The 243,793-nt window shown below is 45.9% G+C and overlaps 2 protein-coding genes and 1 pseudogene across 4 annotated transcripts; all 3 read right to left on the bottom strand.

The window, feature by feature from the left end:
- Nucleotides 1-11,635: 11,635 nt before the first annotated feature.
- LOC129510351 (ADP-ribosylation factor 1-like) lies at nucleotides 11,636-12,991 on the bottom strand (annotated as a pseudogene).
- Nucleotides 12,992-18,645: 5,654 nt separating this feature from the next.
- Nucleotides 18,646-137,671, bottom strand: LRRK1 (leucine rich repeat kinase 1). 3 transcript variants are annotated; one of them, XM_055326460.1, is made up of 33 exons: nucleotides 137,455-137,671; nucleotides 100,923-101,086; nucleotides 92,485-92,656; nucleotides 87,965-88,144; nucleotides 87,414-87,562; nucleotides 69,616-69,842; nucleotides 68,433-68,560; nucleotides 68,183-68,346; nucleotides 66,978-67,115; nucleotides 64,989-65,101; nucleotides 63,598-63,674; nucleotides 58,526-58,655; nucleotides 57,778-57,890; nucleotides 57,170-57,384; nucleotides 54,937-55,101; nucleotides 54,219-54,391; nucleotides 53,103-53,223; nucleotides 52,660-52,819; nucleotides 51,954-52,230; nucleotides 49,192-49,363; nucleotides 46,657-46,820; nucleotides 45,535-45,674; nucleotides 43,229-43,478; nucleotides 40,537-40,703; nucleotides 37,895-38,092; nucleotides 36,584-36,861; nucleotides 34,249-34,443; nucleotides 33,195-33,346; nucleotides 26,854-26,971; nucleotides 25,712-25,828; nucleotides 22,297-23,147; nucleotides 21,874-21,975; nucleotides 18,646-20,074 (listed from the first exon to the last, which is right to left on the bottom strand). In XM_055326460.1, exons 1-33 carry the CDS (start codon nucleotides 137,549-137,551, stop codon nucleotides 19,897-19,899), a joined length of 6,045 nt encoding a protein of 2,014 aa, XP_055182435.1. In that variant the 5' UTR covers nucleotides 137,552-137,671; the 3' UTR covers nucleotides 18,646-19,896. The 3 variants fall into 3 exon arrangements, with proteins under 3 accessions (XP_055182435.1, XP_055182437.1, XP_055182438.1); XM_055326462.1 differs by lacking the exon at nucleotides 137,455-137,671 and adding an exon at nucleotides 132,457-132,599; XM_055326463.1 differs by lacking the exons at nucleotides 92,485-92,656; nucleotides 100,923-101,086; nucleotides 137,455-137,671 and adding an exon at nucleotides 90,378-90,457.
- An 8,694-nt stretch (nucleotides 137,672-146,365) lies between these two features.
- On the bottom strand, nucleotides 146,366-184,103 carry ALDH1A3 (aldehyde dehydrogenase 1 family member A3). Its single transcript, XM_055326430.1, has 13 exons — nucleotides 183,885-184,103; nucleotides 178,413-178,517; nucleotides 176,309-176,449; nucleotides 172,063-172,192; nucleotides 171,462-171,523; nucleotides 168,690-168,818; nucleotides 166,983-167,096; nucleotides 164,165-164,267; nucleotides 161,464-161,648; nucleotides 156,626-156,790; nucleotides 155,273-155,430; nucleotides 154,163-154,237; nucleotides 146,366-148,251 (listed from the first exon to the last, which is right to left on the bottom strand). Exons 1-13 carry the CDS (start codon nucleotides 183,981-183,983, stop codon nucleotides 148,179-148,181), a joined length of 1,539 nt encoding a protein of 512 aa, XP_055182405.1. The 5' UTR covers nucleotides 183,984-184,103; the 3' UTR covers nucleotides 146,366-148,178.
- Nucleotides 184,104-243,793: the final 59,690 nt, after the last annotated feature.

The raw sequence follows: 243,793 nt of genomic DNA, 5'->3' as shown, positions 1-243,793 counted from the left end.
CAATAATTCAAATTATGAGTGCATTCCCGATGTTGCAAACCATCCTCACCATCTGTCCCCAGAACTCCAAACTGAAACTCAGTACCTATTAAACGTTACCTCTCATTTAGCCCTCCCCTCGGCCCTGGTAATCTCTAGTCCATGTTCTTCCTCCATGACTCTGTCCACTCGAGGTGCCTCATAGAGGTAGAATCATACAGTATCTGTCCTTTCGTGACTGGCTTATTTCATCTAGCATAAGGTCCCACAGGTTCATCCATGTGGCAGCCTGTGTCAGAATTTTTCCTTTTTAAGGTTGAATAATATTACACTGTATGTTTTTATCATATTTTGTGTGTCTATTCATCTGTCGATGGACACTTGGGCTGTTCCCACCTTTTAACTATTGTGAATAATGCTGCTCTGAACAGGGTTCTACAAATACCTGTTTGAGTCCCTGTTTTCAGATCTTTGGGCATATACCTAGGAGTGGAACTGCTGGAGTGGAAACGTAATTCTACGTTTAATTTTTTGAGGAACTACTATACTGTTTTTCCACAGCAGCTGTGTCATTTTACATTCCCACTCACCGTGCATGAGGGTTCCCTTCTCTCCACATCCTTGCCCAAACTTGTTATTTTCAGGGTGTTTGTTTTTGTGGTTTGTGCCTCTTAACTTTTTGTAACCCTCATATCCAGTCAAAAAAATTCTGTTTGTTCTATTTTACCTTACCCATTATTATTTTTTTATTATGCATGCAGTGCCTTAATATATTCTTTAGAAAAAAAATACATATGAAGGGACGTCTGGGTGGCTCAGCAGTTTGGTGTCCAACTCTTGATTTCAGCTCAAGGTCATGGTCTCAGGGTCCTGGGATTGACTCTGGCATCAGGCTCCCTGATGGATGTTGAGCCTGCTTGGGATTCTCTCTCTCCTTCTGCCCCTCCCTGCTCATGTGATCTCTATCTCTCTAAAAATAAAAATAAAATAAAATAAAATAAAATAAAATAAAATATCTTAAAAAAAAGAAAAACCCTATGAAGAAATGGAAGAGTTGGGTCCAAGGGTACATGAGTTTGAATGTTTAATGGCTACTGTCAATTGCTCTGCAAGGCAGCTCTTCTTACTTACCTTTCCAGTGGGAGTATACAAAGGGTAAAATTTCTTCACATCCTCACTAACATTTGGTATTATGAATCTTTTAAAAACTTGACAATCAACTGGGGAAAGAGTGGTGGGTAATGACTCGATTTCCAAGGTCTCATCATTAGATGTCCTTTGGATCCCTATGGTCCACCCTTAGCAAGGGCAGAAAGCAGTGTGGTCATGTTGTACTAGCTCCCTCCCTTCTGCTTGGTGCCCTGTCTCCCCAGCCCTGCAGATGGGTGCTCAGGAGCTGCCCTGCAATCCTGCTTCAGACTTTAGATGCCTCAGAGGAGGGGCAAAGCACAGTGGCATTTGGAGCAGGGGAACTAGGAGGGCAAGGCAGCCCCCAGTGGGGAATGGGGACCTGGGGCGATGGCTGGGAGTTAAGAGAAGGCGATGGGCCCTGGGCAGTTTGGCTGGCTTCCCGGTTTTTCCCAGCAAAACGCTCAGGATGTAATGAGTGGAAGGAACCTCCAGCCAGGCTGCTGACTTGATTTCTTTTGAAACAAGGGAAGCTGGATTTCTGCCATAATTATCTCCATTACTCACAAAGAAGTCTGGAGTCATGTCCCACGCAGCTGGATTAGCACTGCTCTTTGGTCTGATGCGACAATTAATTGAATGTGTGTGACAACATGAAATAATGACAAATGACCCCTCCACTTTGAGATGTCCAACTGTTCAGAGGAGAGAAAATATGGCAAGTGCGTCAGATCACGAGCAAAGAACTCAATCTCTTAACTTCATCCGAGCATAAAAGCTGCTGATTGAGTGAAAGGGACAGATTCCCGCAGGAGGCTCTGGTCTTGGGCAGGAGCTGCGCACGGGTGTCTGGGAATCTGCAAGGGTTTCTGTTGGAATGTGTCCTCTCTCTGCCGGGATCTGCCCCTTTGGACCGTCTGCAAACGGTGATGTGTCCTGGAGCAGAATTTTAAAAAGCTGATTTAGTTCAGGCTTTTTTAAAAAAATCAAAACAAAACAAAGACCTGCCCCCACTGGGATGGACAACAACTTTTTCCCAGGCTGGGGAGCAAGCAAGCCCCTCAGCTGGGTTGCCCCTAGTGATGACACATTTTGGGTTGGCTGCTCCTCTGGAACTTTGTTTTCCCGTGTGCACAATGGGAGGGGGGGGGGTGGTGGTGGTGGTAGGAGAAGGTCAAGGTTGTTTCCGGCTGCACGCTCTGGGAAGTCAAACCCATCCCTAGGGGCCTCTCTCTTGCCCCTTGGCTCCCTGGTGGGCATCGCAGCAGGCAGGATAAAGGCATCCGTGGTGCTGGTTTGCAGAGGCCGCTGGCCAGGGAGCAGATCAATTGATGGCCAATGAAGGTGGCTATGATGGGGCCCTGACTCCTGTGGATCACTCGGGTGCCTGGGACTGGGAGCACTGGGCCAGGAGCCCCAGTCCTGCTTCTGCAGCCACGGGGACCTGACATCCTTTTTCCCTCTCCTGGAAATCTCCACTCATCTGTCCACTCTGAAGCAGAGAGAGCAGTTGATGGAGAGGAGGGTGGAGCCCAGGCCAATAACGAGGGGCAAAGGGAAGGCCTGTTCCCTCTCCGAGTTCACCAGTTCATGGTGATGGGGGTTTGCTCACCACTCATGAGGACTTGGTGGCTGCAGCACCCCAGGACTTGGGCCTCCATACATCCATCAGGCTCGGAAATCTGGGCAAATCCAGCCCTGGAGCTCAGCCAGGGTGAACAGCCCGTTCTTGGCCACCAGTGTCTTCCTCAGGCCTGGGAGGACACAGACCAGTTCTGCCTGACAAGACCTGTGGGCCTGGTTTCTTAGGCCTGGGGTCAGGGGGGCTTATGGATAAGCTGTGTCACAGGAGGCAGCTCCCATGACCAGAGCCCAGGTCATTACCTGCAAGAGAGGGGGAGGGGCAGTGGCCTGCTAGGTCCCAGCAGAACTGGCAAAAGGGACAGAAGACAGGAAGGTGGATTGGCACAGCTTTCAAGATGCCTTCCTTGGTCACTTGTTCCAGTTCCTGTCAGAAAATAACCAGTGACCCCCAGACTTCATAGCATACAACGATCTTCCTATGCTCACAGTTCTGTGGGTCTAGAATTTGAACAGGGCCTGGGAGGCTGCTTTGCCTCTAGTCTGTGATGTCTGAGGCCCCAGGTGACTGCTAAGGGCAACCAAAGAGCTGGCAATCATCTGAAGACATCTTCTCTCATGTTTTCCCCACACAATGCTGGCTGCTGGGCCGAGGGTCAGGGCACCTCCGTGTGGCATCTTCATGTGGCTTGAGCTTCCTCTTAGCATGGCGGCCTCGTCACAGTCCCAACTTCTTACCTGGCACCTTATGGCTCCAGAGGTGAGTGTCTGGCTTCATTGCGTTTTCTGATTGAGCTTTGGAAGTAACGTGGCATCACTGCCACTGTATTCCTTTGGTTGTTTATTTAATATTTATTTATTTTTTAAGATTTTCTTTATTTATTCATGAGAGACACAGAGAGAGGCAGAGACATAGGCAGAGGGAGAAGTAGGCTCCTGATGGGGGACTCAATCCCAGGACCCCAGGATCATGACCTGAGCCAAAGGCAGATGCTCAACCACTGAGCCACCCAGGTGTCTCTGTATTCCTTTGGTTATAAGCACATCACAAGCACCCCCAGATTCGAGGTAGGGGGAACAGAGACCCCTCTCCTCCTTGACTTGAGGGAGGCATGTCAAGCTCAGTTGTACTAAAGCACACGGGATAGGAGATGCTATTGTGACCATCTTGGGTCATAGTGGAATACACTGCTCATTGGTTTTCCTCTCACTCGGCCCCAGCCACGGTATCTGCACCGATGGCCTTGACCGGGCCTCTGCCATGTTTCTTCCCTCCCGACCAGTGGTGGGCCAGCTCCTCCACAGGCCTGTTAGTGAGCCAACCACACGGTACGGGGCAGCTCCCTGCACCTCTGCCTTTCTCACCGTGGCTGGGCTAAGGAGGCATGTTCGGGGTTCACTGGAGCTCAGAGGGCCATTTGATTTAGTGGGGGAACCCTGAGAGCGTGGGCTCACTCACCTCCCTCAGTATCTGCGGCCGTTCGTGTGGCCTTGGGGCTTGTTTTTCTTGGCTCTAACCTGCAGCTCTGGAATGAGGGGAGCCAGCAAAGCCTCACCCTGGAGCCAAGCGGCCTGGGGCCGACGAGCCCCGCAGTGGCCCAGAGGTTCCTCTGTGGATGGCTGCCCCTCCGTGGCTGTGGTTCAGGAGTCTTGGGACAGAGCCCTTGACCTGCCCCTTCCTATTTGTGTAAAGGTTATTTTTTGTGGCGTGCAGTGTCTGTGGGACTGAGGTGGAGTGAATGGCAGAGGTGCTTCCTGCTGCCTCTGGGGGCTCAGAAGTCGTGGACAGTGAAAGGAGAGTAGGTCACAGCTGTGAGAATTGTGGGATCTTTGGAGTTCCAGAAGTTACTTTTTCCAGAGACTCTCACAGGAATAGTTTTCTCTGGATTTTTCAGACCAACCCCCTGCACTCTTTTTGTCTGTTCCCCACGTGCGGCTGACCCTCAGACCTGAGCAATCCCCGCCCGGAGTGGACACAGGGCCCTACTCAGGCCTGCACCTGGCCTTGGGTGACACGCCAGCGATGGAAATATGTGTGTCTGTCTGTGCACACACATGCATGCAGACAGACCCACACACTATGTGCACACGCACGCCTCTCTCATGCCACACACTACATGCGTCCATAGCACACATATACCACATACACTTATGTACACATACCGCATTCTACAGGCACCTATACCACACACCACTCACACACCATACACCACACACATACACACCCAAATATCACACGTATTCATGCCACACACCACATGCCACATACACACCCACACCTCCACACTCACATCACACACATACATCCCTATTATCACAAATGTACCCATACCACACACACCCCAGACAATCATACCCATACATCCACATACCATACCCATACTGTACACACAGACACCACATATGCCAGGCACACCACACATACATGCACACACATATGCCACACGTGCACACACCACTACACATACCACTCATGCACACAACACCACACATGTACACTATACATACATAAGGACACACACCACACATCACACTATACATCACATGTACACCCTCACCCTTCACACTCACACATGCACACACACCATACCACACACACACACATAGCACACACATGTACACCATACATTCCTACACATGGGGACTCACATGACATACCACATATACACCCACACGTTCCACACTTCTACACATGCACACAAACCTCACATACTCAGAGAAAAGACTCTTCACAAGCCCATGGCACCTACAGAAAAGCCAAGTCACATTCCTAAAAATTTCTATTGCACAGAGAAAGTAGAATGTTGATTACGATGTTCCAAGAAGTCCAGAAGAGAGAACGGCCCCGCCTCTCCCACAGCTGGCTCTCCCCTGGCATGCCAGGGCTCCTCTGGGCCTGCGCCCACCCCAGCAGCTTGAGTGTCTGTATTTACATACGTCCACACACAGCCACAGGGTTCCTTCTTCCCCAGATGCAATCATACTTGGGAATACTTGGTAAAGTAAACTCATCAAGCCCACAAACTCTCCTCAGAGGGCCAGGAGCCCAGAGGCATCCATTTCTCATCAGACCTCGCTGAGGCGGGGAGGGCAGGGGCCAGGCCTCCTGGAGCAGGGCGCCCTCTGGCCGCGGGTGGGGAAACCACTGTCTGGAACTTGCAGTGGGAGCTGGTGGCTGTAAGGAAAGGGGCGGGGGGGGAGGGCGGGGTCAACCTCTTCCTCCCCTGGGCTCCAGGGAGGGAGAAGAGCTCTTATGATTTGGGAAACAGCATATCCTTTGGCCAAGCACTCAGCAGCTGGCCACCATGGTCAGCCGAGTTCTTTCTTGGCTGTGGAAGAGGCAGACCCAGCCCCTGGCTTACCCGAGGTGTTACTGGCACCATCTGGAGGCTCCTCACCACGCGGGCCGACTGGCTTTCTGAGAGGGCCCACATCAGGAAGTGCACGCTTATGGGGTATGGGGGAAGCCTCTGCACCCCAACCTCTCTACTGCCCTGGCTCAGAGTCCACCTGCCCGTTTCCCTTGAACACATAGGTCCTGGCCCCTGACCTCTGGGCAATCCATTCCTCCTGGTCCTGAAGGGAATGTGCAAGAGCCACTGAGCTGAGAAACTCTCCTGGGCCTTTCAGGGCAATTGGCAGGGATAGGACTTGAACCTGGACCTCTCTGTGTCTCCAAACCCCTCACTTGCCACCACCTTGGGGAATAGATGCTCCCTTGGTCTTCAGCAACCCTGACAGGGAAGTTTGGGGTGAAAACTCTGGGCATTCATTTGGCTTTTGGGGTTTAGAGAGGCTAACTACAGGACCAGGCAGAGACCTTTAGCCATCCCTTCCCTGAGCTCAAGATCTTGGGTTTCTCTGTTCTGAGGCCTCCTCCTCCCCACCCGTCTGGCCTTGTCACCCTGGGACTGAGTGGTGTGCTGAGCCCTCACTGTGGGTTCTCTGCCACTGCCCAGGAGGCAGGTGGGACAGAGCTGGAGGTCCCAGGAGCGAGGGGCTGCCGTGGTGCCGCCAGGTGATAGGAGGGAAGGCCTAGTTTTCCGACTCCCACCCCAGCTGCTGCTCACCACTCAGCCGAATTCAGTGTGACTCTCTGCTCTCTGCATGCCGACCTCTGAGACCTCGGAACATAGCAGAGGATGGATGCAAGGGAAACCACTAGCAGGGCAACTTCAAGGCCAGGGTTTGGGGGATGGGTGGCCCAGTGGCTGGAAGGGGCCGGGAGATCACCAGAGGGCCTGGGACTCCCTCCGTGGAGGGGATGTCTCCCCCACTGACCAGCAGGCTGAGCTCTAGACCATACTCTGCTCCACCGGAGGCAATGAACACCTAGCATACTTTAGATACAATTTAAGCCATTTTAATAAATAAAATCCAGATAAAATGTTAATTCATTTCCACTTCTTGAATGCGGCTGGTTGGAGGCCGCACAGACCTATCCAGCTCTTGCAGAGGTGGAGGTAACTTCTAGCTCCCAGGTGCAGACTGTATCCTCTGCAGAGCTCCCACCCCACCACCCCACCACCCCTCCTCTCCCCGCTCCCTCCCTCCTTCCCTCCACCACTTCTTCATCCCCTCATCTGCATTGCACCTGGGGAGGAGTTACTCTGCTCTGAGAGCAGAGTTGACACAGGCTGGAACTTGGCTGGCCTTGAAGGCAGAGGATCCATTCCAGACCAGGCCGGTGAGAAAGATGTCACCTTGCCCTGCACAGCGCCACAGCACAGCTGGGAGGCCACCTGTGGAGGAAGTGAAGAAGCTGGCTCCCTGTCCTGGCCAGGTGCAGTGGAAGCTGGGCCACCAGGCAGAGCTGTCTAGAATCCTCCTGGGCTAGTGTGTACTTGGAGGGGAGAGCAAGATGCGGCTCTCCAGGGCCCGTGGAGATGCGGAGAAGCATCTCCTGGAGCTTCAGAACGTGCCCTGTGCCTTCCCCTTTGATGTTATTTTTTTCCCCCAAATTTACTGAAGTATTATTGGCAAATAAAAATTGTGTATATTTATGGTGGACAATGTGACATTTTGATACATGTGTCCATTGTGAAATGAATACCATAATCAGGCTAACTGACACCCATCACCTCCAAGTTACCACATTTTTTTGTGTGGTGAAAACTCTTAAGATTTGTTCTTTTAGCAAATTTCAAGCATGCAGAATATTACTGCCTACAGTTACAATGCTGTACATTAGGTCTTCAAAACTTATTATGGAAGGTTTGTACCAGGGGCGGACATCTAGCTGACTTAGTCAAAGGAGCGTGCAACTCTCCATCTTGGGGTTGTGAGTTCGGGCCCCAAGCTGGGTGTAGAGATTACTTAAAAATAAAATCTAAAAAAAAAGAAAAAAAAAAAGAAAAAGGAAGAAAGTTTGTACCATTTGACCAACATCTCCCCTTTGCACCAACACCCCAACCCCTGGTAACTACCATTCTACTCTCTATTACTGACTTTGACTTTTGCAGATTGCACATGTGATACCGTGCAGTATTTATCTTTCTGTGCCTGGCTTATTTCACTTTGTCTGATGTCTCCAGGTTCATCCATAGTGTGGCAAATTTCAGGATTTGTTTCTTTTTGAAGGCTGACTAATTTTCCATTGTGTATATGAATTCACACCACATTTTCTTTATCCTTTCATCTGTTGACAGATATTTAGGTTGTTTCCATATAAGTGACTATGAAGCTGCAATGAACCTGGGAGTACAGATATCTCTTTGAGACAGTTTTTTTATTTCCTTTGGATACATACCTGGAGGTGGGATTGCTGGAGAAGATGGTAATTCTATTTTTAATATTTTGAGGAACCTCTATACTATTTTCTACAATGGCTATACCAATTGAAATTTCTACCAGAAGTGTATAAGGCTTCCCTCTTCTCCACATTCTCACCAATATTTGTTATCTTTTGAGTGTTTTATAATGGCCATCCTAACAGGTGCGAGGTGATATTCCATTATTGTTTTGATTTATACTTCCTAAAGATTAATGACATTGAGCAACTTTTCATATATCTGTGGGCCATTTGTATGTCTTTTTTTTTTTTTTTACAAAAATGTCTATTCAGGTTTTTTGCCCATTTTTAAATCAGGTTGTTTGGAGGTTTTTAAAAAATGTTTGTTTTGTTTTGTTTGCTATTGAGTTGTATGAATTCGTTGTATGTATTTTGGACATTAACCTCTCATTGGATATATGTTCTGCAAATATTTTCTTCCATTCCATAGATTGCTTTTTCAACTTTCTTATTGCTTCTTTTCCTGTGAAGAAACTTTTTACTTTGATGTAATCCCATTTGTTTGTGTTTGCTTTTGTTGCCTTTGAAGTAAAATCCAAGAAACCATTGCCAAGACCAATGTCTTCCCTTATGTTTCTTCTAGAAGTTTCATTGTTTCAGATCTAACATTTAATTCAAAATCCATTTTGAATTGATTTTTTTGGGTATTGTGTGAGACAAAGGTCCAATTTCATTCTTTGTGTGTGGATATTCAATTTTCCCAACACAGTTTATAGAAGGGATGATATTTTCCCCATTGTGTATTCTTGGTGCCTTTTTAAAAGACTAGTTGACCATATATGGGTGGGCTTATTTCTAGGCTTTTGATTGTATCCCATTGGTCCATCTGTCTGTTTTTATGCCAGTACCATACTGTTTCATTTATTATAGCTTGGTAACATCAAGAAGTTTAATATCAGGAAGGTGGCTCCAGCTTTGTTCTTCTTGCTCAAGAATGCTTCGGCTGTTTGGGATCTTTTGTGGTTCCAAGGAAATTTAGGATTATTTTTTCTATTTTTGTGAAAAATGCTATTTGAATCTTGACAAGGTTTGCATTGATTATATAGATCACTTTGTATAGTATTTGCAATATTAATTTTTCCAATCTATGAACATAGATCTTTCCATTTATTTTTGTCTTCAATTTCTTTCACCTATGTTTGTAGTTTTCAGTGTATGGATATTTCACCTCTTTGCTTAAATTTATTCTCAAGCATTTTTTTAGTGCTATTATAAATAAGATTGTTTTCTTAATTCCTTCTTGGGTGAGTTCATTTTCAGTCTATAGAAACACAACTGATATTTCCATGTTGATTCTGTATCCTAAAATCTTACTAAATTTGTTAGTTTAAATAGTTTTTATTTTGTTTTTTTAATGATAATCTGTGAAATTTTTTTAGAGATACAAACAATGTCTGAACAAATTGCAAGATATATTCTTTTTTTTACATTTTTAAAAAATTTAAATTCAATTTGCCAACATATAGTATAACACCCAGTGCTCATCCCATCAAGTGCCCTCCTCATTGCCTGTCACCCAATGACTGCCATCCCACCACCTACCTCCCCTTCCATAACCCTTTGTTTCCCGGAGCTAGGAGTCTCTCATGATTTGTCTCCCTCTCTAATTTTTCCCACTCAGTTCCTTCCCTTTCCTTTGTAATCCCTTTAGTCTTCCTTATATTTCATGTATGAGTGAAGCCATATGATGATTATCCTCCAATTGACTTATTTCACTCAGCATAATACCCTCCAGTTCCATCCATGTTGAAGCAAATGGTGGGTATTTGTTGTTTCTAACGGCTGAGTAATATTCCATTGTATACATAGACCACATCTTCTTTATCCATTCATCTGTCGAACAGCATCGTGGCTCCTTCCACAGTTTGGCTATTTTTGTTTGTATGGGGAGTCTTTAGGGTTATCTATATATAACATCATGTTATCTGCCAAGGAAGTTTTACTTCTTCCTTTTCTATTTGGATCTCTTTATTTACTTTTCTTGCCTAATCGTTTTGGCTAGGATTTCCAGTACTTTCCAGAAGTGGTGAGTGTGGGATCCTTGTTTTGTTTGTGGCCTTTGAGAAAAAGTTTTTAGCTTTCACTACTAAGTATGATGTTAGCTATTGGCTTATCATCTATGATCTTTATGATGTTGAGGTATATTATTTATATATCTAACTCATTGAGAATATCTTTTAGCATGAAAGAATGCTAGAATGACAAGAATGATTGTCAAATGCTTCTATTAAGATGATCATATGATAGTTGTCCTTTATTCTGTTAAATGTGACCTATTGACATCGTATATGTTGAAATATCCTTGCATCCCAGGGATAAATTCGACTTGATTATGGTGTATGGTTCCTTTAATGTGTTTTTAAAATTCACGTTATTTTATTTTGTCGGGGATTTCTGCAGCTATGTTCACCAGAGATATTGATCTCTAATGTTATTTTCTTGCAGTATACTTGTCTGGCTTATGTATAAGGGTCATGTTGGCTTCATAAAATGAGTTTAGAAGTGCTCTCTTCTCTTGAATGTTTTGAAATAATTGGGAAGAACTGGTATTAATTCTTCTTTAAATGTTTGGTAGAATTCACTACTGGATGACTTTTGTTTGTTGGGAGATTTTTGGTTACTGATTAAATCTCTACCCATTATTGATCTGTTCATATTTTTCTATTTCTTCATAATTCAATCTTAGTAGATTGTGTGTTTCTAGAAATTTATCCATTTCTTCAAGGTTATCCTATTTGTTGGGGTATAATTGTTCATTGTAGGCACTCATGATCCTTTGTATTTCTGTGGTATCAGTTGTAATCTGTATCCTATTATTTATTATTTATTATTTATTTATTTATAAAAGAGATTTTATTCTAGTAGCTATAATTACAGTGCTTGTTTGTTGAAATGAAAACTGAAAACAAGTATACAAAACTGTTGATTACTAACCGTGTATTGAAAGTAGTAACTAAGAGGTTCCACAACACCAAATAAATCAATTCTGGAGACTTCCCCAAGATAAAGTTGAACAGCTCCAGCTTCTTCAGTGTTTATCAAAATACAAAAGAAAACAGTAGAGGTTGTCGTTTTGATGCCAAATCTGACCCTTGCAGGCTGAGGGAGTGAAAGCACAAGTAGATGGGGGCCCTGGGGACTGAGGCACTGGGATGACTGGCCAGCCCGCCCGCCCGCACTCCTGCCGCTGAGACCCCAGGTGGCCCGGAGCCAGCCAGATGCCCACGCCGCCCCCAGAGAGGCCGGGGTCCCTCCGCAGGGTCCGTGGGTGGTGGCGCAGCCCCCAGCCCGTCTCCTGGGCGGCCGTGTAGGCACAGGCACAAGCACAAATGCTAGGGGATGCGGCATGACCCGAGACAGAGCGATCACAGGGACCCTATGGTGACTCGTTCTGGCCCGTCTTCCGTGCCCAACGGGACACAGCCCACCGTGGACTGGACTCTGGCCTCCACTGCAGAACCTACACTAGGCACGTTTCTCTCTTCTGTGTGTTCAAGTGTTCTCCTTTTCTTGTATTTGTAACGATTTTAAAAATGCACTGAGTTGGGTTAAAAACCAACCACGAGAATGGATCTCAACATAGACCTAAGCCCAGAGGAGGCGCCAGGCTGGTCCACACGGCGACCCCGGAGGCCTGCGTGCCTAAATCCCTTCTCAGTATTGAACTCTGGGTTCTCTTTGTACAATAAAAAAAGCTGAGTAATACTGCATAGGAGCCCCAGAAACTGCCTCGTTGGGAACACAAACTATTACATTAAAGAAAAACCCGGCTGCAGGCTGCGGCTGCCGTTGACAGCTGGTGAAGCACCTGCGCCCGACCATGGGGACAGCTCCGGCCTCACCCCACAGGAGGGAAGAGGGTGCAAGGAGGGGGCGAGGGGCCGGGGCGCCTCCCTTCCGGTTCCTGAGCTGTTTGCACAGCCAGTCCAGTCCCTCACAGAGCCCGTGCCCGCTGGTGCGCAGGCGGCCTGGGTGTACCGGTTCCTGTGGCGCAGGCAGTGCTCCCCGGCTGGGCAGTGATCTGGACCGTGATCGCAGCCGCGTTCCAGGCGCTCGGGAGGCCCTGCGGTTGGCCCCGCCAGCAGGGCGGCATCCCCGGATCCCGGCATCCCCGCGCTCATCCTGCGCCAGCATCCTCGCGGGCTCCCCACGGCCTCGTTCACACCTCTCGCTTGTTGCTGTCACCCCCAAAGATGAGACCTTGCGTGTTCTGGAAGCAGTGGCACCACAGAGGCCACCCACGGCCCCCACGGCGAAGCTGATGTTCTTGTGCTCCAGGGTCCCCACATCGAAGCCTATGGTGGGAATGGGGGTCACGATCTCCCCCAGCTTTAGCTGGTACAGGATGGTGGTCTTCCCCGCAGCATCCGGGCCCACCATGAGAAGGCGCATTTCTTTTTTGCCAAAAAGGCCCTTGAACAGGTTCCGGAAGGTATTTCCCATGCTGTAGACTGGTGCGAGCAGCGCTGACCAGAGAAACCCTCGGTGGCCCTGTCAAGGCTACTGCTCCGAGCCAGGCGTTGGTTTCACTCCCACCCCTTTTATTTCTAATTTTATGTATTTGGATATATATTTTTTTAGTCTAGCTTTTGCTTGCCAGTTTTATTTTTTCAAAAAGCAAGTTGACATTCATTGATGTTTCTTACTGTTTTTTCTAGTCTCTGTTTTTTATTTCCGCTCTGATCTTTGTTATTTCCTTCTTTATGCTAACTTTATTTTTTTAGTTTATTATTTTTCTAGTTCCTTGAGGTGTAAAGCTACATTGTATATTTAAAATCTGTTTTCCCTCTTCTTATTGTAGGCATTATCTCTGTAAATGTATCCCTTGGAATTGCTTTTGCTGTACCCCATAAGTTTCACTATATAGTGTTGCCATTTTTGTTTGTTTCAAGATATTCTTTGGTTTCCCTTTCAATTTCTTTTTTGATCCAATGGTTGTTCAGGTGTGTGTTGCTTAATTTCCAAATATTTGTGATTTTTCCAGTTTTCTTCCTGATATTAATGTTAGTTTCTTAGCATTGTAGTCAGAAAAAGATACTGATGACTTCAATCTTCTTAAATTTGTTGTGACCTATTTTGTGACCTAATGTATGATCTATCCTGGGGAATGTTCGTATGCACTTGAGACGAATGTGTATTCTGCTGCTGTTGGATGAAAAGTTCTGTATATGTTTTTTACGTCCATGTAGTCTAAAGTGTAGTTCAAATCCAGTGTTTCCTTGATGACTTTCTGTCTGGGTGATCTAGCCATTGTTGAAAATGGGGTATTGAAATCCCCTACTATTATTGTATAGTTATTTATTTCTCCTTTTGCAAATTTTAATATTTATTTATTTTGATGCTCTGATATTGGGTGCATATATTTTTACAATTGTTATATCCTTTTAATGATTTGACCTCTTTATCATTATATAATTAGTTTCTTTGTTTCTTGTTACTGGTTTTGACTTAGTTTATTTTGTGTAAATTTAGTTATCTCTACTGTCTTTGGGTTTCCATTTGCATAGAATATCATTTTCCAACTCTACACTCTCAGCCTATGTGTGTCCTTAAAGTTGAAGTAAAGTCTCTTATAGACAGCTTTGGGTCTGTGTTCTTTATCCATCCAGTCACTCATTGTCTTTTGACAGGAGAATTTAATCTATCTATATTAAAAGTAATTATTGATAAGGACTTACTATTGACATTTCATTAATTGTTTTCTGCCTATTTTATAGTTGCTTTGTTCCTTTTTTCTGTCTTGCTGACTTTTGTTATTTGATGATTTTCTATTGTGGTGTACTTTGGTTCCTTTGTCTTTATTCTTTGTGTAAATACTATATGTTTTTACCTCCTGGTTACCATGAGGCTTACATAAAACATAAGCCTGATAAGAACCTGTTTCACCCTGATAAAAACTTAACTTTTATCACATACAAAAACTCTACCTGCTGTGAGGCATGATGAAGACTGGCTTCTGGTAGGGTCTCTATTCTGCAATAGTCAGGATGGAAGAGAGAGGTTCTACAGTGGCATGCAGGGCCTGTGCAAGGCCATCAACCATCTTGGCCTCCCCAAATGTAGCTAAGTCCCACTCCTTGAAGGTTTACTTCTGCAGAATCATACAGATGTGCACAGCAGAGCCCCTGTGTTCATCTTTCTTTTCATCACTCAGACCTCCCCTGTGTCCTCTGTAGGTAGAGGGAAGGTAGGGCAGGGGTCTGCCCTGGAGTGGGAGAAATGTGACTGGGGAGAGGCGGGAATAGGATGCCATCCTTTTCTGGATCTTTCTGACCTGTAGATCAGAGAGATGGCAGGGGTTGGCGGGCGGTGGTAGCCAGAACTTTAAGCCCATAAACCTGAAGTACCTTCATTTTTTTCTCCCTCTGCTTTCAGTTAACTCAGATTTGTGAGCAGTTCCTGGGTGCAAGGCTGGGAGTCGGGCTATGGGCATCCTGCTGGGCTCCTGTGTTACTGCCTGTACACTGTTGATGTCTGGTTAGTCAAGCTTGTGGATCTGCTAAACACAAAACAATCAACCTCTCTTTAAATGTTATACTCCTTATGTACCTAATATGTAACACCTGAGTCTTGACCAATTTCCCCCATTAAATATTGATTTAAAATTCTATCGAGTCTCATCACATTTAACTAAAAATCAAAATATTAGACTGCCTTCAGTGCTTTAAATACCCTAAGAATCAGATAAAACATACATAAAATGCTACATCTGTTATGAAACCAAGTACTCACTGTAAAGCAGACCCAAACTCTACTTGTTCCACATGAGCCCCTATCTTACTCATAGCCATAGTTCTTCCAAGTGTTTCTGGGCCTTCCTAGGTTGTAATGACAAGGGAGGGAGTGGTCATGACTAGGAGGTGGGGAGGGTCTCCTGGCCCTGGATTGGGGGCTGGGCTGGGGCCATTACATACACTGTCCCTCCTGATCTTGACAGGGTGAGAACTTCCATGACATCTCACAAAGAAGAAACCAGGGTCACAGAAGTGGGGGTGGGGGGTCTTGCCCAGCATTCAGGGTTTAAAACTTGCGGGAGATCAAAGTGGGCTTTTGGGTAACCTGGATGCAACCTTGGACCTCTTTTTAATTGTGGCTGTTCCAGGGAAAAGAACTATAGCCCATGTCCAGCCTCTTATGATGCAGCAGTAAGCTCTCAGGGGCAGGTCTGGCCACAGAATGTTCCAATTCATCATTGCTCAGGTCTCTCTGCCTGAACTTGAACAGAAACTTGTTAGGGCCAGCCTGAGAGCATCACTTGTTTGCCTTCAGGGCTCAAGTTGTGCTGGTGGAAAACGTACACGAACATTTAGGAATTGCACTGGGCTGCTAGTAGTGGAGAGTTGGAAAATATTGGTTTAAACAAGGAAGCGATTTCTTGGTCCATGAGGTAATGAGGAGACTGGGGGTGAGCATCCAGGGCTGGCATGGAGGGCTGCCTCCCTATCATTGTCCCAAGATCTTCCCAGCATCCCTGGAAGGCCCTGGGCTTATGTTCTGTTGAGGACCAGGGAGGCAGGGGCAGGGCTCAAGAGGTTCCCACCGAGTCAGCCCTTTGGTGATGCTTCCCTGAAGCTCGACCCATTGGCACACCATCCCTTCCCTGTAAGGGAGGCTGTGAAATGATGCACCACAAACCATGGTCTGTTACCGAGCAGTCTCTGCCAGGGCTTCTCTAAGCGCTGTTTTAACTGACTGCCCCCACCTCCCTTGGCCCTATTTCCTTCAAGACTGCTCCATTCTGCCCAGGATGAGACATATCATTAGGCACTTAGGGAGCAGAGGGTTTGAGGTCCCAGGCCCTGACACGCCAGAAGACGTGGCTTCTTCCAGGGTAGCAGCCTGCTGGCATCTAGAGGGGTTTCACGGTGCTGTTTTTCTGTGGCCTTGGTGGGAGGGGGTTCTGCGTCACCATGCCTCCTTCAGGATCCAGCAGATGCTTTCTGCAAGAGGAGAAACAGAGAAAGCAGGACCCATTCCCGTGGTCCAAGGGGCTGGGCAGGTAGGTGGGGTCTAGTGCACCACCAGGTAGGATCATTGCAGAGACTGCAAATAATCAGTGGCCCTGGAAGATGGTGACCAATCGGTGGCCAGCTGTCAGAAAGTGCTGTTTTCCCTGGTGCAGGGTGGTGGGCAGGAGGGGGAGGAAGCTGGGTGCTTATCTGCTGGGGAAGGGGCTGTGATCCTGTAGTTGGGCTGCACGTGTTCATAATATTATGGGCAAGGGCAGACCAGGGTCACAGCCCACTGACCTTTGCCAACTGCTTCCCAGGCCCCCCAGCTGTCCTACTGTGAACATCCACCTCTGCCTGCATCCCAAAGACAGCCAGGGTGGGTTCTGCTTGAGCCATGAGGTCAGATGGCTGGCCCTGACCCTGGAACCTGATACCCTCCGGGGGACTTCCCAGGCCTCTGGACAGCAAGGCAGAGTTATGTCATTCCTGGGGCCCCGGGGAGAAGTCCCTCCTGACCTGACTTACCATCAAGGCAAGGCTTATATACAATTCAAACAGTGCAGTGAGGAAAGTGTAAGGCAAAAGCTAATGATCTACTGCTCTATGCCAGGCCTCAACTCTGCTCCCCAGAGGCAACCGATGCCTACCCAACTCTCGGGCATCCTTCGGGATATTTTCCCTGTGAATTTCTTTTTTACTCAAATAGTAACTCTGCACACACCACACTGTGAGTTGCTTTTGAGAAAAACAATGCATTTATTATACCCTGGAGAACATGTCAGACCAGTGCCGTTAGCCCCGGCCCTTCTCTGAGCAGCTGCAGAGTATGGCAGCATGGCTGGAAGTTCAGGCGCTTTTTGACTTCCCTCCTGATAGAGGTTTGGGTTGTCTCCTGTTTGGGACCATTATAAGTGATGCTACAGCGACACTCTTGTTCTTTACCTTTGGGTATTTTCACCGGAAATTCAGCATCAAATACTTAAGTGGGACTGCTAGGCTAAATGGTCTGTGCATTTGAAATTTTGATGGATTTGGATCTATCCACCAAATTTGGATGGCCAAAAAGCCCTCTAAGGGGTGGTCCCACGGTCAATTAGCTCCCGTTTAGCCCACTTTCCATTTAGCAAAGTGATTTTAAAAGACAGGTCATCAAACGTCCCTGCCTAAAACTTAAAACCAGTAGCTTTGATGGAGATCCATGCCTATAGAGCCGCGCCTAGTGGGCCTCTGAGCTCCCCCTTCTTCCAAATGTTCCAGCCACACTAGCTCTTCATCTGTCCTTCCCGCACAGCAGCTCAGCCCCACCACAGGGCCTTTGCACATGTGGATCTTCCAATGTGGTACCTGCGGATCTCCACAGGAATGCCCACGTGAGGGTAGTAAATGACATTTTGCTGCTGTCCTCATATCTATTTCCTCACTGTTGGGTGAGGTTGAGTGCTTTTTATGTCCTCTGCCTTCTTCCTTTTGTGTTTCCTCTTATCGAAAGGTATGAACTCTTTGTATGTAAGATATAAATGAGCTGTTTGCCTCTCATTTGTCACCAATATTTTTTTCGCAGTTGACTGTCTTTTGACTTTGTGGTAGCTTTTCCATTTAAGTTTCTAATTTTTATGTAGTGAAACCATTTCCTGCATGGTTTCCAACTTTTGTGAAGAGTTGCCCCAAGCTGGCTCCATGAGGCTGTGGGCTGAATGGCCGGCCTCTTGTCATAGAAGCTTACGCCTCAGTCTGGGGGGACGCCAGGTCAGAGAGATGGGTCAGGACTGGATCATGGGGGCCCTGAGTGTCAGCCTAGCGGTTGGGCTGCAGGTTGTAGAGTGCAGGATCAGAGCAGGAGAAGGACAGGCCCCAGTTTGCAGTTGGGGTGGGTGGGAGTAATGGGGCAGCTGCTGGGATGGGAAGGGCAGGAGAGGAGTGACCACTGAGGTCCAGCTAAGGGATGAGGGTGGGATGTGAAAGTGACATGGACAGGGGTGCAGCCCTGCAGCCCCTGCTGGACTTGGTGCCCAGACCAGCAAAAGGCAGTGGGGAGGTGGAAGCTGACAGAGTGGCTGCCTCTGCCCGTGGAAGCTGCTGTGGGGCTGCCTGCACAGAGGCAGCTGTAGGCAAGGTTAGCGGGGCTCCCCTTGCACCCCGACAGTGAGTGGGCCTGGCTGGGACAGAGCCCGTGCTGTTACTCCACACTCTACAGACAGAGGCTGTGACATCATCCTCAAGAGAATCGGTTTATTTTCAGATAAAAGGAACCACATTTGCCCGCATATCCCAGCGAATGTTAAGTCTGATTCTTATAACTTAATTTTACAAAAAGGTCAAAACTACTTAAGTATGACCTCATGTTCACACCACCATTCTGGGTTCAGCAGCCTCAAATGATTATTCTTGGTAGCGACATGGTACATGTGCATGTGTGTGTGTGCATAATTTATAAAAACTGTTGCTGTCGTACCCACAAATCCCCCGTTAACAAGTTTGAATTCTATGCTTTGCTGTTCATGTGTGTAGTCAATGTTTAGCAAATACATAATTTGGTATAAGCCCCATATGATGTGATTTCACAACCGGGGCCTAACCACTGAGCTATTACTTAATTTGCTAAAGTGATAAACAAGATTATTATGTGCAAACAAACAGGGCTTGTGCTCCAGCTGCATCCAAGTTTATTTCATAAAGCTATAAACACATGGCCCTTTCTTAAGTCTTGCTGATTGAGTTCCCCCTGCCTTTTGTCGGCAGGAGAAGAATATAGAGGCTGAGTGGGTGCTCTGGGCACTGTGCTAGCTCTTGGCTTTCCAGCTGTGTCACTTAAAGGAACTCATTCATTCCCCGGATTGGGCAGTGCTCCTCCCCGAGGGTCCTTCTGAGGGCTTCTCACACAGAGACTTTCCTGAGCGGGAGACATCTGATCTTGGCTTGCCCAAGCGGGGGCCCTGGGCCCCGGGGACCCAGGGGCTTGTGAAATGTGCTGAAAGCCTGGAGGCCACTGGGGGAAGGGGCAGAGGTCGCAGCCCCCTCCCACCCTGCCCTGAACTGCTCCCCAGCTGAGAGCCTCTAGTGTAATTCCATCCCAGAGCTGGGTAGGAAAATGGGCAGGCCCACTATGCCATGAGGGCCCAACCCCACCTTGTGTGACCCAGTCAGGAGCGGGATCCCCCTCCCCTGCTCCTGGAAGTGGATAGAGGAGGCAGGGGGAGTTTCCCCCAGCCAGGCCCTACCATCTTCTCTTGGGTTGTAAAACCAGCAATGGGAGAATGGAGGTAGGCAGCTAACTCTGCCCTGGGGAACCGGGGAACCCCCAAACCACCACCAGGGTGGTAACTTTTCAGCACTTCTAGCAGCAAGTGGCTCACGGGAGAACCCAGTCTGTCTTCTGAATCCTTCAGTGGGTGGTGGGCTGCAGCAGAGGGGTCAAGCCGCTGGCCCCGGGGCAGCCAGGTCTGGAAGACCGTCATTCCATAGGAATTACCTTCTCTTCCGCATGCAAGCCTCCAGCCGGCCCAGCTCCTCATACGACTGGTAGAAAACATCAAACTCCCTGGTGCCCCAGCCCCTCCAGACAGCCAGGCACCACTCCGTGTTTTCGTTCTCAAAGCCGCACACAACTGTGTCCTTTGCAACTACTGCCGCATCCATAAGCACCCTACAGAGAGAGGGGAGGTCTGAGAAAACCTCCAGGGGTCCCCACTTGGTCAGAGCCAGTCTGGGGGTATCTGTACATCCCAGCCTGGCAGCAGTGATGTGCTCGGATGCCTGCTTCCCCGGTGGTCCAGCCCGCAGGCAGAGGCTTCCTAACAGAAGAGCCTAGCGCATCACTTGGTGTCCTTGGGGATTGCCTGTAAGGGACTCACCCCATGAAAGGCCACAGATGCAACGAGAACAGGTGGCCTCTGTCACTGGACCCAGACCTCCATGTGTCCAGAAAGCACCATCGATGCTGCTTGTCAATGGCCCATAATGGATTTGAAGCACTGACTTTGTTCCCTTGACATCAGCTCAGGCCTGGTTCTTCTCCCACGCTAAATTCCCAGTGCAGGAAATGCATGATGGTATATCAGAGAGAAAACCTGTGCCAACATGTCCTAACTATAGGCATGTGTTTTTTGAGGCTGTGGATGGTTTTGCTGATCTGTGCACACACCGCAGGTTTCCTGCTGGGCCTCAGCCGGACAGGGTAGCCCACGTCCCAGCCCTCACTGCCGTGCGCTGTGGCCAGCACGCAAACCAGTACGAGCAGGGCCTCTAGCCTCCTCGGGGCCTTGCACACTGCGGGCACTCATTAGCTTTGCGCTGAGGGAATCAGTGTCTCAGATACATTGCAAAAAGCTGGAGGGATCGGGCTATGGCCCTCCTATCAGCTGGCCGCCTGGGCTGATTTCTTCCTACAGAGAGTGTGTCTGGTTCCTGGTAAACCTGCCTTGGGGCTGCTGAATAGGAAAAACACCGTTAGTGAAAATTTTAGGGACACTAACGATGGGTGATCTGAGGTCAACAGGCCTGGGGCTCTACAGAGTCGCCTGCTCCCCAAGAAGCCCCACCTGTGATCTGATAACTACCTCAGCCCACAAAATCAGCTGGGGCTCAGTAGAAAAAAAACAAAACAAAATCCAGCTCCTGTTTCTGGAATTACTGGCAGAGCAGGGTCAATGGATCTGGTGACTCCTTGAGAATGCTCAATGCTTTTGGGCAAGAGAGGGGACCTGCCATAGATGTTTCTACTCTCATTGTCGTCCTGGTCTGGGGCAAATAGGCCGAATGGGATTTCTCCATAAAGGAGGTTTGTAGTATGAGGCTCAGCAGACAAAGTGAGGTCAATGGATACTGCTGTGGATACTGCTGGCTGCCAAGGGACTCTGGGAACCAGGCGGTGCTGGCCTCCCATGTTCGTGGCCATGCACACTGCATCCAGATAGGCTGTCTTGCTCCAGAATGACCCTCACAGTGGAGTCTGGCCTGCCTCCTGGCAGGACCCCCTAGAAGATGGGTATGGAGCCATGGCTGAGACTGGGCTTGGGTATGGTGAGGGGTGGTGCATGCTAGGTCTGTGGCTCTTCTAGGTGCTATATGGGCAGGTGGAGCACCCCAGGAAGGGCCCTCCTGCTTGCTGGGAAGTCCAGTGAATCACCTGGATCCCTGTTTCCATTGCAGTTGAACTCTAGCCCTGGAGACATATATCCCAGGCAGGACACTTGGTTCATAGGTGCACTGGGTACCCCAGAAATAGCCAGCCCTGGCCAGTGGCTAATGCTCGGTTCAGCTGGTACCTGCTGGGCCCCCGAGGAGCTGCCTGGAGGACCCCATCTTGTTCCTGCTCTGCCTTATGGCCACATCAGTGGATGTGGAGGACAGAAGGGCGAGAGGCCACTGTGTGGGGGCGTGGCAGAGGGGCCTTGATGCCCCACACCATAGCCCCGGGCCTACAGGAGGTGTCCTGAGACTTACCCACGTGGAGTCAGCTCACGGGCTTTTAAGACAGCAATGACTCGGCCCCGCTGGCCGCTGGCGTCCTTCTCCAGGCCGATGACAATAACATCGCCGCCGCGCCTGCGAAACCAAAACGGAGAAGGGGAAGTGTTTTGTCCCGGACTGCGCTCTCCAGGGGGAAATGGAGCTGGCGGGCACAGAGGCAGGGCAACCAACTCGCCGTCTCTGCGACTGGATTGAGTTACTGGGAGGGCGCCGCAGCCGGGCCCAGGAGGCCTTTCCCAGCGGGAAACCGAACCTCCGCTGACCACGGCTCTGCCTCAAGGGCCTGGTCAGCTCCCCGGGGGGCAGATGAGCCAAGTGCCACCGTTCTCAGGTTTGACAGCATCTGCCAGCTCCCGTGGCCTGGCCAGGAGCGCACCCCCCTCCCGGGAACCCTACCTGGGGACCCAGATGACGTCCTTCACGGCCAGGATCCTCACCGCCTGCAGGTGCTGGCTGAAAGCCTCCCCGTCCACGGGCGTCAGGTCGTGCTCGGACCTGTCGGAGCCCACCGTGGGCTCGTGCAGCCTGTCAGAGTCCTCGCAGTCGGTGGAGAAAGGCACGCTGGAAGAGCTTGCCGGGGAGCAGGGCAGGCTAGAGGAGGACGCGGGGGCCCGGTGCGGGGAGGAGGAGGAGTAGGAAGACATGGAGCAGTAGTCGGTCAGTGAGTCCTGGTGGGTCAGGATCTGCGTGCCCAGCTCCTCGCTATACATGATGCTCACGTCTGCGATGGAGTCCCCCTCAGGTTCTTTGGGGCTGGCCGTGTGGCGGCCCGGGGACTCCGGACCCAAGGGGCACACGGGAAACATGTCTCTGAGCGGGCTGGGGTCCCCACAGAAGTACCGGGCGCACAGCTGGTAGGTGGCTGCGTGGTACATCACCAACAAGTTGGCCCTGTTGTCCAGACACCAGACGACCTCCTCCCCCCTGCACTCAGAGCTGCACACGAGCGAGGTGACCACCGAAGGGGCCAGGTAGGGCTCCAGCCTCCTGCTGATCTCCAGGGCTGCACAGTCGATGACCAGCAGGCCTGGCCCATTGCTGTACCAGACCTCAGACCCGCTGTTGACCACCTCCATGGCCTTCACGGGGTAGGGGTTCTGTCGCATGTCTTCATCTGGGATGCTGAACTTGGACCTGTTGGCCGTGTGTGAACACAGGTAGGAGCAGCTGTTGTCTGGGACACCGCGCACCACGGCAAACACTGCCACAAGCCCGTCATCTAGGCCTGCCAGAACCAGGTAGGAATTCTGCAAGCAGAAGATGGGACTGCCTGTTGGTTCCACGCAGGCCAAGAGAGAAGCAGAGTGGGCCCAAGGCTCATCTCTGCATCCACCCAAGCATGCCCAGAGAAGCAATGTTCCCCAAAAGGCAGGGGCTGCCAGCAGGACCTCCTGGGCATGCTCCCAAAGGAGGTGTAACTCAAGCCCGGAAGAGCCATGCCCACCCTTCCTGCTGTAAGCAGGAGAAGAGCAAGCCTGGGAAAAGCGTGGCTCACAGCCCCTGGCAGGGAGCATATGTGGCCTGCACTACACGACCTGCCTTCGCTCAGGCTGGGTTCCTGCAGCGTGAGCAGGAGGGGCCTGCCTTCTCCTTCGGGTCACAAGGGCCTCCTTCAGAGACGGGATGTGGTTCTGCTTGTTAACGATGTGACAGCAGGCTCTGCGTGCTTGCCACTGCCGCCTGGGCACTGGCCTGCCATAGGAAGGGCTGAGTCTCATCCATCTCTGTGACTCCACCTGGTTTTCTGCACTAGCAGATGATAGGTGCCTGCTGAACCTATTCTTGAAGAAATAGCTTCCAACCGAACCTTCTCATGGAGGCGCTTCTTGGACATTGTGCCTACACTCCCCACTTCCACACCTATTCTGAAATGCCTCACTGGCAGTGCTAAGGTCCTGGGGTTGCTCTCCACCCCTGCAGTGAAGCATTTTTTTTTTTTTTTAATGTGATCTTTTGTAGCCACCAAGGTCAGCAGGCAGAGGCCAAAGTTGCAGGGACAGGGCTGATTGATGCCCCTGTGCCCCGCCCCAGGGTCTCCCTGGAGCATCTCTGCAGAGCTGGGAACAGAGGGCAGTGTCACACCCTGGATGCCTGCCTAGGGCTGAGGTGGGATGGGCAGAGTTCAGGAGAACAAAGCTGAAGCCACGACAGAGACAGAGCGGGGACCCAGGCTTTGTGCCAGAGCGAGTGAGCAGCAGAAAGCCCCCTTTCTGGAACCTGGAGCTACTTGGGAACTCAGGCAGCCAAGGGAACAAGCAAACCAGCTTCTAGCTCAGCAGCAAGGCCAATAAGCCCAAAGAACATTTATCAAAATCCATTTTCAGAATTGTAGGCAAGAAAGCAGCCAAAGCAAACAGGAGCAGAGTCTCTATCTGAATCCCGGCTCCGGGCCCCAGTCAGGGCGGTGAGCCCCACGGCCCAGCTGGGTGTGAACGTGCGCGTGCAAGAATGTAGGGGCCTGCTGTCATGACCACGGGGCAGCACGGCCTCCGAGGGGCAGGCGCCCTGACAGGGAGGCTCCACACAGAGCCGGCTTTATTCCCTCTGGTCATGAGGCTGGTGGTGCCCTGGCTCGGGGGCTCTGGCCAGCAGTGGCCTTAAGTAACGCTTTGTGTCATGTTCTCCTGGGCTCTGGGGCAGACCGGGTCCTGAGCTGCCTAGCCTCGCCCATGGGGCACACTCATAAATAACCCTAGGGTTGATTTCAGACCTTCTTCTTTTTTTCTTTTTGTTTTAAAGAAATAAACTGAAGTAAGGTGAAGAGCATATATATTTCATGACTGTCAGGAAGTAATAATAATGGTCACATTTACCCAAGTGTGTGGGTCCAGGGCTCTGGGTATGTCATGCACAGAAGGAAAGAACCTTCTTCTACCTCTTCTTATCCTCATTTTACAGATGAGAAAACTGAAATTGGATGATGACAGCTAACATGTTTTAACCAAACATCACCTTGAGCATTTACTAGGAGCGGAGGGGTGGGGATGGGGGATGAGGATAAGCAAAGTGGGAGGGCTGAGACAAAGGCAGAAGAGCAGTGCCTGGACTCGGAGGCCAGAGAAGCCTGAGAGCACCACTGAAGGGCTGGGGCCAGGCTGGGGCAGCTTCTCAGAGCAGGCTTGATGGTCCTTGACCCTGAGAACGGAGTGAAACGTAGTCTGGCAGGGGTGTGTGGGGTGGGGCCATTCCTAGCTGGAAGGGTCCCCTCAGAGTGCGGTGCTGGATGGGACGGGGAGCGAGGAGCCAGCTGGGGGAGCTTGCCGGGCCTGCAGAGGTGCCCAGTCCCATCGGAGGAGTGGTGGAGCTGCCTGAGCCCTGGGCTGTGGAGATTTATCACTTGGGGTTCCATTTCAGAGAGGCGGGGGATGGAAGGTAGAGGAAATGGACCAAGAGGCGACCCAGGTCTCAGGCTGACAGTGGGCGCTCCAGAGGGGGGTGGGCAGGGCTGCCCGCACTCTGGAGAACCACTGCTACCCAAAGGGGAAGGGCACATGTACAATGGCTCTTTATACCATTTGTACCAAAAAGGGGCCTCACTCGAATTGGGGCCGTGGCATTTGCAGGTGCAATGCAAGCTTTCCACTCGGCTCATAGTTTTGCTTTGCTAGTGACACAGGTTCTTGAAAAGGCACAAATGATGGCCTGTCTCTCTAAGGCTGAGTGTGACCTGATCTGGGCTTGGTGGTCCAAGAGGCCATGGCTTTGCTCCCACTCCTCATACCCCCTCCCCCTAAGCTGAGGTGGGGGGGCCACCCCAACGGAAAAGGAAGGGAGTCACAGACCTGGGCATCCACCTTTTCCCTTACCTCACCTTTTTAATAATAGGCACGGCCAACAAGCAGGTGACAACAGCTGGGGTGTCCAAAGCCCGTTGGGGTGTGTTTAAGGGGCACATGCCCTTGAGGCTGTAGATGTAGATCTTCTGGTCCTGTAGAAGCAGACAAGCCAACATGAGACCTAGGTTGGAATATATCTGCCAATTTTGTCTTAGGGTCCCTTCTACCTCAGGAATCCCTTTGTGCCTTAGAAAGCAACATGTGTTGAGGGTTTTCAGGTTGGTTGGTTGCATATTCCTATTCTTTGTAGAAATGTTGAGAACTACAGAAGAGTTGAAAGAAGAAACATAAAATCATTCATATCCCATTTCTTGGAGAAAACCTCCATGGGGACTTGGGGCCCAGACTCCTTTCCCCTGGGTATTTGTGGGTGTGTCCTCATTCCTGGCAAAAGTGGGACCACCGACTGTGCTGTTTCCTCGGTTTTCTCGTGACACTGCATGGTGGGTAGAGGGGAAGCCCTGTCCTGCCTGGCCTGCAAGGGAACTGTATTTGAGCACCTCCGTGCTGCCCATTGCTCAGGGGTGCCACAACCTGGCTAATCTGCCGTCAGATGCTCAATCCGGTTCCAAGTTTTCGCTACTGGGAATTACGCAGGGGTGAGCAGTCTTACAGACCTCCTCTGTGGGTCTTGGCTGGCTGCACCAATCTCCCCCACCTTGCCCCGCTCCACCCCATGGTACCTGTAGCTTCAGAGCATTACTGATTGGGGCATTCCTCTCTGGATTTCTCAGAAGACAGCGCCTTGGGCCTTCTGCTGATTTCCTTGACCTGAAGGCAAAATGCCTTCAGAGCTGAGTGCATTCCCTGGGGAGACCTGGCAGTGTTATAAGAAACCCAGTGTACTGGGGTTCTCCTTCTGCTGGGATCCTGCACCTGATATTTCTCTCAGATGGGTCCCAGTCACCCACCAGGGATAAGGCAAGGTGGTTGCCCTTGGTGACACGCTGCTGCTTCACAGGGCTGCTGGCACTGCTTTGGGGGTCTCGCACATGTAGGCTGGGGCTATCTGACTTTCCAGTGTGCCTGGGCATCCTATATTCTTATTTGCTAGATCTGGGCCCCTGTGCGGGCTGCGTTGCCCACCTCGCTGGGAGCCCTGCATGGAGGCGGTTACCTCGGTAGCCGTCCACAGAGAGTTCTGGACCTTGAGCTGGCAGCTTAGCTTCATCCCTGCACAGCTCATCCTCTGCACCTCCATAAGGCCTTTCTCTGTGTTCACCACGGTGTAGTTCCTAGAGCCGGTGACAATGGTACAGTCAGTGCACGGTGGCCAGGGGCTGCCTCCCTTATCTCGGCTTGGCCCGAGTGGCCTTGGAGGGGGAGGGGGATGCGAGCTGCGGGCCTCAACCACCCCCTTGAACCCAAGGTCGAATCCTTCCACGATCTGCGAGCATCCAGAGCCATGCACGATGCTTGGGTGCAGGTGCATTCTGCCTCCTTGGTAGCGATTGAACCTCTGGGGGACACAGGGCCATTCCCAGTGGGAGGAAAGACTCTCTTCTGCCTGTGACATTACAGGGTTCAAGAGATGGCCTCCCCAGTGTGAAGAAGGGGCACCGGGGGCCACACCTCTACCAGAGCCACTCGCCCTTCCCACTGGCCATGTTTGTCTCACCCCAGAACAAGGGAGCCCCTCAGTCTCAGAGTAGACAAAGTCCAGACTAAATATAGGTGGGTGAGGGACACCTGGGGGGCTCAGCGGATGAGCATCTGTCTTTGGCCCAGGGTGTGATCCCAGGGTCCTGGGGTCGAGTTCCACACTGGGCTCCCTGCAGGGAGCCTGCTTCTTCCTCTGCCTGTGTCTGTCTCTCTCTCTGTGTCTCTCATGAATAAACAAATGAAATCTTAAAAAAAAAGATAGATGGGTAAATTTCAGAGTAGGCTGGAGTCCTCAGAACATGCCCCCCAACATGAATGCTCTGAAAACTAATAAGCTGTTATTTATGGGCGCCACTGTTCACTCACAGGGCCTGGCTGCCCCCTAATATTTCTGTCTCCTCACCGTACTCCATGGGCATCTAGTGTGCTGTCTGAGGCAGAGACTGAGCTTATGTACCTGGGTCACACACATCTTTTGCCCACACTTCCACTGGTCTTTATGTCTCTCAGTCTGATGACTGGCTCTCCCCTCCCACTTCTCTTTTTTCTCTGGCAGGTTATGTGCTAAGGATTCTGGGAAGTGTCTCCACAGCCCTGGGGTGTCACCTGCCTTATCCCCCTGCCCCCTGTCTCAAGTCTTGATCACATTTTTAAATTTATTTTTGATCACATTTTTAAAAAATTTTTATTTACTTATGATAGTCACAGAGAGAGAGAGAGGCAGAGACACAGGCAGAGGGAGAAGCAGGCTCCATGCACCTGGTGCCCGATGTGGGATTCAATCCCGGGTCTCCAGGATCGCGCCCTGGGCCAAAGGCAGGCGCCAAACCGCTGCGCCACCCAGGGATCCCTTGATCACATTTTTAAAAAAAGGTTTTATTTATTTATTCATGAGAGACACAGAGAGAGCAGAGACACAGAGGGGAAGCAGGCTTCCTGCAGGGAGCCTGATGTGGGACTCGATCCCAGGATCACGTCCTGGGCTGAAGGTGGATGCTCAACCACTGAGCCACCCAGGCGTCCCAAGTCTTGATTACATTTTGTTCGATTTTTTTTTTAAGGCAAGGACATTTCCTCACTGTGCACTTGCATTTCTATTGGGAATGTCCAGTTCTCACTCCTTTTGTGATCATTGACAATCACTGCCTTATATCTATTATTTCAGTAGAGATTGCAAAGGGCCAACATTCTATTTCTGGCACTCCTTCTTCAATTATTAGCTTCATTTATTCTAGAAAGAGAAACTTCCTCCTTTTATCTCTTTTGCTACCCTGGGGTACAGTTCACATAGGAAAGGTAGAATAAAATCTTGATTCTTTCTGTATATACTAATTTCCAAAATAACGTGTTGGTTCACTAGGAGCCTCCAGGGGTGATCAATGAAGGGTTTTTGTTTGTTTTTAAGGTTGTATTTATTTATTTAGAGAGCATGAGCAGGGGGAGGGGCAGAGGGAGAGGGAGAGAGACTCAGGTCGACCCCCTGCAGAACATGGAGCCCAATGCAAGGCTCTATCTCATGACCCCTGGATCATGACCCGAACCAAAATTAAGAGTCGGACACTTAATCGACTGAGCCACCCAGGTGCCTCAGTTTGTTTTTATTAAGTAGCATTAGAAACTCATGAATTTAAACAATTTGGCATGTCTCAATTCACTGCAATTCTTCTTACTAATGGCCAACTGTCCTATCTTTGGCCAGGACAAACCTCTTTGGATTGACTCCTCAATCTCTTTATTCTACTCTCATGAGGGTCTGATGGCATCCTTGATCTGATGTGTCAGATGCTCCCGGCCATCTCCCTGTCCCTGACCTGGAGTCAGTCACTTCTTAAATAAGCCCTGATTCCCTATGGCACTTAGAGATCACCATTTGGGTCCCAGAGGTCATCATTGGTGGTTGGTCATTATTGTTAGACCTTTTCAATGGGCAGGGCTAGGAAACATGAGTTTATTTTTCTTTTTTTTTTTTTTTTTTTTTTAAAGAATTTTTTTTTAAATTTATTTATTTATGATAGTCACAGAGAGAGAGAGAGAGGCAGAGACAGAGGCAGAGGGAGAAGCAGGCTCCATGCACCGGGAGCCCGACGTGGGATTCGATCCCGGATCTCCAGGATCGCGCCCTGGGCCAAAGGCAGGCGCGAAACCGCTGCGCCACCCAGGGATCCCGAGTTTATTTTTCTTAAAGATAAAATCCATCATGAGTCCCAAAATTTATAATCAGAATGACAGGTTTTTAAATTTAACCTATCTTTCATACTTTGCATGCTGAATATCACAATGTGCAATGCTTGATACCGTTATGCTTGCTCATTCACTTTACCCTGCAATTAAAGCAATGCTTTAAAATAACAACAGTGCCGCCAGTGATGTAATTACTGAAAACGTTTACATTTACTTATATAAATATAAATAAAAATAACTAAATATACACATACAACTATATGTAGTTTTTTAGGGCATGGTTTCTTAGACCATGTCTTATGTCAGAGCACTCAGTCCCACTGCCATAAAATGTGGTGCCAAGGTCACCTGGATGACCTAGAGAAAATGGTAAAGTTCCTTCCACTTATCTCATTGTGTCTCAAGCTTCACTTTATCTAAGCCTTATTAGATTTTTGCACCTGCAAATGTTTGCCACAAGGCTTACTGGAAGACTACTTAGGTCATGAAATGCTCTCGTTGACTCTGAAGATGTCCCCCTAGGGGGATGGGAAAGACCTTACACCTTGGCCAGGATGGAAGGATCCTACACCAGATGGTGGCTTTTTGGAGCTTGCTCAGTCTAACTTTTCAATACCTTGGCATCTTGGTCCTGTGACTTCCTGTTTGCTTCCCAGTTTGCTTATCCCCATTTTATTCCAGGTACCCTCTCCCAAAGTTGCACATCAGATCTCATCTTTACAAATATTTGTGCCCCTCCCATCCACTCAGGGTCAAGTAACTATTTTCTGACCACTACCTCCTACTTTTTCAGACCATTCCACTTATTACCATAACTCATCACAGGGTTTTTGGTTTTGTTTACATTCTGCCAGGACCTAGGATTTCTGGTACTTTCTATTGTTCCTCATCCATTTTATGGCCCCACACAGTTTCCATAATCCATCTTTATCATGACCCTCTTGAAAATACCCCCACCTTCCATGCCCTTCTCTTCCTCCTGGCAAAACCCCAGCTCTGCTTAAAATCAACTGTTTCCTATCTTGCAACCCGGGGCCAGCAGTACATGTTGGGGCACATAACCTTGTGGACAAGCCTCATTTCCAACAGTGGCCACCAACTTCCAGTGGGCTTCAGTGCTGTCCTGCAACCACCCTGATCTCATGAATTGGTGCTCAAGTCACATGTCATCTTTTTCTCCTCGAATATTCAAAACCTGTCTCCGTGCTTTCATCCTTCCTGCCACTTCACTGAGAGAAAGATGTGACTAGAATGCAAGGCCCACAAATTCTTATTTAAGGGCACCTTAAATGCTTGTCTCTGGGTCACTATCTGGCAAGTCCACCCCAGTACCTGCCCCTCTCTCCGACCCCTCAGATCATTTACTTCTTCTGCCATCAAGCTGCAAATAGCTCCCATCTTAAGACAAAGTCCTCCCAGGATGGGAAAATTATTACAACTAATCAATGACTTCAGTAAAGTTTCAGGGTATAAAATTAATATACAGGAATCTGTTGTGTTTCTACACACTAATAATAAACCAGCAAAAAGAAATATTAAGAATTAAGAAAAAGATTCCATTCACAGTTGCACCAAAAGGAATAAAATATCCAGGAATATGGTTAATCAAGGAGGTGAAAGACCTGTACTCTGAAGACATGGATAAAACAAATTGAAGATGACACTAAATAAATGGGCACATGTCTATGGACTGGTAGAATCAATACTGTTCCAGTGTCCATACTACCTAAAGCAATTTACAGATTCAAAGCAATCTCTATCAAAATAGCATCAGTATTTTTCATAGAATTACAACAAATAATCTTAAAATTCATATGGAGACACAAAAGGTCCCAAATAGCCAAAGAAATCTTGAGACAGAAGAATAAAGCTGGAGGTATCACAATCTCTGATTTTGAACTATACTATAAAGTTGTGGGGGTGCCTGGGTGGCTCAGCGGTTGAGCGCTTCTCTTTGGCCCAGGGTGTGATCCTGGAGTCCCAGGTTCAAGTCCCAAATTGAGCTCCCTGCATGGAGCCTGCTTCTCCCTCTGCCTGTGTCTCTGCCTCTCTCTCTCTCTCTCATGAATAAATAAATAAAATCTTTAAAAAAAGCTGTTGTGATCAAAACAGTATGGTACTGGCACAAAAATAGACACACAGATCAAGAGAACAGAATAGAAAGCCCAGAAATAAACCCATACTTATGTGGCCAATTCATCTATGACAAGGGAGGCAAGAATATACAATGGGGGAAAAGATAGGTTCTTCAACAAATGGTGCTGGGAGAACAGGGCAGCCACATGCACAAGAATGAAATTGGTCCACTTTCTTACCCCATCCCAAAATAAACTCAAAATGGATTAAAGACCTAAATGTAAGACCTGAAGCCGTAAAACTTCTAAAAGAAAACAGAGGCAGTTAAACTCTTGGACATCAGGCTTAGCAATATTGTTTGGATCTATCTCTTGAGGCAAGGAAAACAAAAGCAAAAATTAACAATCTATCAAACTAAACAGCTTTCATGCAGAGAAGGAAGCCATCGAAAAGGCAACCTACTGAACGGGAGACGATATTTGCAAACGATAGATCTGATAAGTGGTTAATAACCAAAATATATAAAGAACTTCTACAACTCAGCACCAAGAAAACAAACAATCTGGTTTAAAAATGGGCAGATGACCTAAACAGACATTTTTTTTTCAAAGAAGATACACAGATCTGTGAAAAGATGCTCAACATCACTCATCATCAGGGGAGTGCAACTCAAACCTACCCTGAGGTATCACCTCACACCTGTCAGAAGGGCTAGTATCAAAAAGACAAGAAACAAGAAGTGTGGTAGAGGCTGTTGAGAAAAGGGGACCCTTGTGCACTGTTCGTGGGAACATAAAACTGTAGCCACTCGGGAAAACAGAATGGAGGCTCCTAAAAAAAGTAAAAATAGAAATAGCATATGATCCAGTAATTCCACTTCTGGGTATTTACCCAAAGAAAATGAAAACACTGAATTTGAAAAGATACATGTCTCCCTGTATTTACTGCAACACTATTTACAGTAGCCCAATATGGAAGCAACTGAAGCATCCATCCAGAGATGAATGGATAAAGATGGGGTATAGCTATAGATACAGATACATGGATATGTATGTGTACCCACACATATAGAGAGAGTATTACTCAGCCATAAAAAAGAATGACATCTTAACATTTGCCACATCATGGATGGACCTCAAGGTATTATTATGCTAAGTGAAATAAGTCAGGGAAAGACAAACACCATATGATTTCAATTAAACGTGGAATCTAAAAAACAAAAGAAAAAATAAAACAGAAACAGACTCATAAGCAGAGCACAAACTGGTGGTTGCCAAAGGGGAGGGGGTGCAGGGATGGGGGAAATAGGGGATGATGATGAAAAAGGGGAAAAACAAGTATAAAAAACAAAGCCCTCTGTTGACCCTACACCCCTGCCAGACACCATCTTTTCTTTGCTTCTTTTAACTACAAACACATACATGCCTTTCTATCTGCATGGACTCAGTTTTCTCTCAGGAGGGAACTCCATCAGGCTTTCAACCCACTATCCACGAGACATCTCTCGCCATGGCCATCCCTGACGGCTCCCCAATTCCACAGTAGCCCCCACCACCCCCCCGGTACTAGCAGGGCACGGCAAGTTACTATGGAAGTTACCTGGATTCCTCTTTCCCGTCCCAGAACACCACCATGTACTCCTGGCCCTGGGACGAGAAGAAGGCAGTCTGTTTCCCGCAGGGGAGCTGGTACATGAATGTTGCAAAGGTTGGGTCCTTCATCTGGCTCACCACCGACAGGGCCAGCGGTCGCTGAGGGAGAGAGGCCATCAGAACCATGAGCGTGCGTCACTTACAGCAACTTGATGCCTGGCCTGCCCATGAAACCAATGGTCTTGAACAAGGGGGGAAGGATTAGAAGTGGCTCAAAGCAAGAGGCCATGACAACTTCATATGCCAGAGTGTCTGTCTGGGTCATTGCTCTCCATAGCGACTTGAACCATAGGAGAACATGGACTTATATGGTCCAGTTAGCTTAAACCCTGATATTCCAAGCCCCGGGCCCAGGGACATACAATCTTGTGAAGGATTTTTCTCTGATCTTATTTTACTCCCAATACATTAAATACTGTCTACTTTGATAAGTGCATTCTAACTTTGACATCACTGGCCTCTTTCCCAAACAGCTAAGCTTGCTTGCTTGCTTTCTTTCTTTCTTCTTCTTTCTTTCTTTCTTTCTTTCTTTCTTTCTTTCAATTCAATAAAGTTTTATTTGTGCAGAACATAAAATCAACACACAGAACAATATAGTATAGCTAGGCTTTAAAATGATTTTATGACTCCTGCCCTCATGAGCAGACCTGCTCCCCATTACTCTAAAAAGAGATACGTACATTCTCTCTGCTCTAGCATGGGGACCATAGTGCTATAAAGGGTTTGGTATGCTTTGCCTGCATGATGGTGTGACACAAAAGCTGGGGAGGAAAAGAAAGCTCACTTTTCCTGAGTGGCACACATACAGAGAAAATAAACTGGATGTATTAGGAGCCATAACTATCTCTTTCTAGAAGAGGTGAGCAGAGAAGAGTGCCCCATTTGTTCTAGACTTAGCAAAGGATGGGCAAGTAGACTAATCCATGTGTATTCTGGAGATCCAGACCCTCCACCACAGGAGCAGGAGGTGCCAGGTCCCCAGGCCCGGGGCCCTCAGGTACCTTCTCAGGCTTTGTGTCCCAGCACTCCATCATGAGTGCCTGGAGCCGATGGAATTGCACTTCTTCTGGCTGCCCCAGAATTGGGCGGATACCCTTGGACAGCTTCTTGGCAATCTGAAGCTGGTGGTGGCCCAGCGCTGGCCGCTGTCCCGACAGCAACTCATACAGCACCATTCCATAGGAGAACATGTCTACCTGGGCAAAGAGGCATGCCAAGTCAGGTCCCCTGTCTGGGCCCAGCAGCTCTCATAAGCTGGCCCTGAGACAGAGGGAGCAGAAGACACAATCAGACCAGGGATCCTGCCAAAGGGAGACAATCATCAATACATCCACCAATGCATCCACCCCCCCTTGACCTGTCCAAACATCCAACCATCTGACCATCCATCATTCTGTCCCTTTAGCCATCCATTTCTGATCCTTCCATACTCCCTCCCTTTTCTTTTTTTTATTCATCATCCATCTATCCATCCATACACCCACCTGCTTGTCCTTCTGCATATTTATCTATCTATCCTCCTGTCTACCCATTCATTCATCTGACGATCTGTTCTTCTGTCCATATACCTATCTGTCCTTCCATCCATCCATCCATCCATCCATCCAGTCCATCCATCCATCCAATCAACACACACTAAGGACTTGCTAACCATCAGGTACTGGTTACAGGTTCCAAGAATGCCATGCTCCTTATCACTGAGAATCAAGAAAAGGCAGGAGAACACAGAGCCTCGGCTTAATGTGCCTGGCACCAGAAGAACAGTGTATGCAAATCACAAAGGGGGAATGTCTCCCAAATCACAACATGTTGACTCCTCTAAATGTCATCAAAAAGCCCGATAAAGAGAAGTTAGTGTAGGCCTCCAGGAGGGCCAAGAGATAACATTTTAGGATAGTGGCTGAGGTAGACCTGAGAATTTTCAATGTGAAGGTTCCTGTTATAATTTTAGTTTTTAGGTGCCTTGCCTGGGTCACCTGCTACTTAAGAAGCTCTTATTTTTATCACACTGATTTGCCTTTTCTATTTTAGTTAATAGACGCAGGTGACAAGTTCACCCACTCAGGCTAAGGTCATTTTTTTTTTTAGAAGGGTTGAGGAGGGGCAGAGGGAGAGGGAGAAAGAGAAGCCCAAGGAGGCTTCATGCCCAGCACAGAGCCTGACTCAGGTCTCGAGCTTGTGACCCTGACATCATGACCTGAGCCAAAATCAAGAGTTGGATGCTTAACCAACTGAGCCACCCAGGTGCCCCTACTAAGGCCATTCCTTTTCCTTTTTTGAAGGTGATCAAAGGGTACAAACTTCCAGTTATAAAATAACACAGGGATGTGATGCACAGCATGGGGACTGCAGGCTGTTTAGGTCATTTTTGAAGCAATCAGGCAATGACTCATCTGCAAATTATCAAATAATGAAAAATTAGGGATCCCTGGGTGGCGCAGCGGTTTGGCGCCTGCCTTTGGCCCAGGGCGCGATCCTGGAGACCCAGGATCGAATCCCACGTCAGGCTCCCGGTGCGTGGAGCCTGCTTCTCCCTCTGCCTGTGTCTCTGCCTCTCTCTCTCTCTCTCTGTATGACTATCATAAATAAATTAAAAAAAAAATTTAAAAAAAAAAATAATGAAAAATTATAGACCAGGGGAGTTTCGATGCTAGCGAAGAATGACCTGGAGCTGGCATTAGCTGGAAGATGGCTTTAAGTTGTCTGTGTGCCTGCGTCTACTAACCAGCTTTCAGGGAAAGGTAAACATTTAGCCATCATCTTGGCTGAGGCTGGCCAGCTGGCCATGTAGCTGCTCGGGGAGCCCACGCTTGTCATGTTAGCATCCCCTCTCTTCTCCTGGCATTGGTGGTGCTGCCTCGACACGTCTGCTGTTCACTTTGGGCAATGCCTTGTAAACAGCACCTATGGGCCAGGAGCCTCCGCCATCCTTATTCTGACTGCTCCTCCTGAGCCCCCGTGAGGCTGGCCCACTGTCCCCACTTTATACATCTAAATGGCAGAGTTGGGACCCAAATCCAGACTCATTTCTGGCCCGGACTCATCGTCCACTGTGTACCACCTTGACTATGTCTCTGAATCAAGATTAGAGAATTCAGAGGTTGCCGAATTCACTGTTTCTGAAGCCAAGGAGAAGTTAATCCTGACATTGCGATGTGGGCACAGATGCCTGTGCAATTCTGGGTCAAGCCAGAGCCCCCCCCCCCCCCCAGTCAAGCACAGGAGAGGGAGGGAAGCGTGCCTGGGAGAACGGAGCTGAGAAGCTGCAGGTGCCACAGGCCTGCCCGGCTGGCCTCCCAGGGACCTGGGGCTGGCAGTGGGCTGGGGTGTCGGTACCTTCTCGTCATACACGATGCGAGGCCTGATCTCCGGGGCCTGATAGCCAGGGGTGCCCTCCACACCGAGGGCCCCCTCATGAAATGACTGCCTTGAGATCCCATAGTCCGACAGTTTGATGTTGATGTGCTCCTTGACATCAAGAGACCAGACCAGAATGTTGTCCGACTTCAGGTCACAGAAGATGATGTTTTTCTTGTGCAGGTAGGCCAGGCCAGAGGCAATCTGGTATGCTATCTTTTGGGTGAGCATGTGTCCCAGGGGCATAAAGGAAGAATCTTTGCAAAGAAAAAATACAAACAATCATTACAACAATTGTCTTTTCTGACTTTCTCTCTCCTCGGATGCTTTATATTCTACAGACATTTCTCATTATTCTCCCTGCTGGATGCCACAGGAGACAGAGAATGACCTTCTGATGTAAAACAATATTTAGGATAGAAACACTGATCGTTCTAGCTTCATTCGTGGTATTTCATGCCTGGAATTGTGGGTGTTCTTACTAAAAGGGCAAGGATTCAAAATTCTTAGAGTTCATCAAAGGCCAAGGTTGTTATACTGTCAAGGGGAGGGGGAGTTTGGGGATATAAGATCTTCACTTAAAAAAAAAAAGTTCTCTTCCACTGAGGGAGAAATAATTTGAGTTTAATGATGTTTCTTCTTCCTGAGTCAAGAGACAGCTACCTCTCTCCTGTCAGCCTTGCATTGTCAGCTCTTTTCCTGTCAGGGATTCAGTTCCCTATTTATTTCCCAAGGGAAATTATTTTAAAATTTCACTAAAAAATATGATAAAGCCAACCTCAGGGTTTCAGAGTTTTGAATGATGATAGACACAGGTGTGCATTTGGGGAATGGAGAGATTTATGTGGCCAGTGGGCTTGTAGGCACCAGGCTGCTATTCAGGCCCCCCTGGTTGCCTTGTTTAGGACTCTCAAATGCCTCTTTGGTGGGACTATTATCATACTCCTTCTACAGGCCTAATTTACTGGATGATGGCAGAGAACCAGGACTTGGAACCTGGTTCCATCTGACTCTAAACCATCAGCTTCCCTAGCCTTGGCAACAGCACCATTCAGAGCGTAGACCTGGTGAAGTGACTCTCTTCACCCACAGGGAGCTGGCTGTGTGCACTGTGGGGCAGGTGTGCTCTGGCCCAGACAGCCAGGCCAGGCAGAAGGAGGGAACCTCCCAGGGATACAGCTTCCCTGGCACCTGAGCTGCCTGCCATGGGCTCACTTGCCTCTCAGGGGTTGTATCTGGGTGGGCGGGCCCCAAGCCACCCCTTTGGAAAGTTCTCAGCCTGGCTGGTACCTTTGGCATTCTCAGACAGCACGGTGTTGAGGCTGCCCAGGGGGGCGAGCTCCAGGGCGAAGCAGAGTGGGTGGATGCTGATGCCGATGAGTGACACGATGCAGGGGTGTTGCAGGGCGTGCAACATGCTGGCCTCTTGCCGGAACTCCGAGAAGTTCTTCATGGCATCTGTGGCGCGCAGGTGCCTCAGCATGGTGTCTGCAGGGGGAGCACAGCCATCAGGGCTGCCCAGGGAGGTAAGGGATGCAGAGCCCTGCGCCACCTGCTCCAGGAGCTCCTCTAGGGCCACTCCTGCCACACTCAGAGCTCCCCCACAGGGACTTGAGGGGCTGGTAGGTGCAGCATTTATATTTTAAGGCACTTAATACAAAAGGGGCTGCAATACTGTCACCCAGAATTTGGCCCCCCAGTGGTGGCATTCTTGAGGCATTCTGGGCTGATACCAAGTCCCTCCACCTTGAGTGCTAAATTGGTCCCAACACATTGGGCAGTTCCTGCTCCCTCAATGGAGAGCTGTGCATGTCCCTGCTCTCCTGTTCCGCTTGGAGCTCTCATCCCACCCCACCCCCCTGCTGGCCACTTGAGGGTCACGGCTGTGGCTTATTCCAGTTCTGCATCCCGGAGTGTCACCCAGAGTCCTGCTCACTCGCGGGGATGTTGGGGGCTTGGCTGCTACTGCTTACCTGACTCCCTGCCAGCAGCCAGGACCCCCAAAGGCAGAAAGAATCAGCACCCTCTCTTCAGCCACAGAGAAAACTAGGGCTTCCATGGGCCTGTGACAGGTCATCTCAGGCCAGAGGAGCAAGGTCTATGGGCAGGGGTGGCAATTTCCAGTCTGCGCTGTAAACCCTAGAAGGTGGCTGCCCAAGTCCCCCAGAGGGGCCTCTCCTGCCAAGTGGAGGGGCAAGATGCTACCCACCGGTCTGTGGCTGGCCCTGAGGTCACCAAACAGGGTCCTCTTGTGTCTCTTCCCCTGCATTTGGATTTTAAAATCAGGGATTTTTGGACATGGAGGTTTAAACGGCATGCAAAAACCCTTGGCGGTTAAAATGCATCAGTTGTGTCAGATCTGCGTGGAGGCCGGCCAATTTTTTTTTTTTTTTTTTTTTAGTACAATGCTTTTGTTTTTCACATTGGGTCTTTAACCCATTATGAATTTTTGACTATGGTGTGAATTGAAGTCTGACCCAAGTCTCGGCCTTGATTAGTGACCTGTCAGCATTTCTTTCTTTTCTTTTCTTTTTTTTTTTTTTTTAAGATTTTATTTATTTATTCATGAGAGAGACAGAGAGACAGAGAGAGAGGCAGAGACACAGGCAGAGGGAGCAGCAGGCTCCATACAGGGACTCGATCCCGGGACTCCAGGATCACAACCTGGGCCGAAGGCGGCACTAAACTACTGGGCCACCCGGGCTGCCCCCGTCAGCCTTTCCCCTCTGACTCATGCTGTGACCTCTGCCGTGTGCCAGCTTTCCACACACGCGGCTGTGTCTGCTCCCTTGGCGGGCCCGGCCGAGCCCCAGAGAACACTCTGCAGGGTTCACATCTGCAGGGTTATAAGTCATGACATCTGCTGGGCAGGCCTCTTTTCTTTGTCTCCCTCTATAGGACTCTCAGCTGTTCTTGGGATTTTGTCATTTCACGTGCATTTAGAATCAGTGGGTGAGATCTCTCTCTCACATACACACACACCCCCCCTGCTAGGACTTCAATGGGAATGAAGCTGAACTGTATACATTAATTATCCCTCAGTACTTTATGGTATAATTGCGGCACACAGACATTTTCTAGTGATGGGTCATTGCTGTAAACGGGAACGCTCTGAGTTCTGAGGTTGAGCTCACGTCTGGCAATGCTGTGAAACTTACTGGCTCTCACATTTGTCAGTAGAATCTCTCGGATTTTTCTGTGCAGGAAGTCATTCATATAGTAACAATTTGTCTCTTCCTTTCTGATCTGTTTTCTTTCCATTGCTCTAGGATTCTGATTTTTCCACCAGGAATGTAAATTACCTTAATGATCCTAAAGAGGAACATGCTAAGCCAGGGGCTGTGAGAAATGTGATATTCAGCCGCCTGGAAGTGAGGGGGCCGCCCAGTACCCACACTAGCTGGGTGTTAAGTGCTGATGGGCTGCTCTAGGTAGAGAACATCTCTGAGCTGCACGTGGTGTGTGGACCTGGATGTGCCAAGGCAAGAAGGTGTTCTGTCCCTCGTGTGGGTGGGGGAGAAGCCACCCAGGCTGGCTTTCCCATGCATTCACCTGGGGTGCCACCTTCCTTTCTTTAGTGGAGATGGCTGAGAGGGGTCCTGCAAGGTAAGGGGTCCACTTGAGGTCTGAGTGTGCACCCACCATGTACCAGGCCCTTGCCAGCCAGGGAGCAGATAGAAATTGTAAGGATGGCTCATACTCTTGGGGGCTAACATCTAGGCAAGAAAATAGTCTCCCAAGATAATTTCTAAGCTTTGCTCAGCATGAGCTTTAGACCTATTCCACATCCTGCCAGGAACAAAGCAGGTCGACTACTCAGGGGCCTCTGTTTGCCTCATCCACCGTCCTCATCCAGTCTCCCCAGGGTGGCAGGAAGTGTGACGACCTTGGGAGAACATGTCTGAAAAGAAAGGACATGGAGCCCTGTTTACCTGCCGGGGTGTTGGCCAAGTTCTTGAATTTCTTGATCTGGAATCGTTTCACTGCCACGGGCTGGCCTTGGTACCGGGCCCGATAGATGATGGTGCCACTCCCACCCTGGCCCAGGACACTGCTCTCGTCCTCGTTGTGCTCCAGCTTGCTGTTCTCCAGGAAGAGCCTGCCAGAAATACCACATAGAGGTCAGACCAAGCCTCCTAACTGGTCCCTGACCCCCCTGCCCAGCGAGGCCTGTGGGGTGGGGGTGGTCCTTGGATGGATGGATGTGAGGACACCCTTGGTCGTTTCTTCCACTGCAGGGAGTTACAGTTCAAAGCCACCTGTGGAGTCAGACAGATCCAGGATACACCATGGCCTTGGACAGGTTGTGTAGCCTCAACAAGCCTGGGTCTCCTCCATAAAGTGGGATCGTAACAGCAACTGCCTTGTAGGTGCGGATGATGGCTTGCACTGGGGAGAGCCTTGCAACGTGGCCCACATAGGAAAAAACAAATTCTCTTGGAGGTTTCTCTCCAAAAGATTCTGTGCTTTGAGAGCTAGTATATCCAGCAGACACACTGCATTTATTTACTGCTAGGTTGGTTGTTTCCTTATTTCTTTTTACTAAGTGAGAGGTTAGGTGAGTGGCCATGGAGGGCTTCTGATTGGCACAAGCAGTGTCTGCACAACCAATGGCTAGGATTTCACCCAAGGGCAGGGTGTTTTAGACTTCACTGGTCTATGTGTTCTAATCTTAGGTGAAGGGGAGATTTCTTTTGGGCTTTTGGAAAAACTAAGTCACTCCTGGAAGGGAGGAAGGGAGAGAGGGATGATGGGAGGTGGCAGGGCTGGAGGGAGAGGGAGAGAAAGGGATGATGGGAGACAGGAGGGAGGGGGAAGGCAGTCTAGATGCCCTCCCTCTGCAGGGCCTCCCCCTGTTCTGCTGAAGCCTCTCTGGGCTGCTCACCAGCTGGCTATGCCAGGTGCCTCCACTGGAGTCCTCTTGGCCCCACAGGCCGACTCCACTAGGCAGCTGTTTTTCGTGCCTTCCACGAATGGATTCTGCAGCTGCTCAGACTTTGCACAGCTCAACTGCATGCTTTACACTACAAGCAGGTGTGACTGCCTCCACTGAAGCCCGTGGTGGTATAGCAGCTGAGCTGAGCTCTTCTCCAAGCACCCACTGCCAAAACCACCTGCTTGGGCAGCATGGGCACTTGGGAGCTTCCCAGGATGGCCACCAGGAGCAGCAGTAGGAATGCTGGCGATCCCTTAGGGCATCCTATAAACATGGGGCCTAGGACAGGGTTCCCTGGATGCCAAGTAACCACTCCCCCAACCCCGAACCACCCAAACTCCTAGTGCAAGGAGGGCAGTGCTTCAGGGCCCACGCTGGGGCACAGCTCAAGTGTCCAAAGAGCCTCTGCTGGATTGGGAATCCTGTCCACACTGTTGGGCTTTTCAATTACTAGCCAAGTACCTTCAGTTAAGAACCATGATACAGCCTGCAATTTGATCCAAACCCATGGGGACAACCAGTCTGCCTTTCCAGATTTCATACTGTAGATGCCACAGCCCAGATTTCGCTAGGGTGTAAAATGTAACAGCAAATAAATGAAAATCTTAACATTTGGGGCTAATTGGGCCTCCTCTACAGAAATCTGATTCATGCATATATAAAACTCTGCATGTGGTCTCTAAGAAGCAACAACCCTCACATTAGAGTTCTAGGAATAAAGGGAGCTCATTTTGCAGAAGAGCAGCATTTCATCATCATTTCTACCAGTGAGGTAACTGGGGATATTGGAAAGGGCTTTGGGCGGGGGAGTCTATCATCCAATGTAGGAAGCAATTTATTAATTTGATAGACCCAGAAGTGTGCTTTGGAACTCCAAATCTGCAATATCTCAGAGTATTCAACATCGATTCTTTGGGGATGGGGGGCAATTTGGAAAAATGAGAATACAAATATTCTTACCATCCCCCCACACCCCAAAAAGTTTACTTTTATTTCAAGAAGCCAGATACAACATCCTTTGCAATCCTTTGACTAAGACGACAACAGGACTTCCTAACTCCAAAAGAGTTGGTAACCACCAAGGTCAAACTGTCTCCAAGGAGACCAAGTCATAGCTTCTGGTTTCCATGACTACAGAAGATTCCATCTTTTTACCCAGCCCTTGGATTTTGTGACTCTTTACTGTTGGATGGGATCACAAAACATTCTCCTCTTCCTCGGCATTCTCTCCCTAGTCATTATCTTAGGTTACAGGCAGACTCAACTTCAAGGACAGATGTAGGGGGATCTAAATGCCCAGCCTCAGGGCAGCAGGTAGGGTCAGCATTTGCCAAGACAGGAAAATGAGGCTGTAGGCCTGGGAGCACTGCCTTCTTGAACACCGAGGAGAATTTGCCTTCTATACCTTGAGCTGGCAGGAAAGTAGGAATCAGAGGCAATGGCTGGCTTAGCAGAAAGGAGCTCAGCTGATACAAGGGCAAGATGGGGTGGGGACCCAGAATGGCTCCCCTCCAAGTGCTCTGCCCAGCTGGGCCTGCTGTGGCCTCCGAAATGGCACCCCTGGCTCCCTTCGGGCAGCCTAGGCTGGGAACCTATAAGTCCCAGGAGACTGGGTGGGAAGCAGTGGCTACACCAGCTAGCCATCACCTGAGGAAGGGGCCGCCAGGCAGGGTGGTGCTGTGGCCTACCTGGCTGGAAAGTCAGTCATGAACAGCTCAGGAACCAGCTCCTGGAGAGGCACAGGGAGGTCGGGGTGTCTGGGGCAGGAGATGAAGTCCTGTTCGATGGCCGTGAGCACACAGTCTTCCATGTCGAAGTACTGCACCCCCTCTGATTTCTCACTTGGGTCAGTGTGCTGGGCCCAGGAGGTCTCGCACACAGGGCAGGGCACGTACTGCTCCATTAGTGGGGTCCCATCACTTTCGGTGGCTGTCAGGGCTAAGTGGGGACAGAGCAGGAGACAGTCTATGTGAAGGCGGCTGAAGGTGGGTCCCTGAACGGCACCCAGGCTATCTGGGCTTTTGGTAAGAGGGGGTCTGGGTGCCCCTGCCTGGACCCCAGGGAGTGGCTGAACTATGACTCAGGTTCTTTTTTGGGGAGAGAGATCCTGAAAGACGAGCACTGGGAAAGGTGAGGGATGCACTGGACAGACAGTGGGTGGCCTAAACTGAGCGGGCTGGCTGGGGAGTGGCTGAGAGGCTGGGGATCCCTCCTGCACAGCTGCCCCGACAGGATGCTGCGGGCTGCGTCTGAGCTGTGCCACACTCCAGCAAGCGAACCACAACCAATAAGGAGTTGTTCTTAAAATTAGAAACATAAGGCTTGCAATTACCATGATCCTTCGTAGAAGAGCAATGCAGGGGGAGAAATGAGTACAAATTATAATAGACAGAACCTAGTCATTTTACCTGTGTTCCTCCTGGCAGGAGGCACACAGCTTTTCTGCACACTTCTGAAAGGAGGTGCAAAGAAGTAGTCTCCAAGGCACCTCAGGGTGAGCTGATGGCCTGTCTGGTGCAGGGTAGGAGGGGACTCCTAGAACCCTGTGGGCGCATCCACTATCTGGAGGCCCAGGTAAACACATCCTGCTGGGTAGCTGGTGGTGCTGTCTCCTGAGCTGCCCTGTCTCAGACGATAGTCTAATGCCCGTATCACATCTTCCCCAGCACCTGCTGTGGGGCTCACTGGTTGGCAGGGAGTCACAAAAGCCCAGGGAGGCTCACATGGGTCTAGAGGCTTCCTTGGATGAACAAGCACTCCCAGACTGCCACAACTCATACACCAAACTTCCTTCTCTTGGGCCTGCCTTTCTTTTCTGTTTTCCTCTTTCTTTCATTCTTTTTTTTCCTTTCTTTCTTTTCTTTCTTTTCTTTCTTTTCTTCTTTCTTTCTCTCTCCCTTTCTTTCATTTCTTTCATTTGTTTCTTCCCTCCTTCCCTTCCTTCCTTCCAAGACTGATTGGTTGATTGATTAATTTGAGAGGCAGAGAGAGAGAGAGGTGGGGAAGGGCAGAGGGAAAGAATCCCAAGCAGACTCCATGCTGAGTGTGGATCCCCACACAGGACTCGATCCCAAGAACCTGAGATCATGACTTGAGCCAAAACCAAAAGTCAGATGTTTAACTGACTGAGCCACCCAGGCACCACTCTTGGGTCCCTTTTTTCCTTCTAGTTCAGCTTTCCCATCAGCCCTGGATGGCCCCCAGACCCTGGTGTCCAGAGCATGCCTCCCAGTGCTCCCTAAGCATCTCCCCTGATGCTGTCCCAGGACATGGGGACAGCCACAGGCGAGAAGGCAGCCCAGGGAGGTTAGAGCACTGGCCAAGCAGGTCTTGGAGTCCAGAGCCATCCTCCACTCTCTCGGCCACCAGCCTTCGGAGGCTGAGGGCTCACGAGGACGAGGCTGCCTGGTTTTCCCCGCACAGCTTCCTCCTTGCAGGATGCCCCGTGGGTTCATCTCCACTCCGGTAGCAAAACAAACAGAAGGCCTCAAAAGCTTCACTTCAAAAAGTATTTTCTTTGGGTGGACTGTCAATGAAGAAGCTGATCAAAGGGCCATGTGGGTGGTTGATCACCTCTGGGAATTGGGGGAGGGAGCAGGCAGGAAAATGGGAGTCCTCAACAGGTGTGGCTTCCCTAGTCTCCCATCTCTGTCAGAGTCAAATCCCCTCAGAATTCAGCACTGTCCTCACTGTGTAAACAAGACCAGGTGAACCTCACATGGAGGGTTCTCTTGGGCCACGCAGGGCACCCAGGGTTATCTGTCTCCCCTCACACCATGGGGATCCAGGCCCATATTTTCCCCATAGCTCCTGACCCCGTGTCACTCCCAGACTTCCCCAGGGACCAGGATTCTGCCAAAGGGTGCTTAGGACCTCTCTGGTTTCCTTGGGCTGAATCCCAGTGAGACTTCTGCTCCCCAGATAACAAGCCCCACCTTGATTCATAAAGAAATACTAACATGAGCAAAGACTCGGTTCCAGAACGTTTTCTTACCGGGAAACCACTGATCGATCAGGGAATTGACATGGTCTGTGATAAAAGCCATCGCGGAGAAGTCCCTCATTTCCGACTGGCAAATGATTTTTATCCCTCCGCTTTTTTTCTTTTTCCAGTTCACGTCTGAGGATTCCACACTGCAACCCAGAAACAAAGAGCCCTCTGTGATCTGGCGTTGGGGGCCCTGGGATGATCTATCTCTGTGCCTCCAGACCTCAGGGACCCCACCCCCACCCCCAACCCAGGACTCTGTGCCTCTGCAGGACTATCAAGGGGGCCTCCGTGTTTGCGTCCCTGTGTATGTGACCATGCCTTGTCCCCTCCACCACTTCCCAACATGGTGATGTGGCCAGAGCGGGGACTTGGCCGTAATGGATGCTCAGGCAGGGGTCAGTCCCCCAAGTGGGACCTTGGGGCAGGTTCTCGCCTTCTCTGAACTATGAGATTCTCATTTGCCAGCTGGCAGCTGTGAGCTTTAAGTGGGAACATCTATATGAGAGCACTAGGCACCAAGAAAAACTCAAGTCAGGCCCTCCAAAGAGGATACTTCACCCTTCTCCTTCACGGAGCTGAAGAATATTTTGAAAAATTCAGTGTAAAGATGAAATAACTTTGCGTGTTTATTGAAGCTGATTAAAAGTCATTTATTAAACTTCTCAAGCTGACTTGATGTCTTTCTCTCAAAAAGGTAAAGAAAACAGAAAAGGGGAGCTAAGTTGTGTATCTTGTTATGCTGCCTGTAGGACCCCTGGTGTCACCTAGGCCATCATCACATAGGACGAGAAGACAGGGCCAGATGGCAGCAAGGGCCCTGCAGGCATCACCTAAGGGACCACCTAAGTGACCACTGCAGGCTCTCATCCCAGAGTTCAGTGGCCGTGGGCTGTGGTCACCAGACCCTCCCTTACCTTTCCTGTCCTGCGAGGAGAAAGGAGGAGGGATGAGGAGATGGGGGTGCTCTAGACATTTTTTGGGGAGGATCTCAACAAGCTGCCATGATGTGTTGCTCTGGGGAGAACTCTGGACCCTGAGGGGACTGTCTCCCAGAGAAGGCGGCCAAGGAGGCTGTTCCCATGGCCTCAGGCTGCCCCTGTCAGGTGGGTTCCCGAGTATTCCTACCTGAGGTAGCCCCCATCAAAAGTGACCAGGAGCCCTTCCTGCCAATAGATGGTCTGATTTCTTTTCACTCTGAATGTGCTACAGCGATTTCTCTGGCTTCCTGTAAAACTATAAATGGTGACTTTCCTGTGCCTGCTTTTAGTATTCTTCTTGTTTTCAAAAAGCTGAAAGAGAAAAGATCCTGCTTAAGTATTCCAGCCTCCTCGCTGGCCTTGGGCAGAGCTCGGAAGAGGTCGGCCTGGCCCATCGTGCATACCATCCCCCCCCCCCCCCCCCCCCCCCCCCCCCCCCGCCTCCGTCTTCCCACCGCCTCCTCCTCCATCACCACGCATCCTGTTGCCAAATTAAACACTGTATTATCTGGAGAGGACCCCACAATACTCTGGGAGCACATTTTTCCCAAAGGATTGATAAAAGGCTCTCCTATTTCAAACCTTTCCTGATTTGACAAGCAAAACTTTGTTAGAAAAATGTAGAAAATACAGAAAATGTACAAAAGAAACCAAAACAACTTACCACAAAGCAGGGATTTTGATATATTTTATCCTAAGATTTTTTTTTCTTTTTCTATGTATATGTTTGGAAAACCAGCTGAAGCTGTATTTTCTGGTTTTGTATTTCTAATTTTCTAAATTTCTAATTTCATATACATTTAAGAACTTCATGTTTCCTATGCCATCCAGACTCATACAAAAGTCATTTTTCCAAAGTTCAATATTTTTTTTTCTGTTTTTTGTTTTTTTTTCAAAGTTCAATATTTTATAGTAACTTTCCAGATCATTCATTTCTCTGAATATATAGGTTGTTTCAATGTTTTGCTCCCTCAAATGGGCCAATGATGCATGAAAAGTCATAAAGTGTTCTCTGATTTCAAATGATTTCCTTAGTTCACATTTTTAGCCGTAGGATTAATCCGTCAAAGGGTCTGAACGTTTTTAGGCTCTGGATACGTATTGAGGAACCACTTTTGAAACAATCAGACTATGTATACACTGACCACAGTGTATGAACCTGTGTCATGCTTCTGGGCTGGCTACGGTGGCTTTACTCTGCTGATTTGTGAAAGGTGCAAGGTGGCCAGCATCTCATCCTTGCTTGAATTTGTATGCTTTTGATTACTCCTGAGACTGAACTCCTTCTCCTCATCTGAATTTCAATGGGACTTTTCATCTCATTTTGAGTGAAGGATGCTGCCTGGAAGGGCGCCTGCCTCCACACCCAGCTGGGCCCCCATCCCCAACACAGAGCCCACTTGGGAGCTCAGGCCTCACACGATGACAGCACTGTGTTCTATGACCTCCCACTTAGAATATGGCAGGAGGACAAGTTCAAAGGGAGGGCAGAGCGATGGAATCAGACCTGTGGAAGAACCAGCTCCTGCACCCACTCTTCCCATCATCACAGAGCCCCTAGGCCTTGCAAACAAGTTCCTTCGCCCACATGCGCCACAGCAGTTAGGGTTTTCAGGCTCTCTTTACTTTTTAACATTTCAGCAATATGGGAAGATCAAAGAATATCTTTATTTAGCCAAGGAGTCATTAATTCCATAAGGGCCTTTTAATTTGAATGTGGCAAAAAGAAACTCATACTGAATTTAACATCAACTATTCAATAGTCCAGGTTTATGCCAAGGGTGCTATTATTGTAGAGTGGGTCAGAATTCCCTGGAAGCCTTGTGAAAAAAAAAACAGGGTTGGGCTCCATCCTGGAGTTTCTGAAATAGTGGATGTGGGGTGGGCCCAAAGATTTGCATTTCTAACAAGTTCCCAGGTGAGGCTGCTTCTGCTGGTCCAGGAATCCCACTTTGAGAAACACCACTCTAGACAAATGCTACTTTCATGTTACTGTTTTCCATTAAATTAATATTGGCGGACAGCCAGGATGCCTTACAACCACCCCAGGTGAATCCACAGAAAATAACTTCATTGCTTCCAGACCAAGTTAAAGATCTACACCAGTGGTTCTTAAGCTTGACTAGATAGTGAAATCACCTGGCAAGCCTTAAAAACTCGCAGTGCCTGGTGGTGTATCCAGAGATTCTAACTGGGGCAGCCTGTGCTCTGCCCATGTCTGTTGGAAGCTCCCCAGGTAAGTGTAGTGCACAGCCTGAGTGGCAAAACCATGGTTCGAAAGCCATGGTCCTCCAAGTGTGGTCCCCAAACCCAAAGCATCACTGGGGACGGTGCTTTGATACACAAAATGCTGGGTCCCAGTCCCCACCCCCTGAATCAAACCCTTTGAGGGGGCCCGGCCATTTATGTTCTAACAAGCCTTTGAGGGGATTTTTGATGTGCATTGGTTTTCAACCATGGTTCCTAAAATGAGTTTTCTGAGCCAGCTAGGTGCTGGTTTGGGATTCACAGAATGGCTCAAATGGGTCTGCCAGCCGACAGAAGAGAAGGCAGCTATGCCAGGCTGGCCTCCTGGTCCTCAGCTTTGCTGAAGCTATGCTGAAGCCCTTCCAGCAAAAGGCCTCTGCCTCCCGAAAGGGCACAGCTCCCTGTACGCCCTCCCCCACGCAGAAGCTGCGGCTACCTGCAGGTCCATCTCCGCCAGGCTGATCAGCATCCGTGCTATAAACCTTTGCCAAAAGCCGACAGGAACGAAACTCATCTTAAACACTCTCTGAATGGTGTTGGCCTTGGGGTGCTGCATGCTGTGGGTGTCCAGGCCAGGCTTGGACGGAAGGAGGTGTGGCAGAAGGTAGCTGGAACACATTGGAAGGGACAGGTGAACGGCGCGGCCAGGGTCTGCCGTGGGTGCCCTGACCCTGGCACACACACAGCCTGGCCTGGGCATGCGGCCCTGGTGCCCTCCCCTCCAGGGCCTCTGGAATTCTACTCCTAGAAAGACCGAGTAGTTTCTAGTTTCTGTACTTGACAATGAAGGCTCCAAGAGGAAATGAAGATGGGCACAGCAGAGAAACCTCTCAAGGCAGGTCTGTAGGACAGCCACTAGAACATGCTAAGGGAAGATATGAAAAGGTCTGCATCAGTAACACATCAGACATGGCAAATCTTGGTTCGCTCTTTGTAAACAGGGCTGTGATTGGGGAATCGTTTAAAACTAACTCAGAACCGTGAAGGAGACATGGGTATGGCCGCACAGTTCCAAAGACCATGCAGACATTGGGGTCAGAGTCCTGTTTCTGGCCCTTGAAGCTATTTATTGTTCTTGGCTGGTTGAGACAACACCGTCGCCTTTAAAAGTTAAAATGAGGCTGTTTGTGCACCGAGGGATGTTTTATGAGAGTGCACTTGCTCATCATAAACCTGCTGAGTCACCGAGTCAGTTGACAACAGCTGAAGCTGGGGAGGCCCCTTCAAGAGCACGCCTGAAAACCAGCATCTTCTGTGCGTGTGGGGCTGTGGAGGTAGGCACAGGGTGGCCCTCAGATGTGCCTTCTTCTTAACAAAGGTCTTGCCTTCAGCTACCCAGAGGCTTTTAAAATACACTGGTTTAGCTCCAACAAAACATCATTAGAACGTTCTGGAAGAGACCCCTGAAAATTTTGTAGAAGTGTCTATCCTGGCATTGTGTCTTCAGCACATGGTGTAACCTTTTGTGGATTCTGCTTTCCTGGCGTGGGAAGAGAAAGGACACCTGTCCCACAGGGTTGGTGCAGGATGGACGGGGGCTGTGGATGCGGGCTGTGCAGTGGGGGAGACCCCAAGGGAACCATCATACCTGTGCTAAAATGGAAAATGCTTGGACATTTGCGACTTTATGTGGAACCAGATGCCACTGGCTATGAGTATTTAATATAAAGAGTAACAATAATAATGCTGATGACACCTAATGTCTTCGAGGCTTTTTTTTTTTAAGATTTATTTATTTTAGAGAGACAGGTGAGAGAGAGAGAGAGAAAGAAAGAGAGCAAGCAGGGGGAGGGGCAGAGGGAGAGAGAATCTCAAGCAGACTCCTTGCTAAACAAGGAGCCCCATGTGTGCTTGACCTCAAGACCCTGAAATGGTGACCCGACCTGAAATCAAGAGGTGGCACTTAACCCAATTGAGCCACCCAGATGCCCCATCTTTGGAGCTCTTCTGTGCAAGAGACACTTTTCATACTTTACATGTATAATCCCACTTAATCCTCATAATTGCAATACTAGTTGATAATAGTATTATTCCCATTGTACAGATGAGATAAGAAAGGCAGTCGGGATTCATACTCAGGCATTCTGGCTCTGTGGTCTCACCTGCTGTCCTATAAGCCTCCTTGAAGACTTGGCCATGACCTGGCGGATTTTATGGTTCAACCAGACATATACATGTGTGTATAACTGACTTGGTTTTACTGAGTCAGGCTGGCAACCCCTCTTTCCTCTAACCTATAGATAAAAATAACTGGAAAACGGTCAGACTTTGGCAATGCTGTAAACTCAGAGGCTGCCTCACTTTGCATGGATCAAAGTCAAGGACACACATAGGTCATGGTATGGGGGATCACATGGACTTTCAATTCCTCTTTGGGATTTCTCCTTATAGGACTCACTCTTGCCTCCTAGGGGCCTGGAGCAATAAGAGACCCTCTCCCATAGTTATAAGGTTGAGCAGAAATCTGGGCGGTGCCTCGGGCTCAGTGGCCCAGGTCTGGCTCCCAGAAGGCCCAGTCTATGCAGGTAGAGTCTCTGGGCTGGCCACACAGGGTCCAGACCAGCTTACCAGGAGCCTCTGGTATGCATGTCCCCAGAGCTCTGGGATTGGGGTGTGGGCAGTTGGTGATAGGGACTCTGGTAGGTGCATGGTAAAGGTCTGCAGATTCGGGGTCCCGGCTACTGCTTTGTGGACAACATCAGGATCAGATCCAGAAAGTGGCTAAAACTGAAATTCTAGCATAGAGGCCCTGTGTGCCTGGCTCGTTCAGATGTAGCATCTCTCATAGATCAGACCACGTGCGCCCAATCCCACCCCGGCCCCTGCCCTCCCTGCATTATGAAGCCCAGCTGTGTAATTAGCATGCACATCCTTGTCACTTATCCCATTTGCATTCACTAAATAACCATGCAATCAACCCTCTAAAACATGAAACACCCCCCCCAACCCTGCCGGCAAGATATTTCTAATGCCATTCTTGTGTGTTCTCCTGTATTTTTCAGTAAATGCATTTCTTTGAACACCTCCTCCCCACCCCCCACCAGAAAGAGATATGCGTGGCCCAGGAAGGAGCAGCTGGCCTGGGCAGGCAGGCCCTCCCCATGGCCCATGCCTAGAACTCTTCTTCAAGCCTCCAGTAACCCCAGTCTCTACTCTATCCTCCAGTGAGCAGTGGGAACAGCCCAGCAGTGGCTTTACCTGTCATTGGCCACAGGAAGGGCGATCTCAAACTTGGCCAGGAACTGGAAGTACTGCTCCTCTGTCTGCTGTGTGAAGCCGGTCCCCACCAGCAGCATCCTGAGGTCCTCTGCTCGGATCACCCCATTCTTGGCCACCGACCGGGAGCCCTTGATGTTGAAGATCCGCTGCAGACATTCGGATAACCAGATGGGGTCAAGGAAGTAGAGGTTGCGCAGGCCATGGCTGGTGTCGGGGAAATGGAGCAGGGTGCCAGTCTCGATGAGGAAGCTGATGGCTGCCCAGGGAAGGGGAGGATGAAGCAGCATCAGACAGAGTGAAAGGGACTCTGGGGTGACCTAGGGGACCCAGGTCACAAATTTTCCTTAGGAAGCAATCAATGGTCCCAGGCATACACGGCCCTTTAGCAGGGCCTGCTGCCCTGTCACTGGTTTCCTGGTGGCACCTCATAACACTCTCCAACGTGCCGATCTGATGGCCAGCAGGAGGACTCCGGTCTGCGGACCTCCATCATCCAGATTCTCCATCTATCTCTGCAGATCTGGCTCCTTGTGAAAATGTATCTATGACTCCCGTGTCACAACCACCTGAAGTGCTCTGACAGTCATTCGCAGACAGGTGCAGAGCAGTGAAAAAGGGGAGTCTCCCTTTCTGGAGGCCCCATGCTTGTGTCCCGTCCACCTGCCCTCCTGGCCTGCCCGCTCACCCGACTGCAGGTCCTCATAGTCTTTGATGTCATTGTCAGGCATCTGCTCCACCAGCTGCTCCAGCTGCCTGTCTGTGAGATACTGCACGTCGTCGCTCAGGCTACGGTGCTGCTGCTCTGCCAGCACAGCCTCCTGGAGGCTCAGGTAGCTCCTGGGGATCTGGGGTGCAGAGGGGGCAGGCTGGGCCCCTCAGGTCCTGAGGTGTGCCCGGCCCACCCAACCCTGCTTGCTGCCCTCGGAGGCTTGAGTGTGTGAACTTCCCTTCTCGCTGCCCCATCCCCAGCCTTCCCCACCCCTGCCCCAGAAAACTGCTCGCATGGGGGACCGTTGAGCCTAAGCACGCAGCACACGTGTTTGACAATGGGGGGCTGGGAAGTTTAGATTCCTGGCGAACAGGGAGCAGCCCCTCTGGCTTCAGTGGGATCCTGCCTACGGTACCCACCAGCCTCCCCGCAAGTCTCTGGCAGCCGATGGTGCTGCCCACATCCTTCATGTTGCACGTGACATGGAAAATCAGCTGCCGTAGGCCCTCCTGGCCTTCCAGACTCTTACAGGAGAGCTCACTGTGAGTGCAAAACAGAACGTGATCACTCATCACACCTCTTCTCACTGACAAGTGCTGCAGCATCTGTGTCCCAAAATTTCATCCCTAAGGCTGGCAAGTTAAAAGAACCCATGAAGGGTGAACACAGAGAAATGTATTAAGCTCTCAATGCAAAGCTCTGTGCTGGGAGCGATGTAGTATGTGTCCTGAGGAGGAGGAAAGTGAGGACCAAAGGTGCCAGGTGACACCCCCCACCCCCCACAAGCTGGAAGGGAGCACACTTGGGGTGGACCCGGTTCTGGCCCAGGGCCAGTGCCCCTGTTTTATCGCCGGCCTCAGGGTGTCCTCAAGGGCACACGAAGAATTCCTGAAATTCTGCATCAGGACCAGCCAGATCCTGCATTCTGGGGCAGATGGAGGTGTCCCCAGGCTGGCCCTGCACCAAGGTCTGCAGCACTCCACCCAGGGGGAGTGGGGTGAAGGAACCTGAGAGCTACCAGCACAGCAACTCACACTTCATTCCTACGAGAGAATGCTTCCTTAACTTGCTGGGCCTGTTCCATCGCCTGTGAAGTGGGCACAAGGACTCCCATAGCCCCACAGGGCTGTCGTGAGTCAAGAGAGAAGCAACAAGCCCAGGGCTCTGGTCCCACTGGCAGTGGCCGGGACCGCTCAGACCCAGTGTGAGGACCAGGACCACACCTGGGTCTGCGATTGGTCAGAGATCAGCAAATGTGACGAGTGGCAGGCACACGCATTTCTATCTCCTGGTCCCATCAGGACTGTGCATGCTCAGCATTGGCCCCAGGGGGGAGGGGACCCCGAGGGAAGCATGGAGAGGCTCTGCCCTGCCTGCCCACTAGAGGGAGCTTGCCCTCCCCGGGGTGGTCTGGTCTGCTCTGGCTCAGGAGCCCTCTGTAGGCAGATCCCGGTGGCCCCCGGCAGATGGACAGGTGAAGGAGCAGCAGCCTCAGCCACAGCCAGGCACCAGGCAAGAGAGAGCAGGACACTCACTGCAAGTGTTTGAAGGTGATGTCTGGGAAGCCTGTGGCCCGGGACCCAGATGGTGAGCGGCAGAGCGCCAGCACATAGGCGCGCAGCGTTGCAATTCTCTCCACTCGGAATTTGGTTTCGATTAAGTCCAGGTGTGTTCCGACCACCAGCACCACAGCATTTGGGGCCTTGGCCTGCCAGAGAGAACCCCACAGCTGAGCATCGGCTCCCTTCGCTCCAAGAAGAGACTGGGACATAGCTCCCAGGCATAGAGGCGAGCCGACCCTCGGCACCACCCAGGACTGTGCCCCACACTCCGCTCTGTAAGCCTCGAGGGCATGTTATACACTGAGGGGTTGCATGAGGCACCCCAGAAGAGCTGGATTTCTGATCCCCTCAGCCTGTATGTCAGCTTCCTGTGGCTGTGGCCTGCATCCAGGCTCTTGCCACCTTGACTCGTGAGACGGGAGCTCTGTCTTCCTTTTGTGTCCAAGAGTCGGGGGTGGGGGCTCTTAAAGTTAAGAGTGCTGATAATCACCTGGTCAAGGAGGGTTTGAAGCGCTTCACCGTGACCTGATTCTGGGTCCTCTGAAAGCCTACCAAGATGCCAAGCGTTTCTCCCTGACCATTCCTTTTATTTCTGCAGTCAAGGGGATGCTTCAGAGCAGCAGCAGACCCCCTCACCCTGCTCCCCGTGATGTTCCGAGGCCCGAGAGCTGCAGGGCTGGTGCCTCCTCACCTCAATGTTGAGCAGCCAAAACTGGAGGCTGGCCACGGCCTCCTCCCCCAGTGCCAGGTTCCAGACCACCACGTACAGGGCCTTGTCCGTGAAGAAGCACTGGTTGACAGTGGCCATGCTGGCGGGGCCTCCGATGTCCCAGACGGTGAATTCCACAGAATCCACCTGCTTGTGCAACAAGAACAGTGACAGGAGGCAGTTAGGGACCAAGGCTATAGCCAAACACGTTGAGATTGCTCAGGCACAGCACGGGAAGGGCTTTCCTCATCCTGCTGTTTGTCTCAGGAATCAAGTAACCCAAGAGAGGGACTTCTGGAAGCTCCTATCTACCGCCAACAGAGCAGGGGGCCCGGCCCTGGACGGCTGGCTCCTGTGGGCTGGGGTGTTTGTGTCCAACTGTATCTGCAGAACGCTGGGGACACTGTCCTGCCTCTGTCTCTGCTGCAGATGGTTCCCTACTGGAGGGGACACCCTGGTGCTGACGTCAGCGCTCACCCAAGGCTTAAACTCCATCCATGCCTGCGAGGGTGAGGCCGAGGAGATGGGCCTCTGAACTTGCGTAGGCTGGGAGGCGGCGCCCACCAAGGATAATGGCAGCTGCCTGACGTGGAATCAAACAACAGATGTGCTGTTGTGCTGCCAGGAAAGGCTGTGTAAACGGTGGTTTCTCTATTGTCCTATGAGGTCAGAGTCTGGCCCCAGCAACTAGGACTGCAGTTTCCTGCAGCAAAGAATCGTTTGCACGACATTGCATTTTGGCCTCCAAGAGGAGGCCAAGACAAGGCGTGCTGACCGGCTTTTGCAAAGGCATGAAAATGGACAGCTGTTCTGAACTGGCTGAGGGCCCAGACACACGGGCAGTGACACAGCTCAGCATTCGAAAGGTTAGGAGGGGAAATTATAATGCTGGCCAAATGGAAGTGGACGCCAAAGGACAGGAAAAATGGAAACAGCAATTCACCTCTCTGACCTTGGAAAGCATTTGCAACAGACCAGTTGAAAGAAAGTGATACTGAGTCACTACTCAAAAAAACCCCAAAAACCCAAAACCAAAAAAATAGGAGAGAATCCAGAGATTATGGGTGACTTTAGAGACGTTCTGGACAGGAGTTAGTGAGATTCACTCCTGGGGTGTTCAGGGGTGGTGGTGATGGTACTGCTGGTATTAAGTAACCAATCGTTCTGGCGTTACAAGGCATTACAGGGCAGGACCCTGCTCTCTAGAAGACAGTTTAAATGCCTAATGACCTGAACTGGAATGCCTGACTTGGAAAGTGATTTTGTGTAAAAGACTTTTGCAAGGAAACCTATCTCTAGCTGGCCCTGTCCTGGGGGCTGTGGGGATAAATCATGCAGCCTCTGGCCCCAAGGCTCCTCGCACCTGGATCCCCGTGTGGTTCTGTGTGACCACAAATACAGCAACAGGTAAGGGAGGCATTATAGGTGTGCGTTCCATCCCTGAGCTGGGAGAAACAGCTAAGGGCATGTGCTATGTCCTAGCCCTTCTGCAGGCTCTTTTCTCTGATTCTAATACAAGACAATTTTCATTTTCCTTTGTCTCATACTGAGTGGCAAAGTAGATGATTAATAGGTTTACCAAAGGATTCATTTTAAATAGGGCTGAAGATCAAGACTTTTCAGAACTTGGGGTGAAAGCAGGTGTCAGGAAGGACAGAGCATCCATTCTGTTTGAATTGCAATCCATAGGGCCAGGAGTGGCAAGGCCTGGCCCCTGCTGTCTTTAGAAGCTCATCAAAGAAATCTAATGGACAGCCAAGATTAAGAACTATTGGCCTGAAGCCTCAACTTAGAACAGAACAACCGGGGCACTTGGGTGGCTCAGTCGGTTAAGCATCTGCCTTCGGCTCAGGTCATGATCCCGTGATCCTAGTATCCTGGGGTTGAGCCCTGCATGGGGCTCCCCACTCAGCAGAGGGTCTGCTTCTCCCTCTCCCTCTACCCCTCCTCTCAGCTTGTGCTTCTCTCTCTCTCTCAAAAAAAAATAAAATTTTAAAAGAACAGAACAACCATGAGGGCATGTTAGGAGATTATTACGAAATTATTCACGGCCCTTGGCAGTAGCTGGTTTGAAACAGCACGCAACAGCCCCTGCAAATATCCTGGGTATCAGACACCAGGCTGTGAAAATCCCAGGCTCTCTGGAGAGGAGACAGAAGGGGCACAGGAAGCTCCCTCCCACCCATGGGGACTCTGCACGCCGACCATCCTTGACCTTGGCTCTCGAGCCAGCTGGCCTCTGGAGCTCCCACTTGGTGGTCCTGATGGTGGCCTCGCTGTGCACCACCTGGGGGGCCCTCCCCGTCTGTAAGATCTCCAGGAGGGTGGACTTGCCCTGGCGAGGAGGACCCACGATGATCATTTTCATCAGCTTGCACTTCTCTGCTTTCCGCAGTTGAGCACGCAGGTAAGACAACATCGCTTTGGGGCCTACACAAAATCACAGAGTGGGGGAAAATGCTGCTGACACATGGACAAGAACATGCTCACAGCTCTTGGGAAACAAAATCCTGTCTTTAAGGAATACCTTCCATATGTTCTAATGGGTGGTAGGGAGTGGAGAGGGCGATTGGGTTTGATGCGAAGAAGGTGCAGTCATAATTACCCCAAAAGTGGAATCCGAATGGTGTTCGGATAGACAATATCCTTCCTGCCCACAGAATCACAGATAGGTTTATCCTATGGCTAATTGCAATACACTGGTGCTCAGCACCAATCACTTTCTGGGTAACCTGCACAGGTCGCCCAGCTGCTTCTAGCCCAGGTCCTTACCCTCTGGACTTAAGCAGTCTTTCTCCGGGGGCAGTGCCTAGGAAGCCCTACCTTCTTTTTTGATCTCTGTGGGCACGTTGCTGATGTTCAGGTCTTCAATGTCCAACTGCCAGAGGTTGCTCAGCTGCCCCAGCTCAGGAGGGAGCTCACGGAGGCCAGGATTGCTGAGGGCACACACACACATCATGGGAGGACACACACACATGTGCGAGCACACACAGACAGACACATACGTGCAGCAGCCCGTCAGTCTCTAGGGTCCACTTTTCCTGCACCCCTGCTTTCAAATGTTCCATTAGATAGCAATTCCAAAGGCTTTCTCGCTGGAAAGCCAGCATTGCAAATGGCAGCTCTGTCTTCTGCAAATCCCTGTGGTTTAGAACTAAATTTCCTCCCCACCCAGTGTCGTCATATTTTCTATTTATTATGGTGCCATAAAGATTATTAGTCACTTCTCAAAAAGGCAATGTAACTGAATTATTTTATATTTTCCTTGTTTTGCACACCGCACACTCCCCTGCCCCCTCAGCAGCGCCTGGCGGTAGGTACTCAGTAAATGGAAGGATGAATAACTGAGCAGTTCTCGTCAGGACAGGAGCCAAGTAGCAAGGAGTGCATCATGGCATCACAGCCCCTGTCTTCCCTTCCCCTACCTCTTTGACTAAAGCCCAGTCCTGAAAGTCTCCCTGCTGCTTCCTGGTCCATAGAGGGCTTCTTTCTCCCTGCTGCCTGCGTCCTCAGATGGGTTACGGGAGGACACCTTGAAGGGCCAGTGCGCCTGCGCTGGCTGGGTACTCACTTTCCCAGGTAGAGTTCCGATAAGCTCTTCAGGAGGCAAACCGAGGGAGGGACCGAGTCCAGGTGATTGTCGTTCAGACAAAGGACTTCCAAAGACTCACTTAGGAAGGCCGGAAATTCCAGCACACCCACTGCAAAGAAACGGCAAAACGGACTGGATGTTTGCGGATGATTCTGGATCACGGCGTGGAGGCCAGGCGGGTGTACCAGCTGGTGAAACCTCCGCAGGGCATTGTAGTAAATCGGTCTGAGTAACGTGCTCATCTTACTGACCTAAGTAAGGATTCCAGTTCTAGGGGATGGTCCTACAGACATTCTTGCAAGTACGTGGCAAAGATGTGAGGGCAGGACACTCCGTGGGCACACTGTTTGTAACAGCAAAGACAGGGGACAGGCTGCGTGTCCCCCACCCAGGGAGGTGCTGATGAGTAATGGGTAAGATGCAACTTATAGAGCATGGGGCAGGCAGGTCCATGGGTATGGAGTGACATCAAGGACTACTGGTGAACTGGAAAAGGAAGGAGTGGAATCTGACATCTAGAAGGCTTAATTTGTGTATTATAAAACGTGTGTGTGCAGGCTTGCGAGCAAATACACACCCCCCCCGTGCATTTTAAGTGTGTATGTCATATGTATGTGTGCTATAATGCATATTCGTGCTATATGACGTTTTTGTGTGTGCCACACATGCACACAGGTATATTGACGTGCTGTATGTTACAGGAATGTTATAGGCACACCACACATGCGCATTACAGGCATGTGGATACACCAGGCACACATGTGCATACGTGTATGTTAGACACAAACATAATCGTTACTAGAGACACATTAAATCCCACAGCTGTCTCTGGGGAAGAGAATTACGAGGAGACTGGATATTCATCCCACACATTTGATACTGTTCAAAAATTCTGTTTACCACGGACACGTCTTCTTCAATTAAAAAAAGCCAATGGAGTAAAAAAAATAAGAAGATGGGCTTGGTTTCTATGCTTCCTATGATGGCACTCTCTGAAAAAACCAGCCAGCTCTCTATTATTTAAGAGACTTCATTAATTAGGCTAATTATGAGATTCCTATTAAGATCATGTCACATGAGCTCCTTCTATGGGCCACTGGAGTGTGGGAGCTGAGAGAATGTGGCAGGGAGCTTGGACTCACACGCTGATGGAGATCAGAGGCTTAGGTTTCAGTAAAATCTCCAAAGCGCCTTGTCCTCCCTGGTGGGCAGGACTCCATGCTCCCAGAACTCAAGATAAAAGACGGCCCGAGCCCTCTCCTCTGGCCCTCTTGCCAGCCAAGTGAGATAGAGAAGCCTGGATTCTTTTGTTGGGCTGGAAAAACTTTCCGCCGCCCTTGATCACAACTTCCTCCCTCTGCTCTGGCTCTTCTCCACAAATGTCGTCCGGTATCGATGGTAATGGGGTAACCTGGCATCAGAGAATGTTCCGGGAGAGGCGATAACGGATACTGCGATTGGTGCCCAAAAGAACCAGCCTAGCTGGCCCCCTGTGGGAAGGGGACTTGGTGCAGTGGCTCCTTGAGTGTAATAAAGATGCAACAGATTTTTAAAGATGGCTTTGAATTTAAGAAAAATGTTTGAGGGCAGCCCCAGTGGCTCAGGGGTTTAGCGCCGTGTTCACCCCAGGGCGTGATCCTGGAGACCTGGGATCGAGTCCCACGTCGGGCTCCCTGCATGGAGCCTGCCTCTCCCTCTGCCTGTGTCTCTGCCTCTGTCTCTCTCCCCTCTCTGTGTTTAATAACACATGAGATAAATAATAACACATGAATAAATAAATAGAATCTTAAGAAAAAGAAAAATGTTTGAAAGGACTTTTTTTCCTCCCCTCAATGAAAAAGAATGATTGTTAGCCAGCCCCAACACACATTGAAAGAACAGTAAGAAAGGCTCACTTTCCTCCCAGAGAACACATTCTGCACACCTGACCTTGGTACTTTCTGATTTTCGAGTTGTTTTTGAAGCCTCTCTAAGCGATGGGTGGATCGAATGAGGAATTATGACTGCAAACAGAGGCAACACCTGTCATAGAGTCTCTGGCCCAGAGCAGAAACGGGCCTGGAGGAGCACAGCTCGAGGTATTTATGAACTGTAATTATTCCTAAGTTATTTATGACTCTGCTGGTCTGAATTTTACCGTAAAAACGGCTGTCCAAATTATTTTTGGACAAGGCTGCCGCACAAATAGGACTACTTGAATGTACATAAATCTCCTTGGAATTTTACTATCCGTCTGCAAACAAGTTAGCTTTTATACAGATAATTCCCCACCCAAGGATCAACAGCCCCCAAGAGAATAACCCTCCACAGGGGAAGAATTTGCAATGGGTCTCCTTTTCATCCAGGGGTGGGCCTCAGCTTTCGAGACGAAATTGAAACACTCAAGAAGCCTTTGTCAGATGCCAACGCCACGATCTACCTCTGCCAGGGATACTTCCAAGGGGTGTGGCCTCTTCACCTAGCTCCCCAGAGGGGCTCCGGTGGGCCACTGGCAAACTCATTTTCCAGAACATTGGTACACGTTCCTGTTGTGCTTTTCATGGCGTGCCTTTGGCCTTGTACTCTGGTGGCTTCACAAGGGAGTGGCTAGTCTCAATGAGTGGTGGGCCCTACCTCCTTTGCACTTCTGCGTTTCTAACCTGGAGACGCCTTTCTAAACCACTCCAATGAACGAGGCTCAACCCCACAGCAATGGCAGCCTGAACGAGATCCATCCCAGCTACACTTGTCACGCGTGTCATCCCGCATGGGTGTCAATGAGAAGAAAGTGTTGGTTTATCCTTCCTTCCAAGTGAAATCCCTATGTCTGGACTCCAAGTCCCAAGTCCTAAGGCCCTTCATTTTAAAAAGGATCAGTTATGAAATTCCTAATTGTGTGTCCCCATTAGTGTGTTATAGGGCCTCCTCATTTGTTTCTGGGCCATTTGCACTTCCTTTTCTGCAAACTGTTTATACCCACTGCCCTCCTCTATTTTTTTTTCCAATTGCGTTTTTTTTTTTTTTTTTTAAATCAATTTGTAAGCAGCCTTCGTATATTAGGGACTTCAGCCAATTTATGTGGCAATGATTTTTGTTGAAAATATTTCTTCTCTGTCCACCCTATGACTTGGTTTATGGTGCCTTTTACTGAACAAAGCTTTTCGATTTTTACCAAAGCTGGAAGTTTTGGTCTTTTTCTAGTGGCTTCTGGTTTTCCCACCTAGTTTTTAAAGGTCTTTTCCATCCCAAATTTTACCTATATTCTCCTAAATGTTTCCTGTTTTCTTTTTTGTTTAAGTCTGAAATCCACATGGGAATTTTTGTAGTTGACATAAAGTAGGGAATCCAGTGTTATGATTTTTCCCTTCCAACTGGACAGGCAGTTATACCACAGTATGTATTAAAATGATAAAACATTCTCCCCCCACAAAATCGAAATGCCACCTTTGTCATATACTAAATTCCTATCTTGACTTAGGTCTGTTCCACTGATGACGTATTACTTTTTCATTCATATGTAAACACACACATTCCTACATGACTGATACATATGTGTATCGTATGTATATATACACTGGTTCATTAGAAAGTGTAACAGGTGGATATTATTTAGGTCACTGCCGGCACATGTGTCTTGGGCTCTGGCACACCTCGACTCCATCTTATACCATCTGTACTAAAAGGCACTTGCCGGGGTAGCCCTGGTGGCTCAGCGGTTTAGCGCTGCCTTCAGCTCAGGGCCTGATCCTGGAAACCTGCGATGGGTCCCACGTCGGGTTCCCTGCGTGGAGCCTGTGTCTCTCATGAATAAATAAATAAAATCTTAAAAAAAAAAAAAGCACTTGCCAACATGAACTGAGCCAAAGAAGAAAGTTATGTTACATTTAGAATGACCTACATGTTGGTTCCCGTTCTACAGGACAGTGTCCTGAGGGATATTTCTGTGTGCATTGCTAGCTTTAGAAGTCTTAGCTTTCAGGTTAAAAAAGAGGGCTGGCTGAGCAGCTGGAGGGACAGGTCCTCAGCTGCCCCATATCTCACAGAAGATCTGTGAGAATGAGAGAAGTCTGTTTTCCTGGAATAGTATCTACTGACCTGGCCTGGTTGTAAGACCAGGAGAAACACACTAGGAACCGTGCCATTTCTGGTGAGTTTGAGGGAAGCCCCCAAGCCCCTCCAGAAACTCAGGTTGGCCAGGACAGGGGGGCTGTGTTCCCATGTGGGCTTCACCAGACTCTAAGTGTGGCAGTGAGGACTTTATGGTGCTACCCTTCCCGACTTCGGGGCTGGAGTCCCGAGGTGCTGGGCTGAAACCCAGTTCTGTCACTGACCAGCCACAGCCCCTGTGCTACAGACCGATCGTGTCCTTCCCATCCTCTTCATACATCTAAGCCCTAACGCCCCAAGTGATGATATTTGGAGCTGGAGCCTTTGGGAGGTATTTAGGTTTAGATGAAGTCATGAACGTAGGGTCCCCATGATGGCATTAGTGCCCCTTATAAGAAGAGACACCAGAGAGTTTGCTCTGTCTCTGAGAATACAACCAGAAGACCCTCATAAGGAGCCTGATCTCAGACTTCCAGCCTCCAGAACTGAGAGAGCATAAATTTCTATGATCTCAGTTGACCAGTCTGTGGTGCTTTGTTATGGGAGCTTGAGACGACTGCAACCCAGTGGGAGCCTCAGCTTCCTCATCTGCAAAATGGGGAGCCCCAAGCCATACTCCATGCCGTGACCCTTACAGAAGGTGCTGGCACACGGACCATCTCTAGGGCAGTGCTCACTCACGGCAGAGCCATCCACACAATAGCTACCAGTCTCATCGGACTGCAAACGGTAAGGAGGGTTTCAGTACATTTGCAAGCCAAACTTTGATGAACTACGGGCACAGCACGCGCTCAGGTTTTTCAGGGAAAACCCCATGCAAGGGCGACCCCCGGTGGCGGAGCAGGGAACTGCCCGTCCGGTGTCTCATCTGACCCCACGGATGGACACGTGACAGACAGACACACACACACACACACACACACACACACACACACACACACACACACACACACACACACCCCTACCTGTCTCGGTCCCGGAGCGCTGGCGCCCTCTGGTGGTGAAAAAGGAAATACGCTTTGTTTTCATTCCGTCTTCAGTTCTGCAAGGGCAAAAAAAAAAAAAAAATCAGATTTTGAGGACAGCATGACAACTGCTGCTGCTACTGTTTAATGCTGAGCCATGAGGATATACAGGAGAACATTCCATCTGCCGGGCGTTTGGGAACCCCGCAGCTGCTAGATAAGTGCTCACAGCCCCTGCCTGCTAATTGCACTGCTTATGCTCCCAAGTCTTTGGGGTGGGAAAAATGTCCAGAGGTGATCTAACGCTGGCTTAACCACTCTTGAGCTTTTCCATTTCAGGTAGCTGTGAGCTGTTCTGTGCCTGGTAGGTAGGCCCATTCCAGGGGCTGTTCTATATCGCACACTCTCACCTGGGGTGGGCTGGGGTCAAGTTCTGCTAAGCAGTGGGCTTCAGCAAGTGACACAGGAGGGCCGATCTCCAGGGCCCCCAGGGCCAGCTGTGCCCATCCCCACATTTTCACCTTTTATTAGAAGGCTTTGGGAGTCGTTTTTATTCAGTAGATGTCCATTTTGATTAGTTATTACCCAAAACCTTGGAACAGAATGACAGGTTAGGCTGATGTGATAAGATCCTCCACGGGCCTTTATTTATATATTTTTATCTTCAGTTTTTAAAGATTTTATTTATGTATTCATGAGAGACACAGGCAGAGGGAGAGGCAGGCTCCATGCAGGGAGCCCGATGTGGGACTTGATCCCAGGACCCCGGGGATCATGCCCTGGGCCAAAGGCAGATGCTCAACCACTGAGTCACCCAGGCATCCCCTCCAGGAACCTTTAAAAATTTAAAAGAGGAGGACAGTGTCATGGGTGAATTGTGCCCACTACACTCCCACCTCCCACTTTCCAATTTATATTTTGACGTCCTAAACCCCAAGCCCTCCAGAGGTGACTGTATTTGGAGGTAGGATCTTTAAAGAGGCAAATAAGTTAAAAAGAGGTCATATGAATGGACTCTGATCCAATCTGACTGGTGTCCTTCTAAGAGGAGATTGGGACACAGGTATACAGAGGGACCATGTGATACACAGGAGAAAGGTGGTTCTAGGCAAGCCAAGGGGAGAGGCCTCAGAAGAAAGCAGCCACACTGGCACTTTGACCTCAGACTTCCTGCCTCCAGAAGCATGGGGCGGGGGTGGGGGGGTGGGGGGCACGGAATGCGTGTTTCTTGTCTCTTGTTTAAGCTCCTCCTCCCTGTCCCCTCCCTTCCCTCCCCACAGAGCCTGCAGAGCCCTGACAAACCAACAGAGACACCAACCCAAGGGGGTGCTTGACTGCGGTTCCCCACACATATCTGGGAACTTACCCAAGTAAAGAGCCCCCATGCTTACTTGCCAAATTGGTTTTTGGACAGATCCAGGGTTTTGAGTTGTCTGCAGGTCCACTTCTCCTGAGGTGGCAAGGCCATCAGCTGGTTTCCCTGGAGCCTCAGGGACATAAGGGTCTGGGAGAGAAAGAAAGACAGGCAGAGGCACCGTCAGAGCCTGAAGGGAGCAGAGACTGAGGAGAGGGTCAGCTCCCCAACAAAATGCAGCCAAACGATGATAGCCTGTTCACCTTCTAGAAGATTCCACAGTCTCTTAGAACTCACAAAGTTATACCCAACACAGCACCCAGGGTGGTTTGTACACTATCCTTCCTTCCAGGTCAGTGGCAGGCAGTTACTCCAGAATGAAAGGAGTTCAAGTACTTTTCAGCATTGAGAGACTGACTGATATTCATGGGCCTGTCCTGGGAGCGGCGGCTGGTGCTGTGGAGCCTGGAGGCCCGGGTGTCACACTGCTGGGCAGGGACTGTAGCCCACTGCAGGGTGCCGCTGCCTCCTGTGACCCCCTCAGGTGATGCCCTGTGCAGGGGCAGCAGTGTAGGGACACAGATGGTCACCTGCCCCAGCCAGGCCCCTCTCTGCTGGCCAGTTCCCTGGGAACCGCCCCCGTGTGCCTCAGGTGCCCCCTGTGGACTCCTGAGCCATTGACCTTCTGTCTACCCACCATAAACTGTGTGTGGGGTGGTGTAAGCTCCACCCTTGGACTTGTCACATGTTTTCCTTGTAACCTTTCTTGATGCCATCACTGGGGGCCTCCTTGTCCAAGGGGGGGGCAGGCTGCCCCCACCATCACAACCAGCTTGTCACCGAATTTCTCAGTAGGCCACGCCTGCGCCAGGTGCCAGGACCCTGGCTGGGGTTGTGCACGGCCTCCCAGGACCCCCATCCAGAGGGGGAGATGGTGAAGAAACATGAATCCCCACAGGGCTGAGGGGTAAGGTCCTGGACAAAGTTCCTTCCCTCCTGATCTGCTGTTTCTGGCCACAGTGGGAACCAGCAAACCCAGTTGGCATGTGGCTGGTGTGAAATGCAGAAATCTACTCAGAGCAGGGGACTCAGCTTATGGCCAGGGGTGCCCCTGAGGGGAGCAGGGATCTATGTCCTCACCTACCAGGGCCTCCCTTGAAATGTGCACACCCCGGGGCCTGAGACTTCATAGCCCTCCTCCCCGAGACCACACAGATGGAAAGTACCTTCTTGGTCCTTTAGGGTGGGAGGTGTCCCTGCACACGAGGGGAAGATACTTCCCCTGCAGGAGAACCTGTGGGGGCCTGGATGGCCTGCATGGCCAGACTGGGGCTGAGGCCTGTGCACTCTACCCAGGGGTGCCCTGGTTCCTCCTGCCAACACCTGGCAGGCCTTGATCTGAGGCTGGCTCTGGGAATCAAGAGGTGAACGTGGTCTATGCTCTGCTTTAAGGGGCTCGCATTTGAGTGGGGAAGACAGGAGCAGATCTGCAAACAACCTAGACAAGAAAGCAGCCCCATGGAGGGGAGTGAGGGTTAGGGTGCACACAGGGCTCCGGCAAAAGGCACTTTCCTAAATTCACATCCAAAGCTTTTGACCCTCAGGAATTCCAATTTTGCTGCCTCTGGGGAGGGAGACAGGGGCAAGAACGCACCACCCCACAGTGCTCCCTGGGCTTTGCTCCCAGTAGGCCTGGGGGGCGGGGTGGGTGGGGGTGTCACCCCTGTCCCAGGAGGTCAGAGCCAGAGAAGGCCAGACAGGGGGCTGCTGGGCTGCGCTTACACTTTTCAACATCAAAGGGTCCTGGGGGATAAAAACCCACGCTCTCCCCTCCCCTTACATATCTGTTTTCATTTTGCTCATTTCCTCCCAATCTTTGCTCATAAACATGCATGTTTTTGACAGTTGAACTTTTTTTTTTTCCTGGTCTCAGAAGCTCAGAAGAAGCCTCTAGCTTTCCCTGCAATGTGGACTGGTTTCCTCACAAAAGCCAAAAAAATGAGAAAGAGAGCCCTATCGGACTTACATCAAGCTGTAAAAGCCCCAGGGGAACTTCTTTGAGGGCATTTTCTGAGAAATCCACATCCCGCAGGTGGTTTTTCCAAAAGACAGCCATTTTGTCTGGTAGAGATTCCAGGGCATTTTTGGATGCTTTACAGCATTTCTAGGAGTAGGACGAGAAAGAGAGTGAGATATTAATTAGCTTTGTAAGTGCAGCGGTGCTTAGGAGAAAAGACCATGTTCAAATTTGATGTGAAAAATCAGAACACGCCAATAAGGCTCCATCATAAATGGCTACAAACTGTCCTTGTCTCACTTTCCTGTCCTTGCTCTAAGGAAGGGACCGGAATGGTTTCCTGAGGGAGACGAAGGTGGCTCATGCTCCCTTCCCTTCATTCCAGAACATCTGGCCTATTGTCCTTGGAAATAATGGCATCATTCAGGACCCAGCTCTAGAGAGGAGCTGGTTTCCCACACACATATGTTTAAACCAGAATGTTAATGCTAGTGATGGAGAATTTCTTGGTTTGAAACTGATGGCAATAAAACACAAATATTCTTTATGCTATTCCGCTTTTTCTTTTCTTTTCTCTTTTTTTTTTTAAGATTTTATTTGTTTATTCATGAGAGACACAGAGAGAGGCAGAGACACAGGCAGAGGGAGAAGCAGGCTCCCTGCAGGGAGCCCAATGCGGGACTCAATCCCAGGACCTGAGATCACTACCTGAGCCAAAGGCAGATGCTCAACCAGGTGCCCCAATTTCATCTGTTTTAACAAGCAAACTTCCCAAGAAACAAAAACAGCATTTTAACTGGCAGTGCTGTGGATGCAGATTATGTTTTCTTCTCTTCTTTGTTCTGATTTCATAGCTATTTGAAAGGAACCATGGCCCCCTTCTGGGGGCAAAACTCCTCCTATGCCAGACGTGTAAGCTGGAACTGTGGAAAGTTCTATGGGTGTTACTGCACAAATCTCAAGCCTAGAGCCAGGGCGGGGGGTGGGCAGGGTGATGTGGAAGGTGTGGCTGGCTTTCAGGTGAGTCACCTGTCTGAAATGCTCAGGGGCTGGATGCTGAGTGACACTGCTGGGTGGTGGTAACAGGGGAACAGCAATGCCGACCCCCAGCGTGGCCACCAAGGGGGAAAAGGGAGACAGAGCACCGACAGAGCTCTGGTTCCCGTGAGATGCAGGCTTGACTGGCCTTTCACGATTTCCAGCATGAGACTCACCAAAGGGCAGGCCCAGGCATCTGGAAACACCTTCAGGTTATTTCTGGAGACATTCAGAAAACTGAGAGACTTGAAGGAATGAAGGAAGAGTGCGGGGAGCTCCGTCAATTTATTGTCAGAAATATCGAGTTCCTGCAGCTTCCGCAAACCGATCCAGTTAGTGGCTAGGGCGACAGGAAAGAAGTTGGTGAAATATTCCTATCAAGGACAAAATGACAAAGTAGGGGAGGTTGCTGACCATACAACATACCACTTTCTTCTTCAAACAATTTTTCTAAGTAATTTTTGGAAGCTGTCAGTTTCTGAAGTTTTGAGAGGTGCAGGAATCCGGGTGGGAGGTGGGGCAGTTTATTGCTGGAGACATCAACTTCAAGGAGCCTGTGGTTGGGGAGGGAGACAGTCAAGGCATCAGAAGAAAGAGGAAAAGCATCACTGTTACATGTTTCTCTGTAGACATATTTCTCTTTTCCATTCGCATAAAGCTGCATAGTGTGCATTGAACACGTAGTGATATGACTTACACTCACTCAACGCATTAACTGTGACTATGTCCCGTGTAGACAGAGAAAGCCCCATGTCTCTTTGGTAGGCCCTGGTCTCACCGACCCATAGGGATGCAAACCTTTTGAGAGCAAAGTAAGCTGGTGCCCTGAAAGCTGCTGGAAGGCCACTGGGCTGTGCTTCTGGCCATTTGGACTCTCGAGTCTGGCCTGGTTAAGGACCCCCACTCAGAAGGCCCTTGTTTTTAAAACATTTGTGTGTGACCTTCTTTCCTGTGGGTGACTTCTGACCCTGTGCTCTTTGGAACATTCTCTCTTATTTCACTGAGAGCCATAGCTTTTGAAATCGGCTCAAATCCTCTATAGATAAAACGAGGATCACTGCACATCAGTGAAGGGAAGGCCCTTCCCCTTCCCACGTAGCTTCAAGGGGAAGGCTCAGGCCTCTTCCCAAGGCCTCCTGAAAAAGGAGACCAGGAGCTGCCGATACTGTCCATCTGCTGCCAGAGAACTCAGGGTGAGGTCTTTCTGTGAGGCCCTTCCCACTCTCTCTGCGAGGGCAGATAAAATCTGGCACCCCTGGGCCTCATCGTTTCCACCCGCCAGGAAGCACTCTGACTTTCCTGACTTGCAGCTGCAGGACGGAGACCTGGACACCTCAGGCAAGCAGGGCCGCATGGCCACTGGTACGCAGTGGAAAGGTGTGCCAGACAAACAGCCCTTCCAGACTTCTCTGCGTTCACCTCGAAAGGAAGTGGGATCTTATTCTTCAGAGCTGGTGTAAAGGAAGGCAGAATTTCTCCCCTGCCACTGAGAATGCGTTTTAAGACCACAAACTCCATTTAAGGAGTACCTTTAGGAGGACGGTGGTGGTGGCTGGGTACAGGGGTCCCCACGCCCCCTCCAAGGGGCCTGCGTGGGGCGAGCGCCCACCTGGAGCAGATGATCTCGTCTGATGACTGCACGGCAGGCAGTTCCCCCAGGTGGTTTTTGGAGAGGTTCAGCTTCCGGAGGTTGATGAGACCCCAGGGGATGACCGAGGGAAGGGAAGCCAGGCAGTTGGCAGAAAGGTCCAGCTCGGTGATCTGGCAGGAGATGTCTATTAGCCAGTCTAGATCCACCCAGGGTAGCTTGAGGTGGGACCATTTCACACGAAGAGCCTGGGTTTGGAGAAAGTAAAAAGCACCGTCAGGTGGTGAGCCCAGGGCCAGTGTCGGCTTGGAATAAAGCAATGATTTATTTCCACGTGAGTCTGTCTGTTCATCTCAGCTGGAGTCCCAGGGTGTCAGGACCTCGGCCAAGTCGTGGGCTGGCATTGAGGAGGTACCTATTCCCACCCACATCTTTATCTCACAGATGAGCTCCAGCCCCGAGGGGGCGCATCTTACAGGGCAGGAATCAGCTGGACAGCACCTGCTCTGTACAGAGGAGGCCACCCACGATTGGAGAGGTCTCCCCAGGCTGGAGAAGAAGGCTGAAGATCACACCTGTGTCTTCCGACCTCTCTCCAGGGGTCTCACCCCCGTGATTAGAGCTGCTGCTGCCCGCAACACACCAGGCCCCACACTGGGTGCTTTGTGGATGGGCTGCTTCCCAACTGAGAAAGTCCAAATATACAGACAGTGGCCAGGATATATAAAAAGCAAAACTTTGACATGCAACCTATGGCAACCTGCCTGGGAAACTAACCCCCTCACCCTGTTCTCTGTGAAGCCAGCCTGCTCTAAGGCAGATTTGTAGGCGACCACAATGCCATGGCTAGCTAGCATCAATCCAGGGTGCTAAACAGTAACTTCTGTAACAATCAGCCCAAATGTCCAGGACGTGATTAATGATGGACAGCTTCCCCACATCTAACTTAAATCAACCAGAGAAAGCCAAAGTGCTCCCCCAGCCAATCACACAGGACACTCCTAGTGAGCTGCCTCCGGCTTCCCCATCAACAGCCTCCAGGGGGCCGAGGGCACACCTGAGGCTTTCCCCTTCTCCCACTACAAAGCTTGCTCAGTCCTCTGCCAAAATGCAAGTGAAGGTAGCTGACTCCCTGGCTACAGCGAGCTGGGAATAAATAGCCTTTGCTTTTCTCATTTGGTTGGCCTTTATTTCCACAAGAGGGCATCAGAAAGGCCAGCCGCTTGCTGGTGTGTGGTGGTAAAAAAGATCTGGTTCATTATACACAAGCAGGGCTTTTCTTTTTTTCCTGGATCAAAGAATTTGGGGCTTGACTCAGTTTTGGGGGATTGGAAATCAGCTTTTTGTCTTGTGTCTCCAAAGCAACTGGAAATCTATATGAGAAAATTAGAGAAACAAAAATCAGTGTTTGGCCAAGAGGGAGATGGAACAACCAAGCCAACTGCGGGAAAGGCCAATAACACGGGTTAAGTTTGCTTTCAAAACTGGCAGCAGCAGACAGACTTCCTTATGTGACCACTAGATGGCGATGTGAGTCTGGTCTTTATCTCCTTGGGGACCCGGCCAGGATTGGAAGGGAGGGTCTCTGACACCCTCTCAAAGCTCTGGTCTTGTCTCTCCATTCACCTGGATGAAGAAGCACAGGTGATGGTCTGCTGGATGTGGGGTTAAGAGAATAGCGTTTTAACTTCAGCTGATTTTTTTTTAAAGACAAGTCACTCTATTGCTGTTTCTCTTGTCATTACTGTTTCCCCCACAATATTTTATTTTGAAAAATTTCAGAACTGCAGAAGAGCTGACTTGGACAGCAAATACGCATGAAATGCCCTCCACCTAGATTCCATTGTTTTTTTTTTTTAGATTCCATTGTTAATCCAACAACACATTTGCTTTCTCTCCTTTCCCTCCACACATTTTTCATTAAAAAAAAAAAAGATTTACTTATTTATTTGGGGGGAGGGGCAGACAGAGAGGGGGAGAGAGTCCGAAGCAGACTGTCTGCTGAACGTGGAGCCTGACTTGGGGCTCGATCTCATGATCCATGAGATCATGACCTGAGCTGAAACCAAGGGGCGGATGCCTAGTCAGCTGTGCTGCCCAGGTGCCTACCCATACTTTTTATGTTTTGCTGAATAATTTCTAAGTAAATTATAACCATGGTGGCACTTCACCTCTAAATACTTCAGCATGTATCTCTACAGAACAAGAATGGTTTGCTACGTGACCACCATATACTTACCATTTGATCAATATGATCAAATTCACAGTCCACGTTCAAATAGTCCCAGTTAGCACAGAAATGTCTTTATGACTATTTTGTGTCCTGTATCAGGATTCCTAATCTTTCCATAATTCATAACTGTATCACCCTTCATCAGGTTATTGTAGGTTTTCATCTGTTAAATAAGTGCTTAGGGACCAGACAATGTCTAGGTCACTTCTAGACTCAGGATCTCTCTGGTTTGTGTACTAAGAAGGACAGTGTCCTCCTGTAGGGAGCCTTGGGATAAGCATGATAGCCAACCCAGGAACAGGTGGACAGGAAGGTCACCGTTCCAGGCTTTGCAATGCCAAGTCACAGAAGGCCCTCCAAGGGCCTGGTGGCCTCCTCTTCCTGGGTTCTTGGAGAAATACATTGGACCCGGGCCTAGGCCCAGACAGCTGGACACAAAGCCAAAAGGCTGGGATGATAGTCTGACTTTCCACTCACACTGTATGTCATTCAACATCAAGTGGATTTGGCTTGAACTAATACAGCAGCCAGATGTAAGCTGAAAAGGAGGCTGGTTTTGGTTTTGACTTTCAACAACAAATCTTAGGTGTCTTTTGAAAGTCTTATAAATAAATGACAGGACCATCAAAAATAAATAAAAAGCCAGAAATGGGGCACCTGGGTGGCTCAGTGGTTGAGCATCTGCCTTTGGCTCAGGTCATGATCTTGGGTCCTGGGGATCAAGTCCCACATCAGGCTCCCACAGAGAGCCTGCTTCTCTCTCTGCCTATGTCTCTGCGTGTTTCTCATAAATAAATAAATGAAATCTTAAAAGAGAGCCAGAAATGAATCAGATCGTTGCTGTGACATGAACCAATTATGGTACGCATACACGAGACATTCTTGGAGGATCGGCTGCAGCCTATAATTGAATAAGGAGCAGGGGCTTGACCTCAGGAGACCTGAGTCCTGTGTCTGCTTAACTCTAGGTTGCGCCTTGGGCATGATGTGGTGGACATGGATACCTTCTCAGGCCCTGTCTGGCTAGGCTCCCCTTATATGAACCTGCCTGCTAATTTCATACTACACTAGCTCAGACCAAGGATCATCTCCTGCATCCATGGTCTGAGTGAGCTGCCCAGAACCTGGCCGTGTGCACCTCCAGTGCAGACAGAGCCTAGACTCACAGCCTTGGATGGTCAGCAGCATGGCTAGCATGCAGCAGACACTAAATGTTTGTGCACTCACAGGAATCAAACCACTGAGAATGTAATCCATCCATTCACACCTCTAATTGGATCGATCATCCTAAAATGTCAGCCTTCCCTGACCCCCCAGCCTGTCTGCAGCAGAACATCTGACCTCCTTCCCCGGGGAGCCCCACACTGCCAGCCTCCCCAACCACTTTCCAGCTTTATGCCTGTCTCCTCCATGCTCTCTGCTTGCCCTCTGCATTCCTGTTGGCAGAGGGCTTGTGGAGTTCATAATTTGTTGTAGGTAGAAGAAATTGGGGGATAGGCATGCCCCTGAGAGCAGAGGATTCCAGGCCAAGGGGAAAAATGCCAATTAAACACAGAAACTGCCTGTTTGTGAATGAACCGCAGAGCTCAGAAAGTGGACGCAGCACTGAAATTCTTAGGTAAGCTGTGGGGACCATGGGAGTGTGGCCTCGCTGTCAGTAGCTGACTGTGCCATCTGCCAAAGGGCTGTTGGGGTGCTCTGGGGCTGCACACTCCGCCTGGAACATGCGTGGTCTGGTCATACTTGGCTACTGTGGGAAACACAAGGTTGGTGGGCCTGGAGCTGAGAGAGCTTTTGTAAAAGCTTATTCCTGAAAACTGGCCTTCTTTTGACAGTGGGCATCATGAGATCACTCAAGAATCCAAGATTCTGCAGTCCTGGCTGGTCTTCACACTCCACTCTGCTACCGCAATTGCTCTGCACCCTGCTCTGGTTTCTGTCCCTTGGGATTCATGGCCCCCCTACCCCCTAAGTTCTATTCATCCTGCAAGCTTCGGTGCAAGGACTGCCCTCCTCGTTCCCAGCAGGGGTCTGTGTTACCACCTGCAGTTCTGTTATGAGGACACCATCTTGCTTCTCTTGTGCATGTACATTCAGCCACGTTGGCCAGAGTACTGCTACTTGCAAGCCATCCTGTCAGCACTGAGGCAGATTAAAGACGCGGACGTGGCAGACAGAACCAAGGCTCAGGGAGTTCCTGGTTCAAAGGGAAGAGCTCTCCGGTGTGTGTGTCTGTACATGCGTGCGTTGAACGTGCATCTGATCACCCTAACTCATGGGTTTCTTGATCTTCATGGACTGTGAGCAGGTGATGTCGACCGCAAAGCCAAGAAAGAACACCTGTAGGGAAATGCGTGTGCTAGAAGAAAATCACCAATAAGAGGGAGTGGCTGTGTGTGCCACTGATTTTGCCGGACATGAGGAAGCAGATGCTGCCAGTTCCTGAAATTGAGAGCTCTTTCGAGGTCTTTCCCCCGCCAAAGTTCCTGCAGGGTGGAAATCTTGTTAAACTCACACCCCAGGATAACTAGTGAAAAGTAGAAGTCTGAAAACAGGACAATACACTTAGAGTATAGACATCCTTGTGAAAAGATTTCTGGGCTTGGCGGCTGGAAAAACAAACAAACAAACAAACAACAAACCACAAACCCAAAACAGGTGAGATTTCTACCTGGTCTTGGGTTGGTTTGAAAACTGTCATTAACAAAAGTGATTTTCATTTTGGTGCCCACACATCACAGGGTGCCCGAGTGTTTACAAAGTGACAGAAGGAAAGTTAACACACGCAGAGGTAAGCAGATGGCCATGCACTTGACATGGGAAGCTAGCCGGGTAAGCTAGCTTTCCAAAGTCCTTATTACTTATTTGTGTTTAGCCCTGGGCAGGATCACAATAAACAAGGTTCCGAGGGAGAGAAGCCAGCAATTACATAATGAAATCCATGCACGCTGAACTGAAAAATCAAAAGCAGGTGGATGCGGAGACCCCCACCAATTCACCAGTGCCGTGCTTAAGGCACCCCTGCTCTGGAACAAACAGAAACATGCTCATGTTTGTCTTCAAGGATGAGCCTCATAAATTTCGGGCAAAAGAGAAGGAAGTACTGCTTTTCCAGAAGGCATAGTGTAATGACTTTGAAACTTGTTTCCCAAGGTAGTGATTAGGAATGAATCAAGAAGGACTAAAGGTATTTAAGGGCACAGCTCAATGCAGAGAGTGATGTTTGGGGTGCTTCTGTATACAAAAGACCTCCTTGTCCAGCGATGGGGACTGCGGTCCAGGAGGGCAGTTATCTGCCTTGACACAAACCTTCTTGAAGCCACCAGACATAAAATACCACCGAAAGAGCCGGCAGGCCACAACTGCATCACTTGTGCTTGCTTCTGGGTCAGTGCAACCCTTATTGGCTGGAGACAGATTAATTGTTAAGTGAAAGGCTGTGGCTTACAGATGCTTTCAACCTGGCTTTTCACCTTGAGAGTTGTGGGTTGGCAGGGGGCTGTGCGCCTCTGCCATTGGTTAGGTAGAGAACAGCCTCTCGCCAGAGTGCAGGTTCAAAGATCCATCCTTACATGTTAAAAGGGGACAGGAAGCCACTGAATCTTCTAAAATGTATTTGCGAATCCAACATAAAACCCAAGCCTTTTTTTTGGTGGTTAAGCAAAAATTTCTGGGTGTGATGGCAGAGTGCCTTCTCCTTATTGCCCCAGCCAGAAAGATAACAGCCACCTTCTGATATGTGAAGGAGCAAGAAGAGCAACCAGACAGCTGGAGAAACTGCCAAATGAATGGGTCTAATCCAAATAGAACTGACTCAGTGAAAAGCCTGAAGAATAAATCAAAAGAAACCCTACAAATGAAGATGCCTGCAAATGTCCTCCACGAACCCAGACTGTCAGGGGAGGCCATGGATGACAAAGATTTGGCTGGATAAAGGATCAGCACATTGGAGACAGTGGCTCTGTCCCAGCCTCCCCGTGCATGTGAGGGCTATGCCATACAAGACCTGACTGACTGTGCCTGCCACTGTGTTTGCTACTACGCCTGCCTCCTTGCCCCCGGGAGAAACCCTCCAAACACCTGCTGCTCAAGTTCCTGCACTCTGGCTGGGAAAGGTTCTCAGGAAGAGATGGGACATTCAACATGTAAGGATGAGCAGGAGATTGGACAACTGCCTGTGCCTGTGAGGTGGCCATGACTGGTGGACCCAGACCAAGAGCAATGGAGTGGCTGGTGGTGGCCACAAGGATGGTGTTATGGGCTGAACTTTGTTCCCCATAAAAAATATGTTGGAGGGATGCTTGGGTGGCTCAGTGGTTAAGCGTCTACCTTTGGCTCAGGTCATGATCCCGGTGTCTGGGGATTGAGTCCTGCATCGGGCTCCCTGCAGGGAGTCTGCTTCTCCTTCTGCCTATGTCTCGTCTTTTTTCTCTGTGTCTCTTATGAATAAATAAATAAATCAACCTTAAAAAAAAAAAGAAAGATATGTTGAGGCCCTTACCCTCGCTAACTCAGAATGTGACCTTCATTTGAGAGAGGGTCTTTCCAGAGATAATTAAGTCAAAATGAGGTCATTAAGGTAGGTCCTCATCTAATATGACTGGTTTTCTTATGAAGAGGGGAAATTTAGTCACAACAATAGGTCCCTGAAAGACAGGACGATGTGGAGACACACAGGGACAAAATGGCATGTGGCTGTAATGATTGGTCTACATGCCAAGGAATGCCAAGGACTGCCAACTACCACCAGAAGCTAGGGAGAGGCAAGGAAGGGTTCCCTCAAGATCTGAGAGAGAACAAAGCCCTACTGCTAGCACCTTGATGTCAGACTTCTAGCCTCCAGGACTTGAGACAGTACATCTCTGTTATCCAAGCCAACCAATTTTTGGTACTTTGTTACGGTAGTGCTGATACAGATGGTAACAAGCCAAATGCAGGTGAGAGAAATCAAGACCCAAGAACCTAGAACATTCCATGGACAGAGGCCCACACATTTAAAATGGAAAAGAGATTCTAGAAGGCAAAAAGGATGCCCATGGAGACAAGTAGATTAGAAATATGAATAGGGAAGGACAAGGACAGTAAGATTGGTCATTAAATTAGCAAAAAGCCTGGGAGGGCTCCGTCATGTGAAGGAGAGTTTCAAAAGTGACCTGAAAATAATTACAGGGAGTAAAGGGAGAGAGAGATAAAGAGGAAGGGGAGTTCAGCCTTCCTCTCTGACTCAGGGAGAAGATTAATTCAATGACTTAGTTAATGAAATGATTGAAGGAGAAAACAAAACAAAACATATCATCAACATTGAAAAAAGCATGTCTGCTCAAAATACTGTAACTACCAGAATTAGTGGTTAGCTGCCAATATGATTTAAGGCGAACCAACAAAAGGAAATATTGCTATAGAAACCAGATCAGTGGTGGGGGGGCACCTGGGCGGCTCAACTGGTTGAGCCTTCAGCTCAGGTCATGATCCTGGGGTGCTGGAATAGAGCCCCACATTCGGCTCTCTGTTCAGTGGGGAGCCTGCTTCTTCCTCTCCCTCTGCCCCTCCCTAGCTCATGCTCTCTCTCACTCTGGGTCTCTGTCTCTCTCAAAGTCTTTAAAAAAAAAAAAGAAACGAGATCAATGGGAAATATAAGCACAAAAATAACTTACAAGTAAACATATGATGGCATTTTAAACAGTTAACACAGACCCATGTGTTGCCTCCAAGCTCAAGGTCCAGCAGGGAAACTGGAAATTGGGCTGTGATCACATGCTGACACCATCTCGGTGATGCTTTCTTTGCAATGCATTCACAGACTGTTGTGTTCACGTTTTCAGCTGGCCCTCACACTAACCCTGTAAAGTCTGGCACATAAAGAACCTCAGAGAGACAACTTGCTCAGAGGTAACAGAGACAGGATGGCAATTCAGGTGACGAATGCTCTGTCTGGTCTCTTCCTACCGGACCACTATGTTCTCATGGCCGTGGAAAAGCTGACACGGTTTCAAAGGCATTCAGAAAAATAACCAAAGCACCTTGATAGTAATAAAGATGCTCAAACAGCCATACTCCCAAAATACGACCATGCTGAATCTTTATGTTCCAACCCCAGGCAAAATAGGTAAAAGAAAGACTAATGCAAATTCAAGAAAAATGCCAGCAGATGATGATAGGCCAAATAGGCAAAAAATGAATAGAGGAATTGTAGAGCGACACACTGCCATAAAAATGCGGGATCCCCAATGGTAGGGGGCAGGAGAATGAATTCTGTGTTCAAACAGATATGAGCCTACCCACTACTTGATTAAATTCTGAGTATGAAGGAAAAGCAAAAAGGAAAAAGGAATAGGAAGAAGGTGCAGGGAGGGGCAAACACCCGTTCTATCTTATCTGAGGACAAAAGCAAAATTGAGGCAGAACCAACGAGAGAAGCAGAATGAGGGTTGCCAATTCTTTGAACATGAAAACATGCCCTTGTAAGTCATGTTTGTGTAGGAGAGGAAAACCAAGTCACAACAGAATATATTTTTAGAACAAAAAAAGTATTACAAGTAATGGAAAAGACAACGCACAACTCTGATTACAGTTGCAAAAAAAAAAAAAAAGTGAAACATAGTAAAGCAACCCCACCCTAGTCAGAGTAGAAAGCTAAAAGAAAACAGGAAAATTAAGATAATTAGACTAAGCACAGAGAAATGCTGGAATGAAGTTAAGACAAGGAAGTCAATAAATAAAGCCAAGTCAAGGGTCTTTGAAAAAAATAATAAAGTCAATAATCAACTTATTAAATTAAAAAGCTTTAAATGTACCTTTAATAGAGAATGAAAATGACAACCTGGTGACCAGTGTAAAAACAATGCTTAAGTTATGGGAAATGCTGTCTTTGGCCACAGCTAAAGAACCAAATGACAAGGTTGAAATGCAAGATTTACTTACAAAACAAAAAATTCTCAAAGTGACATAAAAAGAGAAAAACAAAATAATGTATTAAGATAAATAAGGAAAATAACTGGAGAGTCATTCCACAACGCTTCCTAGTCCAATATAATTCTTTTTAGTAATTTATTTCAAAGTTTTTATTTATTTTTAATTTTTTATTAATTTTTAAAAATTCTGGTGGGGCTAATGTAGTGTTATATTAGTTTCAGGTGTTTAATATAGTGATGTGACACTTTCATACATCACCTGGTGCTCATCACAAGCGTCCGCCTTAATCCCCATCACCTGTTTCCCCCATTCCCCACCCCTCACCCCCCTCCTCCCCTCTGGTAACCAGCAGTTTGGTCTCTGTAGTTAAGAATATCTGGGGGCACTTGGGTGACTCAGTGGTTGAGCGTCTGCCTTCAACTCAGGTTGTGATCTCAGGTCCAGGGATTGAGTTCTGCATCGGGCTCCCCACAGGGAGCCTGTTTTTCCCTCTGCCTGTGTCTCTGCCTCTCTCTCTCTCTGTGTCTCTCATGAATAAACAAAATCTTTTAAAAAAGAATATCTGAATGCCAAAAGGTGTTTAATAAAATGTATCACTTTTTCTTCACTAAAACCTTTTTAAATAGAGGTTTTTTTTCTTTTAAAAAATCACTGCTTTTTTCTCCTGTAGTATTTCAGTCATTCCTTTTAAAAATAGGAAGCTTACAAGAAATATTCCGTCACTAGTTCCAAGTTAATTTTGCCAACATCTATTTGAGAAGCGGGGCGGGGGAGTGGGGAGGTAGGTGGGTGGGTAGGGGGAAGCCCGAAATGTCTGCAGTTAACTTACTGTTAACTTGCTGTTGAGAGAACCTTCAGCTTCCTCAACTTTTTTTTTTTATTTTTTTTAGCTTCCTCAACTTTTAAATAAAGACAAAAATTTCTACCTTATAGGTGATTAAAGTAGAATGTTTGGCAAAGTTCTTTGTCAGCTATGAAGTCTTACGTAAATGGGAGATTTACTGCATATATAAAGTTTCAACCATCCAACCATCCAACCATCCGTCCATCCAACCATCCATCCATAAATTCATCCATCCATGCAACCATCTGTTTATTCTGTTCCAGCCCTACACTGGGGGGTCAAACACAGGGTAAGCCAACTTGGCTAAATTCTCTGCTTTTGAGAATTGTTCTTTCAAATAAGGGAGTTGACATTAGATGAGAATGTCATGGGCAGGAAGCTTGGGGAGATATAAGGGGGAATCGGATCAGGACTAGGGGTCAAAGGAACCTTCCTGAGGATGTTGTGTAGGGTTAAGATTTGAAGGGTATCCTGGGTCAAGGAGCCTGGCATGCTGAGTGCTGAGGAGACAGGCGCGCTTCTTCCTGGCTCTCTGCTGTCCACCCTGAAGGTATAGCATGGATGGTATAGTTTCCTCCTGCAGCTGGACATTTCTCTTTCCTTCCCCTAACTTCTCATTACAAATAGCAGTGCTTTGACCATGTGTGTGGGAATTGCTTTTTTTTCCTTCTGAATTATGTCCTAGAGGTATCTCTCAGAAAGGAAATACCAAATTCAGAACAGTTTGCTGGGAGAAGAGTTTTATGGCTTTTGTCACATGATGCCAATGACTTTCCACACATATGGAACGGATTTACAGTGCCAGCAGTAAGGCATTGATTGGTGTGCCCATTTCTCTACGACCCTGCCAAGTGTCTTACTCAGTATTCATGTTTATTTTTGCTGGTTTAATAGGTTTGTGTCAGTCCTTTCAAGTTGTTTTAATTTGAATTTCTGTAATTGTCAATGGAGTTGTATCTGTGTTCATGCCATGATGTACTGGCTGTGTTTCTTCTATGTAAAACTCTTCATTTCTCTTCTTGCCCAGCGGCATCTGTAAGCAATGCGGTGGCAAGGGTCATGGTCCTGGCTTGGTCACTGCTGAGTCCTGAGCATCTGGTGGGTGATCTATAAACATTGGCTGAATTAAGTTCAATGATCAGCTGACATGTACACTGTATCAGTAACCTACTGGTGTTTTGGTGAGTTCTTTTTTTTTTCAAAAAACTTCATTGCTCTCTTTTCTATATATATATATTTTAAAGATTTTATTTATCTATTCATGAGACAGAGAGAGATAGAGAAAGAGGCAGAGACACAGGCAGAGGGAGAAGCAGGCTCCATGCACCAGAAGCCCGATGTGGGATTCGATCCTGGGTCTCCAGGATCATGCCCTGGGCGGAAGGCAGGCGCCAAACCGCTGAGCCACCCAGGGATCCCAATATATTTCTTTTTTAAATTATATTTTCCTACAAGTATTTTGCTTTAATATATAAATCACTCATCTTATTTCTGACAATGTACCTTTATATCATTTGTATATTTGTAAAAATGATCATGGAATCATCTCCCTTTTTACAAGTGGGATAAATGCCCTTTTAAAAATGTATTCTGATGAGTTTCCAATTTTAACTCTTATCTGTTTGAAATTTATTTGGATCATTACAAATGTCTATACTGACTGATGATATACAATTGATACACAGTTGTCTATGCTGATACCCATGGTTGCAATGACATCGAACATTTTCTTCTCATTGTTCCCTGACTATATTCTCCAGTTGATCATGTAAGCTTAAATAATAGTTTTAGTATTTCTGCATCTCTGTTTTATTAATAATTTCCTCCATTTGAACCAAGTACAAGTGGTTCCTTTTTTAAATTTTTAAAAAAGATTTTATTTACTTACTTATGAGAGACACAGAGAGAGGCAGAGACAGACAGTGGGAGAAGCAGGCTCCCTGTGAGAAGCCTGTTGCAGGACTCGATCCCAGGACCCCAGGATCACGACCCGAGCCAAAGGCAGACACTCAACCACTGAGCCACCCAGGTGCCCCGTAGAAGCGGTTTCTAACACTGCTGCTTTGTCTTGTGTTTTAAGTCTAGTAGGAAGTTTGTCATGAACACCTCCTTGAAAGGTTATAGAGTAACTGGCTCACTGGATCTACCGCCTCATCTTGCTACCTGATTTCAGGTTTTAAGGAGAACTAATAGCATGGGTAGTTGCCACAGGGAAAGCATCCAAATAAGGAAGGCCTAAGGGCAGGGAAATATTCAGTATTTGGAAACTAGATAAAATGGACACATGTGGAATGATTAGCTAAATTCCTCACTAGGGCACAGGAAAATCTGAATGGATGGACAGAGGCCTGAGCAGTTCTGAGTGTCCCTTCACAACTTTTGAGGGGCTGATGAAAGACTCTCTCTTCCTCTCACCCAAGTGAGTGGTGAAGAGGCCAGGTCCTGGGCAGTGAATCTGTACCTAGCTCTGCCTCTTTATCTACTGGGTCACTGCTGGTCCAGATCCTGAATTCTGGAGACACTGGTTCCTACACCTGCTACGCTGCCAGCTGTGAGCAAGGTGTGAGGGACCAGGAAGGTGGGAATCTGTGTATGTTGAAATGCTCTGGAAAGCACAGAACTCTGGAATAAAAACTCTTTGCACCAAGTGTGAGGCCTTACCCAAGACAAGGGTGTTTCCCAGAGGACTCAGGGTCCCTCAGGAAAGGCTGCTTGCCCACAGTGCCTCAGGGTCTCTCAGGAGCACGCACCCCCCACTCAGCCAACTCCATCAACCTCTCACGAAGGCCTCAGAAACATCCGGGAGGCCATATTTGCTGCCTCTTATCCTTTCTGAGCATCCCGCAAACACAAGTCCTCAGACGCAGCAGGTCCCATGGATGGAAAAAGCCTGCTTCGGCTCTGAAAATGTGCAGCCAGCATGTTTCTCTCTGAGCACAGACACAGGCATCTGAATGGTGGGCCACCAGGAATTTTTAAGGTACATAAGCCAGAACTGATCCAAAGAATGATGATGATGACGGTAATAATGATAAATGTTCCTCTCTAGGTGAGCTGCCAGACTTAAGACCATTAGAGACTTTTAAGAGGAAATTAATAATTTCTCCACTGGGTTGTTTCAAAATTAATTCCAGCTCTTGTCTACTTGCAACACTCAGAATAGCCCCAGAAAGCCCTATAGCCTGGCCCTCTACCTCCTGAATGGAGACAAACATCATCGATCATATTCCAGGACCTGCTTAGGCGGCCTTTCCTGGCATTTTTGAGTTTTCCTGCTCTTTTCTGGGCATGCCAGCATCAAAATGTTGCTATTTCTCATGGCAACAAAGCAAAGGCAAATATTGACAGGACCCTTGCCATGAACATGGACTGTCTCATTAAATGTTCAGGCAGGAGTTTGGCAGTTTTCAAGAGGGGTGCCAACAAACTGGAGCCAAGAAGCAGCTCTGGCCAGGTCCGAGTTGGCTTTGTTTGCTGTTCTAAAAGTATGTCCAGACCACGTAGTGTGGGCTTTTGGAAATTTCCTTACCAAATACCAACACAACCAATATGGGCTTCTCTGCAGTTCCTTGTTTGTGGGCAGACGCAGGTTCTGGCAGGCTGGGAATGAGGGGATGCCTGACCCAGAGACACACAGGAAGGTTCTGAACCTGGCAGTGGCTTCCACAGAAGCAGCAATTACATTAAAAGACAAGCAAACAAACAAAAAACACCCACTAGCTGGTGGAGGAGGCAAAGCATAAACACACCAAAGACAAGATGACTAATTCAGCAAGGTCACTGCCATGAATGCCAGCAAAGCCAAGGAGTTTTTAGACCATGTATACAGGGCAGCAAAGCACCCTTTTAATGACTGCCTCTACCTACTATTCAGGACCAAAAACGCCAGTTCAAACCCACTGCACACCTGGGAAACCCACACTTACAGGTACTCCCAGGTACACCTGGGAAGGTACCAGCACTTACCTCTGGTTCCTGAGTCATCCTTCCTGACTGCTGGATCCCTCTGGGCTGCCTGCCTCCCTGTCTTCTGCCAGCAGCACTGAAGGAATGTGCTATTACAGGTTCTAGATCACAGGCAGCCAGACACACCCACTGCAAGGCACTTGCCTTTGAAATTCATGTGAATAGTGAAAATAGCACCTGCTTTGAGGAAGCCCAAAAAATCCTTATGATTCAGCCTGCACTGTAATTTCATTTTCTCTTCTAGGCCAAGGAGAAGAAAGGTAACATTGTCTTTTCTTAAAATGCAATAATCACTTTTATGCGCTATGCCTATCTTGGCAAGCAGAGCTGGAGTTGCCCTGTAGAAAAGATGGCAGATAAAGATGCCAACCATTTCTGCTTTTAATGTTTAGCCAAGAAGATCAAAGTTACCAGCTCTCAAGCTTGGGTGCACACTGGAATCACCTGGGGAATTTTAAAAGCCAAACTGATGCAGGTCCATCTGAGATTCAGATTCAATTAGTATCAGGTCTCCCATGAGCACTGGGGTTTTTAAAAGTTCCCAGGGAGTTATTCTACAGAAAAGTATGACAACCACGATGTACTGAGGTATAGTTCGTGAATCATGAAATGAGAAAAGCCTTGAGTTCGAAAGACTCAGGTTCTGGGCTGATACTGTTTAGTATTTGCTGTCCTTGAACAAGTAACAGAATGTCTCTAAACCATAATATTTTCATCTGGAAAACAGATTCTATTCCCTGCAGTTCTTATTGAGTTGATCAAGTAAGATAAGAAAGTGTTGGAAAAACACCAAGCACAATATAAAGATAAGGGCTGCATGATAAGTATTTCCTTTTACAATGTGAGGCTAATATTTAATATTTATTGTACATTTACTATCAATAAGAATATTGGTATTCTTTAAAAACTAGGAAACCAGCAAAAATAAGGGAAAAGTTAAAAGGGAATAGCAAAAAATATGATACAAAAAGATGGAAGTAATAAATCAGTATGACAGGTCCCACAGAAAAGTGAATTGAGTGAATTCCTCAAAGATACTCTGAGGAGGGATGAAAAACTAAATGCTGTTTGTAAGAAATAAACCCAAGACAATGAAAAAACTGAAGATGAATGTCTGGGAAAACTTGTACAATGTTGATGCAAAGAAAAAGAATGCAGTGTGGCCATGTGGAGAGCAGACAATCCCAATTTTAAGGATAAAAGCATGAACAGGATTAAAGCAGGTATTTGACATAATGAAATACATCAAAATACGTCAAAACAGGTCATAAAGCCATAAACCAGGCATATGAAGCAACAACTTGATAGAACAATGTGAAGAACTAGAAAAAAATAAGAAGTAGGAAATATATATGTATATATAAACATATATACATGTATATTTATAAATATGTATATGTGTACATATGTGTGTATTTTAGATTCTGAAAAAGAAATCCAGCACAAATCGGCAGCACATGAAAGACTTGTATAATGCAACTGACAAGCTAAAATTAGAGGAAAAAAGACTGAAATATTTAACTCAATAAATCCAAAAAGTAACTCTAATAATAATAGTTATCATCTATTAGGTACTTACTATGTGCCAGGCATTGGTTTTAGAATGTTACCAATATTACCACATTTCATTGTCAAGCATCCTTCTGAGACAGATACTTTCTCTTTATTTTTCTTACCTCTCAGATGAGGAAACACAGAGAGGAAAAGTTACCAGATGAAGGTCTGGAGCCCAGATTAGGCCATAAGTCTCATGCCATGGCCTTGCCTTAACCACAACACCCAACATACTCAGAAACAAATAAAATATTCAAGAAAATATGAAGGTTTTAGTAGGGATAGAAGCTAAAGTTAATGAAATAACAAACAGAACAAATTCCTCCCCCCAAAATAAATGAATAAAATCTAACAAGTCCTCCGACAAGACCACTTGAACATGTAAATGCCTGGTTGGTCTGATTAAGTTTATAAAAGAGAAAAAGTAAAACTGTCCAACATCAAAAATGAAAAGGGAAATATATTATCATCATTCATTACATCAACAAATCAAAACAGAAAAGCTCCATGAATATATCAGCAGCTGCCAAAAATGGATTTTTAACAAAATTCAGCAATCTTTCTTAGTAAAAACTCTTAAGCAAAAAAAGAATACATGGAAACTACCTAAATCTAACAACAGTCTATTTACCAAAAATCTACAGCAAATGCCTATAAATTGCTGAGGTCAAGACCTTTAAAATCAGGAACAAGAGAGATGCATCTGTTATCACCATGATGATTCAACTCTTGAAATTTCTAGTGGTACCATGAGACATGAAATAAAATAAGTTATATAAATACTAGAAAAAGAGGGACAAACCTATTTGGAATTTACAGGTGCTTTTTATCACATACCAACAGTCTCAAGGAACTCTTCTAGAAACTATTAGAATTAATAAAAGAAGTTGGTAAAGGTACTAGATAAAACATAAATAAACAGAAGAGCTTTTCTCCATACTAGTAACATAGGGTTAGAAATAGAAATGGAAAAGAATTATATTCCATTCAAATAGTGGCAAAAACAAGAATGAAGCCACAAATAAACATTATAGGTCCAGGCTCTCTATGAAGAAAACTATAAAATCTCATTAAAATAGGAAAAATAATACAAAATAAATAAAATACAAAGTCTCATTAAAGAACATGAACTCTGCACAAATAAAGTCACTGTAGGAAATTCACAAAATGGAAGAACAAATGTCTAATAACAGCCAAAATATTTTTCAAAGAAAAAAAAACAAATAAGTAGAAAACATGCATTAACAGGCTGTAAGACTTAAATGAAATGTGTGTTCTCAAGACAGTATGGCAAACATAGAAACACATTAATAGGAACAGTACAGAGAATCCCAAAATGCATACAGATAGATACTGGGGAAAATAACAATGATGACATTTCAATTCAGAAGGAAAAGGAAGCTCTAATTAAAAAATTGTGCCATAATAATTGATCACCCAATTAGAAAAGATGAAAGCTATATTCTCTCCCTCATACCCCACATACAAATAAATATGTTTTTCAGAAAAACTGAGGCTTCAAATGTAAAAACCAAAATAATAAAAAATATTATGAGATACCTCAGGAGGAGAATATTTATATAAAATTGAGGGGGAAATGACCTTCTCATATAACCCAGATGCCATTAATGAAAAATATATTTGATTACATATTCTCATATCTTCATTATCACAAAGATAACAGAAGAAAAATAAGGGATTAGGGGAAATACTGGTACCATGTATGATAAAAGGAGGTTTAATATGTGATATACAAAAAGACCGTCCAAAATGATAAGAGATAACCAACCCTTCAGGAAAATAATCAACAAACAGTAACAGGCAACACACATTAGGGGAAATGCAAATGGTGTTAGCTAACACCCATATGATGTTAGCCAGTTACCACTTTTTTTTTTCCTGTGGTGAGAACACTTAAGATGTACTCTTTTCACAGCTTTCAAGTATATAGTACAGTATTATTAATTATAATCACAGAGCTGTATATTAGATTTCCAGAACTTATTCATCTTGTAACTGAAGCCTGTACCCTATGACCAACATCTCCCCATTTTCTGTACCCTCCAGCCCCTGGCAAATCATCTACTCTGTTTCTGAGTTTGTTTTTTTTCTGATTCCACATAGAAGTGAGATCATTAAAGTATTTGTCTTTCTGTGTCTGATTTATTTTATTCAGCACAGTGCCCTTAAAGTCTGTCTAGGTTGTTGAAAATGGCAGGATGCTTTCCTTGCTTGTGATGGAAAAATATTCCATCGTATACGTGTACCACCTGTTCTTTATGCATTCATCCACAGGCAGTGACTACTCACCATTTTTCCTGGACAACTGCTGGCCAAGGCACTAGTTTCGATGAAATACTTCCTGAGGAGATGTTTGCTGGGGTCAGGGCTGTCCAGTAAGATGTAGGAACAGAAGAAAGCCCCATGTCTCAGCAGGAATATGGCGATGTCTTCATTTCCTAAAGGACAGGAAATGGCATCCAGATATAGCTGTCAAAAATGGCAGACGCTAGTATGTGAGATGGGAATGAAAAGGGTAGTTGTGTGGTAGAACTTCTCTGTTACTTCTCTTGAGGTGTCAAGTTCCTGTTAGTGAGTGACATTCTGTGGGCCTCTGTCCTGTGGAGTGCCTCCTACTATGGTTCCATCTGCCACAGTTTGTCCCTGTCATTGAGATACCCTTGCAAGAGGTGAATGGGGCAAATGAGGGAAGGTGCAGACATTTTGAAAAAGAGGCAAATAATGGGCTTTGCAAATGTTTCCACAGAGACACTTCAAGAGCTAGAGGTGAGGGGGAAGACACCATCCCACATCTCAAACCTGCAAGGGTTCTCATGGATAGGATTGACTGGGGGACTCACCTGACTTGATGGCCGCATAGAGGGGTAAGCGCACGATGACAGGAAACTCGTTCTTCCTGACTGCATAGCTTTCCGGGTCAGCCCCGTGTGTCAGGACGAGGAGCTTCACCAGCCCCAGGTGCCCCTGTTGGCAAGCCAAAGCCAGCATCCAGTTCAGCAGGCGCTGGGGGCTGCAGGGACCTAGCAGGAGATGACAGGGCAAAGGGAAAGTACCATTGAAGGGTTTTGGTTTTTGGTTGTAACCACTCTGATCTCCCCCCGGACCACTGATAAATCGAGCTGTCCTGTTTCCAGCTGAAAGTCCCTTCTGTCAAGTTGGTAGTGTTTTCTGGAATAGTTCTCATGGATTGCATATTCCCACATCATTATAAACCCACTTGCTCATCACATAATGCCAAGGGAGGAAAAAGCATTCAAAACACTATATATGGTATGATTGTAACTGAATTAAAAAATGTATGTGTAGAAAGAAGACCAAATGTACCACCCCAGTGTTGCAGTATTATCTCTGGGTAGTGGGATTGTGACCATGTACCTCACCTCTCTCCCTATCCTTAGCCCTGACCTCCTCCCCAGAGTATCAATACATACAGAGACATGGACTTTGAAGACAAGTAGCTTAGGGTTAAAATAGTTTAGCTGTGTAATCTTTTATTTTATTATTTTTTTAAGATTTTAAGAGTGAGCACAAGCAGGGGGAGCCGCAGACAGAGAGGGAGAAGCAGGGTCCCCACTGAGCAGGGAGTCTGATGCACGGCTCGATCCCAGGACCCTGGGATCATGACCTGAGTGGAAGGCAGACACTTAACCGACTAAGCCACCCAGGCACCCCTTAGTGGTGTCATCTTAAACAAATTTCTTAACTTCTCCCTGACTCAGTTTACCTATTGGTAAAATGGGAATGAAAACACTCATCCTCCCAAGTGTAATGTGAGGATTGCATGACATTATGTATGTCAAGTACCTGGCTTTATATGTTCTAACTCATTATTTGGCATTATGTGTTTAGCATACTAACACTTTTCTGCATTTCTAAATGATCTGTAAATACATATATTACTTTCAAAAATGAAAGAAAAAAGGCTTTGATGAAAGAAACAGATCTAACTGTCCAGCCTAAAGCTTTGAGAGTTACTCCCTACAACAACCACCAACTTAATTCAAGGAGGAAATAACAGTGAGCACACTGAATGAGCAGGGACAGTGTGGGCTGAAATATTAAGTATCTGCAAGTTCAAAGAAATGCAATCTCTTTTGGATGTAGAGGCCATGGAAAAATGATCTCATCCTCCACACTGACACTTCCCAATTGCATCATCACATTGTCTCATTTCCAGAGGCTGAGAGTCCTGAGGAACAAAGTGCTTCCAAGCATGGAGAGAGTGGCCCTCCTCTTCATGATAGGAAATTGACCAGGAAACAGGGGTGAAATCGGGATGGAGGAAATGAAAATCCAGCAGAGAGGGCACTTGGCACACTGCCTGGGCTGTAGCAGATGCTAAATAAATGTCCCTTCTTCTCCCTCTGATATCTAGGATTAACAACTTCAAGGAGGTGGTAGGCAATCAGGATCCCTGATTATTAACCAGGGATCCCCAACGTGCTTACTGCAACGATATCTAGAGAAGAGAGATCCAGTCCTCATGCTGCTACCTTCTGTTGAGGATGGCTGTACACCCATTTGAGAAGGCTGTAATAGGCTATATTTCATAGCCATGATTTTAGTATGAGGACATCAAAACTTAGAGAGGTTTGGGGACTTCCCAAAAGTCCCGCAGTTGGTAAATGGCAAAGTCAAAACTTAAACCCTGCAAAGCTAAAGGATTTAAACACTTGAAACCAAAGTGTGCTCTTTTAACCATATGAAAGCCTTGCTCGTATTTTCTTTTCTTTTTAAAGATTTTATTTTATTTGAGAGAGAGAGAGAAAGAGAATGAACAAGGAGGAGGGGTAGAGAAAGAGGAGCAAGCAGACTCCCGCTGAGCAGGGAGCCTGATGCAGGACTGGATCCCAGGACCCTAAGATCATGATCTGAGCAGAAGGCAGACACCTAACTGACTGAGACACCCAGGCAGCCCCCTACATGTATTTTCTGAGGCCCAAATTCAAGAATACTCCAAAAGAGCCCCATTAGAGTCTCCAGCCTTCCTCTTCCTCCTCTGCTCCACCTCTGCTCAGCTACAGAGACGAGGCATGATGTAATGATATATTTCAAATGATATCTATAACTATACAATGATGTACCTACCCCCATGAGCCTCTCATCTCTCCTCTTCTCAAACCCTCCCTTGTTCTCTGGCTGTATCTTTGTGTGTCTTCTGGTCTTAGCGACAGACTCCTGATAGTGGCTGCCTTCCCCTCCGGCTTGGAAATTCACAGGGACACCCACTGTTTTGCCCATCTCTGTACTTACTGCAGCGTCCAGAACAATGCTCTAGATTCCTTTGGTCTCAGAAACTCTGTCCCTAGTTGGGTTGAAGATAGGATGCTCCAAGGCAGCTGAAAACCATCCTCAGATCCAGCCAAGCTCCCTGCTCTGCAAAAGTGGACCATCTCAGTGCTTCCCTCGCTTGTCTGCCAAGTAAACTCCTACTCACCCTACAAAACCCAGCTCAGATGTCAGCTCCTTATGAAGACCCTGTCCTGCACCCAGACAAGACCATTCTCTATGTGTGCTCCCAGACCACTGTGTAATTACTTCAACCTCAGCATGGGGACACTGCATGGAATTACTCCTTTCTGTTTAGATTTCTTCTGCTTACCCAGGAGCTATGAAAGATCTGGGATCACCTTTTAAAAAAAGTCTCCAGGTCTTTCAAGTTCTGCAGAATGCCTGGCAATGCAGTAGTGAGAGACTCATACGGTGAATGCTCAGGAAATGCAAACTGCACCATTAGGTTGTGAGCCAGCTGGTGTAGATGCTTTGGGGTGATGATAGAGCTAATCATGGGGATCCCTGAAGAGAGGGAGTCTTCCCTCTGGGGTGCCCAGGCTCCTCTTTGTCTTCCTACGTCTCGCTGGACCCAATCTCCACCTGTGGACCACAACATGATCCTGATTCCTACCCTTAACCTCATTCTCCCTCCAGACACATGAAGGCGGTACAAGTCTGAGCACAAATCTACTCAAAGCACACTCTTGGACAACTTCCCTGACAGGCCGGTTCCATAATCTGTGGAGCCCAATGCAAAACACAAAGCTGAGCCCCTTGTTTAAAAATTATCAAAGATTTCAAGATGGTGACTGCAGAGTGTTAAACCAAGCATGGGCCTTCTGAGTGCAGGGCCCACACCGTTGCACGCCCATGAAGCTGGCCTCACTCCCAAACCGAAACCCTAACTCCCAAAGGCCATCGCTAAGGTAATGTCTTGGCCTATAGCTGTAGGCATGCCTTCCTGGACATTCAAGGCCACCACAGGAAATTAAAAGACAAAAGGACACCTTGAGTCTATCAGCCAAAAAAAAAAAAAAAATTACATGTTACTAGAAATACCACATAGCACGCTACATCCAGACAGTGGGATATTATTCAGGTATATGAAGAAATGGACTACCAAGCCATGGAAAGGCATGGAGGAAATTTAAAAGCATACCATCAGGCAAAGGAAGTTAATCTAAAAAGGCTACAAAATGTGCGAGCTCAACTATATGAGGTTCTGTAAAAGTCAAAACACAGAGACAGTAAAAAGATCAGTGGTTGCCAGGGGGGGTGGGGGAGGGAGGGATGACTGGGTGGAGCCCAGAGGACTCTGAGGTCAGTGAAACTGTTCATTATTGTACCCTAATAGTGGATACATATTATACATTTGTCAAAACCCACAGAATATACAAACACAAAGAGTGACCCCTAATGGAAACTTTGCACTCTGGTTACTAGGGATATGTCAGTAAGAGTTCCTCAATTGTGACAAACTGATGACACTGACACAGAATGTCAACAATGGAGGAACTTTTGGCGGGTAGGTATATGGGGATGTTCTGTACTTTCACATCAACATTTCTGAAAATCTAAAACTGCCAAAGGATAAAATCTATTAAATTTTTAAAAAAAGGGACAGAGGGGGTGCCTGCGTGGCTCAGTTGGTTAAGTGTCTGCCTTCAGCTCAGGTGGTGATCCCAGGGTCCTGGGGTCAATCCCCACATCGGGCTCCCTGCTCAGTGGGGAGCCTGCTTCTTCCTCTCCCTCTGCCTGCTGCTCTTGTTTGTGCTATCAGATAAATAAATAAAATCTTTAAAAAAAATAAAAAGGGGGCAGAGATCCAAAATCTTTATCAAATACAGTGTGAGAGAATTTACCTCCTGAGCTAAGGGGAATGAGTGTGGGATGTGGCACAGCTGTTAGCAGGTAGTCTTTACTCTGGATTGTCAGTCTGATGCCCCAGATCTCTGGTTCTCCTGCTTGGTGAAAGTGTGAAGAAACAAGCATTCTGAGGGGAACTCCCCCCCCCCCATGCCTATCTTTTTCCCAAGAAGAGGTGATTTCTAAGAGGTAGGCAAGAAGCTCATGCCCTGGGATTTACCTGGCAAAGACTCCAGCAATTCCTGCACTACGTCAGTATGCCCAAAATGTGCTGCCACCACAGCTGGATTGTCATCGGTGGGCTCCGTGGGCAGTTCCACCCGTCTCTCGGTGAGAAGGTATCGGACGGTCTCCAGATCGCCGTAGGCCGCTGAGATGCTCAGAAGCCGGCCCTGGTCAACACAGAGCAGGGACAGGACTTCAGTGAGATGAGTGCCCTTAGGAACTGCCAGGAGAGGAAACTCTAAATGCTTCACTCAGTCCACGGGCAAGGCTGGAGGTGTGCTGTCTGGGATGGCACCATGGGTCATGTGTGGCTGTCGAGGACTTGAAATTAGGCACATTCAAAGCAAGAAGGGCTCAAAGTGTCAAATAACACGCAATTTTAAAGATTTAGTGTAAAAATGTATCTATCTCGTCAATCATTTTTATATGGATTACATGTTGAAATGATCTTTAATATATTCATCAAATAAAATATATTAATATCTGTTTCTATTTGCTTCCTGAATGTGACTGCCAGACCATTTGATATAAATGTGGCTTCCATTCTATTTCTTTGGGACAGCACAGCTCTTCACCATTAGCTTCATGAGGATGGGAATAATGGGAATATCCCCATCTGAAGTAATATATTAATATGTGGAAAAGGACATGGAGGTTCAGAGGGGTGTTGTGACTTGCCCAGGACTACACAGATAGGAAATAGCTCTCAAGGATTGTACAAATGGCCCTGGCTTTTCATGGAGTTCCTAAGTCCACAAAAGAAGTGCTGGATTGACATGTACAGAATTTGACTGCAGCGATGAAACCGTTAAGTTTGAGTCCGGAATCTGCATAAAATAGCCATAAGTAAGCTTAGTTTGCTTGCTGAATAGGTTAGAAAACAAGTGTATTAGGAGTCACTTTAGGGTGAGACGGGTAGGGATGGGTCAGCAGGATCCCAGGGATGAGAACTGATATATTAAGCTCTTCTGTGCCAGATGCTGCATGGAACAATTTATTTATATGGTCATACTTAAACCTCATAGCAGTTTTAAGTCAAAGTCTGTATATGTTATTGATTAAAAAAAAAAAAAAGAAAAGAGCCAGTTATTTTACCAGCACAATGAGTTTATTTGGGAATAGCAGAGGAATTGTAATCAGAATAAGGAAACTATGGTGAACCATAGGCGAGGCTGGAGAACAGAATAGAGGGGCTTGTTTTCATAAGGGAAAGGAGGAACCTAGGAGGGTATTTTACTGAGTTCCCATTGGGTGGGCTGTTACGGGGCAAGGAGAAATTCTTCCTTCTTCCTGCTGGGGAAGTAAGCTTCCTCTCTTTGGGGAATGCAAGGTTTGCTTCTTAAGGTGACTGGTAGTACATGACAACTCCTCCTTCAGGTCATCCAGACCCCATTTTAAATGAGGTTTCCTTTATTTTCACACTGTATTTCCATCTCGTGGGTGAGGAAATGAAGGCTTACCCACAGGGAGGGAGTTTATACAGTCTGCACAACCACCCAGGATTTGAACTGGGGTCTAGCTCCAAAGCCTATGTTTTCTCCATTCTGTCCAAGACTGCCCATGAGATGTGGGGCTTGGAGGGAGGCCGGGTTGTGTAAGTGGAGTGAATGAGCTGGTGATGTGAGGTAAGCATTCAGTATGACCAGAAGAGAAAAACCCACTAGGCCTGCCATTCCAGGAAAGCGCTTGCATTAGGGAGAAAAGCCACAGGGATTGATTAAATGATTCACTGCGCACAACCAACATCTGTCTAGACTCTAGTGGGTAAGAGGCTTAAAAGCCCCATCCTCACAAAGTGGTGATGTCACAGGAGCCAGCCCGGAGGCCAGGAGGAACCAGAGAGGTGGCACTCTAGCTAAAGACAGCCCAGAGACTCATTAGCATGTATTTATTTTAATTGAGACAGCATAGAAAAGTATAAAACAAAAAGGAGGCCTCCCTTCCTAACACCCTTTTGCAAAGGAAACTGCTCCTATGCAGCCTTCCAGAACAAGTTCATCCATATCAGCACATGGGTAATCCCATGTGAAACCAAATGCTTTGTCACTTCATTCATTACAACTTTCATTGGCATATAAGAACTCTACAGAAAAGAGCACAAATTGTGTGTTCAGTTTCATGTTTTGTTACAAAGTGACACATTCATGTAATGGACACTCAGACCACAAAATGCAAGATTATTATCTGTGCCCAGAAGTCTCCTTTCTGCCCCCTTCTTGTCACTGTCCTACTGGAATAACCTCTATCCTGACTTCTAACACCAGAGATATGTTTTTGCCAGTTTTCATATATTATTAAAGTGGAACTATACTTCACTTATTTTTTAACTTAATTTTATTTTTTTTTTACTTTTTGCCCTGAAATAGAGATTCATAGGAACTTGCAAAGATAGTCTTGAGGGGCATCTATGTTTCTGTAACTCCATTTCCCCCAATGGTGACAACTTACACAATTGTAGTTCAAGATCAAAAACAATAATTTGACATTAGTACAATGTGGGTATATCATTCTGCCATTGGTCACAGGTATACATTTGTGTGATCACTACCATGATCAAGATGCAGAACTAATCCATTTTGAGATCAATCTCTTTTGAGCCCTTCCTTTTATAGTCACTCTCACTCTACTGCCCTCCATCCCCAAATTTCGGACCTCTCTTCCATCTCTATAATTTCACCATTTTGAGAATGTTGTTATACAAATGGAATCATACAGAATGTGACCTTTTGAGTTTTTTTTTTTAATTTCCTGCTCAACCTCTGAGAGTAATCTGAGTGGCTGCATATTTCAAAGAATTTCTTTATTTTATTTAAATTCAATTAATTAATATATAGTGTTTTATTAGTTTCAGAGGTAGCATTCAATGATTCACCAGTCTTATATAACACCTAGTGCTCATTACATCACGTGACCTGCTTAATGTCTCTCACCCAGTTACCCCATCCCCCCATCTCCTCCCTCCAGCAACCCTCAGTTTGTTTCCTATGATTAAGAGTCTTTTATGATTTGTCTCCCTCTCTGTTTTCATATTGTCTTATTTTCCCCTCCCTTCCCCTATGATCCTTTGTTTTGTTTCTTAAATTCTACGTATAACTGAGATCACATGATAATTGTCGTTCTCTGATTGACTTAGCATAATACTCTCTAGTTCCATCCATGTCTTGCAAATGGCAAGATTTCATTTTTTTGATGGCTGAGTAATAGTCCACTATCTTTATATATCTATATCTATACACACCACATCTTCTTTATACATTCATCTATTTTTAAAAAACATTTTATTTATTTATTCATGAGAGACACAGAGAGAGAGGGAGGGAGAGGCAGAGACACAGGCAGAGGGAGAAGCAGGCTCCATGCAGGGAGCCTGACATGGGACTCGATCCGGGGTCTCCAGGATCATGCCCTGGGCTGAAGGCAGTGCTAAACCGCTGAGCCACCTGGGCTGCCCATACATTAATCTATTGATGGGCATCTGGTCTCTTTCCATAGTTTGGCTATTGTGGACATTGCTGCTATGAACGCTGGGGTGTAGGTGCCCCTTTGGATCAGTACATTTGTATCCTTGATGTAAACACCTAGTAGTGCAGTGGCTAGGTGGTAGAGAAGCTCTATTCCTAACTTTTTGAGGAACTTCCATACTGCTTTCCAGAGTGGCTGCATCAGCTTTCATTCCCACTAACAGTGTAAGAGGGTTCCTCTTTCTCAGTTTCTTTATAATGCTTTGAATTATATTTATATTATATGTATGGTACATGTTACATATTTTATATATTTACAGTTTCTATCTACATTATATTCCATTGTATGTTCAACCATTCATGTGTTAAGAGTTTTGTGCTGTGTCCAGTTCCTATTACAAGTAAAGCTGCTATGAACAATCATGCACAGACTCCTGTGTGCATGTAAGTTTTCATTTCTTTTGGCTAAACTAGGTTCAGGAGTGCACATGCTAGGTCATAATGTCAGTGTTTTTTTTTTTTTTTTTTTTGTTTGTTTGTTTTTAAGAAACTGCCAAACTATTTTCCAGAATGGTTGTTCCATCCTATATTCTCATAATGATGTCTGAGAGATAGTTTCATTCAGTATGAATTTGATGTTGTCACATTTAAAAAAAAATTTAGCCATCCTTATAGATGTGCAGTGATATTTCATCATGGTCTTTTTTTAAAACTATTTTATTTATTTATTCATGAGAGACACAGAGAGAGAAAGAGAGAGGCAGAGACACAGATTCCATGCAGGCTCCATGCAGGGAGCCCAATGTGGGACTCAATTTCGGGACTCTAGGATCATGCCCTGGGCTGAAGGCAGGCGCTAAACTGCTGAGCCACCCTGGCATCCATCATCATGGTCTTAATTTGCATTTCCCTACTGGCTAAAGATGTTGAACAATCAGTAAGTCTTTTCATGCACTTACTGGCCATTTGTACTTCTCAACAAAATGTTTCCTCATCTGTTTCACACATTATTTAATTGGACTGTTTGCTTCTTAATGTTGAGTGTTGGGAGATTTTTATGTACGAACGAGATATGAGCTCTTAGTCAGATAGATGATTTACAAATATTTTCTCCAAATCTGTAGCTTGTCTCTTCACTCTCTTAACAGAGTCATTCTCAAAGCAGAAGTTTTTAATTTTTAAAAAAGATTTTATGCTACTTGGGAGAGAAAGCGTAAGCACAAGCAGGGGGAAAAGGGAGAAGCAGGCTTCCCGCTGAGTCGGGAACCCAATGTGGGGCTTGATCCCAGGACCCCAGGAACATGACCTGAGCCAAAGGCAGATGCTTAACTGACTGACCACCCAGATGCCCCCAAAAGTTTTTAATTTTGAGGAGGTCCAATTTATCAATTATTTTTCTTTTATGGATAATTTCTTTTATGCATTTTCTTTTTTTTATTTATTAGAGAGAGTGGGAGTACGAGTGAGAGAGAAGCAGAGAGAGAGAGAATCTCAAGCAGACTCTGCATTGAGCATGATGCCCGACATGAGACTCGATCACATGACCCTGAGACCATGACCTGAGTGGAAGGCAGATGCTTAACCGACTGAATCACCCAGGCGTCCCTCAAAATGGAATTTTTTAAATGTCTCAGAAACCACAGGAGGGCAGGGGAAAAAAATCAGAAAAATGAAAAAGCAATCAGAAAACAAAACAAAAAAAATTAGATAGCAGACTTTAGTTTAGTATATAAATAACTATATCAGCATAAATGGCTCAAATACATAATGAGATTGCAGAGTAGATTTTAAAAACATGAGATTCTATATGCTGCTTATGAGAAACTCACTTCAGAAGGGTATATGTAGATTGGAAGTAAATGGACAGAATAAAAAAGCCCCAGCTCCAAACACAATCACATTATTCAACACACACCTTTTGGGGGAACACCAATAGTCACTCCATAGCATTCTATTAATATGGAGGATTGTATGATTGATTATTGAGTACTGAACCAGTCTTGTATCTCTAGAATAAATTTCACTCAGTCATGGTATATAACTCTTTCTATATATTGCCGAAATACATTTGTAATATGTTAAGCTTTTTGAATCTATATTCATGATAGACATTGGTCTATACTTTCCTTTTTTGGACTGTTTTTGTATGGTTTGGGTATCAGGTATATTGATTGGACTCACAAAATGTTGGGAAGTATCTGTAGAGTTGGTATTAATTCGTTAAACATTTGGTAGAATTCTCCCATGAAACCAGATGAGTCTGTAGATTTCTTTTTAGGAGGTTTTAAATTTCCTTATTAGTTAAAGGGTTCTTAAAATTGGGTATTTTATATCGAATGAGTTGTAGTTCCTGTTTTTCCAGGATTGGTCCATTTTATCTAAGTTGTCAAATTTATGTGTGTAAAGTTGTTCATATTGTTCCCTTACAATCTTTTTGATATTTGGAGGGTATGGGCTGATAGTCCCTGTTTCTTTCCTGGTATTAGTGATTTTTCTCTTTTCTCTGTTAGTTTTGCTAGAGGTTTGTCAATTTTGTTAATCTTTTAAAAAAATGCCTTTTAGTTCACTGATTTTCTCTATTGTTTCCCTGTTTAAATTGCACGGATTTTCTATTAGTTAGCATTTCCTTTTTCCCACTTGCTTTGGATTTATTTTATACTTCTGGTAGTTCCTTTAGGTGGATGTTTGGATTTGAGATTTTCTTCTTTTTAAATGTAAGTATTTAGTGCTATAAATTTTCCTCTAGGCACTGGTTTAGCTGCATACCAGAAATTTTGAAATGTTATATTTTCATTTTCATTCAGTTAACTGCATTTTAAAAATTTCTCTTGAGACTTTCTCTTTGATCCTTGGATTATTTAAAAGTTTGTGGTTAGTTTCCAGGTGCTTGGAGATTTTCCTATTATCTTTTTGTTATAAATTTCCAATTTGATCCTACTGAAGTTGGAGAATATATTCTGTCTGATTTTAATTCTTTTAAATGTGCTGAGGTTTATCTTATGGCCTAGGGTATGCAGTCTTTCTTGAGATATGTTTTGTGGACACTCGAAAAGAATGTGCATTCTCTGTTGCTATGTGGAATGTTTTATAAACGTCAGTTTGACTCTGTTGATGGATGGTGTTGTTAAGTTCTATATCCTTGCTGATTTTCTGCCCAGTTATTCTATCACTTGTTGAGAGAGGGTATCAAACTCTCTACCTATGATTGTGGATTTACCTAGTTCTCTTTTCTATTATATCAGTTTTGTAAAACATATTTTGTAGCTCTGTTGTTTGGTGCATGCACATTTAGGATTGCTATGTCTTCTTGGTGGACTGATCCCTTCATCATTGTGAAATATCCTCTCTGTCCATGGTAATTCCCTTTAGTCTGAAGTTTCATTTCATCTGATATTTAGCCACTCCTTCTTTCTTTTGATTAATGTTTGCATGGTGTATCTTTTTCTGTCCGTTTACTTTCAATCTACATATACCCTACTGAAGTGAGTTTCATAAGCAGCATATAGAATCTCATGTTTTTAAAATCTACTCTGCAATCTCATTATGTATTTGAGCCATTTATGCTGATATAGTTATTTATATACTAAAGCTAAAGTCTGCTATTTTGTTTTTTTTTTGTTTTCTGTTTGCTTTTTCATATCTTTGATATTTTTTCCCTGCCCTCCTGTGGTTTCTGAGACATTTAAAAAATTCCATTTTGAGGGATGCCTGGGTGATTCAGTCGGTTAAGCATCTGCCTTCCACTCAGGTTATGATCCCAGGGTACTAGGATTGAGTACACATCAGGCTCCCTACTCAGCGGGGATCCTCCTTTTTTTAAAAAAAGATTTTATTTATTTATTCATGAGAGACACACAGAGAGAGGAGCAGAGACACAGGCAGTGAGGGATGCAGGCCCCCTGCAGGAAGCCGGATGCAGAACTTGATCCCAGAACTGCGGGATCACCCCCGGAGCCAAAGGTGTCAACTGCTGAGCCATCTAGGTGTCCCTAAATAAATAAAACCCTAAAAACAGAACAGAAATTCCATTTTGATTGGTCAATAGTGTTTTTGAGTGTATCCCTTTGTATTGTTTTTAAAGTGGTTGCTCTAGGTATTACATACATAGGTTAACGATGGCTACTGGGTTTAATGCTTTATCATTTAAAATGAAGTGTAAAAATCTTTCTTCCTTTGCAGCACATACAGAATTTATAATCATATGGAAAGTGCTTAATATAATATTATGTAAGAAAACAGCATGCAAAACTATATATACAATGTGACTATATCTATATTAGAAACGACATATGCACAGATCAGCAGAGAGAAAATATAATGAAATTGTCAAGTGGAACTGTTTGGATGCATTAGAAATATGGTTATTTTCTTGTTCTTTTCCTCTCTACTTTTACATATTTCTAAATTTTCTTTTTTGAGCATGTGCTATTTTTATCATGGAAGAGAAATGTAAAAGAATATGGTAAGTTCAACCTTCAGATCGGCCTTTTGTTGTTCACATTTCAATTACTCTTCCCCTGTCTTCTGGGAAGGTGAAAGGGTTTGCATAGAGATGGTGGCAGTTTAAGAAGTTGGCTTGAAAGCATTGGCACCCATCAGTTTACGTGTGAAAGAGGGGGGAAAAATCCCCATTTTTGATTCTGATGATAAGAAGGAAATAATCGGGATCCCTGGGTGGCGCAGTGGTTTGGCGCCTGCCTTTGGCCCAGGGCGCGATCCTGGAGACCCGGGATCGAGTCCCACGTCGGGCTCCCGGTGCATGGAGCCTGCTTCTCCCTCTGCCTGTGTCTCTGCCTCTCTCTCTCTCTCTCTGTGACTATCATGAATAAATAAATAAAAAAATATTAAAAAAAAGTGCAGATCCCAGTCTTGCACACTTTAAAAAAAAAAAAAAAGAAGGAAATAATCTGAGTGATAGCCTTCATCCAAGCCAGGTCCCCACTCTGGCTGGAGGAGCCAGCATTGACCCTACCTTCTCCAGCTGGGACGTGCTCTCATCACAAGCCTCTCTGAGCAGGTGCCGGGCCCTGCTGGGGTCTCCTTGCTTGTATGCAGCATGAATGCCTTCTGTCCCAGGGCATTGTATTGTGGGTTCACTGCCTGGTGTGGACGGTTTGCTGCCCATGTCCTCGGCACCTGGGAATACAGAAGAGCACACACAATGTCACCATTACTTGCCAGTGCTGCTCATGGGAATCACTGGAGAGGAGGGCAGGATGTGCTTCTATGACATAAATCTGAGGCTTTAGGAAGAGAAGGGGTTGCCCTGAAATAATGCCAGTGTCATCAAGGACATCAGACCCTGGGACCTGCAGCCCTGAGGGAGGGACTTCCTGTGTGGAGCTGGTGCTAAGCCAGACTGTGCTGCTGTGGAGTACATCCAAGACACCTAGGGCAGCTTCCTTGCTGGTAACAGACAGGCTGATCTCACTGACAGCAACAGAAAAGCAAGGGCTTGGTGGGAGAGCTGGTAGTCCAGCCAAAGTGTCTCCCTGCTGTTTCCTTCATGGGGATATAGTATCTAGTGGTGGAAGAAAGAAAGGTCTAATACTAGATAGATTTGGAAATCTATACATTCTTTGCCTTGAAAACTCCACTAAGAGCATAGGATTTAGAACCAGCAGCCCTCATCCATACTTGCCCTCACACAAATATGCCACATTATGATCTTGGCAATCTCTTGGAACTCTGGGCCTTGGGATGCCCCTGGACCACTGGAATGACTGGCTCAGGGTATCCTCTTAGGGGATACCTCCTGGACACTGGCTTTACTGGGTGGAAGATGGTCCAGGCTGTTCCAGGACAACTGAGCACAGTTCCAAGTGCTGCTTAGGAGGAGTGCTTAGCTTTGCAGGAGGCCACGATGCTGCAGTGCTGGGGCATCCACTGAGCAGTTGTGATAGGTCAAGCACCAGACTGGGTGCTGAAGATGTAGAAGTAAAGGGAGTCAGCTTCCACCCTAATTGAGCTCTACCCTTAGAACAGATGTTTTGTGGACTCCAACAGCTGATGGACAGGCTTCAGAGGTTGCCTGAACATCCTAGATTGAACATAAAACAATGTGAGCATGTACACACACACATTTTCTGAGGAGAAAATGCAAGGCTTCTATCAGATTTCCAAGTGTGTAAATGAACCTAGCTAAAAGTTTTATCACTATAAATATTACTTAAAAGACTGCAATAAATGAAGAGTTATGTCCTGATCATTTTGAGTGAAATAGGGAGAGATTCCTACCATTCTTGGCCAAGTCCACAGAGTCAGTAAAAGGCAAACCTGAACAGAAGTTTGGCCCCCCTGTTCTTAGGCTAAGGTGAACCCCCTCCATCTCTCCGTTGCCTCTTTGAAGGAATGAATAAAAAAGAAGCTTCTCATGTGGAAATAATGCCAAGCATGGCTGGCTTCCAAATATTCTCATCACGGAAGTGAATCACACTATAGCAGCTTTCATTTGGGGAAAAATTATTTCCAATAGCATAAAATTACATGCTTAGAAACAAATTTAACAAAAGATAGGAAGTCTCATATAAATAGAAAGACATCCCATGTTCATGGATTAGAAGAATCAATATTATTATTGATTATTATTATTATTATTATTATATTAACATGTCAATTCTTCCCAATTTTAACTATAGATTCAATAAAATCCCAGGCATAATTCTCTTAGGCTTTGGGGGGATAGAAATTAACAATCTGATCTTTAAATCTATATGGAAATTCAAAGGATTTTAAACATCCAAAGTAATCTTGAAAAAGAAGAGAACTGGAAGATGTACACCACCTGATGTCAAGACTTACTATGAAGCTAAAGTAATCAGGGGCACCTGAGTGGCTCAGTCGGTTAAGTGTCCAACTCTTGATTTCAGCTAAGGTCATGATCTCAGGGTAGTAGGATAGAGACCCATATCAGGTTCTATGCTGGGCATGGAGTCTGCTTGGGATTCTCTCCCTCTACCCCTCCACCCCCTGCTTGCACGCTCTCTCTTAAAAAAAAAAGCTACAGTAATTGAGACATTGGGGTACTAGTATAGACAAATATATCCATGGAACATCATATAGATTTGAGAAATACACCCACACTTGTACATCCAACTGGTTTCTGACAAGAGTGCTGAGGCAATACAATGAGGAAAGCAGTCTTTTCAATGAATAGTGCTGGAATGACTTGACATCTACAATGAATAAAAAGAAACAGACTCCTACATCTTGCCACACACAAGCATTAAACTGAGATGGATCATAACCTAACATAAAGATTGAAATTATGGAACTTATAGAAAAAAAAAACAAGAGAAAATCTTTATACCTTGAGAGTTAAGCAAAAGTTTCTTAGATGGGACACAGCAATAACCATGAAAGGAAAAATTGCTATATTAGACTTCAGCAAAATTTAAAATTTCTGTTCATCAAAGGATTGATCTACCATTTTTTAAAAGATTTTATTTATTTATTCATGAAAGGCACAGAGAGAAGCAGGCTCCAGGCAGGAAGCCTGATGCGGGACTCAATCCCAGGTCTCCAGGATCATGCCCTGGGCTGAAGGCAGGCACTTAACTGCTGAGCCACCCAGGCGTCCCTACTATTTTTTTTTAAAGATCTTATTTATTTATTCATGAGAGAGAGAGAGAGAGAGAGAGAGGCAGAGACACAGGCAGAGGGAAAGCAGGCTTCATGCAGGGAGCCCGATGTGGGACTCGATCCCGGGTCTCCAGGATCATGCCCTGGGCTGAAGGCGGTGCTAAACTGCTGAGCCACCCGGGCTGCCCTGATCTACCTTCCAAAAATGAATAAGCAATACTGGAAGAAAATACTTACAAAACATAAATCTAAAAACAAAAGAGAGAGAATGGTATCCAAAATACAAAAAAGACTCCTATAACTCAGTGATATAGGACAACCCAATTAAAAATGGGCAACGATTGGAACAGCAGAAGATATTAAAAATGCTTAATATCATTAGTCATCAGGGAGATGCAATTTAAAATCAGAAGGAGACACCACTACACTCTCACCAGAATTACTAAAATTTAAAAAGACTTATAGGACTTGGTGAGGTTATGGAGCAACCAGAAAACTCTTACCTTATCGGCTGGAGTATAAAATGGTATAACCACTTGGAAACAAGTCTGGTGGTTTCTTACAAAACTGAACATACAGCTATCCTATGATCCAGCAAGTCTATTCTCAGATATTTACCCAAAAGAAATAGGTCTAAAAAAACTTGTCTAAGAATGTTCATAGTTTCAGTCATAGTATTTCCAAACTGTACATAGCACGAGTGTCCATCAACAGAAGAACAGATAAACAACTACTGTGGTTTAATAACTACTCAGCAATAAAAAAAGAATGAACTACTGATCCATGAAATGAGTGACAGGAAAGTTCAAAACGTAATGCTAAGTGAAAGAATGATTGCACACAATAATTCCATTTATATGCTGTTTTAATCGATGGATGGAAAAAAAAATCAGAGTAGTGCTTCCTGGAGGCAGGGACAGGTATGAATTTTGCCAGGGAAGGCACGGGGAAACTGATTTTTTTTCATCACATTGGTGTTATTTGTCAAAACTTGTCAGTCTGGTGAAGATTTGTGCATTTTGCTCTAAATGGATTCTACCCCCAAGTGCTATAAACAATATCGAACTGTACTCAATAATACAAATGCTATAGATTTTGAGGGTGAAGTGTACAGATGCATGCAACTTTCTTTGGGATACACTAAAAATATTGGATTGATGGATGAATAGAAGGATGGACACATGGGTAGAATGTGAGAGAGCAATTATAGAAAATGTTAATCGTAGACTTCAGGTAGTGGATAATGGATGTACATGGTTCAAGTCTTTCAACTTCATGTTTAAAATTTTTCATAACAAAATGTAGACAGAAGTGAATGAAAATATCATGCCCTCAATTCAGGGCCTACCATATGGCATACTGAATGAGCTCCACCATCAGGGCAGAAAAATCCTGCTCTGTAGAAAGGCAAAGACAATCTGCTTATAGCAATGGCCCTTGAAACCGTTCAGGCCCTTTACCATTCATTCTAAGCCATAACTTTCACTGTTTCAAAGGCAACCATTCTGAAAATCCATGTAAGTGGATAAAGCATCACACACAATCCACATCTTTTTCGAAACACCAATGCAAGATTGCTGTGTCTGCAAAGATCAATGGAACAGAATAGAGAATCCAGAAGTGGACCCTCAACTTTATGGTGAACTAATATTTGACAAAGGAGGAAAGACTATCCACTGGAAAAAAGACAGTCTCTTCAATAAATGGTGCTGGGAAAATTGGACATCCACATGCAGAAGAATGAAACTAGACCACTCTCTTGCACCACACACAAAGATAAACTCAAAATGGATGAAAGATCTAAATGTGAGACAAGATTCCATCAAAATCCCAGAGGAGAACACAGGCAACACCCTTTTTGAACTCGGCCACAGTAACTTCTTGCAAGATAGATCCACGAAGGCAAAAGAAACAAAAGCAAAAATGAACTATTGGGACTTCATCAAGATAAGAAGCTTTTGCACAGCAAAGGATACAGTCAACAAAACTAAAAGACAACCTACAGAATGGGAGAAGATATTTGCAAATGACGTATTAGATAAAGGGCTAGTATCCAAGATCTATAAAGAACTTATTGAACTAAACAGCAAAGAAACAAACAATCCAATCATGAAATGGGCAAAAGACATGAACAGAAATTTCACAGAGGAAGACATAGACATGGCCCACAAGCACATGAGAAAATGCTCCGCATCACTTGCCACCTGGGAAATACAAATCAAAACCACAGTGAGATACCACCTCACACCAGTGAGAATGGGGAAAATTCACAAGACAGGAAACCACAAATGTTGGAGAGGATGTGGAGAAAGGGGAACCCTCCTGCACTGTTGGTGGGAATGTGAACTGGTGCAGCCACTCTGGAAAACTGCATGGAGGTTCCTCAGAGAGTTAAAAATGGATCTGCCCTATGACCCAGCAATTGCACTGCTGGGGATTTACCCCAAAGATACAGATGCAATGAAACGCTGGGATACCTGCACCCCAATGTTTCTAGCAGCAATGTCCACAATAGCCAAACTGTGGAAGGAGCCTCGGTGTACATCGAAAGATGAATGGATAAAGAAGATGTGGTCTGTGTATACAATGGAATATTACTCAGCCATTAGAAACAACAAATACCCACGATTTGCTTCGATGTGGATGGAACTGGAGGGTATTATGCTGAGTGAAGTAAGTCAATCGGAGAAGGACAAACATTATATGGTCTCATTCATTTGGGGAGTATAAAAATTAGTGAAAGGGAATAAAGGGGAAAGGAGAAAAAGTAAGTGGGAAATATCAGAAAGGGAGACAGAACATGAGAGATTCCTAACGTTGGGAAACGAACTAGGGGTGGTGGAAGGGGAGGAGGGCGGGGGGCGGGGGGGACTGGGTGATGGGCACTGAGGTGGGCACTTGACGGGATGAGCACTGGGTGTTATTCTATATGTTGGTAAATTGAACACCAATAAAAAATAAATTTATAAAAAAAGGAAAATGAACAATACCAGGTCATAAACACTACTTTTGTGTTTTGGTTTATTCCAATAAATAAAAAAGTAAGCTGAGTCTGGAAAAAAAAAGATTGTTGTGTCTGAGTGGAGATTATTGGGGTATTTTTTGGCTGTGTATTTTTGCAAAGAGGAATCAGAAAATGGCTTAGTGTGTAAGTCATTGCATTTGTTAGCATGGCAGCCTCACTCCCATCACACACTAACAGTCGTATTAATTATTTACCATCAGAGACCCTGGGACAGCAGAGGAGAGCTGGCTGGAAGGAGAGAGGCATTGGCAGGTTGTGAGAAAGAGGTAGAATTGATGGCAGCATCATCCATCAGAAGGGGCACTTAATTATGTTGTTGCTCATCTTTCAAAATTAAACAAATATTTCCCTTATCTCCGTAAAATACAGGCGTGTGTGTGTGTGTGTGTGTGCACGTGTGCATGTGAGTGCCTCTGTGTACACGCAAGTAGGAAGTAACCTCTTCTGTTCACTGTAGGAATGTAGATAAAAATAGTCCATCTTTGAATCAGTTAAGCGACACCAAGAAGGCAGAAGCTAGGGTATAAGGTGCATGTCATATTACAAAGTGGATTTTACTTTCACTTGATTTTTAAATAATGCAGCATATGTGCAGCAAATTATGTAATCTGAGCCCAGACTCTGCTTGATTCTATTTATGTATTTTTTCATATTGTGGTGTTTTCAGTTTTCTATCTGATTCCTTTAGGTTGCATGGACAACGCATGTCCACTGTCACTGATGCTGAGAGCTGGGGGTTCTGGTGCAATTGAATTATTGGGAGGACATTATTGGGAAAACATCCGCGAAGCCTCATGCATTTAATTTAATCTGCCACTTTCTTTTAATTTCCTGAAATTATAAAGAGAAGGGTTAACACATATTTACATTGAAAGAAAAAAGACCACAATGCTAATAATAGTATTATATTATTATAATACTATATATATAATATATATTAATAATATATTGAGTATTAATGCTCAATAATAGTATTGAGGATGGGCTAGGGTAGAACTAATGATGGAATTAGAAAAAGATTCTTCTTTATTTCCCAAGTTCCCCATAATGGAATTAAATGACTGCTTTATTTTACATTTTATTTTTAAATTTTTATTTATTTATGATAGTCACAGAGAGAGAGAGAGAGGCAGAGACACAGGCAGAGGGAGAAGCAGGCTCCATGCACCAGAAGCCCGATGTGGGATTCGACCCCGGGTCTCCAGGATCGCGCCCTAGGCCAAAGGCAGGCGCCAAACCACTGCGCCACCCAGGGATCCCTTATTTTACATTTTAAAGACATTACACATGTAATAAAAAAATTACACATGTAATTCTCATTGAAAAAAAAAAGATTACAGAACTATATCATGTAAAAAAGCAGAAGTCTCTCCTCCCACCATCAGACACATTTCTTAGAGGTAAATATTTACTTTTATAGTACTTTGCCCAAATACCAGTTTTATAATTGACAATTGTTAACCTCTGATTTAAACTTAAAGCAGAGGAATGTACTGACTCCATTTGAGATTATTCAGTTATTGTGCCCATTAATGAACCACTGTCCATATTACATTTTTGTCTGCAATAAAATATGATAGTTCTAAATATTTTCCTCATACGGCTATAAAACTCTTTTTAAAAATATAAATACTCAAAATGTATTCTATTTCAATAAAATATTAATGTATCAAATAAGCAATGAGAACCAGTAGGAAAACAATCATAGAACATTAGGATGACTCAGCTTCAAATTAAAAAAAAATTTCCTTTTAGTTAGCTACTTAGCTTAGTTAGTTTAGTTAGTTCTCTATGACAATGTCATTACTTTCTTGTATAGCAATGAAAAGTCCATATATTTATATGGACATATATACACACACTACCAATAGGCATCTCACTTACTTTTAATGCAAAATTAATATGCTTAATGAAGTAAGTTACTAAGTAAAGGAGGAGAAGCGAAAAACAAGAGAGTGATTTTTTTCTCTTTTGGTGGTGATACTTGTTTGATTTTAGGAGTCAATTAGGAGCTAGTGAGAGGAGACTGCAAATACAGTGGACGGCGAGGGTTGTGGATTGAGCCCATGTAGAATTCTTAGGAATACAAGAAGCATCTACTGTAAGCTGGGAAGTGACAAGTGGACAGCATATTTCTGGTGGTGACAAATGTCATTATCTACATAGCCTGGTATTTATATATGCTGGACGTGGACACTAATTAAAGTTCATTACGTGAAGAAGTATTTGGTTAAAAGAATATTTAAAAGCCTGTGGAATGAGAACACTATTTAGTCCTTGAAAATCACTTTCAATTTAATATTCTATTTATAAAGAAATACTTTCAGTGACCCTGTGTACTCTACATATTTAGCCATTTCTTCCAGAAATGGAAGAAAATGTTAGTTGCCAATAACTCGGTATCTAAATATCATTTCTGTAATTTGGGTTCTAGAAATACAGAGTATTCTGATTACAGGAAAACTAATGGAAATTATTTTTTTTATTTGGGGGGAACAGTAAAAGAGAATTCCATGAATATTATAGTGATGTCTACTGTAAAAGCCATGTCCCTTAAAGGAACAGTTCCTGTGGACGTACCCCCTTAAAGAGAGTCCTCCTTTGTCTGTTCGGAGTCTGTTCTGTCCTTACATCCTTTGTGTTGCTGTTGTTTTTTCCTTATATCCTAAGGAGAGTCTTACCATTTCTTGCAGAATGATATTTGTTAAGTTATCCTCCTGAACCAAAAATCAGAATATAATTCTCTTTTTACTGTTTTTTTTTTCCTTGCAAATCTAGGATAATGGAGAGGTAATATGAGAGTGACTTTAATTCTGTTAACCTCATGTGTGTGTGTGTGTGTGTGTGTGTGTGCATGTGTATATAACTAAAATAGAGTTATGTCAATATTATATGTTATATGTCATTATGTTATAATTGTATGTTACATATTATAGATCTATATATAATATATATATTTAATTCTCTCTTCTCCACCAAAGAAAACATGTATGATAGAAAGAGAATGCTGTCTGTCAATTCAAAATCTGTTGCATCCTCTGTATATCCTAGAAGAGACACTAACATTTTACTTGCACATTCATGAACGTTTTTTTATTACATTCATCTCTATCAATAGAGTAGCAGAAAGTAAAAACATATCTACTAACCCACAACCAAGCAAACAAAAGTAAACTTTAGGATGCTACTGACCTGGTCATAATTGCTTAAGGACCTTGCTGTGCATTCTCCACCAAGTCCCCGAGCGGCCAGAGCATAGGAGCAGGGGCTTTCCCTCCCCAGAAGTGACACCCTCCTGGCGCTGCAGGGGCTCACCTGCTATAGCCCCAGATTTTCCAGCCATCAGCTGGAAGGATGCTTCTTTCTTTGCAGCTATCACTCTGGGATTTTAGCCTCAGCAAGCAGTTTTCATCTCTGGGTCGAATTACGGTGAAATCCAACCCTTTATTTGTTCGGGGAAGATGCAGAGCTTGGGGGGTGTGGAGGGCAACATGTCCCTCCGGGGTGACCCCTGGTGATAATTCCTCTCCAGCTCCAGATGGCTTGTGCTCAGCCCCATCACAGTGGGCCACTTGGATCAACCAGCATCGGAAAAGAAAGCGCAGGAAACGGTGGCATCCTGACTCATGGCTCATGCAGAACAGCACTCTGGCAATGGAGGCTGAGTGTTTCTCTTACCTCGGAGCCTCACAGCACAGATGCACAACTTCTCTGTGGATGTTCTCACCAAATGGCTTTTTGTTAATAAAAGGGGGATGTGCAGTTATATATACAGACAGCTCACACAAGGGAAAAATTACAAGTAAAAGTGCTATTTTCTTTAGAAATAACAAATACAATTAATCATAAAATGCCACGTTATGCCCACCTGGCCAGAGCGTGGTGACATTTGTCATTGTGGGGGGAGGACTGGCAAATTGCATGGCTGGTTCAGAAAGCAATAGAACAATGTTATATAACAAGATCTTATTCTCCTAGAGTTTATCTGAAGAAATAATGGAGAGTAAGATCCACTCCTAAGTTAAGTCACTGCTCTGCAGAGTAACCTACGACACCAGAGGAAAGAACCTGCTAACAAGGTAAATGGCCAATATCAGGGAATCAGGGAATGGCTTTTAGCAAAGACAATGTCTAGGAGCCAAGTACTGATTTTTGTCATTTAATCTAATGTTCATAGCAATGCTATGAGTAGGTGTCATTGGTGTCATTTTACAGATGGGGGAGGCCAGGATGCAGACACCATTCACAGTGATAGAGCTGGCTGGTAGCTGGGCAAAAGTGGAAGCAGGTCTTTTTGACCCCAGAGCTCAGAATTTCCACTACTCTGCTTTCCAATTTAATACTTGTTATGAATTGCATATTTGGGTACCCTCAAAATTACTGTGTTTTTTAAAAAAGATTTTATTTATTTATTCATGAGAGATACAGAAAGAGAGGCAGAGACACAGGCAGAGAAGCAGGCTCCCTGTGGGGAATCTCATGTGAGACTTGATCCCAGGACCCCGGGATCATGTCCTGAGCCAAAGGCAAATGCTCAACCACTGAGCCATCCAGGTGCCCCCAAAATTCATGTTTTAACCCTGATTCCCAGTATGATGGTATTAGGAGGCAGGACCTTTGGGAGGTGACTGGGTCATGAAGATGGAGCCCCCCACAATGGGATTAGTGACCACACAGAAGAGACACAAGAGAGCTTACTTCGCTGCTCCCCACCTAGTGAGGATCCAATGAGAGGATGGCTGTCTGCAAATCAGAAAGTGGGCCCTCACCATGAACAGAGTCTGCTGGCACCTTGACTTTGGACTTCTAGCTTCTAGAACTGTGTGAAATGAATGTTTAAGCCATCCAGACTGTGGCAATTTGTTACAGCAGCTAGAGCTGACTTTTAAAATAGTGCCTCAAGATCATTCAAAATAAGCGACTACCATGCAGCCATTAGAACAGATAATGAAGACTAATAATGAAAAATACTTATATAATATTAACCAAAAAGAGTAGGATATGGGGCATGGATTGAAACATCATGGGGAAATACCTAACATAGTAAATTAGTTGACACCCTTTGAAAATATGCAAAATAACAGAATTTACTCCGGGTTGGTAGATTATCTGAGATTAAAGTGCTTTGAAAGAAAGGTTTCTAATGTGTATAATCTGCTATTTTTGTTTGTAAAAATTTAGTCTGTTCCTCTGGACAGAAAGTCTGAAGAACACACAAAATGACAGTAGCAATTGCCTTCAGCAGGTGCAATGAATGGAGATTTTTTTTTTAATTTGGGTTTTCCTGTGTTTTCCAGTATTTTTTTTTTCTTCACCAAGTTCTTGTTGACTTTGGAACAAAAAAATAAATTAAACGATGAAATATATCTAGCCCAAGTTTGACCACTTTCACCCTGGCTCAACAAACTAGTTCTTTGACGGCCTTATCTAAACTGAAGGAATCAATTGTTGGAAAAACAAGTTGTTTCAGTTCTGGGAAGAGCCAGAGAACAAGAAAATCTCTTGGGATAATAATCTACAAGCACAAAATAGATTTTAAAAGATAAAATAAAATGGTCTAGTAATAATAATAATATTTAGTATGCCAGTAATTGGTGCCATTTATTGAGTTCTAGCTAATGATGTAAGAAATGTCCTGCCTACTTCTGCCTTCCTGCCAAACCCATGCAATCCAGGGTTTCTCATCAACCCCCTCCACGAGGTGACCAGTGCTCTGAAGCATCAGAGAAGCTCTCTCTACTCAGTTCCCAACAGTGGAGCTGGGACCTGGAACCCCCACACCTGCCACCAAAGTCTTACCCCTACCCCCCAGGCTGTGTGCTTCCAACCAACATGACGTGCATATCTGGAACACAATGTGCTTGGCAAACACATGGGAACTAAAGGGTGAGTTGATTCTGTCTCATTAGATCCAAAAACCAGAGAGAAAATGATGGAAGCCCACTCCTCCGTGAATTTTCTGGGATAGCAGCAAAGAAACACAGAAATACAGAACTACCACAACAAATCCTTTCCTACACTTCCTTCTTCTTCCAAGAATTCATTTATTTATTTCTCATTCATTCTAGAAATACCATATACACAGTATATGCTAAGCTAAGCCCTGGGGACACAGTTTGATGAAACAGAAGGAAGAGCTAGCGTGTGAGGCTATCTTCTTCCCAGGTTTTAAACGTCTACCACAGAAACCATGCTCAAGCGACTCGGGACAAACACCACCCTGGTAAAGAAAGAGGAACCATCCTTCTGAGGGGAAATAAAAAGCACAGAAGTAAGAGAGTTCCTTTATTTAATACTTCTGTAATATAAAATGGCACAACCTGAAGACAGAAAAAGAAATCGGTCATGCCATGGGGAGGTGATCGTGTTTGTAAACACTGGGGATTAAGTCACTCTTTCTCACACCAAACCTACTTCTAAGGAACTGATTTCCAAGGGAATAATTCTACCCATTTAAAAATTATGCAAAAAAAAAAAGGCAGTATGAATGAAGGTGCTGATTGCAGTATGGTTTAGTAGAGCAAAGAATGGTGGTTATGCCAAGGATCTAATGCATTATAAATGCTTATGGCATTGAGCACAGGGAGGGATACTGCAACATAGGCAAACTGACAGGAAGGAAAGACTCCAAGATGGTAACATTGGTTTTTGTTAAGTGGTGGAATTTGAGGTGATTCTCAATTTTTTTGCCCTAGTTTCCAGTTACTTCTGTTACTGCTGTCATGGAAAAGTAGTTTTTAAAAATATACTTTTCAGGTTAGTAAGTAGAACTTCTGGCTGAATCCAACTTCCTCTTAGCAAAGATGGGCACAAAGGAAGAAGATATCTCAACCTAGAGGGAAATTAAACATAAGGCACCCGGATTTTTCCAGCGGCATCACAAGAACCAATGGTGCTAAGACATGGTGGTGGAAATGCCATTCAACTCAGATGACAGGGTGGCCCTGGTGGCTCAGGGGTTTAGTGACGCCTTCAGCCTGGGGCGTGATCCTGGAGTCCCAGGATCGAGTCCCACGTCAGGCTCCCTGCATGGAGCCTGTTTCTCCCTCTGCCTGTGTCTCTGACTCTCTCTCTCTCTCTCTCTCTCTCTCTGTGTGTGTGTGTGTGTCTCATGAATAAGTAAATAAAATCTCTAAAAAAAAAAACACTCGGATGACAAGGCTTGGGTTCAAATCCTACCTTGGCTGCTTAATGGCTGCATGGTCTTAGCAAGGATTTATGTCTGAATCTTGTCACCTCTTGTAAAAATGACAAAAAAAGACACATTAAAACACTACTGCAAAATTCATGACCTAAAAAAAGGGGACTGGCACAAAAATGGGGGTTATTTGCAGGAAGCCTAGCCTCTCCCTACTCCCTCCCTTCCCTACACTGAAGCCTCATTCCCACCATTGACCCCAGGCTCCCTCAGCCCTCACTCTGGTGTCTCTCCTACCTGGAAAAAGGCCCACTCCTTCACCATTTATCAAGGTTCTCCTCCTGCTTCCAGGTTCAGCATAGGTGCTACTCCCCATGGAAGACCTGGGGGAGGGGGGCTCTCCATGGGCTCCCTTCTTCTTCTGCCTGACCAGGACCATCCTCTTGTGAGGTGTCTGTCCACCTCCTTTCTGTCCAGGAGAGCCTGGGTTCTCTTCCTCAGAGTCATGTGTGCCTAGCACTGTGCCATGTACACAGTAGGTGCTCATTAAGAGCTTCTTGAATTCAGTTTGTTGAACCTCCAGAGTTCTCTGCAGGTCAGTAAGTGATTTGCCTAGAATCTTGCTCATCTGCAGTATCATTCAGAATGGGCGTAGGGGCACAGATTTCTCCTGGTAAAAGAGAAGGATGTCTTCAGGTCCTTCTGGGTTTACTTTTCATGACCGATTTCCTTCCCGCCCCGGAACCTTGCCTCCACCCCACCTGCTCCAGTGTGGGCCGTTCAGCAAAGCAGTGGTAGGGTTCATGTCAGGTCAAAATTTATACTGTTTCAAGATAATACCCTGGGGCTTTCCAGTTCATGCAAGTATCCCAGGACTTAATCATACACACTGGGTGAAGGAGGCCCCAGAGCACAGAGAACCACAGAATGAAGAATGGAATGACCAAGTCATCCTCCTTTTGCACCCAGCTAGGTGTGTCTACATCGCCCTCTTGTGCCTTCTGGAGGTAATGGCAGCACCTACCTTAGAAGGGTGATTGGAAGGTCAAATGGATGGAAGGATGCAAGTATGGAAATGCTAGACCACTACCTAACTTAGTGGGCTCTGGACAAATGTTAGTTCTTATTACCATTATTTGAAATTAAGTTAAATGCGGTCAGTGTCTAAAACTTGTAAAGTCTGGGGTCCAATCTTATTCCTCAGGCATCTGAGATAACTGATGTGAATTCAAATGGACAAGTTTGTGGTTTCCTGTATCTTATCTACTGAGCTCTGGGTCAGGTGTAAGTGGGGGCCAAACAGAGGAAGAAAAGGGCTTTCCTCTAGCACCCTTGCTGAGTCTGTGGGGGAGTAGAGGTATGGATACAGCCAAATGCACCCCAATAACTCCATGGTGGTATATGCCAGTGGACAGAGCCAGGCTCCTGCATGCTGCCTAGCACACAGCTGGAGCTTAATAGATATGAGTTATGAATGCTACTGGCCAAAATAAGGAGACCATTGTTTACCCTGACAGTGACCCTATCTAAAAATGCTGCTGAATGAGATCAGCCAAGTTCAGACCAGTGGTTTTAGAGTTCATTTGGTTAATAGCTCTTCTTTCAAACTTGTCATAGCCCATTAGGGCTGCTTTAACAAAATACCACACATTGGATGACTTATAAACAACAGAAGCTTGCTTCTCACCATTTTGGAGGCTGGAAGTCTGAGATCAGGGTGCCAGCATGGTTGGTGAGAACCCTCTCCTGGGTGGCTCTCATTACATCCTCACACGGCTGAAGGGGCCAGGGAGCTCTGCGGGGTCTCTTCTGTGAGAACACTAATCCTATCATCCTTGTGACTCACTCAAGGCCCAGAGGACCCACCTCCTAATACCATCATCTTGGGTGTGAAGGTTTCAACATATACATTTTGGTGGGATACCAATATGCAGGCCATGGCAATGACCTTACTTAAAAGCATGGGAAATGCCCAATATTCCCATGTAAGAGGTAACTTTATATTAATACAGTTTTTAATCCTGGAGGCAGTGCTCAGAGTTAACTGCTCAGTTAATCACTGTAAACTCCTTGATGGGAAATTATTGTGATAAAAAACAAAAACAAGGGGCCACCTGGGTGGCTCAGCGGTTCAGCATCTGCCTTTGGGGTCCTGGGTTCGGGTCCCACCTCAGGCTCCTCGTGGGGCATTTGCTTCTCCTTCTGCCTATGTCTCTGCTTCTCTCTGTGTATCACATGAATAAATAAATAAAATCTTTAAAACAAAAACTGGTTGTAATCAAAATCCTGACTAACAATTTGATACTTTCTCCAGGGAAAGGTGCTAGGATCCAATGCTAACTGTTCCCTCTCAGAGGAGAGAGTGGCCCAGGACAGGAGACTGGACACCCCCAGAACTGTTTATTATGCTAATAAACAGTATGCACAACTGGGGGCCACAAGGGAGAGATATGGTCAGATTCATTCCTCACTGAGAAACCAGGACACTTCCACATGCATCAGACACATGAATGTAAAAAATGAAACCACATAAGCAATAGAAGAAAACAAGTGAATTCCCTTTTAACCTAGGAGGGTGTAATCCTCTTAACTGTGACTCAAAACCTAGTAGCAATATAAGACTGATAAATCTGACCACATTTTGAAAATAACAGTGTTATCAAGTATAATTCACACATCATAAAATTCACCATTTTAGGGTGCACAATTCAATGGTTCTTTTCAAGATTTTATTTATTTATTTGAAAGAGAGAGAGAGCAGGGGGAAGGGCAGAGGCAAAGGGAAAAGCAGACTCCCTGCTGAGCAGGAAGCCCCATGCAGGGCTCCATCCCAAAACCCTGATATCTTTACAGGAGCCAGAGCCGAGCCGAAGGCAAAGGCTTAACTGACTGAGCCACCCAGGTGCCCCCACAATTCAATGATTTTTAGCATATTTCCGGAAATGTGCAACGACCGTCAGTCCTCTAGACCTAATAAAAACACTTTGATCACCCCAAAAGGGACCCTGTACCAATGAGTAGACCTTCCCTCCTTGTCTCTCCTTCAGCTGCTGACAATCACTAATTTCTATCTCTGTAGCTTTGCCTATTCTGGACATTTCATATACATGGAATCATGCGAGATGTGGCTTCTTCCACTTTGCGTGTTTTCAAGGCTCATCCCTGCTGAAGCATGTGTCCGTACTTCTTCCTTGGTTACTGCCAAGTACTACTATTCCATTGAGTGGATATACTACAGTTGATTAGTTCCTCCATCGGTTGATGGACATTTGGATGTTTCTACTGTTTGCGTGTTGTGAATAATGCTGCTATGATCATTTATGCATAAGTTCTTCTGTGAACATGTTTTCAATTCTTTTGGCTCTTTATGTAGGAGTGGAATTGCTGGGCCAAATGGTAACTCCATGTTCAAAAATTTGAGAAACTGCCAAACCATGTTCCAAAGTGACTGTACCATTTTAAATTCCCTCCTGCAATGTACGAGGGTTCTAATTCTTCAACCTCACCATCATTTGGTGAAGATGTCCAATTTTTTAAAAAAAATTATCTATTCTAGTGGGTGTGAAGTGGTATCTCATTGTGGTTTGGATCTTTATTTCCCTGATGACTGATGATGTTGAGCATTTTTTCAGGTGCTTATTGGACATTTTTATATCTTTTTTGATAGATGTCTATTCAGATCCTTTGCTTATTTATTTTGTCTTTTTCTTGTTGACTCATAAGTGGTCTTTATATAATCTGGATACAATCCCTTTATGAGATACATGATCTGAAAATATTTCCACCCATTCAGGGAGTTGTCTTTTCACTTTCTTGATGATGTCTGTCAAGTACAAAGATTTTTAATTTTGATGAAATCCAATTTATTTTTCCTTTTGTCACTTGTTTTTGGTGTCATATCACAGAAACCACTGCTTAATCCAAAATCATGAGATTTAATCTCATGTTTTCTTCTAAGGGTTTTATAATTCTAGCTCTTACATTTAGGTCTGTGATCTATTTTGAATTATTTTTTGTATATTGTGTTGGTAGGGATCCAACTTGGTTTTGTTTTTCCATCTGTATACTCCGTTGTCCCAGCACCATTTGTTGAAAAAAATGATTATTTCCCCTCTGGATTGTATTAGTGCCCTAACCAAGTTCATCTGACCATGAATGCCATGGGTTTATTTCTGGACTATTCCACTGATCTATATGTGTCTATCCTTATGCCAATACTACACTGTCTTGGTTACTATAACTTTGTAGTGTATTTTGAAATCAGGTAGTGTGAGTCCTCCAACTTTGTTCTTCTTTTTCAAGATCATTTTGACTATTCTGAATCTCTTGTGTTTCTACATGAATCTTGGGATCAGCTTGTCAATTTCTGTGACTATTTCAGATGGGATTCTTATAGGGACTGCATATGCAGACCAATTTTGGGAGTATTGCCATGTTAACATTGCTAAGTCTTCCAAACCACGAACACAGGATGTTTTTTCCATTTATTTAGGTTTTCTTTAACTTCTTTCCATCAAGTATTATAGTTTTCAGTGTATAAAATCTTGTACTTATTTTGTTACATTTATTCTCAATTGTTCTATTCTTTTTGATGCTATTGTAAATATGTTTTCTTAACTTCATTTTCAAACTATTCATTGAACATATATGCAACTATAATTGATTTTTATATTTTGATCCTGCATTTTAAAAATTTGTTGGACTGATTTATTAGTTCTAAGTTTTTGTAGATTCTCTAGGATGTTCTATAGAAAATATTATGTCATCTACTAGTAGAGATAGTTCTACTTTTTCCTTTACAATCTGGATGCCTTCTATTTCTTTTTCTTGTTTCATTATGCTGGCTAGACACTTCAGTATAATGTTAATTGAAGCTGTGACAGTGGACATCGTAGTTTTGCTCCTGATGTGACAGAAAAAGCAATTCAGTATTTTATAACTAAATATGATGTTAGTTGTGGATTTTTAATAGATTTCCCTTATCAGGTTGAGGAAGTTCTCTTCTATTACTGTTTCACTGAAACAGTAATTTTTTTTCATCATCAAAATTTTTTTCATCATCAAAGGGTGTTGATATTGCCAAATGTTTTTTCTGTGTTGAGATGATCATGTGGTATTTTTTCCTCCTCTTTTCTGTTACTATGACATATTATACTGATTTATGTTAAATCAAGCTTGCAATCCTTGGATAATTCCAGCTGGTCATGTTATATAATCCTTTTTATATATTACTGGATTTGATTTGCTAATATTGTGTTGGGGATTTGCATCTGTATTCATAAGAGATACTGGTCTGTAGTTTGCTTGTGGTATCTTTGGTTTTGGTTTTAGGGTAATCCTGGGCTCACAGGTTGAACTGGGGAGTGTTCTCTCCTCTCTTATATTTTTGGAGGAGTTTGTGAGGTTAATATTAATTCTTCAAATGTTTGGTAAAATTCACTAGTGAAGCTGTCTGAGCCTGGCTTTTCTTTTGGGGAGTTTCTGGATTACTAATTCAATGTAGCTACTTAGTATAATTCTGTTTGGATTTTCTATTCCTTCTTGAGCCAGTTTAGATAGTTGTGCCTTTCTAGGAATTTATCCACTTCACTTAGGTTATTGAATTTGTTGGTGTACAATTGTGCATAGTATTCTACTATAATTCTTTTTATTTTTGTTCAGTTGGTAGTGATGTCCCCTTTTCTGTCCTGATCTTAGTAATTTCAGCCTTGTCTCTTATTTTTTTTGGTCATTCTAAGTGAAAGTTTGACAACACTGTTGATTTTTTTAGAAACCGTCTTTGAGTTCACTGATTTTCACTATTGTTTTTGTAGTCTATATTTCATTTATTTCTGCTCTAATCTTTGTTATTTCTTCTGTTTGCTTTGGGTTTAGTCTGTTCTTTTTTTTAGTTTCTTAAGGTGGAAGGTTAGGTTATTGATTTGAGATCTTTCTTTTTAAATATAGATGATCATAGCCAGAAATTTCCTTCTAAGCACTGCTTTAGCTGCATCCCCAAAGTTTTAGTATGTCGTGTTTTTATTTTCATTCACCTCAAAGTACGCTCTAATTTCTCTTGTGATTTCTTCTTTAATCTGGTTACTTAGGAGCACGCCATTTCATTTTCACATATTTGTGAATTTCCCAAATTTCCTTCTGTTATTGATTTCTAATTTCATTCCTTTGTAATCAGAGCTTATGTTGTATGATTTCAATTCTTTAAATTTGTCGAGGTTTGTTTAAAATTTAAACATGTAAAGAACCCCCCCAAATATGTGTGCTCCACAACACACAAATAGGATAACAAGACACATGACAAATTTAAAAAAATTGCAACTTATATTATAGACAAAGGGTTAATATGATGAAACATCTTCTTACATTGCTGGAGGGAATGAAAAATAGTGCAGCCCCTATGGAAGGGAATTTACCAATACCTAGCAAATTAAATCTGCATTTCCCCTCTTAGCCAACACTCTGGCTTTTAGAAATTTACACCAAAGATACAATGTCAAAAATGCAAAATTATTATCTACACAAGACTATTCATTGCAGCATTACTGCAGAGGAAGCAATATGATGTTATCTGTAGAGAAGGGGCTAAATAAACTCTGGGACATGCACAGAATAGAGTCCTATGCAGTGGTAAGAAGGAAAGAGAAGTTCTGTACACTCTGGAGTCACATATTTTTCTCTGAGTCTCAGGGCAGCTCCCATTACCTCCTTCCAGGGATGGGCAAACAACATTCCATGCTCTAGGACCCTGTGTTCTGGGTCTGCTCAACCCATCCTAGAGCTGGAAGACAGAAACTCAGCAGAGGGTCAACGAAGAGCCTGAACTTTGCCTCCAAGTGGCAGCTGTGGCACAATGCAGTGAAGGAAAGGCAGCACTCATGTTTGGTTTGCTCTGACCATAAGCTGACACTTGTTCCTGGAAGGAGAGGCTTGCTGTCTTCCTCCTTGTCACTGGGCCCATGGGTCATTCTGCTAAGGATTCTCTTGAAGCCCTTCCTTAATCTTCATGCATCCACAAGTATTGATGGCGGAGGCAGAATCTTTAAGGAGGCACCTCCCTATTCCCACTTCCCTCCACCTCCCAGGCAGAGAGTACACCTTCCTTCCAGACCCATACACATACCAAGACAAGCTGGCTTTGGGGGAAACAGCTGCGGATCTCTTGAGAGAATGAGATTAGAGACTGAGGACAGGGACTATATGTGTTGAACTTCGACGGAAGATCTGGGCAGAGGAATTCCAAGGCTTGGCCATATGCTTTAAATGGAATTCCCCATGGATGCCCTGTCAACAAACGTTAGTAAAGATTTAAGCTGCTTTTTGATTTTAAAATTTCAGGCTGGAGTTTCCTTGGAATACATCATTGTATAGTGATGACAGAGGCCATAAAGTTGTTCAAATTTCCCTGGATCTCACATAAATATTCATTTATCTTCCACTTCTCTCTTTTTTTTTTAAGATTTTATTTATTTATTTTAAAGAGAAAGAGAGCATGCAGGGGGAGGGGCAGAGGAAGAAGGAGAAAGGGGCTTTCAAGCAGATTCTGCTTCCAGTATGGAGGTTGACTCGGGTCTTAATCTTATGACCCGAACCGAAATCAAGAGTCAGATGCTTAACCGACTGAGCCACCCAGGCACCCCTTCCACTTCTTTTTTTAATAAATAGATTATACTATGATTATGTTCTGCTACTTGCTTTTCCCACTTAAAAGTTCTTCTGTATCTGCACATAGAGATCCAGGCATCTTATTTCATGGTAGTTCTTTGTCCTCACTGATGGACTTTTAGGGCATTTCTAGTTTTTTGTAATTCCCTCCCATGCTGTGCTGAACATCCCGCATGTGCATTCCGGCTCACCTGTGAGCTCTATTTTCAGGTTAATTCAGGGTAGTGGAAGAAGCAGAGTATTTACTGACCCTTAATTATCATAAAGATTGACAATTCACTTTTCCAAAGGTTGTACCAATTATATCCTTACTTAGTTATTCATTCAAAATTAGTTAAAAATATGAAAAATGGAGCAGAAATTATATCCGTGTTATACTAAATAATAACAAACTTTCTGATTTTTCCCAATTCAAAGAGCAAAATAACATCTCATGGTTGGCTCTGGTTTGCATTTCTTCTCATATGAATGACATTCAGCATATTTTCATACATCGCACTACTATTTATATCTTTTTCAATGAACAAAACTCTCTACTTCTATTTCTTGGTTCATTTGGAAACTGGAATGTTCTTTTTTCCCATTGATCAGCAAGTACTCTTTGTGGTATGTGTGGAAAACAGTTTTTACCTGTTTGTTGTTTGTCATCTGAGGAGGATTTTCTGCAGAAGAGTTCCAACTGTTGTGAAATCACATTTATTAATCTCTACTATGTTAACTAGATTTGTGTTGTGATGCTAGCTTTTATGTATGAAAATGTGTGAAAGAAGTAGGCAATGTACAGAACAGTGGGTGTAATCAATTAGATTTTGTGTAAAGGAGAGAGACGTAAGAATTTGTTTGGCTTGTATACATATAATGCAATTCTGGAATGATGTAAGAATCTAAGAATTGTAGCTTGATACTTAGGGCTTTCGAACTGTGTGATCTGTATTCAACTAAAGTTTTTAAATCTTGGCAAAGGAAAAAAATATGAGGTCATTTGCTCTTCCTTTTCCTCTGCATGTCTTCAGGCAGAGACACACACCCTCAAGTTCAAACAACAAAAATTGACTCCAGCTGATTCGCCTCAATACTGGGACCGCCATCTGCCTTCTAAATCCAAAAGCAGGCAAACACAAAAGAAGCGAAAAGCCAGGATTGGGGATCCTCTGTGACTCTCAGAGTTGTAAGTTGATTTAGTTAATGTGTGGATTTGAGGAGAACCCAATGCATTATTAGGATGACTATGATGTGTCCTCTTAACAGTTTAGAGCCAATGCCATGAACACATTGTATACAAGATAATGCTTAACAGAAGTGAATGCCTGCAGCCTCTCCTCTTTGTCCTAAGACAAAAACGCTCAGGAGATCTTCATCTGAGCAAGAGCTGACATACCTGGGAGCTGTGCTCCTCTCTGGCTGGGTTTTTAGCTTGTGGCTGAGTTACACCCCACTGCTCTGTTGGTTGTCACCTACACAGCCTCTTTTCCTGTATGGAAATGCTCACACGCGTAGTACAAGCTTTCTTCAGTGTGGTATTAATCCTGGCTGGATGACAATAGGGCTCTTTGTTTTTATGAGTGATATCCTGATTATTAAAGTAAGGAGCTCCATGATTCTCTGTAACCACAAATATCCCAAGAATGCCTGGGCTCCGCTACCATGGCTCCTGGCCCACTGACACCCGCCTCCCGCCTCCTTGCACAATTCCTCTGTGACCCATGTTCAAGGCACTCCCTGTGGACAGCTTGAGGCCAAACACTGAAGATACTCAAGAATGTTAGAACTCTGAGCTTTACGAAGAGTGTTCCTCCATAAGACATATGCATTTTGCTAATTTGGGGGGAAAAAAGCACTCTGAACATGAGGAAAGGGAAGATTTTGACTTAAATGAAAAGGTTTTGGATTTAAAAATTAAATTAAACAACTTTTAATTAAATTAAGTTTTAATGAAAACAATTCTATTCTGATGGTTTGATTGGGGTTCATTGCTTTTTAGTTCTACACACTTTTGAAAAGGGGGACTGGCCATGTTTTCAATCCCATGCCTTCAAATAAAATCAAAGACACTGCTGTTATTAAGAACTCCCATTTTTATCATCAATATTATTATCATTTTCATTGGCAAAAAGCCAGTACAGGTTAGGCTAGATAACTTGCCCGACAGGGAAAGAGAGAGAAACGAACATAAACCGTGGGGCTCTGGGTCACAGAAGCAGCAGATCATACCTGGTATGGTGCTAAGCATTCCGTGAACACATTCTAACAGTGCCTGTGTTACAGATAGGGACTAGGCTATGGAGGGACCAGGATTTTTTTGTTTTTAAATATTTTATTTATTTATTTGTTTATTTATTTATTTATTTGAGAGAGAGAGAATGGGTGGGGGGAGGGGCAGAGGAAGAAGCAGGCTCCCCACTGAGCAGGGAGCACAACATGTGGCTCTATCCCAGGACCCTGAGATCATGACCTGAGCCAAAGCCTGAGCTTAAATGACTGAGCTGCCACTCAGGCACCCAGGGAAAGGATTTGAACCCAGCTCTTTCCAAAACAAAGCCCACATTCTTGATGCTGTCACCCACCTTTCCCTACAAACATACCTCAGAGATATCAAGAAGATGCTGGAAGATGGAATTAAGACAGCAGACAGAACCCTGATGTAGTCATCACCTTCTGCCTCTAGTCCTTGGAAATTTTATGAAAAAAAATGTTTCCTGGGTGGCTGATTCAGTTGAGTGTCCGACTCTTGGTTTCAGCTTAGGTCATGATCACAGGGTCATGAGATGGAGCTCTGCACCAGGTTCTGCACTCTGCGTGGATTCTGCTTGGGATTCTCTCCCTCTCTCTCCCTCTCCCTCTTCCCCCTCCTGTACTCTCTCTCTCAAATAATTAAATAAATCTTAAAAAAAAAAAAAAACATTACCACCAAACTATATTAGCACAGGAAACACAAAGGAAACCTAAGAGGATAGAAAATCAGGATGCACAAGGTGAAGAAGGTTGGAGGAGTGCCCTGAGGTTGCCTGCAGCATAAAGGAAGCAGGAGTTCACCAGCAGAGGGACTGCAGGGAGGCGGAAACCACAATGAGCCCCAGTCCAGCCTGTGCTAGGCAGTGGGAGGGCCCAGGGCTCTGCCTCTTCTATGCAAATGGCAAATGTGGCACTTCAGGTGGCTGGTGGCACCCAGGAGGCACCCTCCACTGAGAAGACATGCTCCAGGTACAGCCCCAGGGCAGCCACTACAGTCTCTCCGCCCTTCTCTCTGGAGGCTGCAGTGACTGATACCGCATTCACAGAAGCTGCGGGGAATCCCAGCCATAGAGATCAACATCCAGCTGTGCACCCACAAATTCTTGAGGAAGATGAACACCATAAGGAGAAGCATGCAGTTTCACCTACCAAGCCCACAGCAGACTACAGATTAGCAGGAAGAGACCTCCCTACCTCCTACTCCCACACACAGAAAGTAAAGCTAAATTAAGTTCCCTGCTTATAACTGAAGACCCAGTACCACTAGAAGTACACTGGCCACTGAGGCAGGAGAAAGTGGGGCATATCTCATCTCAGCCCTCCTTGGGCTGAGTGTCCCCAAGGGGAATTGAGCAGCTGACACTGACAATGGCTGTATAGGCAGGATCTTGCCAGATCTGAGACCCTGCATTGCTTGCTGCACCCTTACATTACTGCTCAGGGTTGGGTGGGGGGCTATCCAAATAACTCAGCCACTGAGATGAGGGATGTGGGCAAATTCTGGACTCCCCCAGTCCTGATAAAACAACCACCACCCTCACTCAGGAGGAAAAGGTGAGTCAGTCAGTGCCTGAACTGCTCTAAGTGGAATCTTGGGCTCTGGCTTTCCAGCATCAGGGGATCTGTCTCCACCCAGAATTAGTGTTTGTAAAGCAAAAACAAGAGCTCAGAATGAATATAAATGCTGTCTTGGAGAGATAAAGGAGGACACAGCAACCATAAACAAGAGTCGATGAAAAAGCTTAGAAAGGAAAGCTAGAAGAGTTGCACTGTAAAACACACTACATGGATGACAGAATGGAATGGACAGGACTGGAGGACAGCCTGGTCTTCTGCAAGAGCAAGAAGAAGGTGTAGCATCCAGACACAAAGAGAACAGACAAAAAATTAAGAGACATGAAAGATGGTGCTTGAAGCTTTCCAAAATGTGTCTAGTATGAATCCTGGAACTGTATCCTCCAATAAATGAGAAAAATTCTCAAGGTGAAAAAAGATGAGTTCTCCGAAGGGAGAGGATACTACTTAAGAAGTTGGAAAGGGAAATTGAGTTTAGAAAATAAGAGACAGAAACAGAAATAAAAAAGAACAACCATAGGGCTGATTCTTTTCAAAAGACTCAAAACCACCTCACTGGAAGATTGATCAATGAACAATAAGAAAAAGGGTGAGGTGGGGAAGGGAGGGAGGAGAAAGGGAGAGAAAACAACAGTGTCTTCAGTGAGAAAGGAGATAAAACTGTACAGTAGAGAATGAAATCATGAGAAAGAGGAGAAAGGAGCCCAGGAGAAAGAGGGCTCCTTAGAGAAATGGTGATGGTGGGAATTAGACAACAAATTCCAAACCTGGACTTTCTTGTCACATCAGAAAGCAAGGAGGGTATCAAAGACTCCTGGGGTCATGTCCAAAGACAGGGGAACCAACCCAAAGGAGCTTCTACTGGACAAAGATGAATAATTTCAGGGGCGCCTGGTGGCTCAGTGGTTGAGCATCTGCCTTCTGCTCAGCAATGCCCAAAATCACTGAAAAATCTAACCACCAAGGAGAGACTATTAGACATCATGTGAGTCCTACCACTGATGAAACAGTAAGTACAAAACACCAACTATCTAGCATTCTTGCCGAAAGATCTTACTGAATCTCAGAAAGCCTCTGGATCTATGGAAACATGGAGAGAAATGTGTTAAGCAATACATACCAAATGCAATCACCAAAATCCAGACAGGGAAATGGCAGATGTGGTTTTATCAACAATTAAATCACAAGGAAAAAGGAAATGAGGGAGAAAGGGAGAAATTAAGAACCATATCATCCAATAGAATGCAGGGATCTTGATTCATGGGCCCAAACAAAGGCATCTGAACATGGATGTCAATGTTATTAATGAAATATGTTTTTATTTTTATTATTTTAAAAAAGATTTTATTTATTTATTCATGAGAGACACACACACATATACAGAGGCAGAGACAGACATAGGCAGAGGGAGAAGCAGGCTCCATGTAGGAAGCCTGACGCGGGACTTGATCCTGGGACTCCAGGATCACGCCCTGGGCTGAAGGCAGGCACTAAACTGCTGAGCCACCCAGGGATCCCCATAAGTTTTATTTTAAAAAAACGTATGTGAGGGGTGCCTGGGTGGCTCAGTGGTTGAGTGTCTGCCTTCGGCTCAGAGTGTGATCCTGGGGTCCTGTGATCGAGTCCTGTATCGGGCTCCCTGCATGGAGCCTGCATCTCCTTCTGCTTGTGTCTCTGCCTCTCTCTCTCTCTCATTAATAAATAAATAGAATCTTTAAAAAATAAAATTAAAATAAAAATGTATCTGCAATATGCTGTGATTTTTTTTTAAGTCTTTTTAACATGGAATTGGGTTCTAAAATAACCTTGAGGGAGAGGGACGGGGATATGGACAGATCAAAATTTGGCTGTGGTGACAATTATGGGCATCAGAATGATGGACACACAGGGGTCCAGGACAGCATTATCTCTACTTTTGTACTGTGTTCACAAGTTTTCATAATATAGAAAGTGGAAAATAACTAAGATAAAAACATAACGTTTCAAAATTCTGCCTAAGCTAAACATTTATGAAAAGAAAAACAGCTGTTGTAAATTGAGGCCAAAAAACTGTGGTTTCTGAGGGAAAAAAACCAAGAAGGGGTGCTTTTTCCTCTGACTTTTTGGGAAAGGAACTGAAAGACTGGGGGTCAGGGTGGGAGGGATTACTTGTCATTATATTCCCTTTTGTACTTCTGAATTTTATATTAAGTATACGATTTATCTGTGACAAATGAATAAAATAATTAAAAAATGTATTTTAAATCCCAAAGCTGCTATGAACTTTATGCTAATACGCTTAAAAAAATCTGGATTAAATGGATGATTATCTAGAAAAATGTACTGCCAAAATTAACTCAAGAGGAAATGGAAAGTTTAAATAAAAACCTACAATCTTTAAAGAAGTGGAATCAATGGTAAAACATCTACCCATAAAAAGGTACCAGGTCTCGATAGTTTTATAGGCAAAAGGTTTTATCCAGCTTCTTGGAAAATACAGCTCTTATACTGTACAAACTTACTGTTGTTTGAAAAAGCAAGTTATGAAAAGATTGGCACAGTCTGAAAATACTGATTTTAAAATTTTAAATATTTGGTATCCCTGGGTGGCGCAGCGGTTTGGTGCCTGCCTTTGGCCCAGGGCATGATCCTGGAGACCCGGGATCGAATCCCATGTCGGGCTCCCGGTGCATGGAGCCTGCTTCTCCCTCTGCCTGTGTCTCTGCCTCTCTCTCTGTGTGTCTGACTATCATAAATAAATAAAAATTAAAAAAATCTTTAAAAAAATAAATAAATAAAATTTTAAATATTTAAACTGTTTGGAAAAGAGTAAGATTGCCAAAGTGTGAGTCCGGTTGCTACCCCCTCCCCTGCCACTACTTTGCTCACAGGGATAGTGAGCCAGCTAAGAGGTACCTCACCTTCTCTCAGCTGAAGGGTTGGCACCCATGCTCAGTTTCCCCTCGGCTGGTGGCTGAGGGATTATGGCACCTCGTAGGTCAAAGATGTCCTCTATTCACAGCCAGCATGCACACCTAGCACACCAGCTAGTCCCTCTGAGAGGGGAGCTCCCTGTGAGACCCTTCGTGGGACTGGGACCCGCGTCGTCAAAGCTCTGGCATGCCTCCCTAAGAGAGGATGAGAGGCTGGGGACCACATGCAATCCATCTTGCAGACCCAGGCTTTGTGATTTCCTTTTCCTTAGTGAAATTTCAGGAACCCAGGCAGGCAATGTTGTGGAATTTAGGCTGATCCAGGTGGCAGTCCAGAGGGGACCCTCCTGGCAGGCCAGAAATAACACTATATGTTTATGAACTCACATATATTTAGCAATGGCATAAAATTGGGCAAAGGGTTTGAATTACCTTCAAAATACTGGTTACCTTTGGGGGCTGGTGGAGGGCAGTAATCAGGGAGCGGTCCAAAGGGCACTCTAACTACACGTGTCATGCTTTATGTCTGAGTACTCTTTCTTCTACTCATCACCTATAATCCATGACCCAGTTCTGTGGTATACTAAAGATGGCCACAACTTTTTGCTTTCCCTCCAGCAAAGTGACAAAAAGATAGTGCCTGGCCTAAGCTTCAAGGAGGCACCAGGAGCTTCTGCTTCTGAAGTCCCCCAATCTGGGCAATTGGATGGCTCAATGGTTGAGCGTCTGTGTTTGGCTGGGGCCAGAATGCTATGAAAGAAGCTACCAAGAAAAGGAAAGAGCTTTCTGGAAATCATGAATGCTGAAATGAAACCGTTCAGTAGAGGGCAGAGAAGATGAGTCAAGAATATCTCTCAAATTTTCAGAAGAAGAAGAAGAATCAGAAAATGTGGGAGAAAAGATGAGCAACGTGTATCATAACTACAAGGAGTTCCATAAAAACAAACAAAACCAAACCCAAAGGAGAAAGAGCAGAGGAGGAAGAGATTATCAAAGAGAATACAAAGAATTTTCCAGTTGGCTTACTCAGCACCAAGCAGCCGGAATGAAAAAGACCCTCACCCAGCTCCTGTGTTATGAAGACCAAGATTTCAGAAGACCAAGCATACAGGTAAGATTCTAAAAGCTTCCAGAGAGGGGAGAAAAAAAACCAAAAACAAAGGTCATCCACAAAGCAGTGGGAATCAAAGGACATCAGAGGACAGCAGGGCAGACTCTTTCAAGTTCTGAAAGTAGATGATTTCTAATTGGAACCCTGGGGAGGGCAAGGTAAACATGCTCCCAGGAATGCCCAGTCTCTTCTGTGTGCCTGCATGAGCCCTGTGCTAGGAGCTTTCTTGATGATGTGCTTCAAATAAATAAGGGGCCAAAGACTTCTGAGTATGAGTCAGAAATGGGAAATGGAGATAAAAAGAAGGGAAGAGGTACTCACTCCCTGGGCCCCACAGGACAAGGATGACATGGAGTCCCCAGGCCAAGTCACCGTGATGGAAACATATCACTGAACAACACAGATGCAATCCAAAGATGAGTCAACACTGATAGAATTCAGGCATGGATGGAGCAGCTGGGAGACACGGCGTGGAAGTGAAGGAAATCATTTATCACGGCAGGCAGGCCACAGAGACTGGCTCGGGTGATGGAGCAGATGTTCAGGCATATATTCTCTATGTAGAGAAATGATAATGACCTGAAGAACTAGAATCAGACACAGGAAATAGAAACCCTTTTGGGAGTTGACACTGGTGCTTTACTGTAGTCTGTTCTGTATCACTTGCATCTTTAACCTGGGGTGTGTATTACTTCGATAAGGTTTAATGTGCTTCTTTGGTTCTGCAATTCTGCTAGCTCACAGGCAGTGATAATCAACTCTTATGACAATAAGCAAAGTGTAGAAACCATCTAAAGGGGCTTTAATGCAAGGTTGATTGGATAAACATCATTCTATTCACACTACCGAATTTGGTGCAAGTGAAAAAGCCTCCAACACAACTCAAGGAAAATAAGTTGCACAACATATGTACAATTGAATATTATGCATGTAAAACCAGAAACACACACAGAAGAATTGTGTGTGTGTGTGTGTGTGTGTGTCCATGCATGAGCCCAAGTTTAGGGAGAGGTTGGGAAAGAAACATACTCAGCTACCTGTGATCACTTGGAAGGATGGGAAGGAGCCAAAGAGTACAGTGGCTTTATCTGTATCATGTGAATGCTCTATGAGAATGGGTATAAATCATACACAAAAACCTTTTTCTTCACCTTGGGGAGCTTCCTGCCCACTGTTGGTCAAGGGTTCTTTGCTTGCTTTTTGCTTTTGTTTTTTAAAATATTTCTATTTATTTGAGAGAGAGAGAGAGAGAGAGCGCACAAGCAGGGGGGAGGGGCAGAAGGAGAGGTGGAAGCAGACTCTCTACTGAGCAGGGAGCCGGACTTGGGGCTCCACCCCAGGACCCTGAGATCATGACCTGAGCCGAGGCAGAAGCTTAACCAACTAAGCCACCCAGATATATCTCCCCTCTTCTTTATGACAAATGTCAATAAATAACAAGATGTCTAAGTGGAATCTGGACAAACTGAACACAGGGGAGGTCAGGGTGGTGAATGATTCTAAGGAATATTGGAATCCTCCTACTTTCATTCATCACGGTTCCTGAAAATGTGTGTGAAATTCATAGACAAAAGTTTGGATTTATATGTTATTGCAGAGGAGGGGTCCATTCCCAGAGAACTATAGAATTTCATAAAAATCCCTAGTTATGGCTGTTTCAAGGTCTGACTCATGTGGACCAGGAAACCAGACAGGTGGAAGAAAATCCTTGTTCTTCTGCCCTGCGACCTGGGGATGTCTACACAGGCACTTTCCTGGTCACAGGTCACTGATGTCTCCATGGGGGCCTGGGTGCAGGGCTGGATAAAGAGCATCCCATCTCTTGGCCACTGAAGGCATGCCAGGTGGGCCTAGGCTGCTCTCCAGCAAGCACTGAGCGCTATCAGGTGGGACGGCCTTGCCCATCCCTCAGAAAGGGAGCCGAGGTAGGGCCAATGTTGGGTAGGGGGAGGTGGGCAGTGGGTCAAGGCTGAGGTCCTGGGTGAGCTTCAGGCTCTTGCCACTTTGAATGGGTGCTCCCAAGAGCCTATACAAAGCCTGCAGCAGGGTGGTAGGAAGGGGTGGGAGGCAGCTCTTTCCCTGGCCCTAGGTGGCGAGGGCCTAATGGCTCCACAGACCAAAGACCAAAAAACTCAGTGATAACCAAGCAGAAGGCTGCTTGCTCTTGAAGACAGTGGGTGGTTTACTCAACCTGAAAAGCAATCCACAGGGAGGGAGGGCAAGGCTCTGCTTTTAGTTACTTCAAGAAAGGGGTGAAGGGATTCTTATCAGCCAGGGTAGGTGGAGCTAGATGCAATGAAGGCAGGACTGGTCTTGTGGCAGAAACCTCCTAACAGAGTTGCCCATAGGCAGGCTGGCGTTCTTTGAGAGGTAGTCTGTTTCCCGTTGCTAGAAGTAAGCAAGTACATTCTGGATAAAGAATCAGAAGACCCAAGCCTCAGATTAAGGCTAATATTAAAATCCCCATCGAACCCAGAGCTTCTGTAGTTGGGCAGGGCTTTGTGGGCATGCAGCACAGCCGTGTTAACTGCCACCCTCATGGATGGATGCCCACAACCATTTCTCCAGCCCCTGAGGTCACCACTTGGCCTCCCTTCCCTTTACCTCACTCAGTAAAGGATTCCTCACTGGATACTGGCTGCGGTCCCCGGAGGGCCCAGTGCTGCTTAAGGTAAGGCTGAGGCAGGGAGCGCCCATGGACCAAAGTCTCCTTCCAAACAAAGCCCTGTCCACCCTCCTTGCTCCCATGGTGTGAACATGGCCCAGTTTGCAGGAGCAGGACATCCAATCCAAAAACAGGTTCAAGATGTGGGCTGGCAGTTTGGCTCTGAAAAGTACACCTCAACATGGACCTGTCCCCTGTAGGGTTTCTTTTTTTTTTAATTTATTTGTTTATGATAGTCACAGAGAGAGAGAGAGAGAGGCAGAGACATCGGCAGAGGGAGAAGCAGGCTCCATGCACTGGGAGCCCGACGTGGGATTCGATCCCGGGTCTCCAGGATCGCGCCCTGGGCCAAAGGCAGGCGCCAAACCGCTGCGCCACCCAGGGATCCCCCCTATAGGGTTTCTGACAGTGGTCCTCTGAGAAAGCAAACTACCACCAGAGGGGCACTTCCTATTGCAGCCTATTTCCTATTTCTATTTCTGGAAGGCAAGAAGAGCCCCTACTTGAGGAAACTGCTTGGTTCCTAGGAAGTTATTTTTAATACAGATTTGAAAAAGTCAAAAGAAAAAGAGAAAAATGCTGAAAGTAGCTACGTAAAAATTAAAAACCTGGGATTTGAAGACCTTCTGGAAGGTTCCTCATCCTCCTTTGGTCCATGTTGGTCCAGTGGAGGACAGTGCTCTGAGAGGCAGGCAGCTGAAGTCGGGGCGGCTCATAGAGCGGTGGGGTACTGGAAGCAGCCCGCTGATGTTTGCCTGAGCACCCCTCACCCTCCGTGGCTCAGAAGAGTCTCGCCAAGAGTTCTTGGCCTGAATTATCTAGAAGTTTGTTCACCTCTCCACTTTCCAGGGAGCCTCACCTCAGCTGGCAGGACAGGTTTTTCCACTCTGACTCAGAAGAATGTGCAATGATGTGTTTGTTCACACAGATTGCCCCTCAGCCCCAGCCTAGTATCTCACTGACCCTTGTTCTATCAACTCACACTCTCAGCTCTTCCACACTTTCTAAATATCTCTCTTGTGCCACAGGCAAGCTGACTGCTGGAAGTGCTAATAAGGTTGCAACATGCCTTCCTGAGACACGACTGTGCCACCCAAACACAGGATAGGCATCACACAGCACACACACAGCACACACACAGCGCCCCGCCTGTGTGGGGTGCCCCCGCCTCGGCCCCACTGTGCATCTGGTGAGATGCTCCCACCTTCACGGGTTTTGGAAGGATTAGACATGCTAAACAAGCATAAGGTGAACTACACAATCAAAACAGGTATAGGCGCGAGAAACACACCTAGTTCATATCCATATGCAAACAAAATGCTATTACCCAAACCCAAAAGTAAAACATGAGTTCTCTCCTGATTTTCATTAACATTTGGAGCTTTTTCTAAACTATGTTTGGAAGCCTAATAATAACTTTGTCGTTTCCAAAGCATGTTGTCTTCCAAGCATTTTTAAAAGAGAGAGCTTCAAAAAAAAAATAATAAATAAATAAAAGAGAGAGCTTCTAAAAGGGAGAGAGAGCTGCTCCTCCATTGACTATAATTTGAGTCTTATTGGTTTGCTTTTTGGCAGTCAATTTTCCTTAGGTGGTGCTGGAAGTTGGGTGTGTGATAAGCTTCCCTGGTGTGAGGTGGGTGCATTGGGGTGATGGGAAGGGAAGCAGGGCTCCCTGTGTTCCCAGGAGGTCTGGGGAGAAGGTGAGCAGAACAAATCTGGCTCATTTGGGGGGATACAGCCCAGAAGGTAGATGCAGCTTTATGCCTCATGGAGCCAAATACTCCCCTATTTGTTCTAGAAAGAAATTAGGAGGAAAGAGGACAGTTGAAGCAATGTTGGCTTTAAAAGTGAGCATGGAAGTGTGCCAGTTAGATTGTAATCACAAAACATCAGTATTTAAAGAGGCAACACTTTTAAAAATAAATTGCAGCGTTAGTCTTCTGGCTGTAAATGTAATGCAAAACAAAATAAAACAAAACAAAAAAAGGAGCACATGCTCAGTGTAGAATACATAAACCCTACAGATGAGCAAAGAGCAATGGCTGTAATCTCCACGTGACTGTGCTACCCTCAGAATGTCACCTGCCTGCCAAAATATAAAATATATTTACATTTTGTGAAAATAAAGCCAGATGTGCAATGTCTTAAAATTGGGCCTGCAAGCTTTGGGGTCAAGGTGAGGGCCGGTGAGTGGGGTTCACCAGCCCCACCACTCACCACTGCCCATCAAAGCAACTCCACTGTGAACTGTTACATAGGCTCTAGGGAGGACTTCATGCTGGCTGCTTAAATAAATAAATAAATAAATAAATAAATAAATAAATAAGATACATATTTTTTCAAGGGATTGATGCCCACCAACTCTCATCACAGCAGATTGAGTGACAGGTACTGATCCTTCACCTCTGTCCATATCCACAGCCTGACCAGGGCCTCCTTGTGGATGGAGCTCTTCATTTGGGCTCCTCTACGTGATGTGCTTTGGCCACGGGTAATAGCCCGCCATTCTGGGGCTCCGCAGTAAGGTATGTTTCTACTTTCTCCACTTGCATCTCTGCCACTGGCAGGGGGACAAGGTCCCCTGCCCATCTGCTGGTCTCAGGAGGATGGGAATCATGTGGAGCAGAGCTTCAGACCTCAGCATGCAGCAGAGCCCCCCAGCCACCTACTGCTGTGAAGGCCAGAAACAAATAGTCACTGGTACATCCCACTGAGATCCCGTGTCTGTCTGAAATCAGGGTTCAGAGAAACTGAGCCACACAGTGGAGGTCACCCAGTACAAACAACTGAATACAGTCCTGATTAACCCCACAGGCAGGCTCTTGAGCCCCCACTACACTGTGTGAATCCCAGAAATGTCCTCCCACCCCTTCCTGCTCAGGGAAAAGAAACACAATCATCAACTACCTGTGGGTTCTAAACAGGGCAGTGACAGAAGCGCTCATCACTCTAGCTAACATGCTTTAGTAGTGGCTCCTTAACCTGGAGCCAGAGGTAACAGACTTAACATTCTCAGAGTCTGGGAGGTCCGGTGGAGGCCCCCACAGTGCTGCTGTTCCCCTGTGGAGGAGACAGGCAGGAAGGGCGGGTCCTCCTCTGCTCGCATTCTTCCACCGCGAAGTCGGTGTGGGGAGGTAGTTGCAGAAGGCCAGGAGGGGCCTGATATCTGGCCACCACAGCAGCCCAAGGCCAGCAGGAAGGGAGTGTTGAAAGGTTTCATCTCTGAGGATCCCAGGGTGGAGCTCCCACCCTCAGCTCCTCTGCTACCACCTATGGTACTCTTCAACTCTCAGAGTTTGGGCATAAATTTGCACTTCTTCATGGAATCCTCATGAGAATTCAGTTACTATTATAATTCCTTAATAGCGACTCTAATTCCGGTAATGCTGAGCCAGAGGATAGAACTTTCCAGTGCATTTCAGGCTACTTTCCTCTTATCTTCTTCAACCCTGTGGTTTATGTGTTTTGTCTTCACACAAACACCTCCCTCACATCAGGGATTCATAAGACATTCCCTCCCTGTGGGACCCCCTCCCTCCAACCCCCAGCATCTGGAACAGGACCCAGTGGGGGCTGCATGATTCCCATAGGCTCCTGTACCCTTGTGTGCATCCTGTGGCTCATTCAGAACAGAGTAGTGGAGAGTCCTGAGATTCCATTGGGGAAAGAAGTCCCTATAGCAAAAAGATTTTTCTGAGCCAGCTTCTTCCAACCTAGTGGGGAATCTACTGTAGGAACAGGGTAAAGTCTAGACAGATCTCGAAGGGAAAAAAACTGGGAGCTGGGGAGTATCAATGCATGGCCTCCTAGTGCACATGAATATTTCCTGGTTATCTGTGTGATCTCAGGCCCAGAGGCAGGTAGGTAGACCAGAACCTCGGCATGACCCGGGAGCCCATTAGAAACAGACTCTCAGTGCTCCCAGACCTACACAGTGAGAATCTGTATTTCATCAGATGACCAGGGGACCCAAGTATATACTGCAATTTGAGAAATTCTGTTCTAGAGGACCCAAACAATTTAGAGCAGTTGGGGTCAACCGGGATCCCAGTTACACATTAGAATCATGGGAAGGAGGTGCAAAACTTTAAAAAAAATGCCCATGCCTCCCCTCCCCTCCAAAATGCTGCTGTAGTGAGTCTGGGGGGTGCCTGGGCATTGATAGTTTAGACACCCCCAGATTTCTGGGGGCAAGGGTGGAGACCTACTCATTTAGATCACCAACTCTTGACCAGGAAGGGGATGGGGCAGATGCCCTCTGAGGCTTTTTCAGTTGCCACAGTCACCTACCCAGTAAGTCCCAAAGTCCCAGTCCCACCCTCATTCATCAGAATTGCTAAGAGGAGAGACAGGTACAATGGTAGAGCTGGAAAGTATGGGAAAACAGAGCCACTACTCAAAAATCAGATATCTTGTCTACAGTAACTGAACAGAGTGTCTGCTGAGCCAGGTACAATGTTGAATCCCCAACTTCATCGAGGGTACAAACACTTGGCCCTTTCCAATCCAACATACTGGCCCTCTCCAACCCCACACAGTAGCCTAGACTTTAAGGGCGAGAATTCTAACATGAAGATAAGGTTCCAATTGCAGTTCCACCATTTATAAATTGTTGACACCAGTGTCTAGGCATCTCTCACTCTCAAGTTCTTCAGCTATTAGATGGGGATAAATGACCATTTTATAGGTCATTGTGAGGATTAAAGGAGATTATTTCCTAAAGCACTGAATCCAGTGCCTGGTATGCACTCAGGGCTTACATATTGACATTGGGTGTGTCATCATTAACAACAGTGACAATGCCATCCTCTTAACTCGTGTTGATAGTGTTAAAAGTGGTTCAACTCTAGCAGAAACCCAGCAATACATATAAAAAGGCTTAAAAGTGTTCAAGCCTAGTAATCCCACCTCCATAAATCTATTTTAAGATTTATGGAAAAAGCATGTCTAAAAAGATGGGAATGGGATGCTTTGGGTAAGAGTCAGCAATTAGAAACAACCAGACTATTCCCATACATCCAACAGGGCAATAAGGACTAGGTCCATCATTTTATACAGTATTCTCACATAAGATGATGTTTTACTAGATCATCCAATCAAGGTGACTGGCGAAGTTAGGAGAAAAAAGTATAGGATACTAAACTATATACACTATAAAATTAAAACAAAATCCCTGAAACCCAGAGAAGCAGACTGGAAGAGAACATACCAAGCTTTTAGCATGCTTGTGTTTAGGGCAGTGAGACCCCTGGTGATTTTTTTCCCCTACTTCTCTTTTATTTTTTTCCTTTTCCCAGTTTTTCTTTAATAAACATATATTATTTTTATATTGAGAAAACAAACCCAAATCTCCATTAAAAAAAGCTTTTAAACCAATGTGAAGTAACGCCCCAATTCTTAAGATTCTTGACTCCATCATAAATTTTGCCCCACAGCCCCTCAAAGTTTACAATTTAAGTGAGAATCCCAAGATATATTTTATAATGAAATGTTCACCAAGCAATTGGCATTTTTTTAACCTTGGGTTGAAAACCCTTTGTTCTAGACTCCCCACAGGATGCAAACGGCAGGTGGAGCCTGGCATGCCAGGCTGACTCTGCTCTTACCATTGCAAGTCTCCATGGCACGTTTCGGACACACAGCTGACCCTTCTGGCCCCACACACCAGTACATGCTGGGCGGTCGTCGAGACATGCCAGCCATTAACTCTTGGGTGGCTGCCCTCCAAGTCAATCCTGGCCAGGGTCACCGCCGCCACCGCTGCCGGGAGGATGGATGAAGCCAGTGACACACAGTCATGGCTGAGCAGAAAGTTCTCTCATTCTGGTGGTGAAAAATATCATAAAATCAGAAAGTTTTTTCTTAATTGGCAAGTCCCTTCTCATAGTCCTGCATACATTTACCATTTATATATTGCACCTTGGTACTCTTTTCCTTCTTTGCGACATTCTTCCTCACATTCCATCTGTCTAGACACGTCCATCAGGTGAAGGCAGTGGAAGGACAGAGATCCCCCCACCCCACGGAACATGTCTAACCTAAAAACAGTCCCAAGGAGCACTGGGTGCGGGCATCTGGGTTGTTCAATTGGTTAAGCATCTGCCTTCAGCTCAGGTCATGATCTCAGGGTCCTGGGATCGAGCCCTGCATCAATCTGCTTCTCCCTCTACCTCTCCCCCTTGCTTGTGTATGCTCTCTCTCTCAAGTAAATAAATAAACAAAATCTTAAAAAAAAGGGGGGGGCATCTGGGTGGCTCAGTCTGTTAAGTGTCTGACTCTTGATTTTAGCTCAGGTCATGATCTCAGAGTCATGAGATCAAACCCCATATTGGGCTCTACACTGATTCTCTCTTCTTCTCCTCCTGCCCCTCCCCATCCCCACTCTCTCACTCTCTTTCTCTCTCTCTCTCTAAAATAAAATAGTCTCGAAGAAACCCCAGCAATTGCTGACACCCACTGGTAAAGGGTTCAGTGACTGTTCAGTCAACACATGAACGTTGTCCATTGCACAGTGTCATCAGTACAACTAAATGAAGCTTTGGCTTTCAGGGGCTCACACTTCAAGATGGGGTGGGGCAGACACACAACAGATCACAATACAAGACTTTCCCTTTGCCCAGAACAAACTTTTCTGGAAGCCCAGAGGCAAGCAGACAATGATCCCAAAGAGAAGGTGTCTGGAAGGCGTTGGTACTGGTTATGAAGACAAAGCAGTCTGAGCCCTGGGGAATAACGGACAGGAGCCATACACATTCTGCCTGCCTGGGGACATTTGGCCATGGCTGGAGGCATTTTTAACTGTCATGGCTTGGGGTCTAGGGCACTACAGGCATTCAGTGGGCAGAGGTCAGGGCCATTACTGAACATCCCACAATGCACAGAGCAGCCACCCACAAAAGAAAATGATCTGGCCCGAAGAATTCCAATTATGGAAAAACTTTGAGTTGGATTAAGATTACCTCCTAGAGAAAATGAGTGAAAATATCAGTGAGAGAGACAAATCATGAGAGACACCTAACTCTGGGAAATGAATAAAGGGTAGTGGAAAGGGAGGTGGGCAGGGGGTTGGGGTGACTGGGTGACGGGCACTGAGGGGGGCACTTGGGATGAGCACTGGGTGATATGCTGTATGTTGGCAAATTGACCTCCAATAAAAAATATTAATAATTAATTAATTAAAAAAAAAAGATTTACCTCCTAAAACTAACTTGGCTACCATAACCGCTAAGCTAGTGTGCTGCTCGCTCATGCTGTGTTCCCACTGAGCATGGGGGAGGGGTCCCCAGCACAGGTGCCCCCCAACACAGGTGCCCATCCTGCCATGATGATTAAATTTCTAGAACTGCCTCGAGGGCAAGACCCTGGTCCAGGTGAGGCCTGGCACAGGATAAATCGCACAATAGGAAGGGAATTAGTATGTGAAATGCAAGTGTTCTATGGGTCTTCGTATAGAGACTACACTAGGCATAAGTACAAGGTCATTAGCAACTACCCTCTGAGACAGATAACTCTGAAGGGCAGAGTTAAAAAAAAAAGTTGAGGTCATGTAAATCATGCTTAAGACAACATCGAAAGGAAAAATCATAATCTGGATGTGAAAGGCTTGGACTGTCTGTGTCACGTGTCAGCAGGGTGACTTCAAGCCGAAACCTGTGTGTCTCAGTTTTCCCATCTGTTAAAAAGAGACATGCCAGGTGACCTCGCAGGGCTGCTGTGTGATTTCAACTAAGGTAAATTTTCTGCAATCACTTTCTATAACGGCCAGAGATGGGAGGTGGTTCTCACCTGCAGTATCAGCGGGAGGCCTGGTTGACCAGCACGGTCTCTCCCATGGGCCTTCTGATGAACAAGCTCAGAGTATCACCGCTGGAGGGAGATACACCATCTCTCCAGTGAGCAGGCTCTAGAAGGTGCCCTGAACAGTGTGGGCACTGAGCAAGCTACGGAATGAGGCGGGGCGAGCACTGGAGCTTTCTCAGCTTAGATACTGGAAATCAGGCCCAGGCGGGCTGTACTCCTACAGGCAGGGAGAGGTGGAGCTAGAAAAACCCTGCCCCAGAGGCCTTGTCCATTATGAGCCCTCACCTTTCTGAACCAAGGAGTGAGAAGTTTAAGGAAACCATCCTTAGGAAAACCTGTGTTTGGAGTCTGGGAGCCTGAAAAACCCAAGGAGGAATGATCAACCTGGACAACATTTAGGAGACCATCAAAAGCTTTCTAAATTGTAAAATAAGACCAGGAAAATCAACTTGAGACAAGAAGTCAGAGGAACAGCAAAACAATCTGTTTTAAAATAAAGGCTCTAAATCCTGCAGTAACATTCAGACACCAAGGAGCACAGTGGCCATCTGCTTTCAAACGTCTTAAAATCAGCTACCACGTCTACCCAGTACCACCTCAAAAAATCCAAATGCTAGTAGACTTGCCTTCTGAAAACAGAAGTGCCTTACCATAGAGTGCTTTTAAGTTTTTTTTTTTTTAAATCTTTAAAATATTTTAGGCCAACCCTCGGCCAGCACATTTTGTTCCCCTTTTCATTTTCAGTTTCCTTTTGAAAATCTCTTTACCGATGGAGGATTTTACCACTGGCATAGTTTTTCAACTGTAATTTGTATGTTGGCTTAGACTCTAAGGTAGAAGGTTTAAAATGAGGTAACTCAACTTTTGCTCAATCTTTGCCCTCAAACGGATCTTTGCTTCTTCCTGCTTCTTTTGGGCTCAGACCAATGCAACAAATCATGGTTGTAAGTTACATGTCTTCCTTTCATTGTGGTGCATACAGGCTTAAGAGGACTTCAAGAGGTTTTCTGTAATAATTTTAATACTTTTTAAAACCTCACCAATTTTTCATTGCTCCTTATACGTGCAGTAATGAATAAAACTGAATGCTTAATGAAAAAGAGAAAAGGGGAAGCTGACATTCATCCCGCAAATGTTTTTATTGGGCCCTTTCTATGAGGAGTGAACTCCATGTGTTCATGAAACTTAAAGCTGGTGGGAAGGCACAGTTAAGTAAGTGCTTGCCGCAAAATTTCTGACTGAGGAGAAATGGAGGAGACCCTGGACCTGCTTACTTGTCTTTTCAGGAGGCTTGGAAAGGATTGTCAGTACCAAAGAGCTAGAAGACACTTGCAAATGAGCACGTCAGCTCAGATAATCCAGTAATTCTTTTTAGTGAAAGCATGGTAGAGATGGTTGGCCCATAGTCCTTGACAATCCTTTGGCACTACTGGCCTACATATCGGCTGACCTACATATCGGCTTGCCTACAGAATGTGTGTAATGGACTCATGGACTTCAAAATATCAAGGGGCTGCGGACCAGAGAAATGTGTAGATCTCAGTCCTAGATGAACACCCAAAGGTCTGGGAACAGAAGCCCTTCATGAGTCTGAAACCACAAACAAGTTAACACTGTCCATTCACCATTCAATCCGTATGCCAGGGTGCACTGGGCACCTCTCAGACAGTTCTGGGCGTGAAGACGCAGCAGTGAGCCATGCTGGTGCCTAGGAATGGTCTCTGACCCCTGGAGCTCCAGGAGAGTGCCAGGCAATTAAAGAAGAGAACAAATAGATGAAGAAGGACCATAATACCAGTGGAGACTCCAAAGGACAGCAAGGGGCAGGGGGGATGTGAGAAAGAGGCTGGGCTTACAGGGGGTGGCTGGCAGTATGAGGAGTCAGGGGTCAGCATGTAGAGGCCATATGCTGAAGAGCCAGCTGGGCCATGGTGGCTGGTGGGGTGGGGTGGGGTAGAGGGTGGCATGAGCAATGGCCAGGTGGTTGATGATGCCAGACTCCATATCAACTGAGGGGAAGGAGGTGTCCTGGGTTTCATGCCAATCACAAGGAGAAATTATGGCAGGGTTCTAAGCAGAGGATTGACACATTCTGATTTACCTAGTAAAACACACACACACACACACACACACACACACACACACACACACACACACTCTCTGGCTGTCACATAAAGAATTGGAGAGGGGAGGATTGTAATCACGCCAGAAACAAATGCTGGTACCTTGGACTAAGGTGGAGACAATGAGAAAGAAAGGTTGGACTCAGCCAGACACATAGGTAAGCCCAACAGAACCTGCTGACGGTTCACAGAATTCAAGGGATGAGGGTATGGGATAGCGGAAAGGCGAACAAGTGAGCTGACTATGGGCTCATTCCCTGACCCCAAAACCTCCTTTAGGGACAAATCAGATGTGAGATTTTTCTGTTTTTAATTTTATTTATTTTTTTAATTCTTCAGGGACGGAAGCAAAGATAATTAGAGTCAAATCACAAAAAGCATTTCGTGTTAATGTTGTCCCAAATCGCAGCTCTTCTAGTTGTCCCCTTAATGTCTGGGTACTTTGTTACCAAGTTGAGTGGCTGGCACACTCTAGAAAGAGCGTATTCACTGAGGTTTAGCCTTGCTAAAACCGTAACCACCGGCTGCTGCTGTTTTCTGTACCTCTCCGACCCCTGCTGATGTGTCCGGGAGAAAGCTTCCAGGCCTCCAAACGGGCAGGGGCAGGTTGAGCTGGCCAGAGGTCCCCAAGTTCTCCGTCACCACCTCCCCCTGGCCCCCAACCTAACCGGGCTCCCCTCTTGGCCCCTTCGGGGACCTCTCGCATCTCTGCAGCCCTGCGGAGGAAGGTGGCGGAGACGGCGGATTCCCCCGCGCCGGCGGGAGCGCAGGAGCCGGGCCAGCCCAGCCCGGCGGGCGGCGGGAGGTGCGGGCGCTGCTCCCCGGCACACTCGCCCGCTCGCACACTCGCCACGCCGCTCGCACACTCGCCCGCTCGCACACTCGCCCGCTCGCACACTCGCCCGCTCGCACACTCGCCCGCTCGCGCTCACACCCCGCCCGCGCCGGCCCGAAGCAAGGAGCCTCCTCCAGCGGCGGAGGAGACCGCAGTCGCCCGGCTGCGGGTCGGCCTCACTTGTGTTTCTCGCCCCTTCTCCGGGCCGCGGCCCGCGCGGGGTTTCGGGGTGGCCCTCCGGGGCCCCGCCCCTCCCCCACTCCGCGGGGCCGGGGCCTGGGGTCACCCGCGCCCTGGGGGCCCCCCTCCCCGGCCCCCGGGGGGAGCACGCGGCCGTCCGGGCGCGGAGGGGGCTGCGGGGGTCCCGGGCGGGGCGCGGGCGGGCGGGCGCTTACCTGCGGCGGCGGCGGCGGCGGCGGGGGCGGCGGGGCGCGGGGCCGGGGGCCGGGGGCCGGGGCGGCGGGGACGCGGGGCTGGGCGCGCGGACCGGGCGCGGCGGACACCAGCGGGCCGGGGCCTGGCCGTCCCCTGCCCTCCGCCCCCTGCGCCTCCGGCCGCGCGCGCGGGGGCCGGGCCGGGCCCAGACGCACTTCCTCAATCCTGCGGCCCGCGGGCTGGCGGAGAGCGAGCGAGGCGAGGGGGGGCTGCCGCGGCGCTGCCGGCGCCCTGCACGCGGGCGCCTCAGTTTCCCCAGCCGGAACCCGGAGGTGCCCCGATGCCCCGCTCCGGAGGCCCGTGAGCCCTGGCAGCGCGCGGCCCCCCGCCGGGTCTGGGGACCCTGCCTCCTCCGGTCGGGGCAGGCGCAGCCACAAGACTGGTCGGTTCTCTGCTCAACCCAGCGTGGTTCGCGGTCCCTGCGCTCCGGAGCAAAACCCAACGGCTAACCTCCGACTTGTGTCTGTTAGGCAGGGCCTCGCAGTGACTGTTTAAAAGGCAGCGAACACTTTTACGTACAACTCTGTGCAGGGCAGGATAGAAATAGATATTTTTTAGCCTTAGAGTTTTGCAAACGGTGCCCCTTCCAGCACAAGAATTTAATTGGGGCTGTATCTATAAAGATGTCACTGTTGGGTGAACCATTTTAAATTCCGCGGGGAGTAGACAGTAGGTAAAACATGCTGGAACGTTGGCCATTTATTATGTTTCGACCCAATACGTATGTTCATCACCCAACGGAGACCATTATCCGACGGCATCACAGAGACGCATGGACGTGCAGCAGGCATCAGACCTGGCTCCACGTGCCAACCACAGAAAGACAAGCCGGCTCCGTAAGAAGCAGATGGTTCTGCAGCCCGGCAGGACCCGCACCCTAGACCCCTCCTGCGCTACGACTGGAAGGCTCCCAGGATTTTAGCGCGAGTCGGAGACTCGCCACCACCCTCACTGCCATTTCACAAACGCCAGGCAGACGCAGGGCCCCCGCACGACCTCAAGGACACTCTGAGCAGGGGCCCCTTGGCAAGGGCACCACGGGGCAGCTTCGCTTTGCTCCCAAGAGGCTGCGCCTTTAGCTCGCCGGCCACGGAACGCCCTTTGCAAAAGGGTGGGTGCGGTTTTGCAATCCTGTCCTCAATATTTTGGTCCTAATTCCAGTATTCAAAAAGCAGCAATGTGATTGCTACCGAAAAGTCCCTAATAATTTGCAGGGTGTGGCGTCGCGGTGCTGAGTGAGCCGGGCATTCGCGGTGCGGCGCCTCCGGGGCGCGCGGCCCGCCATCTAGCGGCAGCACTAGGAACAGCACGCGGGGTGTTGGGGGGGGCGGCGGGAGGACCCTGGAGCTCATGTGGCCAACGCGGCCTGGGCGACTCAGCTTCTATTTTTTTATTTTATTATTTATTTTATTTTATTTTATTTTATTTTATTTTATTTTATTTTATTTTATTTATTTTATTATATTTTATTTTATTTTATATTTATTTTATTTTATTTATTTTATTTTATTTATTTTATTTTATTTATTTTTATTTTATTTTATTATTTTATTATTTTATTTTATTATTTTTATTTTATTTTATATTTTATTTTATTATTTTATTTTATATATTTTATATTTTATTTTATTATTTTACTTTACTTTATTTTATTTTATATTATATTTTATTTTATATTATATTTTATTTTATATTTTTATTTTTTTATTTATTTTATTTTTTTTATTATTTTATTATTTTATTTTATTTTATCTTTTAGAGTTTTTATTTAAATTCAGTTTGCCGGCATATAGTGTAACACCCAGTACTCAGCTTCTCTTTTAAATTAATTTGGGAATAGGCTAGGGAACATTTCCAATGTAGAGAACAGCGAGTGGACTGTTTTGAGTCAATTATATCCTAGCATTTAACTCTATTCATTAGGCATGAGTTAGTCACAAGTTTGCCTGGGAAAGTTATTACAGACCCGTTAAGATCTCTTCCTGCTTCTTCTTGACCCCCGCTGACCCATGGTCCTCTAGCTTTTGCTGTGGGTAGCCAGATTCTCAGCACCTCCTGTGGGAATGACCCCTCCTAAGGTGGAGTCAGCGGGAGGCTACCTCCTCAACCTGACATCTCCACCTCACACCCGCACTGTCTTCTAGTCATTCTTCATCTGGGAACTCAGTTTCCTCAGATACTCTTTCCTGGACTTTTTTTTTTTTTTTTTCAAATCCCTTATCATCCACCTTTAAGCTCAAGTCAGATACATGCTAGGGGAGAGGACATAAATTATTTGTCCACTGTCAGGAGAAGTTATTGTATTCCAAAAGGTCCACTTTTAGAGAACGTGCCCATCTCCTTTGACCCCCCCCCACCACTAGAAGCACACAGGTACATGCAGGCACATGCACACACATGACAGCCAGTTGGTGTCCCCAGAATGGTTCCCTTCAGAGAGTAAACCAAATGAAGGAAAAGGCCATTTTCCTAGAATTTTCTACTCACATTTAGATTGAGAAAGAAAAGGTTTCTAAATAAATTAATACATATATAAGTGCATACATTAAGAGAGATCTGATCCAAGCTTCCCTTAAGTTTTCTCTTAAAAGGTGGCACCTTGTTACCCATGGCCAAAGTGATCTGGACTCTCAACATCAAATACACAGGTGTAACTGGATGGACCTAACCAAGTACAAGGGCTTTTTTTTTTTTTAAGATTTTGTTTATTCATGAGAGACACAAAGAGAGAGGCAAAGACATAGAGGGAGAAGCAGATTTCCTGTTGGGAGCCTGATGTGGGACTCAATCCCAGGACCCCAGCATCATGCCCTGAGCCAAGGGCAGATGCTCAACCACTCAGCCACCTAGGTGCCCAGGTTCCCAGTTCTTGATCCAACCTCAGTGTCAGCTCACAACTTGGTGATTGAGGCTTCTTAGAAACTTCAGGTAGGTTAAACCCAAGCACCTAGATCCTTGTGAAAAATGCACACAGTAGCAGGATGCAGTATGTTCCCTAAACCCCTGTACAGTCCTCTCCACTATTTACCAGAGTCACCCACTCTGGAAAAGGAGACTCGAGCAGCTTAGGTGACAGCTTACACTTTACCAACTAAAATGCAGAGCCTCTGAGGCTGAGCTCCCTGCCTGCTCAACCTGCAACACCGTGCAAGTGGGCTTCACGCTCAGACTAAATACTAGGGCTGATTGATTGAACAAATGGAATTTGAATCTTAAACTCTCAATACTGCTTTATTACAAGCCATTTTGTACAGAAGCTCCGAGAAAGAGAAAGGTCAGCCACAGAATGAAACAAGTTTTGTCCTTAAATGAAAAAAACAGAAGGATTGTCATATATCTGATTTTATTTTATCATTGTTGCATTGTCGGACACAATCTGCAGTTGGGGTCAGAATTCCCAGGCCAATAGGATTTTTTTTTTTTAAACCATACCACAGGAGTAAACCTTAAAAGAAGTGAAATCTAATACTATATAGATTTCCATTTCTAAATACAGTATATTACAGAAGGTTAAATATACCACCTCTGTTTACTTACAACTATAAAAAGATACATTAACTATACCAATTATAAATAATGTAGCATTTCATATTAAAGGCATTATTGTACAATGAGAGATTAAGAACCCTCTAATGAATTACTATCAAGGTTAGTGTCTATAGTTACTTGAGATAAAATCCTGAAAATTCAGTGTATGAAGTCAACTCCCGACTTAGCAAGTTGCTGACAGTTTAAGTGATAAGTATTAACTGATGTAGAGGAGGTGAATTGCATATTGCCTATTTCTAACAAGAATGACAACCCCACTCCATATATGACTTTCCTTCATTCATACACTGGTTTTGATGTTTATTTTACTAGTGCTCTCCCCCCAATTTAACTCTCAAACATAATTTAATTCCCAAACATAAGCACCATTAGAAAAGTAACTAGTTAGTAACAGTGAAAGTATCCAAATAATGCAATTATGTTTGGTTTTGTTTTTTAAAAGCCATACTGAACACTTTAAAACTTGGGGTTGCACCACATTTGCACATATAAAGTGGAAAAGAAAAATTCACGACACGTTAGTGCAGTACTCAGGCCACTTTAGTTGGAGACCCGGTTCTTCCATGGAGTCTGGATGTTATATTTGTTAATCATTAATTAATATCAAAAGAGGACTTTAAAAAACCAGACTGTATTAAAACAACATCCTTTCCAGTTGCGTATGTTTTGCTAATCTAAAATAGATAACCAAACCCGAGACGAAGAAAGCTACATAAGCTGATCACAAACTATTAATGCAAGTGGTAGAAATTCCTAATTTGTAAAAGTGAATCATGGCTCTGATGTGCAAGACGCGGTTGCTATGCTGTGGTAGTGTCACAGTACTGTGTCCTTAGCAGCGATGGTGACACTAGCAATGTTCTCTGCCTAAGAAAGTGCCTTGGTTAAGGTAGACCGTGACATAGTTTTAGATAAGTATTTTGGGGGTTGATTCAGTCATATTCCAAAAGGAGTTTTGGTTTTAAGCTGAGTCCCATGGTCAATGTCTAGATGTAGTCCTTGAAGACCTATGCCCATTCACAACCAAGACCTTCAGTACCCTTCCATGGTACTTGCTTCCCCCGAGCTCCCTACATTGGATCCTCAAAATCCTGTTTTTATTTTGTTTTTAACTTAGTCCTGTTTCTTTCCCACTAAGTGGTAGGAGGGGCTTCTTCTGCAAGCAGGTAACCCCCCAGAGGAAGCCACAGGTGCAGGGAGGGCCCTGATTGCAGAACAAACCTGTAGTTTTTCCAAGTTCTTACTGGAGTCAGAGTTGGCAAAACATTTTTAAGTGACCACTGGATACTTCAAATACCACTTCCTGTTGGCCACACCCTGAGCCTCTTCACTGTCCCCGGGGACCTGGTTGAAAGGGAAAAACAGAAATGGCCAATAGCTCCATCCCTCAGGCAGGACGGCAATTTTTCACACACACACCAGAATAAAACAGGAAGTGTGAGAGGAAAATAAAAATCATTCAAATCCAGTAGATTTAAAGTCTCCAGGACGAAGTAACCGGGGAAGGCAGGAAATGCAGGTTTTCTTCGGCAAGTTCCATCTGCCACATTCAGCTGTCAAATGTTTGAGGAAGGAACCTGTTGTTTCTTCAGGGGCTCTTGTCGTCGAGTTTGATGGTGACAGTTTTCACTTCTGTGTATTCAGCCAGCGCGTATTCACCTCTGCGATCACAGAAAAGAGGAGAACATGAAACAGGGCATGTCACTTAGCCATTCTGTTCCACTGCATTCTAACATTTTTTTAAAATAAGTTATTGGAGGTTGAACAGCTTTTTTTTTTTTAAGATTTTGTTTATTCATGAGACACCACACACACACACACACACACACACAGAGAGAGAGAGAGAGAGAGAGAGAGAGAGAGAGAGAGAAGCAGGCTCCATGCAGGGAGCCCGATGTGGGATTCGATCCCAGGACTCCAGAATCATGCCCTGGGCCGAAGTCAGGTGCTAAATCACTGAGCCACCCAGGGGTCCCCTTTTCCAGTGCATTCTAACATTTGATGGGTCATTCCTCTGTTGGGCATTTGGAGTCTGTGCAAAAAGTCACAATGGGATGACTTAATAGAGGCATGGCCAGGACGGTAACACCATTAGTGCGTTTAAGTCACCGGATGTGTAACTTAAGTTTACCTATCAAGTTTTTTGGTGCGCGATGCTTTGGAAAGAAGGGTTTGCCTTTAATGAATGAAAGGGATGGGAAAAGAAAGAGGTGGAATCCCTGGGTGGGGAGAGTACAGAGCGAGAAGAGGGCCGACAGGGGTGAACAAGGAGGAGAGCTGGGGATATGGCCAGAGGATTCACAAGGAACAAGGAAACGGAGAGCCTAGAGTCAACCCTGGAGCCTGCAGCTGGCAACCAGCTGTAAGAGGTCTAAGGTCAGCCCAGAGCAGTGAAGGGAGCAGACATTAGCACAGACTGGACACAAGGATGACCACAGCCTTTGAGTTCACATCTTTGGTTTGTGCAGAGCCCAGATGACCCTTCTCAGGCATTATGGGCCATCCTCCATCCTCTGGGCAGCTCCCCTTCCCAGAACTGAGATGAGGCTTTGGACAGCTTTAAACGCTGCTCCAACACTTGCTCTGCTGTTATATGAATAAACACGGATCCTTATTAAGGAACAGAGGTAGAAGTAGAGGTGGCCACTGAAGGTTCCTATTTCATCCCTTAGATCAGTGGTTCTCAAAGTGTGGTCTCAAAGCCTCAGCAACACCTCAGTGCTCTCAGGCCGCCTACCCTGCCCCTGATATACTGGGGTTGACAGAATAATGCCCCTGCTTCAAGGTGACCGTATCTCAATTCTCCAAACCTGTGTTAGGTTACATGGCAAAGGGGGATCAAGATGAGATTAAAGTTGCAAATATTAGCTGGTCTTAAAATAGGGAGGTTATTCTGGATTACCTGGATACACCCAATGTAATCACAAGGACCCTTACGAGGGTTAAAGGGAGGCAGAAGAAGAGAGTCAGAGAGAAATAAGACTACAGAAGCAGGTTCAGAGAGCAACAACAGGGTTGCCTTTGAGCACAGAGGAAGGGGCCACCAGCCAAGAAATGTGGGAAGCCTCTAGAAGCCAGAAAAAGCAAGGAAACATATTCTCTCCCTGGAGTCTCCAGAAAGGAATGTAGCTCTGCGCACGCCTTGATTTCAATTTAGTGAGACTGTCAGAGTTTTATCCCACGCAACTGTATAAGATAATACATTTATGTTGTTTAAACCATGAATTTTGTGATAATTTATTGTAGCGGCAATAAAAAAATGAATACACCTACTGAAGTGGGGCCCAGAAATCTGTGTTTTTAACAAGCCAGGGGATTCTGATACAGCTCAGTTGGATCTCAGTTGGAGATCCACTTGCTTAGGCCTATGGAGGCAGGTTCTTTGCCTTCCCTAAGCCTCCAACCCATTATCTTTAAAATGGACATCCTATTGCCTTCTTGTCATTATAATGGCTGGAGATGATTTACTATTGAGCACCTATGTACTTATATACAGGTAAAAAATAAAGGGTAGAAAGTATTATTATTATTATTATTATTTAATTAATATGTCATTGGGATTTTTTTTGGTAGTTCCCTAAAAGAAAGAGGTCAAGAACCCATGAGAATGAGTGACGTATTTTGCAATATTTTCTAAACATAACACAAAATATAAGTCACATACAGAATGATGAATTCATTTTGTAGAGCAGAAAAGCCATTTAAAAATCCCCTCAAAACAGATGACGAACTAGAAAAAAGTTACATTCACAACTCTGTGTAAGAAACAGTGCTGTTTTCCTTAATATACAAAAAGCTCTTAAAAACCAATTAAAAAACCCCACAGCAACCAAATGGAAAAAATCAACAAAGGGCATGAATAGGCAGTTCACGGAAAAACAAATACAGATTACTAGTAAGTGCAAAATGTATGCTCAACACCCTCACAATTAAAGATATGCAAACCAAAAGAGCAGGAGCTCATTTTTCATGTGGCAGATTAAATACCCAATTTTAGGAATTTATTCTGAAAACAATCTCCCATGAGTGCATGATGATTTATGCATAAGGGGGAACACCAGCATGGTTGGTGAGGGCAAAAGCCCTTGGAAATAACACAAAAGTCCATCAGGAAAGATCCTTAATGAAAAGGCTAGAGGGATATCTGAAGCCCATTCTCAAGGGCCCATTCTCAAGGGCAGAAAGTAATTTGCTCCCATTTCATTTGAAAACAGAAAAGAATGCACATATGTACACCCACTGTATGCAAAACAAATGCACAAAAAATTCTAAAAGTGAGTCTATAGTGTGGCACTGTTAAAAATGCAAAGTAATTAGTGATTTATCAACTTCGTAAAGTAAACCGAATGATGGAAGTCCCACTCTTCTAATAAGTAGCTCATTAGCCCACTAATAAGTCCAACATTAAACCATTCCTGCAAGATTAAGTACATGAATCATCCCATTCTTATTACTGCAATCACTGCCAACATTCAAATTCTTGCTGCTCTTATTGGACCCATGGTGGCGTGTCCTAATGTGTTTCTTGCCCCCTCATAATGATCTTGGCGTTCAAGGTTATCCATGAACGCAGCCCTACTCCTATCCGACCTCACCAGAATGTTGGGAAATAGAGGGGCTGGGTGACCATGTGCTCCCCGCTATGCACTCAGAACACAGCACCTGCCTGGTGCACCAAAGGTTCTCATGAAATATTAGCTAAGTGAACAAATGAACAAAATGAATGATGGAACAGTGGTTCCTTTTAATGAGCGGGATTGTGGATCAGTGGAGGGAGGCCTAGACTTTCCACACATCTCTTCCACACGTGGATTTTTGTTGTTATTGTTGCTGCTGCAAAACCACCAAGAAAAGTGCCCAGAAGGAAGAGCACTTGGAAGCTTCGTCCCAAGACCCACACAGGAACAGATCCCCCAAGGGGCCCGTGGGTGGGCGGCAGGGAGCCAGCCCCTGTCCAGGCGGCCGGGGATGGGGAAAACCATGGAATCCACCGCACCGTGCTCCAGCATACAAAAGGAGAACTGGCTGCGACATGAAGACATTAATCAGAGACAAGTGAAAATGGAAATTGGGTTTCAAGTCAGTTTCCAGGCTCCTTGTGAGTTATGCTAAAGTGCTTTATCAAAAGCCTTGGGAAAATATAGGCCGAGGGTCAGAAAAACACATTGGAAAAAAGTCCCCGCAGTGGCAGGATAAGACACGGGCTGGGCTGTGCTCTGTGCCAGGTGGGGGTGCTGGGACCCTGGACGGGCTGTCAGAGCAGTGGGAAGGGAGACCAGTGACAGGCGAGGAAAGCAATAAGCAACAGTCAGTGTGAGTTTGTACAGGCTAGAAGTCAAGTGGGCTCTACACGCCCTTCCAGCAGCTTTGACATCCAAGGCCATCTGCTTGGGAAGCAAAATTCTTGTTGCAGCAGGGAGCTGCGCCTGGCCTCTGTGTGGGACTCTGGGTCCCCCACCACAGCTGGTCGAAGGCAGCTGATCAGAGGAGACAAATTGCCATGGATGACCTGGCTGGCTTCATTCTGAGTTCCTAAGAGAGGTGACACCTCTATTGAGCAGGGCATGGTGGTGTGATAGGTCCACGAGTTCAACCCCACCTCTGTCTCTTCTGGCCGTGTGACCCAGGAAAGGCACGGAGCCTCCCTGGCCTCCTTGGCTTTCCTCATGAAGAAACGACGGTAGTAGCAATAGCCATCTATGATGGATCGAATGTATATGTTTGCCTACAATTCATACACTGAAGCCCTAATTCCCAATGTGAAGGCATTAGGAAGTGGGGCCTTTGGGAAGTGGTTAGGTTAGAAGAGTTGGAAGCCCTCATGAATAGGATAAGTGTTCTTATAAAGGAGACCCCAGAGAGCTCGCTCACCTCTTCCACTGTGTGAGGACACAGTGAGAAGACAGCCATCTGTGAAACAGGAGCGGAGCTCTTGCCAGACCCCAAATCTGCTGGCCCCTCTATCTCAGGCTTTCAGCCTCCAGAATTCTGAGAAATCACTGCCTCTTGTTTCAGCCACCCTGTTTATGATATTCTGTTAGAGCAACCAGAACAAAGTAAGACAGCATCACATGGACTGCTGTGAGCATGGCACGAATTAACACATGCAAAGTGCTCATACAGAGCTTGGCAGAGTGTGTTTGGCAAGTGCCAGATGTCACCAGTATTATGGCTGTTGGGGGAGCCCTGACAGGGACCCAGGTGACCCCAGCACAGGCCTGTCTCTCTTAGGTAGGAGGATGTGAAAAGAAAATGAAGCAGAGGTGCATAGACCCCAACACAGACAAGCCACTCTGGGGGCAAAACATGATTTCTGCAGAGGGTTTTCATGGCAGAGAATTTACTGAGGTTCCCTGAAGGGGAAACAAGTCATTGGACATAGAGGGACACCAGTGGATACACTCTGCTCAGATGTGCAGATGGTTCTGGCATATGTGCCACGGCTCAGGAATGGACTAGAAAGAAAGACCAAGATGGGGGATGGGACCCCAGCTCCATGGAGACTGGTCAAAAGCATTTGTTCAGGGAAGGAAGCCAGCCCCATTCTCTTATAACATCTTTATTAAGAATCTGGAAGGGGAACTGCCCAAAGGCCCCAGTAGAGGGGCCGAGGGGAAGCATCTGAGTGCTCTCACTGAAAGATGTACAAACAAGGCCAAGGTAATACATTTGTGTATAAATAATACAAACTGTTTAACTAAGAGAGCTCGCAGCCCTCTGAGATGTTCCGGGAGTAGCCCTGCATTTTGTCACAGAAGGTCCCCCTGGGAAGATTGGTCCTACAAGCTGTTTGTCCACAAAGGCTAATAAAATCCCAAGCAGCACCATGAAGGACGTGGGAGAGAAGGCATCATCTAGCTGGAAACAACAGTGTGTCCACTCCCAGAACGTTCTGTCCAGCTCCATCCCTGGACCCTTCATCCTGGGCCAGACACAAGAAGGCCTGTCCATGAGTCTATGCCTATGGAGTTCACCTTCCTGGAGGGCAAGGCAGAAAGGAACCCTGGAGGAGTATGCGGTGGATTTGATGGAGCCATGGAGGACACGGCAGTATGTCTCCCAAACAGGCATTGAGAAGGAGCCAGGGTCACCCAGAGTCTGTCTGTGGAGCCTTTTGCTAGTGCGGCAGATACGATCAGAGCCTGACCTGGGAGGGAGCCTATTTTCCTTGCTGAGGGCTGGGGTTGGTGTGAGTCTGGCAAAAAGCTCTACCCCTATCCTCATGTGGAGAGCCTGCACCAAGTCTCTACTGAGCATCTCCAAGCATGATGGGTGTTGGGGAGGACCTAGAAGCTTAGGCTAGAGGTTTGGTCCTGGATCCTGAAAGAGTGTGGCACCAGGATGAGGGTGGAGAAAAGCAGAAGTGGAAAGGCAGGAGGGAGAGAGAGGATGGGAGAGTTCCATCACAGCCCCAGAGGGAAAGGGCCACTAGCCTTCCTGACATGGCCCATCCAGCCTGACCCATGGGAACAAAGGCAAGGTCAGTGGCCTGGAGCCTGTGCCCCCACCACCCTGAGAACCTAGTGTGTGTTGTATTCACCTGCCGGCAGGCGTGCAATCACAGATACTCACAGTTCTCTGCCATTTCCTGACATTTTAAAGCCACCAAATGGAGCCTGTGCGTAGATGGCATTATAGCAGTTGATCCTAGAGGAAGAACGAAAGATGCTCACGATTATCTGGAGAAGACCCACCTGGGGCATGGCTGTCCCGGCTCTCAGGGGCTTGAAGCAGACCGCTGCCTAAGGAATGACTTTTCGTCACAGTTTTAATGATGGGGACAGTGCGTTTTCAACTTCTGTCTTCTCATTCTTCTCACCAGAAGCTAAAATGTGAATATTCCTAAGTATAAAGCTTTCCACTGGGATATGAAAGGAATGTCAAGGTGAGAAGAAAGGAGAGGGAACTTGTGGCATCGGGGAATAAGATTTGGCTTTGAAATGAGCCAGACCTGAACTCAAAGTTCTGCTTCTTGGCTTGAAGGATTCTGCACTGGTTACTCAGCCTCTCTGATCCTCAATTTATATTCATCAGCGTTACCATCTTTCAAATAAGGCTAATGTCATCTGCAGGATGAGTCGTGAAGCAAGGACTTTTGTCCACACTTTGAACAAGATCATGCACTGCTTTTTTTTTTTTTTAAGATTTTATTTATTTATTCATGAGAGACACAGAGAGAGAGGAGGAGATACAGGCAGAGGGAGAACCAGGCTTCCTGTAGGGGGAGCCTGATGTGGGACTTGATCCCAGGATCCCAGGATCCCAGGATCACAACCTGAGCCGAAGGCAGGCACTCACTGAGCCACTCAGGCGTCCCCATGCACTGCTTTTAGAGTCAGAATAAAAATGAAAGGTAGAGGGAGTGAAGCCCAAGAGGCACCACAACACAGTGGGCACCAGAGCTGGACAGCTGACTCAGGGCTCTGCTCTGCCACGTACTGGCTGTGTGACCCCAGGCAAATCACCTAGTCTCCCTGTGTCTCGATTTCCTCCTCTGTAACACAGAGACAATAATGGTACCTATCTCACAGGTGGTCATGAGGATGGAGCAAAGCTCTCAGACAGTGCTTGACATATAACATATGACTCAAAGCTGTCTGTCAATAGTCTGTCAATAGAAGGGCAATGAAGCTAGCAAGCCAGCGACTCAGGACAGCTGAAACACACACTTCCTCTACTTACCAGACAGTTCCAGACTCCAAGGCAGACGCCAGCTTCAGTGCTTTGTCGAGGTTTTTTGTGAACACAGCTGCTGTGAGTCCATATTCAAGGCTATTTGCTCTTTTGATTACTTCTTCAATATTTTTGAACTTCAGTATTGGCTGTACTGGTCCAAAAATCTGTGATTAATTGCAAGAATGGCAGTGAAAGACATGTCGGACGAAGCACAGACACTGTGAGCAGGCATTGCCTTCATTTTACCCAGAGTGCTCACATGCCTGAGGAAGGATGGCTGGAGGAAAAAGAATCCCAGGAGATCTTTTTGGCTACTTGACCATTGACATCTGAAGGGAAGGATTACAATTAAAACTTAAAATGCCAACTGGAAGTATATTTCAGGTTTCCATCTCTTATTGTAATCAGGGATTCAGAGAAGCCCCAGCTCCTGACTTTGGAGTAGCCCCTGCCCGTTGATGTGCACGGAAGACAAAATTTTGCATGTTTTTCTTGGGAAGTTATTGCTGAGGTGTTTGCAAGGGCACAACTGTGGGACCGGGTGCCCCAACCTCTTGGTGCTGCGCTCGCCATTAATGAGAACGCCATAAAATGTTTCCCTAATAACTCCCAACTCCCAGGTAAGGGGGTGAGAGACAATGTTCCTTGCCATGCAAAATAAAAATCTCCAGGGGAAAGTCTATAAAATACCCACACAGGAAGCCCTCAACAGTGATTCATTTTCTTTTGCGTCCCAAAAGACCACATTCTGGGATCCAACTACCCAGAACCCTAGGTGTGAGTCAGTGGCCCATCTAGATTAACAGTGAGATTGAACAACAAAGTGAGAATCCATTATGGGGGGGCTCCTCAATCTCCACCATTTCTAAGGACGCTCATGATGGAAAACTTCAAAGAGAATTCCAACTGGGATTGTTCTTTGAATGAACACACTCGTCTGTCATTTTAGTTCTGTCTCGGGGGACAGAGGGCAGCTTTGGGCCATGAATCCACTGGTATAACCCACAGGTGGCAAGAGCCCTCCACCATGGGCCACCCAGAGGATGTGTGAGAAGACAGAGAAGAGGGGCTGTCACCCCCCAGAGATGTGTGAAAACGGGGGAGGGGGTTAGGACAAACTGCACCCGCTAAACTATGGTGGGGGTTCCCAAAGGCAGGTAGGCAAGATGGCTTATCTCGAGACCCCAAAGGAGAGGAGGAGGCCACAGGAGAATAGATAATGCTCCCCTCACAAAGACTTCTGGGATGTCTGAGCCCTAGAGAAGGCTTCTGCTTGTAAGGCTCATTCCTCTTGCTCCCCATCCCCATGTCCCACAAGAGTCCCCTTGGGATGAAGCGTTTCCTACACCCCCTCAGTACCTCCTCTTTGGCAATGCGCATGGTGTCAGTAACTTCTGAGAAGACAGTGGGTTTGATGAAGAGTCCCCTGTCTTCCATGGCCGAACCCCCACATTCCAGCTTGGCCCCCTCCTTCTTCCCACTCTCGATTAGGTCGAGGATTTTGTCAAACTGCTTTTGGTCAATCTGCAAAACACAATGAGGAGTACAGCCCAGATTCCTTTAGGGCAGCAGCTGCCATCTTGGGGATCGCACGGCTTTTCACACAATTAGCTGTGCTACTCCTAAATGACCTTGCCAAATCATAAGTCACACAGAACAGAGGTGCCTTATATGCAAATATTCCTCCAATGCACAAGTCTAGGGTCTTTGGCACAGGGGAGAGAAGGGGAGACAGGATCTCCTCATCCTCTCCAGGTGTAGGGTCTATTCATAAGATTGACATCTTCCATGCAGTTAAGCAAATCTGTGAACAAAACAAGATCTGAAGTGGCCACATTCTTTGCTCTCTCAACTTTGCATCCTTCAGGGGGTTGCCAGATTTAGTAAATAACACTACAGGATGCCCAGTTAAATTTAATTTTTGAAAACCAATGAATGACTTTTTTAGCATAAGCATATCCCAAACAGTGCTTATCTTAAAAAGGGTCTTGTTTATTTGAGCTTCCAATCTCGCTGAGTGTCATGTAGGTTATCTGGAAACCCTGCTCCCTTCTCACAGGGCACCGTGCACCAGGGTGACAGTGATTGGAACTGTCCGTCCATGGTGCAGAGGAGAAGGGAGAAGGAAAGCTGACCACCTTACCCAGCACTCCAGGGCATAGAGTGGCATGAGCTTGAAGGTGAGATGGATGGGCTTCTCCTTGCTGGTGAGGAGCCAGATCATCAGAAAGGCTCTACCTTCTGCCACCCTGTCTAGAGATCTCTGGAGCCAGAGTGCACCCTGTACCCCCAGTGCAACATTTTTCTTTTTGACATGGCGCTCAACCAGCTGTCAAAGGGCACCCTTTTAGGGAGACTGTGCTTGAGGGCAGAAGTCCTTTCTCCATCCCCAGTAGTCCTTCCACCCACATCTGTGGGTGCCCTGTTCTTGACCACGACCCTGTTGCTACTCCCCTCCTCTTTGGCTGAGAGAGACAGAGTTTTGTTAGGTTTGCCATAGCTGAGCTTTTTAGATAGAAAAACTGGTTTCATTAAAAGCAACTTTAAATTTAAAAAATAAGCAAATCCAATGGTGTATTTGGAAAAATGTCTGTTCCTGAGGATCAGGCTGGTTTTCCCAGAAAGGGTGGGCACATAACCTTGTACTGGGCCAGTCATCTCCGGAAGTGTGGATCCAGTGTTAAAATTCCAAGTTGGATCCATACCTCACACCTTGTACCAGCACAAATTCCAAGCAGATCAAAAATTTAACCGTGGAAAATGAAAGTTTTTCCTCTCATGTAGGAAAAAGCCTCTATAATCATGGGCTGCTGATGGTCTTTCTATGATGTGAAATGCAGAAGCCAAAAAGAAAGATTGATAAATTTGAGTTGTTAAAAAAAAGGCAAAGACATCATACAAGCAAAGTCAAAGGCAAAACCACAAACTGGAAGAAAATCTGACAACCATATCATAGAACCAGAGCTAATCTTTCCTTGCATTTCAAGAGTTCTTGGAAGTCGAAGAAAAATGACCAGCAATACAAGAGAAAATATGTAAAGCACCTGCGTAGTTGATAGAAAAGATACTACAAATGGCTTTTAAACATGATAAGATGTTCTGCCTTAATCATCATAAGTCATGCATGCATATTAAATTCAAACCAAGTGAGATATCATTTTGAACCATCAGATGGGCAAAATCCATGTTGTATCAGTAAGGCTGGAGACCTAGACAAGCTCATACAAGGTTGGTAGGAACACAGGTTGGTTGATCCTCTTGGAAGGTGATCTGGCAATGCTTATAGAACTTACAAACGAGCTCTCACTCAGCAATCCCACTTAGGACTGTGTCCCACTGATTTCTTTGCATGAGTGCAAAATGACATACTCTGAGACATTGCGCGTAACTGTACACACTCGCCTGTACATCAGAACATGTCATTCGAATTCTGGTGAATTCGTACAGCAGAATTTTGTGTATACATGAAAAAGAATAGGGCGGGTTCTCATGGACTAGTATGGAAGGCTCCTCAAGTTTCTTACGAGGACACAAAAACCAAGATGCAAAGCAGGATGGATATCACAGTTATCTTTTGGGTAAAAACAGGAGAAGGGAGGATATCTATAGATATTTGCATATATATGTATATATATATATGCATAAATGCGTATATAAAGAAGTTTTGGAGGGATACATGAGGAACTAAGACCAGGGGATACCCACGGGGGGAAGGTTAAGAACCAGGCTTATGAATGGAGTGGGGAGGATGGAAGAAAGCCTTTTTTTCACTGACCTTTATATGCGTTCTAGCTTTTAACCCCTGTATGTATTCCCACCTCAAAAAAAGTAATTCAAACAACTGCAATGGATATAGTCATATCTCAAGGTTCTCTCAACTTCTCTCTCAGTGAGCCAGGTCTTGGTTAAAAGTTCTAAGTTTGCTCTTTCCTCCTCCCTGGAGGACAAGAGGGCTTTCAGGGCTTCATCAAATTATAGGTCCTGAGTGGCTATGACCATTCTCCACGTATCTGTCCCGGGGGCAGTGGTGGGCCCCCGTGGAAAACCTGCAAATCCAGACTCCACTCTTCCTGATGAATCCATGTGAACACATTGTTTCAATCTAATAATCCCCCAAGAAATGTCCGCTGGAGCCTTCCAGTGCTGGAAGAAGAACCTGCCAGAAGCGAAGGACGCGGCAGGGCACAACACCAGAGACAGAGCCGGATGGACCCCAAAGGACATGTCGAAAGCTGCACTTGGCTCTGCTGGAGAGGGCACTGGATCCTGCTCCCACCAGGTGGCCTGCGCAATGTTTTTGCGCCTCATTGCTCAAGTTGCCAAATAAACCTGAAAGATTTTGGAGCATTTAGCAAGCAACTGCCTGCAGTGGACACCGATCTAGGTCAGCTAGCTGTTTTACAGGCAGAAGACAGACAGGACTATTTAGACAGCTGTAAATCCTCTCTGAGTAAAAATCTTATTACTGTAGATGAAAAAGCACTTTGGGAGAAAAAAATCCAACAGTGTCCTAAAATAATATGCTGAGGTTAGGCGGCTTAAGTGAGCTTTCAAAAGGACTTTTAGCAGCAGCATCAAAAGCACCGATGAAATCAACACCCATTCTGCTTGAATCTGCTCTCTTGGAAGAGATTTCTGTATCTGGCTTCAAAAGTCAAGCCTGGAGCCTTGGAAAAGAGACTTATGAATAATGATGGGGTGAAAGGTTTTCCTTAGTATGGGATCAGCTCGCATATTTCCCACGGAGTCTGGATTAGCTTTACAATCACGGTGGATTTGATAATGGCTTGTGGCCATGTTTGCATTCAGACCTGAAATCCAACCAAGGCCACTAGACAACTTTGTGTCACTGGCCACTGGGTTTGGAGCTGAGGTCTGGCAGGGTGGGGAGTTCTGGCCACAAGCTGGGATGCTTCTCCTTACCAAGGTCACGTGGCATTGGAGCCACAGTGCATGTGGACTGGGACCTGGCAAGAATGGGCACGGTGGTCAGAAATGCACCTTTTGCACATGGTCCTCCCTCTTCGTCCCCATGGGATGGTAACCTGACTGACATGGCCTCAAGTCACGCACAGGCATTTTGTGCCACCCTAGATCAGGAAGCCTGTCATTTAATGCTCCCCCACCACCTTTAGAGAATAAAGACTTATTAGGTGCCTTGAAATACTCATAATATTCATCCATTGCTCCCATTTTCCAAAGACAGGGAGGTTTGGAAGGAGCTTGGGACTTCCCCAGAGTCACAGGGCCAAACGTGTGCTCAGATCCACAGCTTCCCGAGTAAACACATGGTGCCAATGCGGTGGGGAAGCAGCCAGCCCCCGGCATAGACACAAGTAGGTGAGTCTTGACATGTGATTTGAAACTTCATGGCCAGAATAGGACTCTGGCTACAAGAAAAGTAGGTTGCTGTCGAGCTCCATTTCAATAATGCATGGGATGGTGAGGCTGCCCTCTTAAATATTTATCCATCTGCTGCACTGCATAATTAGTAAGAAAGTGATACAGGATGTGCCCTTTTAAAGAGGTTATTAAACCTCGCGGTTATGATCATTTTCATCCTGTCGTAAGTTTCGGAAAACAGGCCTCCAGAGACATGTTCTGCCCAGAGATGCAGCCCCCTTCCCCGAGCCCTCTTCGCTCCCTCTCTCCACTGGGATTCTTTGGTTTCTGCCGGTCACCTTGTCTTGTGTGCGAGCTCGAGGGAAGGCCTGGAGGCTGAGACTGTGGGCTCCAGCTACTCTGCCTCTGCCTGTACCTCACCACCCTTCAGCCAGGATTACAACCGTTCTCCTGCAGGGAAGACCAGCCAGGTAAGACAGCCTCTGCCTGAGTTTCTCTCTGGGGATCCCAGTGGCTCAGAGACGGGATGGTCCTCTTGGCTGGAGGGTGCAAGCATAAGGTGCTATGAACTCGGAATGCTTCTCTCCTGCTGAGGCCCTGAGCTGAGCATTCTCTGTTGCAAAGAGCAAAACCTCTGTGTGTCCACTCCCGCTTTATGACCCCACGGAGATCTGATGGGACTGGACTGTTGATCGGCATCTAAACAAAAGCCTCGATTGGCAAGTTTAGTCAGCCTCCCTTTTGCTTTGAGAGGGACCCTGGAATCGATAGAAAAGCAGCAGAGCTGTAAGGGGCCAGGGCCAGAGGGGCTGCCTGGTTCAGCCCCCAGACGCACTGACATATCAGTTGATTACCTGGGGCCCCTGTTCTGTTCTGATGTCAAAGGGGTCTCCGATGGGCCGTTTCTTGGCATATTCCACGCTCCTCCTGACAAACTCAGGGTAGATCTGCTCCTCCACGAACACCCTGGAGGCGGCTGTGCAACACTGACCTTGATTGAAGAACACTCCCTGATGGGCGCACTCCACTGCCAAGTCCACTGGAGTGGGGGGAGGCCGTGGCGGGGGCAAGAGGAAGCGATTAAGTCGTTAGGGCAGGACTGGTGACAGCTGTAACTCTAATTGCCCGCACTAGCAAACAGCCCTGGGAATGGCTGCATTTCAGAAATTAATTTTATTCCCGGCATTTCTCAATAGAGAGAATGGACAAAAGGATTTCTGGTGCATCCAGTTTGGGGTTAAATCAGTCCCTGGGAGGACTGCAGGGCTTCTTTGCTATGCTAAGGAGCACAGAGAGTTGTTACATTCCCCTGGTTCTTGGTTCACCTGCTCCTGGGTCCCTCCCTCTCCCCCTTTCTAGAGGACCCACAGTTCTAGAGGGATCCCTCCTCCCCCTTTCTAGAGGACCCACAGTTCTATAGAATAACCTCCCACAAGTATTGATGTAGACCAATTGGTGAGAGCTTTTCCACCTTGAGTCTCCTCCACCATCAAGTCTTATTAAGTCAGCTTCTTTTGCCTATTGAGTCTAAGTAATATTAACTTCATGTAGAACTCACACGGGTTAAAAAGAAAGCACTGATTCTGCCTGAAGGGTGCTCAATCTGAACTGGGCGGGCATCATGTTAAAACTAGAAGGGTGCTTACTAAGTAAAATCTTTGGGGGATGTGCTTCATGCAGAAGAATGCTCAGCAGGGTATCATTTACAGCTCATGGTGTGGCTTCTAGTGCTCCACTGTTAGCTGGTTTTTGTGCACCCCCCACTCCCCTCCAACACACATACTGCTGCTTAGGAAATGTAGCTTTCCTCTGCACAGGCCAAAGCATGCTCCCCCCACCCCCCCCACCTGCCCTGGGGGTATGGGGCAGGTCATCCAGACACCCAGCATCGCTCTTGAGCAGCTCCGAGGAATGCTGCCCTCTGCTTTGAGAACCGAGCCATTGCTTTCCAGCCAGGTCTTCCATAGAAGTCCCTATAGCAGCAGATAGCATCATAAGGATCTTGCCCTCCCTGCACCCTCTCCTTCTCTGTGCCAACTCACAACTGTCCCTCCTCCAAAAGAACAAATTCATTTCCTTCCTGTGCCCTGATGGGAGCCAGGGGTGGTGGCTGTAGGGGTGGGTGGGGGATGGGGGCATGTTACTAATTGACATCATGGGTGGATGCCAGTTATGCCAGAATTGAATTTTGTGGACTGGCACTGCCTGGAGGAGGAGCAGGAGATGGCTCCGGAGGGCATTTAGGACCATTGTAAAACCAATCCTCAAACAGGAAGTTTTGTGTTTTAGCTACAGTTTTCTTCCCAGGTGAGGAGAAATAATGAGCTGAGATAGAGATGGGGCATGCAGATATGGTGATCCAAGAATCCAAAACAGGGGTCCTGCCTCTTTAGGACTGGAGTATGGGACCTGAATGGGGCACCAGTCAGAACTGTTCCATGTGGCTCCAGAAACCAGTAGCGACACCAATGATAATTCTACAAAGGAGCACCAACCCAGGCAAAAAATGAGCAGTCTGTCTTCATGCCCAGTTTCCTCCTCCTTCCCTGAAGCTTGCTTTCTCACCCAGGCCACTCTCCCATGGAAAGCCAGCTTCAAGGAGAGGAAGTGATATCAGTCCTTTACACCTTAGCAAGAAACGGTGCTAGAATAATTTCACTCGGGATATTTGCAGTTTCCACCTTATCGGGAGTGTGGAATGGGAAGCTTTGTTCTCCATGAAAGGAATTTCTGACACCAGTGGGCAGGTGGGGGAGGCTATTCTACAAGGTGCTTCAGGGTATCTGGGAAATCATGCTTCTTGGCGGTTGACCCTGTCAGCAGGTGAATGAATGCCCAATGAGGCCCTTTCTTCCTTCTTCTGGACATGGCAGCCAAGAACAACAGATAGTTTCATATTGTGTCATGAAGCTCTGGTGAGACACAAACTGCCCCTCAGCTGCTGGGCAGGGTTGCTTTTCCAGGGCAGAGGCGGTGGAGAGAAAGAGAGAGAGAGAGAGAGAGGACCCAGACATGGGGGATATTTTTAAGGGTCTGCTGCCACTGGCCTCTCACTTGTCAGGCCTGAGAAGGAAGAAACATCTCAAGTTTCTGAGAGTCTAAGCACTGCAGGAAATACTGATCGGGGGGAGGGAGGTTGATTAATGCCTGTGAGTGGGGAGCACCTGCCCTGCTCTTCCTTCTCTTGGCCATCTCCCTGCACAGGGGGCTCTGGAGAAGAATCTGGATCTGCTCTTTGTGGCCCCAGCTCTGCAGGGATGGGAAGCATAAACATAATCTCGAAGGGCAGAAACAGGCAGCCTCTGGGCCACTGCATAGGACATGTTTCTTTCCAATGCAGCTTTTCTATGAGCAATTAAGCTGGTGTTTGGATCACCATCTGCCTAGTTATGGCAGGACAACCCAAAGTGGAAAAACAGCCTGTGTGTGTGTGTGTGTGTGTGTGTGTGTGTGTGTGTGTGTTTCTCTCAGTTCATTCTGAACTTGGGCAAGGAAGCAGGGAGAGATTTATGGACTGCCTAAGCCCCAGCAATGTCCAGAAGGGGAGAGACTCACAGTCAGCATCAGCACACACGATGCAGGGGTTTTTCCCCCCAAGCTCCAGCGTCACCCTCTTCAGATTGCTCCGAGAGGCGGCTTCTTTAACCAACTTTCCAACCTTCAGGATGAAAAACAAACTGTATGAAACTTTGGATGGGGCCAGACCTGGTTTGAACATTTTGGACAAGCCTAGGAGGCAACAAGCACAACGTGGCCAGGGATTCTCTGCCTCTCCACCTAGGTGTCTTGGGCCATGGTGATGCCTCTCCACTCCTGTGGCCTCTCCCCACATCTCCTCATGGATCAGACTTTGACATCACCGAAATCCTCCATCTGAGCTGCTCCACTTACAGGGGTGGAGTGGGAGCCTTTGGAAGGCCCAGGGATTTGCCCACAGCCACAGAGCTGGCTAGCGGCAGAGTCAGCTGGTCACTAGTCCTGGTGCCCATCTTTCCTGGCAGCAGGCTGGGACAGCCAGTCTGGTAAAGGGCTCAAGGGGACCCAGGGGCAGTTGTTCCAACCCTCACTCGTGGGGGATGTGGTTCCATGTGGCTCTTTGGTATAATCTGAGGGAATCTCAAAAAGTTATGGTTAATGGGGAAGCTGATCTTCAGGAGGAGAAGGAGCCAATTCTCTGGCAACAGACTCAGGACTGAGGCTTCCCCAGGGCTAAGAGAGAGGATTGGGACATTCACTCACCAGCCTCCTTCACGTGCCTGAAGGGTCTGCCTATCATTCCACACATTGCCAGAGGCTAGGCTTGGCCCATCCCAGAGCAGGCCCCCCAGATTCAGAGCTGGGGAGACTCTCAGGAGACCAATGCGCACATGGATACTTAGAGCCAGACAACTAGCGAGAGGCAGGGCTGGGCTCTTCATGAGCTGAGGCTTTTGCCCCAAGACTAAGGCATGAGTGCATTTCAAAAATTAGGGGATCCCTGGGTGGCTCAGCGGTTTAGCGCCTGCCTTCGGCCCAGGACATGATCCTGGAGTCCCAGGATCGAGTCCTACATCGGGCTCCCTGCATGGAGCATGCTTCTCCCTCCGCCTGTGTCTCTTCCTCTCTCTCTCTCTCTCTCTCTATGTCTCTCTCTCTCTCTCTGTGTGTGTGTGTGTCTCATGAATAAATAAAATCTTTAAAAGAAAAAAAAGTTCAAAAATTGGCCAGCTCGCGGGTGATGTACTGAATGACGTTTGAAATAGTTCCACGGTGACAGTGATCGTTCCCAGAGAGTGACAGAAGCAAAACTAGTGTGCCACAGGCTGGCAATTCCTTGTGGGTTGGGGTGTGCTCTCCCGGCTGGATGCAGCAGGCAGACCTAGGGTGGGAAAACACCCCCCGCCCCCTACTGATGGAGATGCCTGCCAGTTGAGCAATCTCTAGGACCACAGAGACCACTTTCTTGTCCTCAAGGTTAGCTGCGAGTGAGAGCACCACCCCCCTGGACCCATGGGCAGCCCTACAGATGCCTAGAGAGGGTTCAGGCAGAAAAGCCAGGCAGGGGGAGGAGAAGGGATGACTCTGCTATTAGGAGGGGCAGCAGCCAGAGGGCAGGAGCCATGCCTGGCACCTCTCTGGCCCCTCATCTCCCCAAGTCAGGCGTGGAGCTGCTGCTCCATTGGGCATGCTGAGCACCCACAGCTATTGTGACACCATGCAGGGCCCCTGACTCGGCTTCTCTAGCAATGCTCACTCCAGCCAGCAAACGAGGGTGGAGGCAGTATTGACCAGCAGACCACAGGAGGGGGCTCAGGCTCCTGGCTGGACCAAATTAGTGGGGAGATGGGGACTCTTACCACTTGGGAAGCATTTACTCATTTCTCTCTCAGAATATTAAAAATAATTCCACACACAGGTGTGTAGCACTTAAAAGGAGGAGAGTTTACATCTCCCCCTACCCTGTGTCCCAGGGCCTGCCCAGAGGTGGCCACAGGAAGAATTTCTTGGGTGTCTCATGGACAATTTCTGTTTCTCTCCACATACACTCTTCCTAATATTATAGCTATGTTCCCACGGTTTGCTTTTATTGTGCTGCAACCACAGATGGCAGACAGTTTTCCTTATTGGAATGGCTGTAACACCTCGTCCAGAATGGATGCAGTAATACGGCAAAACAGGTCCTTGAAGGAGGCTCGTGAGAACATCTCTCTAAGTAGTTGCTTTGAAATGGAACTCCTGAATCTGAAGATCAAATTTGTGATCGGTAGAACAACATGGCCCTGTGCCTCAGGATGGGTGCAGGTGAGTGCCTATCCTCCCACAGCCTCCATTACACCAGATTTCAATTTTTACCAATCTGACAGAAAAAAGGAGACTCCTGACTTTCCTTTGAATGTGCACTTGCATTTCCCTGATTACCAATGGGCTAGGTCAAGCTTATTGGATGCTTGGTGTTTCTCTTCTCTGAATTATTCACTGTCCCACCATTCTGTGTGCTTTGTCTGTTTTTCCTTCTCATTGATTTTTAGGGATATTATGGATTTTTAAGCCTTGGAGAGCTCTATAAATTATGACTGTTTTCCTCCCAGATTGCTATTTATCCTTTAACTTCGATTGTGACGTTGTTTTTCTTACGGATGCTTTATATTTTTATTTTATCTTATCTACCAATCTTTTCTTCTAAGGCTTCTGAGTTCTATTTGATATTTATTTAGTTTGGAAACTGGACCAGTGTCTTTAATGATTTACTTTTTTTTTTAATGACTGTTATGTACTAAAACGTGGTCATACTTAGGGTAATAACTCATCATTTAGCTGCTCAAAGGAAAAAATACCCTGGTCTCAGATCATACAATGACTGCTATGTTGACCAACAGCCAGTGAGGAGAGTTACCTCGGTGGACCCCGTGAAGGCTATCTTGCTGATATGAGGGTGAGAAGAAATTGCTGCTCCCACCGTCGGCCCAAATCCTGGCACGATGTTGACCACTCCTGGAGGGAATCCGACCTGGATGGAAATTGAGGTGGCATTCAGAACAGGAGATTGGATCAGTGTCTACCACAGACCACGCTTGGGAGGAGAGACCCAGGGCTGTAGGAGGTCCACAAGCACGGTGGCATCCTCACTGGGAAGCCAGGGCCCCAGTCATACAGCCACCCTAGGACCCAGACCCAGGCAACCAGTGTGAGTGCTGTGCCTGAGTGAGGCATACATCCACCCTTCCTTCCAGGCAGCTCTTCATAACCCAAAATGGTGTCTGAGCAAAATGGCGGTGAGGCTCCACAGTCGAGCACCATTCTGTGCATGTGCTTAAGTACCTCTGTGTGGATCTGTCTATGCATATGTATTCTCGGGGAGAAAAGAGATACCTTGGTTACAACCTCCCAGGCTCAGAGGCTCCCACAAAAAATCCTCTCTGAGCCTCAGCTCCCACTCTTTAAACCTGTCCTATCAATGTTCCAAATGGCAACTCGGTATCACTCCCTCAAAGCTCCTGCTTATTGAACCTGAGCCACGCCCAGAGCCGGCATACCCTGATGGTGGGACTGCCGCTTCTTTCAGTCAAGCTTCCTGCTTTACACCTGTGGCCTCTTGGTTAACCAAGGACACCACAAATGAACGAGGTGGGGGGATGCTATTTAATCTAATATCTAATGCTATTAAAACTGCATGATCTTAGGCAAGATTTTAGAACAAGGTGCAGGAGTGAGTCTTTCGTTTCTCTAGGTGCTGTGTGTTAATGGTCGTGACCTTAGAATCTGTGAGTCTCATTAATAGAACATCATCATGTCCTCCATCACCAGGCAAAGGGAGGTGCAAAACCTGTCAGTTCCAGGCGGCTGCAGCCTTACTTCTAAGCGGTAAAGGTCATGCTTCCGGATCGTATGAGCCCAGCTGAGAAATGACATGAATGAATCTTTTCTCCCATCCCTCTTCCCTTCCTGTTTCGTTTTTAACCTCTTTGCTATATACAAGTGGGGCACAGATCCACTGAAGCGTGTTGCCAGGTGTGTCTGGAAGGAGGTGTTTCTTTGGGCTGCATGTTTTCCGACAAAGTGGCTGCGAGGGCAGGGCTTGGGGAGGGGGAGAGGACACTTGTCCCAGAGGTCCCAGAGCAGAGCACTGGTGGGGAGGCTTGGGTGAGGGAGTCCCCCCTTTGGTGCAGCCCCTTCCGTGCGAGCTGGCAAGATTACCCCTCCAAGATAAAAATGGGCCATTTCCTCCACCACAAATGCAAGGCCCGGAGAACCTCCAAAGAGTTGGCTCCCTCTCCAGTGACCCTGCTGCAAATTCTCTAGACAAAACATTTGCTCCTAAACCATAGGTTTGAACCCATAATAAGAGTTAAGTATTCTCATTAGGATCAGTGGGAGGAATGAGTTTCTTCTAGCTCAGTGACCACAGGCAGGAGAAAGAGTGTATAGTTGCCAAGTGCAACACAGGAGCCATTCCCTTCCCACTCGGCTGTGAGCAGGCTGGCACTGTCACGCACAGCTCAGCTCCACAGGGCAGTGTTATCTTGTGACAGTGGCCTGGTTCTGAGGAGTGGGAATATTATCAACAATGCATAATATTTTCTTTCTTTTTCAGGTGCCTTACCTCTTTGATCAGAGAGCCCAGATAAAGGGCAGTGAGGGGAGTCTGCTCCGCTGGCTTCACAACTATGGTATTCCCACAGCAGAGAGCAGGCGCCAGCTTCCACACCAGCATCAGCAGAGGGAAGTTCCACTACAATGAAACACAGAGGAACTTGCGGGGGGTGCGGGGGTGGGGTGCCTGGATCCACCCTGCACCTTGCCCTGGAGGCCCAGCAGTGTCTCCATGCAGGATATCTGTTTGCATGGTCTAGATTTGGGGCATAAGAGGTAGTATAGGGGTGTGTAAAGATCGGAACTGCATTCCTGCCCTGTACTTCCTAGACTGCGTTCTAGGAGATGTTAATAAGTAGTCTTTGCAAAGAGGTTTCTGCTGTATGTGCCCTACATCTCCTCTTGGAGGTTTATGATGCCATCAATGAGTTAAAGGATCTGAAAAATACTGCAGGAGTGAGGCCCGCCCCTCCTAAACTCAGATGTCAAAGGACCTTTCTCTTCTTCCAGAATAACATACGAAACCCCCACTGAATTGCTATTTGTTGAAATTCAGTTTAGGAAATGCTTTTCCTGTCATCTTTCAACTACAGAGGCAAGGATACCAAAGTCATTGTGACAAGAAGCCTAACAGCCACTGAACATTAACTCTGTTCCAGGTCCTGTTCTAGCCACTCACAAACACTTAACTCATTTGATCCCTACCCATCCATATGATACAGTCATATTATCACCTCCATTTCCAGATGAGGCATGGAAGGGAAAGTGACTTGCTCAAGATCACAAACTAGCAGGTAAAGGCCAGGATTTATAGCCTGTGTCCTCTGCCACACTGCCACTCCGAGTAGTATCTTTGACGAGGCAAAATGAAGACAAGCATCTCTAAGACAGCAGGTAGCTTGATTCTAGCTGTCCCTCAACCACTCTCATTCCAAAGGAGTTCCTTTGGCTCCTTATGTTCCAAGGATGTCAAACATAAGAGCTCTCTGCAAAGCTACACCCACAGGGCTGGCCGAGGGTGACCACCTCATGATACTGCCATTACAATTCCTCCCCCAGCTCTGTCTGGAATTCATACCTCTAGACAATAAACATAAGATTCCATTTCCCAAGGGCCAATATGCTCAGCTAAATGATGGCAGGTATTGTTTTGGGTTCCCCCGACTAATGATCGGGGTGGCCTCTTCTTCCTGGATTCCCCACCCCCTTAGCACACAAATATCATCATCTCTCCTATCCAACAGGCAAATCCATACCTTCCCTTGGCTTCTGTCACTTCCAGCAGCATCCTTCTTTCCCTTTGAAGCTTCTTGGAAGAGCTGTGCCCACATGCCCAGATCCTCTTATATAAGTCCCAGCAGTGGGACTTTCACTGAACCTAATATCCTGACACCGATGTTGATGAGCAAAACTGACAGTTGTATTTCTGTCTTTTTTATTCCTATAAAGGAAAGGCCCCTGTTGACCATAGTCTTTTTCTGGAACTGTATTCCATTCCTGGGATGCTCCTGACCCTAAATGCTCAGACTTCTCAGTGGGATCCCCTGATAGTCCATGGGATTTGACCCCAGGCCCTCTTCTTCTCCCATTCTGTACCTCTCTCTGGATAACCCCCCTCCCAACTTGGTGGGCAGAAACACCTCCGTCGTGACCACTGCCTGTGGGGTAGCTCCAGCCCTCACCTCTCTCTTGAGCTCCAGACCCAAAGATGCAGATGCCTAATTGAACTCTTTGCTTGGCTCTTCCACTGGCCTCTCTACCACACCTGCCCAGAATGACCTTCAGCTTTCATGTCCCTCCACCTCAACCTACTTCTCCTCTAGTCTTCCTCAAATCAACCAGCAACACCATCCACTCAATTCCAGCCAGGCCTCACCTCCAGCCTTCGATTAGACACTAAACTCTACCAAATCAAATTGCCTTACGAGCTTTCAAATCCATGCTTCTGCTTGTAGCAGGAGCTCCTCAAACAGTTCCTGTCCTCTCATTTTTTTTTTTTTTTTTGATGGAGATTCCTTCCTCAGCCTTTTAACTGCCCTGCAAGTTCCTCAGGGGCAAAATGCCAGGCCCTTTCCCTCCATGGCTTCAGGATCTGGTACCCTGGGGCCATGCTGGGCACACAGCAGGCTCTCAACTGTTGGTAGAAGGGATGTAGCTTCCTTCCAAGGTGCCACGTGTCTGCCCAGCCTCCTGCCCAGGTACTGCAGTGGCCTGGGACTTCCTTTGATAGATGGGCAGCATCACCACATTCCCTGGAACCTGCCAGGCTCTCCACTGCCCAGTGAATAAAGTCCCAGGCCCTTGGCAGCCACAGCCCATCAGGTGCCGGGCCTGTATCCCCTGATGTATGCTCCTCCTCTTCCTCATCTTGTCCTCATCTAAGTGTGGCCTCACCAGCTATCCTGCTGTTGCCCTCCAAGTAGCTCAGGCACCTGGAAACCTTCACATAGACCATTCCTACTGCTTAGATAACCTGTTTTCCTATTGAACAACTCTTTCTCAAGGCCCACTTAAGAGACGGCTGCCCTAGAGAAACTGGTCATTCCTGAGCCCTCTGGTTGCAATCCACAGTGCCTTCTGCTGTACTTCAGGAGTCAGCCCCTTGAGAGCAGGAATAGGATGGAACCCATCCTGGTATCTCTCAAGTATCCAGCCCCAGGCCGCAGTGCAAATGTTCGGTTAACTGTGCTGTGATCAAAACACACCAGAAACTGGTTCTAAAGACTACAGGGGAGTGGGGCAGGATCTACGTGGATCTATCTAGAAAAGTCACTATACTTACAGGAGTGATGGCCCCACATACACCTATGGGTTCATGCCTGGTGAAGCACACAACATTGTCATCTGGAAGAGAGGTAATATGGAGAATACACTGGGATTCACCTATAAGGATTTTACGTAGCAAAAAGATGAGAAAGAAACCCAGAAGCCCACAAAGGTGTCAGCTCAAAGTCTTGTCTAGTCCACAAAGAAATGATCTTTAACTCAATTTTCAAAGTAAAATTCCTGGGGCACCTGGATCGCTCAGTGGGTTGAGCATCTGCCTTTGGCTCAGGTCATGATCTTCGAGTTCTGGGATTGAGAGTTGGGCTCCTGGCTCAGCAGGAGCCTGCTTCTCCCTCTCCCTGCTGCTTGTGCTCACTCTCTCTCTTTCTCAAATAAATAAATACAATCTTTAAAAAAGTTTTAGAAAAGTAAAATTCCTTAGGAGAAGAAATTGCCACAGTGCCACTTCTTTTACAATAGGGCAGGGTGCCTTGGGAGGGAAAAACCAGAGGTGCTCTGAAAAGGCTAGCTGGAGCAAAGAGAAGACAAAGCCTCCCAAAACCAACGCTCCTCCCCTCTCCCCCTCCCATGAGGCTAGGAGTCCTGTGTTCGTTCACCTGTGGGGATGGTCCTGCCCTGTATTTTGTCAGCCCACCCTGCAAAGTATCTGAGGGTTTTAATACAGCCCTCCAGATCGATGAAAAAGGCATGAAGGAACGGCTTCCCCGTGTCCATCGTTTCCAGGGTCTGCAATACAAAGACAACATCTATTTCAGATACAGTTTCCTTTTTAGCCATCAGGTGGTTAAGGCTCTCGGTGCAGGAGAAGAGAGCACAGTCCTATGACACTGCATGCGCAATGTTCCCCGTGTCCCTTCAGAAAGCAAGACACTCCATTTCCTTTAAGACCTGTCTCAGATTGTCAAGGATGACTTTTCTTTCAAAACACCCCAGTCTAGGGGATTGGCTAGGGCATGGGCATGTGTCCCCATGAAGAACGGCAGTAAAAGTCCGATTTGGAACCTCGCTGGGAAGGAAGACACGGTCTTTGTATTTGGTCTTCTGTCTGGAGCACAGCTGTCTCAACTGTGTGACCTGGCCACAGGGGTTTGTGCACTCCCAGGGGGCTCTCGTGAGTTTGGCTGCCTTTGGGGAGGCGGGAGAGAGCGCTCTCTTCCTCTAGCACTAAGGGGTGGGGATGCAGGTTCTTCCTTCCTGGCTAGGCTGACCAGTGTGGCTATAGAAAGAGTGACAGAGCCCCCAAAGGGTAGTGCCACCAGCACAAAGGCACAGTCCTTCCCAACTGGGCTGCCGAAGCCGGATGCACAGTTGGAAGGAGTAGGCTCGTCCTTGTGGTGAGGGAGGTGATTACCCAGGGCGAGTGTGCAGCCGCTCAATGGCAGGATTCTTTTCTATTTCCAGCCCGGGTTTAAGAGGACTCCTTTGTCCTTCAGACAAGTGGCCCCAGTTGAGCCCGGCGCTAAAACTGCCTGTCATCCATCTCTGCAGGAAGTGGCCACCCTGACACATAGCCTGGGGCTAGATTCTCATTTTAGAGTCCATGCAGTGAGCTGGGGATTCACTGGGGAAGAAAGGCCCCTCCACGTGCACCTGCATATGCCTCATCTCTGGCTTTGACACCTCTGTTGTCACTTCAAGGTGTCCACACCAAGGCTGAGGGTACCTAAGGTCACCCAGTGGGACACTGAATTTGGGGCATCTAACTTCCAGCCAGCACAGTGACCACTCCTTAGGCTGCTGCTCCAGGACATTTGCATCTAGGAAGACTGCAGAATGGCTACATAGGGTGCTCCAGGAGACTATCAGAACTTTGCTTCAGGGAGGAGCCAAGCATTCCTAAACAGGAGCAACTGCTCCCCTCACTGGGCAGCAAGCCCTCAAATCCCTCCCTGACTCAGTTTCCTCATCTGTTTAATAATAATAATAATAATAATAATAATAATAGTAATAATAAGGGTACTTGCTTCATGAGGGCTGGGGTGAGGGCTAAGACAGGGCCTGCCCACAGGAAGTGCCATGCTAACTGTTTCATGATGACAGTAAAAGCTGTGATGATTATGATCATCTTCCTTTTTGGCGATCCTTACTTGGGGACACCAAGGAGACAGGACTGTGAGTTGCTGAAGGTTACAGGGCTGGTCTGAGTCTGTTATGTATCCCCGCGCCCCCAGCAGATGCTGCTTAGGCCAAGGTAACATCCAGTCACTGTATCTCTGGCTCCTATTAAGTTAAATTCCAAGTTGAAACTTGTTTTCCCATGGGAAACTCAACTGTTGCAAATCATGCCAAAAGGCCTAGGACCAGGCTACTCCTGACAGTACCTGCAGATCTGTCAGTGGGACCAGGAGTTTATTCTTAGCCCTTTTCTGGGATAGGACAAGGAAGAGAAAGGCAGAGGACCATGGCATAGCCTGCAGGGCATTCCTGCCTCTAGCCCTGGCTTACTTTCTCTGGCTGGATAACCTTAGACAGGTTCCTGAAACTCTCTGGGCCTCGGTGTCCTCATCTCTGCATTGGGATCATCAACGTGCAGGCCAAGTGTCTAACAACAAGCCTGGTTCACGGTGAGTATTCAGCAAACGTTGGCTCTCTTTTGTTATTAATTTGGGCAAGTTTGCTTCCCAGAGTGACAACATGAATTTGCCAGGTTGGTTCTATGGAAGCTGTCCAAGCAAAACTGGGATCATAATGAGTGTAGACAGGAAATTCTTTTTAAGCATAAAAAAAGATTCACAGATGAGTGGACAGGACTGGACCAGGGAAATCAAGTGTCAGCTACCGATTGGGACTTTGAAACAGTTATTGCGGCTGGACCATGAGTAAACCACAGCTGCTCTCGAGTTTACTCCCTTTGACATTTTAAGAGAAAAACATGCCTTCTGAAAAATTCACACCCTGTAACTTGCAGATAGAAAAGAGTGAAGAAAAGGGCCCCACGAACCTGCCCTGAGACTCCGTTCGTGTGCCAAGGCTTAGAATGAGGAGGCCCAGAAACAGGGCTTGGGTTGAAGAGAGAGTAAACAGGGAGGGCCCCTATTTGGAGGCTTCCAGAAAGAGCACCTGAAGAGCCAGAGCCTGGGCCCCAGGTGCCTCCAGAAGGGGAGCAACGTGGGGCTGCCAGGTCCCCCACATCTGTTTCTAAACATTGAATACAGAAGTGAATACGTAGCTCTGTCAAAACCACTGAGGCAGCCAGAGAATGTGATGGAAAGGAACACTTCGCTGCATGACAATGCAGGAAAAACCCTATGGAGGTGGAGGGTGATGTGGTCCTGGTTCGAAGAACTGTATTTGCCAGTCATTCTCTTGTTCCTTTCATGATGTGGCAAAGAGCTGGATCTCGTTTCTCGTGGGCAGCAAGGTCCCAATGACAGAGGCAACTTGCTCTGTCTATCCCAGGACCATGGGGCGGGCTGAAGGCAAAGGTGGCTCCCCAGCCCCTGCTCCCTAAGATGATACTGACGCTTGGGGACAGGGTGGGGAGGGGTGCCCAGGGCACATCCTCTCCCGCCTGCTATTAGCCCCCACGGACATTGCAGACCGATGAGCTCATGCTGGGTGAAAACAGAAATGTTTTTGAAAAAGCCAGTCTGGCAGCTTGAGAGAGCTGAGGCTGGCTCTCATTGCAGGAAGAAACCAGAGGCTCCACGGACAGAAACGCTGACCCTGAGAGGGAGCCGCCCTCGTCCGGACTGGGGGCAAACATGCTGGACTGGCTGACTGGGAGAGAAGTCAGGAGAGCTCAGCTGTCTGTGCAGATGCACCCTCGGGGCAATGCACCCCAGCACCCCAGCACACCTCAGGGCAGCACCCCAGATACACAGTTCCCCCACTCTCCAGCCCCAAATCACATATCCACAGGCAAAAACAATTTCAGTGTCCTGGACGATGCGGTCTTCATGTAGGTAGCTATTCCACTGCTGGTTCCAGACATCAAATCAAGAGAGGAGGGAAATGGGGTGCCTGGCTGGCTCAGCTGGTTAAGCGTCAGCCTTTGGTGCAGGTCACGATCTCAGGGTCCTGAGCTGGGATTGGAGTTGAGGTCTTTCATACCCTAAGATTCCCCATGACCAGGCTACCCTGCCCTCACCATCACTCCACACATGCTCACCACTACCCAGTTCAGGGGTGAAATGGGGTCATTTTTAAGTTCTATGGGAAATATTTTCTATATTAAGTGGTGGCATCTATTTTAATAAGTATTTGAAAAAAATATATATATGCCAGCACATTAAACCTGTAATTTCATGGATCCTGTCACCTAGGATGAAGTTAGACTTAATAATAAAAGAGATTTCAGGTAGAAAAAAAAAAGTTAATTGGGACGCCTGGGTGGCTCAGCAGTTGAGCATCTGCCTTTGGCTCAGGGCATGATCCTGGAGTCCCAGGATCAAGTCCCACATGGGGCTCCCTGCATGGAGCCTGTTTCTTCCTCTGCCTATGTCTCTGCTTCTCTCTCTGTCTCTGTCTCTCATGAATAAATAAATAAAAAATCTTTTTAAAAAAGTTAATTTCATAAATGTACAGGTAGGACCAGGATATGGCCTCAATCATCCGGTGGGCCATGATCCTCCTGAGTCTGGGAGCTACCAACACAGCTGAACTTCCTCCAGGCAACTTCTTGGTCAAGAACAAAGGGGGGGGGGAGGCAAAAGTCTGACTTCAAAACAGAAAGGGTTTGGAGCTAGAAGGTGTGGACATGTGCCTCCTGCCAGAGAGCTAGACCTCAAAGGACCCAACACATCTACCTCCATACGAAATCAGCACCCTGGATCTCCCCCAAGCCCCATAGGGGGCCAGGTGGTCCCACACCTGCCCTGCCGCCTGTGTACATATACTCACAGCCAGGATGGCGCGGTCCCTCTCCACAAGGTCAGCCAACTGATGTAACAGCCAGCCACGGCCCAGGGCATCCAGGCGGCGCCAGGGTGAGCCCCTCTGGAAGGCGGCATGTGCGGCCTCTACCGCCTTATCCACGTCAAGCTGAGTGGCCAAAAAACAGAAGAGTGTGTCACCTCTTGTAGGAACTGCGTTTTGGGAACTCAGCAGTCAGTTTCAGAGGCTAGCAGACACCTGCCTCCATCACGCTGCAGAGGAGGGGGGGTGGTGGTGGTCAAGGTGGCAGCTCAGTTTGAGATCACTGGACCTGGTCGGGGCTTCCAGGTGACTTTTTGCATCTTTACATCATGTATCTTTTTCAAGATTTCTACATCGGCCAAGGATGAACTTCCCTTCTGATTATAAAAGCGTGTTAAAATAGCTTGTAAGACAACCGACCTTAATTATTTTTCTTGGTGACCCAAATGGGAAAAGATTTTCCACTTGCTGGCTCAGTTTGGACACACACACCCCTATGGTTCATCAGTTAGGTGGGAAATGTCTGTCTTGGCATTTTATTCAAGCTGAGGACTGCGGTCCGCAAGTGAGAACAGGTCATGAATGCTTCTCGGGATCTCAGAACTGACCACATCGGAAAAGTCCACAGACAGGGAGGATCTGGAACTTTTCTCTTCTTCGGCCTCACCTCCACCCTACCCCCTCTCACCCCGCCCCTACCCGGCGGGGCAGAAGTGTTGCACCATTCCATGGGCAGGAACTGGATTTTCTGTGCACCCATAGGAGAACCACAATGGAACCTTCTTCTTAAAAGGAAAGAAGTGAGAGCTGTTTAGAGCTGTTTAATGTCACTCATTCTTATTTCAGGAAAATGAGTTAAGGCTTGGTTGCTGATGAGCAATGGCTCATGTCCCAGGCCCCGCTGAGCCTCATTTCCCTAGGGAAGTGTATACAGCAGGCAAGGGCTGCCGATGCAGTTAAGAGTGATACTCCACCAAGATCCTGTGTCTCCTCGTCCCAGGCTCTGGGTTGGAGGCCGGGGCCTCTCCAACTGCAGTGGACAGGAGAGCCTCTGTTTCTGGGTTCTCAGAGCAGTCCCCCAGACCAAGGGAAAACCAGAGCCTGGGGCAGGGATCTCATTCTCTTCCTTGATAACTGGGTACTGCACTTGGGGATCATCCACTGGGAATCCTGCTCCACATCATGCCACCCACGCCCTAGCCACCCCACGTTCTCATGTCATATAGAGATGAGCTCCTTGATGCTACTATCTTTGTAAACAGAGCTTAGCTTGAGGTACTGTGCATATGAGAGTCTGTACAGGTAGAACCACTGTGTGGGGGGAACTGCCTGTTACAGAACTCTCACTGGTGGGATCAAATTCAAGCCTATTTTACAGGTATCTTTCACCTTGCCCATATTCAATGTTACCCATACACTTAGAAGAACATCAGATGATGAGTGGTTGAGGAGAGGTTTGGATTTCTCTTCCCTCCTTAGGAAATCTTTACCTTCAACCTTTCCTCTAATGGCACATATATTTAAAAGATACTTTCCGGCTTTGAAATGTATCAAGGATACATCCCAGAAGTCCCTTATATATGTAAGTACATACATCTTTACAAAGACTGTAGCTTTCTGTGATCATTTCAGAGAAATCTGGTGATTGCATGATGTTATTACCCCCGCATGACTTGGTTAGCAAGTCGTTTTCCCTTTAAGGTTTTTTTTTTTTTTTTTTTTTTTTAGTGTCTCCGGCTAGAATGCTGCACTTGGTGAAACATACCAGCCGGAAATGCTTTCTGGAAAGAAGGTTTCATGCCTCCAGGTTCAAATCATTGATAAAAACCTTTCCTTTAGCCATGTGATGAGGATAGCTGAGGTCATCCTTATAGACGGGGGAGCATCTATCAAAGGAGAGTGACTCTGCAATGGATCGTCCCTAATTGATCCCATTCTGGGCCATGTGTCTGAGAAGGAGCTCACTTAGGTCCTACCCCAAGTATGGGCCAGGTCTGTCTTACAGCTAAGCCAAACCACCTCCTTATCCTTTAGTTATCTGTAATTTAATTACTCTGGGGGTGGGGGTGGCAGTGGGGGAAGCACTCACCTTATCTCCTTCTTCTACTTCACATATTTTTTCTAGAGTTGAAGGATTATATGTGGCAAACTTTTTTCCACTCTTGGATTCGTGCCATTCATTGTTGATGAATATCTAACCAGGAAAGGAAGTTGTAATGCATTAGTGCTTAAATCAAAATCGTATCATTCCAACATGCTGAGGACCTTAGGTAACGTCTTGTCCTCCCTCCCCTGCCTCCCACCCACCCGCCCTTTTATAGACGGGACCTGGAGGGGAAATGGAGTCACATGCCCAACCAGGAGCACACTCAGAATTAGAATCCAAGTCTCCTGACTTCTAATACATTTTCAGAGAATTACTTTTTGTCATAATGAAACTAAAATCATTTAGACAATTTTTTTGTCTCTCTCTTTTTATTTATTTTTTAAAAAGTTTCTATTTATTCATTTGACAGAGAGAGAGAGAGAGAGAGAGAGCACACATGCACACACAGGCAGGGAGGAAGGGCAGAGGGAGAGGGAGAAGCATGCTCCCCGCTGAGCAGGGAGCCCAATGAGGGGCTCCATCCCAGGACCCTGGCGTCATGACCTGAGCCAAAGGCAGACGCTTAACTGAATGAGCCATTTAAAGCATTAACATGGATTCATGTAGGAAGAGCTGAGTTAAATAGTTAAAGGGTATAAGTTAAATCCTACACCCTCATCGAGTTTGGGGGAATAGGTTCATACATATAAAGTGCCAAGGGATCACCTGCCCCTGAAGGGTAGGTCAGCAGTGAGCACTCCTTCTGCCTCCTCCCTGCCAAAACCCTCAGCCAGATTGCCGAAGAACTGGCTTTCTACAAGAATCTTACTATATATACTCCTTAATCTTCACTGGTATACATTGGTACACCTCCCCCATTCTCTTGAAAATGCCTATTTTTATGGTGGCCTTACTAAAAGCCAGTGATGGACTACAAAGATAACTATCTGGGCTGGGAAATGTTCTGGTTGTATGAACAGATGCAGCAAATAACCATTTATATCGAAAACCAAAGACTTCACCCACAAAAATCACTTCATTCAGAGCCTCAATTATCTAGAACACAGTTGAGAATAAGGACGTTAAAAATAAGAAGACATCACGAGTGAATGAAAAAGAATTCACAAAGTTCCCATGCTGAAAGGTGTGTGCTGTTTACTCTTAGTTTAGTCTGCTAACTGCCTTTGAAAGGCATCATATTCAAGGAGAGGGCCTTTGGAGAAGAACCAGGAACAGAGGTGACAGATAATGTACAAAACACATTTGACAGTGTGCAGGGCCCAGCTACCCAGAGGGGACAGAAATCTGCTGCCATACCGCCTTGGGACAGCGACAGCGTTGTCATCACAGCTCACAGCCCACAGAGACCCCAGTCACAGACACGGGAAAGATGCTTTAGAAGCCTTTCCATCAAATGAAATGCCATCAATAATTTCTAAGTACAGAACTAGCTCATCGAATTCCGTTTCTGTATCTATATGCATCTCTTTGCTTGTCTTTGAGTCATTTAAAAGAACCGTGTCGCTCCAAGGGCTAATTTCAGGTACTGTGAATTTTATTCATTTGGAACACTTGACTCCCCAGGAATGATAGATGAGAGGGGAGACATCTCATCCAGTGTGCGGCTTGGTTACTGTCTCCGTCCTGGGCTCTCCTGTAAAAACTCCAAGACTCACTGGGAAAGAAACTCAGTCTAGGGGAGACCGTTTTTGATCACTCTTCCCGGGAGAGTGGGAACAAAGCACGGAAGGCCAGCTCTTGCTGGGCAGGTGGGCAGAGGCACCTTGTCCCCCGTGTGGGATCCAGAGCTGAGAGCATCCCTTGCCTATAGGATGTGCCCATCCGACTTCTGGAAGCTCAGCGCCTTCACCATGAGGCCAGGCCCCCAGGGAAGCACGTGGAACAAGCCAGGCTACAATTACAGGTTTATTCTTCCAGCTGAAACCAAATCCAGGAGTTCACTCTTGCCATCCAGCAAGTAATCACTCGGTAACAGCGAGAAATTAATAAGTGGAGAAGAGAGGTTCAGTTAGCGCGGGGAGGGAAGTGCAGCCAGAGAGAGAGGCCTCTTTGTCGGAAGATGAAATTTCGTGGGTTAGAAAATACAGACCATCAGTGAAAACTGCTGATTCTAGATCCTTCCTGGTATCAATTCCAAGGGGGAGGAAAAGTGAGGAGATGGTAGAAGAGAATATAAATAAGGAGGATGGAAACAGATTACAATGATCAGATGTCTATAATACTTCATCTCCAAGCATGTTCATTCCTCAAAGAAAAAAAATTACTTGGTCAGTCATGACATTAATCTGTAGTCCCTTCTTACCAGAGACATTAAAAAACAAAACAAAACAAACCAGTCAGACTCCTCAACCCTAACCATATTTTCCCATCACGATGTTGCCAATTTAGCAAAAAATTTTTTTCTGTATGCGACGCTAGTAAGTAATCTTATAAGTGGTTTCTATTGTTGATTTCCTCCCCACTAAAACAAAACAAAAACACAAATAAAGAAAGGGTCAGTAAGTGTGGCCTACCAATCATGCTGCCTGTATTACATTGAGCCCCAAATCAGAAAAATGTGCCTAGAAAAAAAAATGTTCTCCTTAACTTGTGAATTGGTATCAGATAAACCTTACAGAGGTATAAAAATTAGGTTATGGAATTCATATTTTACTGTAGGAGTGGAATGGCATGTTGTCCGGGCTGAGCCGGAAAACCACAACTGCTCAGAGGAGCCCGGTGCCCCGGGGTGGAGGTGAAGGTGGTGGCCACTCAAGCAAGGGCTGCTGATGTCAGTGACCATAACTTCCACCAGACTTCAGCTAAACTCAAGAGAGTATGTTTTCAGAACAGGAGATTGGAGGGAATTGTATTTCTTATAAAAAGGGATCAGAAAGAGGGTGTTTGAGTGAACCAGAAACTCCTAAAGAGAATCTCTGTCAGTGGAAGAAATTTCAAAGGAAAAGAAAGGATCGCCCTAAAGTGAAAGAGGCTGCTATCCTCTGAGATCTGGGGGTGGGGGGCTGGGGGAGAGGAATGCTGAAGGCGACCCTCCCCCCACTAGTGTCACAAAGCAGAGCCAGTGTTAAAATGTGAGATCAGGGGTGTCTGGGTGGCTCAGTCAGTGAAGTGTCGCCTTTGGCTCAAGTCAAAATCTCGGGGTCCTGGGATGGAGCCCTGAGAATCTGGGGTCCCTGCTTAACAGGGAGTCTGCTTCTCCCTCTCCTTCTGCCCCTCCCCCTGCTCATGCTTGCTCTCCCGCGGAGCGCAAGCGCGCTTTCACTTTAATAAATTAATAAAATATTTTTTTAAAAAATGTGAGAACAAATGAAGAAGCTGTGACAAGGCCATCCTTCTGGAAACTGGACTTATCCTAGGAAATGGTTCCCCCAAAACTGGGGCTCGGATCCACCATTTCTGGCATATCCTCCATTAGCAAGAAGCTCCATGAGTCCCATCTGAAAACTAACAGGCCTTTACCGGCTCACACACTCCACCCCTCCCCACTGCCTGCTCCAGGGCCTGGGTTCTGCAGTTCTGGGTTTCCTGCTTCTTTCCCAGGCCCCGTCTGCTGTCTCTCCAGCCAGAGGCTCCCTAAGCATTGCTTGCTGGGGTTGTTGTCCATCAGCCACCACCACACAGGCTGCCTGTGCCCTGCTGCTGTTAGGGGTAGGCCTCAGTGGTGGTCGGCCTGTGGGCCAGGAGCAAGGACAGAGCCACAGGGAAGCAGGTACAGTGGCCTGGTGTCAGGCCATAGCAGCTGTCATGGCCTGAGAGCCCCTAAGGATCTCTATCTCATTGCCTCTCCCCAGTCCGTTCCACTAGGAAGAGGGGGCACGCAGCAAGACAAGAGACACTGGTCGCTCCGCGAATCTGCTAAGATCCTCCTCTATATCCACTTGTGAAGGGCCATAGAGACTTGCAGAGCAAGAAGGAAACTTCCATAGGTGGCTGCATTGCTCTGAGAGGCCTCAAAAAGGTAAAAAGGCAAAGGACACTAACATGGGCAATTTCTGGCTTCTACATCGATTAAAAAAATAAAACAGCCTCATAAAACAAAAATAAAACAAAACCACACCACCACCACCACCAGGTCAGCATCTGAAAAGATGTAGGTACTATTCTTACTGTTCCCCGAACTGGTGATGGAATTTTCGCTCTGAAGCTGATACCACTAGGGAAACTACATTAAAAATAATCTCCAGCGTTCGTGGCGAAGTGTCTTTGTTGATTACGGAGCCCTCTGAAAACAGTTAATTTAAAATGTCATGTGATCAGAGGCAGAGCCGACATGAAGTGCCAAGAGACCAAAATCTGAAGGCCACACATAGTGGCCTGCAACTTTCTCCGCTTGATTAAAACTATTTGAGGGACATAATTGCTACTTTTGAAAGTAAAATTGATGGGGAAATTTTCTCAGCGCTGCGGCAGCTGGAGTTGGGAGCTAGGGATAAGATGCAAATTAAAAGAAAAAATGAAAAGGAGATTAAGTTGGGGAAGGAGAAGCCAGCCGAGGCTCCGGCCCCAGGGCACAGCCTCCAGCCTCGGAGCAGCTTCGGGGTGTCCTCCCACGGATCGCGCTCCCTCCCTCCCGGCCGCCCTGCCCTCCGCAGCCCGGGCTCCAGGCCTCGCCGGCTTCCTTCTGCCCTGGGCAGGTGATCTCACCGCTCTGCCGACGCTCCAGCCTCCCCAGCCCAGCGCAAAACAGCAGAGACCGCAGGGGCGCGGCCCGGAGGGGCCTGGCCCCCCGCGGCTCCCAGGCCGGCTTCGGAGCCCGCGGGCAGGGAACGCAGTCCCAGCGTGTCGGAGCCGGGGCCGCTGGGCCCGGGGCAGCCTCGCCGGGGCTCACCTTCCTACCCACCTTGGGTAAGCTATGGTGGGCCTAGCACGGAGGCACGAAGCGCTCCGGCGCTCCCGAGGACGCGGTTCTGGATGTCTCCAAGTCGCCGCTCCCCAGCGCACCCCGGGCTTCCAGGCCAGCCCGCGGTGTTCCCAGGCACCCTCCGACCCTGCCGCAGCCCGACGCGTTCAGCCCCCGGGGCCCGGCCGCAGGGCCTGCGGGGAGGCCAGCGAGCCCGGGGCGCCGCGGCCCGCCCCTCCGCTCGCCTCCCAAGCGGGCCCGTAAGGGCACGTCGGGGCCGCGGCGGCGGCAGCCACCCCGGCCAGGCTCGGAGGCCGGCAGCGCGGGGCCCCGCCGCCCGGGAGCCCGTGCCCTGGGGTGCGCGGCGGCCGCGGTCCCGCCCGCGCCGTCCCGCCTCCCGGCGCGGCTCCGAGAGGGCCCGACCCGGGCGCGGAGGCTCGGGTCCGCGGCGCGCGGGGCAGCTCGGCGGAGGGCGCGCCGCCCGCAGCCCGGCACCCTCGGAGCGGAGCGCGGCGGCGGGGCCCCCGGCCTGCGGGCTCCTCGGCCCCGCCGCCGCCGCCGCCCCGCCCAGCGCCGAGCCCGCGACCGTCGGGCAGGCTGGGCGCCCGCCTCACCTTGGTGAACTCGACCTCCAGGTTGCGGACGGGGCGCGGCAGCGCAGGCGGCTTCCTGTCCGGCTGCCCGTTCTCCACGGCCCCGTTGGTGGTGGCCATGGCTCTCCTGCGCTCCCCGGCCCCAGGCGCCCGAGTCTGCGGCGCGGGCTCCGGCCGGAGGGTGCGCAGCCTGCTCGCGGGGTGACAGCTCCGCGCCGCTTTATGGAGCGACCCACGCCTCCCGCCCGAGGGGGCTGTCTAATTGGCTGCAGGACCGGAGGAAGGGAGGGCGGGCGCGGAGGGGAGGGGAGGGGAGGGGAGGGGAGGGGAGGGGAGGGGAGGGGGCCGGCTGCCTCACCCCACCCCGCCCGCCGCCCCTGCGGGAGTCCGGCCACCCCCCGCCCGGCCACCGCGCCGCGCGCTCCCCCGCCCCGGGGCCGCCCCTGGAGGAGCGCCCCGGAGCGCCCCCGGGCTCCGGAAGTGCCGGGGCTCGGGCACCGGCCGGGGCGCGGAGTGGGGGCGCCGGGGGCGCCGGGGCCGCGGCGCCCGGCTCTGCCCCACGGTCGGGCGGGCTCGCCCGGCCGCACCTGCCGCCCCCTGACCGCCGCCGCTCAGCGCACTCGCCCGCCTTCGCTTGGCGCGCCGCGCTCCGGGGATGCGCGCCCCGCAGCCGGGAGCCCGGAGGCGCGTCGGGGGTCTGCGCGCCCCGCCGGGCGGCCCCGCTCCGCTGCCCACGTGCCTGGGCCTGCTCTCGGCCGCGGCCCGGCTCGCTCGCTCGCTCGCAGGACGGGCGCCCGCCGCGCCCCCCTCGGCTCCTGCTGGCACCGCCTCCGGGCCCGGCTGGCCCAGATGGCCCGGACTTTCCCTGCTGCCCCGGGGCCTCACACGCGGAGGGCCGGGAGGCCAGGACCAGCCGTCGGCCCTCGCTGGGCCGCGCCGGGCCTCTGACCTGAGCGGGCGCAGACCGCACTCCAGCCGGGGCCCTGGGTGCAATTATTTTGACTTTTAAAATGCATGAATTATACCTCGATTTAACAGAAAAGAAAGAGAAGAAAGAAAGAAAGAAAGAAAAGAAAGAAAGAAGAAAGAAAGAAAGAAAGAAAGAAAGAAAGAAAGAAAGAAAGAAAGAAGAAAGGAAGGAAGGAAGGAAGAAGAAAGAAAGAAAGAAAGAAAGAAAGAAAGAAAGAAAGAAAGAAAAAGGAAGGAAGGAAGGAAGGAAGGAAGGAAGGAAGAAAGGAAGGAAGAAAAGAAGACCAAAGAGAAAGCACACGAGATCTTTGCAATTTTGTGTTTTAAGTGTTGAAGCCTTTTGTCCGGTGGGTGGCTCGTCTTTCCCAGGGAAGCAGAGGCAAGTCCAGCTCCTCTAGTGTCGCTCTTTGGGAAACGCTCTCCAACAACCCTAGGGACTTGCCCCAGGTCCCCATTGGAGACATGCAAGTGGCTTCCCATGCTTGTCATACCTCAGGTTTCTGGAACAATGGTGTGGGGCATGCACCAGCAACGAAAGCAAGGGTTTAATCCTTAGGCTCAGCCCGTCAGCCTGTTTCCTTTTGTGAGTAATCTCAATGGGGAGAACTGAAACGGAGGCACTCTTTACTGTCCTGATGCTCTTCCTGTTGGCTTCTCGGGGCTCAGCGTCCATCTCTGTCCCCTCTCTTCCTCCTTAAGGCAGTGCTACTGAGTGTCCCTCCAGACAGTGGAGTATGTAAGCTTTGAAGCTTTTGCGAACCCTTCATCAGATCACCTGCCTGCTGAGGGTGGAAGGGTCCTGTGCTGTTATGGGTTAGAATGCACAGGTGAAGCAAGGAAAGGGGGTAATGGGTCCCGGGACTCCGTGGGTTAGGGCCGACCCACAGCAGTGAATCTGTCTTTAGTGCCAGGCTCACTAACATCCACGAGTCCCAGAGCAATGCTGCCAGCGTCTGGGCTCCCTGCCCTGCCTGACTGGCCCTGTGGCCCCCATTCAGCTCTCTTGGAAACACATGAGCAGATGTCTCCTGTCAGGGCCCCTGGCTGGATGCTGGACCCTAGCGTCTGGGCGTCTAGGCCCCGGAAGGCCTGCAGGGTACCACAGTAGATTCTCCTTGCCGCCAGGGCCAGGGCCCCGGCCCCAAGGCTGGTGGGTACACCAAGCATGGCATGATAATGGCTCTGCAACTGAAGAAGCTTTCTAAACTGAACCATTCCAAGAGTTTCTGTGGGATCCTGGATGGTTGAACTTATGGCACTTGTGCCAACCTTAAAAAAAAAAAAAAGTCTGAAGATCTGTGTAGGGAATAATGTGAGTGACTGCTGGATGGATGGGTAGAGGCAAACAGGGTGGGGGCATAGAACTCTGCTCGCCTAGAGAGTGGAGCCTGTGTGCTGGAAGGTAGACAGCAGCCCCCTTGCTTATCATGAAGCTGGGGACAGAAGCCACCTCAGCTCATACCCCAAGACACCCTTGTGATCTGCAGCATCTGCCCTTGGGGACCAGCTCCAATGACGCTGACCCCCTCACCTGCAGATCCTCCTGTTGACAGCCACCCTCATGATCCTGGGAGCCTGGGTTGGGAGCAGGGCCCTCAGCCATAGCAGGGAGCTCCCAGAGAACAGGTCAGAAGGATGGGCCTGATTCCAGACTTGTCTAGACCAGCAAGCTACCCCTGCTCCTGTCTTGCCACTCAGTGGGAGGGATGAAGGCAAGATGCTCTTCCCCCCATTTTACAGGTGAGTAAACAGAGGCATGCAGATACTTGCCCCAGACATCAGCGGCCGTGGAGGAATCAAGACCAGACGCTGTGGGGGTGGGTGGGGCAGACTGTGGAGGAGGGATTTCTTTTACCTTCTTCTGTATATGCTCTTCTTCTTTCACCAAGGTGAGCGAGCACCTGTGTCCTCCTGTAGCCCCATGCCTCTGGAGCAGCATAGAGTGGAGTGAAGGCACTGGTGGAAGTGGTAGCAGCATTCCTGTAGGCTATGCCTTTCTTAGGGACCAGACCTTGAGGTCCTGGCCTCCAAGGTGGTGACTGCCACTGCTAAGGGAGGAGGAAGGACGATTTCCTCCCACAGTCTGCCACTGGGTGTCTGGGTGCCAGAGAGAGTGCCTGAGCACCAAGGCACAGAGGCCCAGCCCCTTCTAACCACATCTCCGATCTAGATTCCAGCTGGGTGTCCTTGGGTCAGATGCCTCACCACTCTGAGCTTCGATTTCTTTCTCTATAAAATAATCTTTCCCACTTGACAGTGTTTGAGGAAGCTCAAGCAAGAGAATGGTGCAAAGAAAGGTTTTATAAACTGTAAAGTGCTGTATGTATACCGGTTCTTCATTTTCCCATTCTTCTTGGAGACTGATTCCTCTGGGAAGTTAGCAAGTTCTGCTGGTTTCTCTGACTTGTGGAAGCTTCTCTGATCGACAGTCAGTCTACTAATGTCACTGTAAAAATATTCTTCTTGTTCTGTATGCAGCTCTGTGGTGCTGCTATTGTCTGGCTTCTTGGCATCTCTATGAATCCAAGACATTTTGTGTGGAGCGCCTGTTTGATGAATGCTCAGTAAAAGCAATTGTGAAGAAAACACTAAGATAAAATCAAAGTTCGATTACCCCTCCACCCCTCCACCAGCTTTGAAAGCTCCACCTAATTCTATTTTAAACTTATAAAACAATGTGGGAGATACTGAGGTCCGTAGCAAATGTAATTAATGATGGCGGTAGTAATGGATCCCACATTTTCGTTATCCTTCATTTCAAGTCTGGTACCTAAGCCTCCATAGGGGTGCCCAGAGACCTCCTGAAGGTCCTCAGCATCCCCACAGCTGGTGGCCAGCTGCAGAACTGCCTCCCAAAGACCACTCACCTCACCCAGCATCTAGAAGTCAAGACCAGGCTCTGGGACCCCTGGGTGTTCAGAACACTTCCACGGAAAGCCAGGCTCTTCAGATGAAGGTGGTTCTCCAGAGTTGGGAAGCAGTGTGGCCCCTCAGTGCCTCAGGGCAGGTGACCTAACCTCAGTTTTCTTGGCTACAATGGGCTGATAGTTCCCTTGAAATGAGACAATAGTAACTTTATTTTTTTTTAAGATTTTATTTATTTATTCAAGAGAGACACACACACACACACACACACACACAGAGGCGGAGACACATGCAGAGGGAGAAGCACGCTCCCTGGGGGGAGCCCGATGTGGGACTAGATGCCAGGACCCCGGGATCACGCCCTGGAGCCCAAGGCAGATGCTCAACCACTGAGCTACCCAGGTATCCCGAGAATATAACTTTACTGCAGGCATCTCCCTCCTGGTGTCAATGAGGTAGATCCCACCTTTCATGTGAATTGTTCAGTGTTGCCAAAACTTGATGTGAACAGGGAGCTACTTGGCTTTCGCACTCATTAGAACTCAAGGTCCCACAAGATGGCTCTGTGCTTCTCCATCATTCTGTCCTCAGGGACCACACAAACTGAGCTATTTTCCTGTGAGTTTTCTTCAGTGATTACACCAGACACAGGAGCATCTGGGCCTGCAGAAGATGAGCCAGCTGACACCCAACCACGTCAAAGCGGAAAGGGCCACAGAACCACTGTTTTTAGCCGCTTCCTTTCCAGGTCCTTTCTAGACCTGAGATAAAATCTTTACACACAATATTGGTCTGAGGTAAATCAAGTTCAGACCACGCAGAAGCAGAGAAATAACTATGTAAAAGCAAAAGAAAATACATCAAAACATTTGTGGGTCAGGCCTTAATCAGGCCTTACACATACCCAGCCTGACAGTTTACGACTGCTGGAACTTTTCCCCTGGTCCACCTTGCACCCATTACCCCGGTGATTAAGAGTTGTGACAATGCCAGGAGACAGCATGGCAGGGAAAGCAGAGACAGCTGGTTGATCACCCAACTCTTCCTTTCCTTCCTGCTAGTAGAACTTCGTATTACTGGGGACAGCAGTGTGCTTTGATAAAACATATTTTCAGGCCCCTCTTGCAGATGGGAACCGTTAATAAGATATAAGCCAAAGTCTTTGGTTTTGGCTTCTGAAGAAGCTCTTTTCGTGGGGCTGAGTCAGCTGAGAGGCTCTTCTTCCTTCCTGCTGCCTGGAACATAGATGCAAGGGCTGGAGCTCTCGCAGCTATCTTATGACCATAAAGCAGTTCTGAGAATGGAAGTTATGTGATAAAGAAGTTGGAGCAGATTCCTATGTCCCTGGTTACAGTAGAATGAGGCTTTCTGCCCTAGATTTCCTCCCTTGGATTTTTTTCATGTGAGCACAGGGTAAATCCCTCCTTTTGGGGCTTTCTATTATATGTGGTTGAATCTAATCCTAAGTGATACAACTGGCTACTTAAATCATGCTATAAGGCGTCGACTAGCTCAGTCAGTAGAGCATGAGACTCTTAAATCATGCTGTATCACCAAGATTAGAAAAAGACAAACTTCTAAACCCTGGTGGAATAATAATGTTTTCTTTATATACAATAAGCACATTTGAAATCTTAACCATCTTTATCTTTTTTGGCTTTAATCAAATATTCTGAATATCTGTGCTCAGGTTTATGGTAAATTAAAGAACAAAGAAGAAAATAACCCTGGGATGGAATAAATGAAGCTAACTCAGTCATTCATCCACAGCTTTGATTATGGGGCTAGGCAGGTAGCCCACCATTTGAGGTGCTGGGGGGTATTAGCTTTGGGCTGCACTTTCTGAGTGAATATGGTACCAATGCTCAGAGAGCTGATGTGACTGCATAGGTCCCTGGGCCACCCAGATCTGGAAGCTTCTTGGCCAGGCCAGCACTCAATCCATGCAGCAAGAAGTGAGACTTCTGGTTTTAAAATATACAAAATGCCACTACATGTAACCACTGCATCTCCCTCGTAGCATTCTACACTTCTCAATATTGCCACCAGACTTTCTCAGTGACATGCAGAGTTGTTTGCAAAATTTGCAATCCTCTTTGAAGTTCAGGGATTCTGCGTTTTGAACTAAATTTGAATTATTTGGCGGGGTGGTGAGCTCAATTTATTCTGGCAAAACACACTTCCTGGTTAGAAGGAAAGGTATTTAAGGGACTTATAAAAGGGTTCTGGAAGATTCTTGGACATAAAATGCCTTTCGCTAAACAATTGTGCTGAGTTAAGCCTAAGTGAATCAGAAACATACATATTAAATTTCCCCTGAAATCCACATGGGTATAAAAATGTTGGGAAAGGGGGCTTAGCAAGATGTAGTTTGCCAAACCCAAAATGTTTGAAAACTAATTTGAGTGTGTTAGTTTGGTGAATTGCTCTTGGACCCACGTATCCTAACCCCACAGTGACAAGACTTTCCTCTTGCCTTGTAGCCGGGACTCCCTGTAAAGGAGCATCAATTATGGAAGAATCTTCCTTTGGACGTTTGCCATTATTTGAATCCTGGGGTGGAGATGGAGGCGGGGAGTGGAGAAGCTGTTGAAATCTGTGTTCTCACGGAATAGCCTGGGGATCCTGTTGTCGTGCCTTTGTGGTGTGAAAGTCACTCAAGCAGTGCTCTGGAGGTTCCCCTGTAATCAGAAAGTCTCTATAAAGCACATCATGTCTTAGAATATGTTTAGGCACAACAGATGGGAAGCCTGTTTATGTATATTGTCATATAGTTTTTTTGATACAGCATTATACTGATCCTAAGACATCCACACCACCCCCAGGGGAAAAGACTAGCCCTATAGCATTTTCAACTTTATAATGCTTTTTATTATTGAGAATAATCCCAAAATGAGTTTATATTCTATTATACTATATTTTAGTATACTATACTATATTATTATAATCATTAAACATAGTTTACCAATTAAAAAACAATGGGTTGGGTAAGGTGTATTTTCCACCAGTGATGGTAAATAAGCATAACTATTAGGAACAAAACCAAGAATTACAAGTGTCACGAGGCTTAAGTGTGCATTTTATAAATTCCACAGATACTTCAATTATTGACCATTTCAGCCGGTCTTTTATCCCGGGAAGTACCAGCATTTGCACCTGCTAGCCAACGTCCAGGGGTTCCACTGCATTCCTCCGGGTGGCCACTAGATGTCATGGGACCAAGTTCGGTAGGAAGTTGCCACTAAAGTTTTTTCCATCGCGAGAAGCAGGAATTCCCCAACTTACAAACAAATGGTGCTTCAACAGTTTATTGATCGTACCCAACACTTCACCTGTATCATAGACACGATGCCAGAAATAGAGATCAGTGCCCAGACTCGCCCACAAAATCCCACTCCCTTCTTAGTGAGCCTGAAAAGGGGTCCTAGCTTTGAGATCAGACACATGTGGGTGTGACTCTCTGTCCAGGGAGCACTTTGGACCTGGCACTTGAGCTAAGCGCTTTGCGCCTCTTCCTGCACTGCACTTTCTCTTCTGAAAATGAGAGTAATAGTTCCTTCCCAGCAAGGTCATGGGAATACACAAGAGAGCAGGTGTGACACGCCAAGCATACGCGTGGTAAAACAGACAGGACGACATCACTGCTGCCCACATCATAATTGACTGGACAGACAGTATCACACCAGAGCCCTGTCCTGCCTTCCCTCAGCTCCCAGGCATCACTGCCTTCTGGAGGCTTCCTGATCCTCATCCTTTCCTGCCCCTCACACAGGTAAGGCAGCCAAGGACCCTCTAGTGAAAATTGGCCAAGAGACCGCAGGAAAGTTTCTTTTCAGGCCAAAGGATAAATATATATGCCTAGGAGGTCAGCCTTGCAGATGGACTGAAGGATTCCCATAAAGGCATTTATTAGCCTCATTGTTGAAGCTTCCTGGGTTTCACTTTCCTCATCTATCAGAAAGGGATGGTGGGACCTCCTGAACGGGTTGAGAAACCTAAATGACATCACAGATGTGTCAGGGCCAGTCCTGTGTGGTGTATGGTGAATGCTCCATTTATGCCACTTGAGACTCTCATGCTAGCGGGACAGAACCCAGTTCCTTCCTTCAGCCCTGGCCAAGACACTCCCAGCTGGGTGGGCAGCTTTTCAGCCCTTCTAGAACCTTTTTCCTAGAACCTAGTTTTCTATGTGATGGATACCATAGGTGGTTTTCAGCAGCTCCAGATGCCAGGGGACAGAGACCCTTCTCTGTCTGACTCCAGGCCTACACCCTTTGAAACTCATCCCCTTCACATATATTTATGCTTCATCCTGACACTGCAGGCGCTTCCTGCAGAAACTTCTCTCTTCCTAGTCTCCTCCTAGAAACATTTGGATTTAGAAAGCTTAACTTTGCCCTTCTTTGTTTCTCTATGCCTTGTTACATCAGTCATATGTTAGGGCTAATTCTTCAAATCTTTCTTTCTTTCTTTCTTTCTCTTTCTTTCTTCTTTCTTTCTCTTTCTTTCTTTCTTTCTTTCCTTTCTTTCTTTCTTTCTTCTTCTTCTTTTTAAATTTAAATTCCATTAGCCAACATATAGTACATACTTATTTTCAGATGTAGTGTTCAATAATTTATCAGTTGCATTTAACACCCAGTGCTCATCACGTCATGTGCCCTCCTTAATGCCCATTTACCCCATCCTCCTGCCCACCTCCCCTCCAGCAACCCTGTTTCCCAGTATTTTTAGTCCATTTTGGCCTCAAGGTTTCTTTCCCTGGCTGACTCTCATTTGCAGACTTTGCAGAGAAGGATCTCAACTCATCACCAGTGTGGAGATTCATTAGCCATGTCTGCCATGGGCACAGCATTCAGAGAAGCTCTAGAAACCAGCCTTCTCACACTGTACCATGCACAGGAATCACCTGGGATCTTGTTAACTTACAGACTCAATTCACAGGTCTGAGGTGGGCTCAGGATTCTGCACTTAATATTAGATAACAAGTATCTAAGAAGTGTGCTTTCTACATTGGCAGCGTCAGCATCTCCTGGGAGCTTTTTAGAAATGCAGACTCTCAGGGCCTGCTCTAGACCTACAGAGATAGAATCTGCATGTTAACCAGAGCCCTGGGAGTTTTGTATGCATATCACGGCATAAGAAGGGCCACCAGGCTCTGATGTCTGGTTGGCCAATACCTGGTCTATTATGAAAGGCACCTCCTACCCCCACCCCCAACCTGAAGCCCATCTTCTCAGGATGGCTGAAATGAGTCCTTTCCCTCTCTCTAGTTCTCTGTTTCTTTTCAGAGTGGAGATCGGCTTTAGGCTCATATCTCACCATGAACCTAAGGAAAGTTCAATACCCATTTCAGCCAAGAGCCAACTGCCCCCACTCTTCAGAGACTCTTTACAGCTACCCCCAATGGAATGGCTTTGCAGAATTTTAATCAATACAGTTTGACAAGATCAGAGCCCAGAAACACCAGGGCAATACTATAAAGAAGGGGTTATATTTTCATTCCATGGAATAAGAACTGTTCTTTAGACTGGTGTTGAATCCTGGGGCTCGAGGAAGACAGGTTTAATGGAATGAGATGCAGACCTGGGGAAGATAGGAGGGGCTTTAAGGCACTTTGGGAATTAGGTTGTGTGCCACTGGAGGGGCTGGGATGGATATTACTAGGTCAAGAGGCCCACTTTGGGATATGAGGCCGCACTCCCCCTGTGGGCTGCAGGGCATGGCAAGGGGTTTGCCCAGAATGGTTGGCCAATTGTGGACAGTGGACAGTCAATGCAGGAGATGAGAGGCCAGAACAGGGAGATGGCACCAAGTCTCAGGTGTCTTTGTAGGAGTGGCAATTCTAGCCATTGTACAGATTCCAACTCATGGGGTAGCTACATTATATTATAAATATGATTTGCATATGCAAAATTATAATTATACATCTATTTGTGTAGTCATTAATTTGACATTGGTCTTTTTAAAAAAAGATTTATTTTATTTATTTTAGAGAGAGAAAGAAAGGGAAAAAGGATATGTAAGCAGGTGGGGGGGATGGGTAAGAGGAGAGGAAGAAGAAGAGAAGCAGACTTCCTACTGAGCCAGGAGCCCTATGGCACTCCATCCCAAGACCCCAAGATCATGACCTGAGCTGAAATTGAGTCAGATGCATAGCACACTGAGCCACCCAGGTGCCCCTTCTTTATGAGACTGAACTCTGAGGGCAGGAACACTGTCTAGTTTCTCCCCCATTGACCAGCCAAGTGGCCAAAATAGTGGATGTGCAAAAAAAAAAAAAATCACTAAATTTTGAGTCCATGCATTGCCTCCATATTATGTCATGGACTTAGGCCAAGTTAGGAGTTTCTAACATCCTGGCTCTGGCAGTTGTTGGCCGTGTGACCTGGGGTGAGCCTTCAGCCTTCAGCTCTGTACTCTGTAAAATAGGACAGTTTAGCAGCACAAAGCTATGTGGATGGTTGTCGTTAAGGTGCTGGGCTGTTCTGGAAATGGGCTTTCCAGGTGAGGGTGCCTGGTCAGGTTGGGTGTGTGGTTGCTCTTCATCTTCTCAAGGAGGGTGTTCTCCAACACCACGGCTGTACCTTAGCCAAGGTCAGGGTCATTTTGCTCTCAATGGGATAGAATGGAAGGCTGATCAAGGGAAAAGCAATTTTTTTTCTGAGCTATTTGATAGTCACACAGAGAGAGAGAGAGAGAGAGAGAGAGAGGCAGAGACACAGGGAGAGGGAGAAGCAGGCTCCATGCACCGGGAGCCCGACGTGGGATTCGATCCCGGGTCTCCAGGATCGTGCCCTGGGCCAAAGGCAGGCGCCAAACCGCTGCGCCACCCAGGGATCCCCTTTCTGAGCTATTTGAACAGAAGTTGGGATAGAAAGAAATATTGTCTAAAGTAGAATTGACTGAAGTGTGAGGAATGTGCAAGAGAGTGAAGACATCTAGCATAGTAGCACCACATCAGTTTCCTTTCTGGTTCCCAACCCCTCCCACCCAGAATCAACTCCTCACACCCGGAAAGGCCTCTCCTGAACTCTCTTCCATCTTGTGCCACATCCAGGCCACACTGCATGCTTGTCAGCTGCCAGCTGCACAGCGTGTCTTTCTGTTCTAAAACATATCCATTCTCATTTCTACCTCAGGGCCTTTGCAATTGCAATTGCCTCTGCCTGGAATGCTCTTTTGTGACCTCTTCTATCATGAGAGTCTCAGCTCAAAGGCTGTCTCATCAGAAAGGCCTTCCCTGACTAGCCCATACAACATTCTTCCCTCATAGCATCCTGTCCTACTGCCTTTACAGCACTTACTATATCCTTTTCCAAGTTGGTTTATTGCCTGGACTCCTATTTCTAGAATCCAAATGCATAACTATAGAGGCACCACCTACACCAGCCACCAGGGAGCATCATTGACCAAGGACAGCTTGGTACTAGGTCCTGAAAGGGACCCAAAATACACAAAATGCAAATGGTCAATACATATTAGGCATTTTCATCAACTGTGAGTTGGGTACTTTATTTGTAGGTCTGCAGTGAATGCATCACAATAGATTCTCTTTCTAGAATAAATTAAAAGCCTTGAGCTGGAGTAATACAGTTAAATCCTGCTTGTTTTCCTACCCTTTCTGGGGATATTAATAGATGAGATGTCATTCTCAATGTTTAACCTCTATTGTAGACCTGATAGAGACCACAGAGCTCTCCAAAACCTATTTCTTTATTTCACAGGCAAATCAACTCTGGACTTGGAGAGCCAGTATTGTCTGGGGTCACAGTGTTAGTTTTTTTTTTTTTTCCTTTCACTTGAGAAATGTATTTTTTATAGGGTTTTGTAGGAATTAAAGAAAACAACTCTAAGAAATATATTCAGAAGTTCTCTTGGTAAGTTAAAGTAAATTCTAATAAATCTTCCATGAGTATATAGTAATCTCCTAAGCTTTAGTTCATATTCCCTGAGTTTTCACTTGTTCCAACAGACAGGGTAAACATGATCCAATATGAAGTGACAAATCAATCTGCTTGCACAGTTTATCTAATTTCTTATTTTTTTAAAAAAAATATGAATTCCTTGTGTTAGTTGTGACTGAACCAGGGCTAGAATGCCCAGACACCTGGCTCCCAACCACATGGTGATTTCTACACCAGGTGGAAATCTACAATCCTCTGCATATGCTAAAGTACCCTCTTGGTTTTTACCTTGTAAGAAGTAAAAAAGGTCAATCCTGAGTGAAGTGATGTCTGGCAAGCCAAAGGATTTTATACTTTGTTAAAACTTTTAATTTTATGAGCTGGGTATGATGACCACAGAAAAATGGGATGTGGTTTTTTGTTTTCAAGGAGTTTCTCATTTAGATGGGAAAATACATCCAGATAGAATAATGCCTACCTGGAGAAATAGAGGTAAGAGATGGTATTCTTGGTTATAATGGAAGGTTTTTTTTTTAAAAAAGATTCAAGACCATACACTTGGACCTTTGTGTTGTAATCTTGTTTGAAAATGATAGCTGGCAGCATTTGCTCAACTGGATCAGAGAAGCCAGAGTCCCAGCTTCACCTCTGGGTAAGGATCGCACTGGGGCCATGGGGCTGGCCAGCCTCGGCCCAACGTATGACCTAGGCTCCTTGTCATCCTTCAGACCTGCCATTTCTGCCCGGTTCCCAGCATCTCCCATGCAACGCATTTCTAGGATGTGCTTTAAAGATGAACAACCCCTCAGGGCATCCCCAAGTGGCTATAAACTCTGAAAGTGCCAAAAATAGGCCTGATTCGGGCTGTTACTAGATAGTGCTGACGTGTTTGGGCACAAAATAAAGGTCACCAACTTATAGCAGAGACTTTTTCCAAAGGAGAAGGAGGGAATGCTGCCCACAACCCAAATCTGTCACCTTCCATCCCGGACTCAGGAAGCTGCACTGCCAGGCTGTTTGGCATGGCCATGTTGGGCTTACTGCATTTGGGAGGCTGATCTCAAGAGGGAGAACATTTTTTATTGCTATTTTGTAAAATGGCACACAGCTATGAGCTATCCCATAAAGCTCTTTGGGTTCTACCCCATATAATAGGGTCTAGTAGACAAACTTTCTCCTCCAGTTGGGTGGATTCACTGTCTATTATATACATTAAATATAAAAAAGCTGGAGTGTAGGTGGTCTGGAAGTCTGTTGTCTGTAACAACTCTTTCTTATCTATGGTCCTCTCCCATATTTCAAATGATCTAGCAACTTCCTCTGTGCTAACTTTTGTGATTGAAGAAACTTATTTTTGGTAACTTTCCCAACCCACAAAACCAATCCCATTTTAAGGTGGAAAAGTACAGTGTAACAATGACATTACTGTTTTTTGGTGGGTGACACGAAAATGTTTCAGACTGACCCTAACACCAGTCGCTGTTGAAAGATACTGCCTTGTACAAAATAACAAACCAAATCCCAAACTGTCTGTTTATGGTCATCACGGTTCACTTCATTAAGCCATAACTCTGATTACATTCTTTCTTCTGCCCTACCCTGAAGGCTGAGCTTGGAGGCCAGGGGGCCTGGTCTGCTCTTCTGTGGTAACTGTTCGCCCAAAAGCACATTTGGGCAAAATAGATGCAAGGTGGACAAAGGCTTCTGGGCCCTGGGGTCATGCTTCCGTCTCCCACCTCCTGAGCACCCCACCCCGGGAGGCCCCTGGTTCCTGTTGCACCTGCAGAGATTCACTGGGGAAATTCCTGGCTGAAGAGGGAGAGGGTGAGGTAGGCAAGGTGCATGTGGCAATATGCTTTAATCTGCAATAATCAAGCACAGGCAGAAATCTTAAAAGTATGGGATGAAGTGGGACAGAGGGAACCAATATTTGGAGCACGTAGCCGGTGCTCAAAAATAGCCATTTTGTTGTTATAAATAAATATAAATAGGTGGGTTTTCCCCTTCTGAGTCCAAAGTAGTCTAAATACTGACTTCTCCTGGGCTCTGGCTCTCAATATCCTGTAGTCTTAACTCTTGAAAGGGGTTTCAAGTATGCCCACATACAGGCAGAGCCATATTTCAGGGGCTTCCAGCTCAACAAACATGTGTAGGGCTGCTGTTATGTGCCAGACTCCAAGGCAGGCACTGAAGCTCCAAAAGTCAAAGTTCACTGCTGACCTCATAGCTCTCACAGACTGGGGAGAAGACAGGCTCACGATGAGAGATTGGGAATGTAAACAGCCATTTGGAGAGGTGCAGAAAGAGGAGGACTTACTTAGGTTTAGTTCAACTAGTGACAGAAACTGGAAATCATGGTGACTGAAAGCAGATCGAAGTTCATTTTCACATAAAAGAAATAAATACAGAGATGCGAAGCCAAGGGCTGATAAGACAGCACCACACACAGTCAGTAGAAAGCCTGGCATCTCTGTCTTTCTTTCTGTTTTGCCACTGTAGCTTGTTAATTCCATCCTGAGGTTGGCCCCGAGATGGCTGCTGGAGCTCCAACCATCACGGCCAGATTCCAAGGAGAAAGGCTAAGAAGAAAGCCAGCTTCCTGGTCTAATTATTCCCCTTCTGAAGAATTTTCTCTAAAGCAACCCCCTCCCCACCATCAATGTCTTCTGCTTACATCTCCTTGCCTACAGATATCTGTAAACCTGGGAAATGAAGTTTTGTTTTGGTTTGCTTTTCCAGCTGGCCCTATTGATGCTCCTAACAACATAGGAGTCTGTTAGTCAGGAAGAAAGGGGAATAGATGTTGGTAGGGGAATAGATGTTGGTAGGCAACTAGCAGTTTCTGCCACAGAGAAACTCCTAATCACAGAAGACCATTCTGGGGAAATGTGTCATCATGAAGCGGAAAGAAAATATGAGTCAGTTATGCAGAAAGCATTGCAGATGGAGAGAACCAACTTCTGCATAAAGCCTAGGAGGTAAGAAATTTCATAGAGCCTTTAAGGAAGGCTCATAGGAATCGGGTATGGACACTCTGCCCCTAAATATAATTCCCTCATCTGTTTAACACTTACTTTAGCTTAGGATCAGTGAAAACATAAATCTTCCTATCCATCTTAAGAAAAAGTTGGGGTTCCCATTCACATTAGGGTATAAGTAAGTGTCCACTCTTTACAGAAGAACAGATTTGGAGGGTGGGTCCTGGAACATGAATGGAGAAAAAAAGAACTCTGAACACAAGGGGAAATGCCGCCTTTCCTCTGGTTTTTGGGCTGAGATGGCGTCTGGAGGCAAGGGGCACAGGTGACTCTCCTAAGCAATGACTGGAGAGGCTCCAGCTATGTGACTCTGATACCATCCGAGAGGACTCGGCATACTACTACCTGTTTGACGATTTCACATCATAAATACATGAAACAATATTTTAAAATTGCAGCCTCCTTAGCTCTGGACCCTATGGCAACAGCTTCTCTAAATTTCTTTTGTTCTGATCTCACACATCATTTCAGCATGTGAGGAGGGGGATGCCTGGGGGGAAACGCAGGCTAGACAAATGTAAAACATGTTGATTTTGTTTCTTTTCTTTCTTTTTTTAAAAAATTGATTTTTTTTTCCTTTCAACAACTGAGCCTGCCAAGCCCACTTCAAGGAAAGGAGTTGCATTTTAAGTTAGCCCTACTTTCTGGAACTGGTGGGAATGTCTTCTTCTTCTTCTTCTTCTTCTTCTTCTTCTTCTTCTTCTTCTTCTTCTTCTTCTTCTTCTTCTTCTTCTTTCTTCTTTTTAAGGTTTTCCACCTGTGGTCACTTTGTAAGGCTTTGCAGTCCCTCCATGTCTTCTCTCCTGCCGCATCCCAGCTCCTCCTGGCCCAATTTCTCATCACATCTGCTGTGGGCCAAGTGCCCAATAATTTTCCATGAATGCCTCTGTACAGCAAGGTTTCACAGCTGCACTACTTAAGGTGCAACATACCCAGTGCATATACTTGCAGCCTACCCCTGTCAACCCTGCCCAGAGAGCCATTGCAAATTCAGTTTCCCGGGAAGAGCTCTGACTTTGCAACTCCGTGATCACACAGCCCCACTCCATGGGCAGACGCAGCCCCACGTACTCCCTTCTCCCACAAGCTTTCCTGTTTGCAAAAGCGCAGCTCAGGAAGGGAAGTAGGAGGTGGTAGCATCATAGTCTGGGAACAAAGGGACACTTGCATACATTACTCTGAGGTCCAGGCCACTATACACATTGGGCAAAATGTTTATTGTTGCTTTTTTGATAAGTGAGCTATAACTCTTTAAATGTGTCCGAGTCATCACAGGATCTGATTCTTGTCTCTTAGAAGGCATTACATTGCTTTAATATGCAACAGTCTAACAGAACATTAAATCATTTTTTAAGGTTTCATCTAGTTGAGCCTGAGCCAAGGTATTCTTGGGTTGGGTTTGCACATCCACCCTTTTTTTATATAGTTAAAAAGAAACACACGACAAAATACCTATCAAGTGATTTCACTCTTGCCAGCATCCAAGAGTGATCTGCTTAAGTGGGCCCTTTTGGTTTCCAGGGGCCCTACTGTATGGCTTCACTCCCCAGGATCAGCAAGTATTTTCTGAGTGCCCACCCCCCCCACACACACACCAGCCTGCAAAATGAGCGGTGGGAGAACGTGGTGGGCTGGCCGCAGGTTAGGAAAGTCACAATTTCCCAGGAATGCCAAAGACTGGGTTGGAGAACCAGGCTAACCTGGGGCTGGGAGGGAAGTAAGTGCTTGCACTCCTTTTATGAACAATGCTTCAGCAAAGGCTTGGCCTCACCTATGATCCACTCTCTCTCTGCAAAATCCTGCTGGGTCACTGAGGCCACAGTGAGGGCAGCCCTCTCAGGAAGGCTTCTTTCCTTCTGTACCGGAACTTCCTCTTTCATCCTCATTCAGGCCACCTTCCAAACAGCCTTCTGTAAACTCTGCCTTGGATTAGGTTTGGCTGTTCACATGTCAATCTCCTGGCTGATAAGAGAAGGGCTGTATCTTGATCACTCTAGAATCTTGGTGACCCAGAGAATGGGGTAGAAGCCCCCAAACACACAGCCTTCGTTCGGGAAGATGGGGAGCCGTAGCTTCCACTGTAATGTCTGGCTTCCTAGCCAGTGCTCAGCATAGACCACCATCCACACCCCATCCAGGTTACTTCACTTTTGCATTTTGACCCTACCTCTGTCTTGCCCCAGGCCCTCCTCAGCCCATTTTGGGCCTCCCCCACCCCACCTTCTCCCTGCCTGGGTTCTTGGGAACACATTGCAGCGGGAAGAGAGAAACATGAGGACATCGGGTAGGAGTGAGTGAACTTCTGTCCAGTGTTGGTCACTTCGAGGGTAAGGCCCACGCCCCGGGAATGGGCCATAATTAGGAAGGATGGCTGGGTAAGCAGTGGCCCAGATGGCTGCCCAGAGTCCTGATGGGAAGCTCATTCAGGATGCCCAGTGACATCCTGAGGACCTTTTAGATCATTCTGGCTCTGTCCTCACCCAGGGCCCGGCCCCTGTAGGGTGCTCCTCCTGCATCTGGCATTGCCCTGGCTTCTGCCCAGATCCTGGGGCGGCTTCTAGAGACCTTGAGGCGCCAGGAACCACCAGGGTCCAGTGTCGCAAGCCCAGGGCCAGGAGACAGTCTCCCTGGGTCTGGCTTCTCCTCCCTAGCCGGCTTGGCCAGCCTGGAAACAATGACTGCGGAGAGACACTGCTTCTCACGGGGGTTTTGGAAACCGCGGTGGGGCCTCAGCAAACAGCTTTTGCAAAGGACTGTGGCTCCCAAAGAGATGCTTCCACGCTGGGAGGGTGCAGAGGAAGTGACAGAGACAATAGACAGCATTGTGTCTTCTCCCAGGAAGCTCTGCTCTGCGTTGCTTTCAGGGAAATTGACTCTGGGGCCGCTCGGTCTGTTCCAGAGCGACAGCTTTATGTGATTAGGTTAGTCCCGGGCTAGGACGAAGCCGCACTTCCTACCTCATTAACAATAACGCCAGCAAAGACCAGCCATGCTGGGGGGGGGGGGGCTCGGCGGCGGGGGGGGCTCGGTGCCCTAATTCGTGGGGCGAGGGCTGAGCGGAGGGAGTCGCAACAACAATGCATCTTGGAGCAGAAGCTGTCTGTGGAGGGAGTCCAGCTTTGATGTGGGGCCCTGTCCTGATTAGGGCTGATGGCTGGGGCCCCAGCCGTGCTCTGGAAGGTGGCATAAGCCGGGATGGCATTTGGGATGTGGGCTTTTGCACCTGGGTCTGATGAAGTTTGATGGGGTTTAACACATGCAAACAGCAGCTTTTGTTCTGCAGGACAATGGCCTCCCCAGCCTGGACCCAGTCTGAGACCCCCGTGGCACCCGTTTCCTCCCCGTCGCCTCTTGTCACTCTCCTCGTTGAAGTTTAATTAGGACAAGGAGCTTTCGCAGGCTCATTTCGCACTCCAGCAACTTTCTAACACTTCCTAACGAGGAGGAGGCCACAGCCTGAGGAGGGGAGGGGGCAGCAGAGGAGGGTATGGGGAAGGACAGAACGGTTGAGGGGGCTGGGAGGGGCGAGCAGGGGGTGTGTGGGGAGCAGAACAGGCACAGAGGAAGCTCAAAACCACACTGGATCCTCCGGGAACTAGGGATTGATCTGGGAAGAAAAGAAAATAAAACAAATCCTAACTGGCCTTTGTTTTCTGGGTGGCCAGACAGTAACTTCCCCCAAATTCTCTCTGGTTCCGGAAAAGAAAGCACAAGATCAATCGGTGTTGACTTTGTGCCTTTCCGAACTGGATCGCATGGGCCGTTAACACCTTATACTCCTCTAACTCACACACAAGCTTTTCCCGTTCACTGGGTTCTGAAGCGTAGGAGTCACGGGGACAATGCCCGGTGTCCCAACTCGCTCCCGAATCAGGCTCCCACAGGAGAAAGAATCCTGCTCCATGTGCAGGCTGTAGGAATCCCATATGGAGGGGCCAATCCCGCTGACCTGGCTGGAGGTGTCGGCAGGAAGAAACAGGTGGGGAATCCCTGCGTACCCTTGCCCGTTTAGTCAGTATAGTTCTGATGCTGCTATGGTAACAAACCCCCTAAATGGAGGTGCTTACAACCTGCAAAGATATTTTTTCTTCTGCTACTGCTTCATGTTCATGGGGGTGGGCTCAAAGCTCTGCACTCCATCACCTCCCCTTGGGGCCCTACGCTCATGAAGCATTGTCCCATTATGAGCAAAACTGACCATGGGTGTAGTAGAGGGAGAAAGAGATGAAGGCAATGCACATTGGCTCTTGAGCTGCCTTCACAGAGGTGATCACATCATTACCAAAGAAAGTGACATATACATATGTGAGAGGAGACGTGTCCTTTTGTTATGCTTCTAGAAGGCAGACCAGAGATATTTGGTCAGTAGTACCAGTAACCTTCCATTTAGCTATGTATTGCTGTGTGACACATTACCTCAAAACTTAGTGGTTTCAACCAACAGTTATTTATTTTCTTACTCAGGGATCTGGGAGCAGATTAGCTGTGAGTCTATCTGGCCACAGTTCAGTCCTCCTCAGGGGTAGCCAGGCCTCTCCGTCTATCCTTATCAGTCTCCAACTGGGAGGAAGGTGAGAAGAGAGGAGTGCAAATCTTTCCAGAGTCTCCTGGTGAAGAAGGACAAAGAGAGAGAAAGAAGGGAAGTACTTAAGTCCTTGAAGCTGCCCAACCCCTCCTCTGGCTTATGCCAGCTCTGCTCTGCCACAGGTGGGTATGGCCTGTTGGAGCCGGGGTCTCTGCCCAGGCAGATTGAGATGTTCCTTTGTGAGGAAGGTTAACAGACAGCTGGGCCCCCTCACTAGCTACGTATATACTAAGTGCATGGGCTTCCCAAGGCCTAGGTTCAAGTCTATGCTACAGAGAAATGACAAACCACTATGTATGTAACCCTTTGAGTTATGAGTGAAACTTTAAGGCCAAGCACCTAATGAACATCCTGGCTCCTGTGAAACTTCTAGCAGAGATTGCAACCCATGAGAGCTCCAGACAAGAGGAAAGAGCCAGAGCTTTGAGAGGAAACCCAGTGGGAAGTTGGCAATCAGAGCGATGGAGGTGGGGAGTGACGTGGGCAAGATGTGCCCAGCTGTGGGCCCTGACCCAGAGGCTCTGGCCTGCAGTGGTAGGAAGGCCTCTCAAGTCCCTTTTTGATAACCCATATAGTTTCTGCCAATGGAAGATTCTCAACTTGGAGAGGGAACAGCAAGAATATTAAACTTTTTAGATGACATCATGGTGGATGTTCAGAAAAGCTGTCAGTAGGGGCAACAGTCTCTTATGAACCATCATCTTCTTCATTTCTAGAATGTCTTGGCAGAGGAGGTGGGTTGGTGGGTAGGATTCTCACCTCCCCTGGGATTCTGGCCTATGTAGAGCACAGAGCCCAAAGTCTCTCTTCTGGGGCCTGAGGAGGGTCTGCATAAGAGGATAAGGTGGTGTCCCCAGGAGGCAGACAGGACCCATTGAGGGCAGCAGGGCTAGTGTGGGTTAGAGGATTACTGGCCACAAAGACTATTCCTTAGATAATCCCACTATTAACTCTTTGGTCAATAATTAGAAAGATGACTGGAAAAAGAGAAAATAAGGAATTTGGTCCAAATGAGGAAGGCTCAGGTAATTCACTGGGTTGAATAGGTATCTGGCGAGAGGTGTCCCTCTTCAGGGCTGTTAACCAGGCTGGCCTGGCTAGGGGCAGCCTGACCCCGGGAAAGTCTTCTTTGTTTATGTGCAAGTGGCCAAAGGCCCTGAGGATGTGAGCTGGCCAACCGATGCCACTGGCCCTGACTAACCCACAAGTGTGGGTGCGAAATGGTTCACCCAGAGAGGCCCTAGGACCCTGGCCAGAGCCCACTTAGCCAGCTTCCTCCCTGGGGAGTAGCTTTCATTTTGTGAAATGGTTTTTTTCTCTGCCTCTGTTGCTCACTCCCAGTGTACTCCCTTTTGGGAATACTTGAGACTTCGCTTTCAATGGTGAGACCCCAGGCATCCCGTGTTGCCATTCAAAAGGTGCTCTACGGGCACCCGGTTGCAGGGATGACTGATAAAACGTCCTTGGGAAGCAGTTTAGCGGAATCTGTACACACTCCATGCCCCGGGAGTTCCACTCCTACCTAAGGGAAATAAGTGTTTATCCTCACTTAAAGATATGGGCAAGAATGTTCATAGCAGCGTTCTTGCTAGGAACCGGGACACACTCAAATGTCTGTGAAAGGTAGAATGAATAAAGTGTGCATATCCGCATGAAGAAAACACCATAGTGCAATGAAAATGCCAGAACCCAACGTATATACAACCACGTGGCTGACTCTGATACAAAGCTGAAAGAGAGAAGCCAGACAGAAAGGGGTATATGCTTCACAGCTCCATTTATGTGAAATCCAGGGACAGGCAAAACCATTCTGGGGGATAGAAGTCAGGATGAATGGGGGCTCCGTTGGGGGGGTAGGTATTGCTAGGAAGGGGTTGAGAGCCTTCACGGGCTAGAAATGTTCTAATTGTTTACCTTGGTAGCAGTTACACAGGTTTATCATGGGAAATGAAAAGATTCATCAAGATCTACTTTTTAATTGAAATGTAGTTGACTCATAATGTTACATTAGTATTAGGTGTACAGCATAGTAATTGGACAAGTCTGGATGTTATGCTGTGCTCACAAGTGTAGCCACCATGTGTCACCATACAACATCGTACAACACTATGACAATATCGCTGATATTTTCCCTCTCTGTGTCACCAGGCTGTACTTTTAAGACACACACACTTTACTGTATGGCTGCTGCCCAGAAAGAAAAAAAGGTAATGTGGTGAACAGGTTTCCTGCATGTTCCGGCTCTTTCTAAAGCTTTTAGAGATGTTTCCTTAACAATGAAGAATTGATTACTCCATAACAAACAAACAAAATGCAATACAAATGTCGCTTTACCTTCCAGACTTCAGAGTCTTTTCAGGAAGAAATAATTTTGGAGGTATGACATTCTAGTTGTAGAATTTTCTCTCTCTAAGGAGGCGATCCCTGCCCCCTCCCCCTGGTGTTGAGGTTAGTGTGGCAAATAGTTTCAATTTTCAGATGTCATCTTCCAAGCAAAGAGTTCTCATTATGGTCTAATTACCTTGGCTATTGGAAACAGGAAACGGAGAGCTGAGCTATTGAACTTGGGAAAAAGAAAAGAGAACTGCTTCCTACCAATATTTTTAAAGTTTCAAAAAAAGGTCGCTGCTTAGTCTCCTCAGGGCACATTAGGTACATTAAAAATCTGCCTAATTATATATTTTAGCAGGAAACCAAAGAAAGGGCCAAGAAAGCGCAGTTTCAATCTTTTGGATAAATAAAAATAAATGTGTGGGTATGAGCTATAAATACATACGCCCTGCATTTTAAATGGCCTGATCACATATTTGCTTAAGGAATTGCTGCACATCATGGTAAAAATAAGATACATCACGTACTTTTCCCCTGCAGGATATAAATATACAAATAAATATAAAACATTGAATTTTTTTTTAATTGGGTAATGCATTCTGGTCAATAGAGTTCCTTTTTCTTCAGGAATTTTTATGGTTTGTGTGAACCGTCTAGGCAGAGGAACTCTGTGGAAGAAAATGTAGTGACAAGAAATCCCAAGAAATGGGGAGTGCTTGTGTTTCTGGCAGGGGCTTTATATCAGAGCCACTTACCCAGCACCCCCCACCTCTAGTGTAGAGAGCATTTCTTCTATGGGGACGTGCAAAGTGGATCCCTTACGGATTCTCATTGTTCTTATAAAATATATGTTATGCCGACAAGCCCAGAGAATGGGCCCTCATCAGAAGCATTTCCACGTCGTTCTGCTGCCAGCCTCTGTGATATTGGATACCACAATGGAAACCAACAAAGCAAGGAAGATCGACATAGAGACACTGGGAAACAAAATCTGTATATTTTATTTCAAAGGGAAAGTCTTCATGAATGTCTCTCTCTGGCCCTTTGGAGACACGACGAACATAGGCGTACTTTTAATCGAGTAAATTAAACTTGCTATAAAGCAAGAAGCAGCAGCTGAATGGCATCTTGCTGGAATAAAAACACACCAGGTCCCTTGAAACAGGACACTGGGAGGGAAATAATTAATAGTCACCCTCCCATTTTAAGGGAGGTCTTGCTAACTGATAGAGCCCTTTATCAACAGTTCAGAAATAAAGGAATGCATTTTAAAAGAGTCAACTAGGTATAGACTCCCAATGACTTTAGTGCAAAGGGGAAAGCCTTCAGGGAGGCTTTACCTGGTTTTCTGTCCCTGTCAAAACACACTGGTATCTTTAGCAAGATCTAATGGCTTTTATTAAAATTTACTTAAAATTATTTAAAATAGCAATAGCTCAACAGTAACATAGTTCCCACCCTTCTGTAAAAAAGTCTCAGCTTTTCCTGAATCCTCATGTATGGTGTTTTAAATTAGGGGGTCCCTGGAATGCTCAGTCAGTGGAGCATCCAACTCTTGATTTTGGCTCAGGTCATGATCTCAGGGTCATGAGATCGAGCCCTGTGATGAGCTCCATGCTGGGCGTGAAGCCTGCTTAAGACTCTCTCTCCCTCTCTCTCTCTAAAAATCAATCAATAAATAAAGTGTTGTGAGTTAGGTTGTTGATGAATTGCTTAGATTTGTTTTCACCATTCATATGTCAATGGCTGAATTAATGGCACAAGAATGAATACAGAGACACAATAACAGGTTGTTTGGTGGGGCAATGGGGTGGTGGTGCGTGGAATGCCACGTTCATACAGCTACCTTAGATAGTAAGAGATGGCAATTTCCCTGGATGTGGGAAATTGCCTGTTCCACAGGCAAATAACTGTCATTAGGACATCCTTCAACTCAGACTTACTTGAAGCCAGCAGCTCCAGCAGCTCCTGGGAACTTGCTAGAAAAACACCAAGTCAGGCCTGACCCTATCACTGAGTCAAAATCTTCATTGTCTCAGCCCCCAGGGCACTGCTGTGCACATAAAGGTTTGTAAGACTAGTTCTAGTAATAGGTGTTGATGACTACACACCTCATCCAGGCATCTAAAGTGAAGGGACCAAAGGTGAGTAAGAGCTGGTCCCTTCCAGCAAAAACCTGATATTTTATTAAGACTAAAAGGTGTGGAGGGGTGCCTGGGTGGCTCAGTGGTTGAGCATCTGACTTTGGCTCAGGTCGTGATCCCCGGGGTCCTGGGATCGAGTCCTGCATCTCCCTCTGCCTATGTCTCTGTTTCTCTGTGTCTCTCATGAATAAATAAATTTTTTTAAAAAAGACTAAAAAATGTGAACAGAGATGGGATATTATCTTCAAAAAATTGCATTAGCGTGTGGATGGGTGTCTGTCTTACATTCACCCCAGTTCTCCACACTGAGGAATGGTCCTGTTCCCCTCTCAACAGGTGAGGTCATGGTTTTATAACCTGATGCCATGCCTCCTGCCTCTACACTGGTCTGAGTTAGATTCCTTTCTGCGGCTGCTGGACCAGCCATGGCATAAAGATGAAAGGAGCAACACAAGGTTTTCTTCTGGAAAGCAAGTGTTTTGAGGCAAAGGTGGAAACACAGGGTTTCGTTGGTTTCCAAGGGAAGCCATGCACAGATGCACACACTGACTAATCCTATGCCAGATGTCTGCCTGCTGTCTCAGAGACACAGCCAGAATTCTTATTTGGTCATTGCTTCAGGGCAGGGGTGGGGGGTATGAGTGGTCAGAGGGCAGGAGGAGAGGTTCCACACTTCCGGTCTCTGAATCGTGAGCTCTTTCTCAGAGCTTGTAGGAATGTTGCCTCTGAGTTCTGTGATCCTTAACAGCGTCATCCTTCCATGTAGATGCAGGGCTCCCTCTGCCATGTGGCTACAGCCAACTGCAAGTTCCAATGAAATTGGCCAGAGAGCTGGGAAGAAGATTTGGGCGGCTGGCCTTTGGCAGGCAGGGATGTGATTGGGTCCCGGGAGCTCCCTCTCCACTGTGGGCCCAGGGAGCCCCCCACCCCCACCTCCACCCCCTCCGCCCAGATAACTTGTTCCAGGTGTGTTCAATCTCAAAACAAAGAAGCTTTTCTCTGTTGCCTGAGAATGAAGAGTCCTCTCGCTAGTTGCATGAAGTTTTTCCGAGATGGTAATATTTGGTTACAGTAAGATCTGTTATTTCACAGGAAACCCAGCAGAGGTGCCCGTAATTTGATTCACGTAGAAACTGGGAAAACTCTAAGCAGGGAGCTGGGGGGAGTGGAGATCCCAGCTCATTAATGCAGCGTTTAGTGGGGTCAGTGTTTCACCCTCTGAGCTGAACCTTGCACAATAGGCTGCCAGGTCCCCAGCCACCTTCAAAGGTCAGGGTCACCATGGAAGTTTTGCTGGCATTGCTCTAAGTATAACATCCCAAACAGTTTCCATGACCCACATTATTCCCTCTGCCTTCATATTTCTAGTGATTGTTAATATGTGACACTATAGCCCAAGTAAGTAGCATTATGCCACCGAACTAAATCCAACAGGTAGAAGTGCCAAAAGTCAATTGCTACACATTTGTTGGGGTGCTATACTATTTGGTACCTGGAGAACATAATTTTATCAAGTACCCAAGGTGACTTGAAACAATAGCTACAGATTTTTCTAAAACTGTTAATATTAATTTATATCTTTCCAGGAATTTTTACTTTGAGAACTTCTGTATCAATTAACTAAATCTGTAAGTTAGTATGAATTAATAAAGATTCATATCAATTAACAAGGAAGACATTGGAAATAATTGGGTATTTAATTTATAATATGTATGAATGGCTTAAAATCTAATTCATTGGAACATATTTTATCAAGATCAAGAGCATTAAGAAACACATGCATAGGGATCCCTGGGTGGCGCAGCGGTTTGGTGCCTGCCTTTGGCCCAGGGCGTGATCCTGGAGACCAGGGATCGAATCCCACGTCAGGCTCCCGGTGCATGGAGCCTGCTTCTCCCTCTGCCTATGTCTCTGCCTCTGTCTCTCTCTGTATGACTATCATAAATAAAAAAAAAATAAAAACTTAAAAAAAAAAGAAACACATGCATATAATGGGACAGAAATTAGATGAAGGCTTTTATCTGTTTCCAGATCTGATGACGTATTTATTTAAGCACTCTTAAAGAGCAGGTTCTTGCTGTCCAGGGCCAGGCAGCAAAGTGCTGAAAGAGTGCAAACCTTTCTGGAATAGCATTTCAAGCCCTCGGGACCACGGTTCACTCTTGGTCTCAACTCTAAGAGGTGCCCATGGCCAGTTTCTCTCTCAGGTGCAGAGCAAGGACAACATCTGGAGAATGTTTAAACATCTGGGTGACAGGCATTCCAGTAAACCAACAGTTCAAATGATTCTGTGCTTACTTCCCCCCCTTTTTTAGTCCTTTTGTTGAGGAACCAGAGCTGATGAGTGGTGGACCTTCCTGGTAATGCAGTCACAGATTTGAGGGATGGAAGAGGACAGTTGAGAGTGGGGATGGCATACACAGGGGCTTAGGAAGAGGGTGAAAACCATGAATGTGGGGACTTCGAGTTACTGATACCTTCTAGATCCAGGTTCCTGGCCTCCCACCTCTACCCTGGAACTGCAGTTGGCCACACTCCATATTGGGTGCAGATGTGTACTGCAGTGGTCCAGCTAGGGTACATTAGTCACATCACAAAGTTGTCATCTGGAAATACCTGGCTAATGACTCCTGAGATGTGCTTTGGTCCCTTCATGTTGGATTCGGCTTCCCAGAGTTATTTATTGTACCAGGTATTGCCCGGTTGGTTTAAAGAAGTCCTTGGTAAAATCATCACATTACACCCTCTCTCCACCCCTTTTTCCTAGGTTTTAATATGTTCAGTTTTCCTCTGCTCTAGTTGTTTGGAACTAAACCCAAGTCTGCCTGTTGCACTTACTCTTCTGGTTAAGAACCCAGATCTTTCTTTAATTTATAACATGCGCCAAATATGCTAGCATTTATGCTGCGTGATTATTCAGCAATATTAGCTTCTTAAAATGTTAAACATTTTAAAAATAACCAGCACAATATTTAGATGTCTTATTTACATTTTGATTTTTTTCTTCAAGACTGCGAAAACGATTACAAAGATAAATAAACACTTAATGGAAATACTTATAACACAGTATTTTAAATAGCTTTTAATTGTTAAATGTGTTCACCTTTCACCTCTTTAAAACAAGAGGAGCTGAATGATATCTCAGGTTCCTTCTTCTTTATAATTTTATGTTCTAAGATTTTGGTTGTGGGTCTCCTTTCAGTGAGCACACTCCAAAATAAGTCTAGTCAGATCTATTGTTTTTCCAACTTAAATTATTAAAAGTTTTAAATACCCAGAAAGGGTGAAAGAACAGTACGATGAATAACTGGGTACTTGCCACCTGGATCCCTCAGTTATTAACATTTGCCTTACCTCCTTGTCTTAAAGTATGTGTGTCCTCCTAAAATATTTGAAACTAAGTTGCAGGCATCATTAGCTCTATAGACCTCAGTATGCATTTCCTGGAAATAAGTGCATTCTTCTGCATGATGCAACACAGTAATAACCCCTAAGAAAATGAGCAAGACTGGTATCATATAACTATGGTACCTGTGATGCTGTAATATCACCTGAGAAGATACATGATGCCTCCTTAGTTTCTTTTCATCTAAAACAGCCATCCTGCCTCTGCTTGCCCTTTCTCCCATGGCATTGCGATGTGCATGTATATATGTGTGTTTAAGAGACTAGGCTTAATGCTTTGCTTAAACAGAATGTCCTGTTTCCTTGTGGCTTTCTTTAACTGTGCTTGTAGAGTTCCATCTGAAGGTTGGCTTAGTTGCAGGTTGCATGTGACTGGCAGGAAGTTTCTCCCAGGTGAGGCTCTGTACCTGCAGCTCTCTGGAAGGCGCTCACAGCTTCCTGAAAGGCTGAGCCAGGACCCTGTCCACAGAAGAGGTGGCATAGGGGGCATCTGGGTGGCTCAGTCAGTTGAGCGTCCGACCCTTGATTTCAGCTCAAGTCATGTTCTCAGGGTTGTGAGATGGAGCCCCACATAGGGGGGCCTGGCTCAGTGGGGAGTCTGTTTGGGATTCTCTCTCTCCCTCTGATCCCTCTCCCTACTCTTTCTCTCTCTCAAATAAATGAATAAATCTTTTTTTAAAAAAAAGGATTGGTACAGGCTTGGCAGAGATTATAGCCTCAGAAGCCCAACTGCCTGGCTTCAAACCATGGCTCTTGCCCCGACTTGGGTGAGTTATCTGTCTGTCTATGCCTCAGTTTCCTTATCTGAGGAGAGTAGTGGAATCTTCCTGTAACTTTTTTGAGAGGACTCACTATATTAATACCAGGAAGGTGCCTAACACAGTGTGGTACACAGTAAGCACGTGTTAATGTGGGGTTTGGAAAAAACATGTATTTAGCCAGAGAAGCTCAATCATCAGAGGACATAAGTGCCATTCAAGCAGCCTCTGTGAAGAGAGCCCAGTACATACACAGTGGGGTTTGTTGAAGGCTTCATGTTGAACACAGATGCTGGTTCTGTATATCCAGCATCGGGGCAGCATGGACAGCCCTGGGAACACTGAGGTCATCTCATGGGACATGCTGCTCTCTCTGTCACAATCACACCCAGCCCTCACAGGCAACATGATTGCAAATTGCCAATACTCATCATCTCTGAGTTACATCACCAGGAAACATGCAGGTACATATGATACTGGGAACCTGTTGAATATGGTTAATTATGTTTCATTACCCCTATCCGCCTGCTGCTAAATTTGCTGTACTTTTTCTTGAATGGCAAATAAGAAAGCTTTTTATTTTAAATGACAGCCTGGGGAAGAATCAGGTTGCTAATTTCCCTGAGGGTATAATGTCTGATAGAGGCTGGAGACCAAGAGTCATTTTCCTTAAAAGATACAACTTGAAAGTCATTCTTTAAATTGCTTGGATCTGACCTAGTGAGTTCCAAGGTCCTAATTAAAAACAGAAGGTGGGAGGATGGAGGAAGGAGGGATGGTGCGATCCAAGTGGGTAGTGGTCTGGGACATGTTGCTCATCGCAACTCAGAGGCCATCTGCAGTGACTTTGGAAATGCTCTAACACCCTGATGCCTGTCACCAGAAACCACAAGGGCACATTTGGATTTCCCTTTCTGAGGCAGTGGTGGGACTCAATCCGGGGCTTTTGCCTGAAAGGGAGGAGGAGGTGGAGTCTCCTCTTTGCTCTGGACTTGTCATCAAAAGCCTCAGTAGGTCTGTCAGTTTGTCCGTCCTGTTTTGTTGCTGACCTGATTTGTGACTTCAGGCAAATGAGTCTCAGATTTTTCATGTGCTAAATAAAGGGAAAGGGTGAAGTGTCTCCAGCTTTTCTCTCCTCCTGAGGTCCTGGTGAGCTCTAAAATTCGGTAATTAAAATCATACTTAAATTCTGTTTTGTATTTCTTTTGATGTTTTACTGTTTTGCACAGTAATCGTTTCAGAAAATATATGACATTTTGAATAGCTAATGATCATGCAAATCTGTGAGTATTATCGGAAGGTTTGGACTTGGATTGGCAAGGTTGTAATAAAAGTAGTACTGCTTATGGTGGTTGTTCTGGTAGCACTGTGGACTGGCCTTCTAATTTTGAGAATTTTGATACTTGAGAAAGTATCTTGATGCTGTGTATCAGGAGCTATAAAATATTCTGTGCTGCTGACTAGTATCCCCCTTGGGAATTTATCTTAAGATAACAAAAAATACTATGTATGTGAGGGTATTCATTATAGTACATTATATAGTAGCAGAAAAGCTGAAAATAATATATCAATAGATCAAGTTTATGCCATGGTATTTAGCAATTAAAGTTATGTAAGTGCTAGAAACAGGGAAAAATTTATGCTATAACTTTTTTTGAAGGAGAAAACAATAGGGACGTCTGGGTAGCTCAGTGGTTGAGTGTCTGCCTTTGGCTCAGGGCGTGATCCCAGAGTCTCGGGATCGAGTCCTGCATTGGGCTTCCTGCATGGAGCCTGCTTCTCCCTCTGCCTATGTCTCTGCTTCTCTCTCTGTGTGTCTCTCATGAATAAGTAAATAAAATCTTAAAAAAACAAAGAAGACAATAAAAGTACATATTACGTGATAACAATTGTGTGAGTGTATATAAGGGAGTATAAGTATATGCAAAAATCAGAAGTACCAGTGGGAAGTAGTTAGGGTAAGAGAGTGAAATTATGGGTGCAGTTGTCCTATTCATGTATTCTAATCACCTTTTTCATTTTAAAATCTTTTTTTTTTAATTACTAGGTTTGTTCCAGGTTTGGTTCATAATTCTGTTCAGTTTAGAGCATGTGTTAGGAGAGTTACTTTTAGTAACTTTGGGCTTTTTAAAAGTTGGGCTTTTTAAAATGTCCAACAGCAAATGGCATAAAAATCAAAACAAAGAAAGTCAAAACCATGTCACTGATAGCCTGTTTTTCCAACACATGGCCCAACTCAGAGCGGGCACAGAGCGTGGCTGGTATGCCAGCTTTGGGCCACACTCTGCTGAACATCAGTCCCAGCATAGACCTTTCTCACCTGGGTGGCTTGTTCGACCCAGTAAGCTAACCTCTGCCATTGCATGTCAGAAGTGGGCTTGGTGATCCTGGCCTAGTGAGTATGGACTCTTAGAAAGTAACAACTTTTATTTAAAATTTAAAAAAAATTTCTAACATCCATCACCATATATAGTTACAAACTTTTCTCTATTGATGAGAACTTCTAAGATTGGTCCTCTTAGCAACTTGCAAATATGCAATACGATATTCTTAGCTATAATACTATGTTGTACCTTATATCTATAGGACTTACTTGTTCTGTCATTGAAGTTTGTAACTTTTGAGCACCTTCACTCATTTCACCCACCTCCAACCCCTTGTCTCTGGCAACCACCAATCTGTTCTCTGTATCTCTAAGTTCATGGGGGTTTGTGTTGTTTTTTATCAATTCCACGTATCACTGAGATCATATGTCATTTGTCTTTCTCTGTCTTATTTCACTTGGCATAATACTCTGAAATTCCACCTGCATTGTCGCAAATGGCAGGATCACCTTCTTTTACATGGCTGAATAATTTTCAGTGTGTGTGTGTGTGTGTGTGTATCAAAGTTTTCTTTTTGAGCAATTAAAGACATTTACCTTTTTCCCTTTGTTATCTTTGAAAATGATAAGAACATGTACAACAGGCGGTATGAAACATGGCTTAGTTTTAAAGCATCATAATGATGACAGCTTATGAGGCGTGACCTATGGTTTGATGCACTTCTGCCCTGTCCAGTGTCTGCCTGCCCCATTCACCTGCAGGTGAGGGACTCCCTCTTTTCTCAAAAATAGATTTAAAATACCAACTGTGTCTGTGCCTTAACCACATTGGAACACATGGTAAAGCATTCTGAAATGTCGGTTCTTGGAGGGATGACAAGCGAAGCTATTTCTGAGTGACGCTACTTTATGAAAAGCGAATAGCTTCTAAGTTGGAAAGGATGTCATTTTGTTGTTTATCTATTGGATTGAGATACCTTAGGGAAATAACATTTTTTTAAAGATTTCACTTATTTACTTTAGAGAGGGAGAGGGGGAGAGTGGGAGGGAGAAGGAAAGAGTCCCAAGCAAACTCCAGCCCACGGAGCGAGGAGTGCAGAGGTGGACTTAGGGCTCGACCCCACGACCCCAAGATCATGACCTGAGCTGAAAGAAACCAAGAATTGGTCACTTAACCATTGGAGCTGCCCCGACAAAAAGTTTCTGATTTGGATCTTGAACTGAACCTAACCATGAACCAAAAACCAGAGCAGCCTTATAATTCCCGTCTTTCTGAAATACACGATTGCAGAGTTTCAATGTGTCTGGTGCTTTTCTTGGTGATGCCAGAGGGCCTACCTGAGCTGCCAGAAACAGGCCCCTGTGATCTGAATGCCCTTCAGGGACAAGACTCAGTCAGTAGATGGAACCCTTTTAAGTGACTCCATATGACCTTGAGGCAGTGGCTCTAAATGACCTTTGGACAATGGCTATATATGGGTTGGGTGAGGCAAGAAACACCAATGCATCTTGTTCCGATTGAAAGGCCTTCAGCCTTTCACTAGATTAGATTCCAGAGACCTGACATGAGGGGAGCCTACTGCTCAGGGTGTGGACCACATAGCACACAGGGGCGTCAATAGAGGCCACAGAGCCAATGTGTAGAATACACATGCCCCTCACACAAACAACCAATGCTGTCTTGGTAGGAGTGGGCTCTTCAGGAGATCTATGCTCCATTCCAGCCACCCAGCCCTGTCCAAAATATAACCAGATGGCTCAGGGATGGTGCTGCATGATTTTGACTTTCCTCAAGGGTGACAAGTATTTGTTCTTTGATAGTGGGTTTTATGGTTGAAAACAGGTGTAAAATCATTCAGATCTGATGAAAAAAATAATCATAGTAGGTAATGCCATTATTTATTTTTAAAAAATCTTATTATCTTAAGAAAAGTAATGAGACCACTTTCTTTGATGATGTGTAATAAGTAGCACTTCCAAGAATATTGCAAAGCTTCTTCACGAGAATGGATGTCCAGCTTCACAAAGAGGTGGCTTTGGAAGGCTATGCTCCACTAAATGTGCAGGTTTGGACTCAGATCTTTGGGAATCCATCTATTGTATTCATTGGGCCTTGTGTTTTTCTAACACAGCTGTGCTCTCAAAGAGACACCCAACAGCTCTATATCCATCCCACTTTGTAGCATTTCCCCACAGACTGATCCACATGCACTTGAGTTTCTTCCAGGTTCAAGAAGCATTTATCTAAACAATAAATTCTATAAATTATTAAATTTCCTGAGCCAGAGGTCATAGCACTGGAATTATTTGAATTGTATTCTGCTTTCTTTGAAAATACTGTTCCAGAACTATGGTGGATCAGTGACATTTACAAACTGTACTTACATCAACATTACTTTGAACTCAACAAGAACATTTTTTTCACGTCTGACTTTCTCCCAGAATCTTCAGTTATGATGTCCATATTACTGACCTCTTTCTTGTTAGTTTCCCATAATCTACATTGAAGTAACAAAAGCCTGTTCAATTCAGTGACTTGAGCTTATTTTTATGAAAAGAACTCTTGAGGCTAAAATAGTCAAGGTGAGGCCAAGAGTCCAACTGTTCAGTATAAAAAGTTTCACCTTTCTTCTGGTTGTATGGTAAAATATTTCCAGAGAGATAGCGAGAGCTCAGTGATCAAGCTAAGCAATTTCTCTGTCAGTTGTAAGACATCATCATTTTCTTCTAAGTGGATGATTAAACTTCTAACTCATGTTGCCGGTTTCAGATTGGATGTGCATACATTTGGGTAATATGCAAGCTTCCATCTTGGCTATATTTACGTACAGTACTATGTCAACTCAGTGAAATGGTAAGTTTGCCAGAACCCATCTTCAAAAATGCAGGCAAAGGCTGCTGTGCTCCTAAGAGCACAGCAATGATGGTAGCAAGGGAAAGATGCTCTCACCATAAATAAAGTGAAACACAAAGAATTTAGCCTAAGCATAGGAAATGAAATATGTAGACACAATTTGAAATGGCCCAGTCCAAAATTAAGCCTGGTAGGAGGAAGGCTTTGCAGCTCAATGTGAGGTTTAAAGCTTCATTCACTGATTGTATCTGCTGCTGATTACCTGGGTTTGAAGGTAATAGCAACATGTGCTCACACCTCGTAGGATAACATTAATCCCCTTCGCAGAAAACCTAGCACCACATCCAAGGCGGGCACCATGGCTGGAGAATTTCACTTTTTGCTTTATCTCTGCCATCCACCTGGCCTGTCAGGCCTGTCACATACCTGCAGCCTACAGCCTGGAAATCAGGGACTTTGATGTTCTAAAGGACGCTTTATCTTGGGTAATTTTCACCAATTCTTATGCTATTGTGTAGGATGCTCAGAGATTCAGAGTATGAGCGATGGTTTTGTCTCCTAAGATCAGAGCAATTTGCAAGCTTTACTGAGGGACAAGGTCTAATAAAGGGACTTTTGAGCTGGAGTCTGTCAACACCACTGGGAACTGGCATGACATCAAGCCCGATGATTATTGATAGCTTAAGCATCAGTGGGCAGAGAGAAAGGCTGTGGGCATGTGGAATTCCTCCTAGCCAGAGTAGAAAAACTTTCAGCTTAGTACTGGCTCAATACAAGATTTATTTTTTAATTAAAAAAGGAATTCATTTACATGGAAGGGGTGGGGAGTCAAACTCTACAATGAAAGGCAAGCCTCCATCCTGTTCTAAATTTCCAGTTGAGTTGTCCTCTCCAGAGGAGCCATTATTGCCTAACTTCTGTGGGCATCAATATTCTAGGAGTTCACAAAATACAGTTCTTCCCCACATACTACACCAAAGGGAGTGGTCCCTCACCCACTTCTGCCTCTTGCTTTGTGTAGGTCATTCCTTCGCTGCAATAATGACTGACTCTTCCATGTTCTTACTCTGTGGACAAAGGATATCATGTTCAGTGCTGCTACATATATTTTTAATCTCCTCAACACTCTTAGGAGGTAGGTACAATGATTAAGACCACTTTACAGATGTGGAAACAAAGGCATGACTTTCCCAAGGCCACCAATCTGCGGGGCCAACCCAAGACTCCAAACCAGAACCTGTGTGTGACTCCTACTGCTGTTGAAGCCCTGGAGCCACCTCAATTTCAAAAGACAGCTCTTATTACACTTGGTAGATACAATAGAACCCCTAAAGAGTATATTGTGTTAAGCGCAGTAATCAAACACAGACCCTTGAGCCCACCAACACAGTTTAGAACCAGATCTTGTCCAAAATTGCAGAGGTTCAGGCACACTGTGTTGCTTTATAAAAACCATTTTATTCCATATGTAATAATCTTTAAACAATATCTCATTTAGTTTTTCTTTTTCCTCATTCATTTACACAGCTGTGTTGTGTTCCATTGTTGGAAAGTACCATAGCTGACTTAACCAGTCTTCTAACTGATGGCCATTTAGGTTGTTTGGATCAGATATTGCTGTGCACCTCCTTCTAAGTGTGTCTTTGCACATGTCTGTGAGTATAATAAAGGGTACAATCCTCTGTCAACCGAGTCAAAAGGTAGATGGTGCAAAATTTACTTCCCAAGAAGCTATACTTATTGTGGCTGCTGAATGGGGGTCTTGCTTCATTATGATAGTGTGAAAAAATTAAACTTTTTTTATCACTGCTAATTTGAAAGGTAGAAGTCTTAGACTTTTAAATTAAATAAAATTTATAATTTTCACTACGGTTGGGCAGCCATTTGTATTCCTTTCTACATGAAAATAGCCTTACTTATTCCTTTGTTGTCTTTTTTTTTTTTTAATCTCAACAGATCATTGCATTTTATGGAAATCAGCCCCTTTCATATGCTTTCTGTAACAATTATTTTTCTCTGATTGCCATTTATTTTTTGACACTGTTTATGATGTTTTCCTAAACAAAATTGTGTGGTCATATTAACTACCCTTATTATTTCAGGATATCATATATTGTGTTGAAAGACCTAAAAGCACTCTCAGAGATATTTATTTGTCTATTTATTTATTTAGTATATATAACAACTGCTTTGTGTCTTTTTTGTGTTATGCTATAATTTCTGCTTTTAGTTTTTTTCTTTATCATGGTAAGAACACTTAACCTGAGATCTACCCTCTTAATAGATTGTTAGGTATACAATATGCTATCCTCATCTATAGGCATAATGCTGTAGAGCAGATCTCCAGAACTTATCTTGCATAATAGAAATTTTATACCCATTCATTAGCAACCTCCCATATCCCCCTCTCCCTAACCCCTGGCACCCACCATTTTATCCTTTGCTTCTATGAATTTGACTATTTTAGATGCTTCATGTAAGTGAAATCATACCATCTTTGTCCTTCTGTGACTGGCTTATTTTACTTAGTGTAACGTCCTCCAGGTTCATCCATGTTGTTGCATATGGCAGGATTTCTTCCTTTTTAAAAAGCTGGATGATATTCCACTGTATGTATAGGCCACATTATCTTTTTAAAAATATTTATTTATTTTAGAGAGAGCATATGAGCAGGGTCAGGGGGACAGGGTGAGTAAGAGAATCTCAAGCAGACTCCTCCTGATGCAGGGTTTAATCCCATAACCCTGAGATCATGACTTGAACCAAAATCAAGAGCAGCTGGACACTCAACTGACTGAGCCACCCAGGCATCCCTAGACCACATTATCTTTATCAATTCATCTAAGACTTCATTCATTTCTTTCAAATGTTCCTGAGGCTTATTCTAATATTTCAGCAGTTTCATCTTGTATGTGTTTAAATCCTTCATCCATCCAGAAGTTTTTGTTCAATGGAATGAAATAAGGATTTCCATATTATATTTTGCAGATTGCTATACTATGCCCCAACTCTACTTTTGAATCATCTACTCTTTTACTCATTGATTTAGAATGCAGTTTTGATCATATGCCATATTGCTATATGCATTTAACTTGTTTCTGTATTTACTACACAGTTCCCTTGCTTTTTATCCATTTGTGCACAAAAACCAAACTACAGCTTTATAATACTTTAACATGTGTAGGGCACATTCCTTCTCATTGCTCTTGGGTTTTAACAATTTTTCTGGAAATAATCAGATGCTTATTCTTTTTCTACGTGGATTTAGCATTAGCTTATGCAGTTAAAAAACCAGGGTGGGTTGCCTGGCTAGCTCAGTTGGTGGAGCATGCAACTCTTGATCTCAGGTTTGCAAGTTCAAGCCCCACATTGGGTGTAGACATAACTTAAAAGTAAAATCTAAGAATGAAAAAAAAAAAAACCCAAACTGGGAGATCTTGTTGGTATCTTTATTGAGATCACATTAATTGGGGGGAAATTACTATCTTTACAATGTTGTTTTTTTTTCTATACATTAAGGTAATTTCTCTCATTTTCTTTTCTTATGACCATTAATATCATTTAAAGTTGCTTTATCTAGGACTTGCACATTTATTATGAAGTATGATTCCAGACATCCTCTCTCTTTCTTTTTTTCTACCCTTTATTTCCATTTTATTTTCTAGTGAGTTATTCCTTGCACATAAGAAAGCTATTGATTTTTGCATTATTTTGTCACCAGCCATTTTACTAAATTCCCTTATTGTTTATAATAGCTTTTTCTTTTGTGTATATGTTTGAATGCATATGTTTGTTTGAGGCATACTATTCTATCATCTGCAAAAAATGAAAAATTAACTTCCTTCTCATTTTTTTTGCATTTTGTTTCTCTTGTCTACTTACATTGTCTTGTAATTTCTGTGCAATTTTTCATAACTGTAGTAATTGTATCTCTTTCTTGACTTCAATAGTAATACTGCCAATGCTTTGCCTTTAAGCAAAATGCTGCTGTGTGTGTAAAATTGTGAGTGCCTCTTTCTATTTTATAAAGATATTAAATGATGAATTATGTTGAAATTAATAAGTGCCTTTCCTAAAGCTATAGATAAATCAGTTTAATTTTTTCCCTTTGGCCTACTCTGTGTTACATTAATAGATGATCTAAATTGAAACATTCTCACATATTGGATTGAACTCCATCTGACTATGGTGTATTTTTCTTTTAAAGCATGGTTGGTTGGATTATTTAGACATTTTGGAGCTGTTTGTGAGCAAATCTAAAAGTATTTCAAAATAAAAATTCTGAAATTAATAGTAGTTTGGAAACTTTCCTTCTTTCTTTCTAATCCATAGCAGTTTAAAGAGCACTGAAGGTATTCTGTACTTGGATATTTGATAGAATCCATTTACAATACCAATTGTACTGTTTTTGGAAAGCAACTTTTTGATATCATAAAATTTCTATATGCAAATAATTTTGTTTCTATTTCCATCTCTTCTGGTTTCTATTTTTAGTAATTTATATTTGTTGGAAATCATTGAGGTTTTCACATTTACTTTTGTAGAAATGAGCAGTGTACTCATTTATTATTTCAAAATCTTCCTTTGTAGCTGAGAATTTTCCCCATTTTCATATTTTCTTTCTTTTTTATGGCTTTATCTCTTTTCCCTCCATTTGGAAAATTGTTTATTTTATTTATAATTAAAGTTTTATTATTTAAATAACCTCTAGTTTACCCTTTTTTCCTTTGGGTAGGGTGCATCGGACTTATTTGGCAGTTCTACCACATTTTCTTCTTATCTCCTTTTATATATTTTTACTATTTATCCCCCTGAAATGTCTTCAGATTTATTTTATTGCTCTCTTCCTAATATTTTTGAGTCATACACTATTAATTTCAGTACTTAAGGCTATACATTTTCCCCAGAGTGTTGTTTTAGCTGTATTATGTAGTTTCTGATATATATTTTTATTATTTTTATTTTCTAATATTCTTTTTTAAAGTTTTATTTATTATGTAATCTCTATACCCCACGTGGGATTCAACTCACAACTTTGAGGTCAAGAGTTGAATGCTCTTCTGACTGCACCAGCCAGGTGCCCATATCTTCTAATATTTTGAAGTTCTGGTTTCTATTTAGTTTTGGTCCTGAGATTTGTAGAAAGAAAGTTATTAAAATTTGTAGGAATCAGTTACTTTTAAAAAAACTTGCTAGATTTTTTATATTTGTGAAAATGTCCTTATAAGGTGAATAGTCACTGTTAATTTTTTTCTCTCCAAATGTTATTTGATCTTGACTATTTGATACACCAAAAACAAACAAAGCGATACTCTTTATCTTCATTTCTGCCATGCCTCCCCACACTTTGGGAAGTCCAGCTTCCTTTTCCTACTTTCCCAATTTACCAGGGGTAGCATTGAACTTTCAAGTAAATTCAAGGACCTACAATGTTAAATTATGTCCATTTGAGAGGTTGCATAGGTTTAGAAACTTAGCTTCTGTGAGGATAGAGACATATAGGACATAAAGGGGAGAAGGGAGTGTTTAAATATACTCCTAAATCTGTGAATTTCATACCAGGGGAAGCCAAGTGATTCCAGGACCCAGTGCTAATGTTGGCTGCTCTTGGAATCCTTGCCAGAAATAATCCTGGCCCTTTGGTACTGAGCAGAAGGAGCAAAATCAAGAATCTAGTCAACAACCTCAGAACAGATAAGCTTGGCCCCCCCATGGGGCATCACCTTCCCAGATGGGCCGTGCTTCCAACTCTACCTCTTGGCTTTGGGAGTGGTCACACTTCATCCCTTCTCTTTTCTATGTGCCACCATGGACATCAAGAGCCTCTCCAACAGACACTTCTCTCCTTTGCCGTGTGTTTCCAAGGGAAGGCATTGCTCCAAAGCATTCAGAAATGTGGCATATAAAATCCAACGTTGGTTTTATGAATATTCACATACAACCTATAAAACTGTGACTTTAGCCCTGAATGCTCCCTTAAGTAATGAATTTTGAACCCCCCCCCCCAATTTTCTCACAATGACTCAATCTGATGAAAAAAAAAAAAGATATAATTCTCAAGGGATTCATTTGGTTCCATTGCCCACACCATCTGCCATTTTCTACCCTGTCCCAATGCGGTGGGTCTTCTCGGGTTGTTTCATTTGGCTGATTGCTGTTCACATCTTTCGTGCCAGTCCTTGGGTGTGCATTCTTTCTTGAGACACATCACCAAATCTGATTACTGTAGTGAGCTTCCCCTTCCCCCTGGGCATTTATTTATTTAGATATAAGGAAAAATGACAAATGTGTTTTGTATTACGTGCTATCAACTACAGCAGGCTTCAATTCCACAGGGCCAAGGGGTGTTTTCTATTATGGTTTCTACAGGGCCCCTGTGAGCTAGGCTTTCCTTCCGTTGCCAGCTGGAGGGAATGGCCTAGGTTCCCCTAGCCAGTCAACTCAGAATAGAAGAGAGAGTGTGTTACCTACTATTTCTTCCCTTTATACTTTGCCTTTAATGTGTTTTGTTTGTTTGTTTGTTTGTTGTTGTTTCTTTTTTTCCCACAGCTTCTTTTTCTCTCAGAGCAAACATAACTGTATATGAATCTCAGGGCAGCTCACTCATGTTCCTTTTAAATTCTACCAGTACTTCATTTTGACTTTGAACATCTTCAAATATTCATCAAATGAGAACCATGACAATAATGATACCAGCTACATGTCATTGAATCTTCAGTTTATGTTAAATCAGTCTTTGCAAAGCATCTTACATTGGTTCTTGCAACAACTTTGTGAGATAGGAATTTTTATTCCCATCTTACATATGAGGAAACTGAGGGCTCTGGGTAATTAATTAACCTCAGGTGGGACTGAGATAAAGCTCAGAATATATAAGCAGCAGTGGTTGGAATGCTGGAAGGAAGACAATAGCCACTGTTACTTCCCTATCTCTAACTTCCAAAGACTCTTCCTCCAAAGTGGCAATAAATCCTTTTCTAGAGCTTGGTCAGGAGTTTGAGGATTCAGCATGGAGTCAATGTTTGGAACAGAAAATCGAGTCCTCTTGTTTCCTGCCTACAATTTCTCTCTCTCAAGAGGGCTCTCCTTTCCACCTGATCTATTTTTAGTGAACCAAATTGATATAATTACAGGATTTTAAGCTATTCTTTATTGTTCTGAATGCTAATTTCTTTAACCTGTCATTCCCTATTTTTTCTCATCGAAACATAGATTGTTTTATTTCTCATATTTATAAAGTGGATTCTAAGTTTAAGACTGTGACGTTATTTTTCAAAGAAAAATTTCTTTTCACAGACACTTCATGTTTTCAACTGTTTCATTTCCCACTATTCCCACTAGCAAAATCATTTGCTGAATAAATAGTAGATCAAAGCTGAGAAATGCTTCTTAGAATGCATCAACCTGTAAGTCACCATAGGTTTCCTTGGATGTAAGCCCTTGAATGTGGGTCCTGGGCATCAGAATTTTACCTTTTTACCTTACACTAGCCTTACAACCAATGCCAGGGTTGCAAAAATCTCTTAAACCTGAGAGGATTTTTGCTAGGTGCTAAACCTTTCTAATTGGCTGTGCTCAGAGTCTGGCAGTGTTCAGGAGCAAGTTCGGAGACTCCTGTTTGTGAAATCCTTGCTACAACTACTTTTATCCCAAAGGGTCATTATGGAAAATGATCTTTCATAACTCAGACATTTCAGAGCATGCCAAGGAGACAAGATTTTTTTCTGCCTTGAATGCACAAGAAACACAGACTCTGCTTCTTTAGTAATAACTACAAGAAAGACATTTCTAGTCTTTCACACGTGTGGTTATATGCTCAGGATAATATTTCCTGTGGCGGAAAATCCCAGGAGACAGTGATCTGGAGCAACAAGGAGGTGCAAACAATTACTTTAATGGGAGCCAAGGCCTGTAGCTCACGGGAAGGGCTGGAAGCTCCTCCAGCAGCTCAGCAGAGCCCTGGAAGGCAGCTGTGTGACAACCACACTGCAACTCTTGGGAGAGGTGCAGCCTGAGATCCTGCAGTGTAATTGTCTGAGCTGCCCTATAATTTAGGGTGCTGAGTGTGATATAAGAGGGTCATTAAATCAGGACATTAACCATGTCAGAAAGTAAATGAGCCCCTTTGTTGGATGAGTTCTGTGGTCTTGAAGTCACCAGGGTAAATCGTTCACATGAAGACAGCTCCCAGGAGGGGTCTGCGCAGGCAAAGTCTGTGGGTCTGCAGTCTGCCTAGAAGGACTGGGTTTTGTACATATACCACATGTGTGCACACGTTGACACACACACGCAAGCTACATGCTGCAGCTTATGAGGACAGTTTTCAACTTCAGCTGAGGTCAATGCATTTTAACAGTGCACCTGTCTGACCACTCACTGGAACGGACAAGGGACCTCATTTCTACAGGAAGGCAGGAGTGTTCTTCCCCGGGAGGGTGTCCACAGAGGCCACCTTAGAGCCAGTGAGTGGCTCTAAGTTAGTGGCTTTGAGTTAGAGCTGCAAATGCTACCTTGTGATTTCAGAACTTAATTTCAGGTGATGGATCTTAATGTTTGGCCTAATTTGCAATTTTTTTTCTAGGAGTGTGTGTGTATTTTAAACCATTATTTATTTATTTTTCCATGAACCACATGCCAGACACTGGGCTAGGCCCTTCCACGTATATATCTTCTTATTTGAGGTAAGAAAAAATGATCTTCAATTTACAGAGAAATAAAAATTTATATAAAGAGGGGTAGAAAAAGGGTAAAAAAATTGTGTTAATATTGGCTGAAGTTAAAACAAGTGGACATTCATAAACAAAACCCAAACTAAAAAAACCTCTTAAAATCTAAAAAAACTGTGATCTGATACCTTATAAAAAATTAATTCAAAATAGATCATGTTAAAGTATAAGACTTTTAGGAAAGCAGGAGAACATCTTTATGACTTTGGGTCAGGCAAAAAGTTCTCATATATGACATTAACAAGACGATTGATGGGAAAAAGAAAAACTTCATAAATTGAATTTCATCAAAATTAAGTCTTTTGCTCTGCAAAAGGCACACTATTTAGGGAAGATTAGAAGGCCACAGACTGGGGAAAATATTTCCTAATCATGTTTTAGGTAAAGGATTTATATCCAGAATTTGTAAAGAATTCTCAAAACTCACTGTCAGAAAATAAATGACCCAATTTTAAAAATGGGTAAAATATTTGAACTGACACTTCCCCCAAAGAAGATGTAAGGATAGCAAATAGGCACATAAAAAGATGCTCAACATCGTTAGCCACTGGAGAAATGCAAATTCGAACCACCCTAACATAGCACTCTATATCTACCAGAATGGTTTACATGAAAAATACTGGCAATACCAAGTGCTAGCAAGAATATGGCAACAGGCACTCTCATACATTGATAATTAGAATGTGGCTATTCTGGAAAACAATTTGTCAGTATCTTATAGATGTACCGACCAGGTGACCCAATAATCTCACTCCTAGATATTTGTTCTAGAAAAATGTAGAAAAGCCTGTTCATGAATCCTTAGAGAAACAATCTTCATAACTGCCCCAAAGTGAAATAACCCCAGTGTTTTTTGGATGGACAAATAGATAAACTACAGACATGTATGTATACCATGGAATACTATTCAGCAGTCAGAAGAACCAGCTTTTGATACACATGGCAATACAGATGTTTCAAAGGTATTGTGCTCGAGGAAGAAACCAGTCTCAAAATTTCCCTACTGTCTAAATCCACTTACGTGACATCCTGGGAAAAGCAAAACTATAGAGACGGAAAACAAATCAGTGGTTTCCTGGGGTTGGGGTGGAGGAAGGACTGTAAAGGGACAGCATGAGGGATTTGTTTGGGGTGATGGAATTCTCCATAACCTATTGGTGGTGGTTACACAGATCTACCCACGTGTGAAAACTCACAGGACTATTTATCAAATTAAAGTCGATTTGACTGTATATAAATTTAAATATTAATAGTAAAGCAAATAAGTGAAAATATCAGCTAACATTTATTGAGCACTAAGTGGGTGCCAAGCCATATGCGAAGTATGGTTGGTTTAAGGTCATGTAATTCACTCCTTTCTGTCTTGGTCTCAGACTGCAGCTTTCTTTTTTTTTTTATTTATTTTTATTTATTTATTCATGATAGTCACACAGAGAGAGACAGAGAGGCAGAGACACAGGCAGAGGGAGAAGCAGGCTCCATGCAGGGAGCCTGACGTGGGATTCGACCCCGGGTCTCCAGGATCACGCCCCGGGCCAACGGCAGGCGCCAAACCGCTGCGCCACCCAGGGATCCCAGACTGCAGCTTTCTACCACATCTCAGCTACCTGCCTTTTCAACTCAACTGGCATAAATCCCAAATCCCAGAACAACTTAATGTTATCTATCACCGGTGATTGCTCTTACAATGACTTTTCCACTTGCTTTTTTACTTTATTCTTTAAGTTTCACAGATTGGTGCATGGGATTTGGTCTCTTACCATGAGACCTGGCTTTCTCTGGATGGAAGCTCTCTGTGCTAGCTGAGATTGGCAAATGGCACCAAGGTGGACTCAGGTATGTGCCAGGAGGTTGAGCTGATGGTGGCCATTCCCAGGAGTCAATCCTCTGAGCACACAGAAAAGCCATACAATCTGATTCCTGATACCCATGTAGTATGGAAAAAGACCTCCCTGGTTCAGTGGAGGGCGCTCCTGATTAGGGCTGTCCAGGGTGCCATGGCATAGTCATCACACAAGTTAGTGCTCAGTAAGACGAGCCTCGTCCTGACATAGATAAAAATTAAAAGCATTCCACACAAAGCCTATAATTCTTCCTCTAAACAGTGCAGGAGTGGGGCTTTATCTGACCAGAGTCAGATGTTAATATGATTCAGGGAAGGTTCTGGAGTTGATTTGTGGCTGCAGGTGACTCTGCCGGGACTCACTGGAATGTGGCCAGCTGAGGCATACTGGAGACTGCCTGGCCCATCTGATCCTGAGGGTGGGCAGACGTCTGTGAGTCTGTCCATCTGTGCTTCCCCTCTGCTGTGTGTTCTCCATCCTAGCTGGTTGTAACCCCAAACTCTCCGTGTGGTATTCTGCGAGTGACCCCAATCTGCCATGATGACTGTGGGGCCCTGGCAAAGTGTATGGGAAAGGCCTGTGTTTCGAGACTGACTGCAAGCTTCTTCTCTGGGGGGAAAATCCACTGTGTGTAGACCAAACAAGTGAGATGTATGAAACATAAAACATGTTTTGTAAATTGAGTGGGATTTCAAAGGCCTAAATTCTGGAAATAACCACCCCCAAACAGATACATATTTAAAGGGTCTTAAGATGCATCCTAAGTCAATTTGACAGTATATAAATTTAAATATTAATAGTAAAAGCAAGTAAGTGAAAATATCAGCTAACATTTATTGATCACTAACTGGGTGCCAAGCCATATACGAAGTGTGGTACCCATGCAAGACGCAAGGCCTGTTTCTCAGACAAAGACTGTGAAAGCAGGACAATTAAATGGTTTGGAGACAGAGAGAGCCCTGCTTTAATTTATTTTCTCAGGGAAATACTCAGTGGATAGGATTACTGCCATCAGAAGATGATATCATTAGGTGAACAGAGAGCCTTTTTGGTGAGTAGAGGGTGCTCACCTATATTCCTGGTCACCTCCAGAGCTTCCAGTCCCCCAGCCCTGGGGAGGCAAGTGGTTCTTCAGGGCACAAGAGCATTGCTGTATGGTGAGGCACACTTACGCTGGATGACTTTGTGGGGCATATAAACCACTGGAAATCTCAGCCCCCACGTCTGTGAATGGGACATTATAACAATAGTGCCTGCCTCACTATAAAAATTCTATAAGCATTGGCACAATCTATGTGCATGCTAACAGATTATGTACATACTGTCTATGTACATGCTAATGGTCTATGTGCATGCTAACAGTCTATGTGTGTGCTAACAGTCTATGTGCATACTACAGACTATGTACACACTGTATGTGCATGCTGATGGTCTACATACATGCTAATAGTCTTATGTGCATGCTAACGGCATGTGCATATTTATGCATGTAACTGTAATGCAAAGAAGGTGGACCAGCAGACTGGCGGGGCTGATTGTCCCAGGTTCCTTTTCTTGGCAGCTCTGCAAGTTGGTTACTTGTCCTGGGCTAAAGCCCATGGGAGCAGACATAAGAACATGCAGCACAGAATTTATTATTTACAATTAACGCTAAAACATGCAATTCTATCATAACATCCACATAGCCATTCTGTTCTCGTAGAATGCTTTCACTGCTTTTTGCCAAACTCTTAAGTATCCATAATAAGTAAGCATAGTTTTTACGTGATTGTTAAATCACGTTAAAACAAAAATTGAGGCCTGATTTGCAGGTTTTGTCAATTTCCGTAGTGTAAGTACTTCCACTCTGGCCAACTTCTAGCTACTAAATGTGACATCACTGAACATGGACCTGGGGAAACATGTGTAATGGCATCCACTATATACTTCTACCATCCAAATGTAAAAAACATAAATAACCTCAAGAACAAAAATATTAGTAAGATGAGGTAAAATAGAGATGAATTTTGAAAATGTATTACCTTCATTTTTAGTATGATTTATTTAATTATTAGTTTACATAACCTGTTATTTTATTTTATTTATTTATTTATTTATTTATTTATTTATTTATTTATTTATTTATTTATTTATCTATCTCACAGAGAGAGAGGCAGCAATACAGGCAGAGGGAGAAGCAAGTTCCCTGGGTCCTGATGTGAGACTTGATCCCAGGACCCCAGGATCATGCCCTGAGCTGAAGACAGATGTTCAACTACTGAGTCACCCAGGTGTCCCTCATAACCTAATTTTTAATAGTGGCTGTGTTTAACAATTGGCTTGTGAAATTCCTGAATATTTAACTGCTGATGCCAGCCAGCTCCCTCGGAGCCCTGCATGTTAGAGACCTCCTGCCCAGATTCTCCACCCTGCACCAATTTCCACAGGCAGTTTCTGAAGCCTGCTGTACAGATGTACAGATGACCACTGATTTTTCTTTGCTGATGTCTTATAAATTCCCTTTACTTTCTTCCTCATTGGATCTCATTTCCTAGAATCCACATCTTTCTCTTTCTTGGCTTACTCTCTCATTTTTTGTGGAACACATCCTGTAGTAACTCCCTGAGGAAGGGGAAACAATTTTCCCGTCAGATTATCTGTGAACACGTTGAATGAAATTTCACTTGTCTCAAGTGTTAACCATTCGACTGAGATATGCTATGTCATCATCATTAGTTAGAAACCACCACTTACTCTAGCTTGCATTTCTGATCATTTGTTCAACAAACACTCAGAATCTGCTAGGTTGTATTATTTCTATCCTCCTTATTATAGTAATGAGTTTCTTTTGCCACTTAAAGTCTTTCATCTGGAATGCTATGCTTTTCAGGTCTCTGATATTTTTACCCTGCAAATTCTATCATCAAAACAATCATCATTTGAGGCTTGTTTGAATTCATGTTTTTTCCTGTCCTTGTCTAAAATGCCACACACCTTGTTTAACTCACCATAACATGTCACCAGTGTGATAACATCTTTAAAGACAACGCTAATATCTGACTTTGCATGGAGCTTGTGTACTGGTTTTTAAAATGTCTTCAGCTAAGACAAGCCATTATTTATTTGCTCTGTAGTCATGATTTTCACCCTAATTTCTTCCACTAAAATGAAGGCCCGTGACTTAATGATAGTTTAGAAACTTCTGGAGTTCTGTTTTATGAATAATCTTTGGATGACTTTATTTGGGGGAAATCTATGAAAATGAGGTAAAGTAAGACAGAGAAGAAAGAAGTAAGGGAGAACAGAAGGTGAAGGAAAAGCCATCAGAAGCCAACTACTTGATGTGGAATCTGCAAAGAAAAGAGCCTTTCAGGGATCCCTGGGTGGCGCAGCGGTTTGGCGCCTGCCTTTGGCCCAGGGCGTCATCCTGGAGACCCGGGATCTAATCCCACGTTGGGCTCCCGGTGCATGGAGCCTGCTTCTCCCTCTGCCTGTGTCTCTGCCTCTCTCTCTCTGTGTGTGTGACTATCATAAAATAAAAAAAAAATTAAATTAAAAAAAGAAGTTTAAAAAAATACTTTGTTAAAAAAAAGAAAAAGAAAAGAAAAGAAAAGAGCCTTTCAGAAAAAAGGTAAAAGAATCTTTATGGATTTCCAAAAATTGTGGAATAAAATCCTCCACATTTCAGAAAGTCCAGTCTGGGTCTGTGATCTGTTAGATCCCGAGGATTGGGGGTCAATGAGAGGCATTTAAAATGCCAACATCATTGGTGATGTGATCGTTCAGGAATACCCAAGAAGTATTAAAACTTGAACTTTGTACCAGTTTCCTGTGCTCATAGGGATTGGTACCACCCCTTGGAAGGAAGTCACCTAGGAATGAATGAATTTCTTGAGGGCGTTTGCTTCCATGCCCTGTAAGGCTGGTGGAGCTGGCCTTCAGAGACCTAAAGTTTGGCAATTCCCTGTCTCCTCATCCCTTGCTCATCACTGTTTCCTTCCCATCAAACCAACCAGCTGGCATCCTCTGTGTGTACTCTGGGGCAGCCTAACTGCTGGCCTGACTCCCTCTGCTTCCCATTCCTGTGGGTGCTCAGAGTTTCTTCATCTTCCCCAGAATGACAGCACCTAGATTGTGTTTTTCCTGGCTTCTGGGGCTCTCCTAGTGCTGCATCTATAATTCTTGTTCCATGTCCCATTATAAAGCACTCCAGGCCCTAAACCAGATCCCTATGGATGGAGCTGTATCAGAGTCAGTCTTGGGGGCAGGTGTGGGGTGGGGGGGCAGAACGTAGGCTCTTATTGGGGGAGTTGTATTGCCCAAGGAAGAGAAGGTCATACATTTCCTCTTTCCCTTTCCTGCGCTCCTCTGGTGGCACTCCCAAACTTAGAGATCAGCTGTGTGCCCTGTCCCATTCCTACCACCACTTCTAAAGGCAATCATGAGACACAGAGGATGTAGGCTGCCCAAGGGGACCCATGCCAGAGGGAGATGGGGGTTGCCCAGGGCAATTGGGAGTGGGCAGGGCCAGAAGATGAAAACTGATGAACACAGGCAAGACTATTACAGGAACAGGACAGGTGAGGGGGAAGGTTGTAAAGGTGCCATGCATATGCTCAACCATGTGACCACAGCCTTTCCAGTGCCTGGAGAAGCAATTTAGCTGAGCAGCCCAGCATTGGGGTGGACCTATGGGACACTTGTCCTCAGGGCATCAAGGAAAGGGCTTGTTGGAGCTCATGCCCCTCCTCCCAACCAGGTGCATGGCATTGCTTGCATTTGTCCCCAAAGACTGAGCTGACCCTCCCCCAGCAACAAAGGCTTCACAGGAGGAGCTGCCTGCTGTCCCAGGTCAATCTGTTTTTCCTGTCATTGGCTCCAGGGGCAGCTCCTGCTCTGCACAGTTCAGATGGTAATTTTCATCCCTCTGAGTGATATAGGGTGGCTTTGAGTCATGATGTGGACCTTTGATTTGTATGTGACTATTAACACATGGTTGTCAAAGCTCCCCACTCATTCCTGCCACAGCATAGGCTCCCATGGCTCTTCAAGGGGCCTCTTATCAACTGGTCACCCTTATAATTGACACATGTGTGTGCCCCTTGCTAGCTGAACTGACTGTCTCAGTCTATGCAGCTCCTCACGTTCGGTGCTGTCGGGTACTGGCTCCCAGCTCAGCCTGAGATCCCATGCCTCTGGTGTCCACACTCAAGTGTCCACACATTCCCCAAGCATGTGCCGCCTGCCATCCACCTCTTGCACTTGCTTCTTCTGCTATGGTACTGGCTGGGACAGAAGAGAAGGTCCCTCTCTGACCCAGGTCACAAGTTGTCAAGAGGCTCCGTCTTGCCTCAAGAGTGCCAGGAGACAATCCTGAAAGACCACAGTAAAAAATCAGGACATTTCCCAGCGTCTGGCTGCCAAGGCTTATCCATGGCCATTTGATTACATGCTCTATGTCATTACAAAGGCAAATTATCCATATCATCAGACTGGTGTGGAATTCACTTTTCTGTTGATGGAAACTCTGCAGTTTTACATTCACTATAAAAGGAATTCAAAGTTGCTTATGAGAGGCTTTGTCCACAAAGAAAAGTTGGGAACAATTTATGCTTCGAAATGAAGGGAGTGGGTTCTCAGCCATCAGCGATTTGACTTGATCTACTATGAATCCATTTTCTTCATCTCTTTTGAATTTCATCTTTATCTAAAGAGGAGCAAGTGGGTGAACCAAACTATTGAGTAGAATCAAGAAGCAATGGGAACATTTCCACCGAAATGAAGGAATTTTCCTTTGAAAATCCCCCCTTCCCTTTACATTCAGAGACAAGAGAAAAATCTGGGGAGGAAGGAGAGACTAAAGGGTGGTTAGAGGTTGTCCTGGACTTTAACAGTAATTTTAGAAAGAATTCTGATCTCGATTTTATTCTTCCTGAAAGAAGGACATATTTTCTAAATTCCACCTAATGGTGGACTTAACTTTTCTAAAAAGAGTGTGTAGAACATATGGGATCCTGTGCAATCCCATATGATCCAAGCCACAAGCATGGGCCTCCTGAGGAATCACTAATACTCAGGTAATAGTTACTTTGGGGAATTCCTGAGGAATAGACAAAGTAAAATAAAATCATTTCCATAAAAGCTAGAAATGAAACAGGTGTGCTTCTGAGGAAGCAAACCCAGGGAGCCTGTTTCTGGAGTCATATCCACCAAGGAGGGTGTCACTGAGTTGCTGCAGGCATTGCCTCAGTGAAAATTTGCAGTTTCCTGATAGGTCAGCCTGAAGGTAAGCACATCTGAGATCTATTGAATTATAGGACTTAAATTCTGCAGATTTTTGGATATCTGATATGGAATGTTTAGGGAAATAATTTTTAGATCCAAGAACTATAAAAAAAAGTTGAGATGATAAAAGATTGCATACAGGAATAGGATTGTTGTTTGGCAATAATTTTCTCTGAGAAAATACGATTATTGGAGTCCTAAATGAGACTTTCCTTTTGAAAATAAATATTTCACTACCTAAATGTGATTTTTCTGCTCTGGGACAAAGGTAGAGATAAAGAAACACTGCAGGCACCTGCATTTGTAATAATCTGGAGAATTTAAGTTAGCAACTGCTCACAGGGTTGAAATGGCAGCTCTGGGACTGATTTCTCTTCCTAATTGTTGGCTTTTGCAGTCTCTAGATACTGAAGGCTGGACAATTATATGGCACAGCTGTGAAGTTCAGAGGACAGAAGTCTTGCAGTGAGGATACTATGGTTGATCTTTGACTCTTACCTCCCCAGCACAGCAAGAGGTGGGCCACTTACATGCAGGCAAGCCAGGATGCTTCTTCTGGATGACATTTTCAGCCACGATTGTGGAATACAGAAAGAATTCCATAATGGCTCCAAGACTCCCAGGGGCCTTGAGCCTTCAAGAGTTGCCATCCCAAGTTGGGAAGCAGCTCCCTGACCCTGGAAAAGTCAGAGAAAAATGCCTAAGTTCAAGGCAAAGGCAAATCAAGGTGTGGATCCTCTCACTCAAGTGGTGCTTGGTATCATAGATCTTCTGAAGGTGATGAGCCAGACAAGATAGAATAAGCTCATTTCTTCCTGTTCCTCTCATATGGACAACTAAAAATTCTGATAATAATACAACACACATAGGAAGCCTCTGAATAGTGGAAAAAACAGGACAGGCTAGGAATCTTGGGCATTGAGGAATGGCTTGATAGTGTGTTCCTAGATTTTCTTTTTGTCTCCCATATGTTCTGGATTGTGTGCTGGAAAAGTTTTCAACTGAGAAACACCAATAGGTCTAGATTTTTTGAAGCCCCAAGAAAAGCCTTGTCTCTCTAGCCAAAGGACAAAGAAAAGGGGTCCCTAGCAGAACAGAAACCATTTTGTTTCCAGTTTCCCTCAGCCCTCAAGTGCCAGTGAAGGCTGAGAGGTGAGCCTTGATTTCCACTCCCTGCCCAGAAGTATCAGGGATCCCTTTAATTCCTGAGCCAGGGTGGTGTTCAAGAGGCCAAGTAGGGAGGTGGACTTCCATCTTCACTCAGAAGTGGAAGATTATATTCCTCCTTTCCCAACTAGAGAGTCAGGAGAATTTCAGATTGAAGACAGTAGAGAAAGAAACTTTTAAAACCTGTATATGAGGGATCCCTGGGTGGCTCAGCGGTTTGGCACCCGCCTTTGGCCCAGGGCGCCATCCTGGAGACCCGGGATTGAATCCCACGTCGGGCTCCCTATATGGAGCCTGTTTCTCCCTCTGCCTGTGTCTCTGCCTCTCTCTCTCTCTCTCTCTCTCTGTGACTATCATGAATAAAAAAAAATATTAAAAAAAACCCTGTGTATGAAATGACCCCAAGTGACCTACATATAAAACTTCATAATTAACATGACAAATGTTTGAGTGATACAGTAGGGAATATTGCCTAGGTTTTCAGGTTAGCCTCAAGGTAACACAAATGAAGTGGACTAGACCTATGTGCTAAGTCTAAACAGATGACTGGCTGATAAAATAGAGGATTTTAATAGAATCCAGAATCTCATAATTCCCAAATGTCCAGGATATAATTTTTAAAAATCATTTGTTATACCAAGAACTGGGAAAAATCACAACTTGAGAAAAAACAATCAACAGCTGTTAACACTGAGATGATTCAGATGTTGCAATTTTCAGACAAGAATTTTAAAGCAGCCTTCATAAAAATGCTCTAATAAGTAATTAAGAACATTTGAAACAATTTAAAAAGTGGGACATCTCGAGAAAGAAAGAGAAAATATAAAAACTAGATGGAAACTGTAGAATTGAGAAATATAAATAAAGTTTTAAAATTCTAGATGTGATTGATATAAAAAAAAAGGAGGTAATAGAGACAAGAATCTGTGAATTTGTAGACAGATGAATAGAAATTACCCACTTTGGATAAAAAAGAAAATAGACTGAAAAAAAGTGAACAGAGCCTCAAGAACTAATATTCATGTCTCAAGAGGAAAGGAAAAAGGGAATGCGGCTGGAAAAATATTCAAAGAAATAATGCCTGAAATTTCCCCAAATTTGTTAAGGGTCATAAACCTAGATTCAAGAAGCTTAGTGAATCCCAAACAGGATAAATCAAAAAATTCCATGTCTGAACATATCATAGTCAAACTTTTGAAAACTCAGAACATAGGAAAAGCACCTAGAGAGAAAAATGATATATTACCTATAGGGCAAAAAAATTTGAATGACAATGCATTTCTCATTAGAAATTATTGAGTCCAAAAAAAGAAAAGAAAAGAAATTATCAAGTCCAGAAGAAAGTGGCACATTTTTCAAGTGTTGAAAGAAAAGAACTGTCAGCTCAGAATTCTATATCCAGCAAAAGATATCCTTCAGGAATGAAAAGAAAATAAAGCCATTCTAAGATAAAAGAAAAAAAAAAGCAGAATTTGTTACTAGCAGACCTACCTTAGAAGAATGACCAACAGAAGTCCTTTTTTTTTTTTTGAGAGAGAGAGAGAGAGAGAGAGAGAGAGAGAGAGAACGAGTGTGGGTGAAGAGGGGTGGCAAGGGAGAAGGAAAGATTCTTAGGCAGGCTCCATGCCAGTACAGAGCCCCATGCAGGGCTCAATAGCACAATCCTGAGATCATGACTTGAGCTGAAATTAAGAGTCAGATGCTTAACCTACTGAGCCACCCAGGCACCCCAACAAATCACCGTTCACAATGATCACCACTGTTCTATGATATTGTGCTATTATCTCATTTCACTGATGAGAAAACTGTCATTAGTGTTGGCCCAAGACCAGGTAGCTAATAAGTAAGAGAACAGGGTCATTCACCAAGCACAGGTAGTTTTTTTATTCTAGACTTAGAACTGAAAGGCAAGGAGAGTGGACCAAATCAAGGGGCTTGAAGGTTAGAACCGTGGACTCTGGCAAGGTTTTCAGATTTCTAGAATGGCCCTATCCTGGGATTCAGAGCCCAAGCCCTGACCTACAGCTCTCATCTCCCCAGCTCCAGGGCTCACGCTCAGAAGAAATCTCACATATTTGATGAAATTAAGGGCTTTTTGTTAAAAAATTAAATGTGGTAATAATATTGTGCTTATTATTTTTTCCAAAATGAGTCTTTAACTTTTTGGGTATTCATATCTCATTATTTACTGACAAAATGATATGATATCTGAGATTTGCTTTGAAATAATCCAATAAGGGGGAGTGAAGGGGGAATCATAATGTAGATATAACTATCTTATCCATGACTTAATACTTGTTGAAGTTGATGATTGTTATGTGTAGGTACATTTGTCTAGTCTTTCTGCTTTTGAGTGTATTTGGAAATTTCCATAATAAAGTGCTTTTTAAAAAGTAGTTCCCAAAGATAAGCTGGAAAGGAAAAAGAAGTCATGCACCCAAGGGGGGAAGGGAGGCCAGATCAGGTTCCCACGGGGTTAAGTGGGGGAGGGGGTAGTGGGAGGGATGCTGCTGATGGACTGACTAGGTATAAATGAGTTTCGAGTGTTCTTGGGCACGAACCAGCAGAGTTTCACCGATCTCTGCTGCTAAGCTTGTCCACTTCTCGGTCCAGGATGACTGGAAACCCAGGCCCAAGGTGAGCTGTGTCTTCTAGGGGCTGTCACCTTTGAGGAGCTGGAGATCTGACATGGGCACCCTAAATCTGGTGGACATTAATGGGACAAGACAAAAGTCTGTGCCACACTGGGCTACATCTTTTTCAAGTTTTGTCTTTCAGCCCCTCGGCCCCCCCCCCCCACCACCACATCTTGCTCCTATCCACCTGGCACTTAAATACTCAAGCCCGCTATCTTTTAACATTGCATTCCTGTTCCTCTCTTTCTCTAAAGCCATGCCTGAGCTGGAATGCCCCCTCTCTGCCAACTCAATAAAATACTCAGCTTCCCAGATCTTAAAACATTTCTGATATATATGCCCACTAAGAAGTTTCCCCAAGGGATCCCTGGGTGGCGCAGCGGTTTACCGCCTGCCTTTGGCCCAGGGCGCCATCCTGGAGACCCGGGATCAAATCTCACGTCAGGCTCTGGGTGCATGGAGCCTGCTTCTCCCTCTGCCTGTGTCTCTGCCTCTCTCTCTCTCTGTGTGACTATCATAAAAAAAAATGCTTAAGAAGTTTCCCCAATATTTAGATAAGGGGCGTTGATTTCCTACAACGGTTCCTTATTCCTCCACCAAACACGTTGACCCTTTTCATTAATGTAAAATGTAAACCCTCAGTTTATTAATTGATGTTTGTTTCTAATATTTTGATCTGGCAGTGTGGCCTGCCCTGCTGTGTTTGCTGCCAGGATGTAGGAATCATACCAGTTTTCTTAATTCAGTGGAAAAAATTAAGGAAAGGTACACACTCAGTCACCTGACAGATACTCTGGAGAGGAAGGTCGTTTTGGTAAAAGAAATGATGAATATGGTGAGATCTGGGATGTGCCCTCACCTGCCCTTTTTCTCAGGCCCCCAGTACCTTGGTGTAACCTCCTCACTAGAACCACTCTAAAGTCCTATATTTTAAATGCTTTCTTCTCTGATGTCAAAACTTCTCAGTCCCATCTCTCCAGGGCTCTCCTTCTTGATGGAATAGCCAATCACTTTGTGGTGATGACCTAACGGATTACTCCATCCTGGTTAGTATTTACATATTAATAATTTGGTCTGCAGGGTAAATATTATAGGCATTTGGGGCCTTTGGAGGCCAGTGGAAGAGATATTTCAGAGAGTAGGTAATTTCCAGAGCCCTTCATATCAATCTATGCAGGCTGCTGCAAGAAGCCGGCACATTCAACATATAAATCACCCAATAAATGGTGTAGAGCAAACCATTGGCAAGTCATCTCCATCTAGTTGGTGGTGGCTTTATAAATATAAGATTCATATCCACTCTTAAAGAATATGGGAGCCTTCCTGAAAAACTGGAGTCCAGTTTTAGGGATGGTCCATGAAAACCATCACTATATACTACTGGATTTACCTCTGAGGTGCTAGCAGGATGAGGTCTTTTATCTTAGGGCTCTGCAGTTTGAAAGGGATTTCACTGTGGGCTTTGTTGGGGAGCAGATATACTGTCAGAAAGAGGATGAGTCTTTCAGCTCCATAATCTTGGGCTCCTTCTAAAGTATGCACTGGGATTTTTGAGTGAGCTCCCACATGCCATATCATAGTGAGCTAATTTGAAAAGGTAAAAATTCTTATCCTGAACACTACCAGTCAAATAATTCCTTCAAGGCAAATGCAGATCAGTATAGGATCCCTCCCTCCCTTCCTCTTCAGTTTCGGCCTCCTGACGTCAGTGAAGGCTTTTCTGGCCTAGCAGCCTTGGCCTTGGGCCTAGAAAGCATCATTGTGGACAGCTCAGACATGAGGCTGATGGCTCAGATAATTGGACAATCTAGGCCCAAATGCCAGTTTCCAAAACCAGAGAGATTTCTGTGTAGTTTGACCTATCATTTAAGCCAGACAGAAAAGCTTTGACATTTCTCCCCCACTCCCTCTTTTTAAACAATGTAAAATGCTATTCTCCATCTAATTATACCCAAGAAATGTGACAACTGTAATTTTAGGAATCCAATGCCCACAAAACATTTTGTAAAACGTACAGACTCTATTCATCAATAAATTATGTATAATTAAGCATTCTAAGATGATTTTTTTCTTTTCTCCACATTTAAATGATTTCTAGCCCATTGGTAAAAGTTTCATATTACATAATGACTTCTAGAGATTTGAGACCCATATATATATATATGTGTGTGTGTATGTGCATAATAGATATGTGTTTACCTATATTAAACATATATGTTATAACAGATATATACAACTTGAAACATAAATTTTTAATGCTTTAATTCATACACTATAAAATTGACTTTTCTTTATGAACAGTTCTGGGAGTTTTTACATACACATAGATTTCCATAACCTCCGCCACAAATAGGATACAGAAGAATTTCAACACTCCAAAGAAAAACCTTGTGCTGCCCATTTGTAGTCAAATCCTCCTTTTGCTCTAACCCATGGCAACCAGTTACCTGTTCTCATCAATACAGTGTTGCTTTTTTATGTCATATAAATAGAATCACATGGTGAGTGCGTTTTTAAAAAATATATATATATATTTATTTATTTATTTATTTATTTATTTATTTATTTATTTATTTAAAAGGTGGGGAGGGGCAGAGGGAGAGAATCTTCAAGCTGACTCCCCTCTGAGCACAGAGCCTGACACAGGGCTCCACCCGATGACCCATGAAATCATAACCTGAGTCAAAACCAAGTTGGACATCCAGGTGCCTTCTGTGAGCACTTTTGGAAAATGACTCCTTCCACTACCATAATGCCTTCGAGATTCATCCAAGTTGTCATGTACATCAATTGTTATAACAAACTGCTAAACTATCTTCCAGAGTAACTGTACCATTCTGCAATCCACTAACTAATCCATAATCCATGTATATGAGAATTCCAGTTGCTTTTCAACCTTACCAACACTTGGTATTATTCACAGTTTTGGGGTTTTTTTATTGTTTATTTTTTGCCATTCTAAGTGTGTAGTGGTATGTCATTGTGGTTTTAATTAGCATTTCCTTAATATTTAAGGATATTGAGCATTTGTTCATGTGTTCTTTTTTCTAATTTTTTTTATTGGAGTACAATTTGCCAACATATAGCATAACACCCAATGCTCATCCCGCCATGTGCCCCTCTCAGTGCCCATCACCCAGTTACCCCAACCCCCCGCCCACTTCCCCTTCCACTACCCCTTGTTAATTTCCCAGAGTTAGGTGTCTCTCGTGTTTTGTCACCCTCTCTGATATTTTCACTCATTTTCTCTCCTTTCCCTTTATTCTTTTTCACTAATTTTTATATTCCCCAAATGAATGAGACCATATAATGTTTGTCCTTTTCTGATTGACTTTTTTTCACTCAGCATAATACCCTCCAGGTCCATCCACATCGAAGCAAATTGTGGGTATTTGTCGTTTCTAATGGCTGAGTAATATTCCATTGTATACATGAACCACATCTTCTTTATCCATTCATCTTTCAATGGACACCAAGGCTCCTTCCACAGTTTGGCTATTGTGGACATGGCTGCTAGAAACATCGGGGTGCAGGTGTCCCGATGTTTCATTGCATCTGTATCTTTGGGGTAAATCCCCAGCAGTGCGATTGCTGGGTCATAGGGCAGATCTATTTTTAACTCTTTGAGGAACCTCCATGCAGTTTTCCAGAGTGGCTGTACCATGCACATTCTCATCAACAGTGCAGGAAGGTTCCCCTTTCTCCACATCCTCTCCAACATTTGTGGTTTCCCGTCTTGTGAATTTTCCCCATTCTCACTGGTGTGAGGAGGTATCTCACTGTGGTTTTGATTTGAATTTCCCTGATGGCAAGTGATGTGGAGCATTTTCTCATGTGCTTGTTGGCCATGTCTATGTCTTCCTCTGTGAGATTTCTGTTCATGTCTTTTGCCCATTTCATGATTGGATTGTTTGTTTCTTTGCTGTTGAATTTAATAAGTTCTTTACAGATCTTGGATATTAGCCCTTTATCTGATATGTCATTTGCAAATATCTTCTCCCATTCTGTAGGTTGTCTTTCAGTTTTTTTGACTGTTTCTTTTGCTGTGCAGAAGCTTTTTATCTTGATGATGTCCCAATAATTCAGTTTTGCTTTTGTTTCTTTTGCCTTCATGGGTGTATCTTGCAAGAAGTTACTGTGGCCAAGTTCAAAAAAAAAAAAGTGTGTTGCCTGTGTTCTCCTCTAGGATTTTGATGGATTCTTGTCTCACATTTAGATCTTTCATCCATTTTGAGTTTATCTTTGTGTATGGTGTAAGAGAATGGTCTAGTGTCATTCTTCTGCATGTGGATGTCCAATTTTCCCAGCACCATTTATTGAAGAGACTGTCTTTTTTCCAGTGGATAGTTTTTCCTCCTTTGTCGAATATTAGTTCACCATAAAGTTGAGGGTCCACTTCTGGATTCTCTATTCTGTTCCATTGATCTATGTGTCTGCTTTTGTGCCAGTACCACACTGTCTTGATGACCACAGCTTTGTAGTACAACCTGAAATCTGGCATTGTGATGCCCCCAGCTATGGTTTTCTTTTTTAAAAATCCCCTGGCTATTCGGGGTCTTTTCTGATTCCACACAAATCTTAAGATGATTTGTTCCAACTCTCTGAAGAGAGTCCATGGTATTTTGATAGGGATTGCATTAAATGTGTCAATTGCCCTGGGTAACATTGACATTTTCACAATATTAATTCTTCCAATCCATGAGCATGGAATATTTTTCCATCTCTTTGTGTCTTCCTTAATTTCTTTCAGAAGTGTTCTGTAGTTTTTAATTTTTTTTATTTATTTATGATAGTCGCACACAGAGAGAGAGAGAGATAGAGGCAGAGACATAGGCAGAAGGAGAAGCAGGCTCCATGCACCGGGAGCCCGACGTGGGATTCGATCCCGGGTCTCCAGGATCGCCCCTGGGCCAAAGGCTGGCGCTAAACTGCTGTGACACCCAGGGATCCCTGTTCTGTAGTTTTTAGAGTATAGATCCTTTACCTCTTTGGCTAGGTTTTCCTAGATATTTCATGCTTTTCGGTGCAATTGTCAATGGGATTGACTCCTTAATTTCTCTTTCTTCAGACTCATTGTTAGTGTATAGAAATGCCACTGATTTCTGGGCATTGATTTTGTATCCTGCCACACTGCCGAATTGCTGTATGAGTTCTAGCAATCTTGAGGTGGAGTCTTTTGGGTTTTCTCTGTACAGTATCATGTCATCTGCGAAGAGGGAGAGTTTGACTTCTTCTTTGCCAATTTGAATGCCTTTCATTTCTTTTTGTTGTCTGATTGCTGAGGCTAGTACTTCTAGTACTATGTTGGATAGCAGTGGTGAGAGTAGACATCCCTGTCTTGTTCCTGATCTTAGGGGAAAGGCCCCCAGTGTTTCTCCATTGAGAATGATATTTGCTGTGGGCTTTTCATAGATAGCTTTTAAGATGCTGAGGAATGTTCCCTCTATCCCTACACTCTGAAGAGTTTTGATCAGGAGTGGATGATGTACTTTGTCAAATGCTTTCTCTGCATCTGTTGAGAGGATCATAGGGTTCTTGTTTTTTCTCTTGTTGATATGCTCTATCACATTGATTGCTTTATGAGTGTTGAACCAGCCTTGCAACCCAGGGATAAATCCCTCTTGGTCATGGTGAATAATCTTCTTAATGTATCATTGGATCCTATTAGCTAGTATCTTGTTGAGAATTTTTGCAACTGTGTTCATCAGGGATATTGGTCTATAATTCTCCTTTTTGGTGGGGTCTTTGTCTGGTTTTGGAATTAAGGTGATGCTGGCCTCATAGAACGAGTTTGGAAGTACTCCATCTCTTTCTATCTTTCCGAACAGTATTAGTAGAATGGGTATGGTTTCTTCTTTAAATATTTGATAGAATTCCCCTGGGAAGCTATCTGGCCCCGGACTTTTGTGTCTTGGGAAGTTTTTGATGACTGCTTCAATTTCCTCCCTGGTTATCGGCCTGTTCAGGTTTTCTATTTCTTCCTTTTCCAGTTTTGGTAGTTTTGTGGTTTTCCAGAAATGCATCCATTTCTTCTAGATTGCCTAATTTATTGGCGTATAGCTGCTCATAATAAGTTTTAAAAATCAAATGTATTTCCTTGGTGATGGTAGTGATCTC

This window comes from Nyctereutes procyonoides, unplaced genomic scaffold (genome assembly GCF_905146905.1).
Source record: "Nyctereutes procyonoides isolate TBG_1078 unplaced genomic scaffold, NYPRO_anot_genome, whole genome shotgun sequence".
In the NCBI taxonomy this organism is placed as follows: domain Eukaryota; kingdom Metazoa; phylum Chordata; class Mammalia; order Carnivora; family Canidae; genus Nyctereutes; species Nyctereutes procyonoides.
This window is presented reverse-complemented; position numbering and strand designations above follow the sequence as displayed.

What these genes read in the sequence shown, in the direction of transcription:
- LRRK1 (XM_055326460.1), bottom strand. Translation starts at nt 137,551, where the DNA reads ATGGCTGGCATGTCTCGACGACCGCCCAGCATGTACTGGTGTGTGGGG. An exon ending in CACAGAGATCAAAAAAGAAG is followed by an intron (nt 57,385 to 57,777) that starts GTAGGGCTTCCT and finishes GATTTTGTGTAG; the next exon opens with GCCCCAAAGCGATGTTGTCT. An exon ending in CTCTGTGGACGGCTACCGAG is followed by an intron (nt 25,829 to 26,853) that starts GTAACCGCCTCC and finishes CTGCTTCTACAG; the next exon opens with GACCAGAAGATCTACATCTA.
- ALDH1A3 (XM_055326430.1), bottom strand. Translation starts at nt 183,983, where the DNA reads ATGGCCACCACCAACGGGGCCGTGGAGAACGGGCAGCCGGACAGGAAG. An exon ending in GGGACCGCGCCATCCTGGCT is followed by an intron (nt 172,193 to 176,308) that starts GTGAGTATATGT and finishes TTTGTATTGCAG; the next exon opens with ACCCTGGAAACGATGGACAC. An exon ending in TCAGGAAATGGCAGAGAACT is followed by an intron (nt 148,252 to 154,162) that starts GTGAGTATCTGT and finishes CTGTGATCGCAG; the next exon opens with AGGTGAATACGCGCTGGCTG.